Genomic DNA, 288,358 nt, shown 5'->3' on the forward strand with positions numbered 1-288,358 from the left:
CCTTCACAAACCTTCCAGGGCCTGCTGCAGTGAAGCATCCCCATGGCAGAGATGGTGTGTTTTTGATGATGTGCAGTATTTAGCTTATGTCAAACATAGCGTTTAGTCTGATGGCCAAAAAGCTCAAGTTTGGTTTCATTCAACCACAGAACCTCCTTCCAGCTGAATTCAGAGTTTTCTTCTCTGAATTCCGAACTCTGAACATGCCTTCTGGAAAACCCTAGCCAAGATTTCACATGATGTTCATACCATCAGGTTGGAGGCTACCCAAACGGAATATACGATGTTGTTCCTTCAACCCAAGTGTGGCTTTATCCCGACAGTGGAGGAGGCCATGGTTGGATATATCAGAATGGGAATGGGAAGTGGAATTAAAATGGGTGGACACTGTGAGATCCCCCTTGTTCTGGCAGAGGAAGCATAGATGCTCAGCGAAGCGGTCTCCCAAACTATGTCGGGTCTCACCGATACATAAAAGACCACACTGGGACCACCATACACAGTATATGACACCAACAGACTCACAAGTGAAGTGTCATCTTACCTGGAAGGACTGTTTGGGACCCTGAATGGTAGTCAGGGAGGAGGTGTAGGGGCAGGTGAAGCACTTGCTCCACTTGCAAGGATAAGTGCCAGGAGGGAGATCAGTGGGGAAGGATGAATGGACAAGAGGGTTACATAGGGAGCGATTCCTTTGGAAAGCAGAAAGTTTTGGGGGGGGGGGGAGAGATGTGTTTGATGGTGGTGGTGGAAGTTTCAGAGAATTATGTACTGGACACGTAGGCTGCTGGGGTGGTAGGTGAGGACAAGAGGAACCTTATCCCTGGTAGCATGGCAGAAGGATGGGGTAAGAGCAGACGTGCGTGAAATGGAAGAGATGTGGTTGAGGGCAGCGTTGATGGTGGAAGAAGGGAAGCCCCTTTCTTTGAAAAAGGAGGACATTCCTTCATTCTAGAATGAAAAACCTCATCTGCAGATGCGGCAGGAACGGTAGAATTGAGAGAAGGGGATTGCGTTTTTACAAGTAGCAGGGTGGGATGAGGTATAGTCCAGGTAGCTATGAGAGTCCGTTGGTTTATTATAGACATCGGTGGATAAGCTGTCTCCGGTGATAGAGGAAGGAAAGGGAAGTGTCAGAAATGGACCAGGTGAATTTGAGGGCTGGGCGGAAGTTGGAGGCAAAGTAGATGAAATCAACGAGTTCAGGAAGTAGCACCAATGCAGTCATTGACGTAGTGTAGGAAAAGTGTGAGACGGTCACCAGTGTAGGCTTACAACATAGACTGTTCCATATAGCCAACAAACAGGCAGGCATAGCTGGGACCCATACGAGTGCCCATGGCTACCCGAAGGAGATATTATTGAGAGTGTGGACAAGTTCCACCACACAGAGGAGAGTGGTGCTGGAGGTGAACTGGTTGGGTCTGGGGTCCAGAAAGAAACAGAGAGCTTTGAGGCCTTACTGGCGGGGGATGAAGGTGTATAGGGACTCAACATCCATAGTAAAAATAAGATGATGGGGGCCAGGGAACCTGAAATCCTTGAAAAGATCAAGAGTGTGTGAGGTGTTACAGATGTAGGTGGGAGGGGACTGAATCAGGGGGATAAAACAGAGTCAAGATATGCAGCAGATATGAGTTCAGTGGGGCCGGAACAAGCTGAACAATGGGTCTACCTGGACAAGCAGGTTTGTGGATTTTGGGTAGGAGGTAGAAATCAGAGTTGTGGGGGCAGGAACTGAGGTTGGTGGTGGTGGATGGGAGGTCCCCAGAATCAATAAGGTTGGTGATGATGTGGGAGAGAATAGCCTAGAGGGGTTCTGTTTCAGGGGCAAGTAAGAGGAGGTGTCTGAGAGTTGGCACTGGGCCTCAGCAAGGTAGAGGTCAGTTCGCTAGACTACTACAGCACCTCCCTTATCCCTAGGTTTTTATGGTGAGGTTAGGCTTAGTGCGGAGGGAGTGGAGAGCCGAGTGTTTGGAAGAAGTGAGGTTGGAATAGGAGAGAGGAGTGTTGAGGTCTAGACAGGTTAATGCCTTGTCGGCAGTTGGCAATGAAAAGGTCCAGAGCAGGCAGAAGACCAGGGCGGGGTGTCCAGGAAGAGGAAGAGGGTTGAAGACGGGAGATCGGTGTGGAGTGGGGAGTCCTTGCCAAGGAAATAGCCTGGAGTCGGTGGCGGAGGAAGAGCTCAGTGTCATGACAGGCGCAGAACTGAGGTGTGGGTGCAGGGCAGAACATTCTGTCTCAGAGAGGATAAAGGTCGGAGGGAATGGTGAAAACCCAGCATGGATGAGAGCTGAGATCGGAAGGGGGAGAGGTTGGTGGTGTCTGAGGAGAAAGGAGGTTTGGAGTGTTCAGGGATGGTGAGGTGAGAGGAAGATGGAATTTCCGAGGACCCAGGAGCTGACAATAGGACCTGAGAAAGACAGGATTGTGGAGTAGTGGTGGGGGAAGGAGAGACAGAGGTTCCAGCAGCAGCACATGAAGACCCAGTCTGGAGGTCGAGGTAGGATTGGAGTTTGAAGTTGCACAATTGGCACTTTGGCAATGTCAGAGGTTGTTGGCACCTGCATTGATGGCAGAGGATATTGGGTTTTGAGTCTGCTCTAAATTGTTAGAGCCATTGAGATCAGCAGCAGAGATCGCGGTCTGGAGAAGCAGGAGTTGGCCATTCAAAGTGAAACTTGATCCATTCATCAACAAAATCATGACTGGTCCAACTGGAACCTCAACTCAATATTCCTTTTTTTAATCACCTTGCTTATCACAAATCTAACTCTGTCATATAAAAAACTAAAAGTTCTACTTTCACCACCTTTTAAAGAGAGTTTTAAAGACATGATGGGGAGTCTCCATTTGGCAGTGCATGGAGTAAGACGTCTTTTTGTCTCAGCTCCATTTTTTTTATAACTTACTTTCCACTGCTAGAGCTGTTTTAAGTTTGAAGGTTTATTATACTTGCTGAAGGATTTTACGGTTTAAATATGATGGCTGGAACTGAGTTGCATAGCGGCAAAACCCTTCCTGAACTGCAGCAAATGGAGAAATCAGAGGAAGTTTTTACTCTAGATAAAATGTTCTCTTTATGGAAGCTATGAATGTGAAGATCGAGATGTTGGATACCAAAATGGATAAACTGACGAAAGCTAATGAATTGTTTGAAAAAACCATCATTGTTATTAAGGAGTCTTTGAAGAGTCTGGAAGATCGGTATCAGACACTTAAGCAGAGCAATCACAGAATTGAAAGAGATTTTGAATTAATGGATCAATTTATTAAGGAACAGGATTTGAAGATATCTTTTATGGAAAAGAAAATTAATGAAAATACTTCCGAACTATCAAGGATTAAGAAGAAAACAATTGATTTGGAAAGTAGAAGTCGCAGGACGAATATACCTATACTGGGTTTGCCTGAAAATACGGAAACCAGTGAGCCACTTAGGTTTTTTCCGAACATGTCATATTCATTTTTTGGTGACAGTCTTGAAGCTCATCTGATATTGGACAGAGCCCACCGAATTGGATGTCTTAAATCATCAGTTGAAATTAAATCACCAGCCGGAATTAAACCACATCCTGTTATTCTCTGTTTGCATTATTTTTCAACCAAAGAAGCTATTCTTCGGAATGCAAGGAAAAGGGATAAGTTAATCTATAATCAAGTCCAGATTCGTATAGTGGAAGACTATGCCCCAGAGATTTATGCCGAAAGAATCAAATATCGCGAAGTGATAGCGGAATTTTTTAAAATGAATCTCCGTCCGTCTCTGTGCTACCCCGCGTGTTTGATGATTACTCCACCAAATGCTCGTGTAAGACGGATTGATTGTCCAGAAGGTGGTTGGAAATTTATAAAAGAGTTTAAGTCTACTCTGCAAGCAATTTGAAAAGTTGATCCTTAGCTGGGAGTGGTTTGTAATCCCGTTGATTAAAGTTTGCTTTTTGTGTTATTAATGTTCAGATACAGACTTGGTTAACTTTAGATCTGTTGTTGTTTGCTTTAACAGTTAATGTAGTTCTGAGCTTAATACATATATATTTACCTGTTTTTTCCTTGATTTGTAAGTCTTTAATATTAGTTGTAGTATATATTAGTACATGTCCTTTTTTTGAATACATGGCTGTGTATTTTAAATAGATTTAAGATGGCCGTTGTTAACTGGGTCTTAATTACTGTTAGACACAATATGAAAATATTTGGAATTTGTTTACTTCTTTATGTACTCTTTGTTATGTCTTGTTGGTGGTGGGTTTTTTAAATTTGTAAATGGAGCTGCCATCTGGAGACGGGTAAAAGGTCAGTAGTTTAGCATGTCGTTTGCCTATTGGATGATGTTCGGGCTTTTGGGGGAAGTGGGTGGGGCTATTAGGTTACAAACAACAGGAATTCTGCAGATGCTGGAAATTCAAGCAACACACATCAAAGTTGCTGGTGAACGCAGCAGGCCAGGCAGAAGGGTCTCAGCCTGAAATGTCGACTGTACCTCTTCCTAGAGATGCTGCCTGGCCTGCTGCATTCACCAGCAACTTTGATGTGTGGGGCTATTAGGTTAGTTTTTTTTCGACTGGGCAGTCCTGAGGGGTTTTTCTTTGTCAATCATCTTGCTGTTCTTTCTGATCGAGTCAAGCTTCGACCTTTCTTCTGGCTTAGGCTGTGCCTGCGCGTTAGATTAGTTTATAAAACTTTCAAATTAAATTTTAAATATGGATCTCAATAAAATCAATATAATCTCTTGGAACTTAAATGGTATGAACCAACCTATAAAGCGTAGAAAGATTTTTAAGAAATTAAAAACACTTCATGCATATATTATTTTTCCACAGGAGATGCATATTTGTAAACAAGATGAAAGTTGTTTTTTTAAATTTTGGTAGGGACCCTTATTTCATTCTTTATCAGTAAATAAAATAAGAGGGGTATCTATTTTTATTAACTCTAAAATCCCTTTTGTCCATTTTAATACTGTTACTGATTTAATTGGAAGATATTTGATTGTTATTGGTTTGTTGTGTGGTCAAAAGGTGGCTTTAGTTTGTGTATACACGCCTAATACAGACAGCCCCAATTTTTTTAAGAAGCTATTTTCTGTATTATCGAACTTAAATGAATATAAGTTGATTATGGGCGGTGACTTTAACTGTTGTCTTAACCCGTTGATTGATAGATCGTCCACCAATCCGTCACTTCCTAATAAAGCTGCGACTTGTATTAATTCTTTTTTATTAGAATATGGTTTGGTCGATATTTGGAGATTTAAATTTCCTAAAGAAAAATATTTTTCTTTTTTTTTCCACATGTATTCAAGAATTGATTTTTTTTTTGGATATGCGATCGGTGCCCTCTGTTGTTGAGTGTGCTTATGATGTGATTGCGTTGTCAGATCACGCACCTATGAAACTAACTTTAGAACTTCCTGATAATATTTACAGACCTCAGTGGAGATTTAACATTTCATTGTTACAAGATTCAACTTTTGTAAATTTTATTAAAGAACAAATTCCTCTATTTTTTGAATTGAATACAACTGAGGGAATGTCAAATTTGGTTATTTGGGATACTATGAAATCTTTTCTTAGGGGACAGATAATTTCATATTCAGCAGGTTTAAGAAGGAAAACTAAGGCGGAACTTTTGCTGATTACTAACAGGATTAAAGAAATAGATAAACTTTATTCAGTAACACCTAGTAAAGATCTCTTTAAGGAAAGGGTGGAACTCCAAGCACAACATGATTTGCTGTTGACTTTTCAAAAGTACAGCAACTTTTTAAATCCAAAAGCCAATTTTATATACACGGAGACAAATTAGGCAAATTATTAGCTGGTCAGTTAAAAGCAAGTATAGCTAGAAGACAGATTCTAAAAATAAGAAGACCTGACACAGCTACAACGGTAGAGCCTCATGAAATTAATAAGACATTTATGGATTTCTACACTAATCTTTAGGAGTCTGAATTTTCAGATAATATTACTCTTATGAATAGTCTTTTGCAAAAAGTGAATATACCTAACATTTCTATTCAAGATATGAATATATTAAATGCACCTATTAAACAAGAGGAAATAGCAAGAGCTATATCTTCTTTTCAATCAGCTAAAGCTCCAGGACCGGATGGATATACAGTGGAATTTTATAAGACTCTTACTGATATACTTATACCTTATTTATGTCAAATTTTCACTGACTCTCTATATCCTCTGGGGCTCTCCCAAAGACTTCCTGTGAAGCTTCAATATTTTTAATTCCGAAAAAAGATAAAGATTTATCTGAATGCGCCTCTTATAGACCAATTTCTTTATTGAAAGTGGATTTTAAAATTCTCTCCAAGATTTTGGCTAATAGACTTGAGAATATTTTACCTACTGTTATTTCCAATGACGAAACTGGATTTATTAAAAATAGATGTTCACATTTTAATATTCAAATATTATTAAATATTATTCACTCTTCACCATCTAAAGAACCTGAATGTGTTGTTTCTCTTGATGCAGAGAAAGCTTTTGATAGGATGGAGTGGCCTTACTTATTTGAGGTTTTGGAAAGATTCAATCTTGGCCCGGGATTTATTTCCTGGGTCAAACTGATCTATCATGTTCCGATGGCTGCTGTTATAACTAATAATCAAAAATCTCCTTATTTTAGATCACATAGGGATACCCGACAGGGATGCCTTCTTAGCCCTTTATTATTCAATTTGGCCTTAGAACCCCTTGCTATTGCTCTTAGAGATTCTAACACAGTTCAAGGTATTAAGAGAGGGGACAAAATACATAAGGTTTCGTTATATGCAGATGACCTGTTAGTTTACATTTCAGATCCTAGGAAATCTATTCCTTCCATGTTATCTATGCTTTCTGAATTTAGTAGTTTTTTTGGTTATAAATTAAATTTACATAAAAGTGAGTTATTTCCTATTAATAATTACTCGGATCCAAATCATCAAATACCTTTCTCTATTGCTAAAAATTACTTTACCTATCTTGGTATTAAAATTACTAAAAATTTTAAGGATCTATATACATTTTTTTTCCCATTAATTTAATACACCAAACAAATGCTTTCTAAATGGTGTCCTATGACATTATCATTAATAGGTCGAAGTAATGCTATTAAAATGATAGTTTTACCAAAATTTTTATATGTATTTCAGGCAGTTCCCTCTTTTGTTCCTAAAAAGTTCTTTGATAGAATAGTTTCTATAATTTCATCTTACATCTGGAAAAATAAAAATCCTAGATTGAGTAAACTCTAATTGCAGAAATTAAAAAAGGATGGTGGTATGGCTTTGCCTAATTTTAGAATGTACTATTGGGCAAACAATAATCGATATGATACTTTTTGGATTCACTATTCAGATATACATGAATGCCCTTCATGGTTGGATCTAGAGGCAAACTCGGTGAAAGGTTTCTCTTTGGCCTCTTTACTGGGAGTTCCTCTTCTTTTTTTGCTTTCTAAGATTAGCAGACAAGAACTTAATCCTGTTATTAAATATACATTAAGGATTTGGTTCCAGTTTCGCAGATTTTTTGAGTTTAATAATTTTATTCTTTCTAGTAATATTTCTCTCAATTACTTTTTTTAAACCATCAACTTTGCATAAGGCCTTTTTAATTTGGAAAACCAAGGGAATAATAATTTTTTCAGATTTATTTTTAGGGGACTGTTTAATGTCTTTTTCTCAGTTAGCGGACAAATATGATTTATCTAATGTACATTTTTTTAGATATTTACAAATTAATAATTTTTTACGTAGTTTGTAACCAAATTACCCTTCTGTTTATCCACCTAATATGATAGATGTTCTCTTTCAATTTAAACCATTTCAAAAAGGGTTGGCAGCTATAATCTATAAGCGGTTACTGAGTTTACGAATGATATCTAATGATAAAACTAAACACGCTTGGGAATTGGAACTTCAAGAGTCATTTACAGATAATCAATGGAGTAAAATGTTTCATTTGGTTAACAACTCATCTATTTGTGCTGTCATTCCTTGATACAGTTCAAGGTAGTACACCGGGCCCATATGTCAAAGGATAAATTAGCACATATCTTCCCTAATATTAATCCGATTTGTGATAGATGTAATACTGAGTTGACCACTTTAACTCATATGTATTGGTCTTGTATAAAGTTTTTTTGGAGAGATGTTTTTAAAACACTAACAAGAGTTTTGGATCTGGATATACAACCTCACTTGTTTACAGCAATTTTTGGGATTATCCATCGGAAGCAGGAAATATTCCTGTTTCTGCTCAACGTATGATAGCCTTTTCGACATTACTGGCTAGGAGAGCCATTTTATTGAAGTGGAAGGATTCTAATCCGCCTATGGTCATTTACTGGCTCTCCTCCATTATGTCCTGTTTAAGTTTAGAGAAAATAAGAAGTCGGACATTTGACGCATCCTTTAAATTTGAGCAAATATGGCAACCTTTTATCCAATATTTTCATTTAATTTGATTTATTATGCTTTCAATCTTTTTTTTCCCCGAAGTCTCAGACTTGATCAGAAAGTATTTTTCTTTCTTTTTTTGTCATATCCTCAAATCCCCAGTCCCTTTTTTTTGTTTTATTATAGTGTAGTGGGGTTTTTTCTTTTCATTTAAAATCCAATGTTTTTTCCTTTCTTTTCATAAACTGGTAAGAGGAGAATTGTTAACACGAGGAATTCTGCAGATGCTGGAAATTCAAGCAACACACATCAAAGTTGCTGGTGAATGCAGCAGGCCAGGCAGCATCTCCTGGAAGAGGTACAGTCGACGTTTCGGGCGAAGACCCTTCGTCAGGACTAACTGAAAGAAGAGCTAGTAAGAGATTTGAAAGTGGGAGGGGGAGATCCAAAATGATAGGAGAAGACAGGAGGGGGAGGGATGGAACCAAGAGCTGCGAGTCTGAGTCAAAATATGGTCAAAAAGTTGAAGAGCCAAAGAAATTACAGATGGGGAGCAGTGAGAGATGGTTTCATTGAACTCCCGTTGAAGAGAAGATTTGAACTTCTTCAGTGTAGGCATCACCAGAAGAGGCTTTGCAAGTAGTGAATTTAAAAACACAAACATGAGGAATTCTGCAGATGCTGGAAATTCAAGCAACACACATCAAAGTTGCTGGTGAACGCAGCAGGCCAGGCAGCATCTCTAGGAAGAGGTACAGTCGACGTTTCGGAGGAGAATTGTTATTTTCTTTTATTATTATTATAATATATTTTACACTAGTTTAACATTATCTATAATTTTGACAACGTTTATCTTAATCTTGGTTTATAATGTAACTGATATATGTATTTGAACTAATTCACCTCGACTGTATCTTTACCTTTTTAAAAAAATCAATAAAAAGATTAATAAAAAGAAAGACATGACGCTCAGAGAAGAAAAAGGAGGATCTCATTAATACTAAATGGGCAACCCCCCAGATTAGAACACAGATACAACTAATATTCAATCACTGTATATCAATAATTAGAACAGCATAATTTGCATACACTTCAGTCCAACATTGTGGGCAGAAGAGCCTGTAATGTGCTGTAGATTTCTATGTTTCTATGTCTCAATTGAACAATGCCTCAGATGATCTATTCAATTCCTGTGGTTCACATTTTCACTTAACTATTTTTCTGGGACATGAAACATCAATGAAAACAAAAGCTTTTGGTTGCAATCTATAAGACAATTCAAGAGCAACATAAAACACTGGGAAGTAAAAACAAAACTGGATTTTGATCATCATTTTAAATTATTGTATAATCAGCCTTTGGACAGATTTCCACCCAGGACATGCCCTCTTTTCATTGCTACCACCAGAGAGCATGCACAGGGATTTAGGAACAGTATGTGTGCATGTATGTGTACATACACACACATATGTACACATATATAATTTTTCTTGTTGTAATTTATAGCTTATTTTATGTACTTTACTGTTGCAACAAAAGAAATTTTATGACATACTGTAAGTCATCGATAATAAATCTGATCACAAATAGGAGAATGGCCAGGCTCAAGGCGACAGTAACTCAAATAACCATGCATTACAACAGTGATGTGAAGAAGAGCTTCCATGAACGTACATCAAACCCTGAAGTGAATGGGCTACAGCAGCAGAAGACCACACCAGTTTTATGTGATTGAAAAGTTACAAGGTGTGTTTTCTGTTAGTTGAAACTGTTTTTCTCCCTTTATGCTGTATTTGATGCATACATTCCAAATTCATATGACATTTTAATTTTGTTTCCATCGTGCTGATGTGTACGTACACTCAGTAGCCACCTTGACACTTCTATACCTTGAGACCTATGATGTAGAACAAGCACACTAGTATTTGTGATAACTAATGATTTACAAAGTTCCCAGGTGAGTCAACTGAGCACAGAACAATGTTAAAGATTTTGAAAATATAACAGCAATACATACACCAATCCCCCCATAAAAAACTTTTGCTACATGTGTAAATTGTAACCATGTGAGAAGACAAAAGAACACAGCTGATTTCGGTCTCAAACGTCGACTGTGTTTTTTTTCCGTAGATGCATTTTATGTGTGTTACAGCTGATTAAGGGTCAACAATATAATCAACATGCATCAAATTGCTGAGGCAAAAAGATCAGGAGCAGATATGAAAAAGGCTGCCTGTGATACAAGTAAATACATCTTTGTGTATGCGTAGGGCTTATTGCAGACTGTTTGCAAGAAATAATTTTAACATTTTCAATGGAAGGCTGATGCATACAGCAAATCAAAAATGTTTATATGTTAAACATATTCATCTCTTTCATAACAGTATCGTAACGGAGGAGAAAGCCGCACACTTGCTAATCAGTAAGGTCATGGCTGAGACTGTGCCTCCTACAACTTGCTGTATGTATCTTCCTCAATTCACAAGTGCCCATAAAATATTTCTCAGCGCTTTATGCACTTCACAATTAAATCTCACCTTTTACCCTTAACCCATGACCTTAGGTTGCAGTCCCTCCCAACCTCAGTTAAAAAAAAACCCGCTTGCATTTACCCTATCTGTACCCCTCATAATTTCGTAACCCTCTTTTAAATCTCCTCTCAATCTTCTATGCTCTAAAGAATACAGTCCTAACCTATTCAATCCTTCCTAATAACTCAGGTCCTCAAGCAACATCCTTGTAGTAAACTTCCTCTGTACTCTTTCAACCTTATTTACATACTTCCTGTAGGTAGGTGACCAAAACTGCACAAAATACTCTAAATTAGGCTTCACCAACGTCTTTACAATTTCAATATAACATCCCACCTCCTGTACTCAACACTTTGATTTACGAAGTGCCAAAAGCTTTCTTTACAACCCTATCTGCCTGTGATGCCACTTTCAATGAATTATGGACCAAAACCCTTTGTTCCACTGCACTCCTCAGTGCCCTACCATACACTGTGCAAGACCTATTCTAGATGGTCAACACCTTGCACTTACTGGCATTAAATTCCATCTGCCAGATTTTTTTTCAGCCCATTTTTCCAGCTGGTCCAGATCTCGCTTCCAGACCTGCAAACTCTTATAGTCTTCCTCACTGTTCACTACACCCCCAATCTTGGTGTCGCCTGCAAATTTGCTGATCCAGTTAACCACTTTATCATCCAAATCATTAATATACATGACAATGGACCCTGGACCCAGCAGTGGCCACAGGCTTCCAATCAGAGAGGCAACCCTCTAATACCACTCTCTGGCTTCTCCCTCAAAACCAATGTCTAACCCAATTCTTGATCAACTTCCCTTGCAGGACCTTGTCAAATGCTTTGCCAAAGTACATGCGGTCAACATCCACAGCCTTGCGTTCATCAACTTTCCTGGTACCTCCTCAAAAATGTCTATAAAGTTGGTTAGACATGACCTACCACACACGAAGCCATTCTGGCTATCCTTAATTAGTCCAGGTATATCCAAATACTCATATCTGGACCCTTAGAATATTTTCCAATAAGTTTCCCACTACTGATGTCTGGCTCACCAGCCTATAATTTCATGGTTTATTTTTAGAGCCTTTCTTATACAGTGGAACACCATTAGATTTCCTCCAATCCTCCGGTATCTCACCTATTGCTAACAATGACTTAAATATAAGACCATAAGACACAGGAGCAGAATTAGGCCATCTGGCTCATCAAATCTGCTCCGCCATTCAATCATGCCTGCTCCTTTTTTTCTTCACCTCAACCCCAGTTCCAGCCTTCTCCCTGTAACCTTTGATGCCATGTCCTACCAAGAACCTATCAATCTCTGCCTTAAATACACCCAGGAACCTGGCCTCCATGGCTGAATGTGGCAACAAATTCCACAAATTCACCACCCTTTGGTGAAAGAAATTTCTCCGCATCTCTGTTTTGAAAAGGCACCCCTCTATCCTGAGGCTGTGCCCACTGGTCCTAGATTCTTCCACCTTGGGAAACACCCTTTCCACATCTGCAGGCCTTTCAACGTTCGAAAAGTTTCAATGAGATCCCCCCTCTTCCTTCTGAATTCCAGCAAGTACAGACCCAGAGCCATGAAACGTTCCTCGTATGATAACACTTTCATTCCTGGAATCATCCTTGTCAACCTCCTCTGGACACTCTCCAATGCCAGCACATCTTTTCTTAGATGAGGGGCCCAAAACTGTTCTCAATACTCAAGGTGAGGCCTCACCGGTGCCTTATAAAGACTCAGCATCACATCCTGGACGTGAAAGGCAGCTTGTACTAGAGCCTACCAGAGAGAACGCAATTCTAGATTTAGTGTTGTGCAATGAACCGGATTTGATCAGGGACCTTGAGGTAAAGGAGCAATAAGGAGGTAGTGACCATAATATGATAAGTCTTAATCTACAATTTGAGAGAGAGAAGGGAAACTCGGAAGTGTCAGTATTACAGTTGAACAAAGGGAACTATGGTGCTATGAGGGAGGAGCGGGCCAAAGTTCAATGGAACAATACCCTAGCAGGGATGACAATGGAACAGCGATGGCAAGTGCTTCTGGGAATAATGAGGAAGGTGCAGGTTCAGTTCATTCCAAAGAGGAAGAAAGATCCTAAGGGGAGTAAGGGGAGGCCGTGGCTGACAAGGGAAGTAATGGACAGTATAAAAATAAAAGAGAAGAAGTATAACATAGCAAAGACAAGTGGGAAGCCGGAGGATTGGGAAACTTTTAAAGAGCAACAGAAGGTAACTAAAAAGGCAATACGCGGAGAAAAAATGAGATACAAAGGTAAACTAGCCAAGAATATAAAGGAGGATAGTAAAAGCTTCTTTAGGTATGAAAAGGAAAAAAAAAATTAAGACCAAAATTGGGCCCTTGAGGACAGAAGTGGGTGACTTTATTATGGGGAACAGGGAAATGGCAGACGAGTTGAACAGGTACTTTGGATCTGTCTTCACTAGGGAAGACACAAACAATCTCCCAGATATAATAGTGGCCAAAGGAGCTAGGGTAATGGATGAACTGAAGGAAATTTATATTAGGCAGGAAATGGTGTTGGACAGGCTGTTGGGTCTGAAGGCTGATGGTCTGCATCCCAGGGTACTTAAGGAGGTGGCTTTAGAAATCGTGGACGCATTGGTAATCATTTTCCAATGTTCTATAGATTCAGGATCAGTTCCTGTGGATTGGAGGGTGGCTAATGTTGCCCCTCTCTTCAAGAAGGGAGGAAGAAAGAAAACAGGGAATTATAGACCGGTTAGCCTGACGTCGATGGTGGGAAAGATGCTGGAGTCAATTATAAAAGATGAAATTATGACACGTCTGGATAGCAGTAACAGGATAGGTCCGAGTCAGCATGGATTTACGAAGGGGAAATCGTACTTGACTAACCTTCTGGAATTTTTTGAGGATGTAACTATGAAAATGGACAAGGGAGAGCCAGTGGAAGTAGTGTACCTGGACTTTCAGAAAGCCTTTGATGAAGTCCCACATAGGAGATTAGTGGGCAAAATTAGGGCACATGGTATTGGGGGCAGAGTACTGACATGGATTGAAAATTGGCTGGCTGACAGAAAACAAAGAGTAGCGATTAACGGGTCCCTTTCGGAATGGCATGCGGTGACCAGTGGGGTACCGCCGGGTTCAGTGCTGCGACCGCAGCTGTTTACAATACATATTAATGATTTAGATGAAGGAATTAAAAGTAACATTAGCAAATTTGCCAATGACACAAAGATGGGTGGTAGTGTGAAATGTGAGGAGGATGTTATGAGAATGCAGGGTCACTTGGACAGGGTGGGTGAGTGGGCAGATGCATGGCAGATGCAGTTTAACGTGGATAAATGTGAGGTTATCCACATTGGTGGTAAGAACAGGAAAGCAGGTTATTATCTAAATGGAGTCAAGTTAGGAAAAGGGGAAGTAAAACGAGATCTAGGTGTTCTTGTACATCAGTCACTGAAAGCAAGCATGCAAGTACAGCAGGCAGTGAAGAAAGCTAATGGCATGCTGGCCTTCATAACAAGGGGAACTCAGTATAGGAGGAAAGAGGTCCTTCTGCAGCTGTACAGCGTCCTGGTGAGACCACACCTAGAGTAGTGTGTGCAGTTAGTCTCCAAATTTGAGGAAGGACATTCTTGTTATTGAGGGAGTGCAGCGTAGGTTCACAAGATTAATTCCTGGGATGGCGGGACTGTCATATGTCGAAAGATTGGAGCGACTGGGCTTGTATACTCTGGAATTTAGAAGGCTGAGAGGGGATCTTATTGAAACATATAAGATTATTAAGGGATTGGACACACTGGAGGCAGGAAGCATGTTCCTGCTGATGGGTGAGTCCAGAACCAGAGGCCACAGTTTAAGAATAAGGGGTAGGCCATTTAGAACGGAGTTGAGGAAAAACTTTTTCACCCAGAGTGGTGGATATATGGAATGCTCTGCCCCAGAAGGCTGTGGAGGCCAAGTCTCTGGATGTTTTCAAGAAAGAGATGGATAGAGCTCTTAAAGATAGCGGAATCAAAGGTTATGGGGATAAGGCAGGAACTGGATACTGATTGTGGATGATCAGCCATGATCACAGTGAATGGCGGTGCTGGCTCGAAGGGCCGAATGGCCTACTCCTGCACCTATTGTCTATTGTCAAATAGCTTTCACAACATTGCATCCAGATATAATCGTATGGTCTGACACCAGTAGAGAAGTGGTTATTGGTGAACTCACAGTCCCCCTGGGAAGACAACATCGATGAAGCCCATGAGTGCAAGTTAACCAAGTATGCAGAATTAAGATCAGAGTGCAGAGACAGAGGGTGGAAGGTCTCATGCTATCCATTCGAAGTAGGTTGCCGTGGGTTTATTGCGTTCACTCTCCAGAAGTGGCTGCATGACCGTGGCTTCACTAGAAGAGAGATCAAGTCAACCAGCAGGGCTGTAGCTGAGGCAGCAGAGAAAGGTTCAGCATGGGTGTGGACCAAGTATGTCCACAGGGGCAGATAGTCAGACAGTGTATACATATCTTGCAAATCCTTCAGTAGTTGCATAGACACCTGAAGAGCAGACTATCTGTTGGATGGAGAAGTGACCAACAACTCTGATAGAGGCAGATGCCAAGTTTTTAAGCTCACCAGTGGGAAGTGGTGCTTTAGCATTGCTGGCCCACCACCTCGAGGGAGTCTTGATCATAAGCGGGCCGAAACTCCTGAAGACAGGTGGCAGATCAACTGATTATCCCACTGGTGATAGCACAGGACAGTTAACATCTTAGTCCACGTGTATTTTGTAACTCTTGCCTAGAGGTATTCTAGACCTCTTGAAATGAATGCTAACATAGCAATTGACTTCCTCACCATCGACTCAACCTACAAGTTAACCTTTTTAGGTCTGCACAAGGACTGCCAAGTCCCTCTGCATATCAGATTCCCGGATTTTCTCCCCATCTATGAAAAAGTCCGCACATTTATTTCTACTACCAGAGTGTATGACCATGTATTTCCCAACAATATATTTCATTTGCCACTTTCTTGCCCATTCTCCTAATCTGTCTAAGTCCTTCTGCATCCTACCCATTTCCTCAACACTACTTGCCCCTTCACCAATCTTCGTATCATCTGCAAACTTGGCAACAAAGCCATCTATTCCATCATCTAAATCATTTATATACAGCATAAATGAAGTGGTTCCAACACCAACCCCTGCAGAACACTACTCGTTCTGCACCCAACCAGAAAAGGATCCTTTTATTCCCACTCACTGCCTCCTACCAATCAGCCAGTGCTCTAACCATGTTAGTAACTTCCCTGTGATACCATGGGCCCTTAACTTGGTAAGCAGCCTCATGAGTGGCACCTTGTCAAAGGCCTTTGGAAAGTCCAAATATACAACATCCACTGCATCCCCTTTATCTATCCTACTTGTAATCTCCTCAAAGAATTTCAACAGGCTTGTCAGGTAGGATTTTCCCTGAAGGAAACCATGCTGACTTTGTTCTATCTTGTCCTGTGTCACCAAGTACTCCATCACTTCATCCTTAACAATTGACTCCAACATCTTCCCAACCACTGAGGTCAGGCTAACTGATCTATAACTTCCTTTCTGCTGCCTTCCTCCTTTCTTGAAGAGTGGAGTAACATTTGTAATTTTCCAGTCTTCTGGCACCATGCCAGAGTCCAATGATTTTTGAAAGATCATTTCTAATGCCACAATAATCTCTAACCTTCTTTTAGATCATCATTGGTAGTGGCATTAGGTATTCTAGACCTCTTGAAATGAATGCTACCATGGCATTTGCCTTCCTCACCACCGACTCAAATATCTCTTCTAGCGCCTCGGCAATTTCTGCATTTGCCTCCTGCAGGATCCCAGGGAACACCTCATCAGGCCCTAGGGAGTTATCCACCCTAACTTGCCTCAAGACAGCAAACACCCTCCTCCTCTAATCTGTATAGCATCTATGAAGTCAATACTGCTTTCCCTCACTTCTTTAGACTCTCTGTCCATCTCCTGAATAAATACAGATGCAAAAAATTCATTTAGGATCTTCCCATCTCCTTTGGCTCCACGCACGGATTACCATTCTGCTCTTCCAGAGGACCAGTTTTGTCCCTTACAATCCCTTTGCTCTTAACATATTTGTAGAATCCCTCAGGATTCTCCTTCACCTTGTCTACCCGGGCAACCTCCTGCCTTCTTTTAGCCCTCCTGATTTCTTTCTTCAGTGTTTGCTTGCATTTCTTATATTCCATAACCACCTTATTTGTTCCTACCTGCATATATTCCTGCTATGCGCCTCCTTCTTTTCTTAACCAGGGCCTCAATAATGTTTGAAAACCAAGGTTCCCCAAATATGTTATCTTTACCTTTTATTGTGACAGGCACATACAAGCCTGTTCTCTCATAATTTCACTTTTGAAGGCCTCCCACTCATTAAGTATACCTTTGCCAGAAAGCTGCCTGCCCCAATCCACGCTTCTCAGATCCTTTCTGATACCATCAACATAGGCCATTCTTCAACTTAGAATCTCAACCCACAGACAAGACCTATCTTTTTCCATATTAAGATTTCCCTATTTCTATATTCAATACTGATTAAGGAAACTTTCCTGAACACATTTGAGACTTGATCACATCCACCCCTTTTACAGTTCGTGAGTTGCAGTCAATATGCATTATCTATGTCCCTATGTCTTTCTTTAAGTACAAACACTGCATAGAGTTCTTCATATAAAATTTCACTACAGCCATACATAGCCTCAGCATGACTTGCTTACATATACCACCCCCCCATTAAAAAAAAGCTTTCATAACTGATCTCCCTATCCACATTCTGTGTTAGGAATCAGCATACCAGGATTCTCCTTGGCACCATTTTAATGCTATCTTATTTTTCCCTGATGAAGTGCATTTTCCTAAAACTGTGACAAACCTCTATATACACAGTTTAGAGCAGCGGTCCCCAACCACCGGACCGTGGACCAGTACCGGGCCGCAGAGCATTTGCTATCGGGCCGCGAGGAAACGATATGATTTGGCGACATGAGTCAGCTGCACCTTTCCTCATTCCCTGTGTCGCCCACTGTTGAGCTTGAACACACGCGAGGTCATTAACAGCGCGGCATTGATGTCAGTGCGGGAAGAAGATCAACTCCTCGAGCTTGCAAATGACGGCGGGCTGAAAAGTATGTTTGACATAACATCTCTGCCGGCATTCCGGATCAAAGTCAAGGCTAAATATCCTGAGATAGCCACGAAAGAACTGAAAACGTGGCTTCCACTTCCAACATATCTCTGCAATGAATGCAACGAAAACTAAGTAGACTGGACATAAGGAACCTCCTTCGAGTATCGCTGTCTCCCATCACCCCTCAATAGGACCGTCTTGTTGCAGGGAAATAAGCCCAGGGCTCCCACTGATTCAGCGATACTGGTGTGTTGCAATGACTTTATATGTTCATACGGGGAAAATATGTGCTGTGTGTTTAATATTCAAACGTTACTTCAAATGTTATGATGCTATTGACTGATAAGTGACTTATATAACCATATAACAATTACAGCACGGAAATAAGCGATCTCGGCCCTTCTAGTCCGTGCCGAAAGCTACTCTCACCTAGTCCCACCGACCTGCACTCAGCCCATAACCCTCCATTCTTTTCCTGTCCGTATACCTATCCAATTTTACTTTAAATAATATCGAACCTGCCTCTACCACTTCTACTGGCAGTTCTTTCAACACTTCAAGCTCCCTGTCCTCCCCTGATGATTGACTCATCACTATATTCATGCGAGGAAAATATGCGCTATGTGTTTAATATTAAATTCGTTAGATAAACCCTTTTAGAAACGAAATTGAGTGTATTAGCCCCTTATTACCAATATTCCGGTCGTGATGAACACCCCCCGCGCCCGAACAGAATCGCCAAAAACGCTTTGCAGAGAATAATATCAGCAGGTACACGCATGCGCAGGTCACACATGCGCACTGGTGCCCGCACAAGGCCTCATGGTCATTGTAGTCTATCTTTGACTGCTACTCTTGTCTGTTAGCAACCCTCTACCCCCCCACCCCCCCGCCCACCCGGGTCGGCCGGTCCGCAAGAATACTGTCAATATTAAACCGGTCCGCAGCGCAAAAAAGGTTGGGGACCCCTGGTTTAGAGTATCCAAAATAGTTGAATCACGGCTTGGTATTGAAACACCAATGCACAGGAACAGAAAAGGCTACAAAAACTGGTGGACATAGTCACTTTCTATAACTCATGTTCTCAGTATTATTTATTTACTTTTTATTATTTGCACAATTTGTCATTTTTGCATAGTGATTATTTATCAGTCTTTGTTATGTATAGTCTTTTATAAATTGTATTGTATTTCTTCATTTTCTTGTAAATGCCTGCAAGAAAATGAATCTCAGGGTAAAAAATCTACTTTTAACATAGAACATAGAACAGTACAGCACATTACAGGCCCTTCAGCCCATAATGTTGTGCTGACCCTCAAACCCTGCCTCCCATATAACCCCCCACCTTAAATTCCTCCATATACCTGTCTAGTAGTCTCTTAAACTTCACTAGTGTATCTGCCTCCACCACTGACTCAGGCAGCGCATTCCACACATCAACCACTCTGAGTAAAAAACCTTCCTCTAATATCCCCCTTGAACTTCCCACCCCTTACCTTAAAGCCATGTCCTCTTGTATTGAGCAGTGGTGCCCCAGGGAAGAGGTGCTGGCTATCCACTCTATCTATTCCTCTTATAATCTTGTACACCTCTATCATGTCTCCTCTCATCCTCCTTCTCTCCAGAGTAAAGCCCTAGCTCCATTAATCTCTGATCATAATGCATACCCTCCAAACCAGGCAGCATCCTGGTAAATCTCCTCTGTACCCTTTCCAATGCTTCCACATCCTTCCTATAGTGAGGCGACCAGAACTGGACACAGTACTCCAAGTGAGGCCTAACCAGAGTTTTATAGAGCTGCATCATTACATCGCCACTCTTAAACTCTATCCCTCGACTTATGAAAGCTAACACCCCATAAGCTTTCTTAACTACCCTATCCACCTGTGAGGCAACTTTCAGGGATCTGTGGACATGTACCCCCAGATCCCTCTGCTCCTCCACACTACCAAGTATCCTGCCATTTACTTTGTACTCTGCCTTGGAGTTTGTCCTTCCAAAGTGTACCACCTCACACTTCTCCGGGTTGAACTCCATCTGCCACGTCTCAGCCCATTTCTGCATCCTATCAATGTCTCTCTGCAATCTTTGACAATCCTCTACACTATCTACAACACCACCAACCTTTGTGTCATCTGCAAATTGCCAACTCACCCTTCTACCCCCACATCTAGGTCGTTAATAAAAATCATGAAAAGTAGAGGTCCCAGAACAGATCCTTGTGGGACACCACTAGTCACAATCCTCCAATCTAAATGTACTCCCTCCACCATGACCCTCTGCCTTCTGCAGGCAAGCCAATTCTGAATCCACCTGGCTAAACTTCCCTGGATCCCATGCTTTCTGACTTTCTGAATAATAATCCATTCTATCTCACATTCATCTTCCTATCCACTTGTTAAACCTGTCTAAGCACCTCTGCATCAGCTCACAGTTCCCTCGTTTTGAAACATCAGCGTTACATACTGACTTTTTAGATCATCATTAAAGCAGACACCCCAGAACTAATCCTCAAGATACTACAGTTGTATTTATAATAAATCTGATTCCTTCATACTTACCTTCATGCTCTATAAGGGCTAGTGCGACATCAGTTGTGACCTCAATTCCAGAACTGATTGACACATGACAAGCTTTCAGCGAAGACAATGCAGAATCCACAGAGCTTAAGGATATTACAGGCATGATGGTCGGCCGCCCAGGCATCTTATCACAAAGTCAACCTGTACACAACAAAAATTAGACAATTAAGCAGTGAATATAGAACATAACACAGTACAGACCCTTCTGCCCATGACATTGGGCCAATCTTTTAACCTACTCTAAAATCAATTTAACCCTTCCCTCACACATAGCCCTCTCTTTTTCATCCATGTGCCTAAATTTCCCTAATGTATCTGTCTCCTTCACCACTGTCCACGGCAGGGTGTTCCACACACCCACTACTCTCAATGTAAAAATACTTACCTCTGACATCCCTCCTATATTTTCCTCCAAGCACCTTAAAATTATACCCCCTTGTATTAGCTATTTTTGACCTGGGTAAAGTTTGTCTGGCTGTCCACTCGATCTATGCCTCTTATCATCTTGTATACCTCTACTAAGTCACCCCTCACTCTCTACCTTTCCAAGAGAAAACCCCTAGCTCAATCAACCTATCCTCATGAGACAGGCTGTCTAATCCAGGAGGCATCCTAGTAAATCTCCTCTGTACCCTCTCTAAAGCTTCCACATTTTTTCTATAATCAGGTGATCATAACTGAACACAAAAGTGTGGTCTAACCAGGGTTTTAAAGAGTACAGTGGACAGCATTCTGACAGGCTGCATCACTGCAGACATCCCACCTCACCCGGAAGTTCTGGGAGTCTCTCGCATATCGATCGTGGCTCCCTGATGCCCGGAGATTATATTCAATATCCCGGAAATCGATTCTTTTGAGAAAGGGAGGGAGAGGGAGAGTGAGCAACCTGATTGGTCGCACTTCGTGCTAAGAGCGGTCCCCAACCACCAGGGAAACAATATGATTTAGCGATATGAAATTATATGAGTCAGCTGCACCTTTCCTCATTCCCTGTCATTGTTGAATTTGAACGCACGCAAGGTCATTACCCACGTGTCATCCATGTCAGCGCAGGAAGAAGATCAACTCCTCAAGCTGGCAAATGACGGCGGGCTGAAAAGTATGTTTGACATAACATCTCTGCCGGCATTCCGGATCAAAGTCAAAACTGAATATCCTGAAATAGCCACGAAAGCACTATCCCTAACCCTAACCTTACGTTGCTTCTATTTCCAACATAGCTCTGTGAAGCGGAGTTTTCTGCAATGAATGCAACGAAAACTAAATTGTGGAATAGACTGGACATAAGAAATCCCCTTCGAGTATCGCTGTCTCCCACCACCCCTCAATGGCACCGTCTTGTTGCAGGAAAACAAGCCCAGGGCTCCCACTGATTCAGCGATATTGGTGTGTTGCAATGAGTTTATATGTTCATACGAGGAAAATATGCGCTGTGTGTTTAATATCCAAACGCTACTTAAAATGTTATGATGCTATTGACTTATAATTGACTTATCACTATATTCATGCGAGGAAAATATGCGCCCTGTTTAATATTAAATTTGTTAGATAAACCCTTTTAGAAACGAAATTGAGTGTATTAGCCACTTATAACTGACTTATAGTTGACTTATCACCTATATTCCGATCGTGATTCCCCCCCCCCCCCCAAGTCGGCCGGTCTGCAAGAATATTGTCAATATTGAACCGGTCCACGGTGCTAAAAAGGTTGGGGACCCCTGTTAAGTAGACCTATCAGTTTTCTCTGTGGGCGGGCTTTACAGCTGACCTCAAAAATAATGACAGTGTTGCTCGCTTCACTGTTTGCAACAGTGACTTTTCTATTGCCCATGGTGGGTTAAAATGTAAAAGACATGTTGAGGTTAGTTTAACAGGTGTCATTTGCTCATTAGCATAGCTAACGTTATTTAAACTAGCTGGCTGGCTGCTAAAGAGCTACGCTATTGATGTCCTACGTGATGAGGCCAAACTCCCTGTAAACTTGCTTAAAGTTGTAATAGAATAAACATGATAATATAAGTACGTATTTTAATGTCACATTTTCTGCATATACCCAACTTTGTTTACAGGTTAGACAAAATTACTAAACAAGGTATTAAATACACCCTTGGAGGTCGACCGGTGGGGGGGGGGGAATATGGGGTTGCAGGGGGCGGGGGTGCTACCTCCCTGAAATGAGTTTTTGCAGGGTGGGATGTCTGTCACTGCCTGGTATGGGGTGGGTGGGGGGGGGGGGCGGCGGCACTGCACAGGACCGAAAAAAGCTGCAGAGGGTTGTAAATTAACCGGCTCCATCTTGGGTACTAGCCTACGGAGTACCCAGAACATCTTCAAAGAGCAGTGTCCCAGAAAGGCAGCGTCCATTATTAAGGACGTCCAGCACCCAGGACTTTCTCACTGTTACCGTCAGGTAGGAGGTACAGCAGCCTGAAGGCACACACTCAGCGATTCAGGAGCAGCTTCTTCCCCTCTACCTTCTGATTCCCAAATGGATATTGAACCCGTGAACACTACCTCACTTTTTAAATATATATTACTTCTGTTTTTGCACATTTTTAATTTATTCAATATACGTATACTGTAATTGATTTTATTTATTATATTATTTTTCTTCTTCTTCTATATTATGTATTGCATTAAATTGCTGCTGCTAAGTGAATAAATTTCAAGACACATGCTGGTGACAATAAACCTGATTCTGATCTAACCTGGGCCACTGTTGTTTTATTTCTCCCCCAGCGAATGCTGCTACTTTTACCTCAGTCAACAACCTGAGTTCATGTTTGTACACTGCGACCCGGCCCTTCACTGAAACCCTACCACACATCAAGCCGCATTTTTTGTTGAGATTAGCACACGGAATCACGCAAACCTCACTCACCCAGCACTTCAGAATCCCAAACAAGACCAAGACCACGGCCACAGCCTGGGCCTCACTGTTCAAATAGCCGCCTGCTTCTCCAACCGCCGAGCATCCTGGGAGTTGTAGTTTACACTTCACTTCCCTGTTCATTACTTCCGGTGTCCCCTTGCCGAAACTATAAATTCCACAAAAGCAATGATGGTTGCAGGACCTCGTCGTAGACAACACCTGTCGTGGCTTTATTAATTTCAAAATCTTTTTAAGTAAAAGTGTCTGCTTTTCAAGTGTGGGCTGGTGGGGGCTTCTGTACAGGACCGAAAGAAGCTGCGGAGGGTTTTAAATTTAGTCGGCTCCATTTTTGGTGATAGATTAAGAAAGATCAGACCAAATAAGCACATCGTACAAAACCTTGGAAGCAGACATTTTCTGTCCCTCTGTTTTCATAGATTTTAATGAACGCTAAAGAAGAATAGTTGATTTCCCATTCTACCTCATCAGAGCCCTTGTGCTTTTTTTGTCTATCTGCACTGGACTTTCTCTGTAGCTGTAACACTATTCTGCGTTCTGTTTTTAACTACCTCAATCGACTTATGTATGACACCAAAGTTATTCATGGTATCTCAATATCAGAAACCATTACCATACCTGGCAGCTCCTGACAAACAACTTGATTTTTGAAAACCAAAATTATTGCAGCTGGTGGGAATCCTGAAATAAAACAGAAAATACTGAAAACACTCATTAGGTCAGGCAGTGTTGTGGAAAGAAAGTTAAGAGCTGATGTTTCAGGTCCAAGACCCTGCATCAGAGCTGAATGTGATTTTAACAACATATACAAAACACTGGGGAAACCCAACACTTCCAGCAGCATCAACAGTGGACGTTTCGGACCCAGACCTTTCATTAAGATTGGAAAGGAAAGGGATAGAAGTCAAAGTAAGAAGGTTGGTGAGAGAGGAAGGAGTGCAATGGATGAAGCCAGGTGAGTGGGAAGGTTGGTGAGTGGGAGAGGAGGGATGAAATGATAGGAGAAAAAGATAAAGGGCAGAAGAAGGAATCTGATCAGAGAGGAGAATGGACCATGGGTGAAAGGGAAGGAGAAGTACCAGGTGATAGCAGACTCTCACCTGCCAGCATACTCCATCCCCTCCCCCTGGCTTTAGTACCTTTCCTTTCCAGTCCCAATGAAAGGTCTTGGCCCAAAACGTTGACTGTTTATTCCTCTCCGTAGATGCTGCCTGATCTGCCATGTTCCTCCAGTAATTTTTTGTGTGTTGCTCAAGTAACTCTGGGCTTTCGGTGGATAAGACTTTAGTTCACCAACCTATTCCCACTCTGACTTCTCTCTACTCTTGTAACTTTTTCCAACAAACTCAGCACAAGCTAGTGGGACTGCACCTCATCCTATAACTCGAGAAATTTACAGCTTTTTGGATTTAACATTGAATTCAGCAACTTTAGATATCCAGCAGTTCTCATTTTTGTGTATCACCTAGCATCTGAGAATTCCAACAGTTTGTTTAGCTGCTTATTACATCAGAATTGGGCTTACTCTCACCAGCATATATCATGAAATTTACCGTCATTATGCTACCATGCATAATAATAAAAACTCAATTACAGTAAGTATATATATATATATATATATATATGAAAGTTAAATTAAGTAAGCAGTGCAAAAGAGTAGTGAGTTGGTGTTCATGCATTCAATGTCCAATCAGAAATCGGACGGCAGAGTGGAAGAAGCTGTTCCTGAATCATTGGGTGTGTGCCTTCAGGCTCCTGTACTTCCTCCCTGTTGGTAACAATGAGAAGAGGGCATGTCCTGGGCGTTGGGGGTCCTGAATAATGGATGCCATCTTCCTAAGGCACTGCTCCTTGAAGATGTCTTGGATACTATGGAGGCTAGTACCCAAACTGGAGCTGACTAATTTTACAAGTTTTTGTAGCTTCTTTTGATCCTGTGCAGTAGCACCCCCCACCCCCCTCCATACTGGACAGTGATGCAGCCTGTCAGAATGCTCTCCACGGTACATCTGTAGAAGTTTTTGAGTGTTTTAGGTGACAAACCAAATCTCCTCAAACTCCTAATGAAATCTAGCCAATGTCTTGCCTTCTTTATAGCTGCATTGATATGTTGGGACCAGGTAGATCCTCAGAGATATTGACACCCAGGAATCCTCTCCCTCTAGCTCACCCTCTCCACTTCTGATCCCTTTATGAGGATTGGTTCGTGTTCCCTCATCTTACCCTTCCTGAAGTCCACACTCAGCTCTTTGGTCTTACTAACATTGAGTGCAAGGTTGCTGCTGCAACACCACTCAACTAGTTGGTATATCTCCATCCTGTACACCCTCTCATCTCCATCTGAGGTTCATTCATCATCAAATTTATAGATGGCATTTGAGCTATACTTAGCCACACAGTCATGGGTATAGAGAGAGTAAAGCAGAGGACTAAGCACACACCACTGAGGTACGCCAGTGTTGATCATCAGCGAGAAGGAGATATTATCACCAATCCGCACAGATTGCGGTCTTCCGGTTAAGAAGTCCAGGATCCAATTGCAGAAAGAGGTACAGAGATCTAGGTTCTATAGCTTATCGATCAGGACTGCAGGAATGATGGTGTTAAAAGCTGAGCTATAGTCAATGAACAGCAACCTGACATAGGTATTTGTATTGTCCAGGTGATTCAAGGCTGTTTGAAGAGCCACTGAAATTGCATCTGCCGTGGACTTATTGTGGCAACAGGCAAATTGCAGTGGGCCCAGGTCCTTTCTGAGCAGGAGTTCATTCAAGCCACGAACAACCTCTCAAAGCATTTAATCACCGTAGATGTGAGAGCTACTGCCAATAATCATTAGGGCAACTCACACTACTCTTCTTGGGCACTGGTATAATTGTTGCCCTTTTGAAACGTGGGAAATTCTGACTGGAGGTTGGAGATGCCCTTGAATACTCCCATCAACTGGTTGACACGTTTTCAGAGCCTTACCAGGTATTCCATCAAGACCTGCTGCCTTGAGAGGGTTCACCCTCCTGAAAGACAGGCTGACATCGGCCTCCAAGACAGATCACAGGGTCACCTGATGCAGCAGGAATCTTCACAGCTGTAGTTATATTTTCCCTTTTAAAGTTAGCATAAAAGGCGTTGAGCTCGTCTGGTAGTGAAGATTCACTGCTATTAGGTTTCACTTTGTAGGAATTAATGTCCTGCAAACCCTGTCAGAACTGACATGCATCTGGTGTCACCTCCAACCTCACTTGGAATTGTCTCTTTACTCTTGAAATAGCCTACAGTCCTGGGTCAGCAGAGTTAAGTGCCACAGATCGAGCCCTCAGCGGATGACAAACCTCCCTAGTCCATCTATAGCTTTTGGTTTGGGAATGTACAGTAAGTCTTTGTAGGCACACACTCATCCACACAGGTTTTAATGAAGCCGGTAACAGCTGCAGCATACTCACCCAGTCTCAAAGATGAGTGCTTCCCTTGTCCATACCTTCTTGGTCCTCACTACTGGTGTTGCAGTCTTCAGTCTCTGCCTGTACTCAGGGAGTAGAAGTACAGCTAGGTGGTCAGACTTCCCAAAGTGAGGGCGTGGAATAGCACGGTAAGCACTCTGATTGGATCCTTAAGGACAGGTGCCACCTTGTTGAGGCATCGCTCCAAGATGTCCTGGATGCTGGAGAGGCTGGTGCCCATGATAGAACTGACTGAGTTCACAACTTTCTGCAACTTATTTCAATCCTGTGCAGTGCCCCCATACCAGAAGGTAAGGCAGCCAGTTAGAATGCTCGGTACAGTACATCTACAGAAATTTGCGAGTGTCTTTGGTGACATACCAAGTCTCCTCAAACTCCTAATGAAATATAGCCCCATTATTTACATCTATTATTTTCTCCAATTCATACTCATTCTAGGTCTACTTATTGCCATAGCCTTTTCCAGCCATTTTTACACCTCTCCATTACTGTATTTTCCCATTTAAACTTCTCTGCCTTATTACAGAACCTTCCCTTTAATTCTCTCCTCTCTCTGAATTCTAAGACTCGTTTCATCTCTGATCATTCCTAATCACGATGAAATGGTCATCAACCTGAAAAGATTCTCAGTATTTCTAGCAATCTTAGGTGTTTGAACTTAAGAGTTCTGTGCAAGAACTAATCTTTTATGCCATTTTCATGCAGCCACCATTGGGCAGGAGGTACAGAAGCCTGAAGTTCCACACTGCCTGGTTCAAGAAAAGCTCCTTCGCTTTGACCATTCAAATCTTGAACCATTTGGCACAGCCCTAATCAATAGAGTTTAGCTATCATTTTGATTAAGTTGCACTAAACAGGCTTTGATTTTTTGTTATTTTTGTTCTAATTGTTTTCTTTGTTTAAAAAGAAGTATCTGGCAATTATATCCAAATTATGCTTAATGTAATGTTTTTCTTGTGAATGCTGAATACAGTATGTGATGCTATGTGCTGTGATACTGATAGTTAAGTTTTTCATTACATGTGCATACACGTGCCTGCACATACAACAATAAATTGAACTTTGATCCTATAACATCGAACAACTTTTAAATATATTAAGACCTCCACCTGAACTGTCACATAGTCACCAACTATGATTACTGGCCATGATTCCCACAGATGGGAAATGGGAATTAAACTTCATCAAATAATCGACCAATACTCATTCTCTGGAAGTACTCAGTGGGTTGAGCAGCACTTGGAGGAGGAAAAGAATTCCAGATGCTGAGTTCTTCCAACACATTGATTGCTGCTTCCAGATTCCAGCAGAGTTCAAAGTAAATTTATTATCAATGTATATGTCACCAATACTACCCCAAGATTAATTTTTTGCAGGCATTCACAGTGAACCAAAGGAATACAATAGAATCAATGAAAAAATACAACGACAACAGCCTGTGAACAAAGAATGAACTCTGCAAATAAAAAAAGTATTGATAATTAAGTACAGAAATAATACTGAGAACATGATGTGTAGGATATGATTCAACAAGTTGTGAAATAAGTTCAGAGTTGAAGTGAGTGGTTACCCATGCTGGTTCAGGAGGCTGATGGTGGTAGGGTAATATTTTTTCCTGAACCTGGTGGTGTGGCCTAAGATTCCTGTACCTCCTTCCCAATGGCAGCAATGAGAAGAGAGCATGGCTTGATTACAGCCTCTTGTGTCTCCACAATATTAATTCATTCATGGCCACTTCATCTCGATGTTGGAGGAAATGTAAATCATGTTCTATTGTACTTCAATACATTTAGCAGAAAGAAAGATGACCAATATAATACACACAGAATGCTGGAGGAACTCAGCTGGTCAGGCAGCATCTATAGAGGGGAATAAATGATTGACATTTCAGACCTAGACCCTTCATCAGGGCTGGAAAGGGGGAAGAAGTCAGAATAAGAAGGTGGGGGGATGGAGTGTAGAATCTGGCAGATGACAGGCGAGACCAGGTGAGGGGGAAGTTGGGTGGGTGGGGGAAGGGGAGATTATAGGTGGAACAGGTAAAGAGTCAGAGGAGGAATCTGATAGGAGGGGGCATGGCCAATGGAAGAAAGGGAAGGAGGAGGAGCACCAGAAGGACATGATGGGCTGGCTTGAAGAAGGGCTAAGAGGGGATCCAGAACAGGGAATGCAAAGAGAGGGTGAGGGGAGAAATTACCAGAAGTTAGCAAAATCAATGTTCATTTCATTAGGTTGGAGGCTACCCAGATGGAATATGAGGTGTTACTCCTAGATGACAATGGCCTCATTGTGACGACCAGTGCTGTTTTAGACAATGGATTAGATTTATTTAACGAGGACATGACTTTACCTTCAATTGCCCATCTCCAAATTCTTGCTCTTCTGTATTTCTTTACCCCAGTTTCTCTCTGTCTGTCATCATCCATATATTAATGAATGATTACCTGATCCAGCAGAAATGTAGAATTCTGCCATGGACCATCCAAGCATGGCTACCAAATGAGGAGGGGGCTAGTAACCCTGTTCGTAAAAACCCAGAGCTACTGAAACGCAACAGAAGCTCCAAAGACCTCATCACTGGGACAGAAAGGTTCTTCACCTAGAAGATTTATAGAGTCGTATGGCCGCAAGTCTGTGGAAGCCTCTGGGTTGATAGAGGCCAGCCAAAGAAAACCTGGCAATGCAACCAAGAAAATGAGCACACCTGGGGACAACTTGAAAGACTGGCCCAGGACAGAGGACTCTGATGAGCTGCTGTAGGCAGCCTATGCCCCAGCAGGGGTGATGGGAATATAGACAACATGTATCCCAGAACACCAATTAAAAAAAAAAATCACTGAACCTAGCAACTTATTACGCGTCATATTATTTATTCTATTGAAATACAGCACGGACTAAGCCCTTCCATCCAGGCCAACCAGCAAACCCCCAATTAGAAACAATTTACAATGACCATTTCACCTGTAGGCTAGTACACCTTCGGAGTGTGGAAGTAAACTCGCTTGGGCACCAGGAGAATGTCAAACTCCTCACAGAGAGCAGCGGGAATTGATCTCAGGTCACTGGTACTGTACAGTGATGTATGCTATACTACTTGATTTACTTTGCAATTGTTCCAGGTTAATTATTACAAATTTTTCTCACTTTCTGGATCGTGATGCAACATAAACCAACATTTTGACCCAGTTAAGAGCAGCAGGAACTTGAATTATTTAGCAACTGAAAGTGATCGTTTAATAAGATTAAATGGCAAATATTTTCAGAAAATATGTGAACAAAATTATATTAATGTCAGGAGCATATTCCACATATTTCTCATTCCTTTGGATTTACAAATGCCTTTTTTTAAAATTAAGTGCAATCATGAATAGCCAGATCAGAAATGCTGATCAAGTCAACTAGTTCCCAAAGAGAACTCTGATAGGCCAATCAGACGGTTCACTGCTGCTCAGCCATAGAACACAAAAAAAATCATATGTACAATTAAGAAACATTAAAAAATAGTAGAAATTCTGGAGTCATGATGAAGTCTGCTGGAGAGAGACATTTATACACATGCTGTCCTCCATAATTCAAAGAGATTGAAGGATAAGGTTGCAGGGTGATAAAACATGGCAGGAGCACTTGGAACTAAAAACTAACGCCTGTCTTGTTTTCAAGGCTTCAAGCCTGGTTTACCCTATTAAGTAAAAACATCTCCACTTCTGCCCTATCAAATTATTAATTCCATTAAATTAGACCTTAGCTATTAGAACCCAAATTCTACAAGCTTTTATATGTCCTCTCATTTCTGGATCAGAAATGCTGGTACTTGCTGGCTGCTCACAGCCCATACATAGGTTGTATTGGTTGTTAAAACAAATGATATACTTCACTGTATGTTTTGATTAACTTTGATTAATCAATGAATCTGAATAGTTCTGTATGCTTTTTAAAGTAAAAGCAGGGAACATTATATATAGTCAAACCAAGGTCCAAGTGCTCTTCTGTTTAATTCTACCCATTTAGAGATGATCTACATTGCACAATTTGAATTTTTAGTGGCCTCAATAATGTCATCTTTAGATTTAGTGTATAAAAAATAATACATTTGCTTTCATACCTATTTAAAGATTATTATAAGCAAAGTGTGGTTTACTTACTCTATCAAAATGTACTGCATTAAATTAAGTTTTATTGCAGATCAATTGGCCAGTTCTATGTCTATTCTGTAATGTTAATATCTTCATGTATCCTGTCATATTCTTCCATGACATTATTTCCATCCCCAATTTAGAATCAGCTGCCTCATTAATAAATCAGTAATACATATTGAGAACATGAGCTGTAGAGACCTTGAAAGTGAGTGTTGAGCCTTTACAAGTAATTGTTTTACTCTGTTTTTACTGCCAAATTCAAAAGGAGAAATTGTTTATCTCCTTCCATAGTTTCATTTCCAATGAGTTTTTACATTGCTTTCAGTTTTAATATGCACAGATCTAATCCATTCAATCAAAATATATTTCCCACTACCATTTCTTCTCCACCCTGGCTTTTTACTTTAAATACTGAAGCATCATTTCTAATCTCCTCAAATTTCATGCCCATTGTAGCAGTTACACTGGTAAGTACAGAGACACAAGAGCTCATCAAAAACTTTACTATCACACCCTGTCAGTTTATCCTTTCAATCTGCTTGGTTTTCTTCAATCAATGGTTTCCACAGAATACAAGTTTTATTAGTTTAGTTGCTCATTTGATTCTTTTTATAAACCCCTGTATTCCCCCTCTCCTTTAGTGGTTGTTTCCTTTAGTTGCAATGTTGACTTCACTCCACCTTTCCTGGCTATAAGAGTGCAGACTCAGGGTCAGAAGACAGGGGAGAATAAAGACAAACAGATGAAAGTCATCACAGATGAAAGTCTACAAAGACCAATGTCAACCTCAGTCCAGTTGGAAGCCCTTTATTCACAGTGAATGAACAAGTTTAAAGTCCCATCATTAATATCTTGACGTCATTAGGGTGATGAATTTTCTACCAGCAAGTCTCTACCCCAAATTTAATCTGATATTTTAAATACAATTTTGCCCCTTCAATCACTGAACAACCTTTGCCCACTCTTCAAATTCATAGGCAGTATCCTCTGCACATCATGTTGAACTGTTGTTGGCAATACCTCTTAGTAAACTAGGACAACATATGTTAATGCAAGAACAACCTTCTGAATAGTAAGAGGTTAGTCAAGGGTTAAATTTAAAGTTCATGTTCAGTGCCATTTGACTGTCATTGAAACATTTAAAACCTTTAATTTTTTAATATTATTGAGATACAGCACAGAGTAGGCCTTTCCAGCACTTCTAACCCAGCAATCCTCAGATTTAATCCTAACCTAATCATAGGACAATTTACAATGACCAATTAGCCTACCAACCTGGAATGAAAGAGGAAGTCTGAGGACCCAGAGGAAGCCCACATGGTCACAGAGAAAATGTACCAACTCCTTATGGGCAGCAGTGTGAATGGAATTCGGGTCCCTGGTACTTTTTGTTCGGGGAGGGAGGATTTGGGGTTTGATTATCGTGCTGCTTTGCTTTTCATTCTTTGTTTCCTGGCTACTCAGAGAATTTCAGAGCTGTATACTTTGATAGTAATCTTTGAACCTTTGTGAGGCATTGTGCTAAACACAACTCCACCGTACCCAAATTATAAGTGAACATGTCAAATTAAAAGGAAGGAAAATAAAACTTCCAAGCAAAGCTCCCTTTAAAAGAGAGCTTCGTTTGTGGGACAGTTCGCTAGTTTATGCCACAAAAATTCTTAGAATGAATGTCTCAAGACCAAAGAGAAATGACAGAATAAGAGGTAGCTAATGCCAGTGGAAGTCATAGAGGTTGGTACAAATACAATCTTTAAAAGACATTTGGACAGGAACATGCTGAGGAATGGTTTAGATCAGGGGCTCCCAAACTTTTTTTTATGTCATGGAGCCTACCATTAACCAAAGGGTCTGTGGACCCCAAGTTGAAACCTCTGGTTTAGAAGTATGGGTCAAACGCAGGCTAGCGGGTCTAGCTCAGGCAGACATCTTGGTCAGTACTGACCAAACAGGCTGAAGAGCCTGTTAACATGCTGCAATATTCTAGGTCTGGCATTTAGAAACTGTACTTTCAAAAATCACCTTCACTCCTAATACAAAACAGTTTAGTGTAAAATTGAGTTCATCTTCAAAAACACAAGAGATTCTACAGATGCTGGAAATCCAGAGTAACACGCACAAAATGCTGGAGGAACTCATAAGGTCAGGCAGCATCATTGGAGAGGAATGAACAGTCAATGCTTTTGGCCGAGGCCCTTCATCAGGACTTTATATAATAAACAGGGTAATATCATTCAAATTTGTTGAAGCTCCAGTCTTTAATTAAATACAAATAGTAATATTTCAAACAAATTTAGATAATGTACAATTCACTAGAATGCAATACATTGACAGCATTAAATTTTTGCTAATCCTTCAAATAAACCCTTTTTTTTAAACAAGTTATTAGAAACAAAACTTGGGTTATAAAGATTCTATAGCTGTACCTTTCTACTTGGAGGGTTTAGCAGATAATATTACCTAGTCAATGCAGGTACAAAAATTAATTTTATATTCAGACTTTTTAATTAAAATTCTCTACGAGAAGAACTTCACTCTCATAGTACTTTACTACTGACCAAGACAGGATTATTAACAAAAAGATTCCAGCATTTCAGATGTTAGTATTTACTCCACTTCACTTCCTTGCAGAGTTGTATCTTCTTTCCAGGCAGCGTTATAGAATTGTTCTGAACTCATCAAAGATGAAACTAGGGATATGTGCTTCCACAACCTGGCAAGAAAAGAGCAGCAATAGTATACTTTATTGTCACCAAACAATTAGTACTAGAACGTACAATCATCACAGCGATATCTGAATCTGCACTTCACACTAGTAATCAGGTCATTAGATGAGCACCAGAATAAAACAAAGACAATTGGCAGCACTTTTCAATATTTTGCAATATACAAAACCCAGGTTCAATCACCACTGCTGTGTGGTCCTGGTCTGGGAATCATACTTTAGGAAAGATGTGATTCACTTTGGACAATTGAATTTGAAGGCAGAATACCAGGTTAATGGCAAGATTCTTGCTATTGTGGAGCAACTGAGTGATCTTGAAGCCCAAGTCCATAGACCCCTCAAAAGTTGGTGGTTAAGAAGGACATGGTGTATTGGACTTTCATTAGTCAGGAGATTGAGTTCAAGAGCTGTGAGGTAATATTACAGCTCTGGTTAGACCACACCTGGAGTATTGTGTTCAGTTCTGGTTGCCTCAATACAAGGAGGATGTGGAAGCTTTCGAGAGGGTGCAGAATACCAGGATACAGCCCAGACTAGAAGGCATGTCTTATGAGGATAGGTTAAGCCAGTTAGGGCTTGTCTCTTTGGAGCAACAGAGAATGAGAGGTGACTTGGTAGAGGTGTGTAAGATTGTAAGAGGCATAGATCAAGAGGATAGCCAGAGACTTTTTCCCAGCTGGAAATGGCTAATAAAAGGGGTGTAATTTTAAGGCAATTAAAAGAAAAGTATAGAAGGGATATTAGAAGTAAGCTCCTTTCACAGAGAGTAGTGGTACATGGACACATTGCCAGGGGTGAAGGTAGATGCAGATACATTAGGGATATTTAAGAAACTCTTAGCTGGGTACAAGCAAGGTAGGGAAGATGGTGCTGGTGAGACACGGTGACATTTTATGGGCAGCAAACAAAACTACTAACTATTCTATTAATTCTGCCTTTTCTGGACTACTATCATTTCAATCTGCAGCCCATAATTTCCTTTCGGAACTATTTCTGAAGCATCTGCACGAATTGGCATTACTGTAGTATCCTGAAAGATTCGGGGAACTGGACTCTCGAGAATGCAGGTACGGCCGCAGAAGTCACTGCTGGTGTGGACTTAGGACCAGATTAAATCTCTGGGCTAGATCAAAGCAGTGGGGTGCAGGCTCAACAGAAAAAACTAACCAATGCTTAGCTGATTTAAGTGCCAAGGCAGATTAAAAAGATCAAGGTGTCGAGGCTGAGGGCGAAGGACAAACTGGTGTTCAGCTCACTACTGCAGGAGGCTTTATTCACCTCAGTACTGAACTGACGCTGCAGCGAAGGGGTTCCCATACCGACTAAACAGGCTCCATGACTGTGGTCTCCCTTTTGGGGACTCCGTGGTTCAGATTCTGTGGTATTCGTTTACTTATTTATGTTTACATGATTTGTTCCCTCCCCCTCCCCCCCGCCCCGTACTTTGGGTGTTTAATGGTTTTAGAACATAGAATAGTACAGCTCATTACAGGCCCTTCGGCCCACAATGTTGTGCTGACCCTCAAACCCTGCCTTCCATATAACCCCCCACCTTAAATTCCTCCATATATCTGTCTAGTAGTCTCTTAAACTTCACGAGTGTATCTGCCTCCACCACTGACTCAGGCAGTGCATTCCACACACCAACCACTCTCTGAGTAAAAAACCTTCCTCTAATATCCCCCTTGAACTTCCCACCCCTTACCTTAAAGCCATGTCCTCTTGTACTGAGCAGTGGTGCCCTGGGGAAGAGGCACTGGCTATCCACTCTATCTATTCCTCTTATTATCTTGTACACCTCTATCATGTCTCCTTTCATCCTCCTTCTTTCCAAAGAGTAAAGCCCTAGCTCCCTTAATCTCTGATCATAATGCATACTCTCTAAACCAGGCAGCATCCTGGTAAATCTCCTCTGTACCCTTTCCAATGCTTCCACATCCTTCCTATAGTGAGGCGACCAGAAATGGACACAGTACTCCAAGTGTGGCCTAACCAGAGTTTTATAGAGCTGCATCATTACATCGCAACTTTTAAACTCTATCCCTCGACTTATGAAAGCTAACACCCCATAAGCTTTCTTAACTACCCTACCTACCTGTGAGGCAACTTCCAGGGATCTGTGGACATGTACCCCCAGATCCCTCTGCTCCTCCACACTACCAAGTATCCTGCCATTTACTTTGTGCTCTGCCTTGGAGTTTGTCCTTCCAAAGTGTACCACCTCACACTTCTCTGGGTTGAACTCCATCTGCCTCTTCTCAGCCCACTTCTGCATCTTATCAATGTCTCTCTACAATCTTCAACAATCCTCTACACTATCCACAACACCACCAACCTTTGTGTCGTCTGCAAACTTGCCAACCCACCCTTCTACCCCCACATCCAGGTCATTAATAAAAATCACAAAAAATAGAGGTCCCAGAACATAATCTTGTGGGACACTACTAATCACAATTCTCAAATCTGAATGTACTCCCTCCACCAAGACCCTCTGCCTTCTGCAGGCAAGCCAATTCTGAATCCACCTGGCCAAACTTCCCTGGATCCCATGCCTTCTGACTTTCTGAATAAGCCTACCGTGTGGAACCTTGTCAAATGCCTTACTAAAATCCATATAGATCACATCCACTGCACTACCCTCATATATATGCCTGGTCACCTCCTCAAAGAACTCTATCAGGCTTGTTGGACACGATCTGCCCTTCACAAAGCCATGCTGACTGTCCCTGATCAGACCATGATTCTCTAAATGCCCATAGATCCTATCTCTAAGAATCTTTTCCAACAGCTTTCCCACCACGGACGTAAGGCTCACTGGTCTATAATTAACCGGACTATCCCTACTACCTTTTTTGAACAAGGGGACAACATTTGCTTCCCTCCAATCCTCCAGTACCATTCCCATGGAGAACAAGGACATAAAGATCCTAGCCAGAGGCTCAGCAATCTCTTCCCTCACCTCATGGAGCAGCCTGGGGAATATTCCGTCAGGCCCTGGGGACTTATCCATCCTAATGTATTTTAACAACTCCAACACCTCCTCTCCCTTAATATCAACATGCTCCAGAACATCAACTGTATGGGTTTTTTTTTTTAAATGGGTTCTATTGTGTTTCTTTATTTTGTAGCTACCTGCAAGAAGACAAATCACAAGGTATATATACTTCGATAATAAATATACTTTGAACTTTGGATGTTAGAAAAATGAAAGGCTATGTAGGAGGAAAGGGTTAGATCTTGGTGTTGGCATAACATTGTGGGTTGAAGGGCCTGTACTGTGCTGTAATGTTCTGTTCTATGTGATGGCCCGGGGAGAAGTTTTCAAAGGATGACAAACTTAGGTTCTGCAAGCAGAATGGGGTTGGGGTGCATTCCTTGGAACAGAGGTGGTGGGAGGGGATCTCAGACACATTTACACAGTACCTGGTGATACCATCTCTGAACTACCTGCCAGCGTGAACACAAGACAACACTGAATGAAGGTAAATGAAGCATAGTGAGAGAAGGAAAAACTTTGAGTGATTAAAATCCGAAATATATTCAGAAGTTTAACAGCAGGCTGATTCAATCATGGCATTGAAAAAGAACTGGATAAACACTTGAAATAAGATTTCAGTATCGTGATGACAAGATCAAGCTGAAATGCTTTAGCATGGGAGTGCTTGGGTGGTTAGTGCAATTCCTTTACATCAACACCAATCAGGGTTTGATTCCCATCACTGATTGCAAGGAGTTTGTACGTTCTTCCTGTGACCTGTGTCCAACCCACACGGACTTCCTCTGGGCGCTTCCGTTACCTCCCATATTCCAAAGACACATGGTTAGTGAAACGGATTAGATCAATTGGCCACATGTGCACTTACTACATTCTCACAATCAATCCAATATGGTTCATCCCTTCTTTTTGCACAGGGTTTCAAATACACGCTTTCATCTCAGCAGGCCCAATTCATCACTCCCACACTAAGCTGCACAGTGTGTACCATGGCTAACATGACTCAGCATAGATGTTTAACACTACACCTCCATTGTGGTTCTTGCTCCATGCATACATAACAGCTAGGTTTAGTGGACATGCTCTGTTGGAACTGGAACCATGGTGACACTTGCAGGCTGCCCCCAGCACAGCCTTGGCACTGACACAAAACGACATTTCACTATGTGCTTTGATGTACATCGGATAAATACATTTAATCCAAGTGGCCTCTTTCCGTGCTACAAATGTTATTCTATGAGCTCCCAAAATTGCTGTGCTGGTGCAGAAAATTATAACTTATTCTGCATTAATCATTGAAAACCAAACAGAAAAAGAAAGGCAATTTCAAAAAGTCCATAATTCAAGGCTTATTACCTTAATTGTGATCTAATAAAACATCTTCCTGCTGTATTGTACCATTAATGTAAATGACCATTTCCTCACCTTCCTAGGTAGTTTAGTATAATAAACATAATTTTCCAAGAACATCAGGGCAGCTACAGCATCAGCTGGCATCTCGGGAATCTTCTGACTGAACAAACAAAAGAGAAAGGTGGAAAGACAGTTTAGTTAAAGATGATATATCATTCATTTAGTACAAATGTGGCCAAGTTTGCAGATGATATGAAAGTAGGTGGAGGGGCAGGTAGTGGTGAGGAAGCAGGGATTCTGCAGAAGGACTTGGACAGATTAGGAGAATGGGCAAAGAAATGGCAGATGGAATATAGTGTAGGGAAGTGTATGGTCACGCACTTTGGTAGAAGGAATAAAAGCACAGACTATTTTCTAAACAGAGAAAATTCGGAAATCAGAGGTGCAAATAGACTTGGAGTCCTCATGTAGAATTCCATTGAAGGTTAACTTGCAGGTTGAGTCAGTGGTAAGGAAGGCAAATGCCTTCCTTTGCAGAGGACTAGAATATAAAAGCGAAGATATAATGCTGAGGCCTTCTAAGACACTGGTCAGACCACACTTGAGACCAGTTTTGGTCCCCTTGCCTAAAATAAGGTCTGCTGGCATCAGACAGGGTCAAGAGGGCATTCACAAGAATGATTCTGAGAATGCACAAGGAGCATTTGATCACTCTAGGCCTGTACTACCAGAAGAATGAGGGGAGATGACATTGAAACCTATCGAATATTGAAAGACCTAGTTAGAAGGGATGTTGAGAGGATGTCTCCTATAGTTGGGTAATCTTGGACCAGAGGGCAAAGCTTTAGAATACAAGGATGTTCCTTTATGACGGAGATGAGGAGGATAGTCAGAGGCTTTTTCCCAGGGCTGAAATGGTTGCCACAAGAGGACACAGGTTTAAGGTACTTGGGAGTAGGTACAGAGGAGATGTCAGGGATAAGTTTTTTTACTCAGAGAGTGGTCAGCACTTGGAATGGGCTGCCGGCAACGGTGGTGGAGGCGGATACAATAGGGTCTTTTAAGAGACTTTTGGATAGGTACATGGAGCTTAGAAAAATAGAGGGCTATGGGTAAGTCTAGTAATTTCTAAGGTAGGGACATGTTCGGCACAACTTTGTGGGCCGAAGGGCCTGTACTGTGCTGTAGGTTTTCTATGTTTCTATGAATTTCTTTGCCAGAGGATGGTGAATCTGTGGAATTCGTTGCTACAGATGGCTGTAGAGGACAAATCATTGGGTATATTTAATATAGAGGTTGATAGGTTGTTGATTAGGAAGGGTGTCAAAGGTTATGGGGAGAAGACAAGAGAATGGGATTGAGGGGGGATAATAAATCTGCCATGATGACTCAATAGGTTGAATAGCTTCATTCTGCTTCTATGTCTTTTGAATTCCACGTCCATTAAAGTGCACAAATGCCAGCCTCAATTCCACAATTTTCTTTTGTTATTAGAATTGCTGCATTCAAATTAGGGATAAAACTCCCACAAAGTCAGTGTTTTCAGAATGTCTCTTCCACAATGCCAGTAATTCCTACCTGGTAGTACACTGCTCCACTACAGATCGAACAAACTGGCCTATCAGGGCTAGAAAATGCTCAGTGTATCGCGAGTGGAACTGCTTCAGAAGGGTGACAAGTCCAACAACCAGTGGCGGCCAGTCTATCGGATCTGTGGATTTCCTACATACCATTCCTGCAAACACAAACCGAGAGATCAGAATAACAAAGCACCAAATACTTCAAAACTGGGGAAAAAAACATCATCTTCTCAAATACAAGAAACTATTTTCTACAAATTTCTAACAGTTGCAGACAAGATATTTTGTTCACCCATTTGGCTCAATACGTGCTGAATGAGTATTACTCATATCTTATCTACATCATGTTCATTAGGCTTTCATTTCAAACTCAAAGCCAAGGTAAATTCAGAGTAAGCATACAATAACATATACTATCTTGAGATTCAAACTGTAACAGTCTAGATTTCTGCTTTCAGAAGGGGCAAAGGCAGGGAAGGTTTTGGGAGTAAACCCCAAGGAAAAGTCCAGAGACAGTCCTACGTTGTTCAAAACTGACTGGCAATCCCTGCTGCACAGCTGGTGCCAAACTCTGTTGGTCTCAGCCGTTCCTTTGGGTTCATCAGATGCGTGAAGGGGGAAGCTTGCTATATGGGCAAAAGCTTGTTTCCCATATTGTACACCAACACACATCAAAGTTGCTGGTGAATGCAGCAGGCCAGGCAGCATCTCTAGGAAGAGGTACAGTCGACGTTTCAGGCCGAGACCCTTCATCAGGATCTCGGGCCTGAAATGTCGACTGTACCTCTTCCTAGAGATGCTGCCTGGCCTGCTGCATTCACCAGCAACTTTGATGTGTGTTGCTTGAATTTCCAGCATCTGCAGAATTCCTGTTGTTTGTTCCCATATTGTACTGCGTACTTAGATATCTAGGATGCAACATCCATGGTCCCTGATTCTACTTCCACAGGTTTCTACTTTCATGCTTGTTGCAACTCAAACTGTTTTTTTTTTAAAAAACATACACTTAATGTGCTGCATTTTGTTGCAACTATTCAACTAGATCACCTGGCAGTGAGCAAAATCTAGGGATAGAAAGGGTACACTCCATTTAACATTTCATCAGGTAACATATCCATATATTTTAATCTTAAATTCCTTCCTATAAGCACAGTGGAAACAGTGCAAAACTGTTCCAGTTTCAGAGCCAACAGTTAGTCAACAGCATCAAGAAACCCACCATCCAGGCCATGATCTATATAGTTATTTGCACAATGTGCTTGTCAGTCTGTGTTTATTCTATGGTATTTCTTTATTTTCCTGTAAATGCCTGCAAAAAAATGAATCTCAGGGTAATATATGGTGACTTTGGTTTTGAGTTGGGTAGGGTGATTCTTGCCTCCAGTTTTAGAATCTAATTTCACTTCACTATTTTTTTAAAGCACAACTGGAAGCCCATCTGATTTTGTTTTGGAGAAGCACTGAAGAAGGGCATCAAACAGATGAACTTACACTGGTGTGAGTTGAAACCCTTGGCACCAGCGTTCTGCACTAGACTATCACTTTTTGTGGCTGGCATTCTAATTCTTTGGGATGAAATCACCTGCACCCCCCACCCCCACCACCCTATCCTGTCTGCTCACTGTACTCCCAAATGGAAGTTGAGAAAGCTCAACAAGCTAGTGGTGGCTTACTACAGATTATCTTCAGATAGTTAAAACTGGAACACAAAAGTCTTATCCGGAAAATGCACAGCATTAACGTCAAGGAGTAAATTAGAAAAAAAGTAAATGACCAAAAAAGGAATTAACCACTAGTTAAAATTTTGTAATCACAAGCATTCATTTCTGGTTTCTGTTAAGATCTAACTTATTCTGCATTAATCATCAGAACCCAAACAGAATAAGAAAGGTAATTCAGGCCATAATTCAAGGCTTACTATATCATACTATGAATGCCAACAAACTTTTCCCTATCTACACTACAAAAGTACTTTGTGCATTGTATGCAACACACAGTGCATTACCTTGGCTCTTAACATACTGCACTTTTGGTAACTGAGAAATTAGAAACAGTAAATTCACCACTGGGAAATACGGCAGTCTCTTTGTGGTAATGTAAATCTGGAAGCAAAAGAAAACCAGTCAATATACAATTCAATTTAAACAAATCAGGTCTGTGTGACAGCTTAGTACACCAAAGGCAAGATAGTTTAGTCACCATGATATAGACTGGCAGAGGCGCAGTCTAATTCCAAGTGTAAAGTTCAGTATTCACGTGGGTGTGGATGCACAGCTGAAACTATTACCATCCCATCAGAAACAATCAGCCTCAATTTAACCACATTAAGGTGGTACAAGGACAAGTAATATTTTTTACTTTATATATATCAAAATAAACTTTATTCACAATAAGAAAATTATTTACAAGAATAAATTACTCAATGTCTATTGATTCCTCCATTCTTAGTCCATGTGTTAAGTAGTCTTTCATTACATCCCTTAAAGCCAATAGGACTGTAGACATCCATGTGGTACGAACTACAATAATCAGAGGGCTTCTTCACCCTATCCCACAACAGAAGAATCCTATATCGTGATCCTCTCCCCCTAAGCCCTTGCCATGGCTGCACAGAGTTTCAGTGCAATCTTCAGCAAGTATTCCTGCGGTCTGGAACGCACAAATTGGCTGCACTCCCTCTACAGACACCTTGATCAGCTGCCAGATCAACAAGTTTCTGACAGACAAAAGGACATCTTTCACTGAGTTGATAATCTGGCAGCAGCAATTGATGTCCGTCTCGGTGTGTGTTCCTGGGATCAGCCCGTAGATTAGGGCTGTCACACAGCAGCTCAGGATGAACTGTGACACAGGCCCTTGCACCTCCCTCTGCATCCTCTTCTCAAACCCAGAGTCTGCAAAGAAGGATGACTGATGGGGGTAAATATACAGAAGGCTTACAGGTGCACTCAGTACCTAAATATGGAACAAAGTGAGAGCTTTTCTACCTCTAACCTATCCTGAACAGATTATATCTTCCTTGCTGCAGAAATGAAATAGAAGGAAGGGATCAAAAGGGAACAATAGCAGAACTCCAAGAGCAGTAAAATTTACTATTGTCAACATGATGAGTGAGCAAAGTTTTGTGTAACAAAACCAGAAGCAATGAACCAGGTACAAATGAATGAACTTACCCCTGAAACAAAACATACTGTATAATACAGAGGGACCTGAAAGCCAGGATCAGGGAGGCTAAAGACAGGTACAGGAGGAAGCTTGAGTGGAAACTCCAGCAGAACAACACGAGAGAGGTCTGGAGTGGGATGAGGACCATCACTGGGTTCCGGCAAACTAGCAACAGAGGAGCTGAAGGCAGTGTGGACAGGGCCAACGAACTTAACCTGTTCTTTAACAGATTTGACATTGTGGCCCCTGCCCATCCCCCACATGAACCATCTGTTGTCGGCCCCCAATCAACACATATTCCACTCTCCCCTCCTACCCCTCCTCACAGTCCCCCACCCTGCTCTCATGACTATACCCTTTCCCCACACGAAACCACCACGGTGGGCTTCACAGCTGAACAGGTGAGAAGAGAGCTGAAACGTCTCAACCCAAGCAAGGCTGCAGGACCGGATGGTGTCAGTACCACGGTGCTCAAAACCTGTGCCCCTCAGCTATGTGGAGTACTTCGCCATGTATTCAACCCCTGCCTTGTCCCTGTGCTGAAGACGCCGCGCCCCAGCGGCCTCAATGACTACAGACCGGTGGCATTGACCTCCCACATCATGAAGGCCCTGGAGAGACTTGTTCTGGAGCTGCTCCGGCCTATGGTCAAGCCACACTTAGATCCCCTCCAGTTCGCCTACCAGCCCCAACTAGGAGTTGAGGATGCCATCGTCTACCTGCTAAACCATGTCTACGCTCATCTGGACAAGCCAGCGAGCACTGTGAGGGTCATGTTTTATGACTTCTCTAGTGCGTTCAACACGATCCGCCCTGCTCTGCTGGGGGAGAAGCTGACAGCGATGCTGGTGGATGCTTCCCTGGTGTCATGGATTCTTGAATTACCTGACTGGCAGACCACAGTACGTGTGCTTGCAACACTGTGTGTCCAACAGAGTGATCAGCAGCACTGGGGCTCCACAGGGGACTGTCTTGTCTCCCTCTCTCTTCACCATTTACACATCGGACTTCAACTACTGCAGAGTCTTGTCATCTTCAGAAGTTTTCGGATGACTCTGCCATAGTTGGATACATCAGCAAGGGAGATGAGGCTGAGTACAGGGCTACGGTAGGAAACTTTGTCATATGGTGTGAGCAGAATTATCTGCAGCTTAATGTGAAAAAGACTAAGGAGCTGGTGGTAGACCTGAGGAGAGCTAAGGTACCGGTAACCCCTATTTCCATCCAGGGGGTCAGTGTGGACATGGTGGAGGATTACAAATACCTGGGGATACGAATTGACAATAAACTGGACTGGTCAAAGAACACTGAGGCTGTCTACAAGAAGGGACAGAGCAGTCTCTATTTCCTGAGGAGACTGAGGTCCTTTAACATCTGCCGGACGATGCTGAGGATGTTCTACGAGTCTGTGGTGGCCAGTGCTATCATGTTTGCTGTTGTGTGCTGGGGCAGCAGGCTGAGGGTAGCAGACACCAACAGAATCAACAAACTCTCACGGTGGTGTCACAGGAGTACATTCAGCCAGAGACTCATTGCACCGAGATGCAACACAGAGCGTCATAGGAAGTCATTCCTGCCTATGGCCATCAAACTTTACAAATCCTCCGTTGGAGGGTCAGACAGCCTGAGCCAATAGGCTGGTCCTGGATTTACTTCATAATTTACTGGCATAATTTACATATTACCATTTAACTATTTATGGTTCTATTACTATTTATTATTTATGGTGCAACTGTAATGAAAACCAATTTCCCCCAGGATCAATAAAGTATGACTATGACTATGACTACTATGACTATAATGCAGAGTAGTGTATGGAGAGCATACTAACTGGCTGCATCACATTCTGGTATGGGGAGGATTGGAAACAGTTGCAGAGGGCTGTAAACTCAGCCGACTCCATCACGGGCACTGGCCTCCCCACTATCGAGGACACCTTCAAGAGGCAGTGCCTCAACAAGTTGGCACCCATCATTAAGGACCCCAATCAGGGCATGCCCTTTTCCTCTGCCACAGACACAGAACAACACAACAGTGTCAGTGACACTGAACAACACAGTATCAATGACAGAACATCACAACAGTGTCAGTGACAGAACAACACAACAGTGTGACAGAACAACACAACACAGTGTCAGTGACACAGAAAAACATACTGTACATCAGTGACACAGAACACAAGTGTCAGTCACATTGAACAACACAACACAGTGTCAGTGACACTGAACAACACAACATACCGTATGTCAGTGACACAGAACACAACATGCACAAGTGTCAGTGACACAGACTAACACAACATACAGTGTCAATGACACAGAACACAACAGTGTCAGTGACACAGAACACAACACACAGTGTCAATCACCCAGAACAACACATAGTGTCAGTGACACAGAACAACACAACACACAGTGTCACTCACACAGAACAACACAACATACAGCATGTCAGCGATTATAAACCAAATTCCGATTCTGGCACAGTTCAAAAAGCCACAAGTTGAGGCTATTCGCTGACTCAATGGATCATTTCCTCTACAAGCATACCTTACTGAGAGGGTTGTGGATGCCTGCAGCCTCCATGTAGGCTGTGATTTCGTACAACAGTGTGTTATCATCTTTAGGATATGGTAACGTTGGGTCCTGATAGTGTGCTTCAACGTCAGCCAACAGCGCTCTGTACAGAAAACATAGAATCATCCTAAAAAGGAACCATTTAAGATACCTCCAGTTTTAGCTTGTTTTTCTCCTGAGAAGTTTGAATCAAAGGTCACATGGATGTAAAGAATTCTTGCATTTCTGTTTACAGAACTCTGAGAACACACAAATTGTGACCACATTTCAAAATGGGAGCAAATACACTTCAAAAGCAGTACGCTGGATGCAAAATGCCCTAGTCCATGAGTCTACAACACTGTGAAGATATCTTAAACTAAAAATGCATTTACTGATTTTAATGCCTGTAAATAACTCAATGGTAAACATGACAATTAACATTAGCAATAATATTGTCATACTCACAAACTCAAGAGATTCTGCAGGTGCTGCAAATCCAGAGTAACACACACAAAATGCTGGGGGAACTCAGCAGGTCAGGCAGCATCTATGCATGGGGATAAACAGTCAACATTTCTGACCAAGGCACTGCTTCAGGACTGAAGGGTCTTGGCCTGAAATGTTGGCTGTTTGTTAATACAAAGATTGGTGGAGGGGCAGGTAGTGTTGAGGAAACACGTAGGTTGCAGTAGGACTTAGACAGATTAGGAGAATAGGCAAGACAGTGACAAATGAAATACAATGTTGGAAAATGCATGGGTCATGCACTTTGGTAGTAGAAATAAACGTAAACTATTTTCTTACCGCGGAGAAAATCCAAAAATTTGAGATGCAAAGGGACTTGGGCAGTCTTGTGCAGAACACCTAAAAAGGTTAACTTGCAGGTAGAGTTGGTGGTGAGGAAAGCAAATGCCATGTTAGCATTCATTTCAAGAGGTCTAGAATACAAGAGCAGGGATGTGATGCTGAGGCTTTACTGGTGAGGCCTCACCTTGAATATTGTGAACAGTTTCGGACTCATCTTAGAAAAGATGCATTGGAGAGGGTTCAGAGGAGTTTCACAAGGATGATTCCAGGAATTAAAGGGTTATCATACGAGGAACGTTTGATAGTTCTGGGTCTGTACTCACTGGAATTTAGAATTTAAGGGGGGATCTCACTGTAACGTTTTGAAAGTTGAAAGGCTTAGACAGAGTAAATGTGGACAGGATGGTGGTGGGGGGGGGGGGTCTAAGACAAGAAGGTACAGCTTCAGGATAGAGGGGCATCCACTTAAAATAGAGATGCGGAGAAACTTCTTTAACCAGAGGGTAATGAATTTGTGGAATTTATTACCACAGGCAGCTGTGGAGGCCAGGTCGTTGGGTATATTTAAGGCAGAGCTCGAATGGTTGTTGATTGGATGCAGCATCAAGGGTTACGGGGCGAAGGCCGGGGAGTGGGGCTGAAGAGTGGAAAAAAAAGATCAGCCAAGATTGAATAGTCGAATGGTGGAGCAGACTCGATAAGCCAAATGGGCTGAGAAACAGAGGGGAGAGGGAGGGGGGAGTGGTAGGAGAGAGGAGAGAGAGGGGAGGAGAGACAGGAGAGGGGAGAGAGGGGAGAGAGCGGGGGAGAGTGGGGAGGAGAGTGGGGGGAGAGTGGGGGGAGAGGAGAGAGGGAGAGTGTGAGAGTGTGAATGAGCATGTGTTACTGTTTTCAGACCGGAGCCACTATAACATATTGTGTGTTGAGGACTAAAGTTCAGTGATCCATAAGTTTTTTTTAGTATCCAAGATTTATCCAATATTTGTTTTATTATAATAGTGACAGTGACATCATACTGCCTTACATGAACATGCACCTCATATTTTCTGTCAACCTGTCAATCTTCTGGCCATGTCTCTCAGGGACTTGTGCTGAATTTATTCTGAATTTTGACTGTATGTGCTGGAATGCAACTGTATGTGCTGTGTGTGACCGTATGTACTGTGTTTTACACCTTGACCCCATGGAACAAAGTTTTGTTTAGTTGTGGACGTGTCTCCTCCAAGATGACCACAACCTTGTCTTAGGGTTTGGAGGCCTATGTGCCTTTACGACATGGAGAGCTATGCTGGCTGGAGTCAGGGCTTTGTGCTTTCGCTCTTAGTGGGATCGCCCATGCCAAATAGGTCAAAGGGTAGAAGCCAGACTAAGAGTGGTCCGCTGGTCCTCCAGGTTTGGGGGTTCAGCTCAGGGCCAACAACCCTGACTGGTAAAACAAGACTGTTCCAGAAACAGCAATGAAGAATCCTTCTACACCTGAGTGCGACAGTTTTCCTAAGTCTCCACCTAGGACTTGCATGACTGACAGTAGTGAAAACTGAGGGCAAGCTACTGACATGATGAAGTGACCACCATCAGAGACGGACGACCTTCATTGCTGCCTTGACACCAGCAGTGTAAAGGGCAGTAAGTAACTATACGTGTGTATGGTAGAATGACAATAAACTTGAACTTGAATAAGTGCTCTTACTGGTTGAGGTTGTCCAATGCTGCAGCAAGATGCTTAGAGTCAAACTTGCACGAGTAACTCAGTTCATTGGCAATCTGCTGTCTCAAGATCTGCATCTGCCCCACCTACACATCAAAATAAGTCAAAAGGATTTCAGTCAATCCCAAAAATTTACAACACAACAGATTAAAGTAGCACTTGTCTAATGGGTATACACTAGATTAATTTATTAGAATCTTAATAGATTAATCCTAACGAGTGATAGCCAAGAATTTATGGAATCAGAATTCCATATTTTAAAATTATTGTCAATTCCATTAATAATTTCAGCTGAAGGGTCTCAACCTGAAACAACGACTGCTTACGTTTTTCCATAGACGCTGCCTGGCCTGCTGAGTTCCTCCAGCATTTTGTGTGTGTTGCTTGGATTTCCAGCATCTGCAGATTTTCTCATTTGTTTTCCATTAATAATTTAGTCAACTTAGACATAAACCATAAGCATATTTTACACTTCTTGTATGTATAAACTGCATATACCAAGCTGAACACGTAAATACACCAAACATCAGGGTGAAGTTCTTGCCGCATTGATACAGTGTGGATTGCCAGTTACACCAGATAACAGGACACTAAAGATTCAGAAACAAGAGATTCTGCAGATGCAGGAAATCCAGAACAACTCACACAAAATGTTAAAGGAACTCCAGCAGCACCTATGAAGAGGAATGAACTGGTAACGTTTTGGGCCATAACCCTTATAAGCCTCCACTAAGGGTCTCGTCTCTTTGCCCCTGAACTCGGTATTCTGGATGACTCCCCTCAGTGAAATGTTACCCTCTCAGGGTCAGTTTTGAGTCTACACTCACACTGAGGAGCTCAAGGCACAGCTGGAGTAAGCTCAATTAAAATGCCTCGGACTTGCCCAAGGACTGCATGAGCTGTTTGGTAAACACAAGAGATTCTGCAGATGCTGGAAATCCAGAGCAATACATACACACACACACACACACACACACACACACACAATACTAGAAGAAATCAGCAGGTCAGGCAGCAGCTATGGAGAGGAGCAGACAGACTGAGATGCCTCATCAGGCCTGTATTTTGATTTGTATATGGGTACTTTTGGTGAGAAACAAGTACAATGACCAGCTGAGCAACATGGCAGCTATTTTCATCTGCTCCTTTGAGAAAATATTTAGTCTTTGTTTGCTTCCTTCAATAGACAATAAAGGTAGGCCACTTTGTACGGAACTGCTACATCATTAAGTCAATGAGTCTAATCACATTGTTGCTGAGAACTTCAACGTCTCTGACAAAACCAGGGCACTGTCACACAGTATTTAATGTAAAGCACAAAACTAAGTCAAAATCTCAATATAATAATATCATGCAGATACAAACCTTCAGTATGGAATCCAAATAAGATGACCAAATCTTCTGGGTTTTTGCCACAGCAGCAGTGTACACTTTGCTAGCATTCGCTGAAGATGATGGAATGAAAAATAGGTAATAGTAAGGCTTCTAAAAATAATAGGTTTCTCATCTTATTCCCCATTCCCCCACCCCACCTACTAACTCTATCCCTATTCCTACTTATTCAGTATATTTAATATCTTAATTATTTTTCAGCTAAACTAGATCACTTTTTTTCCCTCTGAAGTAGCAAGCAAATGGATTCACAAGATCAGACTATCCTGGCATGGGTCGCTGTCCACGTCAAAATTTTTATTGTTGCAGATTCAGAATGGCAAAACAAAATTAAACATGTAATGTTATTAGTGATTGCTGTATAAGCCAATCCCCTCTATATTGAATGCAATGGTTTGCAGAAGCGTTGGTCAACTTCAACCATACCATCGAAGTAGGAGGGTATCGATGGCCTAATCTCCATTAAGGGTGAGGGTGAGGAGGAAATCCCTCAATGCTCCAGAACAGGAGCGGGGCTCAACTGATGGGCCTGGAGGCACATGCACGCTAGAACAGGAATGTGGCAAATAAATGGCCTTCTATGAAGAATACAAATAAACTCATGGGTTTATAACAATTTTCCTGTCATTTTATGGCTACTGTTAATGAGACCAATGTAATCCCCACAGAGTGTAGGGCTTTGGCTTCAATAGGCTTCGGCAGTAAACGGGAAGAGGTGAGAGCGAAGCGCCAACTCTTTTTTTTTCTCCCCCCCCCCCCCCCCCGCCCTTCGCGAATTGGCCCGGACAGACAGGAACAGCAGGGCTCTCACAGCTAACGGTACGAGCTAACCGTTTAAAAAGTTCGTCTGTTTGGCGAGGTAAGTGGGTGAGTAGACTTATTTTTCCTGTTTCATTCCTGTAGAATTAGATAGCATGCATGCAGGGTTAGTGCTTTCTTCAGGGTGTCAGATGTGGGAATCCTGGGAGACCTCCAGCCTCCCTGATGGCCACATCTGCGTCAGGTGCACCGAGTTGCAGCTCCTCAGAGACCGTGTTAGGGATCTGGAGCTGCAGCTTGATGACCTACTGCTTATCAGGGAAAGTGAAGAGGTGATAGACAGGAGCTACAGGGAGGTAGTCATCCCTAGGCTACAGGGGTCAGAAAACTGGGTCACTGTCAAGAGAGGGAAGGGAAATGCCTGGATAGTGGAGAGCACACCTGTGGCTGTCCCCCTCAGCAACAAATATCTTGCTCTGGATGCTGTTGAGGGGGATGACCTGACAGGAGACGCCCACGGTGACCGGGTCTCTGGCACTGAGCCTGGCGCTGTTGTGCAGGAGGGAAGGAGGGAGAAGAGGAATGCGGTAGTCATAGGGGATTCCATAGTCAGGGGAACAGACAGGAGATTCTGTGAGCCTGACAGAGATACCCGCATGGTGTGTTGCCTCCCGGGTGCCAGGGTACGGGATGTCTCGGATCGGGTCCTGAATATTCTATAGGGGGAGGGTGAGCAGCCAGTTGTCTTGGTACATGTTGGTACCAATGACATAGATAGGACAAAGGAGGAGGTCCTGAAGAGAGATTTCCAGGAGTTAGGAATGAAGCTGAGAAGCAGGACCTCCAGGGTAGTAATCTCTGGATTGCTACCTGTGCCATGTGCTAGCGAGGGCAAGAATAGTCGGATCAAGCAGATGAATGCGTGGCTGAGAGACTGGTGCAGGGGGAAGGGCTTCAGATTCTTGGATAATTGGGATCTCTTCTGGGGGAAGTATGACCTGTTCAAAAAGGACAGGTTACACCTGAACCCGAAGGGGACCAATATCCTGGCGAGAAAGTTTAACAGAGCTGTTAGGGAGGGTTTAAACTAATTTGGCAGGGGGATGGGAACCGGAATGATAGAGCGGAGGAAGGGGAAGACAGAAATAAATCTAAGATAGTGAGCAGTAAAGATGTCAGGAAAGACAGGCAGGTGATGGGGCAAATTTGTAGCCATTGGGATGAGTTGCAGTGCAATAAAGTTGCAGTGAAATCAAAGCGAAAAGTATCAAATACTGGTCTTAAGGTGTTGTACTTAAATGCACGCATCATAAGGAATAAGGTGGATGATCTTGTTGTACAGCTACAGATTGGCAGGTATGATATTGTGGACATCACTGAGACGTGGCTAAAGGATGCATGTCTCTGGGAGCTGAACGTCCAAGGATACACGGTGTATTGGAAGGATAGGAAGGTAGGCAGAGGGGGAGGCGTGGCTTTATTGTTAAGAAATGATATTAAATCATTAGAAAGAGGTGATATAGGATTGGAAGGTGCAGAATCTTTATGGGTTGAGCTAAGAAATAGCAGGGGTAAAAGGACCCTGATAGTAGTTATTTATAGGCCTCCAAACAGCTGCAGGGATGTGGACTACAAATTACAACTGGAAATAGAAAAGGCTTGTCAGAAGGGCAGTGTTATGATAATTGTGGGGGATTTTAACATGTGAGTAGATTGGGAAAATCAGGTCAGCACTGGATCTCAAGAGAGAGAATTTGTAGAATGTCTGCGAGATGGTTTTTAGAACAGCTTGTTGTTGAGCCCACTAGGGGATCGGCTGTAGTGGATTGGGTATTGTGTAATGATCCAGAGGTGATTAGAGAGATTGAGGTGAAGGAACCCTTAGGAGGCAGTGATCATAACATGATTGAGTTCACTGTGAAATTAGAAATAGAGAAGCCGAAATCTGATGTCGGTATTTCAGCGGAGTAAAGGAAATTACAGTGGCATGAGAGAGGAACTGGCCAAAGTTGACTGGAAAGGGACACTGGTGGGAAAGAAAGCAGAGCAGCAGTGGCTGGAGTTTATGGGAGAAATGAGGAAGGTGCAAGACAGGTATATTCCAAAGAAGAAGAAATTTTCGCGTGGAAAAAGGATGCAACCGTGGTTGACAAAAGAAGTCAAAGTCAAAGTTAAAGCAAAAGAGAGGGCATACAAGGAAGCAAAAATTAGTGGGAAGACAGAGGATTGGGAAGTTTTTAAAACCTTACAAAAGGAAACCAAGAAGGTCCTTAAGAGGGAAAGATTAACTATGAAAGGAAGCTAGCAAATAATATCAAAGAGGATACTAAAAGCTTTTTCAAGTATATAAAGAGTAAAAGACAGGTGAGAGTAGATATAGGACCGATAGAAAATGATGCTGGAGAAATTGTAATGGGAGATAAGGAGATGGCGGAGGAACTGAACGAGTATTTTGCATCGGTCTTCACTGAGGAAGACATCAGCAGTATACCGGACACTCAAGGGTGGCAGGGAAGAGAAGTGTGCGCAGTCACAATTACGACAGAGAAAGTACTCAGTAAGCTGAATAGTCTAAAAGTAGATAAATCTCCTAGACCAGATGCAACGCACCCTCGTGTTCTGAAGGAAGTAGCTGTGGAGATTGCAGAGGCATTAGCGATGATCTTTCAAAAGTCGATAGATCCTGGCATGGTTCCGGAAGACTAGAAGATTGCAAATGTCACTCCGCTATTTAAGAAGGGGGCAAGGAAGCAAAAAGGAAATTATAGACCTGTTAGCTTCACGTCAGTGGTTGGGAAGTTGTTGGAGTCGATTGTCAAGGATGAGGTTACAGAGTACCTGGAGGCATATGACAAGATAGGCAGAACTCAGCATGGATTTCTTAAAGGAAAATCCTGCCTGACAAACCTATTACAATTTTTTTGAGGAAATTACCAGTAGGCTAGACAAGGGAGATGCAGTGGATGTCGTATATTTGGATTTTCAGAAGGCCTTTAACAAGGTGCCACACATGAGGCTACTTAACAAGATAAGAGCCCATGGAATTACGGAAAAGTTACATACGTGGATAGAGCGTTGGCTGATTGGCAGGAAACAGAGAGTGGGAATAAAGGGATCCTGTTCTGGTTGGCTGCCGGTTACCAGTGGTGTTCCACAGGGGTCAGTGTTGGGGCTGCTTCTTTTTACATTGTACATCAACGATTTGGATTATGGAATAGATGACTTTGTGGCTAAGTTTGCTGACGATACGAAGATAGGTGGAGGGGCCGGTAGTGCTGAGGAAATGGAGAGTCTGCAGAGAGACTTGGATAGATTGGAAGAATGGGCAGAGAAGTGGCAAATGAAGTACAATGTTGGAAAGTGTATGGTTATGCACTTTGGCAGAAAAAATAAACGGGCAGACTATTATTTAAATGGGGAAAGAATTCAAAATTCTGAGATGCAACGGGACTTGGGAGTCCTCATACAGGATACCCTTAAAGTTAACCTCCAGGTTGAGTCAGTAGTGAAGAAGACGAATGCAATGTTGGCATTCATTTCTAGAGGAATAGAGTATAGGAGCAGGGATGTGATGTTGAGGCTCTATAAGGCGCTGGTGAGAACTCACTTGGAGTACTGTGGGCAGTTTTGGTCTCCTTATTTAAGAAAGGATGTGCTGACGTTGTAGAGGGTACAGAGAAGATTCACTAGAATGATTCCGGGAACGAGAGGGTTAACATATGAGGAACATTTGTCCGCTCTTGGACTGTATTCCTTGGAGTTTAGAAGAATGAGGGGAGACCTCATAGAAACATTTCGAATGTTGAAAGGCATGGACAAAGTGAATGTGGCAAAGTCGTTTCCCATGATCGGGGAGTCTAGTACGAGAGGGCATGACTTAAGGATGGAAGGGCGCCCATTCAGAACAGAAATGCGAAGAAATTTTTTTAGTCAGAGGGTGGTGAATCTATGGAATTTGTTGCCACGGGCAGCAGTGGAGGCCAAGTCATTGGGTGTATTTAAGGCAGAGATTGATAGGTATCTGAGTAGCCAGGGCATCAAAGGTTATGCTGAGAAGGTGGGGGAGTGGGACTGAATGGGAGAATGGATCAGCTCATGATAAAATGGCGGAGCAGACTCGATGGGCCGAATGGCCTACTTCTGCTCCTTTGTCTTATGGTCTTATAATTTAATCCTCTGGCAGTGACAGTGGGATCTGAACTCCTTTCAGGATCAGTGGGCCAGAACTCTGGCTGTCAGGCCAGTAATTAGCAGACTACTGTAAAATATATAAAAGTCAGGACAGTGTGGTCTCTCTAAGCTCACAGTAAGAAGCAACTTCCACAAACATAATGAAGTTTGCTGATGACACCACTTTCGTTGGCCAAATCAAAGATGACAGATCAGCATATAGGAAAGAGAATGAAAACCTGGCCGAGTGATGCCACAATAATAACCTCTCACTCAATATCAGCAAGGGCAGGAAGCTAGTTATTGTTTTCCTCTTCCTGTAGTCAGAGGTCCATGAGCCAGTCTTCTTCCGGGGAATCAGAGGTGGAGAGAGTCAGCAACTTTAAATTACTAGGTCTTATCACTTCAGGGGACCTGTCCTAGGCCCAGCATGTGTGCAATTACGAAGAAAGCACTGCAGCACCTCTACTTCCTTAGGAGTTTGCAAAGATTGGGCATGATTTCTACAACTTGGATAAACATCTATAGATGCACAGGGAAGAGCATCCTAACTAGTTGCCTCACAGACTGGTATGGAAACACCAATGCCCAGGAAGAGAAAAGGAACAAAAAGTAGTGGACACAGTCCAGTTCTTTACAGGTGAAGCTCTCCCCACCATTGAGCACATCTACATGGAGCATTGTCCAGGAAAAGAGTATCTATCATCAGAGATCTCCACCACCCAGGTCACTGCTGCCATCAGGAGCCTCAGGACCCACACTACCAGGCTCAGGAACAGTTATTACACCTCAGCTATCGGGTTGTTGAGAGGATAACTTCATTCATATCCATTTGCCCCATCACTGGATTGTTCCTACAACCTATGGACTCACTCACTCTTCATCTCGTGTTCTCGATAATTATGGTTTGTTTATTATTATTATTATTTTGTATTTCATATTTGTACAGGTTGTTATCCTTAGCACATTGGCTGTTTGTCTGTCCTGTCAGGTGTGATCTTTCATTGATTCTATTGTATTTTCTTGAACTTACTGTGAATGCCTGCAAGAAAATAAATCAGGGTTGTATATGGTGACATATATGTACTTTGATAATATACGTACATTCAACTTTGAACAGTCCCATACTTAATGATCCAAAATTTATAGTAGACACAAGACGTAGGAACAGAATTAGGTAATTCAGCCCATCGAATTTGCTCCACCTCTCAACCCTATTTTCCTGCCTGATCACTGAAACCTTTGACACTCTTACTAATAAAGGACCTAATCAACTTCCACTTTAAATATACCCAATGAATAGGCTTCTACAGCCGTCTGTGGCAATGAATTCCACAGATTCACCACCCTGAGGGTAAAAAAATCTTGCCATCTCTGTTTTAAAGGGAGATCCTTCTATTCTGAGGCTGTGTCCGTCATCTTTGGCTACCCCACTATTGGAAACTTTTCCACATCCACTCTACCAATGCCTTTCAATACTCAATAGGTTTCAATGAAATCACCCATAATCCTTCTAACTCCAGCAAGTACAGTACAAAAAAACAAGCTACATATCAAATAATCTGCCTTCTGTTGTTGAATAGAACAAATGACAGAATGGTTGTAATATTGATTGCTCATCAGGAGATAACGCAAGATATATTACATTGTATAAAACTCTAGTTAACCCACTTGAAATGCTGCGTTCAGATCTGTTCGCCATATAAGAGGGAAGATGTGGAAGCTTTAGACAGGATACAGAGAAGATTTACCAGGATGCAGCCTGGATTGGAGAGCATATCTTATGAAGATAAGTTGAGCAAGCTTGGGCTTTTCTCCTTGGAGCAAAGGAGGATGAGAGGTGATTTGATAGAGGTGTAAAAGATATATATAGCAGGGGAGGGAATGGCTACTTCAAGTGCCAGGTTTTAAAGATGTTTCAGAAAGGACAGGGAAGGAGGCAAAAGAGGTGGGGGCATGGCACTGCTAATCAGAGATAGTGTCACGGCTGCAGGAAAGGAGGAAGTCATGGAGGGGTTGTCTACAGAGTCTCTGTGGGTGGAAGTTAGGAATAGGAAGTGGTCAATAACTCTACTAGGTGTTTTTTAAAGACCACCAAATAGTAACAGGGACATCAAGGAACAGATAGGGAGACAGATTCTGGAAAGGAGTGGAGGAGATTTTAATTTCCCAAATATTGATTGGCATTTCCCTAGAGTGAGGGGTTTAGATGGGGTGGAGTTTGTTAGGTGTGTTCAGGAAGGTTTCTTGATACAATATGTAGATAAGCCGACAAGAGGAGAGGCTGTACTTGATCTGGTATTGGGAAATGAACCTGCTCAGGTGTCAGGTCTCTGAGTGAGAGAGCATTTTGGAGATACTGAACACAATTCTATCTTCTTTACCATAGCATTGGAGAGGGATAGGAATAGACAAGTCAGAGAAACGTTTAATTGGAGTAAGGGGAAACATGAGGCTATCGGGCAGGAACTTGGAGGCATAAATTGGAAACAGATGTTCTCAGGGAAATGTATGGCAGAGATGTGGCAAACGTTCAGGGGATATTTGCATGGGGTTCTGTGCAGATATGTTCCAATGAGACAGGGAAAGGATAGTAGCGACAGGAACCGTGGTGTACAAAAGCTGTTGTAAATCTAGTCAAGAAGAAAAGAAGAGATTACGAAAGGTTCAGAATAAAACTAGGTAATGATAAAGATCTAGAAGATTATAAAGCTAGCAGGATGGAGCTTAAGAACAAAATTAGGAGAGCCAGAAGGGGCCATGAGAAGGCCTTGGCGACAGGATTAAGGAAAACCCCAAAGGTATTAGACAAGTATGTGAAGAGCAAGAGGATAAGATGTGAGAGAATAGGACCAATCAAGCGTGACAGTGGAAAAGTGTGTATGGAACTGGAGGAGATGGCAGAGAAGCAAATGAATACTTTGCTTCAGTATTCACTACGGAAAAGGATCTTGGCGACTTGCAGTGGATTGAAAAGCTTGAGCATATAGATACTAAGGAAGAGGATGGGCTGGAGCTTTTGGAAAGCATGAAGTTGGATAAGTCACTTGGACCGGATGGGATGTACCCCAGGCTACTGTGGGAAGCAAGGGAAGAGATTGCTGAGCCTCCGGCAATGATCTCAGCATCATCAATGAGGACGGGAGAGGTTCCGGAGGATTGGAGGGTTGCGGGTGTTGTTCCCTTATTCAAGAAAGGGAGTGGGGATAGCCCAGGAAATTACAGGCCAGTGAGTCTTACTTCAGTAGTTGGTAAGTGGATAGAGAACATCCTGAGAGGCAGGATTTATGAACATTTGGAGAGGCACAATATGATTAGGAATAGTCAGCATGACTTTGTCAAAGCAGGTCGTGCCTTACGAGCCTGATTGATTTTTTGAGGATGTGACTAAACACATTGATGAAGGTAAAGCCGCAGATGTAGTGTATATGGATTTTAGCAAGGCCGCAGATGTAGTGTATATGGATTTTGATAAGGTACCCCATGCAAGGCTTATTGAGAAAGCAAGGAGGCATGGGATCCAAGGGGACATTGCTTTGTGGATCCAGAATTGGCTTGCCCACAGAAGGCAAAGAGTGGTTGTTGACAGGTCATATTCTGCATGGAGGCCGGTGACCAGTGGTATACCTCAGGGATCTGCTCTTCATGATTTTTATAAATGACCTGGATGAGGAAGTGGAGGGATGGGTTAGTAAATTTGCGGATGACACAAAGGTTGGGGGTGTTGCGGATAGTTTAGAGGGCTGGACATTGATAGGATGCAAAACTGGGCTGAGAAGTGGCAAATGGAGTTCAACCCAGATAATAGACAATAGACAATAGACAATAGGTGCAGAGGTAGACCATTCTGCCCTTCAAGCCTACACCACCATTCTGAGATCATGGCTGATCATCTACTATCAATACCCGGTTCCTGCCTTGTCCCCATAACCCTTGATTCCCCTATCCATAAGATACCTATCTAGCTCCTTCTTGAAAGCATCCAGAGAACTGGCCTCCACTGCCTTCTGAGGCAGTGCGTTCCACACCTCCACAACTCTCTGGGAGAAGAAGTTCCTCCTCAACTCTGTCCTAAATGACCTACCCCTTATTCTTAAACCATGCCCTCTGGTACTGGACTCTCCCAGCATCTGGAACATATTTCTTGCCTCTATCTTGTCCAATCCCTTAATAATCTTATATGTCTCAATCAGATCCCCCCTCAATCTCCTTAATTCCAGCGTGTACAAGCCCAGTCTCTCTAACTTCTCTGTGTAAGACAGTCCGGACATCCCAGGAATTTACCTAGTGAACCTACGCTGCACCTCCTCCACAGCCAGGATGTCCTTCCTTAACCCTGGAGACCAAAATGGCACACAATACTCCAGGTGTGGTCTCACCAGGGCCCTGTACAAATGCAAAAGGATTTCCTTGCTCTTGTACTCAATTCCCTTTGTAATAAAGGCCAACATTCCATGAGCCTTCTTCGCTGCCTGCTGCACTTGCTTATTCACCTTCAGAGACTGATGAACAAGTACTCCTAGATCTCTTCGTATTTCTCCCTTATCTAACTCCACACCGTTCAGATAATAATCTGCCTTCCTGTTCTTGCTCCCAAAGTGAATAACCTCACACTTATTCACATCAAACGCCATCTGCCAAGTTTCTGCCCACTCACCCAGCCTATCCAAGTCACCTTGAATTATCCTAACATCCTCATCACATGTCACACTGCCACCCAGCTTAGTATCATCAGCAAAATTGCTGATGTTATTCACAATGCCTTCCTCTAAATCACTGACGTAAATCGTAAACAGCTGTGGTCCCAATACCGAGCCCTGTGGCATTCCACAAGGGCATGGATTTGCCCTTGGTAAATCCATGCTGGCTCGGCCCAATCCTATCACTGCTATCAAGATATGCCGCTATTTCATCTTTAATAATGGAGTCTAGCATCTTCCCCACTACTTTCTTAAAAAGTGGGATAACATTAGCCATTCGCCAATCCTCAGGAAGTGATCCTAAATCTAAGGAACATTGGAAAATGATCACCAATGTATCCGCAATTTCCAGAGCCACCTCCTTTAGTATCCGAGGATGCAGACCATCTGGACCTGGGGATTTGTTAGCCTTCGGTCCCATCAGTCTACTCATCACTGTTTCCTTCTTAATGTCAATCTGTTTCAGTTCCTCTGTTACCCTATGTCTTTGTCCCATCCATATATCTGGAAGATTGCTTGTGTCTTCCCTAGTGAAGACAGATCCAAAGTACTTAGTAAATTCGTCTGCCATTTCTCTGTTTCCCATAACAATTTCTCCCAATTCATTCTTCAAGGGCCCAACATTGTTCTTAACTATCTTCCTTCTCTTCACATACCTAAAAAAAACTTTTGCTATCCTCCCTTATATTCCTAGCTAGCTTGCGTTCATACCTCATTTTTTCTCCCCGTATTGCCTTTTTAGTTAAGTTCTGTTGCTCCTTAAAAATTTCCCAATCATCCGTCTTCCCACTCACCTTAGCTCTGTTATACTTGTTTTTTAATGCTATGCTATCTCTGACTTCCTTTGTCAACCACTGTGGCCACTTTCCCCCCCTTTGAATCCTTCCTTCTCCGGGGGACAAACTGATTTTGCACCTTGTGCTTTATTCCCAAGAATACGTGCCACTGCTGTTCCACTGTCTTTTCTGCTAGGATATCTGACCAGTCAACTTTGGCCAGCTCCTCCTTCATGGTTCCATAGTCTCCTTTGTTCAACTGCAGTACTGACACTTCTGATCTGCCCTTATCCCTCTCAACTTGCAGATAAAAACTTATCATATTATGGTCACTACCTCCTAATGGCTCCTTTACTTCAAGATCACTTATCAAATCCTGTTCATTGCACAACACTAAATCCAGAATAGCCTTATCCCTGGTCGGCTCTCGTACAAGCTGCTCCATAAATGCATCCCGTAGACACTCTACAAACTCCCTATCCTGGGGTCCAGTACCAACCTGATTTTCCCAGTTCACCTGCATGTTGAAATCCCCCATAACTACTGCGACATTTCCTTTGCCACATGCCATTGTTAACTCCCTATTCAACTTGCACCCAATATCCATGCTACTGTTTGGGGGCCTGTAGATAACACCTATTAGGGTCTTTTTGCCCTTACTGTTCCTCAGTTCTATCCACACTGACTCTACTTCTCCTGATTCTATGTTCCCCCTTGCAAGGGACTGAATCTCATTCCTCACCAACAGGGCTACTCCACCCCCTCTGCCCACCTTTCTGTCCCTTCGATAGCACGTATACCCTTGTACATTCAATTCCCAGGTCTGATCCCCCTGCAGCCATGTCTCCGTTATCCCAACAACATCATAGTTACCCATTTGCACCTGAGCTTCAAGCTCATCCGCCTTATTTCTGACACTCCGTGCATTCAGATATAGAATTTTTAACCCATTTCTCCTCTAGTGATAAGTGTGAAGTGATTCATTTTGGTAGGTCAAATATGATGGCAGAATATAGTATTAATGGTAAGACTCTTGGCAGTGTGGAGGATCAGAGGGATCTTGGGGCCCGAGTCCATAGGACACTCAAAGCTGCTACACAGGTTGACTCTGTGGTTAGGAAGGCATACAGTGCATTGGCAAACTATAGAAAGGATGCAGAGGAGATTTACAAGGATGTTGCCTGGATTGGGGAGCATGTCATATGAGAATAGGTTGAGTGAACTCAGCCTTTTCTCCTTGAAGCAACAGAGGATGAGAGGTGACCTGGTAGAGGTGTACGAGATACAGGTGTCCTGCTTTTCGAATGTTCGCTTTACGAAACCTCACTGTTACGAAAGACCTACATTAGTACCTTGTTTTCGCTAACAGAAGGTTTTTTCACTGTTATGAAAAAAGCAGCACACGAAAAATGACAGCGTGCGAAAAAAGCAGCGCCCGCCCCGAGCAGCCAAGCTCCTCCCCCGCCACTGCATTCTAGCCGCCATTGCTTAAACACGTGCTTTATCTCGATTTATTTTGTGCATCTGTTAATAAGATGAGTTTGAAGGTATCGGAAAAGCCTAAACGAGCTCGTAAGGGTGTTACACTTAGCGTAAAACTAGACATAATTAAGTGTTTCGATCGTGGTGAACAAAGTAAGGACATTGTCCGCGCGTTGAACTTGCCTGCATCCACCATTCGCACTATTTATACGCAGAGAGAAAAAATCTTGAAAGCTGCGGATGTTACTGTTGGTTCTGCTCATAGCAAAGTGGTTTCTCTTAGTCGGCATCCAATAATGGATAAAATGGAAAGTCTATTGTTTGAGTGGATTGATGGGTGTACAAAATGTGGCGTTCTCTTAAGTTATCTTATACTTAAGGAGAAATCAGTCAGTCTTTTTAATAAGCTGAAACAGAAAGGACTGGACGATGGTGATGGAAGTATTGCGAAAGTGGAATTTAAAGGTAGTCACGGGTGGCTTGATCGGTTTCTGAGGCGAGGGCAGCTTCATAGTTTAACGTTTACCGGAGAGAGTGCTTCGGCTGATACTGAAGCTGCCGAAAGGTTCCCAGCAGAACTGAAGAAAATAATTGCAGAAGGTGGTTATTCGTATAAACAAGTGCTTAACTGTGACGAAACTGCAATTTATTGGAAAAAATTGCTGAGTAAGACATTTATTTCGAAAGAAGAAAAGCAGGCTAAGGGACACAAGGCATCGAATGACAGGTTTCCCATAATGCCTATTATTAACGCCACTGGAGATGCTGTCCTTAAGCCTCTACTAGTGCACCATTCAGAAAATCCGAGGGCACTTAAAGACATTGATAAGAAAACACTTCCTGTGTGTTTCGTTCACATCCAAGCATTTGGAACACCCAAGTGCTTTTTTCTGAGTACATGAGCAGATACGTTAGTCCTTTTGTTAAAATACTGTAGAGAAAATAACCTCGATAATAGGAGTCTTGTGATTGTCGATAATTGTGCTGCTCATCCGCCTGCCATTACCGAGTATGGCGGTAACATTCATGTTGCGTTCTTACCGCCGAATACAACATTGTTGCTGCAGCCGTGTGATCAAGGCCTAATAGCCACAATTAAGGCTTACTATACGCAAAATGTGATCGGTTTTATCGTAAGTGCTATTGACAGAGAGGGCAATTCCGAAGCATCTTTACGAGAGATCTGGAAAGACTAGAATATAAAACTGGCAGTCGCCAACATTGGAGATGCTCTCGTTAGGCTAACAGTCTCGATGAGAAATGGCGTTTGGAGGAAACCATGTCCCGAAGCAGTGAACGATTTTAAAGGCTTCGAACCATCAACAATAAATATGACAATAGTGAGCTTGGCTAAGGAGGCTGGGTTTGTGGAAGTTGACGAAGATGATGTTGAAGAGGTTTGGGCATCCTATGACCAAGAATTGACAGATGAAGAGCTGAGGCAATTGCAAGAGGAAAGGATAACAATCGAAACCGAATGCAGTAGCCAAAATGAAGTCGTCCAGGGACTGAACGTGAAGCAGTTGCATGAGATTTTCGCTGCAATTGACAGTGCTGCAATGATTGCAGAAAAGTATGACTTTAATTTTGAAAGGGCACGTAGGTTTAGGGCAGGTTTGCAGGATGTTTTGAGTGCTTACAAAGAACTGGATGATAGAAAAATGCACGAGGCTCAGCAGTCAAGTATACTGTCGTTTTTCAAGCCTTGCACATCAGCCACAGCAGACGACAAACCTCGACCTTCGACATCGAGGCAGGCAGACATAGAAGAAGATGACCTGGCTGCCCTAATGGAAACAGACTACGATGAGATGACATCCCAGTCTCGTCTACCTCCCACCACCCCAATTTCCGATGACTCAGCCTAACACACCATCCCAATTCCCGTAAGTGAAACTACACTGTACATACATTATTTCTACTTCATATTGGTTGTGTATTTTTGTGTTATTTAGTATGATTTGTTATTTGGTATGATTTGGCAGCCTCGTTGCTTAAAGGTCACTGGAGAGAGTGCTTCTGCCGACAGTGCCTTCCACCACAGCGCCTGCGCCGACAGTGCCTTCCGCCGACAGCGCCTGCGCCGACAGTGCCTTCCGCCGACAGCGCCTGCGCCGACAGTGACTTCTGCCGACAGTGCCTTCCGCCGACAGTGACTTCTGCCGACAGTGCCTTCCGCCGACAGCACCTGCGCCGACAGTGACTTCTGCCAACAGTGCCTTCCACCGACAGCGCCTGTGCCGACAGTGCCTTCCGCCGACAGTGCCTTCCGCCGACAGTGCCTTCCACCGACAGCGCCTGTGCCAACACTGCTTCCGCCGAGAGCGCGTCAGATTTTCGCTGCGCTAGACTGTACTTCAATGATTGCAAAAAGTATTTCTAATTTATATGGGCTGCGTATTTTTGTGTTATTTAGTATGATTTGTTATTTGGTACGATTTGGCAGCCTCATAGCTTAAAGGTTACTGGAGAGAGTGCTTCTGCCGAGAGCACATGGGTGAGATTTTCGCTGCGCTAGACAGTGCTTCAATGATTGCAAAATGTATTTCTACTTTATATAGGCTGTGTATTTATCATATCATTCCTGCTTTTACTATATGTTACTGTTATTTTAGGTTTTATGCGTTATTTGGCATGATTTGGTAGGTTATTTTTTGGGTCTGGAAACGCTCAGAAATTTTTCCTATATTAATAAATGGTAACTGCTTCTTCACTTTACGACATTTCGGCTTAGGAACCGTTTCATTGGAACGCTCTACCTTCGGATGCCGGGGGAAACCTGTAATGAGAAGCAATGATCCTGTGAATACTCAGAGGCTTTTTCCCAGGGCAGAAATGGCTAGCATGAGAGGACATAGTTTTAGGGTGCTTGGAAGTAGGTACAGAGGAGATGTCAGTGGCAATTTTTTTTACACAGAGAGTGGTGAGTGCGTGGAATAGGTTGCTGGCGGTGGTAACGATAGGGTCTTTTAAGAGACTCCTGGATAGGTACATGGAGCTTAGAAAAATAGAGGGCTATGGGTAACCCTAGGTAGTTCTAAGGTAAGGACATGTTCGACACAGCTTTGTAGGCCAAAGGGCCTGTATTGTGCTGTAGGTTTTCTATGTTTCTAAAAGATGATAAGAGATTGAGTAGATAGCCAGAGACCACCCCCCCCCCACCCCACAGGGTGGAAATGGCTAATATGAGGGGGTGATTTTAAGGTGATTGGAAGAGTCAGACGCAAGTTGTTCCCCCCCCCCGGCCCCCCACAGAGAGTGGTGGGTGTGTGGAATGCCCTGTGACCAGTGGTAGGAGAAGCAGACACATTAGGGACATTGAAGAAACTTAGATAAGCATAAGGATGATAGAAAAAAATGAAGGGCTACGTAGGGGAACAGTCAGATTGATCTCAGAGCAGATTTAAAAAGTCGGCACAACATAATGGACCAAGGTACTGTGCTGTAATGCTCTACGCTCATCAGAAATGAGATGCCCTGTAAGAAACGTGAGCAGAATCCATCACAGCTTTCAAATAGAAAAATGTATAATGTCAAGCGCAGGCGTGTGACGTAGCGCGCCAAGGTTTAAAAAGAGAAATTTTCAACGGTTCTTGTTTCAGTCGAAGCAAGCAGCTGAGAAGAAGGGAGTGAAGAAATCGGATAGAAAAGTAGTTTTTTTTTAAACACTGCTCAGGGAGAAGAGTCTGCGCCGTGCAGGCGCGTGACGTAGCGCGCCAAGATTTAAAAGCAGACCACCATATACAGCAGCCATTGTCGGAGTGGACTGAGTCAGAGTGGGACGGCTTTGGCTCAACAGGCTTCGGCGAGAACAGGCAGAGGCCAGGGTAGGCTCCAGTAAGTTTTTTGTTCAGATTGTTTAGAGTAGAGAGAATGCCAGGCAGGATGTTGGAATGCTCCTCTTGCAGGATGTGGGAAGTCAGGGAGCCCTCCGGTGTCCCTGACAACGACACCTGCAAGAAGTGCATCCAGCTGCAGCTCCTAATAAACCGCGTTAGGGAACTGGAGCAGGAGCTGGATGACCTGCGGATCATTCGGGAGAATGAGGAGATTATAGATAGTAGCTACAGGGAGGTAGTTACGCCAAAGGAGCAGAGGACAGGAAATTGGGTCACTGTCAGGCTAGGGAAGAGGAAAGGGCAGGCAGAGTAGGGTTCCCCTGTGGCCATTCCCCTCAACAATAAGTATACCGCATTGGATACTGTTGGGGGGGTGGGTGGATGACTTACCTGGGACAAGCTGCAGTAGCCGGATCTCTGGCACTGAGTCTGGCTCTGCAGTGCAGAAGGGAGGGTGGAAAAAGAGGAGAGCAGTAGCGATAGGGGACTCGATAGTTAGAGGTGCAGATAGGAGGTTCTGTGGTCTGAGAATCCAGGATGGTTTGTTGCATCCCGGGTGCCAGGGTCAAGGATGTCTCTGATCGCTTGCATGACATTCTGAAGTGGGAGGGTGATCAGCCAGATGTCGTGGTGCACATCGGTATCAATGACATAGCAAGGAAGAGTGAGGAGGTCCTGGACAGTGAGTATAGAGAGCTTGGTAGGAAGTTGAAAAGCAGGAGCTCAAGAGTGGTAATCTCAGGATTGCTACCTGTGCTACGTGCCAGTGAGGGTAAGAATAGGATGCTCTGGAGGATGAACAAGTGGCTGAGGAACTGGTGTAGGGGGCAGGGTTTCAGATTTCAGGATCATTGGGACCTCTTCTGGGGCAGGTGGGACCTGTACAAGAGAGACGGGTTACACTTGAACTACAGGGGGACCAATATCTTTTCAGGGAGGTTTGTTAGTGCTATTGGGGAGGCTTTAAACTAGATTTGCAGGGGGATGGGAACCAGAGTGCCAGAGCTGACAGTGTGGCTGGGGTGAAAATAAATGATGTTAAAAGTTCAAGTAAATCCGCTAATAGAAAGGTTGTGAGTGGTGGTAAAAATCTTCTGAGGTGTATATATTTCAATGCTAGGAGTATTGCGGGGAAGGCGGATGAGTTGAGGGTGTGGATTGACACGTGGAATTATGACGTTATAGCAATTAGTGAAACTTGGCTACAGGAGGGGCAGGACTGGCAGCTTAATATTCCAGGGTCCTGAAGTTTCAGATGTGATCGAGGCAGAGGAATGAAAGGTGGGGGAGTAGCATTGCTTGTTAGGGAAAATATTTCAGCAGTGCTCAAGCAGGACAGATTAGAGGGCTTGTCTACTGAGTCCTTATGGGTGGAGCTGAGAAACAGGAAAAGTATGGCCACATTAGTGGGATTGTATTACAGACCACCCAATAGTCAATGAGAATTGGAAGAACAAATCTGCAGAGAGATAGCAGGCAACTGCAGGAAACATAAAGTTGTGGTGGTAAGGGATTTTAATTTTCCATATATTGATTGGGACTCCCATACTGTTAGGGGTCTAGATGGTTTAGAGTTTGTAAGATGTGCTCAGGAAAGTTTTCTAAATCAATATATAGAGGGACCAACTAGAGGGGATGCAATATTGAATCTCCTGTTAGGAAACGAGTTAGGACAAGTGATGGAAGTCTGTGTAGGGGAGCACTTTGGTTACAGTGATCATAACACCATTAGTTTCAACTTGATCATGGACAAGGATAGATCTGGTCCTAGGGTTGAGGTTCTGAACTGGAAGAAGGCCAAATTTGAAGAAATGAGAAAGGATCTAAAAAGCGTGGATTGGGACAGGTTGTTCTCTGGCAAAGATGTGATCGGTAGGTGGGAAGCCTTCAAAGGAGAAATTTTGAGAGTGCAGAGTTTGTATGTTCCTGTCAGGATTAAAGGCAAAGTGAATAGGAATAAGGAACCTTGGTTCTCTAGGGATATTGCAACTCTGATAAAGAAGAAGAGGGAGTTGTATGACATGTATAGGAAACAGGGAGTAAATAAGGTGCTTGAGGAGTATAAGAAGTGCAAGAAAATACTTAAGAAAGAAATCAGGAGGGCTAAAAGAAGACATGAGGTTGCCTTGGCAGTCAAAGTGAAGGATAATCCAAAGAGCTTTTACAGGTATATTAAGAGCAAAAGGATTGTAAGGGATAAAATTGGTCCTCTTGAAGATCAGACTGGTCGGCTCTGTGTGGAACCAAAGGAAATGGGGGAGATCTTAAATAGGTTTTTTGCGTCTGTATTTACTAAGGAAACTGGCATGAAGTCTATGGAATTAAGGGAAACAAGCAGTGAGATCATGGAAACTGTAGAGATTGGAAAGGAGGAGGTGTTTGCTGTCTTGAGGAAAATTAAAGTGGATAAATCCCCGGGACCTGACAGGGTGTTCCCTCGGACCTTGAAGGAGACTAGTGTTGAAATTGCAGGGGCCCTGGCAGAAATATTTAAAATGTCGCTGTCTACATGTGAGGTGCCAGAGGATTGGAGAGTGGCTCATGTTGTTCCATTGTTTAAAAAAGGATTGAAAAGTAATCCGGTAAATTATAGGCCGGTAAGTTTAATGTTGGTAGTAGGTAAGTTATTGGAGGGAGTACTAAGAGACAGAATATACAAGCATTTGGATAGACAGGGACTTATTAGGGAGAGTCAACATGACTTTGTGCGTGGTAGGTCATGTTTGACCAATCTATTGGAGTTTTTCAAGGAGGTTACCAGGAAAGTGGATGAAGGGAAGGCAGTGGATATTGTCTACATGGACTTCAGTAAGGCCTTTGACAAGGTCCCGCGTGGGAGGTTAGTTAGGAAAATTCAGTCGCTAGGTATACATGGAGTGGTTGTAAATTTGATTAGACATTGGCTCAATGAAAAGCCAAAGAGTGGTATTAGAGAATTGCTTCTCCGAGTGAAGGCCTGTGACTAGTGGTGTGCCACAGGGATCAGTACTGGGTCCATTGTTATTTGTCATCTATATCAATGATCTGGATGATAATGTGGTAAATTGGATCAGCAAATTTGCTGATGATACAAAGACTGGAGGTGTATTAGACAGCGAGGAAGATTTTCAGAGCCTGCAGAGGGACTTGGACCAGCTGGAAAAATGGGCTGAAAAATGGCAGATGGAGTTTAATACAGACAAGTTTGAGGTATTGCACGTTGGAAGGACAAACCAAGGTAGAACATACAGGGTTAATGATAAGGCACTGAGGAGTGCAGTAGAACAGAGGGCTCTGGGAATACAGGTACAAAATTCCCTAAAAGTGGCATCACAGGTAGATAGGGTCGTAAAGAGAGCTTTTGGTACATTGGCCTTTATTAATCAAAGTATTGAGTATAAGAGCTGGAATGTTATGATGAGGTTGTATGAGGCATTGGTGAGGCCAAATCTGGGGTATTGTGTTCAGTTTTGGTCACCAAATTACAGGAAGGATATAAATAAGGTTGAAAGAATGCAGAGAAGGTTTACAAGGATGTTGCCGGGACTTGAGAAACTCAGTTACAGAGAAAGGTTGAATAGGTTAGGATTTTATTCCCTGGAGCGTAGAAGAATGAGGGGAGATTTGATAGAGGTATATAAAATTATGATGGGTATAGATAGAGTGAATGCAAGCAGGCTTTTTCCACTGAGGCAAGGGGAGAAAAACACCAGAGGACATGGGTTAAGGGTGAGGGGGGAAAAGTTTAAAGGGAACATTAAGGGGGGCTTCTTCACACAGAGAATGGTGGGAGTATGGAATGAGCTGCCAGACGAGGTGGTAAATGCGGGTTCCTTTTTAACATTTAAGAATAAATTGGACAGATACATGGATGGGAGGTGTATAGAGGGATATGGTCTGTGTGCAGGTCAGTGGGACTAGGCAGAAAATGGTTCGGCACAGCCAAGAAGGGCCGAAAGGCCTGTTTCTGTGCTGTATTTTTTCTATGGTTTCTATGGTCCTCCTATGCATCTGGCTTTCTTCACTCACATGATTTACACCAGAGGCACAGTAAATCGCAGCAACTAGTAGTGCACCACCCATGCCTTCTTCAACCTTGCTCTGTCCCATCATTTCAAAAAAATTCTTCTGGAATCATAGAGTTACAAGGGAGGCATTCAAATCATTGCGTCCGTGCCACCTAAAAACAATTAGGATAATTCCATTCCTCACATCTGCAAGTGAATATATAATATGGCGGCAGCTTCGGAGTGTGTTCCACATGTGTAATCTTGGATCAGCACAAGTCAAATGTAACCACATTTGCAAGCAGAATATAAGTTGCTGCACGATACACAGTCAGTGGCATTCCTATCAGGAGAACCAGCCGTTCTCTTCTGACCTCTCTCATTAACAAGGTATTTTCACTGCTCACTGAACATTTTTGGTTTTCGCACCATTCTCTGTAGCAAATCCTAGAGACTATTGTGCATGAAAATCCCAGGACATCAGCAGTTTCTGAAATACTCAAACCATGCCGTCCAGGACCAACAATCATTCCATGGTCAAAGTCACTTAAATCACATTTCTTCCCTATTCTGATATTTAGGCTGAACAACAACTGAACCCCTTGACCATGTCAGCATGCTTTTATGCATTGTGTATAGCACCATGATTGGGTGATTGGATATTTACATTAATGGACAGGTGAACAGGTATACATAATTAAAGTGGCCACAATCTGTGAGCTCTGAACGCTCTTTCTAAATGACTCACCCACTATTCCTTTGATTGGGTTCAGCTGATTCTGAAAGGGCTTGATTGTGTCCATCACAGACTTGTCCCGCAGCACATTTCTATGAAGCATGTCCAAAAAAGTCTACAAAACAAGAGATTGATACTTAGGCAGCTGAAAACACTCTTTGGACTCAATCATTTGGGCTGAATTATTCAAAGGTTTAACTCCTCAAAATTTATAGAAAAATTTCATACTCATGAGCAATATAAAAAAAATACAATTTTGTAAGAAGTAGCAAACAGAAGAACAACTGTGTCAAAAAGCATTGGTATTGACAATACTTGTCCAATGTACAGAAACAAGGAAAGGGAAAGAATTGGAGCATTTAGATTATCCAGTGTACCACACAGTACAAATGTACCATCCCATCACTCAACCTTGGAGACGAGACAGTTTATCAGAGCAGCAACTCCAATCAATTTAGTTGGAGGAGAGCAAAACTCAATAAGACTGATCAAATCTGTGATTAGTTACTGCATGAGACATAAAATATAGAACAGTACAGGCCCTTTGGCTCATGATTTTGTGCCAACCCTTTAATCTACTCTAAGATCAATCAAAGCCTTCCCTCCTACATAACACTCCAGTTTCCATCAACTATCTGCCTATTTTAGAGTCTCTTAAATGTCCCTAATGTATATATTTCTACTACCACCCTGGCAGTGTGTTCCACACACCCATCTCAACCTCTGTAAAATACCTATCTCTGACCACTCTCCCACCCCAAAATTTTCTGCAATCACCTTAAAATTATGTTCCCTTGTATTAGCCATTTCTGCCCTGGGGAAAAGTCTCTAACTGTCTATTTGATCTATGCCTTATCTCCATCAAGTCACCTCTCATTGTCCTTTGTTCCAAAGAGAAAGGCCTGACCTGTCCGCTCATGTTCCATTTTCAGGAAAATGTCAAGCATTCTAATACACTGTGGTAAATCCTTATCATCTTCACATTCTGGCAAAAGTAGTAGCTTTACTTCGTCTAATTATGTCTGCACATTGTTTTTTTTCAACTCTACCAATTATTTCTACCTTTCACAATTACTAACAAAGTAAGGACATCAACAAATGGTGAAACAAAATCTGCTGGAGAAACTTAGGAGGTTGAGGAGAAAAAGCACAATATCCTGGTCAAAATCCTGCATCATGTCATCAGTACAGTCAGCCCTCCTTATCCGTGGGGGAGTGGTTCCGGGGCCACCCGCGGATGCTCAAGTCCCTTATTTAACCTGCCTCAGTGCAGGTGGACTTTAGGACCCGGGGGAGCTCTGGACCCACCGCCCACGGCTACTGCTGAATTCACCGTGTTTCTGTCCGATGACGGAAAACGATCACGATTGAAAATAAAGTGGAAATACAGTAATAAGGCGATCGGAAATAGGTGAAACGCCATCAGTCATTGTTAAAGCATTAGGCTACAGTCGGTCAACGATTGGAACAATTTTAAAGGATAAAGAGAGAATAATGGAGCATTGGAAAGGCCCTGCCCCGAGGAGAGCTACAATAAGCAACGCAGTGGTTTAATTATTGAAATACATACATTTCTTACGTGTTTATATATGCATAGAAAGGTAAAATATATACTTTATAATAAGACAAATATTTGACTAACTGACGCTAAATAATACTGGATGTACCTGTTTGGACTTACGTACAAATCGGACTTAAAGACTGCCTGTACTTTAAATCATCTCTAGATTACTTACAGCAGCAGTCCCCAACCACCGGGCTGAGGACCGGTACTGGGCCACAAAGCATGTGCTACCGGGCCGCGAGGAAACGATATGAGTCAGCTGCACCTTTCCTCATTCCGTCACGCACTGTTGAGCTTGAACGCACACGAGGTCATTACCCACGCATCATCCATGTCAGCGCAGGAAGGACATCAACTCCTCGAGCTTGCAAATGACGGCAGGCTGAAAAGTATATTTGACATAACATCTCTGCCGGCATTCTGGATCAAATTCAAGGCTAAATATCCTGAGATAGCCATGAACGCACTGAAAATGTTGCTTCCATTTCCAACGTATCTCTGCAATGAATGCAACGAAAACTAAATTGCGGAATATACTGGACATAAGGAATCTCCTTCGAGTATCGCTGTCTCCCATCACCCCTCGATAGGACCGTCTTATTGCAGGAAAGCAAGCCCAGGGCTCCCACTGATTCAGCGATATTGGTGTGTTGCAATGATTTTATATGTTCATAAGGGGAAAATATGTGCTGTGTGTTTACTATCCAAACGTTACTTAAAATGTTATGATGCTATTGACTTATATAACCATATAACAATTACAGCACGGAAACAGGCCATCTCTGCCCTTCTAGTCTGTGCCGAACGCTACTCTCACCTAGTGCCACCGACCTGCACTCAGTCCATAACCCTCCATTCCTTTCCTGTCCATATACCTATCCAATTTTTTCTTTAAATGATACTACCGAACCTGCCTCTACCACTTCTACTGGAAGTTCATTCAACACTTCAAACTCCCCTGTCCTCCCCTGATAATTGACTTATCACTATATTCATGCGAGGAAAATATGCGCTGTGTGTTTAATATTAAATTTGTTAGATAAACCCGTTTAGAAACGAAATTGAGTGTATTAGCCACTTATCACCTATATTCCGGTCATGATTAACATCCCCCCCGAACAGAATCGCCAAAAACGATTTGTAGAAAAAAATCAGCACTTACACGCATGCGCACTGGTGCCCACGCAAGGCTTCACGGTCATTGTAGTCTTTCTCTGGGTAAACAACGTATTTGACTGCTACTCTTGTCCGTTGGCAACCCTACCCCCCCCCCGCCCCCCCCCCCCCCCCCCCCCCCGGGTTGGCTGGTCCACAGTGCAAAGAAGGTTGGGAACCCCTGACTTACAGTACCTAATACAATGTAAATGTTATGTAAATAGTTGCTATACTGTATTGTTTAGGGAATAATGACAAGAAAAAAAAGTCTGTACATGCTCAAACAACGAGTGCTGGAGAGAGAGCCTCCAGGTTTTCCTGATCAGCGGTTGGTTGAATCTGCTCATGCGGAACCCACAAATAAGGAGGGCCGATTGTAACTCCTTCCCTCACATCCCACACCCTTACAATGTTGGTAGTCCCTCTGAGTTCTTCCAGCAGATCCTTGCTCCAGACTCCAGTGCATCTTCTATGCTGTGCTTAACCTTGAATTGGATTGTATAATTGTTTTCTTCCATGTCGTTTAACTTTCTTATGCTTGTTTGTATTTTATACAGTTATCTATGATTGACACATTTATAAAGATAGCCCCAGCGAACAATGCGACCAACAGCAACATCCTCAGACAGTTCACGAAGCTACTTGTTTTATACGTGTATATGAAGGTTCTCGGTCATCCAGGTCATTGTATATCAAGCAAAAGCAAATCAAGACAACTGGACTTACTGTGTTGTCCAGAAGACATTTCGTTACTCATCCGAGAGGCTTCTTCAGTTCTAATCCATGGTGGGTAGTTTTCCAGTTTATAAACTCAGTGAGTTGTTTAAAGGTATATATGTGATTGCTATACCTTTAAACAACTCACAGAGTTTATAAACGGGAAAACTACCCACCGTGGATCACAACTGAACAAGCCTCTTAGATGAGTGGTGAAACTTCTTCTGGACAACACAGCAAGTCCAGTTGCCTTGATTTATGACTGCTTGATAAGTTTCATATATGATTCTCCTACTAAACTGCGTAGGAGTCAAACCTGCGAGTTACATTTTGATGGCGTGTTTTCAGGCCAATTGAGCGATCTCGCGCTTTGCTGTCTCTGAGGGAGCTCGGCAAGATTTAGAGCAGAGTGTGCCAACTAGAGTGTACCCCATTTCTCCCTGATCTCACCAACTAAAGCATCAAGCCAGAGTGAAATCAATGAGGATGCTAATGGAAGGCAAGAGAGTGTTCAGCGCCATCTGCCTACATTTGACCGGTGTCTCCCTCCTGCTCACTGTTGTCGAAGAAAGGTGCCTGCAATTGACTGGTTTCTTTCTCCCCATTCTTGCTTAATGTTGCCGGAGGATAATGTCAGAGTCTTGGGTCTTGGGCAAGGTTTAATTGATGTGGTTTGTGGATTGGACTCCGCCGTTTAAGTTATGATGTGTTTCTGGTTTCAGATTTCTCCTTTTACCATTCTTATTTTGTGCGATTTTGAGCAAGGGGAATTGGCTCTGCAGCCTACAGTCAATGAACAACACAGTGCTGAACTGAACTGAATATTCCTAGACTATTTCAGTGACTTTATAGTTTGATGTTTTATTTTCTGTGTTTTTCGCCGTTTGCGCAATTTGTTCTTTCCTTTTGCACTTTGCGTGCTTGAAGATTTCTTTGAACAGGTTCTATAGTTTTCTTTGATTCATGGCTGTCTGTGGGGAAGACATCTCAGGGTTGTAGACTGCATGCATACTTTGATAATAAATATACTAATCTTGAATCTTTGAACGTATAGGCAATTATTCAGTTATGTTTGTTTCCTGGCAGTACAATTCCTCTGTATTTTCTGGAAGCTTCCTGGTTATCACATTATCTGAATAGCGGCAATCTTATGGTTAATTTATGCAATGTAATGTCTATCAGTTATGGAAATTCAATGGAATTCAATGGCATAAGAGGAGCAAACCGCATTGGCTTATTCTTCCTTCCCTTTGTTCTTTTCCTTGGCACTATGGTCTCTTTCCCTCTTGCTTCATCTTCTTGTTTCATTCTTGTAACACTTAATAAACTACCAAAAGCAACAAGTTTTATGCCTCATTCCTGACTTCTGAAGAACCTCGAATCAAGAGCATTAGGATCCAATAGGTTGTTCTACTTTGAGTAAAGGAAGATGAGAGGATATTTGGCAGAGATGAGCAGTTCAGAGAGGGGAGACAGATATTAGCAGAGAGGTGAAGGGCGAGAGTGCATAGTGTTACGTACCCCGTAACTGGGTTGCCAAACCAGCGGAAATGGACCACTAGTTGGAGTTTGGATTACTGGAAACTAATAAAGTTTTATTAAAGAAATAAGTAACACAGTACTCTAATTGTAAGGATATAAATGCAACAGGTTAGCAATGACAAAACACACATGTACACAGAACTAGGGTAATAGGAATCAACCAAGCTCTGTCGCAGTCTAGGGGGAGAATGATCAGTCTCAAGTGACGCAGAGTTCAGTTCAGTTTAGTACAGTTCGCAGTAATCGCTGTTGTACCGTTGCAGAGAGAGAGAGAGAGATGCAAATTTGATTCAGGCAGACCTTTGATGTTCTTCGCAGTTGGCTTTCGGGCGGACCATTTTATGTCTTCTATCCCACTGTGGTCACCGACTGTGACCTCTCCGTTCCGGATACGACTGTTCTTCCGCGGTGAACCTGGCACCCAGGCAAGAGCGGACACACACACCAGGATCCCGCCAATCGTACCTTTTCACCCTGTGAGTCTATGGCCGGTTCTCACGAACCGGACCTCCAAACTCCCACCAACTTGTGGAGGCACACCGCTCTACCAGGGTCTCATTATCTCCTGATCTCGTGGTGCGTGTCATGCCTTAGCGAACCTGTTTGTTTTATCCCCCTGCTGGGGTATCGCCTGTCCATCACACTTCAAACAGTTCAGGTTCAAAGCAATATTCTGAATTGTGTTTCTTTTTCTGTTATCTCTCTCTTCTCTCTCATTGACATTTTGAACGTTTCTCCATTGTCTCCCTTATCTCTCTCTCATTAGTATCAATTTTCTGATAACTTGATTTTTTCGTCACAAATATTAGCAGAGGGATGAAGGGCGAGAGTGTGTAGATTTAAAGTAACTGATGAAAGGTAGAAGGATGATTGGTAGAAGCAGCTGTAGAGGCCAGGTCGTTGGATATATTTAAGGCAGAGATTGATAGGTTCTTGACGAATGGACAAGGGAGTCGCAACCAAGGAGATGTCCTCCTTTTTTAAAGAAAGGGGCTTCCCTTCCTCCACCATCAACTCTGCTCTCAAACGCATCTCCCCCATTTCACGTACATCTGCTCTCACTCCATCCTCCCGCCACCCCACTAGGAATAGGGTTCCCCTTGTCCTCACCTAACACCCCACCAGCCTCCGGGTCCAATGTATAATTCTCTGTAACTTCCGCCACCTCCAACGGGATCCCACCACTAAGCACACCTTTCCCTCCCCCCCACCTCTGTTTTCCGCAAGGATCGCTCCCTTCGCGACTCCCTTGTCCATTCGTCCCCCCCATCCCTCCCCACCGATCTCCCTCCTGGCCCTTATCCTTGTAAACGGAACAAGTGCTATACATGCCCTTACACTTCCTCCCTCACTACCATTCTGGGCCCCAGACAGTCCTTCCAGGTGAGGTGAGACTTCACCTGTGAGTCGGCTGGGGTGATATACTGCATCCGGTGCTCCTGATGCAGCCTTCTATATATTGGTGAGACCCGACGCAGACTGGGAGACCGCTTTGCTGAACATCTACGCTCTGTCCGCCAGAGAAAGCAGGATCTCCCAGTGGCCACACATTTTAATTCCACGTCCCATTCCCATTCTGATATGTCTACCCACGGCCTCCTCTACTGTAAAGATGAAGCCACACTCAGGTTGGAGGAACAACACCTTATATTCCGTCTGGGTAGCCTCCAACCTGATGGCATGAACATTGACTTCTCTAACTTCCGCTAATGTCCCACCTCCCCCCTCGTACCCCATCTGTTATTTATTTATATACATACATTCATTTTCTCTCTCTCCTTTTTCTCCCTCTGTCCCTCTCACTATACCCCTTGCCCATCCTCTGGGTTTTTCCCCCCCTCCTCCTTTTCTTTCTCCCTAGGCCTCCTGTCCCATGATCCTCTCATATCTGCTACGTTCACCAGCAACTTTTATGTGTGTTGCCTGAAATTCCAGCATCTGCAGATTTCCTCGTGTTTGTGTTTTAAAATGTTGAGGATATAAGTTTAACCACAAGAGATTTAACAGATACTGGAAATCTTGAGCAACACATACAAAATGCTGGAGGAACTCAGCAGGTCAGTCATCATCCACAGAGGGAATAAACGCACACTTTTTAGGCCGAGACTCTTCATCAGAACTGGAAAGGGGGAAGAAACTAGGATAAGGTGATGTGAAGAGGGGATGGAGTTCAAGCTGGCAGATGACCAAGTGAGGGGGAAGGTAGGGAATGAAGCAAAATTCTGAGGGGTGATAGGTGGGTGAGGTAAACAGCTGAAGAGAAAGGTAACTGATAGGAGAGGGGAGTGGACGATGGGAGAAAGGGAAGGAGGAGAGGCACCGGGGGAGGTGATGGACAGGTGAGGAGACAAGAAGGGGGAGAGGGATGGTTTAAAGTGAGAACTGAAACATTTAGAAGGGACCAGAGGGACAACCTCTTCACAAAGAATGTGTTCTACACATGGAATGAGCTGCCAGTGGAAGTGGTTGAGTCAGGTACAGTAAGAACATTTACACAACATTTGGATAAATACATAGATCAGCAGGTTTTAGATGCATATCGGGCAAATAGGACTAGCTTGGCGGGCACCATGAGCAAGTTGGGTTGAAAGGCCTGTTTCCATATTGTTCTATAACTATTATAGAAGGCGGAGCGGAGTGATGATGGCGCTAAACAGCAACTCCTTTGATTGTATCTTCAGAAACTGCTCTATTTCCATCTTTAATATCTTTATTTTTCCCTTTCAGGGTTCTTTTGAAGACCCTGACTTGGATTTAGACACTCACTACAGCTCTTTGTGGGAATGGGACCCGCTCTCGAAATTTCACAATTGACCATTACGGTTCAGCACGCCAAAGGCTCGACCCAAGAGTCTGGCTCAGATTCAGAAGCCTGGGTTCTCAGGGCTCCGGAGATGGGCAGATCGAGGGTCGGTGTCACGACAGGAGACCCATGTGTCATCGGGGGATTCGGAATATCTGCAGTTGTGTGCCCAGTTTTTTGGGTACAAAGCTCGGAAAAAACGTGGTGGAATTTTAACATCGTAAACCAGCAAGTTGTACATTACGTCTCCCCTCTCACTGTGAAACGGAGACATCTCTTTCTCCCTTATCAGGGAGAGAGAGAGAACCTGTGGTCTGTTGAATACTGGGTGAAACACGAAGTCTTTGGAGTACTGCAAGTCCATGTCTTTGCTGTTGCTTTGCTCATGCTTGAGTGCTCGGTAGCAGGTGCCGATGCTTTTATTTTACTGGTGGGGGGAGGGGAGTTGCTTGCTGCTGCTTATGCATGGGAGGGAGGGGAGCTGGGAGGGGGGACTTTGGGGTTATAATGTTTGGCTGTCATTCATTCTTTAGGGTACTCCTCTGTTTTTGTGGATGGTTGTGAAGAAAAAGCATTTCAGGATGTATATGGTATACATTGACATTAAATTGTACTTTTGAAACCTTAACTCGCTGACTGTCATGCACAGCATCAAGGTAAGAGCTTTACAAGGACTTCAAATACCTTCCTCTATTCTCTAATATTTTTATCATGCAGCAACATACCTGGAGCTCCTTGACTATCATGAAACAGAGCAATCTGTCCAGCCCGTTTAGCCCAAATGTGCCCAAGGAATTCTGGATTTCTGAGAAGAGCTGTTTGTTGGTTACCTCCTGGTGAGACTTCAGGTCAAACCAAGTGTTTATCTGGTCGATGTAGCATGTCATTCTAAGCAGAAAGAAATGTAGTAGAAGGGTCAGTCCACAGAAAAGAAACTCCAAATGGAACTAAGGAGTCAGGCCCTGCTGGAGGGGATCAATTGAGGTTCTGCCAGAGGAGAAAATTCAAATGACTTGTGCTCATAAGGGCTTGTTCTATTGACTTTTCTCAGCCATTCCAAAGGTTAATTTGGACACAGTTATATTGAAAATAAGTAATAAGTGTTATCTGTTGCTTATTTATTATTATTATTTTGGTTTGTCTTTTGTGTTTAGACAATTTGTCTTCTCTTGCGCATTAGTTATTTGTCCGTTTTTGTTTGTGTGCTATTTTTCCATTGTTTCTATTTTGTTTCTTTGTATTTACTGTGAATACCTGCAAGAAAATAGACTTCAGGGTAATATATGGTGACATAAACAGGCTTTGATAATAAGTTTACTTTGAACTTTGATTCACAGGTACTGATGACCTAATGGTTGAATTAACCCATCAGGAATGACCCCACTTCCTATTCCACCTACCAGCGTTCAACCACATCACTACTCAGGTGCATTTCCCGTCTCAAAGTAACAATAATTTAATAACCAACTTAAAAAATTATAACAAGAAACACACATCAAAGTTGCTGCTGAACGCAGCAGGCCAGGCAGCATCTCTAGGAAGAGGTACAGTTGACGTTTCAGGCTGAGACCCTTCGGCAGGACTAACTGAAGGAAGAGTGAGTAAGGGATTTGAAAGTTGGAGGGGGAGGGGGAGATCCAAAACGATAGGAGAAGACAGGAGGGAGAGGGCTGGAGCCAAGAGCTGGACAGGTGATTGGCAAAGGGGATATGAGAGGATCATGGGACAGGAGGGCCAGGGAGAAGGAAAAGGTGGGGGGGGGGGATCCCAGAGGATGGGCAAGGGGTATAGTCAGAGGGAGAAAAAGGAGAGTGAGAGAAAGAATGTGTGTATAAAAATAAATGGATGGGGTACGAGGGGGAGGTGGGGCATTAGCGGAAGTTAGAGAAGTCAATGTTCATGCCATCAGGTTGGAGGCTACCCAGACAGAATATAAGGTGTTGTTCCTCCAACTTGAGTGTGGCTTCATCTTTACAGTAGAGGAGGCCGTGGATAGACACATCAGAATGGGAATGGGATGTGGAATTAAAATGTGTGGCCACTGGGAGATCCTGCTTTCTCTGGAGGTCAGAGCGTAGGTGTTCAGCAAAGCGGTCTCCCAGTCTGCATCGGGTCTCGCCAATATATAGAAGGCCACCTCGGGAGCACCGGATGCAGTATATCACCCCAGCCGACTCACAGGTGAAGTGTCGCCTCACCTGGAAGGACTGTCTGGGGCCCTGAATGGTGGTAAGGGAGGAAGTGTAAGGGCATGTGTAGCACTTGTTCCGCTTACAAGGATAAGTGCCAGGAGGGAGATCAGTGGGGGGGACGAATGGACAAGGGAGTCGCATAGGGAGCGATCCCTGCGGAAAGCTGGGGGGGGGGGGGGAGGAAAAGATGTGCTTAGTAGTGGGATCCCGTTGGAGGTGGCAGAAGTTACCCAGAATAATATGTTGGACCCGGAGGCTGGTGGGGTGGTAGGTGAGGACCAGGGGAACCCTATTCCTAGTGGGGTGGCGGGAGGATGGACTGAGAGCAGATGTGCGTGAAATGGGGGAGATGCGTTTGAGAGCAGAGTTGATGGTGGAAGAAGGGAAGCCCCTTTCTTTAAAAAAGGAGGACATCTCCCTTGTCCTGGAATGAAAAGCCTCATCCTGAGAGCAGATGCGGCGGAGACGGAGGAATTGCGAGAAGGGGATGGCATTTTTGCAAGAGAGAGGGTGAGAAGAGGAATAGTCCAGGTAGCTGTGAGAGTAAGTAGGCTTATAGTAGACATCAAAAATTATAATAAACATTTAACTACAGACACCTGATTTGCTCTTGAATCATTCGAGTTGCCACTGTCTCTACTGAACATCTGTATTACCTGAACCAGTCGTCATATTAACTTTGCAAGCACGAGGAAATCCGCAGATGCTGGAAATTCAAGCAACACACATCAAAGTTGCTGGTGAACACAGCAGCCAGGCAGCATCTCTAGGAAGAGGTACAGTCGACGTTTCGGGCCGAGACCCTTCGTCAGGACTAACTGAAAGAGGAGCTAGTAAGAGATTTGAAAGTGGGAGGGGGAGGGGGAGATCCAAAATGATAGGAGAAGACAGGAGGGGGAGGGATGGAGCCAAGAGCTGGACAGTTGATTGGCAAAAGGGATATGAGAGGATCATGGGACAGGAGGCCTTGGGAGAAAGAAAAGGTGGGGGGGGGGGGGAACCCAGAGGATGGGCAAGGGGTATAGTGAGGCGGACAGAGGGAGAAAAAAGAGAGTGAAAAAGAATGTGTGTATATAAATAAGTAACGGATGGGGTACGAGGGGGAGGTGGGGCATTAGCGGAAGTTAGAGAAGTCAATGTTCATGCCATCAGGTTGGAGGCTACGCAGATGGAATATAAGGTGTTGATCCTCCAAACTGTGGCTTCATCTTTACAGTAGAGGAGGCCATGGATAGACATATCAGAATGGGAATGGGGTGTGGAATTAAAATGTGTGGCCACTGGGAGATCCTGCTTTCTCTGGCAGACATTCCCATTCTGAGGGGGAAGGTGGGTGTTTGGGAAGTGAGGAGCTGGGAGGAAGATGTTAAGGGCTGAAGAAGGAATCTAATAGGAGAGGATAGTGGAAGGAGAAAGGAGCGGAGAAGAGGCACTGGGGGAGGTGATCGGACAGTAAGTCCTAGGGAAGGGATAAGAGGGGAGCTAGAATGGGAAATGGAAAAAGAGAGAAGGAGGGGAAGTAGACAGAAATATATCAGAGGGTGGGAAAACTGACTAGATGTTAAACAATGCAGTTCCTTGCCTTTCAACAGCATTCACTTTTCAGATCCAAAGATTAAAAACTGGCCCCAATGACAATTTAGGTAAAGTAACAGAACAACAGAAACTTACTTGGGATCAGTAATTCTCAGAATTTCTCCACACAGACGGCCAATGAAAGTCGATTCACCAGCCTGGTGATATTTGGGGATCGGGATGTGAGTGGATTGGTACATGCTCTGCCAGTCAAGAATCTACAAGGAAACAGTAATCATTAACTACATAGAAAACCTCAGAATCTAAACCCTTACTGGTCAGGGATACTATTACAGCTACAGAAAGGGTGGGTAATGTAGCAGGATCCTCTTTTGAGTCAGTATGGGTGGAAGTCAGGAACAGGAAGGGAGCAGTTACTCTATTGGGGGTATTCTATAGGCCTCCTGGTAGCAGCAGAGATACAGAGGAGCAGATTGGAAGGCAGATTTTGGAAAGGTGCAAAAATAACAGGGTTGTTATCATGGGTGACTTTAACATCCATGTTTGGCACCTGATTAGTTCCAAGGGTTTACACGGGGCAGTTTGTTAAGTGTGTCCAGAATGGATTCCTGTCACAGTATGTTGACAGGCCGACTGGAGGAATCCCATACTAGATCTAGTATTAGGTAATGAACCGGGTCAGGTCACAGATCTCTCAGTAGGTGAGCATCTGGGGGACAGTGACCACCACACCCTGGCCTTTAGCATTATCATGGAAAAGGATAGAATCAGAGAGGACAGGAAAATTTTTAATTGGGGAAGGGCAAATTATGAGGCTATAAGGCTAGAACTTGCGGGTGTGAATTGGGATGATGTTTTTGTACAGAAATGTACTATGGACATGTGATCGATGTTTAGGGATCTCTTGCAGGATGTTAGGGGTAAATTTGTCCCGGTGAGGAAGATAAAGAATGGTAGGGTGAAGGAACCGTGGGTGACAAGTGAGGTGGAAAATCTAGTCAGGAGGAAGAAGGCAGCATACATGAGGTTTAGGAAGCAAGGATCAGATGGGTCTATTGAGGAATACAGGGTAGCAAGAAAGGAGCTTAAGGGGCTGAGGAGAGCAAGAAGGGGGTATGAGAAGGCCTTGGCGAGTAGGGTAAAGGAAAACCACAAGGCATTCTTCAATTACGTGAAGAACAAAAGGATGACAGGAGTGAAGGTAGGACCGATTAGAGATAAAGGTGGGGAGATGTGCCTGGAGGCTGTGGAAGTGAGCGAGGTCCTCAATGAATACTTCGCTTCGGTATTCACCAATGAGGGAACTTGATGACGGTGAGGACAATGTGAGTGAGGTTGATGTTCTGGTGCATGTTGATATTAAGGGAGAGGTGGTGTTGGAGTTATTAAAATACATTAGGACGGATAAGTCCCCGGTGCCTGACGGAATATTCCCCAGGATGCTCCACGAGGCGAGGGAGGAGATTGCTGAGCCTCTGGCTCGGATCTTTATGTCCTCATTGTCCACGGGAGTGGTACCGGAGGATTGGAGGGAGGCAAATGTTGTCCTCTTGTTCAAAAAAGGTAGTAGGGATAATCCAGGTAATTATAGACCAGTGAGCCTTACGTCTATGGTGGGAAAGCTGTTGGAAAAGATTCTTAGAGATAGGATCGATGGGATTTAGAGAATCATGCTCTGATCAGGGACAGTCAGCATGGCTTTGTGAAGGGCAGATCATGTCTAACAAGCCTGATAAGAGTTCTTTGAGGAGGTGACCACGCATATAGATGAGGGTAGTGCAGTGGATGTGATCTACATGGATTTTAGTAAGGCATTTGACAAAGTTCCACACAGTAGGCTTATTCAGAAAGTCAGAAGGCATGGGATCCAGGGAAGTTTGGCCAGCTGAATTCAGAATTGGCTTGCCTGCAGAAAGCAGAGGGCCGTGGTGGAGGGAGTACATTCGGATTGGAGGGTTGTGACTAGTGGTGTCCCACAAGGGTCGGTTCTGGGACCTCTACTTTTCGTGATTTTTATTAACGACCTGGATGTTGGCGTAAAAGGGTGGGTTGGCAAGTTTGCAGACAACACAAAAGTTGATGGTGTTGTGGATAGTGTAGAGGATTGTTGAAGATTGCAGAGACATTGATAGGATGCAGAAGTGGGCTGAGAAGTGGCAGATGGAGTTCAACCCGGAGAAGTGTGAGGTCGTACACTTTGGAAGGACTAAATCCAAGGTAGAGTACAAAGTAAATGGCAGAATACTTGTTAGTGTGGAGGAGCAGTGGGATCTGGGGGTACATGTCCACAGATCCCTGAAAGTTGCCTCACAGGTAGATAGGGTAGTTAAGAAAGCTTATGGGGTGTTAGCTTTCATAAGTCGAGGGATAGAGTTTAAGAGTCACGAGGTAATGATGCAGCTCTATAAAACTCTGGTGAGGCCATACTTGGAGTACTGTGTCCAGTTCTGGTCGCCTCACTATAGGAAGGATGTGGAAGCATTGGAAAGATTACAGAGGAGATTTACCAGGATGTTGCCTGGTTTGGAGAGTATGCATTATGATCAGAGGTTAAGGGAGCTAGGGCTTTACTCTTTGGAGAGGAGGAGGATGAGAGGAGACATGATAGAGGTATACAAGATATTAAGACGAATAGATAGAGTAAACAGCCAGCGCCTCTTCCCCAGGGCACCACTGCTCAATACAAGAGGACATGGCTTTAAGGTAAGGGGTGGGAAGTTCAAGGGGGATATTAGTCATAGTCATACTTTATTAATCCCGGGGGAAATTGTTTTTCGTTACAGTTGCTCCATAAATAATAAATAGTAATAGAACCATAAACAGTTCAATAGTATTATGTAAATTATGCCAGTAAATTATGAAATATGTCCAGGACCAGCCTATTGGCTCAAGATGTCTGACCCTCCAAAGGAGGAGTTGTAAAGTTTGATGGCCACAGGCAGGAATGACTTCCTATGACGCTCAGTGCTACATCTCGGTGGAAAGAGTCTCTGGCTGAATGTACTCCTCTGCCCACCCAGTTATTATGCAGTGCCAAGATGGCATGCAACTTAGACAGCATCCGCTTTTCAGACACCACCGTGAGAGGGTCCAGTTCCATCCCCACAACATCACTGGCCTTACGAATGAGTTTGTTGATCCTGTTGATGTCTGCCACCCTCAGCCTACTGCCCCAGCACACAACCGCAAACATGATAGCACTGGCCACCACAGCCTCGTAGAACATCCTCAGCATCGTCCGGCAGATGTTAAAGGACCTCAGTCTCCTCAGGAAATAGAGACGGCTCTGACCCTTGTTGTAGACAGCCTCAGTGTTCTTTGACCAGCCCAGTTTATTGTCAATTCGTATCCCCAGGTATTTGTAATCCTCCACCATGTCCACACTGACCCCTTGGATGGAAACAGGGGTCACCTTAGCTCTCCTGAGGTCTACCATCAGCTCCTATGGGAAGGTCTTTTACTCAGAGAGTGATTGGTGCATGGAATGCACTGCCTGAGTCAGTGGTGAAATTGAAGAGACTACTATTACACTAGTGAAATTGAAGAGACTACTATTCAGGTATATGGAGGAATTTAAGGTGGGAAGTTATATGGGAGGCAGGGTTTAAGGGTCGTCACAACACTGTGGGCCAAAGGGCCTGTACTGTGCTGTACTATTCTTTGTTCTTTTGTTCCTTTCTCCTGTCTCTCAAACGGGATTCTAAAGGATCACGGATCAACGTTATTCAACGTATACAGTTACATGCATTAGGAATTGGCTGTGACAATTTGCTGCAACATGTAACAAAAAAACAACATTCAACATTTATAAGAATAAAGAATTATATACAAATAAAGTTAGTCATAGTCATAGTCATACTTTATTAATCCCGGGGGAAATTGGTTTTCGTTAAAGTATATATTTGGAATAAAATGTGCAGAAATACCAGCATGTATTTACAATGTAAACAGCAGAGGACACAGCCTCAGAATAGAAGAGTGTCCTTTTAGAACGGAGATGAGGAGGAATTTCTTTAGCCAGAGAGCGGTGAATCTGTGGAATTCGTTGCCATAGCAGTTGTGGAGGGCAAGTCATCGGGTATATTTAAGGCAGAAATCGATAGATTCTTGATTAGTCAGGTCACAAAGGGATACAGGGAAAAGGCAAGATATTGGAGCTGAGGGGGAAAATGGATCAGCCATGATGAAATGGTGGAGCAGACCCAATGGCCTAATTCTGCTCCTATGTCTTACAGTCTTAAAAAAAGTGGTTTAAAGTGTTTACAGTGCAATACAGTGACTGAGATAATAGATAGGAGGAGGTGGGGGTGGCTAACTAGAATGGTTGATCAGATTAACTACCTCGGAGAAGAAACTTGTAAGCATTAATTTCTTAAGTGCTGATTGAAACTTCTTTTAACACTCCAAGAGGCATTTCAAAAACAAACTTAGTGAACAGAGTCAGGGTCCAATCTATAACATAACATAAATAGCAGGGGTAAAAGGACCCTGATGGCAGTTATTTATAGGCCTCCAAACAGCTGCAGGGATGTGGACTACAAATTACAACTGGAAATAGAACAGGCTTGTCAGAAGGGCAGTGTTATGATAATTGTGGGGGATTTTAACATGCGAGTTGATTGGGAAAACCAGGTCAGCACTGGATCTCAAGAGAGAGAATGCGTAGAATGTCTGTGAGATGGCTTTTTAGAACAGCTTGTTGTTGAGCCCACTAGGGGATTGGCTGTACTGGATTGGGTATTGTGTAATGAACCGGAGGTGATTAGAAAAATTGAGGTGAAGGAACCCTTAGGAGGCAGTGATCATAACATGATTGAGTTCACTGTGAAATTTGAAAACGAGAAGCCGAAATCTGATGTGTCGGTATTTCAGTGGAGTAAGGGAAATTACAGTGGCGTGAGGGAGGAACTGGCCAAAGTTGACTGGAAAGGGACACTGGCGGGAAAGACAGCAGAGCAGCAGTGGCTGGAGTTTATGTGAGAAATGAGGAAGGTGCAAGACAGGTATATTCCAAAAAAGAAGAAATTTTCAAGGGGAAAAAGGATGCAACCGTGGTTGACAAGAGAAGTCAAAGCCAAAGTTAAAGCAGAGGGCATACAAGGAAGCAAAAATTAGTGGGAAGACAGAGGATTGGGAAGTTTTTAAAACCTTACAAAAGGAAACCAAGAAGGTCATTAAGAGGGAAAAGATTAACTATGAAAGGAAGCTCGCAAATAATATCAAAGAGGATACTAAAAGCTTTTTCAAGTATATATAGAGTAAAAGACAGGTGGGAGTAGATATAGGACCGATAGAAAATGATGCTGGAGAAATTGTAATGGGAGATAAGGAGATGGCAGAGGAACTGAACCAGTATTTTGCATCAGTCTTCACTGAGGAAGACATCAACAGTATACCGGACACTCAAAGGTGGCAGGGAAGAGAAGTGTGCGCAGTCACAATTACGACAGAGAAAGTACTCAGGAAGCTGTATAGTCTAAAGGTAAATAAATCTCCTGGACCAGCTGGAATGCACCCGCGTATTCTGAAGGAAGTAGCTGTGGAGATTGCAGAGGCATTAGCGATGATCTTTCAAAAGTCGATAGATTCTGGCATGGTTCCCAAGGACTGGAAGATTGCAAATGTCACTCTGCTATTTAAGAAGGGGGCAAGGAAGCAAAAAGGAAATTATAGACCTGTTAGCTTAACATCGGTGGTTGGGAAGTTGTTGGAGTCGATTGTCAAGGATGAGGTTACAGAGTACCTGGAGGCATATGACAAGATAGGCAGAACTCAGCATGGATTCCTTAAAGGAAGATTCTGCCTGACAAACCTATTACAATTTTTTGAGGAAATTACCAGTAGGCTAGACAAGGGAGATGCAGTGGATGTCGTATATTTGGATTTTCAGAAGGCCTTTGACAAGGTGCCATACATGAGGCTACTTAACAAGATAAGAGCCCATGGAATTACGGGAAAGTTACATACGTGGATAGGGTGTTGGCTGATTGGCAGGAAACAGAGAGTGGGAATAAAGGGATCCTGTTCTGGTTGGCTGCCGGTTACCAGTGGTTTTCCACAGGGGTCAGTGTTGGGGCCGCTTCTTTTTACATTGTACATCAACGATTTGGATTATGGAATAGATGGCTTTGTGGCTAAGTTTGCTGATGATACGAAGATAGGTATAGGGGCCGGTAGTGCTGAGGAAACGGAGAGTCTGCAGAGAGACTTGGATAGATTGGAAGAATGGGCAAAGAAGTGGCAAATGAAGTACAATGTTGTAAAGTGTATGGTTATGCACTTTGGCAGAAAAAATAAACGGGCAGACTATTATTTAAATGGGGAAAGAATTCAAAGTTCTGAGATGCAACGGGACTTGGGAGTCCTCGTACAGGATACCCTTAAAGTTAACCTCCAGGTTGAGTCAGTAGTGAAGAAGGCGAATGCAATGTTGGCATTCATTTCTACAGGAATAGAGTATAGGAGCAGGGATGTGATGTTGAGGCTCTATAAGGCGCTGGTGAGACCTCACTTGGAGTACTGTGGGCAGGTTTGGTCTCCTTATTTAAGAAAGGATGTGCTGACATTGGAGAGGGTACAGAGAAGATTCACTAGAATGATTCCGGGAATGAGAGGGTTAAAATATGAGGAACGTTTGTCCGCTCTTGGACTGTATTCCTTGGAGTTTAGAAGAATGAGGGGAGACCTCATAGAAACATTTCGAATGTTGAAAGGCATGGACAGAGTGGATATGGCAAAGTTGTTTCCCATGATGGGGGAGTCGAGTACGAGAGGGCATGACTTAAGGATTGAAGGGCACCCATTCAGAACAGAAATGCAAAGAAATTTTTTTAGTCAGAGGGTAGTGAATCTATGGAATTTGTTGCCACGGGCAGCAGTGGAGGCCAAGTCATTGGGTGTATTTAAGGCAGAGATTGATAAGTATGTGAGTAGCCAGGGCATCAAAGGTTATGGTGGGAAGGTGGGGGAGTGGGACTAAATGGGAGAATGGATCAGCTCATGATAAAATGGCGGAGCAGACTCGATGGGCCAAATGGCCGACTTCTGCTCCTTTGTCTTGTGGTCTAATAACCAAAATTCAAAAGCAAAATACTAAAGATAGGAAAAGTTCAAACCGAAAAACTCTAAACATTTTTAAAAATTGTCTTCTGATTCACAATTGTTCTCATTAATAGAGAAATGATCCTTGTAAATTGATACAGTGTTAATAGTGATCTATCATTCAATTTTAAACATAGTTACACCAGCTGTGATAAACACAAGAGATTCTGCAGATGCTGGAAACCCAGAGTAACACACACAAGATGCTGGAGGAACTCCATCCACGGAGAGGAATTAAAAGTCAATGATTCAGGCCGAGAATCTGTCCTGATGAAGGGTCCTGGCCCAAAACCTTCAACCAGCTGTGAGTCCAGTATGCTCCATCTCCGTACATTTAATCACCGCTAATTCCATCTGAAATTTTTTCTTTGTGAAATCCAATTTGAAATTGCTTTTGAAAATATTTTATATCATTGTTGAATAAATATCACAACAGGGTAAATAACAATACAAAGCAAAGAAGTAGATGTTTTGTAATACAGAGCAAATATTAAAAGCAAACTGAAACAGTATTGTTTCTGTATTTCCTTGCAACCTAGGAAGCCACTTCTTCATATTCGAGTGTACCCTTCCTTACAGAACAATCCCATCCCCACTCCTTTCTCCTGTAACATTCCCATCACCTCTGGCAGGTGAAACGAAGTTAAAATGGTGCTAAATAGTGACTCATTTGTTTGCATCTTTGGAAGCAGCTTTATTTCTATCTTTAATATCTTTATTTTTCCCTTTCAGGGTTCTTTTGAAGACCCTGACCTGGAGTTACATGCAGACTTCGGTTCTTTGAGGGAATGGGACCCATTCCCGGGGTTTCAGGACTGGCTGATGTTCAGCACACCAACTGTTCACCCTGGGAGTCCGGCTCGGATTTGGAGCCTTAAGATCTCGGGGCTCTGGAGATGGGCAGATCAAGGGTCAGTGTCATGGCATAAGACCCGTGTGTCGTCGGGGGAGTTGGAAAATCGACTGCTGTGTGCCCAAAGACCCAGGATCTTTGCGATCTGTGGGCACAGAGCTCAGAATGAACAACGTAACGGACTTTTAGCATCGTAAACCAGCGAGTTGTTTGTTATGTTTCCCCGCTCGCTGGGATAATGGAGACACTTCCTTGTCCCTTACTAGGGAGAGAGAGAACCTGTGGTATGTTGAATGCTGGGTGAAACGCGAAGTTTTTGGGGTAACTGCAAGTCTGTGTCTTCGCTGTTGCTTTGCTCACACTTGTGTGCTTGGTGGCGGTGCCAATGCAGGTTTTTTTTTGCTGGTGACTTGATTTTGATGCAAAACAATGCATTTCACATGTGACAAACAAAGTTAATATTTATAAGCAATCAAACTACTGTCAAAGCAGGAAATACATACATATGGTCATGCCAACTAAAATGTTCTCCAAGAATCACCTTTGTCCTCAGGAAATTATTGCACTCTTGTTCCACATTATAGTTGATAATGCGAGACACTTCTTCTTGCCAGATCTTCAGCCCATATATGCTGACATAATCTTGTATGTATTCAAATGAACGGTGGAATCCATCCATTGTGGCGGCCATCTCTTTCAGTTTGGGCATCAGCTCACTAGTCTGTGTGAAATGGAACAGTGTGCTTGCAGATATTCAAAAGTGCCATTTCACCTTAAGTACAGTAAATCACAAAGGGGCTCAACTAGATTCTATTGTTTCTAGCATAGTCTACATGAAGAGTGAAAAAGTATTTGAACATCAGTTTTTATTAAATATGGAAAGCATTCAGAAATAAATCTCTCACAAACATTTGGAAATGTTACAGTAGTATATGCTTAAAATTCCCATACCCAACTGCCTTGCACCTCTGACATGAGTAGGTCACCTGGACAACTGAGACTGTTCCACCATTCCACAGGATCATGGCAGGTCTTTTACCTCAATACTAGCTTCCTTCCCTTTCCCCATACCACACAATTCCTGAAATATCTACAAATCCGTCTGTACCACTTGTAAATAAACTCAACAACTGAAACCCAAAGTTGTTCAGAGTAATAAAATCCAAAGATCTGACACCATCCATGAGAATATATTAATCAACTTTTCATTCTTAAATGGTCTACCCCTTACCTTCAGATTGTGACCCAGAATTGTATACTCCTTACTTGTTGGGAAAATACACTCCCATCACAACATACAACATTCTTACATGGTTGATAATTCCCCCTCATTCTTCCAAAGTCCAGGAAAACACAGGTCAACCCTCATCATCCTCTTTAGGATTGGGAAAAAAGCTGCAGGGATTATAAACTCAGCTAGCTCTATCACGGGCACTAGCCTCTCCACCATCAAGGGCATCTTCAAAAGGTGATGCCCCAAAAAGGCAGCATCCCAGGACCCAGGATATGCACTCTTCTCATTACTACCATCAGAAAGGAGGTACAGCAGCCTGAAGACACACATTCAATGTTTTCCAAGCCTCTCAATTTGGACCTTCTGAGGATTTCCAAGCCTCTCAATTTGGACTTTCTGAGGGCCTGACGAAGGGTCTCGGCCTGAAACGTCGACTGCACCTCTTCCTACAGATGCTGCCTGGCCTACTGCGTTCACCAGCAACTTTGATGTGTGTTGTTTCAATGTTTTAGGAACAGATTCTTCCCCTCTACCACTAGATTTCTGAATGGACCATGAACACTCCCTCACTATTACAGCTCTTTTTTTCAGAACTCATTTAATTTTTTTTACATTTACTGTGTTTTGTACTGTAACTTACAGAATATTTTACGCCTTACACTGTGCTGCTGCCACATAACAACTAATTTCATGACATTTATCAGTGATAATAAACCTGATTCTGATTCATATGAGGTCTGCCACACCAGGAGTAAATCTGATGAATCTTCCTGTATAGTTTGATATTAGATAAAGAGGCCAAATTATGGACAATGTTTAACTATATTAAGTCTTAATATAAGGTGTAGACCATTTAGTTCAAAGATAATTTATTGTCAAAATACATAGGAATGAAAAGTTGATTACTGTATACACTTGGTGGGTGTTAAATCTTTGGAATTCGCTACTCCAGAGAACTTTGGATCTATGTAAAGCCAAAAGCTATAAAAAGGGAAAAGATGAAATATGAGGACAATGAGCCAATAATATAAAGCAGAATAGCATCGATTTTTTCAGTTATAAAAAGTAAAAGGGAAGTGAGAGTTGAAATTGGACCACTGGAAAATGACTCTGGTGAGGTAGTAATGGGGGACAAAGAAATGGCAGATGAACTTAATGGGTACTTTCCATCTGCCTTCGCTGTGGAAGACACTAGCAGTGTGCCAAAGATCTGTGAGTGTCAGGGAGCAGGAGTGAGTGCCATTGCTATTACAAAGGAAAAAGTGCTTGGCAAGCTCAAAGGTCTTAAGGTGGATAAGTCACCCTGGGCCAGATGGATTACATTCCGGAGTCCTGATAGAAGTTGCTGAACAGATTATGGATGCATTGGTCATGATCTTTCAAGAATCACTTATTCTGCCATGCTCCTGGATAGCTGGAAGATTGAAAATGTCACTCCACTCTTTAAGAAGGGAGGAAAGCAAAAGAAAGTAAATTATAGGCCGGTTAGCCGAATCTCAGTGGTTGGGAAAGTGTTAGAATCAATTATTAAGGATGAGGTTTCAAGGCACTTTGAGATTAATGATAAAGTAAGTCAAAGTCAGCATGGTTTCTATAAAGAGAAATTATGCCTGACAAATCTGTTAGAGTTCTTTGAGGAAATAACAAGCAGAGTGGACAAAGGAGAGGCAGTGGATGTCATTTACTTGATTTTCAGAAGGCATTTGATAAGGTGCCACACAAGGTTGCTTAACAAGATAAACTCCATTGGTGTTACAGGAAAGTTACTGGCATGGATAGCGGAATGGCTGACAGGCAGGAGACAATGAGTGGGAATAAAATGGGCCTTTTCTGGATGGCTGTCGGTGACTAGTGGTGGTCCTCAAAGGTCAGTATTGGTACCGCTGTTTTTCACATTGTTTGTCAATGATTTAGATAATGGAATTGATAGCTTTGTGACAAAGTTTGCAGATGATATGAAGATAGGTGAAGGGGTAGGTAGTGCTGAGGAAGCAATTCGATTGCAGCAGGACTTGGACAAATTGGAAGAATGGACAAAAAAATGGCAGATGGAATATAGTGTTGGGAAATGTATGATAATGCTTTTTGGTAAAAGGAAAAATAGTGCGGACTATTATCTAAATGGGGAGAAGATTCAAACGTCAGAGGTGTAGGGGGACGACGGAGTCCTCATGCAAGACTCCCAGAAGGTTAATTTACAGGTTGGGTCTGTGGTAAAGAAGGCAAATGCAATGTTCGCATTTATTTCAAAAGTAATAAAATATAATAGCAAGGAGATAATGCTGAGCCTTTATAAGACTCTAGTCAGGCCACACTTTGACTAGCTTTGAATCCCATAACTCAGAAAAGATGTGTCGTCATTGGAGAGAGTCCAGAGGAGGTTCATGAGGATGATTCTGGGAATGAAGAAGTTAACATATGAGGAGTGTTGGCAGCTTTGGGCCTGTACTCACTGGAATTTTGTACAATGTGGGGGGGGGGGGGGTGGTCTTATTGAAACCTACCAAAGTTGAAAGGACTAAATAGGGTGGATGTGGAGAAGACGTTTCCTATGGTGGGGCTATCCAGGACTGGAGGGCACAGGCTCAAAATTGAGGGGTGATCCTTTAGAACAGAGGTAAGGAGGAATTTCTTTTAGACAGAGAGTAGTGAATCTGTGGAATGCTCTGCTAAAGACTGTGGTGGAAGCCAAGTCCGTGGGTATATTTCAGGCGGAGGTTGATCATTTCCTGATCGGTCTGGGTATCAAAGGATAATGACGAGAAGGCAGGGGTATGGGGATGAGTGGGATCCAGGATCAGCCATGATGGGATGGCAGAGCAGACTTGATGGGCTGAATAGCCTAATTCTGCTTCTACGTCATATGGTCTTATAATGGCATTATGGTACCTTTCACATCTGTAGTTAAAATCGCTTACCACAAAATCTAACAGACTATCTGCATTTCTGATTACCCGGATTGGCTAGTTTATTGATCTCTGTGCAAGGACCTCCCCTCCACATACCTTTGAAAGTCAATATTTCACAACCTTTCTACATAAAAAAAAGTTGGCATGTGTTTTTCAACCTTCATAGATAATGTGACTTTTTCTCCACAATGCAATTGCTCCACTCACACACTTGGCATCCTCATCATTATTTATATTGCCACTAAGCTTCATGTCATGAACAAATCCGTAAATATTCCCTCAGCCAATGTTTCAAACGTAGACCAGTATGGCCAAGTACAAGCCCATAGGCCCACAATGTTGTGCCAACCCTCTCACCTACTCCATGAATATATAGCTCCAAGGACATATACACTACAGCTAGAGAAAGGCCAGCAACAACATTAAAGCCCTGGTTCGTTCAAACTCATAAAACATGCTCTCAAATCCAGGCAGCATCCTGGTAAATCTCTTCAAGCCTCCACATCCTTCCAAAACTGAAGCAACCAGAACTGAACATACTATTCCAAGTATGATCTATCCAGGGTTTTAGAGATCTGAAACATTACCTCTTAGTTCTCCCAGCACACTTTTGGTTCACTGGTTGATTTCACCATCTTCCTTCTATCTGAGTGGTCAGTAGAAGAATTCCAGAAACTTCATCTTTAGCTCACCAACTTCTGAGGCTAGGAAGAAACCTGCCCACTGTATGTACAGTAGGGTACTTGGAGTCATATCCAATTCCTCTCACCTTAGCTTTCGGGTTAAATGTCAGCCCTCTGTGAAGAGCAAGTGCAACCTTTCTGACCAATTCCTTCCGAATTCCATCCTCCAACAGTTGCTTCGGATCCACCTAATAAAAGCATAAAAGCAACTTTTAATTTCATTTAATGCCTCCATTGGGCCAAAATCAAGTGGGGAAAAAATAAGAACTTAATACCCTGTTTCCCATCTCCAATCATAACAATAATATTAAAGACCTGAAATACATTATGAAAATACAAAACAGTTGGAAAGAACTACAATGTATAAATCAGTGAGCAGTAATGAGGCAAAATTCTTTGGTCATGCCAGGTGACAGCAGGAATAGAGGCAGCCATTTTGTGAGACTGTCCTTACAGCTGCCATTTTGTGAACTGTTTGGTGAACTGATTCTTGCTCAGAGGTAGCTTAATCAGAGCAATTGAACCTGGACACAATGAGTTTCAGCTGATGATCTGCTAATCCTGAGCTCACTCTCAGATGGGACGCTGTTTATATGTAAAGTTTACAAAAGGAACAGCCTGTGATCTGGTTGTCTGGATCCAGTGTTAGGGTGAGCTGGTTTGAACCAATCTGACATGGGCAAAACTAAAGAAATTACTGAAGGCACAAAACTGAAAGGACAGCCATAAAGCAATAACTGCTCATAGCCCTGGGCAACATCCAATCAGAATCTAACACATGTCAGTTAGGTGACCTTGAGCCAACAAAACTGAAACACGACAGATGGATCTGATATGGGAAGAAATAAGAATGAAGCACTTTGGGAGGACAGGCAGCAATAGCTCTCCAGGGACCAACCATCATGGATGTGGAGGGCCCCGCTTCATACACGTGGAGATTACAATAAGACCATGAGGAATGTCTGGCCAGCGTAGGCACTGTTCCTGGGTATTACCTAGAAACATAGAAAATAGGTGCAGGAGTAGGCCATTCGGCCCTTCGAGCCTACACCGCCATTCAGAATGATCATGGCTGATCATCCAACTCAGAACCCTGTACCAGCCTTCTCTCCATACCCCCTTATCCCTTTAGCCACAAGGGCCATATCTAACTCCCTCTTAAATATAGCCAATGAACTGGCCTCTACTGTTTCCTGTGGCAGAGAATTCCACAGATTCACCACTCTCTGTGTGAAGAAGTTTTTCCTAATCTCGGTCCTAAAAGGCTTCCCCTTTATCCTGAAACTGTGACCCCTCGTTCTGGACTTCCCCAACATTGGGAACAATCTTCCTGCATCCAGCCTGTCCAATCCCTTTAGGATTTTATACGTTTCAATAAGATCCCCCCTCAATCTTCTAAATTCCAACGAGTATAAGACTAGTTCATCCAGTCTTTCATCATATGAAAGTCCTGCCATCCCAGGAATCAATCTGGTGAATCTTCTTTGTACTCCCTCTATGGCAAGGATGTCTTTCCTCAGATTAGGGGACCAAAACTGCACACAATACTCCAGGTGTGGTCTCACCAAGGCCTTGTACAACTGCAGTAGTACCTCCCTGCTCCTGTACTCGAATCCTCTTGCTATGAATGCCAGCATACCATTCGCCTTTATCACCGCCTGCTGTACCTGCATGCCCACTTTCAATGACTGGTGTATAATGACACCCAGGTCTCGTTGCACCTCCCCTTTTCCTAATCGGCCACCATTCAGATAATAATCTGTTTTCCTGTTTTTGCCACCAAAGTGGATAACTTCACATTTATCCACATTAAATTGCATCTGCCATGAATTTGCCCACTCACCCAACCTATCCAAGTCACCCTGCATCCTCTTAGCATCCTCCTCACAGCTAACACTGCGGCCCAGCTTCGTGTCATCTGCAAACTTGGAGATGCTGCATTTAATTCCCTCATCCAAGTCATTAATATATATTGTAAACAACTGGGGCCCCAGCACTGAGCCTTGCGGTACCCCACTAGTCACTGCCTGCCATTCTGAAAAGGTCCCGTTTATTCCCACTCTTTCCTTCCTGTCTGCCAACCAATTCTCTATCCACATCAATACCTTACCCCCAATACCGTGTGCTTTAAGTTTGCACACCAATCTCCTGTGTGGGACCTTGTCAAAAGCCTTTTGAAAATCCAAATATACCACATCCACTGGTTCTCCACTATCCATTCTACAAGTTACATCCTCAAAAAATTCTATGAGATTCGTTAGACATGATTTTCCTTTCACAAATCCATGCTGACTTTGTCCAATGATTTCACCGCTTTCCAAATGTGCTGTTATCACATCTTTGATAACTGACCCTAGCAGTTTCCCCACCACCGATGTTAGGCTAACCGGTCTATAATTCCCCGGTTTCTCTCTCCCTTCTTTGTTAAAAAGTGGGGTTACATTAGCCACCCTCCAATCCTCAGGAACTAGTCCAGAATCTAAAGAGTTTTGAAAAATTATCACTAATGCATCCACTATTTCTTGGGCTACTTCCTTAAGCACTCTGGGATGCAGACCATCTGGCCCTGGGGATTTATCGGCCTTTAATCCCTTCAATTTACCTAACACCACTTCCTTTTCCCTTACCTTTTCCCTTCTTTGACTGTTCATGGAGGGTCAGGGAAACTTCGTAGGTGTGCACACAGATATTCAGTTATGTAAGTTCACATGGCTGTGAACTGAGCCAATGAAGGTACTTGTCAGTAAATACAGATTCTCTTGTGCCTAACTGATCATTATTATCAATGAGCAATCCTTGTAATGTTCCACTATAAACCAAGTTTCTCAAGGTATTTTAGACCTCACTGGCAAGTTCTGTTTGGACCTAATTGAATATTGAAGTAAATGGCTTGCTAAGCACCAGAGAGTAGTTAAGAGTCAACATACAAGTACGTTTGAAATCAGATAGACTGGCCTGGTATATTTGCTAAAAGCAAAAATTAGTGGGAAGTTAGAGGGTTGGGAAGCTTTTAAAAATCAACAGAGGACAACTAAAAGCCAAAAGCACAGAAAAGTTACTAACTACTACAGGAAAGTTACTAATGTGGTTAGAGCATTGGCTGATTGGTAGGAGGCAGCTAGTGGAAGTAAAAGAATTCTTTTCTGGTTGGCTGCCAGTGCCAAGTGGTGTTCCGCAGGGGCTGGTGTTGGGACCGATTCTTTTTATGCTGTATATCAATGATATAGATGATGGAATAGATGGTTTTGTTGCCAAGTTTGCAGATGATATGCAGATTGGTGGAGGGGCAAGGGGTGTTGAGGAAACAAATAGGCTGCAGAAGGACTTAGACAGATTAGGAGAATGGGCAAGAGAGTGAAAAATGAAATAAAATGTTGGAAAATGCATGGTCATGCACGTTGGTGAAAGAAAGAAATATGCAGACTATTTTCTAAATAGGAAGAAAATCCAAAAATCTGAGATGCAAAGGAACTTGGGAGTCCTCGTGCAGAACATCCTAAACGTTAAACTTGAAGGTTGAGTCGGTGGTGAGGAAGGCAAATGCAATGTCGGCATTCATTTCAAGCCGTCTAGAATAAAAGAGCAGGGATAGAAACAGCGAAAACCTACAGCACAATACAGGCCCTTCAGCCCACGATGCTGTGCCAAACATGTACTTACTTTAGAAGTTACCTAGGGTTACCCACAGGCCTCTATTTTTCTAAGCTCCATGTACCTATCCAAGAGTCTCTTAAAAGACCCTATCATATCCGCCTTCACCACCATCACTGGCTGCCCATTCCACGCACTCACCACTCTGCGTAAAAATCTTACCCCTGACATCTCCTCCGTACCTACTTCCAAGCACCTTAAAACTGTGCCCTCTCGTGTTAGCCACTTCAGTCCTGGGAAAAAGCCTCTGACTATCCACATAATCAATGCCTCTCGTCATCTTATACACCTCTATCAGGTCACCTCTCATCCTCCTTCGCTCCAAGGAGAAAAGGCCAAGTTCACTCAACCTATTCTCATAAGGCATGCTCCCCAATCCAGGCAACATCCTTGTAAATTTCCTCTGCACCCTTTCTATAGTTTCCACATCCTTCCTGTAGTGAGGTGACCAGAACTGAGCACAGTACTCAAAGTGGGGCCTGACCAGGGTCCGATACAGCTGTAACAATACCTCTCAGCTCTTGAACTCAATCCCACAGTTGATGAAGGCCAATGCACCGTATGCTTTCTTAACCACAGAGTCAACCTGCGCAGCAGCTTTCAGTGTCCTATGGACTTGGACCCCAAGATCCCTCTGATCCTCTACACTGCCAGGATTCTAACCATTAAGACTATATTCAGCCATCATATTTGACCTACCAAAATGAACCACCTCACACTTATTTGGGTTGAACTTCATCTGCCACTTCTCAGCCCAGTTTTGCATCCTATTGATGTCCCGCTATAACCTCTGTCAGCCCACCACACCACTAACCTTTGTGTCATCAGCAAATTTACAACCCTTCCCTCCACTTCCTCATCCAGGTCATTTATAAAAATCACACAGAGAAGGGGTTCCAGAACAGATCCCCGAGGCACACCACTGGTCACCAACCTCCATGCAGAATATGACCCGCCTACAACCACTCATTGCCCTCTGTGGGCAAGCCAGTTCTGGATCCACAAAGCAAGATCCCCTTGGATCCCATACCTCCTTATTTTCTCAATAAGCTTTGCTTGGGATACCTTATCAAATGCCTTGCTGAAATCCATATACACTATATCTACTGCTGTACCTTCATCAATATGTTTAGTCACATCCTCAAAAAATTCATTCAGACTTGTAAGGCACGACCTGCCTTTGACAAAGCCATGCTGACTATTCCTAATCATATTATGCCTCTCCAAATATTCATAAATCCTGCCTCTCAGGATCTTCTCCATCAACTTACCAACCACTGAGGTAAGACTCACTGGTATATAATTTCCTGGGCTATCTCTACTCCCTTTCTTGAGGAAGGGAACAACATCTGCAACCCTCAAATTCTCTGGAATCTCTCCCATCCCCACTGATGATGCAAAAATCATTGCCAGAGGCTCAGCAATCTCCTCCCCTGCCTTCCAAAGTAGTCTGGGGTGGTCTCAGCGACTTATCCAACTTGATGCTTTCCAAAATCTCCAGCACATCCTTTTTTCTTAATATCTATATGCTCAAGCATTTCAGTCCACTGTAAGTCATTCCTATAATCACCAAGGTCCTATTCCGTAGTGAATTCATTAACTACCTCCGCTATCTCCTCCGGTTCCATACACCCTTTTCCACTGTCACAATTGATTGTTCCTATTCTCTCACATCTTATCTCTTGCTCTTCACATACTTGTAGGATGCCTTGGCCGCTTCTCGCTCTCCTAATTTCATTCTTAAGCTCCTTCCTGCCAGCCTTATAATTTTCCAGATCTCTATCCGTCCTAATTTTTTGAACCTTTTATGAGCTTTTCTTGTCTAGATTTTCAACAGCCTTTGTCCACCATGGTTCTTTTAACCTACTATCCTGTCCGATAGCTTCATATTTCTTCTTACTCCAATTAAACACTTTCCTAACTTGTCTGTTCCTATCCCTCTCCAATGCTATGGTAAAGGAGATAGAATTGAGATCACTATCTCCAAAATGCTCTCCCACTGAGAGAAATGACACCTGAGCAGGTTCATTTCCCAATACCAGATCAGTACAGCCTCTTCTCCCTTGTAGGCTTATCTACATATTGTGTCAGGAAACCTTCATGAACACACTTAAGAAACTCCACCCCATCTAAACCCATTGTTCTAGGAAGACACCAATCAATATTTGGGAAATTAAAATCTTCTACCACGACGACTGTTATTATTACACCATTCCAGAATCTGTCTCCTTATCTGCTCCTCAATGTCCCTGTTACTATTGGGAAGTCTATATAAAAAAAACACCCTGTAGAGTTATTGACCCCTTCCTGTTCCTAACTTCCACCCACAGAGACTCAGTAGACAATCGCTCGATGACTTCCTCCTTTTCTGCAGCCATGACACTGTCTCTGATCAACAGTGCCATGCCCTCACTTCTATTGCCTCCATCCCTGTCCTTTCTGAAACACCTAAGTAACCATTCCTGCCCTTGAGCCATCCAAGTCTCTGTAATGGCCACAACATCAGAGGTCCAAGTACTGATCCACGCTCTAAGCTCATCCACTTTGTTCATGATACTCCTTGCATTAAAATAGACACACCTCAAATCATCTGTCTGAGCGCGTCTTCTCGATCACCTGTCTATCCTCCTTCTCGTACTGTCTCCAAGCTTTCTCTATTCGTGAGCCAAACATCCCTTCCTTGGCCTCTTCAGTTCAGTTCCCACATCCCAGCAATCCAATTTAAACTCTCCCCAACAGCCATAGCAAATCTTCCTGCCAGGATATTGGTCCCCCTCAGATTCAAGTGCAACCCGTCCTTTTTGTACAGGTCACACGTGCCTAAAAAAGATGCCTGAATGATCCAGAAATCTGAATCCCTGCCCCCTGCTCCAATCCCTCAGCCATGCATCTATCCTCCACCTCAATCTATTCCTCCACTCACTGTCGCGTAGCACAGGCAATAATCCCAAGATTACTACCTTTGAGGTCCTGCTTCTCAACTTCCTTCCTAACTCTCTGTAGTGTTTTCAGGACCTCCTCCCTTTTCCTACCTATGTTGTTGGTACCAATATATACCACGACCTCTGGCTGTTGACCTTCCCACTTCAGGATATCGTGGGCACGATCAGAAACATCCTGGACCCTGGCACCTGGGAGGCAAACTACCATCTGTGTTTCTTTCCTGTGTCCACAGAATCGCCTGTCTGACCCTCTGACTATAGAGTCCCCTATCACTGCTGCCATCCTCTTCCTTTCCCTACCCTTCTGAGCCACAGGGCCAGACTCTGTGCCAGAGGCACGGCCACTGTTATTTCCCCTAGGTAGGTCGTTCCCCCCTCCCCTCCAACAGTACGCGAACAGGAGTACTTATTGTTAAGGGGGACAGCCACAGGTGTACTCTCTAGTATCCGATTCTTGTTACCCACTTATCTGTCTCCCGTGTCCCTGGTGTGACCACCTGCCTATAGCTCCTCTGTATCACCTCCTCACTTTCCCTGACCAGACGAAGGTCATCGAGCTGTATGTCGAGTTCCCTAACCCGGTCCCTAAGGAGCTGCATCTTGACACACCTGGTGCAGATGTGGCCGTCCGGGAGGTTGGGAGTCTCCTGGATGTCCCACATCTGACACCAAGCACAGAACACCGGCCTCACAGGCATACTACCTATTCTTCACAAGTAGATTACCTCGCCTCGAACTGTTATTGCCGAAGTCCTGTTGAACCAAAGCCCTCCTACTCTGTTTCCCTCTACTTTGTCCCTGCTCGAAAAAGCTGCCTTCTTTTAAATCCTTCCCACTGGTCTAACTGGCTGATGTCCAAGTGCTCGTGCAGTTGCGCTTCAATCAAAATGCTGAGGAAAAAACTGTCTTCTTTTAAATTCTTCCTGCCAGTTTAACTTGCTGACGTCCATGCACTTGCGCAGTCGTGCCTTGATGTGACGCTGAGGCCTTATAAGGCATTGATGAGGCCTCACCTTGATTATTATGAACAGTTTTTGCACTTCTCATCTAAGAAAAGATGTGTTGGCATTGGAAAGGGTCCAGATAAGTTTCACAAGGATGATTCCAGGAATGAAAGGGTTATCATACAAGGAATGTCTGATGGCTCTGGGTCTGTACCATGTCTGAATTTAGAAGGATGAGGGGGGATTTCATTGAAACCTTTCGAATGTTGAAAGGCCTAGACAAAGAAGATTTGGAAAGGATGGTGGGGCTAGGACAAGAGGGCACAGCCTCAGGACAGAGGGGTGTCTATTTAACAGAGATGCAGAGAAATTTCTTCAGACAGAGGATGGTGAATTTGTGGAATTTGTGAGGCCAGGTCGTTGGGTGTATTTAGGGCAGAGCTTGATAGGTTCTTGAGTGGACATGGCATCAAAGGTTACGAGGAAAAGGCTGGGGAATGGGTTTGAAGAGGGGAAAAAGGAGCAGACACGAAGGGCCAATTGGCTTTATTCTGCTTCTACGTCTTAAGGTCTTATGGTCTAAAGATGAAATATGAAGGAAAGCTAGCCAATAATATAAAAGAAGACACTAGAAGTTTTTTCAAATATATAAAGAATTGAAATGAGGCAAGAATGGATATTGGAATGCTGGAAAATTATGCTATAGAGGTAGTAATGGGATCAAAGAAATGGCAGACAAACATAATAGGTATTTTGCTTCAGTCTTCACTGTGGGAGACAATAGCAGTATGCCACAAATTTGAGTGTGTCAGAAACAGAAGTGAACATAGCTGCTATTATTAAGACGAAGGTGCTTACTAAGTCACCTGGACCAGATGGATTACACCCCAGAGATCTGAACGAGATAGCTCAAGAGATTGTTGAGACATTAGAAATGCTCTTTGACGACGGGAAAATTGCAAATGTCACTCCACTCTTTAAAAAAAAAAGAGGGTGGAAGAAGGAGGAAAGGAAATTATAAATGCAAACACAAGGAAATCTGCAGATGCTCGAAATACAAGCAACACACACAAAAAGCTGGTGAACGCAGCAGGCCAGGCAGCATCTATGGGAAGCGGTACAGTCGACATTTCAGTTAGTCCTGATGAAGGGTCTCAGCCCGAAACGTCAACTGTACCTCTTCCTGTAGATGCTGCCTGGCCTGCTGCGTTCACCAGCATTTTGTGTGTGTTGGTTAAAGAAAATTATAGGCCAGTTAGCCTGACTTCAGTGGTTTGAAAGATGCTGGAGTCTATTATTAAGGATGAGGCTTCGGTGTACTTGGAGGAAACATGATAAAATAGACCAAAGTCAACATGGCTTCCTCAAGGGAAATCTTGGCTGACAGGTCTGTTGGAATTCTTTGAGAAAATACAAAGGAGAATCAGTGCTTGTTGCTTACTTGGATTTACAGAAGGCGATTCTCCAGATGGCGCTCATGCAGTGAGGTCACTTCTCGGCTTCGCTCCGTTACTTTCTCATTTTATATCTATGATCACCTTTATTTAATTTACTTTTAAGTTTGGATTTTGAACTTTGAAGAGCTGAGTAAAGAAACAGTTACAAGACCTAAAGTCCGAGACATTAAACCTGCAAAAGATGCCGATGGCAACAGAAAAAAGAAACCCGATCCTAAACATCCTGAGATAACTTATGAATTGTGGATGAATTTGTTTTGTGAACAAGCTGATGAAATACGCTGAGGCTTTAAAGAAGAGATTACAGCAATTATGCAAACTTTTGGTGTGCTCGACCATCAAGTTCAACAGCAACAAAACACTATCACCGAACTGAAGGAGGATGCACAAAAGAAAGATGAAAAAATCGAGAGTTTGGAACTAGAAGTTTCTTCGACAGAACCTGTTCTGCCAGAGGTCTCTGCCTGCTGTAACTTTGTTTAATCGAATAAAGAAACTGCCTTGTAACCACCGGTAATGCAACGCTCTGCAATTTCATCCATGCCACAACAACAACAATCTGGCAATGCTGTTGTTTTCATGTCAGGGGAGCTGCATGCTGCATGGTACAGTATGTGTGTGCAGGCGTGTGTTGGCTCCCTGCTGTGTCGTGGTATAAATGCTCATGCAAACCAAGGAAGGGGACATAAATCATACCTATCTAAAACAATACGTGAGGAATTCATCAATCTGATTGGATCCAGCATACTGGATCACATTATCAGTGAAGTGAAGAAATACAAGTATTAGATATTCTAACTCCAGATATATCTAATGTGGACCAGCTGACTTTGACTGTGCGCTATGTTTTGCCATCTGGACCAGTTGAAAGATTTGTGAAGTTTTTGGATATGGATATGGATATAGTGAACAGCTTGCTCAAAGTTTACTTGACTTTTTAAAGGAAAATGCCATTGATATAATACACTGCCATGATATAAGAGACTGCCACGGTCAAGGTTATGACAATGCCAGCAACACGAGCGGCAAGTATAGTGGCTTCCAAGCACGAATTAAAGAGCTGAATGAGTTTGCGGATTACATTCCATGTTTTGCACATTTACTAAATTTGGTTGGAAAATGTGCTGCTGAATGTTGTCAGCAAGCATTTATTTTCTCTCAATTTGTAGAAAGCCTGTACACATTTTTTTCTGCTTCTACTTATCGGTGGGATCTCCTTTCTGCTGCATTATCTGATGGTGGTACTCATTAGCCATTGTGAAAAGAATATCAAATACCAGGTGGTCAGTTCATGCAGATGCAACAAAAGCACTTTTACACAGCTTTTCTGCAATAAAACAAGTCTTGGATGACATTTCAAATAACAATGATCAGAAGGCAGAGTGTCGACAACAGGCTCGTGGACTGCTTTCAACCATGATGAAGTTGGAAACAGGAATAATGATCATATTGTAGGATCAAGTATTACAGCGTTTTCAAATGACCAGTGCTTCTTTGCAATCTTCTGGCCAAGACTTGAACACAGCTTGTGCAGTCTATGAATCTTTGCATGGATATATTCAAGCCATGCGGTCTACTTTTTCTGACATTGATCTGAAAAAGCCAAGGATCTGACTAAGTGTGAAGATTATCAACAGCAAACTCAAAGAAAACGCAAGCAAAATCACGCGTATGATGATTTCAGTGGTTCTAGCACTCTTGATCCACTTGTTGAATCTCAAATGCCTTCTCAGAAGTTTAAAAGCTGAAAATTTCTTGCCATTATTGCCAGCTGGCTTTCTGCCCTGTCAAAAAGGCAGAAAGCTTATCTAAAGGTGAATGGTGTTTTTGGATTCCTTCATCAGTTACAGTCGTTTACACCTGAAGTGATCGTAAAGAGGTCATCAAATCTTATTAAATTATATCCGGAAGATCTGGAAGAAAGTCTTAATGAAGAATTTGTGCAGTTTACTGAACTGTTGAAAACTGATCTTGCTTCTCATATTGGTGCCAAACAAGACCTTGTCGAGTTACAGTTGTACCGTTTGATAACTGACAATTCTTTGGAGTCATGTTTTCCAAATGTAGAAAATGCCTTGCATATCTATCATGGTTACCAACTGCAGTGGAGAACGCTCATTTTCAAAACTGAAAAGGATTAAAAATGAACTAAGGAGCACCATGGGTCAAAACAGATTGAACAATCTCACTCTCATGAGCATTGAACATGAACTTCTGTGTGAAATAGACATTTCCAGTATCATCAACAAATTTGCTGATGCTAAATCTAGAAAATCTAAAAAAATTGTAGTTTTACTTTTGACATTGGAAATTGATACCTACATTACTAATACCTACACTAATACTACTACTGAAGTGTCAGACATTTGTCATATTATCGCGGTATAGCAAATGAAAACATTGAATTACTTTACTATGCAAGTAAATAATTTATGTTTTAATACTTACGTGCATTTTGAAAAATTTAGGGCCCCTTTATAACATATGCTACAGGTCCCGCACTAGCTTAATCTGACCCTGCCTGCGTAGCAGCTTTGAGTGTCCTATGGACTAGGACTACAAGATTCCTCTGATCCTCCACACTGCCAAGGGTCTTACCATTAATACTATATTCTGCCATCATATTTGACCTACCAAAATGAACCACCTCACACTTTACTGGGTTGAACTCCATCTGCCATTTCTCAGCCCAGTTTTGCATCCTATCAATGTCTCGCTGTAACCACTGACAGACCTCCACACTATCCACAACACCTCCAACCATTGTGTCATCAGCAAATTTACTAACCCATCCCTCCACTTCCTCATCCAGGTCATTTATAAAAAAACATTAAGAGTAAGAGTCCCTGAATAGATCCCTGAGGTACACCACTGGTCACTGGCCTCCATGCAGAATATGACCCGTCTACAACCACTCTTTGCCTTCTGTGGGCAAGCCATGCCCATGCCTCCTTACTTTCTCAATAAGCTTTGCATGGGGTACCTTATCAAAATCCATATACGCTACATCTACTGCTCTACCTTTATCAATGTGTTTAGTCACACCCTCAAAAAAATTCAGTCAGGCTCGAAAGGCATGACCTGCCTTTGACAAAGCCATGTTAACTATTCCTAATCATATTATGCCTCTCCAAATGTTCATAAATCCTGCCTCTCAGGATCTTCTCCATCAATTTACCAACCACTGAAGTAAGATTCACTGGCCTACAATTTTCTGGGCTATCTCTACTTCCTTTCTTGAATAAGGGAACAACGTCCACAACCCTCCAATCCTCCGGAACCTCTCCCGTCCTCATTGATGATGCAAGGATCATTTCCAAAGGCTCAGCAATCTCCTCCCTCCCACAGTAACCTGGGGTACATCCCGTTAATCCCGGTGACTTATCCAACCTGATGCTTTCCAAAAGATCCAGTACATCCTATTCCTTAATATCGACATGCTCAAGCTTTTCAGTCCGCTGCGAGTCATCCCTACAATCGCCAACATCCTTTACCGTGGTGAATACTGAAGCAAAGTATTCATTAAGTACCTCTGCTATCTCCTCCGGTTCCATACACACTTTTCCACTGTCACACTTGATTGGTCCTATTCTCTCACATCTTATCCTCTTGCTCTTCACATACTTGTGGAATGCCTTGGGGTTTTCCTTAATCCTGTCTGCCAAGGCCTCCTCATGGCCCCTTCTGGCTCTCCTAATTTCATTCTTATACTCCTTCCTGCTAGCCTTATAATCTTCTAGATTCCTACCATTACCTAGTTTTTTGAACCTTTCATAAGCTCTTCTTTTCTTCTTGACTAGATTTACAACAGCCTTTTTACACCAAGTACACTTCTTATTAGATGGCAGCAAGCAGGAATAGAACCAGCGTTGCTGGTTCTCGTATTGGCACTGGAGAGGTTTCAGAGGAGGTTCACAAGAAATATTCCAGGAAGGAGAATGTTACAGCTTTATAGGACCCTGGTCAGATCCCACTTGGAGTACTGTGCTGTACAGGAAGGATGTGGAAACTATAGAAAAGGTGCAGAGGAGATTTACAAGGATGTTGCCTGGGTTGGGGAGCATGCCTTATGAGAATAGGTTGAGTGAACTCGGCCTTTTCTCCTTAGAGCGATGGTGGATAAGAAGTGACGTGACAGAGGTGTAGAAGATGATGAGAAGCATTGATCGTGTGGCTGAAGTGACTAACATGAGAGGGCACAGTTTTAAGATGCTTGGAAGTAGGTACAGAGGGGATATCAAGGGTAAGTGTTTTTTTTATTATATAACGCAGAGAGTGGTGAGTGCGTGGAATGGGCTGCCGGCGACGGTGGTGGAGGCCAGTGGTGCAGTTCTGGCACATCTTTAAGAAAAAAGCCAAAATAAACAAGCTAATTAATTAGGTGCCATCCAAGGTGATTTGAGTATCTCAGAAACAGCTGATCTCCTGGGATTTTTACGCACAACAGACTCTGAAGTTTACAAAGAATGGTGCCAAAAACAAAAAAACATCCAGCAACCAGCTGTTCTGTGAGCAAAAACATCTTGTTAAATCCACCCGCTTGGATACTTTATTGTTTTTGACACCATTCTTTGTAAACTCCAGAGTGTGCTGTGCGTAAAAATCCCAGGAGATCAGCTGTTTCTGAGATACCCAAGTCACCCTGGGCGGCACCTAATTAATTAGCTTGTTTATTTCAGCTTTTTTCTTAAAGATGTGCCGGACGCACTCTGGTGCGCTCCGGCTAGCACTGCACCACTGGTGGAGGCAGATTCGATAGGGTCTTTTAAGAGATTCCTGGACAGGTACATGGAGCTCAGAAAAATAGAGGGCTATGGGTAACCCTAGGTAATTTCTAAAGTAAGTACATGTTTGGCGGAGCATCGTGGGCCGAAGAGCCTGTATTATGCTGTAGGTTTTCTATGTTCTATGTTAATTTAAGAGGAGCGTTTGACGGCTCTGGGTCTGCACTTACTGGAGTTTAGAAGAATGAGAGGATGGATCTCACTGAAACCTATCGGATATTGGAAGGCCAAGAGAGAGTGAATGTGGAGAGGTTGTTTTTTTCTCTAGTGGCTCAATCGGGAACCGGGAGGCATAGCCTCAGAACAGAGGGACTTCAATTTAGAATGGTGATGAAGAGAAGTTTCTTTAGCAGTGGGAGGGGGGTGGGGGGTGAACCTGTGGATTCATTGCCACAGATGGCTGTGGAGGCCAAGTCACTGGGTATACTTAAAGCGGCAGTTGATAGCTTCTTGATTAGTCAGGGCATCAAAAGTGATGGGGAATGAGATTGAGAGGGAATATAAATCAGCCATGATGGAATGGCAGAGCAGACTCAATGGGCCAAATAGCCTAATTCTGATCCTATGTCTTATGGTCATACAAAGACAAGTAACCTAGCTATGGAACTTTAAAGTTCAAAATAAATTTCTTTTCAGAGAATACACAGTATATGTCACCATATACTGCTCAGCATTCCTTTACTTGCGGGCATTCACAGTAGAACAAAAACATACAATAGAATCTATGAAAAACCACACAAAAACTGATAAACAACCAATCTGCAATTGATAGGTAGCACTAAGAACATGATTTGTAGAGTCCTTGAAAGTGAGTGTATGGGTTGTGGAGTCAGTCCAGTCCTCAGGTGACTGAAGGTATCCATGCTGGTTCAGGAACCTGATGTTTGAAAGGTGCTTGGGTGCATTATCTAATCACAACACATTCTTGCAAGAATGAGAGGGTGGGAATTTTATGGGGAGAGGAGAGGGGGAGGCAAATGCCAGACACTGAAATTATCACAAGCTCACATTTTATACTTTCCTGAAGCTGCTTTTAACCACATGCACATAAATGTCTGCATATTGACTTTTCCTGCCCACTTCCTTGATTCCTGGAAACAATCAGCTGAAACAATACAATTATCTCAGCTTCACTTACTCAAGACAAGTAACAGCACTAACAGAAGGCACATGGAAATAAGAGGGAGGGTATAACATCAACTATTTTTCAAATCAAGTTAGAATTGCATGTTATGAATATTTTCTGAAGAAATCATGCAATAGAACATTCCAAATAGTAAATTTCAATTTAAGAAAAGTGATAAGAATAGAAATTAATCAGCCACGAAACAGATTTAAACTGATTCTTGATGACTAAATGGAAAATAAAAGTTTGCAATTAGACAGTTCTGCAACTATATTAGAACTGCAAAATACACACAACCGCCTACTGAATATTATTTTTGAGAAAGCCAAATGTAACGGTGGTATAGTAGTGTAGTGGCTAGCAAAATGCTTTACAGTAGCAGTGACCCGGGTTCAATTACCATCAGCTCCTGTGAGGGGTTTCTGCATGCGCCCTGTGACCATGCTGGTTTCCTCCCACAGTCCAAAGATGTACTGGTTAGTAGGTTAAATGGTCAATGTAAATTGTCCTGTGATTAGGCTAGGGCTAAATTGCAGGATTGCTGGGCGGCAGGCTTTGAAGGGCTAGAAGGATATATTCCACACTGTTTCCAATAAATAAATAGTCTCATAGAGTCATGGAAAAGTACAGCCTATCTAGTCCGTGCCAAGCCGTTTAAACTGCCTACTCCCATTGACCTGGAAAAAACTTCATTCTCCACTGGGACAACAGCACCGCTTACCTTGATAATGCCAACAAGGGTCGTTTTCATCATGAGAATGCCTTCAGTGAAAATTGATATTGCATGAGTAAGCCTGGCAACCTACAGAGAAAAATGAATGCAAATTACTAGTGAAGCAAAAAAAAAAAAAATTATTAAGCAACAAACATCAAAGTTGCTGGTGAACGCAGCAGGCCAGGCAGCATCTCTAGGAAGAGGTACAGTCGACGTTTCAGGCCGAGACCCTTCTAGGACTAACTGAAAGAAGAGTTAGTAAGAGATTTGAAAGTGGGAGGGGGAGGGGGAGATCCAAAATGATAGGAGAAGACAGGAGGGGGAGGGATGGAGCCAAGAGCTGGACAGGTGATTGGCAAAAGGGATATGGGAGAATCATGGGACAGGAGGCCCAGGGAGAAGGAAAGGGGGGGGGTGCAGAAACCCAGAGGATGGGCAAGGGGTATAGGCAGGGGGACAGAGGGAGAAAAAGGAGACTGAGAGAAAGAATGTGTGTATATAAATAATGGAAGGGATACGAGGGGGAGGTGTGGCATTAGTGGAAGTTAGAGAAGTCAATGTTCATGCCATCAGGTTGGAGGCTACCCAGACAGAATATAAGGTGTTGTTCCTTCAACCTGAGTGGGGCTTCATCTTTACAGTAGAGGAGGCCGTGGATAGACGTATCAGAATGGGAATGGGATATGGAATTAAAATGTGTGGCCACTGGGAGATCCTGCTTCCTCTGGCTGACAGAGCGTAGGTGTTCAGCAAAACGATCTCCCAGTCTGCATCAGGTCTCGCCAATATATAGAAGGCCACATCGGGAGCACCGGACGCAGTATATCACTCCAGCCGACTCACAGATGAAGTGTCGCCTCACCTGGAAGGACTGTCTGGGGCCCTGAATGGTGGTAAGGGAGGAAGTGTAAGGGCATGTGTAGCACTTGTTCCGCTTACGCAGATAAGTGCCAGGAGGGAGATCAGTGGGGAGGGATGGGGGGGACGAATGGACAAGGGAGTCGCGTAGGGAGCGATCCCTGCGGAAAGCGGGGGGGTGGGTGGAGGGAAAGATGTGCTTAGTGGTGGGATCCCGTTGGAGGTGGCAGAAGTTACCAAGAATAATATGTTGGACCCGGAGGCTGGTGGGGTGGTAGGTGAGGACCAGGGGAACCCTATTCCTAGTGGGGTGGCGGGAGGATGCAGTGAGAGCAGATGTGCGTGAAATGGGGGAGATGCGTTTGGGAGCAGAGTTGATGGTGGAGGAAGGGAAGCCCCTTTCTTTAAAAAAAGGAGGACATCTCCCTCGTCCTGGAATGAAAAGCCTCATCCTGAGAGCAGATGCAGCGGAGACGGAGGAATTGCGAGAAGGGGATGGCATTTTAACTTTCTTTTGGTGTTTAACCACGATTACTGGTATCAAAAGCACAAGTGGTTTCAAATTTGGATCGGGACTACAGAGAGGTGTGGGAGCTGAATTCTGAAGGCAGGCAGTTTTTTAAAAAACTTCTTCGAATGCAAGAAGAACAAGACTGCGCAGGTGCGTGACGTAACAGGACAGTGCGGAGAGTTTAAAAAGGAGACCACCCTATACAGCGGGCAGCGGAGTGAGCCGTAGCAGAGTGTAGGGCTATGGCTTCAACGGGCTTCAGCGGTAAATGGGAAGAAGCGAGAGCGAAGCACCAACATTTTTTTTTCTCCCCCCCCACCTTTCGTGAATCGGCCCGGACAGACAGGAACAGCAGGTCTCTCACAGCTAATGGTACGAGCTAACAGTTTAAAAAGTTTGTCTGTTTGGCGAGGTAAGTAGGTGAGTAGACTTATTTTTCCTGTTTCATTCCTGTAGAATTACAAACCCCATTTTCAGAAAAGTTGGGATATTTTCCAAAATGCAATAAAAACAAAAATCTGTGATATGTTAATTCACGTGAAACTTTATTTAACTGACAGAAGTACAAAGAAAAGATTTTCCAAAGTTTTACTGACCAACTTAATTGTATTTTGTAAATATACACAAATTTAGAATTTGATGGCTGCAACACACTCAACAAAAGTTGGGACAGCGTTAAAATAAGATTGAAAGTGCACAGAATATTCAAGTAACACCAGTTTGGAAGACTCCACATTAAGCAGGCTAATTGGTAGCAGGTGAGGTATCATGACTGGGTATAAAAGTAGCGTCCATCAAAGGTTCAGTCTTTGCAAGCAAGGATGAGTCGTGGCTCACCCCTTTGTGCCAAAATTCGTGAGAGAATTGTTAGTCAGTTCAAAAGGAACATTTTTCAACACAAGATTGCAGAGAATTTAGGTATTTCAACATCTACAATACATAATATTGTGAAAAGATTCAGAGAATTCAGAGACATCTCAGTGCGTAAAGGGCAAGGTCGGAAACCACTGTTGAATGCGTGTGATCTTCGAGCCCTCAGGCGGCACTGCCTAACAAACCATCATGCTACTGTGACAATTATAGCCACCTGCGCTCGGGAGTCCTTCAGAAAACTATTGTCACTCAACACAGTCCGTCGCTGCATCCAGAAATGCAACTTGAAACTATATCATGCAAGGAGGAAGCCGTACATCAACTCTATGCAGAAACGCCGGCGAGTTCTCTGGGCCCGAGCTCATCTCAGATGGACTGAAGGACTGTGGAACTGTGTGCTGTGGTCAGATGAGTCCACATTTCAGCTAGTTTTCGGAAAAAACGGGCGTCGAGTTCTCTGTGCCAAAGATGAAAACGACCATCCAGATTGTTATCAGCGAAAGGTGCAAAAGCTAGCATGTGTGATGGTATGGGGGTGCATCAGTGCCCACGGCATGGGTGAGTTGCATGTATGTGAAGATACCATTGACTCTGAGGTGTACATTAGGATTTTAGAGAGACATATGTTGCCATCAAGGCGACGTCTCTTCCCGGGACGTCCATGCTTATTTCAGCAGGACAATGCCAGACCACATTCTGCACGGGCTACAACAGCGTGGCTTTGTAGACACAGAGTGCGTGTGCTTGACTGGCCTGCTGCCAGTCCAGATCTATCTCCTATTGAAAATGTATGGCGCATCATGAAGAGGAGAATCAGACAACGGAGACCACGGACTGTTGAGCAGCTGAAGTCTTATATCAAGCAAGAATGGACAAAATTTCCAGTTGCAAATCTACTACAATTAGTATCCTCAGTTCCAAAACGATTAAAAAGTGTTATTAAAAGGAAAGGCGATGTAACACAATGGTAAACATGCCTCTGTCCCAACTTCTGTTGAGTGTGTTGCAGCCATCAAATTCTAAACTTGTGTATGTTTACAAAATACAATTAAGTTGGTCAGTAAAACTATTGAAAATCTTTTCTTTGTACTTTTGTCAGTTAAATAAAGGAATTAACGTATCACGTGAATTAACGTATCACAGATTTTAGTTTTTATTGCATTTTGGAAAATATCCCAACTTTTCTGGAAATTGGGTTTGTAGATAGTATGCCTGCAGGGTTAGTGCTTTGTTCAGGGTGTCAGATGTGGGAATCCTGGGAGACCTCCAGCCTCCCTGATGGCCACATCTGCACCAGGTGCACCGAGATGCAGCTCCTCAGAGACCGTGTTAGGGATCTGGAGCTGCAGCTTGATGACCTACTGCTTATCAGGGAAAGTGAAGAGGTGATAGACAGGAGCTGCAGGGAGGTAGTCATCCCTAGGCTACAGGGGTCAGAAAACTGGGTGACTGTCAAGAGAGGGAAGGGAGATGCCTGAGTAGTGGAGAGCACCCCTGTGGCTGTCCCCCTCAGCAACAAATATCTTGTTCTGGATACTGTTGAGGGGGATGACCTGACAGGGGACGCCCACGGTGACCGGGTCTCTGGCACTGAGTCTGGCGCTGTTGTGCAGGAGAAAGGAGGGAGAAGAGGAATGCGGTAGTCATAGGGGATTCCATAGTCAGGAGAATGGACAGGAGATTCTGTGAGCCGAATAGAGATACCCGCATGGTGTGTTGCCTCCCAGGTGCCAGGGTATGGGATGTCTCGGATTGGGTCCAGAATATTCTTAAGGGGGAGGGTGAGAAGCCAGTTGTCTTGGTACATGTTGGTACCAATGACATTTATAGGACAAAGGAGGAGGTCCTGAAGAGAGATTTCTGGGAGTTAGGAAGGGAGCTGAGAAGCAGGACCTCCAGGGTAGTAATCTCAGGATTGCTACCTGTGCCATGTGCTAGCGAGGGCAAGAATAGTAGGATCAGGCAGATAAATGCGTGGCTGAGAGACTGGTGCAGGGGGCAGGGCTTCAGATTCTTGGATAATTGGGATCTCTCCTGGGGGAAGTATGACCTGTTCAAAAAGGACAGGTTACACCTGAACCCGAAGGGGACCAATATCCTGGCGGGAAAGTTTAATAGAGCTGTTAGGGAGGGTTTAAACTAATTTGGCAGGGAGATGGGAACCGGAATGATAGAGCGGAGGAAGGGGAAAACAGAAATAAACCTAAGATAGTGAGCAGTAAAGATGTCAGGAAAGTCAGGCAGGTGATGGGGCAAATTTGTAGCCATTGGGATGAGTTGCAGTGCAATAAAGTTGCAGTGAAATCACAGCGAAAAGTATCAAATACTGGTCTTAAGGTGTTACACTTAAATGCACGCAGCATAAGGAATAAGGTGGATGATCTTGTCGTACAGCTACAGATTGGCAGGTATGATATTGTGGCCATCACTGAGACCTGGCTAAAGGATGCATGTCTCTGGGAGCTGAACATCCAAGGATACATGGTGTATTAGAAGGATAGGAAGGTAGGCAGAGGGGAAGCCGTGGCTTTATTGGTAAGAAATGATATTAAATCATTAGAAAGAGGTAACATAGGATCGGAAAGTGCAGAATCTTTATGGGTTGAGCTAAGAAATCGCAGGGGTAAAAGGACCCTGATGGCAGTTATTTATAGGCCTCCAAACAGCTGCAGGGATGTAGACTACAAATTACAACTGGAAATAGAAAAGGCTTGTCAGAAGGGCAGTGTTATGATAAATTGTGGGGGATTTTAACATGGGAGTGGATTAGGAAAATCAGGTCGGTACTGGATCTCAAGAGAGAGAATTTGTAGAATGTCTGCGAGGTGGCTTTTTAGAACAGCTTGTTGTTCAGCCCACTAGGGGATCGGCTGGACTGGATTGGGTATTGTGTAATGAACTGGAGGTGATTAGAGAGATTGAGGTGAAGGAACACAACATAGAAAATAGGTGCAGGAGTAGGCCATCCGGCCCTTCGAGCCTGCACTGCCATTCAGTATGATCATGGCTGATCATCCAACTCAGAACCCTGTACCAGCCTTCTCTCCATACCCCCTTATCCCTTTAGCCACAAGGGCCATATCTAACTCCCTCTTAAATATAGCCAATGAACTGGCCTCAACTGTTTCCTGTGGCAGAGAGTTCCACAGATTCACCACTCTGTGTGAAGAAGTTTTTCCTAATCTTGGTCCTAAAAGGCTTCCCCTTTATCCTCAAACTGTGACCCCTCATTCTGGGCAACCCCAACATCGGGAACAAACTTCCTGCATCTAGCCTGTCCAATCCCTTTAGGATTTTATACGTTTCAATAAGATCCCCCCCTCAATCTTCTAAATTCCAATGAGTATAAGCCGAGTTGATCCAGTCTTTCATCATATGAAAGTCCTGCCATCCCAGGAATCAATCTGGTGAATCTTCTTTGTACTCTCTCTATGGCAAGGATGTCCTTCCTCAGATTAGGGGACCAAAACTGCACACAATACTCCAGGTGTGGTCTCACCAAGGCCTTGTACAACTGCAGTCGTACCTCCCCGCTCCTGTACTCGAATCCTCTTGCTATGAATGCCAGCATACCATTCGCCTTTTTCAGTGCCTGCTGTACCTGCATGCCCACTTTCAATGACTGGTGTATAATGACACCCAGGTCTCGTTGCACCTCCCCTTTTCCTAATAGGCCCCCATTCAAATAATAATCTGTTTTCCTGTTTTTGCCACCAAAGTGGATAACCTCACATTTATCCACATTAAATTGCATCTGCCATGAATTTGTCCACTCACCTAACCTATCCAAGTCACCCTGCATCCTCTTAGCATCCTCCTCACAGCTAATACTGCCGCCCAGCTTCGTGTCATCCGCAGACTTGGAGATGCTGCATTTAATTCCCTCATCCAAGTCATTAATACATATTGTAAACAACTGGTGTCCCAGTACTAAGCCTTGCGGTACCCCACTAGTCACCACCTGCCATTCGGAAAAGGTGCCGTTTATTCCCACTCTTTGCTTCCTGTCTGCCAACCAATTCTCTATCCACATCAACACCTTACCCCCAATACCGTGTGCTTTAAGTTTGCACACTAATCTCCTGTGTGGGATCTTGTCAAAAGCCTTTTGAAAATCTAAATATACCACATCCACTGGTTCTCCCCATCCACTCTACTAGTTACATCCTCAAAAAATTCCATGAGATTGGTCAGACATGATTTTCCTTTCACAAATCCATGCTGACTTTGTCCGATAATTTCACCGCTTTCCAAATGTGCTGTTGTCACATCTTTGATAACTGACTCTAGCATTTCCCCCCCACCGATGTTAGGCTAACCGATCTATAATTCCCCGGTTTTTCTCTCCCTCCTTTTTTAAAAAGTGGGGTTACATTAGCCACCCTCCAATCCTCAGGAACTAGCCCAGAATCTAAAGAGTTTTGAAAAATTATCACTAATGCATCCACTATTTCTTGGGCTACTTCCTTAAGCACTCTGGGATGCAGACCATCTGGCCCTGGGGATTTATCTGCCTTTAATCCCTTCAATTTACTTAACCCCACTTCCCTACTAACATGTATCTCAATCAGTTCCTCCATCTCACTGGACCCTCCGTCCCCTACTATTTCCGGAAGATTATTTATGTCCTCCTTACTGAAGACAGAACCAAAGTAGTTATTCAATTGGTCTGCCATGTCCTTGTTCCCCATAATCAATTCACCTGTTTCTGTCTGTAGGGGACCTACATTTGCCTTAACCAATCTTTTTCTTTTCACATATCTATAAAAGCTTTTACAGTCAGTTTTTATGTTCCCTGCCAGTTTTCTCTCATAATCTTTTTTCCCCTTTCCTAATTAAGCCCTTTGTCCTCCTCTGCTGAACTCTGAATTTCTCCCAGTCCTCAGGTGAGCCACTTTTTCTGGCTAATTTGTATGCTTCTTCTTTGGAATTGATACTACCCCTAATTTTCCTTGTCAGCCATGGGTGCACTACCTTCCCTGATTTATTCTTTTGCCAAACTGGGATGAACAATTGTTGTAGTTCATCCATGCGATCTTTAAATGCTTGCCATTGCATATCCACCGTCAATCCTTTAAGTGTCATTTGCCAGTCTATCTTAGCTAATTCACGTCTCATACCTTCAAAGTTACCCTTCTTTAAGTTCAGAACCTTTGTTTCTGAATTAACTATGTCACTCTCCATCTTAGTGAAGAATTCCACCATATTATGGTCACTCTTACCCAAGGGGCCTCTCATGACAAGATTGCTAATTAACTTTTCCTCATTACTCAATACCCAGTCTAGAATAGCCTGCTCTCTAGTTGGTTCCTCGACATGTTGGTTCAAAAAAACCATCCCGCATACATTCCAAGAAATCCTCTTACTCCGCACACTTACCAATTTGGTACACCCAATCTATATATAGATTGAAGTCACCCATTATAACTGCTGTTCCTTTATTGCACGCATTTCTAATTTCCTGTTTAATACCATCCCCAACCTCACTACTACTGTTAGGTGGCATGTACACAACTCCCACCAGCGTTTTCTGCCCCTTAGTGTTATGCAGCTCTACCCATATCGATTCCACATCCTACCAGCTAATGTCCTTCCTTTCTATTGCGTTAATCTCCTCTCTAACCAGCAATGCTACCCCACCTCCTTTTCTTTCATGTCTATCCCTCCTGAATATTGAATATCCCTGAATGTTGAGCTCCCACCCTTGGTCACCCTGGAGCATGTCTCTGTGATCCCAACTATATCATATTCATTAATAACAATCTGAACTCTTAGGAGGCAGTGATCATAACATGATTGAGTTCATGGTGAAATTTGAAAAAGAGAAGCTGAAATATGATGTGTTGATATTTCAGTGGAGTAAAGGAAATTACAGTGGCATGAGAGAGGAACTGGCCAAAGTTGACTGGAAAGGGACACTGGCGTTAAAGACGGCAGAGCAGCAGTGGCTGGAGTTTATGCAAGAAGTGAGGAAGGTGCAAGACAGGTATATTCCAAAACAGAAGAAATTTTCGAATGGAAAAATGATGCAACCGTGGTTAACAAGAGAAGTCAAAGCCAAAGTTAAAGCAAAAGAGAGGTCATACAAGGATGCAAATATTAGTGGGAAGACAGAGGATTGGGAAGTTTTTCAAAGCTTACAAAAGGAAACTAAGAAGGTCATTAAGAGGGAAAAGATTTACTATGAAAGGAAGCTAGCAAATAATATCAAAGAGGATACTAAAAGCTTTTCAAGTATATAAAGAGTAAAAGACAGGTGAGAGTAGATATAGAACCGATAGAAAATGATGCTGGAGAAATTGTAAAGGGAGATGGCGGAGGAACTGAACGAGTATTTTGCATCAGTCTTCACTGAGGAAGACATCAGCAGTATACTGGACACTCAAGGGTGGCAGGGAAGAGAAGTGTGCGCAGTCACAATTACGAGAGAGAAAGTACTCCAGAAGCTGAATAGTCTAAGGGTAGATAAATCGCCGGGATCAGATGGAATGCACCCTCGTGTTCTGAAGGAAGTAGCTGTGGAGATTGCGGAGGCATTATCGATAATCTTTCAGAAGTCGATAGATTCTGGCATGGTTCCAGAGGACTGGAAGATTGCAAATTTCACTCCGCTATTTAAGAAGGGGGCAAGGAAGTAAAAAGGAAATTATAGACCTGTTAGCTTGACATCGGTGGTTGGGAAGTTGTTGGAGTCGATTGTCAAGGATGAGGTTACAGAGTACCTGGAGGCATATGACAAGATAGGCAGAACTCAGCATGGATTCCTTAAAGGAAAATCCTGCCTGACAAATCTATTACAATTTTTTTGAGGAAATTACCAGTAGGCTAGACAAGGGAGATGCAGTGGATGTTGTATATTTGGATTTTCAGAAGGCCTTTGACAAGGTGCCACACATGAGGCTACTTAACAAGATAAGAGCCCATGGAATTACGGGGAAATTACATACGTGGATAGAGCATTGGCTGATTGGCAGGAAACAGACAGTGGGAATAAAGGGATCCTGTTCTGGTTGGCTGCCGGTTACCAGTGGTGCTCCACAGGGGTTCGTGTTGGGTCCGCTTCTTTTTACATTGTACATCAACGATTTGGATTATGGAATAGATGGCTTTGTGGCTAAGTTTGCTGACGATACGAAGATAGGTGGAGGGGCCGGTAGTGCTGAGGAAACGGAGAGTCTGCAGAGAGACTTGGATAGATTGGAAGAATGGGCAAAGAAGTGGCAAATGAAGTACAATATTGGAAAGTGTATGGTTATACACTTTGGCAGAGGAAATAAACGGGCAGACTATTATTTAAATGGGGAAAGAATTCAAAGTTCTGAGATGCAATGGGACATGGGAGTCCTCGTACAGGATACCCTTAAGGTTAACCTCCAGGTTGAGTCGGTGGTGAAGAAGGCGAATGCAATGTTGGCATTCATTTCTAGAGGAATAGAGTATAGGAACAGGGATGTGATGTTGAGGCTCTATAAGGTGCTGGTGAGACCTCACTTAGAGTACCGTGGGCAGTTTTGGTCTCCTTATTTAAGAAAGGATGTGCTGACGTTGGAGAGGGTACAGAGAAGATTCATTAGAATGATTCCAGGAATGAGAGGGTTAACATATGAGGAACATTTATCCGCTTTTGGACTGTATTCCTTGGAGTTTAGAAGAATGAGGGGAGACCTTATAGAAACATTTTGAATGTTGAAAGGCATGGACAGAGTGGATGTGGCAAAGTTGTTTCCCATGATGGGGGAGTCTAGTACGAGAGGGCATGACTTAAGAATTGAAGGGCGCCCATTCAGAACAGAAATGTGAAGAAATTTTTTTAGTCAGAGGGTGGTGAATCTATGGAATTTGTTGCCACAGGCAGCAGTGGAGGCCAAGTCATTGGGTGTATTTAAGGCAGAGATTGATAGGTATCTGAGTAGCCAGGGCATCAAAGGTTATGGCGAGAAGGCGGGGGAGTGGGACTAAATGGGAGAATGGATCAGCTCATGATAAAATGGCGCAGCAGACTCGATGGGCTGAATACCCGACTTCTGCTCGTTTGTCCTATTGTCTTCTGGTCAAATTCCTCTCCAGAGTTCTAACTGTAAACAAAGTCAACTGCATAGTGAAGGTAGGTGGAGCATGGTCAAACATGACATTAAATGGGAAGGTTCTGCATGCCACCCAATCAGGTCATGCCATACTTAATTACATTCAGGTAGTATAAGAACAGAATGCAAAATATAATATTCCATTCACACAGAAAGGTTCAAAGGTTCAAAATAAATTTATCAAGGTACATATAAGTCACCATGCACTACCTTGAGATCTATTTTCTTGCAGGCATGCACAGTAAAAGAATTATTTATTTAGTTAGAGATATGAGGACCGGACCCTGCCAGCCCAACAAACCGTACTAACTAGCAACCCAACCATTTATCCCCACCTTAATCACGGAACAATTGAGAATAACCAATTAACCTACTAAATGGTACGTCTTTGGACTGAGCAGGGAAACCAGAGCACCTAAAGGAAATCCACACATTCACAGTAAGGACGCAAAAACTTCTTATAGACAACAGCAAAATTGAACTCTGAACTCCGACACCCCAAGCTGTCGCACTAACCATGATGCTACTCTTATGTCATAAATAATCAGCGAAAAACTACACTCAAATAAAGACTTACAAACAACCAATGTGCAAAAGACAAACTGTGCAAATAATGATAATACTGATAATAACAGACAAGTTAGAAAAGCATTTAATTGGAGTGAGGGGAATTACGAGGCTATCAGGCAGGAAATTGGAAGCTTAAATTGGAAACAGATGTTCTCAGGGAAAAGTACGGAAGAAATGTTGCAAATGTTCAGGGGATATTTGTGTGGAGTTCTGCAGAGGTACATTCCAATGAGACAGGGAAGTTATGGTAGGGTACAGGAACCGTGGTGCACAAAGGCTGTAATAAATCTAGTCAAGAAGAAAAGCTTACAAAAGGTTCAGAGAGCTAGGTAATGTTAGAGATCTAGATGATTATAACACTAACAGGAAGGAGCTAAAAAAGGAAATTAGGAGAGGAAGAAGGGGCCATGAGAAGGCCTTGGTGGGCAGGATTGAGGAAAACTCCAAGGCATTCTACAAGTATGTGAAGAGCAAGAGGATAAGACGTGAAAGAATAGGACCTATCAAGTGTGACAGTGGGAAAGTGTGTATGGAACCGGAGGAAATATTCACCATGGAAAAGTATCTTGGTGATTGTAGTGATGACTTGCAGCAGACTGAAATGCTTGGCATTGTAGATATTAAGAAAGAGGATGTGCTGGAGCTTTTGGAAAGCATCAAGTTGGATAAGTCAGCGGGATCAGATGAGATGTACCCCAGGCTACTGTGGGAAGCGAGGGAGGAGATTGCTGAGCCTCTGGCGATGATCTTTGAATCATTAACGGGGATGGGAGAGGCTCCAGAGGATCGGAGGGTTGCGGATGTTGTTCCCTTATTCAAGAAAGGAAGTAGATATAGCCCAGGAAATTATAGGCCAGTGAGTCTTACTTCAGTGGTTGGTAAGTTGATGGAGAACATCCTGAGAAGCAGAGTTTATTAACATTTGGAGAGGCATAATATGATTAGGAATAGTCAGCATGGCTTTGCCAAGGGCAGGTTATGCCTTACAAGCCGAATTGAATTTTTTGAGGATGTGACTAAACACATTGATGAAGGAAGAGCAGTAGATGTAGTGTATATGGATTTCAGCAAGGCATTTGATAAGGTACCCCATCGAAGGCTTACTGAGAAAATAAGGAGGCATGGGATCCAAGGGGACATTGCTTTGTGGATCCAGAACTGGCTTGCCCACAGGAGGCAAAGAGTGGTTGTAGATGGGTCATATTCTGCATGGAGGTCAGTGGCCAGTGGTGTTCCTCAGGGATCTGTTCTGGGACCCTTACTCTTCATGATTTTTACAAAATGACCTGGATGAGGAAGTGGAGGGATGGATGGGTGAGTAAGTTTACTGACAACACAAAGGTTGGGGGTGTTGTGGATAGTATGGAAGGCTGTCAGAGGTTACAGCGGGACATTGACGATGCAAAACTGGGCTGAGAAGTGGCAGATGGAGTTCAACCCAGATAAGTGTGAAGAGGTTCATTTCGGTAGGTCAAATATGATGGAAGAATATAGTATTAATGGTAACACTTGGCAGTGTGGAGGATCAGAGGGACCTTGGGGTCCGAGTCCATAGGACACTCAAAGCTGCTGCGCAGGTTGACTCTGTGGTTAAGAAGGCATACGGTGTATTGGCCTTCATCAATCGTGGGATTGAGTTTAAGAGCCGAGAGGTAATGTTGCAGCTATACAGGACCCTGGTCAGACTCCTCTTGGAGTACTGTGCTTATTTCTGGTCGCCTCACTGCAGGAAGGACTTGGAAACCATAGAAAGAGTGCAGAGGAAATTTACAAGGATGATGCCTGAATTGGGGAGCATGCCTTATGAAAACAAGTTGAGTGAACTTAGCCTTTTCTCCTTGGAGTGACAGAGGATGAGAGGTGACCTGATAGAGGTGTATAAGATGATGAGAGGCATTGATCGTGTGGATAGTCAGAGGCTTTTTCCCAGGGCTGAAACGGTTGCCACAAGAGGACACAGGTTTAAGGTGCTGGGGAGTAGGTACAGAGGAGAAGTCAGAGGTAAATTTTTTTACGCAGAGAGTGGTGAGTGCATGGAATGGGCTGCCGGCAACGGTGGTGGAGGAGGATACGATAGGGTCTTTTAAGAGACTTTTGGATAGGTACATGGAGCTTAGAAAAATAGAGGGCTATGGGTAAGCCTAGTGCCTCGTGCCTAAGGTTGGGACATGTTCGGCACAACTTTGTGGGCTGAAGGGCCTGTATTGTGCTGTAGGTTTTCTATGTTTCTAAATCAATAAATAACTGATTAAACAATGCTGAGAACACGAGCTATGGTCTTTGAAAATGTGTCTGTAGGTTGTGTTCAGTAATCAGTTCAGATATGAGGTGAGTGAAATTCAAGAGCCTAATGGTGCAGACAGACAAATAAGGTGCAAAAGCTACAAGAGGTAGATTGGGAGATCAAATGTTCAATTTTTAGAACATGAGATGACTGATCATAATGCAAATAAAGCCGACCTTGAGCCTGGTGCCCTAAGGACTTTATATCATCTCCCCAACAGGAGAGGGGAGAAGAGAAAAATAATTGGGTTCGGAAGAGTTGTTGATTATGCTGGCTGCTTTTCTGATGCAGTGGGGTCTGCAGATAGAGTCAATGGAAGGACAGACAGACAGGAAGCTTTAAATACAACAGCTGAATTGTTAATGTTACATATTGCACCGAGCAAGAAGGACAGCAGAGCAGAATGATTAACCATTTTTACTAAGTCACGTTAACCAAAGTACACGCTGCACAACTTACAGTGTGGGAGCGATAACTGGGACCGCTGTGAAAAAAAAGCATGACTGCATGCTGAAAAATGTGTGCAAAATGAGAGCCTCGTACATGTATGAAGGCCCAATCAACTCATCGCACGATCAATCAGCTGCAATCACACTAGTCACATTCTTGTGAATAATCCAATACTGTTCAGTTAATACTAAGAACACAGCTTTTAAAAAAGCATTTACATTTTTGACTCTCCCTGTTCCTGGCCTTTTCCCACCAGTGGGCTACACCAACTGAGCAATTGCCTGTGTTTGGCATTAATGCCTTTTGCACTTCCTGCCCATGAGGCTCCCTTACCTCATATCTGGCATCCAGCTGGGCATAATCCTTCAGCTTGTCTTTATCCAGTCGGGTTGGTACTTCCATAATGTTGTGTGTCTGGAGTTTGATAATCTTTGCCAAGGATCGAAACATGCTCTCTGGAATGATCTGCAAGACCTACATTACAGAACAAAAATATTTTTAATTTTGAAAAATAGAGGTCATAGATTAAGGGTGAAAGGCAAAATGTTTTAAGTGGAACCTGATGGAGAACTTTTTCACTAGGAGGGTGGTGCAAGTGTGGGACGAGCTGCCAGTGGACGCAGGTTTAATCGCAACATTCAAGAGAAGTTTGGGTAACTACATGGATGAAAAGGGTATGGAGGGCAATGGTCCAGGTGTGGGTTGATGGGATGAGGCAAAATAACAGTTTGGCATTGACTGGATGGGCCAAAGGGTCTGTTTCTGTGCTGTAGTGTTCCATGGCTTTAACATCTCAGTCAGGGCAGCTCAATTAGTTAAATGTCAAAGGCCATTTGTACAAAGTAATGCTGATGGATTTCACATTGCACTGTGACAATCAACATACAACCAGACCCAAGGTCAGGGTCAGGAACACTAGGGTAGGGTGCGGGAGTACCAAACATGGAGAAGTTTGAAGTTGCCGCCAGGATCCAGAAAATGGGCTGGATGTGTGACAGGAACAGAGGTTTGGATTGGGGTATGCCGTGGGTTAGGAATGTGGGCGAGTTCACATTCAAAGTTTCACAGAACTAGGGAGGGGCTTTGATGGCAAGGAGCCCAAATTCCTGACTACATGGACTTCAGTGGCAGGGAGGAGGGAGGGTATGGCATAATGATCAGAGGACGTGAATGGGAGCAAGAAGGGTCACAGAGTTTGAGGGTGTCAAAAAAATAGATAAGGAGCGGCAAGACAACAACAATTTAGATAGAGAAAGCAACGTTCCTGCAACAGGAAACAGCAAGGAGGGGGGAATGGCCAGACAGACATATGTGGAGGAGTTTTAGAGGTGCTGAAATGTGTATGGAGTACAGAAAGAGACCAGAAGGCAGGGTTACAGGCAGGCAAACCCTTTCAACAGCCCATGGTCTGCACGTAGAGACAAAGACAAAAGATATTAACAGCACATTGACATTGACAGAAGACATTGGAATACAAGCTCTACTGCCATTGGTATGGTTTGGATGGGACTGTCAAAGGTGCAGAGTCTGTAGATGGGGAAGAAGTTGTTAAGTGTATCCAGCAAGGTTTCTTAATTCAATATGTGGATGGGTCCAATGATGGAGGGGCTGTACTATACCCGGTGTTAGGTAATGAGCCTGATCAGGTAACTGACCATTCAGTGAGTGACCACAACTCCTTCACTTTCAGGGTAAGCTATAGATAAGCATAGGTATGGTCCTTGTGGGAGAGTTTTAAACTGAAGTAGGACAAATTACGAGGACATTACTAAGAAGCATTAATTGGGAGTGCCTTTTCTCTGCCAAGTCCACATCAGACATGTTCCATTTTCCCATTAGAAGAAAGGACAGAGATGCAAAGAAAAGAGAACCTTGAATATCCAAAGAGGTGATGAATTTAGTCAAGAAGGAAAAGGAAAAGTACGTAAAGCTTCGGAAGTTAGGATCAAACGAAGCCAGAAACTAGAAAAGAACTAAAGAAAGTAATTAGGAAAGCCAGCAGAGCCCATGAAAAGTCCTTGGCAAGTAGGATTACGATGAATCCTAAGGCATTCTATACATACATCAAGAGCAAGAGGATAACTAGAGAGAGGGTGGAACCACTCGAGGATAAAGGGGGGAAACATTTATTGGATGCGGAGAATGTGAGTGAGGTACTGAATGAGCACTTTGCTTCATTATTTACTAAAGAAAAGGATATGGAGGACCAGGAGATCAGTGCTGAGTGTATAAATATGGTCAAGGAGGAGGAAGTGTTGGGCCTCCTAATGAGTATTAAGGTGGACAAGTCCCCACAGTCTGATGGGATTTACCACAGGTTATTGCAGGAGGCAAGAGATGAGATTGTTGGGCCCTTAACCAGCATCCTTGTGTCCTCTCTAGCCACAGGCAAGGTCCTGGAGGACTGGTGAGTGGCTAATGTTGTACCTCTATTTAAGAAGGGAATAAGGGAAAGTCTTGGAAACTATAGACCAATGAGTCCAATGTAACTTGTAGGGAAATTGCTGGAGAAAATTCTTAGGGATAGGATATATGAGCATTTGGAGACTCATGGCCTAATTAGGGAGAACCAGCATGGCTTTGCGTGGGGCAGGTCATGTTTCACCAACTTGATTGAGATTTTTGATAAGGTGACAGGAGAGATGGATGAAGGTAGGACAATGAATGTTGTCTATATAGATTTTAGTAAGGCATTTGACAAAGTTCCTCATGGGAGCTAATCCAGAAAATTAAGATGCATGGGGTCTGCTGTGAATTGGCTGTTTGGATTCAGAACTGGCTTGCACATAGAAGTCAGAAGGTAGCGTTTGAAGGGACTTATTCAAGCTAGAGGTCTGTAATTAGTGGTGTTCCACAGGGATCTGTGCTGGGACCTCTGCTGTTTGTGATATATATAAATGATCTGGATGAAAATGTAGATAGTTGGGTTAGAAAATTTACGGACAATACTAAGATTGATGGAGCCGTGGGTAGTGTAGAAGACTGGCAAAGAATACAGCATGATATAGATCAGTTGCACATATGAGCAAAGAAATAGCAGATGGAGTTTAACCATGATAAATATGAGGTGTTGCACCTTGGTAGGGCAAATGAAAGGAGACAGTACACTGATAAGGGCAAGGTCCTTAACAATGCTGCTTAGCAGAGAAATCTTGGGATCCAACTTCATAGCTACTTGAAAGTGACCACACAGGCCAATAAGGTGGTTGAGAAGGCTTGTAGAATGCTTACTTTTATTAGTCGAGGCATTGAGTTCAAAAGTCAAGAGTTATGTTGCAACTTTATAAAACTCTGGTTAGGCCACATCTGGAGTATTGAGGCTCTAGTTGCCCCGCTATAGGAAGGATTTTGAGGCTTTGGAAAGGGTGCAGAAGAGATTTACCAGGGTGCTGCTGGTTTCGAGGGCACCTGCTACCACTTGAGGCAGGATAACCTTGGGTTGTTTTCCCTGCAGTGGCAGGGGCTAAGGGGAGAGCTGACAGAGGCAGGGAGTATCTGTTTCCTGATCCTAGAGGGTATGCAATGACTGTGAGAGGGGGTAGGTTCAAGGGGGATGTGAGGGGTAAGTTTATTACTCAGAGAGTGGTGGATGCCTGGAATACACTGCCTGGTATGGTGATAGAGGCAAATGCATTAGAGGCTTTTAAGAGATGTTTTAGGCATATGGATGTGAAGAAGATGGCAGGATATGGACATGGTGTAGGTAAGAGGGATTAGTACTTGGGTGCTTTTGATTCACTTTTTAGCTGCTTAGGCACATCATTTTATTAAGATCTCCCTTCAATCTTCTAAAGGCGTACAGACCCAAGCTGTTTACTGTCCATTGATAGGTCAGGAGAGGGGAAAATGGGATAGGTGATAGAACCATTACCTGGGGAATAAGCTAGGAAGCTGAGATGCAAGGACTTCAAATGAATGCAGCAGCAGATATCTCAAGATGTTAGTGAGGTCAAGGAAAGTGACACAATGAGACACCAGAGCTCAAGGCTGTCTTGACCAAGAGCGGGGGAAACATTTGACTTTCAATGCAAGGGGAAACAGAGGATGTAGAGATAAAGCAATGAGGGTGTAACATTAGTCAAAGTATGTATATCTTGCAGGCATTTACAGGAAAATAAAGAAATACTATAGTATTTGTGAAAATCTATCTATAATATGGACAAACAACCAATAATGCAAAAGAAAACAAATTGTGTAAATAAAACTGAGAACATGATTTGTAGGATCCTTGAAACTCACAATGGAGATTGACAAATCAGTTCTGATCTGAGATGAGTGAATTTATCCACGGCAGTTCAGGAGCCTGATGTTTATCGGGTAATAACTGTTCCTGAACCTGGTAGTGTGGGACCCAAGGCTCCTGTACCTCCTTCCTGGTTCCAGCAGTGAGGATAGAGAATGACTTGGATGGTTGGTGGGGGAGAACGGGGTCCCGGATGATAAATGTTGCTTTCTTGAGGTATCACTCCTTGTAGATGTGCTCAATGGTAGGGAGGGCTTTGGCTGCGATGGACTGAGCTGTATCCCACACTTTCTATAGAGTTTTTCCATTCCTCAGCATTTGTGCTTACACACCAGACTGTGATGCAACCAGTTAGGATACTCTGCACTGTGTATCCACAGAAGCACACGTTGGAAAAAGGGAGTTGGAACAAGGGAGTTGGAACAACGTCTGAGCAGAGACCAAGTGCTATTTGCTGCTGGTGCTGCAGATAAAGCTGCAACAACTAAAGGAGGTTATGGAAGATTACAGCGGTGTTCTGGCAGGACAGATTAGAGGGCTTGTCTATGGAGGCTATTTGGGTGGAATTGAGGAATGGGAAAGGTGCAGTAACTCTTATGGGGGTGTATTATAGACCACCAAATTTGTAAGGAGATAGCAGATATTAGTTGTAGGCACAAGGTTATGATTGTGGGAGATTTTAATTTTCCACAGATAGACTGGGAAGCCCATACTGTAAAAGGGCTGGATGGTTTGGAGTTTGTAAAATCTGTGCAAGATTTTTGAGGCAATACATTGAGGTACCAACAAGAGAAGGGGCAGTGTTGGATCTCCTGTTAGGGAATGAGGTAGGTCAGGTGACGGCGGTTTGTGTTGGGGAGCACTTCGGGTCAAGTGATCACAATGCTATTACTTTCAATATAATTATGGAGAAGGATAGATCTGGACCCAGGGTTGAGATTTTTGATTGGGGAAAGGCTAACTTTCAAGAGATGCGAAAGGATTTAGAAGGAGCGGATTGGGACAACTTGTTTTATGGGAAGGATGTAATAGAGAAATGGAGTAATTTAAAGGTGAAATTTTGATAGTACAGAATCTTTATGTTCCTGTTAGGTTGAAAGGAAAGGTTAAAAGTTTGAGAGAGCCATGGTTTTCAAGGGATATTGGAAACTTGGTGTGGAAAAAAACAGAGATCTACAATAAATATAGACAGCATGGAGTAAATGAGGTGTTCGAGGAATATAAAGAATGTAAAAAGAATCTTAAGAAAGAAATTAGAAAAGCTAAAAGAAGATATGAGGTTGCTTTGGCAAGTAAGCTGAAAATAAATCCCAAGGGTTTCTACCGTTATATAAATAGGAAAAGGATAGTGAGGGATAAAATTGGTCCCTTAGAGAATCAGAGTGGACGGCTATGTGTGGAGCCAAAAGAGATGGGGGAGATTTTGATCAATTTCTTTTCTTTGGTATTCACTAAGAGAAGGATATTGAATTGTGTAAGGTAAGGGAAACGGGTAGGGAAGTTATGGAAACTATGATGATTAAAGGAGAAGTAGTACTGGAGCTTTTAAGGAAAATAAAAGTGGATAGGTCTCCGGATCCTGACAGGATATTCACTAGGACATTGAGGGAAGTTAGTGTGGAAATAGCAGGGGCTCTGACAGAAATATTTCAAATGTCATTAGAAACGGGGATGGTGCCGGAGGATTGGCGATTGCTCATGTGGTTCCATTGTTTAAAAGGGTTCTAAGAGTAAACCTAGCAATTATCGGCCTGTGAGTGTGACGTCAGTGGTGGGTAATTGATGGAAGGTATTCTTAGAGATGGTATATATAATTATCTGGATAGACAGGGTCTGATTAGGAACAGTCAACATGGATTTGTGCGTGGAAGGTCATGTTTGACAAATCTTAATGAATTTTTTGATAAGGTTACTAAGAAAGTTGACGAGGGTAAAGTGGTGGATGTTGTCTATATAGACTTCAATAAGGCCTCTGACAAGGTCCCACACGGAAGGTTGGTTAGGAAGGTTCAATCGTTAGGTATTAATATTGAAGTAGTAAAATGGATTCAGCAGTGGCTGGATGGGAGACGCCAGAGAGTAGTGGTGGATAACTGTGTGTCAGATTGGAGGACGGTGTGTAACGGTGTGCCTCAGGGATCTGTACTGGGTCCAATGTTATTTGTCATATACATTAATGATCTGGATGATGGGGTGGTAAATTGGATGAGTAAGTATGCAGATGATACTAAGATAGGTGGAGTTGTGGATAATGAGGTAGGTTTTCAAAGCTTGCAGAGAGATTTAGGCCAGTTAAGAGAGTGGGCTGAAAGATGGCAGATGGAGTTTAATCCTGATAAATGTGAGCTGCTACACTTTGGCACGACTAATCAAAATAGGACATACATGGTAAATGGTAGGGCATTGAAGAATGCAGTAGAACAGAGGGATCTAGGAATAATGGTGCATAGTTCCCTGAAGGTGGAATCTCATGTGGATAGGGTGGTGAAGAAAGCTTTTGGTATGCTGGCCTTTATTAATCAGAGCATTGAGTATAGTATGTAATGTTGAAATTGTACAAGGGATTGGTGAGGCCAAATTTGGAGTATTGTGTACAGTTCTGGTCACCGAATTATAGGAAAGATGTCAACAAAATTGAGGGAGTACAGAGAAGATTTACTAGAATGTTACCTGGGTTTCATCTCCTAAGTTATAGAGAAAGGTTGAACAAGTTGGGTCTGTATTCTTTGGAACACAGAAGGTTGAGGGGGGACTTGATAGAGGTATTTAAAACTATGAGAGGGATAGATAGAGTTGACGTGCATAGGCTTTTTCCATTGAGAGTGGGGGAGATTCAAACAAGAGGACATGAGTTGAGAGTTAAAGGGCAAAAGTTTTGGGGTAACATGAGGGGGAACTTCTTTACTCAGTGAGTGGTAGCTGTGTGGAACCAGTTTCCAGCATAAGTGGTTGAGGCAGGTTCGATGTTGTCGTTTAAAGTTAAACTGGATAGATATATGGACAGGAAAGGAATGGAGGGTTATGGGCTGAGTGCAGGTCGGTGGGACTAGGTGAGAGTAAGAGTTCGGCATGGACTAGAAGGGCCAAGATGGCCAGTTTCCATGCTGTAATTGTTAGATGGTTATATGGAAAGTCAAACAAAACCATAATAAGCCTGGACAACCATATACGGCAGCTGATGTGGCTGAGCCATACCCAAGGACAGATGGTCAATCCAGTTACAGTATGTTCTCTTTAATGGCCCTCGCACTCAAGTGCTAAAATGAAACCACACAGGCTACAGTGATACTGCAGGTAGAACTGACAGGAGTGCAACAGCAGAGGTAGCTGAGCAGATAAGCAGATGGGAAGATGAGCTGTTCAGAGACAGAAGTTAAAGAATAAACACTTAAGTTGTTTGAAGCTTTAGATTCGGTCATTGGAAATAGTGAGAATGATGACGAATATGGGTTAGAAAAGTTTTATAGTGGGGAAGTTTAAAGAGAAAAAGATGCATATTGTATACATTTCTCTGACATTAAATGTACTTTGAAACCTTGTATTCAAACAGCAAGGTGATCTGGCATGAGTCAATACAGTTAATTTCAAATTTGCACTACTTACCTTTCTAACATAGGCAACTAGCTCTCCTGAGTAATACTGGGACACACTTAGAAGGTCAGGGCTGTTGGCCTGATTTATACGCATCAAAGGAAGATCAAGACCTGATGCCAACTGAAACAGAACAAAGTCAGTACAGTGTGAAGCAGCATGTTGTTAAACCTCGGCCAATCAACAAAACTACATTCCACTTGCAAAACTGTTCCTTTCAGATCCATTCACAAGACATGAGCATCATTAGCAAGGCTAATGTTTATCCCCCATCTTTCAATGTAGGAAGGGCTCTCAGAGAATGGAATTGAACATGATACGTTAGAGTTTCCTGCCATGACCCAGAAAGCAGCTCACCAAAAACACAAGAGATTATCGCGATCCAGAGCCACACACACAAAATGCATGAGGAACATGAGTCAAGCAACATCTAGTTTGTTCTTCTCTTTTCTGCCCACTCTCTCCTTCACTTTTTCCATTCCCCATTTTGATGACCCTCTCACCCCTCTTCTCACCTCCCTCCAGTTCCCTTTCTTCCCCTTCTTCCATGGACCACTGTCCTCTCTTATTAGATTCCTCCTTCTTCAGCCCTTTACCTCATCCACCCATCTCCTCCCAACTTCTTGCTTCATCCCCCCTCCCCCATGCATCCACCTTCCCCCTCAGCTGATCTCATCTATCACCTTCTAGCTTGTTCTCATTCCACCACCCCCTCCCTTTTTATTCTGGCTTCTTCCCCCTTCCTTTCCAGTCTAAGCGAAGAACCTTGGCCTGAAATGTCCACTGTTTGTTCCCCTCCATACATGCTGCCTGACCTACTGAGTTCCTCCAGCATTGTGTGTGCAGCAACACACCAATAAGTGCAGATGGGAAATGGATGTTGTGAAAACAAATTGGTGGATTAAACAACTGGATAGAACTGTGGCAGGTGGAAGTTCAGTGTTGAGAAGCATTAGATCAGCTATGCTGTATCCAAGGAAGAAGTAGTATTTGCTAAACAGTGAAGAAATAAGAAGAAATAGAAACAGTGAAGGATTTGAAACAGTACGACGGACAAGACCTACGGCAACCGTTATCTTGTTTTACCATTGTGGAATCTGTGGGATACTTCGTACTTACCTTTTCTCTACGTTTCACCTTGGATTGCAAATATCTCTCTCCCATCATTTATCTCATGGATTACTGAACTTTCCTACTGTACCATCTCAAGACTCTAAACCTTGTTCCCCCAAGCACAATGGTTTGGGAGTTATAGTTACACGCATATATACACATAACACTGTTAACTTTTGTTTATCTTGGTTAAGTTATTATAAGTAGTTACTAATAAAGATATAGTGGTTTTAACATCAAAACCAGACTCAGTGTAAAATCTCTTGCTGCTGGTTCGTTTCTAAAACATTACATTTCATAACACACACAACACTCCATAACTCTACAGTGTAAACAAGAATAAACATGTGGCGCAAAGATAAACTTAAACAGCATACTTTCTTCAAAATATACCTATTAAATGTTTACTAATGTTACCAAAAACTTAAGTCTCACAGATATTGCTGTTTCAAGGAAAAAACAAAGGGAAGGTCCTTCCACCATGTGCTTCAAATCTGAATGAAAACTAACTGCACAGGTAGCAGCATAAAAAACAGCTTGCATATAGGAGGTGACATTCATATAAAATGAACTGTGCCTCTAGAGGCAAGAACACTCCCACCTGCCTTCCATAGGATGTCAAACTTAACTACTGAAATTATAGGCCAAATTCACAATTACGATCATTTCAAGATCGTCTTTGGCAAAAGACCAATATTCTCAGAGACTGGTCTTGAAAAGTCTTACTACACCATCTTTAATCGTTCTCACATCAAAAATGTCAGCATTGCTGACATACTTGTTCATGGTAATGTCTAATGAGCAGAGAGGTGACATGGTGCTTACCCAGAAGAATGATTCAACGAGCTACCTCTGAAGTGAGTTGTGCCTTCTTGATATAACCTCCAACTCAGAGTAGCCCCTCAGAGTAAAGAAAGGGACAGAGTTTACAAAGAGGACTTTTGTTTGGGAGAGGTTCCGGTTTTGTGATGCACTGCACTTCCTCTGCACGTACCTGCCTTTGAACAACATTCTGAATTCTAACCTTTGCCCAATTCAGTTGCTCTTCACTGAGAGGTTGATTGCGAATGTGCCAACCATTGCAAAGGCTGTTTTGACTACTCCTGTAAAGGAATAAGCAGTATGTGAGAGCCATGTAATTACACTGGTAAGGGACTTCCAGTCTGAAAAATGATCCAAGCAGGCACTGCCAAGTTGTCCAGTCAGTGATCGTGAAAGCACAAGTATCTGAGGTTCCTCTCTCACTAGGAAGTTGTGGTATATTTGTTTGACGTCTGCCATCACTGATACAGACTCAGTTCTGAAGTGCATGAGGACTCCAAGCAGATGGTTATTGAAGTCTGGACCCCTCAGGAGCACATTGTTCAGTGATATGCCTTAGAACTGTACAGAGGAATCAAAAACTATTTGTATTTGTGCAGGTTTCTGGGGCTGGTAAACATCAAAGATACACAATTCCCAATATCCTAGTATTCTGGAGGAGGAGCTAGATCAGCATGATTGTTCCCGGAGAGTGTCTCCATGAGCTCCACATAATAATCTTTCATTTCTGGTTTCCTTCTCAATACGCGACTAAGGGACACAAATTGACTAAGGGCCTGCTCTCAGTTGCTCGGTAGGAGTTGTCGTGGAGACTGGAAAGGAAGGGGAGCTACCCAACTCTTGGACTCATTTTTGCTAAACTCTTCGAAGGAAGACCTCATCTTCAATGGAAGGTGCCAGCTTATAATTATCTTCCAAGTGACGGAAAACTGGCCTAAATCTGGTTGAGCAGGTAACTATGTCAGGGCACTTGATATGCTTACCTATAGTAATCACTTTCTACTCTCACACAATCCAAAATAACTTGAGCACCCAGTCTCTAGGACATTAGTCTTAAATGTGCTGACAGTGGGCTGATGAGCACCATTGAGGCAGACTTCACCCACTGTGACCCAACCCAGTTTCAGTTGTTGGGTATAAGCTGCTTTTTGCTGGCTCCTTGCCATGCTCTGCTGCAGTTGTGCTGGAACCAGTAGTAGCCCAAGCTGCTGGCCCTGAGTTAAGTGCTGACATGTGTTGGTCACTGTTGTATTCAGTGCAGTGTATGACAGATTTAGTGTTTTCCCCGGTTTGCTGTTGAAGCACAACACTTGAAGCATATTGCATGTTCTCTAAGAAAGCATCTTTGGTCTGTGAGTGTTTTTTCTCTGAATCCTCAGTACTTCCTTAAGGGTTGAGGCTGTTTTAAAAAAAAAACAGGCCGAGTATTGTCTACCTGGGTTCATGATAAAGTTCTCTACTTTTGCCGACCATGATAAGTGTTTTGGTTTTCCATGCTTTTGCTGAAGCCCTCCTTCTCTTTGAATGAGGTGCTACCAGAATTTGAAAGCATGAAACTAGTGTCATTTTGCATTTCTGTATGGCAGCTGACAAATTCCACAAAGAATGAAAATGGTGATGCTTCATTTTATACCTGAAACCTTCAGTTATCCACTGTTCTTAGATATTGTTCGGTAGTTTCTCCACTATTCCCCTTGCTGTGTCGATGAAACTCAGCCCTAGTAAGTAAATCTCATTTTTTGTGGCTTGCAGTTCCGGCCACGGGTCTGCAAGCCCCTGTACATTCTGTGGATCTTTGTGTGACAGCTTTGAAAAATTATCCAGTCTACTGAAGAGAGATTCTTTAATTGCCTCCCGAGAGCCACAGTATTCGCCCAGCCTCTGAAACAGCATTCGTAAACCCATAGCTGGATTATTAATATGCACAGCTCTAACCCTTTAGAAACATTGCACTGACTTCTCAACAAGCCACCTAGAAAAGGTCCAGCTCTTCGTTAGGATTGATACTAAGTCCTTCCATGGCATTGTGAAGCTTAATATCTAGAACAGATAACTGCCAGATTGGCTGTTGAACACCTTTGGTCCTGCTGTGACTAGGTCTCAACGAGCCAGTACCAAGCCAAATCTAATGCACCTACAGCTCCTGAATAAGAGCATTGTGGAACCTTGTTCCCAAACACATTTCCTGGAATGGATGGAAACTCATGTCTGTACAGGTGGCATTGGTATCAGTAGCAACTCTTGACTGAGGTCTTTGCTGTGGTGGAACTGCAGAAGGAGATATTGTGGGTCATTGCTACTATAGGCATTAGACTACTACGACTACTACTACTACTACTACGTCAACTCAGGCCTAGGGGGCGGCGTCAGGCACGATGACGGACTCTCCACTCCTCCCTCTCTCTCATCGGTGTGTTCAGTTCTTCTACATTAGCTGCGCCACTGTCTTCTAGGAACGTGTTGACCATAGTCTTGGGAGGGCGCCCAGGGTTCATTCGCCCATGCTTGGGCTCCCATATGATGACTAGGCTGGCAGGTAGCTCGGGGTGGCACAGACAGTGCCCCACTAGTTGCAGTCTTCTCACCTCAATTTTAGTGGTGAGCATCAGTAAGTTGTTATAGAGCTCGACGTTCGTCATGTGCTGTTGCCAACGCACGTCAAGAGCTATCCGGAGCATTCGTGTATAGCAACCATCTAGAGACTTTCGCACCGTCTTGGTGAGTGTCCACGTCTCGCATCCATACGTGAGAATGGACTCTATGACTGCTATGAAAATCCTCTTTTTAAGCCCTCTGGTCAGGTTCGACTTCCAGATTTCCTTCATGCCGATCATAGCCCTCCACGCCAGCACCTTTCGTATCTTTATGTCCTTCTCTGAACTCATCATTTTTGCCCCGAGGTACTTGTAGTCAAAGACTTTCTTAATGGTATCATTCTCTACGGTCTTTAACTTCGTCACAGTTAAAAGCCATGTACTCTGTCTTTTTAGCGTTTAGGTGAAGTCCAAATTTAATGCACTCAATTTTCACTTTTGTCAGTAGCTGCTGTGCTTCCTCCATCTGGTCAGAGAGCAGGACTGTGTCATCTGCAAAATCACGATCTGTGAGCGTAACTGGTCTGACCCTTTTGGTTCGCCATGGTTTTATGGTAAAGCCAAGCTTGTCATGATCTTTGGTAGCTTGACGCAGAGTGTAATCAAGGACGATAATAAAGATGTAGGGTGCCAGAGTGTCTCCTTGCAGCACACCAGCTAGGAGCTCGAACACTGCTGTTTGTCCATCTGGTGATACAACTTTCGCCATGGTTTTGGTATAGCTGGACTCTATTGCTCTCAGTATACGGTCTAGCACTCCGTAAGCTTTCAGGATCTTCATCATTTTACCTCAGTGAATGGAGTCAAAAGCTTTGCAAAAATTGAAGTAAGCAAGCATGGCTGGTAGGTTGTTCTTCTTGACTTCCTCGATGATCCTACGGAGAGCAAGTATTTGCATTACTATTGTTCTCTTCTGCCGAAAACCAATCTGATTGAATCTTAGCTTAGGGTCAATGGCAGTGCGAATCCTGTTCAAGATCATCCAATTGTATAACTTTGCTAAGATGCAGGTCAAGCTGATACCGCGGTAGTTATCTGTCTTTGTGAGGGATCCAGACTTGGGGACTGTGATAATGTTTGAGAGTGACCACTGTTCTGGTTTGTTGCCTTTCATCAGTGCCGTATTACATATGTCCAGCAAGATGTCGTCCAGATCGCAGTTCTTCAGGACATCTGGTGGTATCCCATCTGGTCCAACGCTCCTGCCCTGTTTAAGTGCATATTTGGTCTTCTTCAGTTCCTCAACGGTGAATGGGCCGTCATCGGTGTTGACTTGCATTAGTATCGTGGGTATGTCCTCTTCTTCTTCCGTGATCGTTGGGCTTTCCAGCAGGTTCTTAAAGTGGGTAAGCCATGTCAGGACACGGTCCTCTGCTGTTTTACCACTTATTTGACCTGATGGGGACTTCTTCTGTCTACTGATCTCATTGACTAGGCGCCATGCTTCTCCATGCTGCATGTCTTCATTAGCAGCTTCTATCTCTCTAATCCTCTCAGCTAGTTCCTCTTCCTTCAGTCAGTCGTAGGTGGCAAAGAGATTCTACTTTGCTGTCTTGAACTTGTCTCTTAGATCTTCTATTTCGTTCCTTTTAAGTCCGGCATGACAAGCATTGACCACACTTCTTGCTGCAACGACGTCAGGATGTTTCAAGATCCGACTCTTCTTGATCCGCTTCACAGTAGGCAAATTCTTTGTTGCATCTGTTTGTGTGGCTATGAGCCACTGATAGCAGTCGGTGGCAGCCTCTTCTTCCCCCCTTTCCAGTGGGCCGAAGCGATTTCTCACCTCCACTGTGTACTGGGCTTGAAGAATAGGTTGTGAGGAGAATGCCTTCCAGTCTATCTTCTCCTTGGGACCTGTGGCTTTGGGTTGCCACAGGCTCAGTCTCACTTGCATTGACACTACTCTGTGGTCAGAACTGACCGAGTTGAAGGTGCTGTAGGCTTCTGTGTTGATCACACAATTACGCCATTTTGTTCTTACGAGGATGTAGTCGAGCTGTTTCCTGTAGATGGAGGCTCTGTTTTCATATGTCTACAGTTTACCAGCTCGCTTCTTGAATTGTGTGTTGGCAGCAATGAGACTGTGTTCCTGGATGAAATCAACTAGATATTGTCCATTTCTGTCGGTCAAGTCTTGGTATGAGTATGGAACATGTTCCAGTCCGACCTGGGCATTAAAATCGCCCAGCACAGCCAGGAAGTTATGTGCCGTTATTGAAGTGACAGCTTCGTGAAGTTTACTGTAGAAGGCCTCCACCTCCTTCTCCTCACTGCAGTTGTGCGGGGAGTAACAGATGATGACAGAGGTCGCCGGGTTTCCGTCGAATTCCGCAGTAAGGATTCTGTCACTGACTGAGACTACGCCCCTCAGTGCCTTCTTCACCTTGCTGTTCAGCATCAGCCCTACTCCACCTTGTGCTGACATCGTCGTCGGCTCTCTCCATGCGGATGAGGTGATGAGGTGCATCCCCTCTACCTCTGTGATCCTTATCTCTTCTTCAGTGTGTACATGACGGTGTTCTTGGATTCCCAGGATGGAGATCTCGTAGCTGCTTGCCTGTGATGCCAACTCTGTGCATTGAGGCAAGAGGCGGATGGTGTTTGCGTTGAAGGTTGAGATGATCGCTTTTACTTTACATCGCAAAAGAGGCGCAGTTGGCTCGGCCCCCTTGTCGGACTCAACCCTCTCCGTGGGGTTTGAGGTTGCATCTTCATACTGCCTGTCTCGGCCAGGGTCTGGGTATTCCGCAAAGTTGCTGAGCATTCCCGGCTCTGGATGTATAGGGTTTGTTGGGTTGTCTGTCATCATAATGCCTTACAAGGCGCAAAACGAAAGACTGGTGGCGCGCCACTCCTCACACACTTTGTGGCCGTTGACTCACAAAGAGTTCATCCGCCTTTTGACAGGTTTTGTTTTTTGTCCTGCTGGGTGCCTACACATCCTCCTCCTGGTTAACCGAAGTGCACCAGGCGGTGAGCCGGTTGAGTCACCAACAACCCGAGCCGAGACAGGTAGTACTGGGCTACGTGGTACAGGGTACCAGTAGCAAGGTAAGGCCCTGACCTGACTTGTGGCGTTAGACCACAAGACCATAAAAAAAGTAGATACTGCTTTCTTATCTTGTTAATTTTGCCTCACGCAAAATGAAGTGATTCAATCGGTGTGAGGCCACTCTCTTGCAGATTCTTGCACAGTGCAGCCAGTTCATCAAAGACGTCACTTAAAACCTGTAAAGCTACTTTCTATGTGATGTTTATCAATTTCTTGTGTCAGTATTTAGCCACAGGATCATTTGTCTGATCTTTTTCAATAAAAACTTAGTAAGCTATCTACAGGATTTGAATCAGATCTTTGTAAACTTTATGATATGAACACTGTCCGCCAAAGATGGCTGCCGCCATGATGCAGCTGTCCAAACCGGAACAGGTAAAGTGAGGTGACGTAAATTAGTGACGTGCATTGTGGTATTTGAAAAACCGATGAACTAGTTAACAGAAACATTTAGCAAAAAGATTTTTAATAAGTTAATTATTAATTACTACATTATTTTAGGTAACTAACCTTTTGTGCACACATTAATTTCCTTTGTGCGCTGGTTGAAAAACGTGTGCGCACGTGCATATGCACACAGCTTAGATGAAACATAGCCCTCCACCTATCTACAACCTTGGCCACAAAGTCATCAATTCCATCATTCAAATTGTTGACATATATTTGAAAAGAAGTGGTCCCAATACTGACCCCACCAAGACACTTGGTCACTTGTAGCCAACTGGAATAGGCCCCTTTTATTCACACTCTCTGCGTTCTGCCAGTCAGTCAATCGTAGACCATGAGATATAGAAGCAGAATTAGGCCATTTGGCCCATTGAGTCTGCTCCACCATTTCATCATGGCTGATCCAATTTTCCTCTCAGCCCCACTCTCCTGCCTTCTCCCTGTATCCTCTCATGCCCTGACCAATCAAGAACCTATCAATCTCTGTCTTAAATATACAGAAAGAATTGGCCTCCGCAGCTGAACGTGGCAAAGAATTCCACAAATTCACCATTCTCTGGCTAAAGAAATTTCTCCTCATCTCTGTTCTAAAAAAGGACACCCCTCTATTCTGAGGCTGTGTCCTCTGGTCTTAGACTCTCCCATCATAGGAAACATCCTCTCCACCTTCACTCTATCAAGGCCTTTCACTATTCAATAGGTTTCAGTGAGGTCACCCCTCATTCTTCTGAATTCTAGTGAATACAGGCCCACAGCCATCAGGCACTCTTCATGTGATAAGCCAATCAATCCTAGAATCATTTTCATTAACCTCTGACCTCTCTCCAGTTTCAGCACATCCTTTCCAAGATAAGGGGCCCAAACCTGCTCATAATACTCTACATGAGGCCTCATCAGTGTTTTGTCCATGCTAGTGTCTTTCTTATAATACCATGGGTTCTTACCTTGTGAAGCAGCCTCATCTGCATCACCTTGTTAAAGGCTTTATGAAAATCCAATTCTCCTTTGTCGATCCAGCTTGTTATTTCATCAAAGAATTCCAACAGATTTGTCAGACAAGATCTCCCTTTAGGGAAACCTTGCTGACTTTGGTTTATTTTACTAATGTGCCTCAGAGTACCACGAAACCTCATCCTTAATAATGGACTTCAACATCTTCCCAACAACTGAACTCAGGCTAACTGGCATATTATTTCCTTTCCTCCTTCTGCCTACCTCCCTTTTTAAAGAGTGGAGTGACATTTGCAATCCTCTGGAACCATTCCAGGATCTAGTGATTCTTGAAAGATCACTACTAATGCCTCCACAATCTCTTCAGTCACCTCTTTCAGAACCCTGGCGTATACACCATCCGGTCCAGGTGACTTATCTACCTTCAGATCGTTAAGCTTCCCAAGTACCTTTTCCTTAGTAAATAGTGACCACACTCTTGAATTTTTGGCATACTGCTAGTGAAGAGTGATACAAAATATTAAATTCGTCCACTATTTCTGTCTCCTATTACTACCTCTCTAGCATCACATTCCAGTCGTTTGATATCCGTTCTCATCTCTCTTACTCTTTATATATCTGAAAAAAAAACTCGGTATCCTCTTTTATATTACTGATTAGCTTACCTGCATATTTCATCTTTTCTCTCCTTTGGCTTTCTTAGTTGCATTCGGTTGCTTTTTAAAAGCTTCCCAATTCACTAACTTTCGCTGTATTATATGGCCTCACTTTCACCTTTATGCTTAATTTGACTTCCCTTGTCAGTCACAGTTGTCTCATCCTCCCTTCAGAATTCTGCTTCATCTTTGGGATGTTTCTATCCAGTACTTTCCAAATTGCTCCCAGAACTTGCCATTGCTCTTCTGCCATATCTGCTAGTTTCCCCTTCCAATCAACTTTGGCCAACTCCTCTCTCATGCAATTCCCCTTACTCCACTGTGATACTGATATGTCTGACTCGGGTCCAGTTCTCGGCATTCTCAGGAGGGAGGGTGAGCAGCCAGATGTTGCGGTCCATGGAGGGACTAATAACGTGGATAGGAAGGAGGAGGTGGTCCTACAAGGAGAGTATAGGGAGTTAGGTGCAAGGTTGAAGGACAGGCCTCCAGGGTTGCAATCTCAGGATTGTTACTTGTGCCACATGCCAGTGAGGCTAAAAATAGGAAGATAATGCAGCTAAATACGTGGCTAAGGAGATGGTGCAGGAGGAAGGGCTTCATGTTTCTGGACAATTGGGCTTTGTCCCAGGGAAGGTGGGACCTGTTCCGATGGGACGGTTTGCACCTGAACTGGAGAGGGACTAACATCTTTGCAGGTAGATTTCTTAGTTCTGCTCAAGGGGGTTTAAACTAGATTTGCAGGGGGACGAGAACCAGAGTATTAGAGCAGATAGTGAGGTGGAGGAGGATAAAGATCATGTGAGGACTGCATGTATAGACAGTAATCAAAGGTTTGTAAATGATAGAAATGCTCTCGGGTGCATCTATTTCAATGCAATGAGTATTGTAGGTAAGGCAGATGAGTTTAGGGCATGGATGACACGTGGGATTACGGCATTATTGCTATTAGTGAGTCTTGGTTACAGGAGGGGCAGGATTGGCAGCTTAATGTTCCGGGGTTCCGTTGTTTCAGATGTGTCAGAGGGGGAGGGATGAAAGGGGGAGGAGTGGCATTACTAGTCAGGGAAAATATCACAGCTGTGCGTAGACAGGACAGCCCAGAAGGCTTGTCTACAGAGGCCATATGGGTGGAGCTGAGGAACAGGAAAGGGGTGACCACACTAATAAGGTTGTATTTTAGACCACCCAATAGTCAGAGAGAATTGGAGGAGCAAATCTGTAGAGAGATAGCAGACCGATGTAAGAAATAGAAAGTCGTAATAGTAGGGGATTTTAACTTTCCACATATTGTCTGGGACTCCCACACTGTGAAAGGGTTAGATGGCATGGAGTTTGTCAAATGTGATCAGGAAAGTTTTCTAAATCAATATATAGAGGTACCAACAAGACAGAATGCAATACTTGATCTCCTATTAGGGAACCAGACAGGTCAGGTGACAGAGTATGTGTAGATGAACATTTTGGGTCCAGTGACCATAATGTCATTAGTTTCAAGTTAATTATGGATAAGGATAGGTCTGGTCCTCGAGTTAAGGTTCTAAAGTGGAGAAGGGCCAATTTTGAGGAAATGAGGAAGGATCTAGGAAGAGTGGATTGGAATAAGTTGTTTTCTGGCAAAGATGTGTTCAGTATGTGGAAGGCATTCAAAGGCGAAATTTTGAGAGTGCAGAGTTTACATGTTCCTGCCAGGATTAAAGGCAAAGTTAACAGGTATAGGGAACCTTGGTTTTCAAGGGATATTGGCGATCTGGTTAAGAAAAAGAGAGAGGTGTATAGCAGTTATAGGCAACAAGAAAAAAATAAGGTACTTGAGTATAGAAAATGTAAGAAAATAATAAAGAAGGAAATCAGGAAGGCAAAAAGAAGACATGAGGTTGCTTTGGCAGATAATGTGAAGGTAAACCCGAAGGGTTTCTACAAGTATATTAAGAGTAAAAGGATAGTAAGAGACAATATTGGTCCCCAGAAGATCAAATTGGTCGTCTATGTGTGGAGCCTCATGAGATGGGGGAGATCTTAAACAATTTTTTTGCATCAGTATTTACTCAGGAAACTAGCATAGCCTATTTGGAAGGAAGGGAAAAAAGCAGTAGTGATATGGAACATACAAAGGTTAAAGAAGAGGAGGTGCCTGCTGCCTTACAGCGAATAAAGGTAGATAAATCCCCCAGGCCTGACATGATATTTCCTCGGACCTTAAGAGACTAGTGTAGAAATTGCAGGGACCCTGCAGAAATATTTAAAATGTCTTTAGCCACGGGTGCCGGAGGATTAGAGGGTAGGTCATGTTGTTCCGTTGTTTAAAAAAGGCTCTATAAGTAAACCAGATAATTACAGGCCGGTGAGCCTGGCATCAATAGTAGGTAAGTTACTGGAAGGTGTTCTGAGAGATCGGATATACAAGTATTTGGACAGCCAAGGGCTGATTAAGGATAGTCAGCATGGTTTTGTGCATGGTAGATCGTGTTTAACAAATCTTGTAGTTTTTCGAGGAGGTTACCAAAAAAGTAGAAGAAGGGAAGGCTGTGGATGTTGTCTACTTGTCTACTTTGACAAGGTCCCCCATGGGAGGTTAGTTCAGAAGATTCAGACACTAGGTATCCACGGAGAGGTTGTAAACTGGATTCGAAATTGGCTGTGTGGGAGAAGACAGAGAGTGGTAGTGGATGATTGCTTATCAGACTGGAGGCCTCTGACTAGTGGTGTGCCTCAGGGATCTGAGCTGGGACCATTGTTACTTGTTGTCTATTTCAATGATCCAGAATAGATAATAATGTGGTAAATTGGATCAGCAAGTTTGCTGATGACACTATGATTGGAGGCATTGTAGACAGCGAGGAAGGCTTTCAAAGCCTACGGAGGGATCTGGACCAACTGGAAAAATGGGCCAGAAAATGGCAGATGGAATTTAATGCAGACAAGTGTGAGGTGTTGCATCTTGGAAGGACAAATCAAGGTAGGACATACACAGTAAATGGAAGGGCACTGAGGAGTGCGGAGGAACAAAGAGATCTGGGAGTTCAGATACATAATTCCCTGAAAGTGGTGTCACAGGTAGACAGGATTGCAAAGAAAGCTTTTGCCATCCTGGCATTCATAAATCAAAGTATTGAGTATAGGAGTTGGGATGTTATGGGGAGGTTGTATAAGACATTGGTGAGGCCAAATTTGGAGTATTGTGTACAGTTCTGGTCACATAACTATAGGAAGGATATCAGTAAGATTGAAAGAATGCAGAAAAGATTTACTGGGATGTTGCCCGGTCTTCAGGAGTTGAGATACAGGGAAAGATTGAACAGGTTAGGACTTTATTCCTTGGAGCGTAGAAGAATGAGGGGAGATTTGATAAGAGCTTTACAAAATTATGAGATGTATAAACAGAGTAAATGTGAATAGTCTCTTTCCACTTAGATTACGAGAGATAAATACGAGAGGACGTGGCTTTAGGGTGAAAGGGGAAAGGTTTAGGGGGAACATTAAGGGGAACTTCTTCACTCAGAGAGTGGTGGGAGTGTGGAACGAGCTGCCATCTGACATGGTAAATGCGGGCTCACTCTTAAGTATTAAGAATAAATTGGATAGATACATGGATGGGAGAGGTCTGGAGGGTTATGGACTGGATGCCGGTCAATGGGACCAGCGGAATAATGTTTCGGCACAGACTAGAAGGGCCGAATGGCTTGTTTTCTGTGCTGTAGTGTTCTATGGTTCTACAGAGTAAACGAGAATAACTATGTTGCACAAAGATAATCTTAAACACAATACTTTCTTCAGAATATGTCTCCTAAATGTTTACCAATATTCAAAGATTTTAAGTATATTTATAATCAAACTACGTATGCAGTATACAACCCTGAGATTATTCTTCTCACATAGTCAAGGAAACACCATGGCACTCATTAAAAGAAAACATCAAACAGCCAATACCTTTGAAAAAGAACAAATAGTACACACAGCAAAAGAACAAGCAAAAGATACACAGAATACAAAACATCAAAGCCAGAGTCATTGAAGCTGTCTGGGAATGTTCAGTTTAGTTCAGTTCAATTTAGCACAGTGCAGGAAGAAGAGCCAGTCCAGTCTGATCAACATCTTGCAATAAAAACAGAGTAAGCACAAACTAGAAAAACATAGAACATGAAACACAAACCACACCAATTAAAGCTTCCCCAAGACTCAGGCACCATCCTCCGGGAGAAGGAAGTGGCGGGGTTGGGGGGGGAAGCTGTCGTGGGGAGGAGGCAGGCATGGGGGGGGGGAGGAGAGGCGTACGTGGAGTCTGGACAGTGGGGTGGTCAAATGCAAGCAACTTCCTCTGGGAGCAGCGTGCGAAAGGGAGAGAGACCAGTCAAATCCAGGCAGACAGTGCTGAATGCCCACTTGCCATCCGCTCTCAGCCTCGTTGATTTCAACCTTGTTTGAGGCTTTAATCAGCGAGAAATGGAGTTGGTCGTGGGCTCCGGCCCTTTTCCAGGCCTCTCTGCTCCAAACCTGACCAAACTCCCTCAGAGACAGTAAAGCACCAGATCACTCAATCAGCCCGAAAACACACCATCAGAATGTAAATTCCAACGGTAGCAGAATCATATTTGAAAGAAGTAGTAGTAAAAGAGGTAGTTCTGTGGACGGTCTGAAGGTCCTTTGGTCGCGTTGTTCACCGACACCATCTTTGTCCTTCAATATGATCAAACACTTAAGTCTGTTGCTGTTTCAAGGGCAAAGAGTCAATGGAGATGAATGTCTTTCCACCGTGCGCTTCAAATAGAATAAAAATCACCCGTGCAGGAATTGACTGAAAAAAAGCTTTCATACAGGATATGATGTTCATACAAAATGAACTGCACCTCTAGAGAACAAAACACAAGGTTTGTTGCAGACACGGTGTGCTTAGTCAGTGTTTCCAAGCACATTTTACTGAATGAACAAACTACAGAGACATCAGGTCAAGGCCCAGATGTCTTGCTCATCTCCCCAGCTGTTATCAAGCTAGTCAATCAAAAATAAAACTGGAGAAATGGGTCATAGTGGGCTCAGTTTATTGTTAAACAAAATCAAATTATGGTCTCAAAGCAACACACACCAAATGCTGGGGGAACTCAGCAGGTCAGGCGTCTTCTATAGAAAAGAATAAATAGTCAACATTTCAGATCAAGACCCTTCAGGACACTGTAACATTGAGTCCTGGTGAAGGGTGTCAAGCTGAAACATTGACTCTTCATTCCTCTTCATAGATGCTGCCTGACCGGCTGAGTTTCCCCAGCATTCGCTGTGTGTTGCTCTGGATTTCCAGCATCTACATAATCTCCTATGTTTCCGTCACTGAAACATTGTTGGCAGCAGAACAAAACTCTGATACACTCTCCAATGGACACACTGGGTAAGTGAATATGTTTCTATCAAATCAATACTTTTATCCACTTGGAGACACCTATGCTTTCTCATTTCTCTTCACTCACCTTTAAGAATGTTGCTTTAAGCTTGGTTACCATGAAAGGACTAGCCCGAATACCTTCTTGCATGATAGACGTGTAACTGCGGACAAATAGAAATGTTATCCACCGCACACAGTTTAACTGCTTAGAGCAGAGAGGGAGATCAGTCTAAGAATTCCCCAAAAAAAGAAAGCAAGGCCTTCACTTTTTGTGCATCTCTGAAAGAGCCAAAAAGGATAGAGGGATACACATAGCGATCACCTTATGAAGTAGACCTGTATACCTGCTCGTCAATGCACAGAACTAACCAGCCAATCACATTACAGCAACTCAATGCATCAATGCATAAAAGCATGCAGACATAGTCAAGAGATTCAGTTGTTGTTCAAGCTAAACATTAGAATGCAGAAGAAATGTGATCTAAGCGACTTTGACTATGGAATGATTATTAAGTGTCAGATGGGGTGGTTTGAGTATCTCAGCAACTGCTAAATCTTATTAGACCATAAGACATAGGAGCAGAATTAGGCCATTTGAATCCATTGAATCTCCTCCACCATTCCATCCTGCCTGATTTACTGTCCCCCTCTACCCCATTCTCCTGCCTCCTCCCTGAAACCACTGATGCCCTGACTAATCAACAACCTATTAACCTCTGCTTTAAAGAGACTCAAACTTGGCCTCCGCAGCTGCCTTGTGGCAATAAATTCCACATATTCACTACTCTATGGCTAAAGAAATTGTTCTTATCCCTGTTCTAAATGGAAATCCCTCTGTGCCCCCTATCCTCGACTCACTCACATTAGGAAATGTCCTACCCAGTACACTCTGTCCAAGTCTTTCAATATTCGATAGTTTTTAATGAGATCTCCTGTTATTCTTCCAAACTTCAGCAAGTACTGGCCCAGAGCCATCAAACAATCCTCAATATAACCCTTTTATTCCCAGAATCATTTTCATGAACCTCTTCTGGATGGTCTCCATTGCCAGCACAAGATTTTTTTCTTAGATAATGGGCTCACAATACTCAAGTTGTCTGACCAATGCATTATATAGCCTCACCATTACATACTCGCACTTACATTCTGGTCCTCTCAAAATGAATGCCAACATTGCATTTGCATTTCTTACCACTGACACAACCTACAAGTTAACCTTTAGGGAATCCTGCACAATTCCGTTTGCACTTCTGATTTTTTAATTTTCTCCACATTTAGAAAATAGTCCACACCTTTATTTTTAATACCAAAGCACACTTCCCTACACTATATTCCATCTGCCACTTCTTTGCCCATTCCTCCAATCTGTCAAAGTACTTCTGCAAACTCCCTGCTTCCTCAATACTACCTGCCTCTCCACCTATTTTCGTATCGTCTGCAAACCTGGCCACAAAGCCATCCAAATAGATCACAGATTATGTGAAATGATCACCACTAGTCACTGACAGCCAATCAGAAAGGCCTCCTTATTCCCTCTCTTTGCCTCCTGCCAGCCAGCCATCCAATCTTCTATCCATACTAGTATCTTTCTTGTAATACCATGGGTTCTTATCTTGTTAAGTAGCCTCATGTGCAGCATCTTGTCAAACGCCTTTTGAAAATCCAAGTACACAACGTCACCCGAATCTCCATTGTCAATCCTACCTGTTATTTCCTCAAACAATTCCAACAGATTTGTCAGACAAGATTTCTTCCTTGAGGAAACTATACTGACTTTGGCTTAGTTTACCATGTGCCTCCAAGTACCCGAAACCTCATCCTTAATAATGGACTTCAACATCTTCCTAACCACTGCAGTCAGGTCTATAATTTGCTTTCTTCCTTCTGCTTCCCTCCCTTCTGAAATAGTGGAGTGACATTTACAGTTTTCCAGTCCTCCGGAACCATTCCAGAAACTATTGATCCTTGCAAGATCATTACTCCTGGGCTTTTAGCGCACAGCAGTCTCTCTAGTTTAGAGAATGGTGTGAAAACAAAAATCAAAATCCAGTGGGCAACAGTTCTGTAGGCAAAAATGCCTTCTTTATGAGAGAGGTCAGAAGAGAATGGCCAGACAGGTTCATGCTGACAGGAAGGCAATAGTAACACAAATAACCCCATGTTACAACAGTGGTGTGCAGAACAGCATCTCTGGATGCAAAACACGTCAAACTCTGAAGTGGATGGGCTACAGCAGCAGAAAACAATGAACATACACTCAAACACGAGGAAATCTGCAGATGCTGGACTTTCAAGCAACACACGTAAAAGTTGCTGGTGAACGCAGCAGGCCAGGCAGCATCTCTAGGAAGAGGTACAGTTGATGTTTCAGGCTGAGACCCTTCGTCAGGACTAACTGAAAGAAGAGCTAGTAAGAGATTTGAAAGTGGGAGGGGGAGGGGGAGATCCAAAATGATAGGAGAAGACAAGAGGGGGAGGGACAGAGCCAAGAGCTGGTCCGTTGATTGACAAAAGGGATATGAGAGGATCATGGGAGAGGAGGCCCAGGGAGAAAGAAAAGGGGGAGGGGGGGGAAAACCCAGACGATGGGCAAGGGGTATAGTGAGGGGGACAGAGGGAGAAAAAGAAGAGAGAGAAAAAGAATGTGTGTATATAAATAAATAACGGATGGGGTACGAGGGGGAGGTGGGGCATTAGCGGAAGTTTGAGAAGTCAATGTTCATGCCATCAGGTTGGAGGCTACCCAAATGGAATATAAGGTGTTGTTCCTCCAACCTAAGTGTGGCTTCATCTTTACAGTAGAGGAGGCCGTGGATAGACATATCAGAATGGGAATGGGACGTGGATCAAAATGTGTGGCCACTGGGAGATCCTGCTTTCTCTGGCGGACAGAGCATAGGTGTTCAGCGAAACGATCTCCCAGTCTGCGTCGGGTACACTCATACGCTCAGTAGCCACTATATTAGGTACAGGAGGTAAAACACACCTGGTACACTGTTAATGGAAATCAAGAGCACTCCCAAAGCTTAAATTGACACCTTTTTCTGTTTTAAACCATAAGACATAGGAGCAGAATTAGGCCATTTGATCCACCGAGTCTACGCCGCCATTCAATCGTGGCTGATCCTTTTTGTTTCCTCCTCCTCAACCCCAGTTCCCAGCCTTATCCACGTAACCTTTGATGCCATGTCCAATCAACAATCTATCAATCTCTGCCTTAAATACAAATGTTTGTACATCCAGTGACCTGGCCTCCACAGCTGCACGTGGCAACAAATTCCACAAATTCATCTCCTTTTGGCTAAACAAATTTCTCTGCATCTCTCTTTTGAAAGGGAGCCCCTCTATCCTGAGACTGCGCCCTCTTGTCCTAGAGACTCCCACCATAGGAAACATCCTTTCCACATCTACTCTGTCTAGGCCTTTCAACATTCAAAAGGTTTCAATGAGATCCCCCCGCCCCATCCCTCTGAACTCCAGCGGGTACAGACCCAGAGCCATCAAATGTTCCTCGTATGATAACCTTTTCATTCCTGGAATCATCCTTGTGAACCTCCTCTGGACCCTCTCCAATGCCAGCACATCTTTTCAAAGATGAGGGGCCCAAAATTGTTCACAATATTCAAGGCGAGGCCTCACAAGTGCCTTATAAAGCCTCACCACCACATCCTTGCTCTTGTATCCTAGACCTCTTGAAATGAATGCCAACATGGCATTTGCCTTCCTTACCACTGACTCGACATGCAAGTTAACCTTTGGGTGTTCTGCATTAGGACTCCCAAGTCCCTTTGCATCTCAGATTTTTGGATTTTCTCCCTGTTTAGAAAATAGTCCGCACATTTATTTCTACTATCAAAGTGCATGACCATTCATTTTCCAACATTGTATTTCATTTGCCACTTTCTTGCCCATTCTCCTAATCTGTCTAAGTCCTTCTGCATCCTACCTGTTTCTTCAACCTGCCCCTCCACCAATCTTTGTATCATCTGCAAACTTGGCAACAAATCCATCTATTCCATCATCTAAATCATTTATATACAACATAAAATGAAGTGGTCCCAACAGCAACCCCTACGGAACACCACTGGTCACTGGCAACCAACCAGAAGAGGATCCTTTTGTTCCCACTCGCTGCCTCCTACCAATCAGCCAATGCTCTAATAACTTTCCTGTAATACCATGGGCCCTTAACATGGTAAGCAGCCTCATGTGTGGCACCTTGTCAAAGGCCTTCTGAAAGTCCAAATATACAACATCCACTGCATTCCCTTTATCTATCTATCCTTGTAATCTCCTCAAAGAATTCCAACAGGTTCGCCAGGCAGGATTTTCCCTGAAGGAAACCATGCTGACTTTGTACTATCTTGTTCTGTGTCACCAAGTACTCCATTACCTCTTCCTTAACAATTGACTCTAACATCTTCCCAACCACTGAGGTCAGACTAACTGGTCTATAATCTCCTTTCTGCCTGCTTCCTCCTTCCTTAAAGAGTGGTGTGACATTTGCATTTTTCCAGTCCTCTGGCACCATACCAGAGTCCAATGATTTTTGAAAGCTCACTTCTAAAGCCACCACAATCTCTAATGCTACCTCTTTCAGAACCTGAGGATGCAATTCATCTGGTCCAGGTGACTAATGTACCTTTAGATCTTTTAGCTTTTTCAGCACCTTCTCTCTCGTAATAGTAACTGCACCCACTTCTCTTCCTCCACACACTACAACATCAGGCATACTGCTGGTTTCTTCCAGTGAAGACAGATGCAAACTATTCAATTAGTTCATCACCGCCCCCTGCCCCCCATTATTATTTCTCCTGCCTCATTTTCTAGTGGTCCTATGACCACTCTCATTTCTCTTTTATTTTTAACGTACTTGAAAAAACTTTTACGATCCACTTTGATATTATTTGCTAGCTTGCTTTCATATTTCATCTTTTCCTTTCTAATGATTTTTTTAGTTGCTTTCCATAGGTTTTTAAGAACTTCCCAATCCTCTATCTTCCCCTTAATTTTTGCTTTGTTGTATACCCTTTCTCTTGCTCTTACAATAGCTTTGACTTCCCTTATCAGCCACGGTTGTACTATTTTACCACTTGAGTATTTCTTCATTTCTGGAATACGTATGTCCTGTATCTTCTTCATTTTTCCCAGAAACACACACCATTGCTGCTCTGCTGACATTCCTGCCAGCAGCTCCTTCCAATTTACTTTGGTCAACTCTTCTCTCACATCACTGTAATTTCCATTACTCCACTGAAATATCTTACATCAGACTTTACTTTCTCCCTATCAAATTTCAAGTTGAACTCAATCATATTGTGATCACTAGTTCCTAAGGGTTCTTTTACTTTAAGCTCTTTAATCTCCTCTGGTTCATTACATAACACCTAATCCAGTATAGCCAATCCCCTAGTAGGCTCAATGACAAACTGCTCTAAAAAGCTATCTCTTAGGCGTTCAACAAACCCACTCTCTTGAGATCCATTACCAACCTGATTTTCCCAATTGAACTGCATGTTAAAATCTCCCATGACTATCATAACATTGCCCTTTTGGCTCACCTTTTCTATTTCCTGTTGTAATCTGTGGTCCACCTCCCAGCCAGTGCCATCAGGATCCTCTTACCTTTGTAGTTTCTTAACTCAACCCACAAGGATTCAGCATCTTCCAATCCTATGTCACATCTTTCTACTGATTTGATGCCATTCCTTAGCAGTAGAGCCACTCCAACCCCTCTGATATAACGTGTAAACTTGGACTTTCAGCTCCCAACTACAACCACCCAAAGCTCTCTTGTTGTATACTCAGTGGATTCTAAATAGCAGAAAAAATGTCTTCCTGAAATTCAGATAGCCTTTAAACCTTTGCAGATTGCAAACACTGCCTGACTAGCTATATTTTTAATTTGATTCTATTCTGCTACTGAGAATATCTTGTTTTCTAAATTTAATAAGAGATTCCATCTTCACTTTGTACAACTAAATTCCAATGTAATTAAATATCAGATTTCAAGATCTATATCCAGATCCCAGAACATTCCTACCTGTCAATAAGCTGCCAGGCGTATGACAAGTCCCCAATGATCTGCATGGTGATGAGGACCTCTTCCTTAATGTTGATGGTGCGAATCATCTGATGGAGAAATCTGCGAGTATCCGCCAGAAACTGACAGATCTGCAAATTACTTTCCAGCTGGTGGAACTCTTGAACCTATTTTAAGAAATTACAGGTTCTGAATATGACCAAAATAGAGGCGAGATATGTCTACTATCTTGATTAATCCTTCACACTGCCAATATCTCCAACAACTTCCCATACCTCAACATATCCAATATAAAACTCTAGGCTCTTATTGTTACTCCAGAAATGTTAACAAATAATAATGGACAACACATCAACATCAAATTTCAAAGCAAATTTATTATCATAGTATGTATATATACTACCTTCAGATTCATTTTCTTGCAAGCATTCACAGGAAAGTAAAGACATACAATAGAAACAATAAATAATGAAGACACACAAACAATGTGCAAAAGACGACAAAAGATACAAATAATAAAGAATGAATAATATTGAGAACATGAGCTGTCAAGTCCTCATTAGCACAATATGCTGTGCGTGGAGAGCATGCAGATCAATATGATCACAAACCGATATACAAGTTGAAAACGTTGGGTCTTTACTCTTTGGAACATAGAAGGTTGAGGGGGGACTGGATAGAGGTATTTAAAATTATGAGGGGGATAGATAGAGTTGACATGGATAGGCTTTTTCCATTGAGAGTGGGGGAGATTCAAACAAGAGGACATGAGTTGAGAGGTAAAGGGCAAAAGTTTAGGGGTAACATGAGGGGGAACTTCTTTACTCAGAGAGTGGTAGCTGTATGGAACAAGCTTCCAGCAGAAGTGGTTGAGGCAGGTTCGATGTTGTCGTTTGAAGTTAAATTGGATAGATATATGGACAGGAAAGGAATGGAGGGTTACGGGCTGAGTGCAGGTCGGTGGGACCAGGTGAGAGTAAGAGTTCGGCACGAACTAGAAGGGCCGAGATAGCCTGTTTCCGTGCTGTAATTGTTATATGGTTATATACAGTACATGTAAACACAATACATAGACCAGTGTATGCATGATGCTTTTATAGCCTTTCTAAAACCTGTCCTGTCTTGCAGCATCTACCCTGCCTAAACACACCGGGGCATGCCTGGACAAGATGGAAAAAACTTTTCAGCTTACATTGTGGGAAACATTTTAATTGACTTGAATTATGAGTTGAAATAACAAATATAGGAGATTTTCTTTGAAAAAATGGTGCGTGATAGGGAAATTTCATAGTGATTTTCATGATCAGAAGCACAAAATTATTCAGGAATACACCCAAATGTATTCAGGAAGCAAAATCTTTGTTGTCCAGTGTAACTGGAATAACATTCTTTACCACAAAAATGGTGGTTTGGATGTTGTTAACAATACACTTTTTTTTAATAGGTTTTTGTAGAAAAAAATCTAATGTTAGCATCAAGGAGATCTTCCAGGAATCAATCATTGATTGTGCCCAGAGACAGATGGCACATAAATGTACACACATAAGTCAAGGATCTTTAAATTTTACTCTCAAATAAGCTGTATCAGTTTAACACTGTTGAGACACAGGACACTGTAGGTGCCAGAACTGGGAGCAATTAAAATGAACTGCTGGGGGAATGAACAGTTAAACAAGGAACACAGGTGGGGCTGAGTGGAATAGTTGAACCCTTGGGTCAAGACCGGCATCATTTTCATACTGTAACGGCACCTGTCATCACCACTTTACTGACAAGTGATGTACTCCGCTCATATCTCCAACCTTAGAGAGATTGCAAGGAATGCAGGTACATGTGTTTCCAGGTCACACTGCAGTTTGGGGTAGCCAATACAAAGACAATGGGAAACCACAATCCATGCGGATTGGTGATAACATATCTTCCTCACTGACGATCAACACTGGCACACCTCAGGGGTGTGTGCTTAGCCCACTGCTCTACTCTCTATTTACACATGACTGTGTGGCTAGGCATAGCTCAAATACCATCTATAAATTTGCTGATGATACAACCATTGTTGGCAAAATCTCAGGTGGTGATGAGAGGGCGTACAGGAGTGAGATATGCCAACTAATGGAGTAATGCCACAGCAACAACCTGGCACTCAACATCAGTAAGACGAAACAGCTGATTGTGGACTTCAGGAAGGGTAAGACAAAGGAACACATACCAATCCTCATATGGGGATCAGAAGTGGAGAGAGTGAGTAGCTTCAAGTTCTTGGGTGTCAAGATCTCTGTGGATCTAACCTGATCCCAACATATCGATGCAGTTATAAAGAAGGCAAGACAGTGGCTATACTTCATTAGGAGTTGAAGAGATTTGGCATGTCAACAAATACACTCAAAAACTTCTATAGATGTACTGTGGAGAGCATTCTGACAGGCTGCATCACTGTCTGGTATGCGGCAGGGGGGGCCTACTGCACAGGACTGAAAGAAGCTGCAGAAGGTTGTAAATCTAGTCAGTTCCATCTTGGCTACTAGCCTACAAAGTACCCAGGACATTTTCAGGGAGCAGTGTCTCAGAAAAGCAGCATCCATTATTAAGGACCTCCAGCACCCAGGGCATGCCCTTTTGCCACTGTTACCATCAAGTAGGAGGTACAGAAGCCTGAAGGTGCACACTCAGCGATTCAGGAACAGCTTTTTCCCCTCTGCCATCTGATTCCTAAATGGACATTGAACCCTTGGACACTACCTCACTTTTTTAATATACAATATTTTTGTTTTTTTTACACTTTATTAATCTATTCAATATATGAATACTGTAATTGATTTACTTATTATTTATTATTCTGTTTTTCTCTTCTATATTATCTGTTGCATTGAACTGCTGCTGCTAAGTTAACAAATTTCACATCAGATGCCAGTGATAATAAACTTGATTCTGATTCTGAAAAATTATCCAGAGATTAAAGCGATGCAAACTGACACTAGTATCTGGGATTAAGAACATAAAACACAACAGTCCCTTCAACCCATGATATTGTACTGACCTTTCAACCTACTCTAAGCTCAATCAACCCTTTCCCTCCCACATAGCCAGTGAGTGAGTGGGCCAGTGAAGGAGTGGAGCTTTGAGGCTTTGACTTGAGAGGCTTCGACGAGAAGAGTCGGAGGACAAGCTTGCTCGCAGTTAGTTTTTACAATGCCTCCTGAGATGGTGATGTGCCTCTCATGTGAAATGTGGCAGTCTTGGGGGAACGCCCCTCTCCCGCAGAGTCACATCTGCCAGAAGTGCATATGGCTGGGCGATCTGGAAGACCGTGTAAGGGATCTGGAGCAGCAGCTGGATGACCTTCGAGTCATAAGGGAGAATGAGGCAGTCATAGATGAGAGCTACAGGGAGGTAGTCACACCTAGGCTGTCGGAAGCAGGTCGTTGGGTGACAGTCAGAGGGGGGACAGTCACCGACCACGTGTGAGCCACGGTGGCAGGGTCTACAGCACTGAGTCTCACCCGGTGGTGCAGAAGAGTGGGATGGAGAAGAGGAGAGCTGTCATCATTGGAGACTCTATAGTCAGGGGAGCAGACAGGAGATTTTGTGGACGTGAGAAGGACACCCGCATGGTTTGTTGCCTCCCGAGTGCCAGGGTCCGGGATATCTCTGACCGGGTGCATGACATCCTGGTACGAGAGGGAAAGGAGCCAGAAGTCATGATACATGTTGGTACCAACGACACAGGCAGGAAGAGGGATGAGATCCAGAAGTGTGAGTTTCGGGAACTAGGGAGAATGCTGAAGAACAGGACCTCAAGGGTGGCGTTCTCAGGACTGCTGCCAGTGTTACGTAACAGTGATGCTAAGAATTGGAGGAGATGGCAGTTGAATGTGTGGCTGAGGAGTTGGTGCAAGAAGCAGGGAATTAGATTTTTGGATCACTGGGATCTCTTCTGGGGAAGGTGGGACCTGTACAGATTGGGTGGTTTGCACGTGAACTCCAGGGGGAGAAATATCCTTGCAGGTAGGTTTGCTAGCATGGTTCAGGAGGGTTTAAACTAATTTGCAAGGGGAATGGGACCCAGAGTGATAGAGCAGTGAAAGAAGTGCATGGAGTAAAGCCAGATCGAATATATAGAGAGACTTTGAGGAAAGAGAAGCAGAATAAACGGTGTAAAGAGTAAGGTAGAAGGGCTCAATGCAAGAAGCATCAGGAGCAAAGGTGATGAACTGAGAGCTTGGATACATACCTGGAATTATGATGTAGTGGCCATTACAGAGACTTGGCTGGCACCAAGGCAGGAATGGATTCTCAATATTCCTGGATTTCAGTGCTTTAAAAGGGATAGAGAGGGGGGGAAAGGGGAGCAGGGGTGGCATTACTGGTCAGGGATACTATTATAGCTACAGAAAGGGTGGGTAATGTAGCAGGATCCTCTTTTGAGTCAGTATGGGTGGAAGTCAGGAACAGGAAGGGAGCAGTTACTCTATTGGGGGTATTCTATAGGCCCCCTGGTAGCAGCAGAGATACAGAGGAGCAGATTGGAAGGCAGATTTTGGGAAGGTGCAAAAATAACAGGATTATTATCATGGGTGACTTTAACTTCCCTAATACTGATTGGCACCTGATTAGTTCCAAGTGTTTAGATGGGGCAGAGTTTGTTAAGTATGTCCAGGACAGATTCCTGTCACAGTATGTTGACAGGCCGACTAGGGGGAATGCCATACTAGATCTAGTACTAGGTAATGAATCCGGTCAGGTCACAGATCTCTCAGGGGGTGAGCATCTGGGGGACAGTGATCACCGCTCCCTGGCCTTTAGCATTATCATGGAAAAGGATAGAATCAGAGAGGACAGAAAAATTTTTAATTGGGGAAGGGCTAAGGCTAGAACTTGCAGGTGTGAATTGGAGGGAAATGTTTTTGCAGGGAAATGTACTATGACACGTGGTCGATGTTTAAGAGATCTCTTGCATGATGTTAGGGATAAATTTGTCCCGGTGAGGAAGACAAAGAATGGTAGGGTGAAGGAACCATGGATGACAAGAGAGGTGGAAAATCTAGTCAGGTGGAAGAAGGCAGCATACATGAGGTTTAGGAAGCAAGGATCAGATGGGTCTATTGAGGAATATAGGGAAGCAAGAAAGGAGCTTAAGAAGGGGCTGAGAAGAGCAAGAAGGGGGCAAGAGAAGGCCTTGGCAAGTAGGGTGAAGGAAAACCACAAGGCATTCTTCAATTATGTAGAGAACAAAAGGATGACAGGAGTGAAGGTAGGACTGATTAGAGATAAAGGTGGGAAGATGTGCCTGGAGGCTGCGGAAGTGAGCGAGGTTTTCAATGAATACTTCTCTTCGGTATTCACCAATGAGAGAGAACTTAATGATGGTGAGGACAATATGAGTGAGGTTGATGTTCTGGAGCATATTGATATTAAGGGAGAGGAGGTGTTGGAGTTGTTAAAATACATTAGAACGGATAAGTCCCCAGGGCCTGACGGAATATTCCCCAGGCTGTTCCACGAGGCAAGGGAAGAGATTGCTGAGCCTTTGGCTAGGATCTTTATGTCCTCATTGTCCACAGGAATGGTACCGGAGGATTGGAGGGAGGCGAATGTTGTCCCTTTGTTCAAAAAAGGCAGTAGGGATAGTCCGGGTAATTATAGACCAGTGAGCCTTACCTCTGTGGTGGGAAAGCTGTTGGAAAAGATTCTTAGACATACGATCTATGGCATTGAAAGAATCATGGTCTGATCAGGGACAGTCAGCATGGCTTTGTGAAGGGCAGATCGTGTCTAACAAGCCTGATAGAGTTCTTTTAGGAGGTGACCAGGCATATAGATGAGGGTAGTGCAGTGGATGTGATCTACATGGATTTTAGTAAGGCATTTGACAAGGTTCCATATGGTAGGCTTATTGAGAAAATCAGAAGGCATGGGATCCAGGGAAGTTTGGCCAGGTGGATTCAGAATTGGCTTGCCTGCAGAAGGCAGAGGGTCATGGTGGATGGAGTACATTCAGATTGGAGGGTTGTGACTAGTGGTGTCCCACAAGCATCCGTTCTGGGACCTCTACTTTTCGTGATTTTTATTAACGACCTGGATGTGGGGGTAGAAGGGCGGGTTGGCAAGTTTGCAGCTGACACAAAGGTTGGTGGGGTTGTGGATAGTGTAGATGATTGTCAAAGATTGCAGAGAGACATTGATAGGATGCAGAAGTGGGCTGAGAAGTGGCAGATGGAGTTCAACCCAGAGAAGTGTGAGGTATACACTTTGGAAGAACAAACTCCAAGGCAGAGTACAAAGTAAATGGCAGGATACTTGGTAGTGTGGAGGAGCAGAGGGATCTCGGGGTACATGTCCACAGATAGGGTAGTTAAGAAAGCTTATGGGGTGTTAGCTTTCCTAAGTCGAGGGATAGAGTTTAAAAGTCGCGATGTAATGATGCAGCTCTGTAAAACTCTGGTGAGGCCACACTTGGAGTACTGTGTCCAGTTCTGGTCGCCCCACTCTAGGAAGGATGTGGAAGCATTGGAAAGGGTACAGAGCAGATTTACCAGGATGCTGCCTGGTTTAGAGAGTATGCATTATGATCAGAGATTAAGGGAGCTAGGGCTTTACTCTTTGGAGAGAAACAGGATGAGAGGAGACATGATCGAGGTGTACAAGATAATATACAAGAGGACATGGCTTTAAGGTAAGGGGTGGGAAGTTCAAGGGGGCTATTAGAGGAAGGTTGTTTACTCAGAGAGTGGTTGGTGCGTGGAATGCACTGCCTGAGTCAGTGGTGGAGGCAGATACACTCCTGAAGTTTAAGAGACTACTAGACAGGTATATGGAGGAGTTTAAGGTGGGGGGTTATATGGGAGGCAGGGTTTGAGGGTCGGCACAATATTGTGGGCTGAAGGGCCTGTAATGTGCTGTACTATTCTATGCTCTATGTTCTATGTTTTATATCATCCACGTGCCCACCTAAAGGTGTCTTAAATGCATCTGCCTCTACCACTACCTTGGCAATGCGTTCGACATACCCACCATTGTCTGTAAAAAAAACTTAACTCTGAAATCCACCCCTCCTCCACTCACCTTAAAATTATGCCCTCTTGTTATTACCCAGTTCTGCCTTGAGAAAAGTCTCTGGCTATCCACTCAATTTATGTCTCTTATCATCTTCATTATCTTGCACCCAGAGAGTGGTGGACATATGGAATGCTCTGCCCCAGAAGGCTGTGGAGGCCAAGTCTCTGGATGCTTTCAAAAAAGAGATGGATAGAGCTCTTAAAGATAGTGGAATCAAAGGTTATGGGGATAAGGCAGGATCTGGATACTGATAGTGGATGATCAGCCATGATCACAGTGAATGGTGGTGCTGGCTCGAAGGGCCGAATGGCCTACTCCTGCACCTATTGTCTATTGTCTATTATCTTGTGCCCCTCTATCAAGTCATCTCTCATTCTCCTTCATTTTAGAGAGAAAAGCCTAGCTTGGTCAACCTCTCCCCATAAGACATGCTCTCTAATCCAGTCAGCACCCTGGTAAACCTCCTCTGCATCTTCTTGAAAGCTTCCACATCCTTAAAAAATCTAAAATCACAATCACACCCAGAAATATATCTAAAGGAAAAATGATTGTCAAGTTGATGTAAATGGAGAGACATAACCTGCACTGAAAATGAAAATTCTGACTTTATTTGCAAATTTTAATGAGAACAAGTAGTTGCTAAAAAATAAATCAAATTTCAGATCTTTCCAGTCCATGAGGTGATTGATTTTTTTTGCCATGTCCATACACTCGGTGGCCACTTTATTAGGTACACCTGTACACCAGTTCATTAACGCAAATATCTAATCAGCCAATCATGTGGCAGCAACTCCATGCATAAAAACATGCAAACATGGTCAAGAGGTTCAGTTACTGTTCAGACCAATGGGGAAGAAATGTGATCTAAGTGACTTTGACTGGGGAACAGGGTGGTTTGTGTATCTCAGAAATTGCTGATTTTCTGGGATATTCATGCACAATAGTCAGAAGAGTTTACAGAGAATGGTGTGAAAAACAAAAAAATACCATTTGAGCGGCAGTTCTGTGGGCAAAAACACCTTGTTATTGAGAGAGGTCAGACTGGTTCAAGCTGACAGGACAGTGACAGTAAATCAAGTAACAACGCATTACAACAGTGGTGTGCAGAAGAGCATCGCTGAACATAAACCACTTTGGACCTTGAAGTGAATGGGCTACAGCAGCAGACAACCACAAACCTACACTCAGTGGCCACTTTATTAGATACAGCAGATACTTCATAAAGTGGCCATTAAATGGATATTTTCCCATCTGAAGATATGAGAAAATAGGGGAAACACGACAAAGGGAGTCATTGGTGGAGCCCTGTCACCCACCCAGCACAGTACAATAATGAGATCGCTTATAAGCTCAAATTACAACTCAGACCTCTACAAATGTTTTGTAACAAGACCTTTCACCAAATCTTTAAGAGAAATTTAGATAAGAACATGGATAGGAGGGCTATTTTTGTTCTCTTTTTGCACTAAATTAATTTACATAAATTAATATTGATATTGCAGTTTATAGTTTTTTTAATGTATTACACCACTGCCATAAAGAAACAAACATCTATGACGTAAGTCAGTAAAATTAAATCTGATTCCACCTCAGGAATGGTATGTCCAGATGAGGATTAATGGGACAAGGCAGTGTAACAGTTCGGCATGGACTAGATGGGCTGTGGGGCTTGATTCTGTGTTTATTTATTCTACTTTTAATTTTATTTAGAGATAGAGCATGGAATAGGCTCGTTAAGCTGCACTATTCTGTAACCCCTGACAATGCTGATTAACCCCAGGAACATTTACAACGACCAGTTAACCTATCCAGTACATCTTTGGATTGTGCAAGTAAACCAGAGCATCTGGAGACAGCCCATTCTGTAGTTCTCTATCACTATGTCACCAAAATTGCCTCACCTCCTCCAAAGCTTGGATTAGCTGCACAGTTTTCCTCCCTGCTGCAGTTGAATCTTCATAGTTCAAAGAAGCAATCTGCTTGGAGATCTCTTGAAACCAAGCCTGCAGATTTTCTGACATCAAAAGGAACAGTTATTAACCCACTTCAATCTCTGCAAAATGCAAGTTTAAAATGGACAAACCTCAGCCTTTTGCTAGTGTTTTTCTGCCTTTACAGAAGCTTCAACAGTAACTAGGCATTGGATAATGTGATACAGACGTCCCGTCCCCAGAGGGCTCCCAAAAAAAAAGCAAACCACTCCACAACCACTCTATCAAGGTCTTTCACTATTCAATAGGTTTCAATGTGGTCACCCCTCATTCTTCTGAATTCTAGTGAATACAAGCCGAGAGCCATCAAATGCTCTTCACATGACAAGCTGTTTAATCCTGGAATCATTTTTATAAACCTCCTTTGAACCCTCTCCAGTTTCAGCACATCCTTTTGTAGAAAAGGGGCCCAAAACTGTTCACAATACTCCAGGTGAGGCCTCACCAGTGCTTTATAAAGTCTCAACATTACATTCTTGCTTTTATATTTTTGTCCTCTTGAAATGAATGCTAACATCGCATTTGCCTTCCTCACCACAGACCCAACCTGCAAATTAACCTTTAGGGAATCCAACACAAGGACTCCCAAGTCCCTTTACATCTCAGTTTTTTGTATTTTTTTCTCTATTTAGAAAAAAGTCAACCCTTTCATTTCTTCTTCTAAAGTGCAAGACCATACACTTGCCGAGACTATATTCCATCTACCATTTCTTTGCCCATTCTCCTAATCTGTCTAAGCCCTTCTGTAGTCTCTCTACTTCCTCAAAACTACCTGCTGCTCCACCTATCTTCATAGCGTCTGCACACTTCAACAAAGCCATCAATTCCATCATCCAAATCATTGACCTATAATGTAAAAAGAATCAGTTCCAACACAGATCCCTGTGGAACACCACCTGTCACCGGAAGCCAGTAAGAAAAGGTTCCCTTTATTCCCAATCTTTGGCTCCTGTCAGTCAATCATTGCATTATACATGCTAGAATCTTTCCTGTAATACCATGGCCTCATAGCTTGTTAAGCAGCCTCATGTGTGGCATCCTGTTAAAGGACTTCTGAAAATCCAAGTACACAATATCAACCGACTCTCCTTTATCTATCCTGCTTGTTATTTCTTCAAAGAATTCCAACAGATTTGTCAGGCAAGATTTTCCCTTGAGGAAACCACGTTGACTATGGTCTGTTTTATCATGTGCCTTCAAGTACTCTGAGACTTCATCCTTAATAATCGACTCCAACATCCTCCCAACCACTGAGGTCAGACAAACTGGCTTAGAGTTTCCTTTCTTCTACCTCTCTTCTTACTTCAAGACTGGAGGGACATTTGCAATTTTCCAGTCTTATGAAACTATTCCAGAATCTATTGATTCTTGAAAGATCATTACTAATATCTCCACAATCTCTTCAGTCACCTCTTTCAGAAACTTAGGGTGTATACCATCTCGTCCAGCTGACATCTGCTTTCAGACCTTTCAGGTTCCCAAGAACCTTCTCTCCAGTTATGGTAACTTCACACACTTCATGACCCCTGACACCTGGAACTTCCACCATACTGCTATTGTCCTACACAGTGCAGACCAATGCAAAATACTGCCGAAGGGTTTCAGCCCAAAACTTTGACTATACTTTTTTCCATAGATGCTGCCTGGCCTGCTAAATTCCTCCAGCATTTTGTGTGTGTGTGTGTGTGTTTTGCAAAATACCTATTCAGTTTGTCCGCCATTTCCATGTCTTCCATTACTACCTCTACAGCATCATTTTCCAGCATACTAATATCCACTCTCACCTCTATTTTACCCTTTATGTTTATGAAGAAACTTTAGGTATCCTCTTTAATATTACTGGCTAGCTTACTCTCCCAATCCTCCAACTTCCCACTTTTTTTTGCTCTATTATATGCCCTCTCTTTGGCTTTTATGTTGGCTTTGACTTCTCTTGTTAGCCATGGTTGTGTCATCTTCCATTTTGAATATTTCTTCCTCTTTTGATGTATACATCCTGTGCCTTCTGAATTCCTTCCAGAAATTTGGGCCATTGCAGCTCTGCCGTCATCCCTGCCACTGTTCTTTTCTTCCTCTTTGGATGTATACATGCTATGCCTTCCAAATTACTTCCAGAAATTCAAGCCATTGCAGTTCTGCCATCATCCCTGCCAGTGTTCTTTTCTAATCAATTCTGGCCAACTCCTCTTTCATGCCTCTTATTCCCTTTACTCCACTATAATACTGACTTTAGCTTTTCCTTCTCAAAAGTCAGGATGAATTGGATCATATTATGATCGTTCTTCTAAGGGTTCCCTTACCTTAAGCTCTGTAATCAATTCTAGTTCATTGCACAACACCCAGAATAGCTGATCCCCAAGTGGGTTCAACCACAAGCTGCTCTAAAAAGCCATCCCGTAGGCACTCTAGAAACCCCCCCTCCTGGAATCCAGCGCCAACCTGATTTTCCCAATCTACCTGCATACTGAAGTCTCCCATGACTATTGTAACATTGCCCTTTTGGCATGCATTTTCTATCTCCTGTTGTAACCTGTAGACCACATCCTTACTACTGTTTGGGGATCTGTATACAACTCCCATCAGGGTCTTTTTACCCTTGAAGTTCCTTATGAACTTATCCACAATGATTCAACACCTTCCAACTCTGTGTCACCTCTTCCTAATGATTTGATTTCATTTTTTACCAACAGAGCAATGCCACCCCTATGCCTTCCTGTCTATCCTTTAGATACAATGTGTGTCCTTGGACATTAAGCTCCCAACAATAATCTTCTTTCAGCCATGATTCAGTGATGCCTAAACAACATACCTGCCAATCTGCAACTGTGCTACAAGTTCATCTACTTTATTACTATGCACATTCAGATATAACATTTCCAGTCCTGTATTCACCCCTTTCGATTTTGACTGCCTTTTATGTTGCAACTCATCCTGCTGACTGCAATTTCGCAGTATCAACAGCTTCTCCTCACTACACAATGCCTCTGTTTCTAAACTAGCTACCTTATCTTCAACACTATCATCCATGTTTGCTACGATACTTCTTGCATTAAAATATATGCAGCTTAGGGCACTAGTCACACATTCTAAACCTTTGATTCCTAACTTCGTGGAGGCAGATGTTGGTAAGACCTCAGACAACCTCTCTGCTAACTGTTCTGGCACTCTGGTTCCCATCCCCGTGCAATTCTAGTTTAAATCTAACTGTGCAGCATTAACAAACCTTCTTGCTAGGATATTAGTCATCCTCCAGTTCAGGTGCAAGCCATCCTCTCTGTACAAGTCCCACCTTCCCTGGAAGAGAGCCCACTGACCCGAAAATCTTATGCCCTCCCTCCTACACCAACTCCTTAGCCATGTATTAAACCTAGTTCTAGCCTCACTAGTACGTGGCACGGGGTGGGGGGGGCGGAGGAGGGGGAAAGGGTGGTGGGGGGGATTGAAGTGGTGAAAGATAGATGATTAGATAGATAGATGGATTTACCAGTCTTGGCAGATCCAGGAAATTGCGGTAGTTTTAGGGAGTTTTCCTAAATCAACAATTTCTTTCTCCGTCATGGACTAAAAGAAATATTCAGCCATATTCACTGCATTTTTTTCACCATCTATGGTAATCGCATTTGCCCGCATTAGGTGCACATCCTTCTAAGTCAGGGGTCCCCAACCTTTATTGCACCGCGGACCAGTTTAATATTGACAATATTCTTGCAGATCGGCAGACCGTGGGGGGGGGGGGGAGGTGGGGGGTGTTAATCATGACCGGAATATAGGTGATAAGTCAGCTACAAGTCACTTATAAGTGGCTAATACACTCAATTTCATTTCTAAAAGGGTTTATCCAACAAATTTAATATTAAACACACAGCGTATATTTTCCTCACATGAATATAGTAATAAGTCAATTATAAGTCATTTATAAGTCAATAGCATCATAACATTTTAAGTAATATTTGGATATTAAACACACAGCGCATATTTTCCTCGTATGAACATATAAAATCATTGCAACACACTAATATCGCTGAATCAGTGGGAGCCCTGGGCTTGTTTCCCTGCAACAAGACGGTCTCATCTCCGGCCTCCTCAGGTCGGCGCCACGACCGGATGGGAAAACGTCAAAAGTTACTTTTAAAATCACACTGACATCAGATCCAAAGTTGCCATACAAAGTGTTGAGTGTACCTGAAGCCACCTTTTCCACTGCAGTTTTGAAGTTTGTAGCAGAAGAACTTAAAGTACCTTCCGCAAGCAGTGCTATTGTAACGAATGATGGAATCGGAATCAACCCAGCTCAAACAGCAGGAAACATTTTCTTGAAGCATGGGTCAGAACTGCGACTTATTCCTGGGGATCGAGTCAGAAGCCATTAAGTTTTTCACCTAGAACTGTTTTTCTGCTGAAGGGAGCTATTTTTAGATTTGTTTTGAACATGAGACTTCCTGATTTTAATATGCATTCATTTTAAGTACTAGTTGGATGCCAAGAGTCTGATGAAATGGCAAGTCTGAGCAGAGAATACCTATGTTTAAAAGTCTACTTTCAAATGAAATGTAATCATTAAGTGGTGTATGCAAGGAATTTTCCAAAGCATCCTTCATAAAGTCTGTTTGTAAAATGCCTGGCATTAAATGATTGGTTACATTCCCAAGTATTTTGAACTGTATTGTTTGTTTCCTTCATTCAAGAAAGATGAATGCTGAAATTTATTTATCTAAAAGTAAACTGTAGAAACTTTAATTGTATCCCATCCTAAAACTATAAGCTTTGAAGTATATATAATGTTTCAAAATAAAAACTTAATTTGTTCATTGGTTTTAGTTGCTGCAGCTTGTCTGGGCAAAATATTCTGAACCTTATTGTTGTAGCCAGAGATGAAAATTAATTACCTATCTGAAATGCTTTAATTGACAAAACTGTCCTTAAATTTGACTTAATTGCAAGCAAGAGTTGCACCCTGTCAGTTTTATTCCCAAACTGGAAACTGCTTGTACCTATTAAAACAAGTATCAGATGAGCAACCATAAAAAAAACAAGACAGTCCCATCGAGGGGTGATGGGAGACAGCGATACTCGAAGGGGGTTCCTTATGTCCAGTCTATTCCGCAATTTAGTTTTTGTTGCATTCATTGCAGAAAACCCCGCTTCGCAGAGTTATGATATTGGAAATGGAAGCAATGTCTTCAGTGCTTTCATGACTATCTCAGGATATTCAGCCTTGACTTTAATCCAGAATGCCAGCAGAGATGTTATGTCAAACATACTTTTCAGCCCACCGTCATTTGCAAGTTTGAGGAGTTGATCTTCTTCCCGCACTGACATGGATGATTCACCGGGGACATTTACAAATGTGTCACAGACCCATTCCTTTGCACATCTTGAGTCATTTGTGGTTGGGAAGTAATGCTTGAATTCTGTCGACAGCGAAGATAGGTGATCACGTGCCAGCTGTGAGAAGGATGGTGCAGCCTCAGTCTCTCCCAAAATCCCAGCTAATGTTGGGAACATGTCAAATACGCCCCTGTCCACTCGCTGTCTCCACAGTTCCAGTTTGGCTTTGAAAGCAGACACTTTATCTGCCAACTTGAAGACAGTTGTCATTCTCCCCTGAAGTGACAAATTGAGCAGGTTGATGATGTCACAGAGATAAGCAAGTTCTGCTATCCACTCCTCGTCACTGAAGTGTGCTGCCAGTGGTGACTTTTTTCCTGAAAGGAATTTCTGTAGCTGCTCTCTTAACTCAAAAACCCTGGCCAGGGCTCTCCCCCTTGATAGCCACCTGACTTCAGTGTGTAAGAGAAGGCATTTGTGCTCTGCATCCATTTCCTCACAAAGCTGCTCAAACAGACGTGAGTTAAGGGCTTTTGCTTTGATGTGATTGATAACTTCAACAACGTCACTCAATACGCAGTTAAGATCAGGTGACATTTTTCAGCTAGCCAGCATTTCCCTGTGTATGACACAGTGCGTTGACTGGCATTCAGGAGCAACCTCTTTGACTCGGGTAGTGAAACCAGACAGCCGTCCAATCATAGCTGCAGCCCCATCCGTGCATATTCCAACACAAAATGACCAGTCCAGTTTGCCTGACATGTAGTCATTCAAAGACTTGAATAGTTCTGCCCCAGTTGTGTTAGTTGGCAGCAGCAGTGCACACAACATATCCTCGTGCACATCGTCTTGAAATATATATTGCACATAAACCAGCAGTATTGCCTTGTTGTCGACATCGGTAGACTCGTTGACCTGGGTAGCATACCATGGTGACTCGTTAAGCCGTTCCAACAGCTGTGCTTTGATGTCCTCCGCTATGTCATCGATTCTCCTTGAAACTGTGGTGGCTGAAAGAGAAACCTGTGCCATCTTGTTAGCTGCAGCTTCTTCCAATAGCTCACGGCACATGTCCTTAGCAGCAGGCAGAGTCAATTCTTCACCAACACTGAAAGGCTTCTTAGCCTTAGCAATACGGCTAGCCAGTAAGTACGACACTCTCAGAGCAGCAGCATTTGTGGAGGTGGTGGCTCTCAGCACTTGCTTCTGTCCCACTCGCTCACATTTTTCTGCTCAAAAAATTCAACAGGTTTGTCTTTAAGTGCAGGGAGCTTGGACTCAAGGTGCCGAAGCAGTTTTGAGGGCTTCATTACCTCATTAGACAGCTCGTCTCCACATATCACACACAGGGGGCTTGCAGCGTATTTTCTGTTGAAGGAAGCTTTCTTATTTTTTGCAGTCTCGGCTTCAGCTGTCTCTGCGTTATCATCATCATTAGGTCTATTATGTCCCCTACCACCTCTTCCAAAGAAAGTCTCAAGCGACGTTTTCTACTCAAGTAGTTGTAGGTTAATGACTGACTGATGGCCTTGCGTACGTAATGACCTCACGTGCGTTCAAATTCAACAGTGGGCATGACAAAGAATGAGGAAAGGTGCAGCTGACTCATATCGTTTCATATTGCCAAATCATATCATTTCCTTGTGGCCTGGTACCGGTCCGCGGCCCGGTGGTTGGGGACCGCTGTTCTAAGTTACCCTTGCCAATTCAAGTGCCTGCCTTAATGCCTCAAAAATAGAGATTGTATCCAATTGCATCTTCCCTTGCAGCACAGTTCAGTCATCAACCACTCTGCATGGAAAAAGAAAACAAGCCCAGCCTATCCAATCCAAAGCGGAGAAAATCTGCAGATGCTGGATATCCAACACACACAAAGTGCTGCGGGAACTCAGCAGGCCAGGCAGTTCTCCCTGTAACGAAAAATCCCGAGAAAGGATCTAGTGCTTTCCTGGAGTATATGATTAATAAACTCTTCTTGGACTTCCAGCCAGGTACAGGTATCAATTTTAATCAACGTTTCAATGACCAACACTGCCATCTTCATCAGGGATAATGCCTAGGCATTTTGAGTCCAGTGGTATTTATACCTGCAAACAACAGGAATTCTGCAGATGCTGGAAATTCAAGCAACACACATAAAAGTTGCTGGTATTTATACCCCCCTTGTTCGTCCCTTCTGATTGGTTAATTCTTAAATCCAATTAATTTTCTTCTGCCCCATCTTGGTTACAATCAAATTCCAGTTCTTAAGAGTGAAACCTTTGTCTTTGTTAAAAATTAACAAGTGCTAGTGCTGCTCCGGGGGGTTTAAACTAGATCTGCAGGGGGAGGGGAACCAGAGTGTTAGAGCAGATAGTGAGGTGGAGGATAAAGGTCATGCAAGGACTGCATGTATAGACAGAAATCAAAGGTTTGTATGAGATAGAAATGTTCTCAGGTGCATCTATTTCAATGCAAGGAGTATTGTAGGTAAGGCAGATGAGATTAGGGCGCGGATTAGCACGTGGGATTATGACTTTGTTGCTATTACTGAGACTTGGTTGCAGGAAGGGCAGGACTGGCAGTTTAATGTTCCAGGGTTCCGTTGCTTCAGACGTGACAGAGGGGGAGGAATGAAAGGGGGGAGTGGCATTACTAGTCAGGAGGAATATCACAGCTGTGCGTAGAAAGGACAACCCAGAGGGCTCGTCTACAGAGACCATATAGGTGGAGCTGAGGAACAGGAAAGGTGTGACCACACTAATAGGGTTGTATTATAGACCGCCCAATAGTCAGAGAGAATTGGAGGAGCAAATCTGTGGGGAGATTGCAGACCGATGTAAGAAACAGAAAGTTGTAATAGTAGGGGATAAGTCCAAGCTGGATGGCTTCGAGTTTGTCAAATGTGTTCAGGAAAGTTTTCTAAATCAATATATAGAGGTACCAATGAGAGAGGATGCAACACTTGATCTCCTATTAGGGAACCAGATAGGTCAGGTGTCAGAAGTATGTGTAGGCGAACATTTTTGGGTCCAGTGACCATAATGTCATTAGTTTCAAGTTAATTATGGATAAGGATAGGTCTGATCCTCGAGTTAAGGTTCTAAATTGGAGAAGGACCAATTTTGAGGAAATGAGAAAGGATCTAGGAAGAGTGGATTGGGATAAATTGTTTTCTGGCAAGCATGTGTTCAGTAAGTGGAAGGCCTTCAAAGGCGAAATTTTGAGAGTGCAGAGTTTGCATGTTCCTGCCAGGATTAAAGGCAAAATTAACAGGCATAGGGAATAACAGGAATTCTGCAGATGCTGGAAATTCAAGCAACACACATCAAAGTTGCTGGTGAACGCAGCAGGCCAGGCAGCATCTCTAGGAAGAGGTACAGTCGACGTTTCAGGCCGAGACCCTTCATCAGGACTAACTGGAGGAAGAGTTAGTAAGAGATTTGAAAGTGGGAGGGGGAGGGGGAGATCCAAAATGATAGGAGAAGACAGGAGGGGGAGGGATGGAGCCAAGAGCTGGACAGGTGATTGGCAAAAGGGATACGAGAGGATCATGGGACAGGAGGTCCGGGGAGAAAGACAAGGGGGGGGGATCCCAGAGGATGGGCAAGGGGTATAGTCAGAGGGACAGAGGGAGAAAAAGGAGAGTGAGAGAAAGAATGTGTGTATAAAAATAAGTAACAGATGGGGTACGAGGGGGAGGTGGGGCATTAGCGGAAGTTAGAGAAGTCGATGTTCATGCCATCAGGTTGGAGGCTACCCAGACGGAATATAAGGTGTTGTTCCTCCAACCTGAGTGTGGCTTCATCTTTACAGTAGAGGAGGCCGTGGATAGACATGTCAGAATGGGAATTGGATGTGGAATTAAAATGTGTGGCCACTGGAAGATCCTGCTTTCTCTGGCGGACAGAGCATAGGTGTTCAGCAAAGCGGTCTCCCAGTCTGCGTCGGGTCTCGCCAATATATAGAAGGCCACATCGGGAGCACCGGACACAGTATATCACCCCAGCCGACTCACAGGTGAAGTGTTGCCTCACCTGGAAGGACTGTCTGGGGCCCTGAATGGTGGTAAGGGAGGAAGTGTAAGGGTGCATTGACGACTGCACTGGCGCTGCTTCCTGCACGCATGCTGAGCTAACTGACTTTGCCTCCAACTTTCACCCTGCCCTCAAGTTTACCTGGTCCATTTCCGACACCTCCCTCCCCTTTCTAGATCATTCTGTCTCTGTCTCTGGAGACAGCTTATCCACTGATGTCTGCTATAAGCCTACTGACTCTCACAGCTATCTGGACTATTCCTCTTCTCACCGTCTCTTGCAAAAATGCCATCCCCTTCTCGCAATTCCTCCGTCTCCGCCGCATCTGCTCTCAGGGTGAGGCTTTTCATTCCAGGACGAGGGAGATGTCCTCCTTTTTTAAAGAAAGGGGCTTCCCTTCCTCCACTATCAACTCTGCTCTCAAACGCATCTCCCCCATTTCACGCACATCTGCTCTCACTCCTTCCTCCCACCACCCCACTAGGAATAGGGTTCCCCTGGTCCTCACCTACCACCCCAGCAGCCTCCGGGTCCAACATATTATTCTCCGTAACTTCCACCACCTCCAACGGGATCCCACCACTAAGCACATCTTTCCCTCCCCCCCCCCCCCGCTTTCCACAGGGATCACTCCCTATGCGACTCCCTTGTCCATTCGTTCCCCCCCCATCCCTCCCCACTGATCTCCCTCCGGGCACTTATCCGTGTAAGCGGAACAAGTGCTACACATGCCCTTACACTTCCTCCCTTACCACCATTCAGGGCCCCAGGGCACCTTCCAGGTGAGGCGACACTTCACCTGTGAGTCGGCTGGGGTGATATTCTGCGTCTAGTGCTCCCGATGTGGCTTTCTATATATTGGCGAGACCCGACGCAGACTGGGAGACCGCTTTGCTGAACACCTACACTCTGTCCGCCAGAGAAAGCAGGATCTCCCAGTGGCCACACATTTTAATTCCACATCCCATTCCCATTCTGACATGTCTATCCACGGCCTCCTCTACTGTAAAGATGAAGCCACACTCAGGTTGGAGGAATAACACCTTATATTCCATCTGGGTAGCCTCCAACCTGATGGCATGAACGTCGACTTCTCTAACTTCCGCTAATGCCCCACCTCCCCCTCGTACCCCATCTGTTACTTATTTTTATACACACATTCTTTCTCTCACTCTCCTTTTTCTCCCTCTGTCCCTCTGACTATACCCCTTGCCCATCCTCTGGGATCCCCCCCCCCCGACTTTCTCCCCGGACCTCCTGTCCCATGATTCTCTCATATCCCTTTTGTCAATCACCTGTCCAGCTCTTGGCTCCATCCCTCCCCCTCCTGTCTTCTCCTATCATTTTGGATCTCCCCCTCCCCCTCCCACTTTCAAATCTCTTACTAACTCTTCCTTCAGTTAGTCCTGACGAAGGGTCTCGGCCTGAAACATCGACTGTACCTCTTCCTAGAGATGCTGCCTGGCCTGCTGCGTTCACCAGCAACTTTAATGTGTGAGGCATAGGGAACGTTGATTTTCAAGGGATATTGGCGATCTGGTTAAGAAAAGAGAGGTGTATAGCAGGTACAGACAACTAGGAACAAATGAGGTACTTGAAGAGTATAGGAAATGAAAGAAAATACTAAAGAAGGAAATCAGGAAGGCAAAAAGACATGAGGTTGCTTTGGTAGATAATGTGAAGGTAAACCCGAAGGGTTTCTACAAGTATATTAAGAGTAAAAGGATAGTAAGGGACAAAATTGGTCCCCTAGAAGATCAGAGTGGTCGTCTATATGTGGAACCTCAGGAGATGGGGGAGATCTTAAACAGTATTTTTTCATCAGTATTTACTCAGGAAACTGGCAGAGTGTATATGGAAGGAAGGGAAACAAGCAGCAGTGTCATGGAACATATAGAGATTAAAGAGGAGGAGGCGCCTGCTGCCTTACAGTGAATAAAGGTAGATAAACCCCCGGGCCTGACAAGATATCTCCTCGGACGTTGAGAGAGACCAGTGTAGAAATTTCTGGGGCCTTGGCAGAAATATTTAAGATGTCCTTAGCCACCAGTGTGGTGCTGGAGGACTGGAGGGTGGCTCATGTTGTTCCGTTGTTTAACAAAGGCTCTAAAAGTAAACCAGGTAATTACAGGCCGGTGAGCCTGACATCAGTAGTAGGTAAATTACTGGAAGGTGTTCTGAGAGATCAGATATACAAGTATTTGGACAGCCAAGGGCTGATTAAGGATAGTCAGCATGGTAGTAGATCGTGTAGTAGTGTGTAGTAGATCGTGTTTAACGAATCTTGTTGAGTTTTTCGAGGAGGTTACAAAGAAGGTAGATGAGGGAAAGGCTGTGGATATTGCCTTCATGGACCTTGCCTTTGACAAGGTCCCACATGGGAGGTTAGTTCAGAAGGTTCAGACACTAGGTATCCATGGAGAGGTTGTAAACTGAATTCAAAATTGGCTGTGTGGGAGAAGACAGAGAGTGGTAGTGGATAATTGCTTCTCAGACTGGAGGCCTGTGATTAGTGGCGCGCCTCAGGGATCTGTGCTGGGACCATTGTTGTTTGTTGTCTGTATCAATGACCTAGAATAGATAATAATGTGGTAAATTGGATCAGCAAGTTTGCTGATGACACTAAGATTGGAGGCATTGTGGACTGCGAGGAAGGCTTTCAAAGCTTGCAGAGGGATCTGGACCAGATGGAAAAATGGGCTAGAAAATGGCAGATGGAATTTAATGCAGATAAGTGTGAGGTGTTGCATTTTGGAAAGACAAATCAATGTAGGACATACACAGTAAATGGTAGGGCACTGGGGAGTGCGGAGGAACAAAGGGATCTGGGAGTTCAGATACATAATTCCCTGAAAGTGGCGTCACAGGTGGACAGGGTGATAAAGAAGGCTTTTGGCATCCTGGCATTCATAAATCAAAGTATTGAGTATAGGAGTTGGGATGATATGGCGAGGTTGTATAAGATATTGGTGAGGCCAAATTTGGAATATTGTGTGCAGTTCTGGTCACCTAACTATAGGAAGGATATCAGTAAGATTGAAAGTGTTCAGATAATATTTACTAGGATGTTGCCAGGTCTTCAGGAGTTGAGTTACAGGGAAAGATTAGATTAGATTATGAGGACACGCAGTCCTCTTTTATTGTCATTCAGTAATGCCTTTGCATTAAGAAATGATACAATGTTCCTCCAGTGTGCTATCACAGAAACACAAGACAGACCAAGACCGAAAAACTGACAAAAACCACATAATTATAACATATAGTTACAACAGTGCAAGCAATACTGTAATTTGATAGAGAACAGACCATGGGCACAGTAAAAAAAAGTCTCAAGGTCTCTCGGAAGTCCCATTATCTCACATAGACGGTAGAAGGAAGAAAGCTCTCTTTGCCATAAGCTTCCAGTGCTGCAAACTTGCCAATGCAGCATCCTGGAAGCTTGAGTCCGTCCGAAAACTTCGAGCCTCTGACCAGCCCGCTGACACTCAGCACCCAGCACCATCTCTGCCGAGTGCTTCGACCCCAGCCCCGGCCGCCAATAACAGGCAAAGCCGAGGATTTGGGACCTTGCCCTCCAGAAATTCTTGATCGCACAGTAGCAGTGGCAGCGAACCGGACATTTCAGAAGTTACTCCAGATGTTCCTCCGTGCTTCTCACGTCTGTCTCCATCAAATCAGAATCGTGCACGGCATCCTACTTACAAATACCGATATCATTCACCGGTGAGGCCGCGCGCGCTGCGTCGCGCTGCCATCTTCTCTTCCCTCCTCTTGAACAGGTTAGGACTTTATTCCTTGGAGCATAGAAGAATGAGGGGAGACTTGATAGAGGTTTACAAAATAATGAGGGGTACAGACAAAGTAAGTGCCAGTAGGCTCTTCCCACTTAGATTAGGAGTGATAAACACGAGAGGACATGGCCTTAGGGTGAAAGGGGAAAGGTTTAGGGGGAACATTAGGGGGAACTTCTTCACTCAGAGAGTGGCGAGAGTGTGGAACAAGCTGCCATCTGACGTGGTAAATGTGGGCTCACTCTTAAGTTTTAAGAACAAATTGGATAGGTACATGGATGGGAGAGGTCTAGAGGGTTATGGACTGGGTGCGGGTCAATGGGACTTGCAGAATAAAGTTTTGGGACAGACTAGAAGGGCCGAATGGCCTGTTTTCTATACTGTAGTGTTCTATGGTTCTATGGTTCTAACTTCCTCTAATTTAAATGGCTTCCTTCACCAGGCAGTCCCAAAACGCACTGGCACGGCTTAGTAGCTTTGTGCTATCAAAGTCAATCTTATGGTCATTGCAAATGCAATGTTCTGCTACTGCCGATTTCTTCGGTAATCCAAACAGATATACTTCCTGTGCTCCTTGATGCAAGTTCACAACATGCGCCTGTCTGGCCAATATACACCGCTCCACATTCATAGAGAATCCTGTGAACGCCAGCCGACCTGAGCCCCAGATCATCTTTGACCTGCATAAGCTGTGACTTGAGCTTCCTTATGGAATTGGGGATAGTATTAATCCAGTATTTATTCAGGATCCTGGCAATCCTTCCAAATATATGGAAATATCTGGAAGACACGCAGTAGTGGTGGGTTCCTCCTCCTGGTTTTTTTGACAGTCCTTTTAAGGGCCCAAATGATTTCCTTCATCTCATAGCCATTCTGAAAGTTCGCAAATCCAGGGGATCCTGGTGAATCAGATCTGTACTCTCTCCAATGCAACTTCATAGTGTGGTGACCAGAAGTTCACACAATACTCCAAGTGCAGACGAACCAGTTTTGTACAGTTGCAACATAACCTTCCAACTTTAATATTCCACACCCTGACCAAAGAAGGCAAGCATGCCATGTGCCATCTTCACCATCTGATCCACCTGGAATAATGAACCTGAGTTTCCTCTGTTCATCAACATAATTTATCACCATACCATTTACTTTATACGTCCTACTCCCAACATTGATAACATGGATTTAAAGTAGAGAGGGAGAGAAATTAGGTGCTAATTGAGATCATGGACACAATCCCCCCATCTCTGCCTCAGTACAAAGAATGTTACAGGCCCTTCACCCCATAATGGAGTGCCGACCTTTCAACCTTCCCCAAGATCAATCTAACCTCTCCTTCCTACATAACCCTCCAAGTTTGTAACATCCACTTGCCTCTCTACGAGTCACTTAAACGTCCCTGATGTATCTGCCTCTACAACCATCACTGGCAGGGTGTTCCACACACCCACCGCCATCTGAGTAAAAAAGAACTTACATCTGACATCCCTCCTATACTTTCCTCCAAACACCTTAAAATTATGTCCTTTTATATCAGCCATTCCTGCCCTGGGGAAAAGTCTCAGGAACTATTCATTAATTAAACATATCATAAGTAAAAGAAGAATGAACAAGATACAAACCAAGCTATGTGGACCTCTGTGCTGAAGCAAAGCCACTCACAAAGTACTAGCTAGGTACTTAAAGCAAGTTCTGAGTTGCCTAAGCAACAGACAGAGCCAGAAAAAACAAGGTTACTTTCAAAATGCTTCTCATCATATTTACTTATGTGGAAGATTGAGGAGGTTCAGCTTCTTAAAGTCTCTCACAAACCTGCAGATGTACTCTTGAATACATCCCGAGTGATTGCATCGTGGTGTGGTACACCAATTTGAATACGCAGGCAAGCAAGAAGCTAGAGATAGTAGGGAACTCTGCCCAACACATCACTGGCAAATCTCTCCCCATGATCAGTTGTATCTACAGCTGGCACCATCTCTAAAAGACAACATCTGTTATGGAAAAATATCACCATCCAGGCTGTGCCATCTTTTCGCAGCTACCATTGGGCAGCAGGTACAGAAGCCTAAAGTTCCACATGACCTGGTTCAGGAACAACTGCTTCCTTTCAACCTCTTGGTGTTTAAACAAACCTGCACAACTCTAATCATCACCTCAGTAAAGCATCACTTTGATCACTTTGCACTAAGGTGGATTTTGTTTTTTGTTGTTCTAATTGTGTTTTTTTTTGTAAAATTTGTATAATTTATACAAGTGTATAATTTATGATTGATATTTTTATTATAGAAACATAGAAAACATACAGCACAATACAGGCCCTTCGGCCCACAAAGCTGTGCTGAACATGACCCTACATTAGAACTACCTAGGCTTTACCCGTAGCCCTCTATTTTTCTAAGCTCCATGTAGCCATCCAGGAGTCTCTTAAAAGATCCTATCATTATTATGATTGGTCTTTATATGGTCCTGGTGCAGATCAATTGGACTAGGCAGAGTAGATGGGCTGAAGGGCCTGTTTCTATGCTTTTGTCCTCTACATCCCTACACGATGCGATCAACACTTCCACCCATTATCCCACCCGAACACCACTACATCACATCAGGTCACTTTATGTGCATACAATCAGTCTATCTATATAATGGTGACTTGAACATTGTGTTTTATACAATAGCTTTTATATTTCTGTTTATTGTATTTTTATTTTCTTCTTTAAGCTTATTGTGTGTTTTATTATGCTGCACTGGATTTGGAATAACATTCATTTTGTTCTCCTTTACACTTGAATTGAAGAATGACAATAAACGATCTCGAATGCTGATGCAAGTGAAGTTTTTGATTGCACCTCTGCACACGTGAACTACTGGCTTTATATTTAGCAGTGGAGGATAAATCACGTACCATTTTTCTCCACTCTGGTGAGAGGCTTCACTCCAGAGAACACCTCGGCCAGCTCAATCATTCTCTCAGAGCCCTCCTTCTGATAGCTTTCCCACTTGGCTTGTTTCTCAGACAGCATTTGCTTGAACATCTACATGATACATGGAGTAAATGTCATTCAATGTCAAGCAGCCTAAAACAGATTAAAGTGGCCATAAGGAAAAGCATTCTATTTTTCAGCAGTGCAGTATCACTGTGCGCTATACGGCACGGCACAATAGCATAGCGTTCAGCCAATGCTTTACAACCCGTTCAATTCAGTCGCTGTCTGAGAGAAGTTTGTGCCTTCTCCCTGTGACCATGTGGGTTTTGTCCTGTTTCCTTCCATATTCCAAAGGACATTAGGTTGTAAGTTAATCGGTCACATGGGTGTAATTAGGCAACACAGGCTTGTTGGGCTGGAAGGACCTGTAACCGTGCTGCATTGCTGAATAAAAAAAATCAAACTAGAGCCTGTGATATTAAAATTGTCTTGCTAAAGTATTTATACAACAGAGCCTGACTTTATTCATCTCTGCTATACTGCACAGGAATTTTGGGAAATGGGAAGGAAAACCTCAGAAAAAGCAGTATCACAGGTCACACAAAAATTAAACTTACCAAGAAAACCCCCCACTCTCTTTCACACTGTTAATAATGTAAAAATGATGTAATAAAAGAGAGAACAACAGACTAGCTTAATGTGAATTCAGAGGAAAGAGTATTTCCTTCAACAACAGAGACATGAATGAGGTGATCACGAGCTGCCAAGATTTCAATGGCTACGTTGTGTTAAACACACACACGCACACATGCAGTAGTGGGTGCATGGAAAGTGTACCGGGGTAGTGGTGGTAGAGGCCAACATATTAGGGACATTTAAGAAACCCTTAGGTAGGCATATGGATGACAGAGAAATGGAGAGTTTTGTGGGAGAGAAGAGTTAGATTGATCTTTTTAGCTTTTAGGCGTCCGTTAGTCTCATGAGACCATGGATTTGCGCCTTGGAAGATTTCCAGGGCGTAGGCCTGGGCAAGGTTGTATGGAAGACCGGCAGCTGCCCATGCTGCAAGTCTCCCCTCTCCACCCCACCGATGTTGTCCAAGGGAAGGGCATTAGGACCCATACACCTTGGCACCAATGTCATCGCAGAGCAATGTGTGGTTAAGTGTCTTGCTCAAGGACACAACACGCTGCCTCAGCCAGGGCTCGAACTAGCCACCTTCAGATCACTAGATGAACGCCTTAACCACTTGGCTACACGCCAACACAGATTGATCTTAGGACAAGTTAAATGGTCAGCACATTGTTGGCCAAAGGCCCTGCACTGTGGCTGTAATGTTCTATGTTCCAGAGGTGAACTTTCTTCGTTAAAGCCACCAGTGCTCTGATAACAAAGTGTATTTAGACTACTAGAAGGCAATTTACAAATTTCTGCAGAGATTCAACACAGGTGAAAGTGTGAATAGTGGAAGAATGCTGGAGTTATAGGAGACAATATCATAAAGGCAAGGAAATACTGAGGATCCCAGTTAATTGGGACATTTTGGGATCAGTAAATTTTGGTTTACCTGCTCCAATTAGCTGAAGTTTGATAGACACAAGTAAAAAGATATATAAAAAAAGATAAACTACTCTTTAACTGAGTAACAAACTATGTAGTTAAATAAAATACAGAACAAATTAGTACTCTATCAATACCACTGTAGTACTATAAAACTCTGCATTAGTTCCTAATATTTATCAATGGAGGAACTCATCTAGCACACACTGATTTCTTTTGATTGACTGTAAATGAACAAAATCAGTGGAGACAAATGACTTGACTTGATACTTGATTTCCTCGTGCTTGTGCTCTAAGCAGTGTAGTGTCTAACAGCCACACATGCACGCAACTGACGCTAGTTTGAAACTGTTCGGCAACAGTTTCCTGTCCCAATTAAGTGGCTCACATCCCAAATAAGCAAATGGGATCCCAGCTATTTCTTCAACTTAGTTACTGTTCTTGAAGAGTTGTCCCAAATAAACAGCTGCCCTGATTAAGTGATAGCCCAATAAACCATTTTTTTAAATTTTAAATTTTTTTTTAAAGTTATGAATTGCATTGTACTGCTGCTGCAAAGACAACAAATTTCATGACATATGCTGGTGATACTAAGCCTGATCCTGATTCAGATTCTGAATAGTGAAAGTTCTGTCTTGGATGATTGGGGCATTTAATAGGGTGGACATAGCAGCTCTCTCCTCTGCTGGGGCAATTCGGGAGATTCTAGATTCAGATTTATCATCATGGACATGAAAACATACTGTCAACAATGTCATTTGCATTAACAACCAACACACCCAAGGGACAGGGGACAACCCATAAATGTTCCCGCACATTCCGATAATACGAGGGTGTATTATCTAAGAGTCTGGCTATTTAACACACACACACACACGGCAGGAGAAGAATAAATCTGTCCAGCAGCTTGTGTTGCTCTGGATACCAGCATCTGCAAAATCTCTTGTGTTTCTGGTTGGCTACCTTGGAGTTAGACAAGATACACTTTTCGTTTTTGCAGGCTAGTTACCAGAGATCTGAAACTGACTTCCCCTGCAGGATGTGTATATCACACCTCCTCACCCAAGTATTAACATACAGATCACATGTATTTGGATGATTGAAGGATAAAAGATTAGCAGAAGAAATTCAAATGGCCCACTCCTGTTTGCGTATAATGGTGGAAAGTGAGAAATGATGACAGAGAGCAAATACTTTCTAGGGAAAGTCAGGTTGCATCACACATGAAACGGCACTAACAAACTGACAGCATCACAGATAAAATACTTGAGGATCAGGCAGCATTTATGGAGCGGAGTAAATAGTCAACGTTTCAGGTCAAGAAATTTCATCAGGACTGGAAAGATAGAAGGGAAGAAGCCAGAACTAATTAATATTAAGTTATTGCAGAGAATGAATGTGTGAATTCAGAGGATTGATGGAAGAGACACAGTCACACTACATCAGATGCAAGAAAATATCTACATACAACATACTACTAATATCTTAGAGCAGGGATCCCCAACCTTTATTGTACCGCGGACCGGTTTAATATTGACAATATTCTTGGGGACCAGCTGACGGGGGGTGGGGGCTTACAAATATTTTTTTATTTATTAGAACAGGCCCTTCCCGCCCTTCGAGCCACACCTCCCAGCAACCCCCGATTTAATCCTAGCCTAATCATGGGACAATTTACAATGACTAACCTAATAACTGGTACATCTTTTGACTGGGGGTACCAGAACACCTGGAGGAAACCCACATTTGAATTTTAGATTGTAATCTGGATTCTCCAGGAGGCGCTCATGGAGTGAGGTTGTCTTTGGCTTCGCTCCATTACATTTATTTTTTTTTAACTTATGATCTCCCTTACTTAATTTATTTTTACCTACACTAGACAGTATTTATTCTATACTACTGATTTTTCCTTGAACTGTAACTGTGAAATCTGAAGGAATGAGCAAAGAAATAAGTACAAGATCTAAAGGGCGTGAACCTAAAAACGGGAAGGATTCCGACAGGAACGGGGAAAAAAAATAGGTGAACCTAAGCAAACAGAACTATCTTATGATATTCTGTTGAATCTTTTAAATGAAAAATTTGAAGAATGTCAAAGTTTAACTGAAAAATTTGAACAACAACATCAAAGTTTTGAAGAAGACTTAAAATCAATCACGGACTCTTTGAAATCACTTGATTGTGAAGTTAAGCAACATCAAAGTAAAATTACTGAATTAGACATTGAATCTCAGAACAGAGATTTGAAAATCGAGAATTTGGAGCAGAAATTATCTTCGATGACTCAACAACTGGAACATTTTAAATCCAAGATTATTGATCTTGAAAACCGATCTAGAAGACAGAACTTACATAGAGTTGGTCTCCCCGAGGATGTCGAGGAAGGAGACCCTTCAAAATTCTTCTCTCAACTAAGGATGCGTTTAGTTCTGTATTCCCTGATGATCCTCCATTGCTCGACCGCGCTCACTGTACATTGCGTCCCAAACCATCCTCCGAATTTAAACCGAGGCCAGTGATCCTCCGGTTCCATTATGTTAGCGTTAAAGAGCATCTTATTCGAATTGCCCGTCGGCAAGGTATGATTAAATTTCAACAATATCAGTTCCTTTTAGTGGAAGACTACAGTCCCGAAGTGATGAAGGCGCGGCTGGCTTTTAAACCTCTGTTGTCGGAATGCTACCAAAAAGGTCTCAAACCAGCCCTCATCAAAGTTGCTGGTGAACGCAGCAGGCCAGGCAGCAACTCTAGGAAGAGGTACAGTCGATGTTTCGGGCCAAGACCCTTCGTCAGGACTAACTGAAAGAAGAGCTAGTAAGAGATTTGAAAGTGGGAGAGGGAGGGGGAGATCCAAAATGACGGGAGAAGACAGGAGGGGGAGGGATGGAGCCAAGAGCTGGAAAGTTGATTGGCAAAAGGAATATGAGAGGATCATGGGACAGGAGGTCTAGGGAGAAAGAAAAGGGAGAGGGGGGAACCCAGAGGATGGGCAAGGGGTATAGTGAGAGGGACAGAGGGAGAAAAAGGAGAGAGAGAGAAAGAATGTGTGTATATAAATAAATAAATAACGGATGGGGTACGAGGGGGAGGTGGGGCATTAGCAGAAGTTTGAGAAGTCAATGTCCATGCCATCAGGTTGGAGGCTACCCAGACGGAATATAAGGTGTTGTTCCTCCAGCCTGAGTGTGGCTTCATCTCTAAAGTAGAAGTAGCCGTGGATATATGGTGACATACATGTATTTTGATAAGAAGTTCACTTTGACTTTAATATTTTTATATTTTACACTGTACTGCCGCCACATTGTATCCTGCCCTAATGTATCCTGCACGTTTAAGGATTTCTCCTTCAGGTGGATCACGCTGTATCTTCCATTCCACAAGAGCGGCTCGAAGTTTTTTGGATGAGCACTATTCAACTGCTACGGATACCTTGCTTTAATTAATGCTTAGCGCTCGCAGCATCAGCTCTGTTTTTAGGTGCTTTTTTTTTTAAAAAGCCTTTAGTCATCACATGAAGAAGGTCTTTTAGAAGTTCAAGACTTCCGTCTTCGGTTAGTAGTGTAGATATTTTTCACATCTCAATTAAAGTTCATTTTTCCTGCAGATGATTTTACTTTTCTTTAATTTGTTAATTTTTAATTATTTGATTTCTGACATTGTCATTAACAATTTGATGGCAAATTTCTACTGTATGGAGGAACATTTTCTTTAGTTTTGGCTTCGTATAATTAAGATGGTGGTATGTTTCTCTTTTCTCATAATATCTTTTGTTCTTTTTGATTACACCGTCTTCTCAGGTTTCTTCTTCCCATAATTCCTTTCTTTCTTTTGAAGTGCCATTTTCAATTATTTATGTTTGTAATTGATTAATAATATGCATCGGCGCTTACTTTTTTTCGTTCATTTTAGAAATCACAATATGTAGATTATTATCATGTAGTGTTTAGTTTTTTTTTGAATTTCGGGGGGGGGTTCTTTTTAACATATATCTTTGGAGTTGCCTTCTGGAGAAATGGGGTTAGATTTAGAATTAGTTCTTATTCTAGTCTTCTCTGGCTTAGTTTCGGGACCTCAGGGGTGGAGGGCAGTGGGGGGGGCTCTTTCCTTTCTTTATTAATTTTTTCTATTGGGCTGATTCAGTACTACAAAGATGTCTGCAGTGTCGTGATTTCCAGTTCCGCTCTGAATATTTATTCCTCTTCTGATTTCATGAGTTTACATTATGGTTAACTCTTTATATACCAAAGGGTTAACATTAAATTATGGCTCAGATTATAATTTTGTCTCTTGGAATACAAATGGTTTAAACCATCCAACAAAACGGAAAAAGATTTTTGAAGTATTCCAAAGACTGAATGCTCACATTATTTTTGCACAAGAAACTCGTGTGAGGAAAGAGGATAATCAACGTTTCTTTAGGTTTTGGAAGGATCAACAGTACCACTTGGACTCCCAAGCCAAAGTGAAGGGAGTTACAATTTTTATAGATTCCTCAATTACATTTACTCATCAAGACATTATTTCAGATCCTAGTGGTAGATTTTCATTAATTACTGGGTTACTTTTTAATAAAAAAAAAGTTGCTATGGTTAATGTTTATGTTCCAAATGTGGATTATCCCGAATTTTTTAACCACTTATTCACTTCTTTTCCTAATTTAAACAAGTATATGTTGATAATGGGGGGGGGGGGTGATTTTAATTGCTGTTTAAATCCCCTGATGGATAGATCCATATCTAGTCAGGCTTTACCGAATAAGTCGGCTACTCTTATTAACTCTTTTATGATTGACTCTGGAATTTCAGAAATTTGGAGATTTCTACACCCTAAGGATAAAGAGTTTTCATTCTTCTCACTTTTAACATTCTTATTCTCGAATTGACTACTTTTTTATTGACTCTCGATTAATTCCATCTGTAATTGACTACAATTATGACATTATTGCCATTTCTGATTATGCTCCAAATGAAACTTTCTATCAAGTTAATGGATACTTCTTCTACTATCAGACAATGGCGATTTAATTCTAATCTGCTTCAAGACAAGGACTTTGTTAAGTTTATGAAGGAACAGATTGATTTCTTCTTTTCAACTAATATTATGGAAGAAATCTCCAACGGGACAGTATGGGACACTTTTAAAGCTTATATCCGCGGACAGATTATTTCTTATTCTGTTGGCTTGAAAAAACGTATTATGAATGAAACTCTTTTGTTGGTTGACAAAATTAAAGAAATTGATAAAAAATATTCTATTGCTCCTAGTAAGGAGCTTTATAAACAGAGAGTCAAATTTCAAATGGAACACAGTTTATTATTAACATCCTTGATTGAAATCAATTAATGAAAACTAGAAGTGAGTTTTCTATTCATAGTGACAAATCGGGTAAATTATTAGCTAATCAATTGAAAACTACTTCAGTTAAACGTCAAATTATCAAGATCCGCAAACATGATGACACTTTGACAGTTGATCATGATGAGATAAACAAAACTTTTCAAGAATTTTATACCTCTTTATTCCACTCTGATTTTCCTCATGATCTTAACACCATGCATGACTTTTTATGGAAATTGAATTTTCCGAAATTATCACCCAAAGAATGTTTAACATTAGAAACTCCTGTTACGGATGAAGAAATAACAGCTGTTATTTCTTCAATGAATTCTGGCAAAGCACCTGGTCCAAGTGGTTTTACAGTGGAATTTTTGAAGTTTTTTTCCTCTATTCTTTCTCTTTGGTTGTCTAGAATATTTAAAGAAGCAATCACATTAGGTAAATTACCACAAACGTTTTACGGAGCTTCTATTTCTTTAATTCTTAAAAAGAAGAAAGATCCTACTGATTATGTATCATACAGACCGATATCTCTTTTGAATATAGATCCAAAATTTTTTTCTAAAATATTAGCAACTAGGTTAGAAAAGGTGCTACCTCAAATTATCCCTGTGGACTAAATTGGATTTATTAAAAATCGTTATTCATCTTTTAATATTAGGAGGTTACTGAATATTGTTTATACTCCTTCACTTAGCACTCAGTTTTATTTCATTAGGTGCTGAGAAAGCTTTTGACAGAGTTGAATGGCCATATTTATTTAGTGTGCCTAAGAAATTTAATTTTAGTCCGATATTTGTATCTTGGATTAAATTGATATATCATACCCCTGTAGCTTCGGTTTGTACTAACAATCATAGATCTCCCTTTTTTCGTTTATCTTGGGGTACTAGGCAGGGATGTCCTCTTAGTCCATTATTATTTGATATTGCCCTTGAACCTTTAGCAATTGCTATCCGAGACTCACCTAACATTTTTGGTATTACCCGGGGAAATGAAATACTTAAGTTATCATTATATGCAGATGATTCGTTATTATATATTTCTAATCCTGGGAAATCTATTCCCGTTATTTTATCTTTGCTGGCTCAGTTTAGCAATTTTTCTGGTTATAAATTGAACCTTAATAAGAGCAAACTATTTCCCCTAAATATGCCAGTTCCTATTTATGGATGTTACTGACTCTTTTACATATCTAGGGGTTAAAATTATGAAAAAGCATAAAGATTTATTCAAGGCTAATTTTTTACCTTTAATTGATCAGATTAAACTTTTGTTTACTAAATGGTCACCAATGTCTCTGTCATTGATCGGTCAGATCAATGCTATCAAGATGATTATTTTGCCTAAATTTTTATATTTATTTTGAGCGGTGCCAATTTTTATTCCAAAATCCTTTTTTGATAACATTGATTCCAAAATTTCCTCATATATATGGCAGAACAAAAATCCTAGGTTAGGTAAAAGACATTTACAGAAATCTAAAAAGGATCCGGGTTTAGCTTTGCCGAATTTTAGATTTTACTACTGGGCAATTAACATTCAATATTTAAAATTTTGGTCATGGGACTTGGACGTAACTTCAAGTCCACATAGGGTAAATCTTGAATGTAATTCCTTATAAGGGTTTTCATTGGGTTCTATTTTAGGGACTTTGTTTCCTTTTATTCTTTCTAAATTGTATAAACAAATGGATAACCCAATAGTTGAACATACTTTACATATGTGGTTTCAATTTTGAAAATTTTTTGGGTTGAATCAATTTATTTTAGCAAGTCCGATGAGATCCAATTTCATTTTTCAACCCTCAATTATGGATCAAGCATATCTGGCTTGGAAAATTAAAGGTACAGTACAATTTTGTGATCTATTTTTGGATAATTGTTTCATATTCTTTGAACAATTATCTAATAAATATAATTTGCCCAGATCTCATTTTTTTTAGATATTTACAGGTTACAAATGTTTTAAATACTGTTTCTCCTACCTTCCCAAATTTATATTCAATGGATATTTTGGAAAAAAAATTTAGATTTAAATCCTTTTCAGAAAGGTGTAATAGCAATTATTTATAATACAATTATGAAAATATGTCCAGCCGTATCTAATAAAGTTAAGGCTGATTGGGAAAGGGAACTTAAGATTACTGTACCGATTGAAAAATGGGAAAAAAAATTCTTCAATTAGTCAACTCATCTTCTGTATGTGCTAAACATGCGTTAATACAGTGTAAAGTAGTGCATAGGGTTCATATGTCTAAGGATAAACTAGCTCGTTATTATTCTCATATAAATCCTATATGCAATAGATGTCACTCTGAGATAGCTTCTTAAACTCATGTTTTGGTCATGTCCTTTTTTGAAAAAATATTGGAAAGATATTTTTGATACTATCTCAACCGTTTTGAATATTGATTTACAACCTCACCCTATTACTGCAATTTTTGGGTTACCGATGATAGAATCAAGTCATTTAACCTCTTCAGCTTGTCGGATGATTGCATTTCTTACATTAATGGCTAGAAGATCCATTTTGCTAAACTGGAAAGAGATTACTCCTCCCACCACATTTCAGTGGTTCTCTCAAACTATGTTGCATTTAAACTTGGAAAAAAATAGAAGTGTATTTATGATCCCTCTACTAAATTCAAAAAGACTTTTATTCAACATTTTCCTATGATCTAATTTGACCTTTTCCAAACTTATTCTACGTTTGTATTTCTTTTTAATATATGTTGAGAGGAACGGAGTCAACGACACTAATGGTTCCTTTTTTTTGATGTTACATAACAGCCTATGTCTTTTTTTTCTTAGTTTATTGATTTAGGTTAGATTTTTGGGGGGGTATATTTTTATTTTTTTTTCCTTTTTCATGATTTTTTAGATTTTTTTTGTTTTGTATATTACATCTGTATCCTGTATGATTGGGAGATTTACCACTCATGTGTCAACTGAGTTTATATTTAACTATGTTAACTATAACAATATATTCCCAATAACTTTGTATCAATATTATGGTATGTTTATTATTACGAAACTAATAAAAAAGATTGAAAAAGAAAAGGTTGCAATCTGTGCCATCTTCCAATTTAGAGGCAAAATTCCAATCTGTTTGGGGTCTCAGTGTCATTAGCAAGGTCAGCATTAATTGTCCATCTTGGAACCTCTCCCTCCCCCCCCAGAAAGAGGTGGTGCATCTCCTTTTCAAACCAGTGGACTTCTGGTGGAAGGTGCTCCATACTGTAGTTGGGCAGTGAGATCTGGAGTCAGATTTGATGAAGGACTAATGATATACTTCCAAGCCAAGGTGGTGAGCACTTTGGTGGGGGGAGGAACCTACAGGTGATAGCATTCCACATGCCTGAAGTCCTTTGCCTTTTTCAATGGTAGAGGTCACAAGTGCAAGAGGTGCTCTTAGAGTAGCCAAGGTGAGGCATAGCAGTGCATTTGTAGATGGTACACCAGAGCCATGGTATGTAAGTAATGAATTGAATGGTTTATGGTTGTGGGTGGGGTTCCATACAATCAAACTGCTTTATCCTGGATGGTATCAAGCTTCAGCTGTTGCTGCAGTTGCACATATCCAGACCAGTACTTGTGTTTATTGATTTATTAACTTATTGAGATATAACCCTAATGTATAGGCCCTTCTGGCCCTTAGAGACCAGCCGTGCCGCCCCCAATTTAATCACAGGACAATTTACAATGACCAATTCTTTCTTTCTTTTTAAATCTCTTTATTAATTTTTCCAAAATTATAAACAAAATAACAATGTCGATACAAAGAGATTGGAATAATCGTATTGTTAATACACATATACAAAAAAGATTTCAGATAACACAGGTATAATAGACTTCTAAACTCATGATGTAATTAATCATAAAGAAAAAAAAGAAATAAAAAAATACAAAGAAAAACCCCAAAAAGAAGAAAAAAACAACTAAATACTAAACCCAAAAAAGCAAATGGAACAAAACAGGGCTAAACCAATATCTTAAATCAAATACGTTCAGTAATGTTGTCAACTTCGCTCCTCTATTCATATATTTTAAGTTAATACGAAGAATTCGGAAAGGTCAGCTGTGTACATACGTCTATTGATGCTTCTGGACACATCTTCAGTGATGTTCCTGGAATCATCGGGTGTTTCGGGTCTTTCAACATCATACAACCTCCTCCAGGTGACCCAGCCGGGGTTGATCAGACCCCAGCTTGTGTCCAGATGGCTAGCTACTTATGACTCCATGGATCCCCTCTTTTGAGCCACAGCCATCTTGAGGCCCTGTCTGCCACATCGCTGGTACTGCAGATGGCTCTCCTCTTCCTCTCCCTCGATGCCCAAAATGCTGAAGGCTCTAACTAAAGAATCGGCTACGAATCCCCTACAACCAACCTCCACTGGGAGACACCTCGCTCTCCATCCAGCCTGCTGACAGTTGCTGACCAGTCCTGCATACTTGGAGAGCTTCCTTTCAAAGGCCTCCTCCAAGCTATCTTCCCTTGGGACTGTCAGCTCCAGCAGCACCACTTGCTTACTGGACTCAGACACTAGGACAATGTCTGGTCGCAGGGTGGTGGCTGCGATATGGTTGGGAAACTTCAGCCGCCCTTCGAGGTCCACCAACAGCTGTCAGTCCCTTGCAGAGGTCAGGATGCCTGCAGATGTTCTTTTGGCAGGTATTGGCTGCTCCCCAGCTCTGACAAAGGGAATGGTCTGCTTGGAGGGTCGGGACCGCTTCGCCCACTCAACTCCTGCGCTGACGGCTTCAGCGGTGGTCTTCAGTACCTGATCATGCCTCCACCTGTACCGTCCTTCACCAAGTGCCCTTGTGCAGCCGCTGGGGATGTGCTCCAGGGTTCCTCGCTTGGAGCACAGTGGGCATGCAGCTGACTCTGCCTTGCCCCATGTGTGCAGGTTTGATGGGCTTGGAAGCACATCGTACACTGCCTGGATGAGAAATTGGATGCGGTGTGGTTCGGCTTTCCAAAGATCAGCCCAGGTCACTTTCTTCTCAACTGCATTCTCCCATCTTGTCCAAGCTCCCTGTTGCTTCATTCCCACCGCCTTGCAGGCTCTCATCTCCTCCAGTACTGCTCTCACCTCCCCCTGAACTAGACGACACCTTTCCTTCCCTCTGGTGTCCATTTGGGGAGTTGGAAAGGATCCTAGCCCAGCTCGGCCTCGTATGACCACTCCCATCAGCCTCCTGTGACGCAGCCTCGCCTCTGCCTCCCAAACAGCTTCCTCTGCCCTCCACTTCCTGCCAGTACTTACTTGGATCCCTGCTCTAGCCACCTTTGGGTCACTTGAGACCCTATACTGTAGCACTTCTCTGGCTCTTGTTACCTTGAATTCTTCCTCCAAGGATTTGAAGGGCAGTTGCAGTATGTTGCGGTGTCCATAGACTGCGATGCTGCTCAGGCTCTTTGGAAGCCCCAGCCATCTCCTGAGGTGGTTGCTAACCCTCCTGTCTAAGGTTTCAACTGTCGAGATCGGAACTGCATAGACAAGGGCGGGCCACAGGATTCTGGGAAGAATGCCATGCTGATACACCCAGGCTTTAAACTTCCCAGGTAGGCCAGACTTGTCAAATTACATCATATGAAAATGTTGAATAAATGGTTTCCAAGTTTCTTCAAATTTAACTGAAGGATCAAAAATATCACTTTAATTCTTTCTAAATTTGAACACAATATAGTTTGGGAAAACCATTGGAATGTAGTAGGAAGATTGGTCTCCTTCCAGTTCAGTAAAATAGATCTTCTGGCCATTAAAGTAACAAATGCAATCATCCGACAGGCTGAAGAAGACAAAGATCTATGTTCTACCATTGGCAATCCAAAAATTGCCGTAATAGGATGGGGTTGTAAGCCAAAACATAGAACTGTTGAGATAATATCAAAAATACCTTTCCAATAGTTTTCCAAAAGAGGACAGGACCAAAACATACGAGTTAAAGAAGCCGCTTCAGAGTGACATCTGTCACAAATAGGGTTTATATGGGAATAAAAACGGGCTAATTTATCTTTAGACATATGGGCTCTATGCACTACTTTAAATTGTATTAATGTATGTTTAGCACATATAGAGGAAGCACTGACTAATTGAAAAATTATATCCCATTTCTCTATAGGTAGGCAAAGTTGAAGTTCCGTTTCCCATTCATTTTTAATTTTATCAGATATACCAGGCTGCAATTTCATAATTATATCAAAGATAGATGCTATTAATCCCTTCTGCCGAGGATTTAAACCTAAAATTTTATCAATGATATCAGTAGGGTATGAGGTTGGAAAGGTAGGCAACACTATTTTAAAAATTTCTTATTTTTATCTTAAAAAAATGGGATCTAGGCAAATCAAATTTCTTAGCTAACTGTTCAAAAGACATGAAACATTTATCCAGAAATAAGTCACGAAAACATGTTATACCTTTCGTTTTCCATATCAAAAAGGCTTGGTCCATAACCAAGGATTGAAAAAAAAATTAGATATAATAGGGCTTGATAATATAAATTTGTTCAAACCAAAAAATTTACGAAATTGAAACCATATTCGCAGTGTATGTTTAACTATTGGATTAACCATTTGTATATTCAATATAGATAGTACAAAAGGAAGTGAAGTTCCTAAAATGGAAGCTAAATAGAACCCTTGTACAGAGTAGCCTTCAAGGTTTACCCAATATGGGCTTGGAGTTATATTCCAATCTTGTGTCCAAAATATTAAATATCGAATATTAATTGCCCAATAATAAAATCTTAGGTTAGGCAGTGCTAAACCACCATCTTTCTTGGACTTCTGTAAATTATAGGCATCCATTAGTCTCCTGAGACCATGGATTTGCGCCTTGGAAGGTTTCCAGGGCACAGGCCTGGGCAAGGTTGTATGGAAGACCAGCAGTTGCCATGCTGCAAGTCTCCCCTCTCCATCCCACCGATATTGTCCAAGGGAAGGGCATTAGGATCCATACAGCTTGGCACCAGTGTCATCGCAGAGCAATGTGTAGTTAAGTGCCTTGCTCAAGGATACAACACACTGCCTCAGCCAAGGCTCGAACTAGCAACCTTCAGATCACTAGACGAAAGCCTTAACCACTAGGCCACAAGCCAACACTTCTGTAAATGGTTTTTACTTTACCTGGGATTTTTCTTCTGCCATATACAAGAGGAAATTTTGGAATCAATAGTAATAAAAAAGGATTTAGGAATAAAAATTGGCATCATTTGAAATAAATATAAATCAGACTGGATTTATTAAAAATCATTACTCTTTTTTTAATATTAGGAGATTAATGAACATTGTTTATTCTCCTTCACCCAGAATTCCAGAATGTGTTATTTTATTGGACGCTGAGAAAGCCTTTGATAGAGTTGAATGGACGTATTTATTTAACATCCTTGAGAAATTTAATTTTAGTCCAGTATTTATACCTTGGATTAAACTGATATATCTTCCTCCTTTGGCTTCGGTATTTACTAATAATCAAAGATCTCCCCTTTTTCATCTATTCCGTGTTACTAGGCAGGGCTGCCCTCTTAGTCCACTACTGTTCGATATTGCCTTGGAACCACTAGCTATTGCTATTCGTGACTCTCCTAATATACTTGGCATTACCCGTGGAAATGAGACTCATAAATTATCACTGTATGCAGATGATTTACTATTATATATTTCTAACCCAGGAAAATCTATTCGGGCAGTGTTAACTTTGCTTGCTCAGTTTAGTAGATTTTCTGGTTACAAACTGAATCTAGGTAAGAGCGAACTTTTTCTATTAAATATGCAGGTTTCCATTTATAGATGTTCTCCATTCAGAGTGACTACTGACTATTTTACTTAAATGGGAGTTATAATTACTAAGAGGCATAAGGACCTAATCAACTTCAACCTTTTACCATTAATTAATCAGGTTAAACAACTGATTACGAAGTGGTCCCCATTGTCTCTATCACTGATTGGCCGAATTAACGCTATTAAAATGATTATTTTACAATGACCAATTAACCAACGAACCAGTACACATTTGGACTGTGGAGCATCTGGAGGAAACCTACGCAGACTCAGGGAGAACAGACAAATTCCTTACAGGCAGCAGTGGGAATTCAACCCAGGTTGCTGGTACTGGAAAGCGTTGTGCTAACCACTACTCTACTGCACTGCCCCACATTCCATCACACTCAAAACGCTGGAGGAACTCAGCAGGCCAGGCAGCATCTATGGAAAAGACTAGTCAATGTTTGGGCTGAAACCCTTCGGCAGGACTGGGTTCTATGACACTATTCAGTTATGGCTTACAAATGATAGAAAGGTCTCGCAGTGTCAGAAGGCGAGTCGCTAACCTTCAGGGAGGTTAACATTGCTGAAGATCTATCATTGGCCCAATATATTGATGCAATTCTGAAGAAGGCACAAGTGACTCCCAGGACTTTGGTGTTAGGGATTTGGTAATGGTAATACTATTGAATAGCAAAGGTAGGTAGCTGAACTCTCTCTTGTTGCAGATGCTCATTGCCTGGAACTTGCTCACCACTTATCAACCCACATGCACACACGCACCAATGGATGGAATATCATCGGCAAACATCTCCACCTCTAGCTTTTTCATGAAAGGACATATACTGAAAATGACCATCTGAAAATGCTACACAGTTGTGACCGAGTGGGATGGTGGGCCAACAGCGAAGTGAGAATTACTAAAGAGACTATCCCTCAAAATACAAAATAGTTTTAAAAGTTCAGATTGCAAATTGCTGAAGATGATCCTTCAATTGCATGAATAAAGAGAGAATTCTTTCAACTAAAAAAGGGGCTGCCAAGATGAATTGAAGCTTTTCCTCTCTGTTTTAGTCACCATACTCAGCGTGACTGAGGAGTTGGTGCAAGGAGCAGGGTTTTACATTTTTGGATCATTGGGATCTCTTCTGGGGAAGGTGGGACCTGTACAGATTGGATGGATTGCACGTGAACTCGAAGAGGAGCAATATCCTTGCAGGTAGGTTTACTAGCATGGTTCGGGAGGGTTTAAACTAATCTGCAAGGGGGATGGGACCCGGAGCGATAGAGCAGTGGAAGAAGTGCATGGAGTAAAGCCAGGTCTAACATATAGAGAGGCTTTGAGGAAAGAGAAGCAGAATAAAGGGTGTAAAGGTAGTAAGGCAGAAGGGCTAAAGTGTGTATACCTCAATGCAAGAAGCATCAGGAATAAAGGTGATGAACTGAGAGCTTGGATATATACATAGAATTATGATGTAGTGGCCATTACAGAGACTTGGCTGGCACCAGGGCAGGAATGGATTCTCAATATTCCTGGGTTTCAGTGCTTTAAAAGGGATAGAGAGGGGGGAAAAGGGGAGGAGGGGTGGCATTACTGGTCAGGGATACTATTACAGCTACAGAAAGGGTGGCTAATGTAGCAGGATCCTCTTTTGAGTCAGTATGGGTGGAAGTCAGGAACAGGAAGGGAGCAGTTACGCTATTGGGGGTATTCTGTAGGCCCCCTGGTAGCAGCAGAGATACAGAGGAGCAGATTGGGAGGCAGATTTTGGAAAGGTGCAAAAATAACAGGGTTGTTATCATGGGTGACTTTAACCTCCCTAATATTGATTGGCACCTGATTACTTCCAAGGGTTTAGATGGGCCAAAGTTTGTTAAGTGTGTCCAGGACAGATTCCTGTCACAGTATGTGGACAGGCCAACTAGAGGGAATGCCATACTAGATCTAGTACTAGGTAATGAACCAGGTCAGGTCACAGATCTCTCAGTGGGTGAGCATCTGGGGGACAGTGACCACCGCTCCCTGGCCTTTAACATTATCATGGAAAAGAAAAGAATCAGAGAGGACAGGAAAATTTTTAATTGGGGAAGAGCAAATTATGAGGCTAGAACTTGCAGGTGTGAACTGGGATGATGTTTTTGCAGGGAAGTGCACTATGGACATGTGGTCGAAGTTTAGAGATCTCTTGCAGGATGTTAGGGATAAATTTGTCCCGGTGAGGAAGATAAAGAATGGCAAGGTGAAGGAACCATGGGTGACAAGTGAGGTAGAAAATCTAGTCAGGTGGAAGAAGGCAGCATATATGAGGTTTAGGAAGCAAGGATCAGATTGGGTCTATTGAGGAATATAGGGAAGCAAGAAAGGAGCTTAAGAAGGGGCTGAGAAGAGCAAGAAGGGGGCATTAAAAGGCCTTGGTGAGTAGGGTAAAGGAAAACCACAAGGCATTCTTCAATTATGTGAAGAACAAAAGGATGACAGGAGTGAAGGTAGGACTGATTAGAGATGAAGGTGGGAAGATGTGCCTGAAGGCTGTGGAAGTGAGCGAGGTCCTCAATGAATACTTCTCTTTGGTATTCACCAATGAGAGAGAACTTGATGACGGTGAGGACAATATGAGTGAGGTTGATGTTCTGGAGCATGTTGATATTAAGGGAGAGGAGGTGTTGGAGTTGTTAAAATACATTGGGACGGAATATTCCCCAGGCTGCTCCACGAGGTGAGGGAAGAGATTGCTGAGCCTCTGGCTAGGATCCTTATGTCCTCATTGTCGACGGGAATGGTACCGGAGGATTGGAGGGAGGCGAACGCTGTCCCCTTGTTCAAAAAAGGTAGTAGGGATAGTCCCGGTAATTATAGACCAGTGAGCCTTACCTCTGTGGTGGGAAAGCTGTTGGAAAAGATTCTTAGAGATAGGATCTATGGGCATTTAGAGAACCATGGTCTGATCAGGGACAGTCAGCATGGCTTTGTGAAGGGTAGATCGTGTCTAACAAGCCTGATAGAGCTCTTTGAGGAGGTGACCAGGCATACAGATGAAGGCAGTGCAGTGGATGTGATCTATATGGACTTTAGTAAGACATTTGACAAGGTTCCACACGGTAGGCTTATTCAGAAAGTCAGAAGGCATGGGATCCAGGGAAGTTTGGCCAGGTGGATTCAGAGTTGGCTTGCCTGCAGAAGGCAGAGGGTCGTGGTGGAGGGAGTACATTCAGATTGGAGGGTTGTGTCCCACAAGGATCTGTTCTGGGACCTCTACTTTTTGTGATTTTTATTAACGATCCAGATGTGGGGGTAGAAGGGTGGGTTGGCAAGTTTGCAGACGACACAAAGGTTGGTGGTGTTGTGGATGGTGTAGAGGATTGTCGAAGGTTGCAGAGAGACATTGATAGGATGCAGAAGTAGGCTGAGAAGTGGCAGATGGAGTTCAACCCGGAGAAGTGTGAGGTGGTACACTTTGGAAGGACAAACTCCAAGGCAGAGTACAAAGTAAATGGCAGGATACTTGGTAGTGTGGAGGAGCAGAGGGATCTGGGGGAACATGTCCACAGATCCCTGGAAGTTGCCTCACAGGTAGATAGGGTAGTTAAGAAAGCTTATGGAGTTCTAGCTTTCATAAGTCGAGGGATAGAGTTTAAGAGTCGCGATGTAATGATGCAGCTCTATAAAACTCTGGTTAGGCCACACTTGGAGTACTGTGTCCAGTTCTGGTCACCCCACTCTAGGAAGGATGTGGAAGCATTGGAAAGGGTACAGAGGAGATTTACCAGGATGCTGCCTGGTTTAGAGAGTATGGATTATGATCAGAGATTAAAGGAGCTAGGTCTTTACTCTTTGGAGAGAAGGAGGATGAGAGGAGACATGATAGAGGTGTACAAAATATTAAGAAGAACAGATAGAGTGCATAGCCAGCGTCTCTTCCCCAGGGCACCACTGCTCAATACAAGAGGACATGGTTTTAAGGTAAGGGGTGGGAAGTTCAAGGGGGATATTAGAGGAAGATTTTTTACTCAGAGAGAGGTTGGTGCGTGGAATGCACTGCCTGAATCAGTGGTGGAGGCAGGTACACTAGTGAAGTTTAAGAGACTACTAGACAGGTATATGGAGGAACTTAAGTTGGGGAGTTATATGGGAGACAGGGTTTGAGGGTCGGCACAACATTGTGGGCCGAAGGGCCTGTAATGTGTTGTACTGTTCTATGTTCTATAACAATAATGGCATTCCCACCAAATTCCCCAGAGTTCAGAAAAAACTGATACCCCTCTATGATATTCCGTGACATTATTGGGACAACATTTCCAATCCCACTACTCTGTCCAGTCATAACTGGTAATATCTGCATGTTTAACACCGAAAGAGTCAACAGATTCTGGAAATCCAGAGTAACACACACAAAATGCTGGAGAAACTCAGAAAGTCAGGCAGCATCTATGGATGGGAACAAACAGTCAATCTTTTGGGTTGAGACCCATCAGCAGTCCTGATGAAGGGTCTCGGCCTGAAATGTTGACAGTTCATTGCTCTGCATAGATGTTGCCTGACCTATCAAGTTCCTCCGCATAGTGAGCTTGTTCTGGTGGACCGTGTTTATTTATTGTTTACAGAAAGCACGTACCTCCTTCAAAACAAACTCAAACTGGGCGCTGTCTAACAATAGCTGGAAAAGCGTTTTTGGGTTGTATTTTGAGTCAGTTAAAACTTGATCCTTAATCTGCCGCAGACGTTTGTTGTTTGGGTCATACACTGTAAAAATAAGAAAAGTGGGATTGAATCGTTAAAAAGACTTGCATTTGTACAGCAACACTGACCTCCTCTTCAGGAAGCCACAAATTGTATTTTAGCTTCTTCGTAATTGATAGCTGGTTTATTACTGTTAAATATACAGTGAAAAGCTTTAGTTTGCATTCTGACAGACAAATCACTCAAATATATTGGTAAACACGAGGAATTCTGCAGATGCTGGAGATTCAAGCAACACACATCAAAGTTGCTGGTGAACGCAGCAGGCCAGGCAGCATATCTAGGAAGAGGTGCAATCCACGTTTCAGGCCGAGACCCTTCATCAGGGCTAACTGAAAGAAGAGCTAGTAAGAGATTTGAAAGTGGATCTCCCCTCCCCCTCCCACTTTCAAATCTCTAACTAAATACATTGGTATATTGCAATAACGCAAAAAATTAGAATGCAGTTACAGAAGTTTCAGAGTCACTGCTGCCATGGAGGAAACTGTGTTTACACTGTTAACTGCCATAATTAGAATCAAGGAACAACTTTATTCACCATATACTGTTCAAAAGGTAAAGGAGCAGAATTAGGTCATTTGGCCCATGGAGTCTGCTCTGCCATTTCATCATGGCTGATCCATTTCCCTCTTAGCTCTAATTTCCTGCTTTCTCCCCATATCTGTTCATGCTCTGAACAATCAAGAATCTATCAACCTCTGCCTTAATTATACCCAGTGACTTGGCCTTCACCACCACCTGTGGCAACGAATTCCACAGATTTACCACTCTGGCTAAAAAAATTCCTCCTCATCTCCATTCTAAATGGACATCCTTATATTCTAGACTGTGTCCTCTAGTCTTAGACTCTCCCACCAAAGGAAACATCCTCTCCACATCCACTCTACCAAGGCCTTTCAACATTTGATAAGTTTTAATGAGATCCCCCACATTCTTCTGATTTTCCATGAGTACAGGCCTGGAGTCATCAAATGCTTTTCATTTGAAAAGCACTTCAATCCCAGAATCATTTTCGTGAACCTCCTTTGAACCCTCTCCAACGTCAGTGCATTCTTTCCAAGAGAAGGGGCCCAAAGCTGCTCACAACACTGCAAGTGAGTTCTCACCAGTGCTTTATAAATCCTCAATATTACATCCTTGCTTTACATCTATACAGTATATTTACATATATTAGGGATTTGCTGTGGTGTATTGGTCAGGTACGTTAGACAACAACATTTATCAATCATAAACTGTTATAATCGGGCACCATTGTAGTGCAGCAGTTAGTGTGACCCTATTACAGATCGGGTCATCGGAGTTTGGAATTCAATTGTCTGTAAAGAATCCATACATCCTCGCTGTGACCATGTGGATTTCCTCCGGGTGCTCTAGCTTCCTCCCACAGTCCAAAGATGTTGGTTGGTTAATTGGTCATTGTAAACTGTCCTGTGATTAGGGTACGATTAAATCGGGGCTGCTGGGTGGTGTGGCTCAAAGGGCCGGTCCACACCGTATCTCTAAATAAATAAATGTCTGAAGAATAAAGAATTATTTCAAAAATAAATTTCAAAGTAAATATTATCAGAATACATACACATCACCATACACAACCCAGTTTCTTTTTCCTGTGGGCATACTTAGCAAATCTATAGAACAGTAAATGTAAGCAGGATCAATAAACAACGAACTCTGCAAATGCATTATAAATAAAGAGCAAAAAATAAGAAAAACATGAAACAACAAAATAAAGAGTCCTTAAAGTGAGATCATTGGTGTGGAGACATCTCAATAGTGCAGTTATCCCCTTTTGTTCAAGAGTCTGATAGACAATAGACAATAGGTGCAGGAGTAAGCCTTTCAGCCCTTCGAGCCAGCACCACCATTCACTGTGATCATGGCTGATCATCCACAATCAGTACCCTTTTCCTGCCTTCCCCCCATATCGCTTTACTCCACTATCTTTAAGACCTCTAACTCTTTCTTGAAAGAATCCAGAGAATTGGCCTCCATTGCCTTCTGAGGCAGAGCATTCCACAGAACCACAACCCTCTGTGTGAAAAAGTTTTCCCTCAACTCCGTTCTAAATGGCCTACCCCTTATTCTCAAATTGTGGCCTCTGGTTCTGGACTCCCCCAAAATCAGGAACATGTTTCCTGCCTCTAGCATATCCAATCCCTTAATAATCTTATATGTTTCAATCAAATCCTCTCTCATCTTTCTAAATTCTAGCGTATACAACCCCAGTCGCTCCATTCTTTCAACATATGACAGTTCCGCCATCCTGGGAACTAACCTCGTGAACCTACGCTGCACTCCCTCAATAGCTAAAATGTCCTTCCTCAAATCTGGAGACCAAAACTGTACAGAATACTCCAGGTGTGGTCTCACCAGGGCCCTGTACAACTGCGGAAGGACCTCTTTCCTCCTATACTCAACTCCCCTTGTTATGAAGGCCAAAGTGCCATTAGCTTTCTTCACTGCCTGCTGTACCTGCATGCTTACTTTCAGTAACTGATGAACAAGGCCACCTAGATCTCATTGTACTTCCCCTTTTCCTAACTTGACACCATTCAGATAGTGAATGGTGTTCTTGCCACCAAAGTGGATAACCTCACATTTATCCACATTAAACTGCATCTGCCATGCATCTGCCCACTCACCCAACCTGTCCAAGTCACCCTGCATTCTCATAACATCCTCCTCACATTTCACACTGCCACCCAGCTTTGTGTCATCTGCAAATTTGCTAATGTTACTTTTACTCCCTTCATCTAAATCATTAATGTATATTGTAAACAGCTGTGGTCCCAGCACCGAGCCTTGTGGTACCCCGCTAGTCACTGCCTGCCATTCTGAAAAGGACCCGTTAATCCCTACTCTTTGTCTCCTGCCTGCCAACCAATTTTCTATCCATGTTAGTACCCTAACCCCAATACCATTTGCTCTAATTTTGCACACTAACCTCCCATGTGGGACCTTATCAAAGGCTTTCTGAAAGTCCAGGTACACTGCATCCACTGGCTTTCCCATGTCTATTTTCATAGTTACATTCTCAAAAAATTCCAGAAAATTAGTCAAGCATGATTTCCCCTTCGTAAATCCATGCTGACTCAGACCTATCCTGCCACTGCTATCCAAATATGCCGCTATTTCATCTTTTATAATTGATTCCAGCATCTTCCCCATCACTGATGTCAGACTAACTGGTCTATAATTGCCTGTTTTCTCTCTCCCTCCTTTCTTAAAAAGTGGGATAACATTAGCGACCCTCCAATCCGCAGGAACTGATCCTGAATCTATAGAACATTGGAAAATGATTACCGATGCGTCCACGATTTCTAGAGCCACCTCCTTAAGTACCCTGGGATGCAGACCATCAGGCCCTAGGGATTTATCAACCTTCAGTCCCATCAGTTTACCCAACACCATTTTATGCCTGATGCGAATTTCCTTCAGTTCCTCTGTTATCCTAGGTCCTCTGGCCACTATTACATCTGGGAGATTGTTTGTGTCTTCCCTAGTGAACCTAATGTACCTGTTCAGCTCGTCTGCCACTTCCTTGTTCCCCATAATAATTTCACCTGTTTCTGTCTTCAAGGGCCCTACTTTGGTCTTAACTAATTTTTTCCTCTTCGCACACCTAAAGAAGCTTTTACTATCCTCCTTTATATTCTTGGCTAGCTTGCCTTCGTACCTCATCTGTTCCCCCCATATTGCCTTTTTAGTTACCTTCTGTTGCTCCTTAAAAGTCTCCCAATCCTCTGGCCTCTCACTCATCCTTGCTATGTTATACTTTCTCTCTTTTATTTTTATACTGTCCTTGACTTCCCTTGTCATCCACGGTCGCCCCTTACTTCCCTCAGAATCTTTCTTCCTCTTTGGAATGAACTAATCCTGCACCTTCTGTATTATTCCCAGAACTTCCTGCCATTGTTTCCACTGTCATCCCTGCTAGGGTATCTTTCCAGTCAACTTTGGCCAGCTCCTCCCTCATGGGTCCATAGTCCCCTTTGTTCAACTGTAATAATGACACTTCTGATCTTCCCTTCTCCCTCTCAAATTGTAGATTAAAACTTATCATATTATGGTCACTACCTCCTAATGGCTTCTTTACCTCGAGTTCCCTTATCAAATCTGGCATTACACAACACTAAATCCAGAATTGCCTTCTCCCTGGGAGGCTCTAATACAAACTGCTCTAAGAATCCATCTCTGAGGCACTCCACAAACTCCCTTTCTTGGGGTCCATTGCCAACCTGATTTTCCCAGTCTACCTGCATGTTGAAATCCCCCATAACAACCGTAGAATTACCTTTGCGACGTGCCAATTTTAACTCTTGATTTAACTTGCACCCTATATCCAGGCTACTGTTTGGGGGCCTGTAGATAATTCCCATCAGGGTCTTTTGTGCCCTTACAGTTTCTCAGTTCTATCCATACTGACTCTACATCTCCTGATTCTATGTCCCCCCTCGCAAGTGACTGATTTTCATTCTTCACCAACAGAGCCACCCCAACCCCTCTGCCAACCTGTCTGTCCTTTCGATAGGATGTATATCCCTGAATATTCATTTCCCAGCCCTGGTCCTCTTGCAGCCATGTCTCTGTTATTCCCACAACATAATACTTGGCAATTTCCAACTGAGCCTAGAGCTCATCCACTTTATTTCTTATACTCTGTGCATTCATATATAATACTTTTAATCCTTTTAAAGTAATACTTTTACTCCCCTCACCTTTCACATCGATTCCTATTGCACTTGGCCATACTCTCCGATCCCTTCCTGAGCTTTCTGCCCCTTTAATTCTGTTGTCTTTCTTAACTTTTCTTATTCTTTCTTTCCCTTTAACTCCATCCTTATATTTCCAGTTCGTCCCCTCCCCGCCACTACTTAGTTTAAACACACCCGTGTAGCAGTGGCAAACCTGCCTGCCAGAACACTGGTCCCACGTCTGTTAAGGTGCAACCCGTCCCTTCTGTACAATTCATCCTTACCCCAAAACAGATCCCAATGGTCCAAGAATCTAAATCCCTGTTTCCCACACCAGCTCCTCAGCCACACATTCAGATCCCCTATCTCCCTGTTCCTGTCATCTCCAGCACAAGGAACTGGAAGCAAACCCGAGATAACCACCCTGGAGATCCTGCTTTTCAGCCTTCTTCTGAGTTCTCTGTAGTCACGCTGCAAAATGTCTCTCATCTTCTTCCCAACGTCATTTGTGCCTACATGCACCACCACCTCCGGCTGATCACCTTCTCCCTTGAGGATGCCCTGCAATCGGTCCGTGATATCCCAGATCCTGGCACCAGGGAGGCAACACACCATCCTTAAATCCCGCCTGTTGCCGTAGAAACCCCCATTTGTACCTCTCACTATGGAGTCCCCTACTACCACGGCTCTGCCTGACGTCTGTCTCCTTGGCTTTGTTTCAGCGCCAATTTTTGACTCACAGACCCGTCCGCCCCTCAGACTGGCACGGTCTTCTGTCCCGACAGCTTCCAAGAGGGTGAACCTGTTTTCAAGAGGCACATCCCCCGGGGTCTCCTGTACTCCAAGCATCCATCCCTTCCTCATCGTCGCCCTCCTTCTCTCCCGGTATCTTCGGTGTAATGATCTTGCTGCAGGTCCAGTCCAGAAAAATATCTGTTTCCCGGATGAACCTGAGGTCATCCAGTTGCCTCTCCAGTGCCTCAACACAGTCCTTCATGAGCTGAACCTGGGTACACACTTTCCACATTTCTAGCAGCCAGAGGCACCGTCAACATCCCTGACCTCCCACATCATGCAAGCAGCACACTGAATCAGTTGACCTGTCATTTCTTCACCAAGTCCCCGGAGCCTGATGGAATATTCCCCAGGCTGCTCCACAAGGCGAAGGAAGAGATTGCTGAGCCACTGGCTAGGATCTTTATGTCCTCGTTGTCCACAGGAATGGTACCGGAGGATTGGAGGGAGGCAAATGTTGTCCCCTTGTTCAAAAAAGGTAGTAGGGATAGTCCGGGTAATTATAGACCAGTGAGCCTTACGTCTGTAGTGGGAAAGCTGTTGGAAAAGATTCTCAGAGATAGGATGGGCATTTGTTTTTTTTTTATGCAGAGAATGGTGAGTTCATGGAATGAGCTGCTGGCTATGGTGGTGGAGGCAGACACAACAGGATATTTTAAGAGTGTCTTAGATAGTTTCATGGGCTTAGGAAAATAAAGGGCTATGTGTAACCCTAGGTAATTTCTAAAGTAAGTCCATATTCTGCACAGCATTCTAGGCCGAAGGGCCTGTATTGTGCTGTAGGTTCTCTATATTTCTACGTGCTCATTGATTGGGAGGGCTTTACCTGTGATGTGCTAGACCCAATCCACTTTTGAGTTAGAGGTTGAAGTACAGATATGGAATAAAATGTGCATAAATAGATAAATATCAGCATGAATTAACAATAAGCTCCTGACCAAAGCATCAGTTTTAATCATGTTGAGTGAAGGACAATACTGCCTGTGACTTTGAATATAGCAGCCTTGCTCTGCCTTTATGTGACAGCTTGAACCTCAACCTGAAGCCTCATCTGTAGAAGGGCAGTTCCAATGTCTAGCACTTACTCTCTCAATGAACACTAGAATGATGGCCTCTACTCTTGTGGGAGAGAGACTTGAACTCAAAAACCTCTGAGTGCACACTCAGGCAGATTAGCACTTTTCACTATTCAACAAATTGCTACTTTTGGCTTATAAATGTATTTTTCATCAAAACAAGAAGCTTGGTTCAAGTTCCACATATCTCAATGGGTAAATATTCTTCTCTCCACTTATATAACATTTTTATGAATTGCAACCAAAACTTTATGTCTACAAGTCATCTATTCATACTATCCTTTGGCCTTAACAGTCACATACTTAAAGATATTGATTGCAACATTTCAATGGCAAACCCAACCATCTTCCTTAGGCACAAATTAGTCCAAAGACAAGTCCCCCTAGAGACACTTCCTTATGCACCCTCTCAAGTGAGCAAGGCATGGACAGGGCTTAATGCTCAATCCGATTGGCTGGGGTCTGAATTGTCTATTCCTGATTAGTTAGTGTGAACTGGCCTTGTTCTGATTGGTTAATTTTTTTACACTAAACCCTCTTTGGAAATGCGTGGTCCCAGACTGGAGCTAACTCAACACTCTTAGAACCTACATACATTTAGGTCCCCACATGCTCCATTTCTCGTGATTCCCTTATCTTTCTCTTGTAGGCATTCTCTTCCTTGCCAAGGACATTGGCCTCATCAAACCTTGGGCTACATGAGCATGATAGGCAGTGTTCAGCAATCCCACTTTGTTCTGCTCTCACATTTTTTAAGGCACTCTCGTGTTCTACTATCCTGGTCTTCAATGGCCTTCCAGTCTCACCAATAAATACTTTTTGTCACGGTGATAGAGGTATGGAGTACACAACTCTCTGGCACAGTTCTTTAGGTTTTCTAGGTGTCACTTTACTTAGCCTTTTTCTAATTGAGTCTGCACATCTTGGTATTAACTGGACACCATATTTTAGCAAACTTGTCTTAGCTTTTCAGTTAAGTTACCACTCTATGGCACAATAACCGTTCAGTCTGGAGGTAGTCTTTGTGGCGGTGTTGTGTTGCATTCCATTACTTTCTCAGTTTATGTGGAGAGGGTAGCCATTTTTCTTGAATGCTTCTCTGATTTTCTTGCACTCTTCCTCCTTTACAGCTCTAGTTGTAGGATTTGTCCTTAAAAGAAAATCAACCAGAGCAAGGCCAATTCAAACTAACCAATCAGGAATAGGCAATTCAGATCCGGCCAATCAGGATCGAACCAAACAGTCCTAACAATGCCCTGCTCACTCTAGGACAGACAACCCCAATAGGCGGACTGCGGGCCAGGTCCGGACCACAAGAACCAAATGTCTGGACCGCACCGACCCACTGGCACTTACATGAATGTACCTGTCATAACATGTAAATAAAGCGCACGCTGCTCTAATTTATTATAACCTCATCCCACACCATACACTTGACCTACGCCCCCATAGAGCGCACAACCTACTGCACACTCTCTACAGTCCTCGACTAGACAGTGGCACGCACCAGCTACCCACCTGTCAACTAAGAAGCGAATCTGTCATCTAAGCGAATTGTTACCAGCAGTAAGTCACAGACCCTAAACCAAGAACAACATGGCTTGCGCGAAAAACTGGAAAGTTGACAAGGAAAACAGTCAGTTCAAATCTGACTGGACTGATCGGTTTTGTTTTATTTTACCGGACCATGCCAATACTAAACCAACATGCTTAATATGCATTTTAATTCCACATCCCATTCCCATTCTGACATGTCTATCCACGGCCTCCTCTACTGTAAAGATGAAGCCACGCTCAGGTTGGAGGAACACCACCTTATATTCCGTCTGGGTAGCCTCCAACCTGATGGCATGAACACTGACTTCTCTAACTTCCGCTAATGCCCCACCCTCCCCCTTGTACCCTATCCGTTATTTATTTTTATACACACATTCTTTCTCTCACTCTCCTTTTTCTCCCTCTGTCCCTCTGACTATACCCCTTGCCCATCTTCTGTTCCCCCCACCCCATCTTTCTCCCTGGGCCTCTATGATCCTCCAATATCCCCTTTGTCAATCACCTGTCCAGCTCTTGACTCCATCCCTCCCCCTCCTGTCTTTTCCTATCATTTTGGATCTCCCCCTCCCCCTCCCACTTTCAAATCTCTTACTAACTCTTCCTTCAGTTAGTCCTGACGAAGGGTCTCGGCCCGAAACGTCAACTGTACCTCTTCCTAGAGATGCTGCCTGGCCTGCTGCGTTCACCAGCAACTTTAATGTGTGTTGCTTACTATGCACGCAGTCCGTAGCTGTCTGCAAACCAGAAAATCTAAAGCGGCACTTGAACACTATGCATGCTGCCAGTTTTAATGCCAACTACCCTGCAAAATCAGACCAACGCAAACAAAAAATTGCAAATACGGTAACATCATACAAGCACTGTGTTTCTACTATCTGTACGTCAACATCTGCACAAGAGAGCGCAACAGCTGCATCACTGCATGTGTCATGGAATCTTGCCAAAGCTAAGAAGCCATTCGCTGATGCCGAGTTGATTAAAACATGTGCACTTGATATGGCTGGCGAAGTTTTAAGTCATGATGAGAAAATCAAGAAAACAGTTGTGGAGCTATTAAAGACGGTGCCATTGTCAGCTATTGCCACAACAGAATACAGGCCCAACATCAGAAGGATTGCCTCATCCTGTTGCTGTCACTTCTCTCACTGATTGGTGAGTGAATCAATTTTTTTTGTCCATTTGTCAATCTTATTGTGGTATAATAATATTATAGCAACAATATTACTGATAATTTCATTTATAGCTACACTTCATACTTCAAATGCTACATAGCTTAATTAAAAAGAACAAATAGATTAAATGAGAGAACAGAAAGAGTGGAAAAGGCAGTACTACTAAAACTCTTCATGTGGAAGAGAAGTGGTGAAGACTCAAACAACAGGAATTCTGCAGATGCTGGAAATTCAAGCAACACACATCAAAGTTGCTGGTGAACGCAGCAGGCCAGGCAGCATCTCTAGGAAGAGGTACAGTCGACGTTTCAGGCCGAGACCCTTCCAGGACTAACTGAAAGAAGAGCTAGTAAGAGATTTGAAAGTGGGAGGGGGAGGGGGAGATCCAAAATGATAGGAGAAGACTGGAGGGGGAGGGATGGAGCCAAGAGCTGGACAGGTGATTGGCAAAGGGGAGAAAAAGAATGTGTGTATAAAAATAAATAACGGATGGGGTACGAGGGGGAGGTGGGGCATTAACGGATGTTTGAGAAGTCGATGTTCATGCCATCAGTTTGGAGGCTACCCAGATGGAATATAAGGTGTTGTTCTTCCAACCTGAGTGTGGCTTCATCTTTACAGTAGAGGAGGGTGTGGACAGACATGTCAGAATGGGAATGGGATGTGGAATTAAAATGTGTGGCCACTGGGAGATCCTGCTTTCTCTGGCGGACAGAGTGTAAGTATTCAGCAAAGCGGTCTCCCAGTCTGCGTCGGGTCTCGCCAATATATAGAAGACCACATCGGGAGCACCGGACGCAGTATATCACCCCAGCCAACTCACAGGTGAAGTGTCGCCTCACCTGGAAGGACTGTCTGGGGCCCTGAATGGTGGTAAGGGAGGAAGTGTAAGGGCATGTGTAGCACTTGTTCCGCTTACAAGGATAAGTGCCAGCAGGGAGATCAGTGGGGAGGGATGGGGGGAGACGAATGGACAAGGGAGTCGCATAGGGAGCGATCCCTGCGGAAAGCGGGGGGAGGGAAAGATGTGCTTAGTGGTGGGATCCCGTTGGAGGTGGCGGAAGTTACAGAGAATAATATGTTGGACCCGGAGGCTGGTGGGGTGGTAGGCGAGGACCAGGGGAACCCTATTCCTAGTGGGGTGGTGGGGGGATGGAGTGAGAGCAGATGTGCGTGAAATGGGGGAGATGCGTTTGAGAGCAGAGTTGATGGTGGAGGAAGGGAAGCCCCTTTCTTTAAAAAAGGAGGACATCCCCCTCGTCCTGGAATGAAAAGCCTCATCCTGAGAGCACATGCGGCGGAGACGGAGGAATTGCGAGAAGGGGATGGCGTTTTTGCAAGAGACAGGGTGAGAAGAGGAATAGTCCAGATAGCTGTGAGAGTCAGTAGGCTTATAGTAGACATCAGTGGATAAGCTGTCTCCAGAGACAGAGACAGAAAGATCTAGAAAGGGGAGGGAGGTGTCAGAAATGGACCAGGTGAACTTGAGGGCAGGGTGAAAGTTGGAGGCAAAGTTAATAAATTCAACGAGCTCAGCATGCGTGCAGGAAGCAGCGCCAATGCAGTCGTCGATGTAGCGAAGGAAAAGTGGGGGACAGATACCAGAATAGGCACGGAATATAGATTGTTCCACAAAGCCAACAAAAAGGCAGGCATAGCTAGGACCCATGCGGGTGCCCATAGCTACACCTTTAGTTTGGAGGAAGTGGCAGGAGGCAAAGGAGAAATTAAGAGTAAGGACTGAATTCCACTAGACGGCGCAGAGTGGTGGTAGAGGGGAACTGATTAGGTCTGGAATCCAAAAAGAATTGGAGAGCTTTGAGCCCTTCCTGATGGGGGATGGAAGTATACAGGGACTGGACATCCATGGTGAAAATAAAGCAGTGGGGGCCAGGGAACTTAAAATCATCGAAAATTTTAAGAGCGTGAGAAGTGTCACGAACGTAGGTAGGAAGGGATTGAACAAGGGGGGATAAAACCGTGTCGAGGTATGCGGAAACGAGTTCGGTGGGGCAGGAGCAAGCTGAGACAATAGGTCTACCAGGACAGGCAGGTTTGTGGATCTTGGGTAGGAGGTAGAAACGGGAAGTGCGGGGTGTGGGAACTATAAGGTTGGTAGCAGTGGATGGGAGATCCCCTGAGCGGATAAAGTCGGTGATGGTGTGGGAGAATGGCCTGGTGCTCCTTAGTAGGGTCACGATCGAGAGGTAAATAAGAGGAGGTATCCGCGAGTTGTCGCTGTGCCTCGGCAAGGTAGAGGTCAGTACGCCAAACTACAACAGCACCCCCCTTATCGGCGGGTTTAATAATAAGGTTGGGATTAGTGTGGAGGGAGTGGAGAGCAGAGCGTTCCGAAGGAGTGAGGTTGGAATGGGAACAAGGTGTGGTGAAGTCGAGACGGTTGATGTCCCGTTGGCAGTTAGTGATAAAGAGATCCAGAGCAGGCAGAAGTGGTGAAGACTACCATGTTTTGTGTGTGTGTGTGTGTGTGTGTGTGTGTGTGTGTGTGTGTGTGTGTGTATATATACGCGCGCATGTATTTTAAGTCCCAGATAAGTTCTCAATGTGACAGCTGACAGTTGTGATAGCTAGAATCAGAATTAAATGGTTGGTTTTGGACTTATTTTGTTTCAAGAGTGCATTCTTTTTCTTGTGTGACCCACAACACAGGCTTTGAGAATCCTAGGCCTAAATTATTACTGCTGCTGCTGCTACTACTACTACTACTAATAATAAATAATAATAATGGTAATAGCAACAACATCTGCCCATAAAACAACTTACTGGCGCAATGAAAAAAAACCCTGGACGTTTTGGCCCTTGGCTTGGCACGCTTGACATAATTTGGTCCTTATGGAAAACTAATTGGGGAACCCTGCTCTCGGAGGTATCTCTAAGGAGACATCATTTGACTAACTTATGCCTGAGGAAAACGGTCAGGTTTAACCATAAGAAATATTGCAATCAGTATCTGTGAGTATGTGACTGTTAAGGCCAAAGGATAGGTTTGATAACCAGTCACAAAGCTTCCATAGTCAGTTACAAGTCATCCACATACAGGTGGCTCTCACACTGTAGACATCAAACATCAGTTTGCCATATTTGTTACAGAAACACAGTCCACCCTATAATGGGTGCCACTGTACCACAGCAGTTAGCGTGACACTACTACAACTCAGGGCGTTCCAGACTTCGGATTCAATTCCAGCGCTGTTCTGTAAGGAGTCCCTGTACTTCCTCCCCATGGAACACATGGGTTTTCCCCAGGTGCTCCGGTTTCCTCCCACAGCCCAAAGATGTAACCAGGTAGGTTAACTGACCATTGCAAATTGTCCCGTGATTAGGTTAGGTTTGATCAGGGTTGTGGGGTTGCTGGGGCAGTGTGGCTCCAAGGGCCAGAAGGACCAACTCTGCACTGTATCACCAAATAAATAAGCAAACATACAAACAAACTGCCTATTCCAAAAGCTCCCATCTGGAAAGCAATATAGAGCTACTGAAACCAAAACTTCACATCATTCCCCCAGCCAGTTAATTTGATCAACCATTCTAGTTAGCCAACCCCACTCCCCTCTATTACCTCAGTAACTATCTGCACTGTATACACTTTAAACCACTTTTTAGTAATGCTGTTTATATTTTAAATACATGCCAGTATTTAGGTATTTTTATACATTTTATTCCATATTCATACTTTAAACCTCTTTAATCTTATCTAATTCTCTATTCTTTAGAATTGTTGAATGTTGTTTTTGTTGCATGTCACACCAACACCACAGCAAATTTCTAATACATGTAAATATATATGGTGGATGAAGTTGATGCTTGAAAGATTGCTTTAAGACCATAAGACAAAGGAGCAGAATTAGGCCATTCAGCCCATCTAGTCTGCTCTACCATTCAATCATGGATAATTGATTATCTTTCTCAACCCCAGTCTACTACTATCCTAGCAATAGGGTTGAACCAATAAAATGCAGAGATCCTTAATGACAGAATAACACACAAATACATGGGACCAAGTCAGCACATGTGCAAATCCACGCAGCGGTTTGGACTCCTTCCATGAAGACAGGGTCAGGAGCTCTCACCAAACCCAGGCTGTACCACTTAAGTGGTTGCTCAGACTTTCAAGAAACCATAATGGAGAGCCAATATTGGAAATCAGATTGCCCAATGAACCCAGCATCTGGTTACAACTCACCAGCAGCTGTGAATATCCCACAGAATGTACAATACTTTATAATCAGACTCAGATTAATTTATCACGTGTACGTGGAAACACACAGTGAAAACTGTTGTTTACGTTAACAACCAACACACCCAAGGATGTGCAGGGGGGGGGAGGGGGAGGTGGCAGTATCGCCACACATTCCAGTGGCAACATAGCTCGCCCACCATGTCCAGCGGAACACCACCAGCAAAACAAGCCCTATTTCTCCCTCCCTCCCATCCATGTGCAAATACAGTACTCCAACTCCAGAACAATCCATCTCTAGCCTCAGGTGGTCTCCAAATTCCACAGCCAACTCGCAGACTCAGGGCTCCAGCCATTGAGCCTCGATGCCCGGACTTCAGATTGACCTTCAGGATTCAATCTTTGGTCTTGACCCCAGGATTCGCCAATGACGATGAATGAGAACCCCAAACACCAGTCCCTGAACTATGGGCTCCTCTCCCGAATTTGCTTACCAGCCCTCATTCTTCCTGCCCACATGGAACTCTAATCCCAGAACCCGCCACAACCTGCTGACCTGGGATGATCTCCAGGTCCTTATCCTTGCTGATCTGACCACAGATGTCCTTTGTCACAAGTCCACATAGCTGGCCTTCAAACACAGAGCTAACTCCTACACTATGACCCAACCTCTAACTCCACTACATCCTTGTTCCTAAGCCCTACCCTGACCCCTAACTCCCTTGTCTGTCCTTAAAACCCTACAAACATAAAAAACTACTAAATCTGAACCACAACCTCAATGGAAACTGCACCTCAGCACCATCTTGACCAGAAGAGTTGTCTTCCAAGAGTCACAAATTTCTCTGAACATTTGAACAAACGATCATAGGCCATTTGTTTTATAAACAAAACTTCAAGGAGAAAGAAAGATTTCTGTATTTAACTAATGCAAGTCAGACCTTGCATAGCTGGCAGAAATTAATGACTGATCTGGTGCCAGAACATCAATTTAGTTCCCAACGTACTTTCTTTGACACCTACCCAAATCAGCAGTGTGGAGCATCAGCCAGCGAATGGTTACATTACAATCCCTCAGGCAGTTGAGTAGTTTAGGAATGTGATCCAGCACATAATCTTCTCTCAAGAAGCCCTCCTTTAGAAACTGCTGCACTTGCTGGCGCAGGCTGTCAACGCTCATACCATATCGACTAGCCTAGAAAAGAAACCCCACATCAAAACAAGCAGCAACCACCAACCATTCCAACTGAGGAAGCTAGTGGGAATGACATTAGCCATACAGCAGGAAAGCATGACTTCTGACCAAGTCAAGTTTTTGTTATTTAACTACATACATGGATACTGCCAAACAAGACAATGTTTCTCCAAATCAGGATGTAAAGCACAGTAGTACACTTAACACATATGCAACACACAATAACCTAGTAAGAATTAAATCTACAAATGAATCATGCATATATAGACAAGGAAAGGTGCATAAATTAAATACTATAGGGTACAGTACAAATTATCCAGTGACACTTCAAACATGATGCGACAGAGAGTTCAGAAGTCTAATGGCCTGAGGAGAGTCTATGGTTGTCTATGCCCACCACGATGAACCCACTTACACCAATTATAAACCAATCCCCACTTTCCCATCAACTCTTCCCCAGACTTAACCACTCACTTATAGACTACACAAACCGATCCTGGGATTGAAAGGGCTTATGTATGAGGAGCATTTGCTTTGCAACACACACACAAAATGCTGGAGGAACTCAGCCAGTCAGGCAGTATCTATGGAAATAAACAAACAGTTGGTGCTTCAGGCAGAGACCCTTCATTGTGACTGGAAAAGGAAGAGGAAAGAAGCCAGAATAAGAAAGTTGGGGGAGGGGAAGGAGTACAAGCTGACAAGTGATAGGTGAAGCCAGGTGTGTGAAAGAAGGGGGATGAAGTAAGAAGCTACAAGGTGATAGGTGGAAAAGTTAAAGGGCTGGAGTAAAAGGAATCTGATAGGAGAGAAGAGTGGACCATGGGAGAAAGGGGAGGAGGAAGGGCACCAGGGGGAGGTAATAGGCAGGTGAGGAGAAGACGACAGTTAAGAGGAGGGCCAGAGTGGGGAACTGTAAAAGAGGGAAGAGGGAGACAGGACGTTTGTTTAATGGCTCTAGGCCTGAACTCACTGGAGGTCAGAAGAATGAGTGAAGAACTATTGAATATTGAAAGGCCTAGATAGAGTGGACGTGGACAGGATATTTCCAATAGTGGGGGAGCCTAGAACCAGGGAGCACAGTCTCAGAATAGTACATCTCTTTAGAACACAGATGAGGTGGAATTTCTTTAGCCTGAGGGTGGTGAACATGTGGAAGTCATTGCCATGGACAGTTGTGGAGACCAAGTCACTGAGTATATCTAAAGCGGAGGTTGATAGGTTCTTGATTAGTCAGTGCATCAAAAGTTATGGGGAGAAGGCTGGAGAAAGGGGTTGAGAGAGATAATAAATCAGCCATCCAGGAAAGGCAGAGCAGACCCAATGGGCCAAATGGCCTAATTTTGCTCCTGTCTTATGGTCTAATCAAGTCATGACAGGAAACATTAGAATACAAAGCACATCAACTACAACATGGTAGAGCTTCATACCTGTTCCCTGATGTTTGCCTGCTCCAGTGTGTAATGCAAAGCTGTCTTCGCCGCTTTGTATGGTTCCCAAGCTTCAATCAGATTGACAGTGATCCCCATGTAAATACTTATTACCTGAAGGGAGAAACAGAAACCCAAACACTTATTTCTTGCCTTAGCACACTCATCTAGCTCAAAGTAAATTTATTATTAAAGTACATATATGTCACCATGTACAACCCTGAGGTTAATTTTCTTGCAGGCATTCACAGTAGAACAAAGAAATACAATAGAAACAATAAAAAATTACGAAGATTGACAAACAGCCAGTGTGTAAAAGAAGACAAACCAGACAGACAGACAGAACTAAGAATTTGAGATATAGAGTCCTTGAAAGTGAGTCCATAGGTTGTGGAGTCAGTTCAGAGTTGAGGTGAATGAAGTTATCCACCACACAGGTTCAGTAGCCTGATGATTGTAGGGTAGTAACTGTTCCTTAACCTGGTGGGCTCCTGTACCTTCTTCCCGATGGCAGCAGTGAGAAGAAAGCATGGACTGGATGGTGGGGATCCTTGATGGTTGACGCTGCTTTCTTCAGCAGCACTCACAAGTTGTACTCAAGGGCTTTTCCTTTGATGGGACAGTGCTATATCCATGACGTGTTGCAGGTTTTTCCGTTCTTGGGCACTGGTGTTTCCATATCAGGCCGTGATGTTCACCATCATGTTTGAAACATCAAAAACACTTGAGTAAATACAAAGCACCAAGGGACATCTTGAAGTCACATAAGGAGGACTTGCAAAACAAACTGCTGTATTAGTGTTACCCATGTTTTAGAAGAACTCTTTAACTGGTGCTCATGTTCTGCAGAGGGCTGTAGACTCAACCAGCTCCACCATGGCCAGTGGCCTCCCCAGCATCAGTGACATCTTCAAAAGGCGATACCTCAGGAAGGTGGCATCCATCATTAAGGATTCCATCATCCACCACATGCCCTCTTCACATTGCTACCATCAGGCAGGTGGTATACGAGGCTGAAGACCCACACTCAACTTTTTAGAACTAGCTTTATTCACCTCTGCCATCAAATTTCAGAATTATGTTAAACATCAGTGGCATATGTCATGAAATTTGTTGTTTAGCAGTGGCCCCTCCATACCAGACGGTGATGCAAACAATTAGAATGCTCTCCATGGTCCATCTGTAGAAATTGCTAGAGTGCTGGTGACATACCAAGTCTCCTTAAACTCCGAATGAAATATACCTCCTATATACAGTATGTTGGGCTAAAGAGGTTTGTGAATGGACAATTAACCTTGAACACTACCTCCATACCTTTTTTTTGCAATACTTACATGATTTTATAATATATTTATTATAATTTATGGCATAGTTTATGTATTGCACTGTACTGCTGCTGCAAAACAATAAATCTCACAACCTACGTCAGTGATACTAAACCTGATTCTGATGCTAGCCCAGTCTACAGGTAAATTGTTGCAAATCGTATAGCTCACATTGCCTTACCCAGTTATCTGGAAAGTATTTATCCACAATCTCTCTCATTTTAGCTTGCTGCGTGTGAAGAGTGGGCGGCTCGAAGTAGAGGATCACATAAAGCATAGCAGCTTGAGTAGCCAAAGCTGTGCTACGGTGTTCTGGCAGTGGGTATGCTGAAACCTGACAACCAAAAACACAAAAATCATTGAAGGAAAACCTTGGGAGTAAAGATTATCAACTTTAAATATCACAAGTTGATTTGTCTATCTGTGTAGGCCACCAATACCATTTTATCAGTTGTTATAGTTTCTTTCCTATTCCTTACTAATATTACCAATGATCTGACACACATCACAGGAGGAGTTCACTTCATCGAATATTTAATAAATCATGCAGTCTTAAGCAGAAGCATTTGGCAGAGGAAATGCCCCCTGCACAGCTCCAAGATTACAATTCAATATGTATGTGGGGAACAGCTGATTTACACTGATACAAAGATGGCAGGTCTGTAGAACATTACCAACTAGCTGAAGTGGATTCCAAATTGAGCTCAAACAATATTAAGGAAATATAAGCAGTGAGATTGATAGCCACTTAAAGAGTGCCTCTCTACGATTGATTAATGACTGGATAAGTGAGTACAACATGAGGTAAAGAACAGAAGCACAAAGTAATATTCTCTCAATTTCACTAAACAATATTGATGGGTCTTAACCCAAACCGCCATCTCTCCCAGTAGAAACGGTTCTGCCACCTTTCCCCAGTTAACCAACATTTATTGTTCTCTCGATTCCAGCCATTTCTAGCATTTCCAGTTTTTAACTTCAGATCTCCACTAACTGCAATAATTTTTTAATCTCACCTGTCAAAGAGATATTGCCTAAAGAAATACAACATTAACCTTCGATGGTTGAGGCTTGTGTTACCCAATTAGATAATGTTGAAAAGTGTATTGTCTAAGGCAGAGCTTCCCAACCATTTTTATGCTATGGACCAGTAACATTAAGCAAGGGGTCATGGGCTCCTGAATTTTAAAGGAACAATATATGGCCTTCTAAATCAGTGCCATGGCTCTGAAACTTTTTGAGTTATACATAATTGAACAAACATCACATGGGCGATGTTTAGTAACAGATTATGCAAGACTACAAGATATAAAATTGAATTGACGTTATTTCTTACATCCTTTGCATACATGAGTAAAAATCTTTACATTACATCTGTCTAAATATGCAATGTGCAATCATAGTAATTTATAATAATTTATACTAAATAGAACAGTCATTGCAATATAGAGTACACTGAAAATAGCATGAGTTAATTAGTCTAATGGCCTGGTGGAAAAAGCCTGTTGGTCCTGGCTTTTATGCTGTGGTACCGTTTCCCAGATGGTAGCAGCTGGAATAGATTGTGGTTGGGGTGATTCAGGTCCCCAATGATCCTTAGGGCCCTTTCTTACACACCTGTCTTTGTAAATGTGCACCATCCTCTGCAGAATCCTGTGATTATAGTCATAGTCATACTTTATTGATCCCGGGGGAAATTGGTTTTCGTTACAGTTGCACCATAAATAGTAAATAGTAATAGAACCATAAATAGTTAAATAGTACTATGTAAATTATGCCAGTAAATTATGAAATAAGTCCAGGACCAGCCTATTGGCTGACAGTGTCTGACCCTCCAAGGGAGGAGTTGTAAAGTTTGATGGCCACAGGCAAGAATGACTTCCTATGACGCTCTGTGCTGCATCTTGGAGGAATGAGATTAAGAGAGGTACAGTTCCCATACCAGGCAGTGATGCAGCCAGTCAGGATGCTCTCAGTTGTGCCCTTCTAGAAAGTTCTTGGAATTTGGGGGCCCATATCAAACTTCTTTAACCATCTGAGGTGAAAGAGGTGCTGTTGTGCCTTTTTCACCACACAGCTAGTGTATACTGACCACGTGAGATCTTCAGTGATGTGGATGCTGAGGAACTTGAAGCTGTTTACCCTCTCAACCCCAGATCCATTGATGTCAATAGGGGTTAGCCCGTCTCCATTCCTCCTGTAGTCCACAACCAGCTCCTTTGTTTTTGCGACATTGAGGAAGAGGTTGTTTTCTTAACACCACTGTGTCAGAGAGATGACTTCTTCCCACTGAGCCTGCTTCCATCATGGCTTACTTATTATCCTTTGCAACCCCATTCTCCTGCCTTCTCCTTGTAACCTCTGATGCCCCCACTAATCAAAAACTTATCAACCTCTGCTTTAAATATACCCAATGACTTAGCTTCCACAGCAACCTATGGCAATGAATTCCCAGATGCGCAACCCTCTAGCTAAAGAACTTCCTCCTCTTCTCTGTTCTAAAGGGACATCCTTCTATACTGAAGCTGTGCCTTCTACACTCTCCCACAAAAGAAAACATCTTCTCCAGATCCACTCTATCTAGGCCTTTCAATATTTGATAGGTTCCAATGAGATCTCCCCCCCACTTCATTCTTCTAAACTCATGTGACAATGTTTATCAGTGTAATAAATAATTCAAAAGCACTCCGTATCTTGGGGTTGTTTTGCAACCAATAAAGAGTGATCACTGCAATATGAATGATCTTGATGAATCATCTCAGCACAAAATATCGACTACTTATTTTGCCTCCATAGATGCTGCCTGACCTATGAGTTCCTTTTAGAATTTTGTTACTCTGGATTTCCAGCATCTGCAGAATCTCTTGTACTTACAAACGTTTGTATGATTCACTATCATTTCATATTTTTTGAAATGCGCATGTATTTAAGAGAAGCTTATCCACTCACAGATATAAGAGTCTACTTAAGATCACAAACATATTCCAATGTTTCAAAGTTTCAAAGCACATTTATTATCAAAGAATGTATAAATTATACAACATAGAAACATAGAAAGCCTACAGCAAAATACAGGCCCTTCGGCCCACGATGCTGGCTGTCCACATGACCAATGCCTCACATCATCCTGTACACCTCTATCAGGTCACCTCTCATCCTCCATCGCTCCAAGGAGAAAAGGCCAAGTTCACTCAACCTATTCTCATAGGGGATGCTTCCCAATCCAGGGAACATCCTTGTAAATCTCCTCTGCACCCGTTCAATACTTTTCACATCCTTCCTGTAATGAGGTGACCAGAACTGAGCACGCTACTCCAAATGGGGTATGACCAGGGCCCTATAAAGCTGTAACATTACCTCTAGGCTCTCAATCCCACAGTTGATGAAGGCCAATGCACTGTATGCTTTCTTAACCAGTAGCACAGCAGCTTTGACTGTCCTATGGACTCGGACCCCAAGATCCCTCTGATCCTCCACGCTGCCAAGAGTCTTACCATTAATACTATATTCTGCCATCATATTTGACCCACCAAAATGAACCACCTCACACTTACCTGGGTTGAACTCCATCTGCCACTTCTCAGCCCAGTTTTGCATCCTATCAATGTCCCACTGTAACGTCTGACAGCCCTCCACACTATCCACAACAGCCCCAACCTTTGTGTCATCAGCAAATTTACTAACCCATCCCTCCAATTCCACGTAATTTACAGAAAGCTTGAATAAAAGGCATTCCAAAACAGATCCCTGAGGCACACCACCGGTCACTGACCTCCATGCAGAATATGACCCATCTACAGCCACTTCTGTGGACAAGCCAATTCTGGATCCACAAAGCAAGGTCCCCTTGGATCCCATGTCTCCTTACTTTCTCAATAAGCCTTGCATGGGATACCTTATCAAATGTCTTGCTGAAATCCATATACACTACCTCTATGGCTCTACCTTCATCAATGTGTTTAGTCACATCCTCAAAAAATTCTATCAGGTCCACAAGGCACGACCTTCCTTTGACAAAGCCATGTTGACTATTCCTAATCATATTATGCATCTCCAAATGTTCATAAATCCTGCCGCTCAGGATCTTCTCTATCAACTTACCAACCACTGAAGTAAGCCTCACTGGCCTATAATTTCCTGAGCTATCTCTACTCCTTTTCTTGAATAAGGGAACAACATCTGCAATCCTCCTATCCTCTGGAACCTCTCCCATCCTCATTAATGATGCAAAGATCATTGGCAGAGGCTTAGCATTCTCCTCCTTCGCTTCCCACAGTAACCTAGGATATATCTCATCCGGTCCTGGTGACTTATCCAACTTGATGCTTTCCAAAAGCTCCAGCACATCCTCTTTCTTAATGTCTATATGCTCAATCTTTTCATTCCGCTGTAAGTCATCCCTACAATCACCAAGGTCCTTTTCCATAGTGAATACTGAAGCAAAGTATTCATTAAGTACCTCTGCTATCTCCTCCGGTTCCATACCCACTTCTCCACTGTCACACATGATTGGTCCTATTCTCTCACATCTTATCCTCTTGCTCTTGAGAATTGTTTGCTTACAGGCAGCCACAAAGCAAGAAACCCAAAAGAAGGCAATATATAAAAAATACATAAATAAAATAAAGTCCAACACCCAATGCACAGAGAAAGGAGAAAAGAAAACACAAATCATGCAAACAATAGAAGCAAGCAACAACATTCTGAAACAAAATGAGTCCTTAGATCCGAACACCAGAGTAGACCCAAAGTCTCGTTATCAATGTATATAAATATTTACCTGTACCTAAATAATTTGTCTAGTAATAAATAGAAAATGCTAGAAATACATAAATCAGAGAAAGGAAAACTAGGGCTAACAATTGAGGACTTTTTTTAAAAAATTGCCAAACAAAATAAATTTAAAGATTCAAATCAAAAAACAGAATGGGAGAAAAGAAAGTGGTGGGAGGCAAAGATTCAAATTCATTTATTGTCATTTTTCAGTGCATGAGTGTAAAGACCACCAAAATAGTTGTTCTTTTGGATCTGATGCAGTATAAAAGAAAATACAATAAATATAAAGAACATGAGAAATTTAAATACTAAAGCAATCATATAAAACAGACTGTACAAGTGGCAATGTGTAGAGGGGTTGAAGGGTGATAAAGTACAAACAGTAAAAAGATATTCTTTCCTTTTAATATCTTTACTTTCTCTATTCACATTTAGTACACTAGCCTGCCATTTTCTTACCCAACCACCCTCGTGCAATACCAATAACAGGGAAAGTGAACATCCCAACTAAATGTTTACAGAGCTCAAATGAACAGAACTCAGCATGGGATGAGTAACTGATATGGATGCATATAAATTGATGCTAGGTGATATGTACGTAGTGGTGCTGCGATGGGTTAATGGGTGAAGGTGTGGATGAAACAGATGGGTTGGGGAAAGCATCTTGTGCATTGCTTTTATACTTCGTTCCTTAATGCAGAGATGAACAAGTTCTCCATTCAGCCTGCTCCTCAGTCTTGGTCAACTCACACTCTCTGTTTTCTTAGTAAATACACCCTTCTGAATTCACCGTCACCCTTAACAATGAGCAACTGGAACCTGTGCATCACTAACCTGATTATAAATGTCATCTGAGCGTAACCGGCCAACTACCATTGAGATGAATGTCTTGCTAATCGGCACTCTTTGGAAATAACTCTCTGGGTAGTTTGGGGGTTTTTTTGAGCCCAGCAGGGAGGAGTATCCTGTACTTCGTAGCAGCTTGCAAATGTCATCCAAATTGGAATCAGAAGATGAACGTGCAGCGCTGTAACAGACACAATACTTTAATCATTTAGGATCCATGCTCAAAAACAGAGGCTGCAAGACAATGCAAACAAGAAACAGAACTATTTCACACAACTCAATTTCACCAGTAGGAACACTTTTATACATTAAAAGTTAAAAAATTATTAGCATCTTTTCCTTTTGGTTTAAATAGATTGAAATAAAATCTTTAGTTAAAATCAAGAATGTGGGTGCCTGCAATGCACTCTCAATGTACAATCACAGCAAACTTCTCAAATGGACCTCAAAACAGGCAGCATGGTAGCACAACGCCACACAACACCAACTGTAAGAATGGAGTTCAGTTCCTGCTGCTATTAGGAGTTTGTTCATTCTCCCCATTACCCCATGGATTTCCTCTGAGTACTTCAATTTCCTCTCACATTCCAAAGACATACGAGTTCGGGATAGTAAGTTGCTGTGTTAGCACCAGAAGCGTGGTCCCCAACACATTCTCAACGCATTTCACCCTACGTTTTGATGTGCACGTGATAATGAATTTCAGAACCAGTGTAAAATAAAAGTAACACAACGTAAGGGCTGGAAAAGTACCAGAGGCAGGATTGTTAATCGAACATGCTGACATGAAGTTTAACTTTGAAATCTCTGTAGCAAGATCGGTGGCAATATGCAGGGCCAGTATTTCTTTCAGGAGGCAACAATCCTAATGAAATTCAAAACGTTCAACTGTTTTCCATTTGGTACTTCATACAGTTATTGGGTGCCTTTCCCCCACCACGCAGCAGTATTCCAAACATAAAAGTAAGCATTTAATTCAGGCTTTTGCTGATAGTTTCAATTTCTCCATTTTTAATGATGCAGACCAGAAAACAGTACAGCAGAATTAGGCCATTTGGCCCATCGAATCTGCTCTGCCATTTAATCATAGAAACACAGAAACATTGAAAACCTACAGCACAATACTGGCCCTTCAGCCCACAAAGTTGTGCCGAACATGTCCCTACCTTAGAAATTACCCAGGTTTACCCACAGCCCTCTATTTTTCTAAGCTCCATGTACCTATCCATAAGTCCCTTAAAAGACCCTATCGTATCCGCCTCCACCACAATCGCCGGTAGCCCATTCCACGCACTCACCACTCTCTGCGTAAAAAACCTACCCCTGACATCTCCTCTGTACCTACTCCCAAGCACCTTAAACCTGTGCCCTCTTGTGGCAGCCATTTCAGCCCTGGCAAAAAGCCTCTGACTATCCACACGATCAATGCCTCTCATCATCTTATATACCTCCATCAGGTCACCTCTCATCCTCCGTCGCTCCAAGGAAAAAAAGCCGAGTTTACTCAACCTGTTTTCATAAGGCATGCTCCCCAATCCAGGCAACATCCTTGTAGATCTCCTCTGCACCCTTTCTATGGTTTCCAAATCCTTCCTGTAGTGAGGCGACCAGAACTGAGCACAGTACTCCAAGTGGAGTCTGACCAGGGTCCTATATAGCTGCAACGTTACCTCTCGGCTCCTAAATTCAATTCCACGATTGATGAAGGCCAATACACCGTATGCCTTCCTAACCACAGAGTCAACCTGCGCAGCTGCTTTGAGCGTCCAATGGATTCGGACCCCAAGATCCCTCTGATCCTCCACACGGCCAAAAGTGTTACCATTAATACTATATTCTGCCATCATATTTGACCTACCAAAATGAACCACTTCACACTTATCTGGGTTGAACTCCATCTGCCACTTCTCAGCCCAGTTTTGCATCCTATCAATGTCCCGCTGTAACCTCTGACAGCCCTCCACACTATCCACAACACCCCCAACCTTTGTGTCATCAGCAAACTTACTAACCCATCCCTCCACTTCCTCATCCAGGTCATTTATAAAAATCACAAAGAGTAAGGGTCCCTGAGGCACACCACTGGTCACCGAACTCCATGGAGAATATGACCCATCTACAAACACTCTTTGCCTTCTGTGGGCAAGCCAGTTTTGGATCCCCAAAGCAATGTCCCCTTGGATCCCATGCCTCCTTACTTTCTCAATAAGCCTTGCATGGGGTACCTTATCAAATGCTTTGCTGAAATCCATATACACTATATCTGCTGCTCTTCCTTCATCAATGTGTCTAGTAACATCCTCAAAAAATTCAATCAGGCTCGTAAGGCACAACTTGCCCTTGACAAAGCCATGCTGACTATTCCTAATCATATTATACCTCTCCAAATGTTCACAAATCCTGCCTCTCAGGATCTTCTCCATCAACTTACCAACCACTGAAGTAAGACTCACTGGTCTATAAATTCCTGGGCTATCTCTACTCCCTTTCTTGAATAAGGGAACAACATCCACAACCCTCCAATCCTCAGGAACCTCTCCCTTCCCCATTGATGGGTCACTGCCAGATCATCGCAATCTCCTCCCTCGCCTCCTACTGTAGCCTGGGGTACATCTCATCCAGTCTCGGCGACTTATCCAACTTGATGTTTTCCAAAAGCTCCAGCACATCCTCTTTCTTAATATCTACATGCTCAAGCTTTTCAGTCCACTGCAAGTCATCACTACAATCACCAAGATCCTTTTCAATAGTGACTAGACTGAACTCCTGCCTCAGCAAGGACCTGGACCCGTTGCAATTTGCCTACCGCCACAATAGGTCAACGGCAGACACAATCTCAATGGCTCTCCACCTTGCTTTAGAACATCTGGACAACACAAACACTACGTCAGGATGCTGTTCATCGACTATAACTCAGCATTTAATATCATCCTTCTCATTTCATTTCATTTTTCAATCTTTTTATTGATTATTATTGAAAATCAACAAAAAAAACATTAAAGTAGTCAAATCAACATACCTATAGTTAAACTATCAATTAACTAATTAACCAAGCTAAACACTATACCAATAATAATAAGAAAAAACAAAATGTTAAAACTATTTTTTTTGGAAAAAATAAAGAAGGAAAAGAGAAATCCTACTAACTAAAACAAAAAAAACCCTACTAACCCAAAAAAAAGAGGGAAAAAAAACCCATTGGGAGCAGAACCCCAGAGCTATACACCTTACAAGCTTCCATAAAAGAAAAACATCAATCCGCCAACCAAATCCAATTACACAAGAATCAGAAGGGGACCATCTTAATTAACTCAAATCAAATGATAGTAGCGGGCAAAAGAACCCCAACTTTTCTCAAAGTCAAATCGAGAATCAAAAGTTCAACTTCTAATTTTCTCCAAAGACATAACATCACCTGAGAGAACCATTGTATCAAAGTGGGAGCAGAGGCATCTTTCCATTTCAATAAAATAGCCCATCTGGCCAATAATGTGACAAATGCAATTCCATGTTGGTCTGATATAGAAATACCGTGAATATATTGAGGAATTATACCGGACAAAACTGTCAATTTATTAGGTTGTAAATTAATTTTTTGAAGTTTTAGAAATTATAGAGAAAATAGATTTCCAAAACTGTTTCAATACAGAACACGACCAAAACATATGTGTCAATGTAGCCGTCTCAGTTTTACATCTATCACACTATCAACATTAGGAAATATTTTAGACAGTATCTCCTTTGTCAGATGGTATATATAATTATCTGGATAGACAGGGTCTGATTAGGAACAGTCAACATGGATTTGTGCATGGAAAGTCATGTTTGAGAAATCTTATTGAATTTTTTGAGGAGGTTACTAGGAAAGTTGACAAGGGTAAAGCAGTGGATGCTGTCTGTATGGATTTCAGTAAGGCCTTTGACAAGGTTCCACACGGAAGGTTAGTTAGGAAGGTTCAATCGTTCGGGATTAATATTGAAGTAGTAAAATGGATTCAGCAGTGGCTGGATGGGAGACGCCAGAGAGTACTGGTGGATAACTGTGTGTCAGATTGGAGGCCGGTGACTAGTGGTGTGCCTCAGGGATCTGTACTGGGTCCAATGTTGTTTGTCATATAAATTAATGATCTGGATGATGGGGTGGTAAATTGGATGAGTAAGTATGCAGATGATACTAAGATAGGTGGAGTTCTGGATAATGAAGTAGGCTTTCAAAGCTTGCAGAGAGATTTAGGTCAATTAGAAGAGTGGGCTGAAAGATGGCAAATGGATTTTAATGCTGATAAACGTGAGGTGCTACATTTTGGTAGGACTAATCAAAATAGGCATCTGTTAGTCTTGCGAGACCATGGATCTGTCATAGTCATACTTTATTGATCCCAGGGGGAAATTGGTTTTCGTTACAGTTGCACCATAAATAATAAATAGTAATAGAACCATAAATAGTTTAATAGTAATATGTAAATTATGAAATAAGTCCAGGACCAGCCTATTGGCACAGAGTGTCTGACCCTCCAAGGGAGGAGTTGTAAAGTTTGATGGCCACAGGCAGGAATGACTTCCTATGACGCTCTGTGCTGCATCTCGGTGGAATGAGTCTCTGGCTGAATGTACTCCTGTGCCCACCCAGTACATTATGTAGCAGATGGGAGACATTAACCAAGACAGCATGTAACTTAGACAGCATCCTCTTTTCAGACACCACCGTGAGAGAGTCCAGTTCCATCCCCACAACATCACTGGCCTTACGAATAAGTTTGTTGATTCTGTTGGTGTCCGCTACCCTCAGCCCGTTGCCCCAGCACACAACAGCAAACATGATAGCACTGGCCACCACAGACTCGTAGAACATCCTCAGCATCGTCCGGCAGATGTTAAGGGACCTCAGTCTTCAGGGCGCATGCCTGAGCAAGGTTGTATGGAAGACCAGCAGTTGCCCATGCTGCAAGTCTCCCCCCTCCATGACACCAATGTTGTCCAAGGGAAGGGCATTAAGACTCATGCAGCTTGGCACCAGTGTCGTCGCAGAGCAATGTGTGATTAAGTGCCTTGCTCAAGGACACAACACGTTCCCTCGGCTGGGGCTCGAACTCACGACCTTCAGGTCGCTAGTTCAATGCCTTAACCACTTGGCCATGTGCCCAATCAATCAAAATAGGTCATCAAAATAGGACATACATGGTAAATGGTAGGGCATTGAAGAACAGAGGGATCTAGGAATAATGGTGCATAGTTCCCTGAAGGTGGACTGTCATGTGGATAGTGTGGTGAAGAAAGCTTTTGGTATGCTGGCCTTTATAAATCAGAGCATTGAGTATAGGAGCTGGGATGTAATGTTGAAATTGTACAAGGGATTGATAAGGCCAAATTTGGAGTATTGTGTACAGTTCTGGTCACCGAATTACAGGAAAGATGTCAACAAAATTGAGACAGTACAGAGAAGATTTACTAGAATGTTAACTGGGTTTCATCTCCTAAGTTACAGAGAAAGGTTGAACAAATTGGGTCTTTATTCTTTGGAGCGTAGAAGGTTGAGGGGGGACTTGATAGAGGTATTTAAAATTATGAGGGGGATAGATGGAGTTGATGTGGATAGGCTTTTTCCATTGAGAGTGGGGGAGATTCAAACAAAAGGACATGAGTTGAGAGTTGAAGGGCAAAAGTTTAGGGGTAACATGGGGGGGAACTTCTTTACTCAGAGAGTGGTAGCTGTGTGGAACGAGCTTCAGCAGAAGTGGTTGAGGCAGGTTCGATGTTGTCATTTGAAGTTAAATTGGATAGCTATATGGACAGGAAAGGAATGGAGAGTTATGGTCTGAGTGCAGGTCGGCAGGACTAGGTGAGAGTAAGAGTTTGGCATGGACTAGAAGGGCCAAGATGGCCTGTTTCCATGCGTTAATTGTTATATAAATAGTAACGATGTACAATTTTAATTTGAATTAGAGCGTGACTGGCACAAATCGAAGAAGAGTTAACCAACTTCAAAATTCGCACCAATCCTCTGTTATCAAGGTCATCTTAAGCTCTCTTTCCCAATCTTGCTTAATCTTAAGGATAATTATACTGTTGTAATAGTAAATTATAAATTTTCCCAATAAAACCTTTCACTAAAGGATTCATTTTTAAAATTATATCTAACAGGTCAGAATCTTGTATATATGGAAAATTACTTAAATATTCTTGTAAGAAATGTCTGACCTGAAGATATTGCAAGAAATGTAAGTGCGAGAGAGAATATTTAGTTACTAATTTCTCAAAAGACATCAATTGACCTTCTTGAGACTGATCCATGAAAGAATAAACTCCAAAGAAAAAAGCTAGGATCACTAAGTGAAGGTTTATATGAACAGTTTCAATAAATTAAACTAAGTAGGTTAAATTTTTTAAGATTAAAAAAATTGCGAAACTGGTACCAAATTCATAATGACTGCTTAAGCATAGGATATAAATTTAGAATAGAAATTTTGGCTAGTTGTACAGGTAAAGAGGCTCCTAATAAAGAAGTTACATAAAATTGTTTCACAGCTTTTAATTCCAAATCAACCCAAGGTGGTCGTTCATTTTTATCAGTCCAATATAACCAAGAACACACATAATGTATATTAACCGCCCAATAATACATTCTTAAATTAGGCAGAACAAGATCTCCACCCTTTTTTTGATTTTTGTAAATGATATTTCCCGATTCTTGGTCTTTTATTATTCCAAACAAAAGATGAATAGAATCAACCTGATCAAAAAACTTCTTAGTTAAAAAAATAGGAATATTTTGAAATACATATAAAAATTTTGGTAAAATCATCATTTTAACTGCATGAATTCGGCCAGCTAACGAAAGTGTAAATGGATTCCATCTGCAAAATATTTGCTTCATAAAATCCACTAAGGGAACCAAATTAGCTCTGTAAAGGTCTCCATAATTTTTAGTGATGATAATACCTAAATATTTGAAAGAGTCCATAACTTTAAAAGGAATGTCATCATATATAGAAGCAGAATCATTTAAAGGAAATAATTCACTTTTATTAAGTTTAAATTATATCCCGAAAACTTTCCAAATTCATTTAATAATTTCAATAAACTAGGAATGGATTCTTCAGGATTCGAAACATAAACTAGGAGATCATCAGCATAAAGGGATATCTTATGAATAGTCCCATTTATGGAAATTCCTTGAATATCCTTAGCTTCACGAAGTGCAATAGCCAAAGGTTCCAACATCAAACTAAATAACATGGGACTTAACGGACATCCTTGTCTCGTACCCCGGGCAAGTCGAAAAAAAGGAAATCTGCAATTATTAGTAATAACAGTGGCAATAGGGCTTTTATATATCATTCTAATTCACTTATTAAAATTAGTATATTAAAATTAAAATATATTATTCCCAAAATTCTGATTGAGAAGTTGCAGAACCTGGGCCTTTGTACCTCCCTCTGCAATTGGATCCTCAACTCCCTAACGAGATGACCACAACCTGTGCAGATTGGTGATAACGTATCCTCCTTGCTGACAATCAACACTGGCACACCTCAGGGGTGTGTGCTTTGCTCACTGATCTACTCTCTATATAGACATGATTGTGTGGCTAGGCATAACCCAAGTACCATCTATAAATTTGTTGATGTTTAAATTTGTTGGTGGAATTTCAGGTGGTGAGGGCATACAGGAGTGAGATATGCCAACTAGCGGAGTGGTGCCCCAGCAACATCAGTAGGATGAAAGAGCTGATTGTAGACTTCAGGAAGGGTAAGACAAAGGAACACATACTAATCCTCATAGAGTGATCAGAAGTGGACAGAATGAGCAGCTTCAAATTCCTGGGTGTCAAGATCTCCGAGAATCTAACCTGGTCCCAACATATTGATGTACTTATAAAGAAGGCAAGACAGCAGCTATACTTTATTAGGAGTTTGAAGAGATTTGGCATGTCAACAAATACACTCAAAAACTTCTATAGTTGTACCGTGGAGAGCATTCTGACAGGCTGCATCACTGTCTGGTATGGAGCGGCTACTGCACAGGACCGAAAGAAGCTGCAGAGGTTTGTAAGTCTAGTCAGCTCCATCTTTTGTACTAGCCTACAAAGTACCCAGGATATATTCAAGGAGCAGTGTCTCAGAAAGGCAGCGTCCATTATAAAGGACCTCCAGCACTCAGGGCATGCCCTGTTCTCACTGTTACCATCAGGTAGGTGGTACAGAAGCCTGAAGGCACACACTCAGCGATTCAGGAACAGCTTCTTCCCCTCTGCCATTCGATTCCTAAATGGACATTGAATCCTTGGACACTACCTCACTTTTTAAAAAAATGTACAGTATTTCTGTTTTTGCAGTTTTTAAAATCTATTCAATACACATAATATTTACTTGATTATTTATTATTTTTTTCTCTCTGCTAGATTATGTATTGCATTGAACTGCTACTGCCAAGTTAACAAATTTCACATCACCTGCCAGTGATAATAAACCTGATTCTGATTTCTTTTTCTCCCTCCTCAGCACCACTCGCCCGTTGTCTCCCAATAATCTTTGATGCCATGTCCAATCAAAAACCTCTATAGCTCTGCCTGAAACACACCCAACAACCTAGCCTCCACAGCCGCCTGTGGTAATAAAATTCCACAAATTTATCACCTTCTGGCTAAAGAAATTTCTCCACATCTCTGTTTTAAATGCACACCCCTCTATCCTGAAGCTGTGCCCTCTTGTACTTGACTACCCCCCCACCAACATGGGAAATATCCTTTCCACATTTACTGTCTAGGCCTTTCAACATTCAAAAAGTTTCAATAAAACCCCCCCTCATCCATCTAAATTTCAGCAAGTACAGATCCAGAGCCATCAAATGATAACCCTTTCATTCGCAGAATCATCCTTGTGAACCTCCTCTGAATCTTCTCCAATACCAACAAATCTTTTCTTCAGAGACCAAAACTGTTCACAATACTCAAGGTGAGGCCTCACCAGAGCCTTATAAATCCTCAGCATCACATCCCTGCTCTTGTATTCTAGACCTCTTGAAATAAATGCTAACATTGTATTTGCCTTCCTCACCACTGAACTAACCTGCATTAACCTGAATTGACTTTTAGGGTGTTCTGCACAAGGACTCCCAAGTCCCTTAGCATCTCATTTTTTAGGATTTTCTTTCCACTTAGAAAATATTCTGCACATTTACTTCTACTGCCAAAGTGCAGGACCACGCATTTTCCAACATTGTATTTCATTTGCCACTCTCTAGCCCATTCTCCTACTCTGTCTACGTCCTTCTGCATCCTGCCTGTTTCCTCAACACTATCTGTCCCTCCACCAATCTTCGCATCATCTGAAAACCTGGCAACAAAGCCATTTATTCCATCATTTAAGTCATTGATATATAGCATAAGAAGTGGTCCCAATACTGACTCCTGCGGAACAACACTAGTCACTGGCAGCCAACCAGAAAAGGACTCTTTTATTCCCACTCACTGCCTCCTACCAATCCAGCAAATGTTCTAACCATGCCAATAATTTTCCTGTTATGCCATGGGCTCTTAACGTGGTAAGCAGCCTCATGTGTGTCACCTTGTCAGAGGCCTTCTGAAAGTCCAACTATTTAGCATCCACTACATCTCCTTTATCTATCCTATGTGTGATGTCAAAGAATTCCAACAGGTTCATCAGGCAGGATTTTCCCTTAAGGAAGCCATGCTGACTTTGTCCTATCTTGTCCCGTGTCACCCAAGTATTCCATAACCTCATCCTGAACAATTGACTCCAACATCTTCCCAACCACTGAGGTCAGGCTAACCAGTCTATATTTTACTTTCTGCTGTCTTCCTCCTTTCTTAAAGAGTTGAGTGGCATTTGCAATTTTCCAGTCCTCTGACACCATATCAGAGTACAATGATTTCTGAAAGATCATTACTAGTGCCTCCACAATATCTACCGCTACCTCTTTCAGAACCCCAGGGTGCAGTTCATCTGGCCCAAATGGCTTATGTACCCTTAGGTCTTTCAGCTTTTTGAGCACCTTCTCCCTTGTAATAGTAACTGCACTCACTTCTCTTTCCTCACCATCTTCAACACCTAGCACACTGCTAGTGTCTTTCACAGTGAAGACTGATGCAAAATACTCATTCAGTTCATCTGCCATCACCTTGGTCCCTGCTATTATTTCTCTGGCCTCATTTTCTAGCAGTCGTATATCCACTCTCATCTCTCTATTTTTTCAGACATTTGAAAAAGCTTTTACTATCCACTATTTGGATGTGCACAAACATCTGGGTTCAATCCAATTCTTGGGTCCATTTCTGATGCCAACACAGTATGCCCATAACTTACTAACCCTGACCTTATGTCTTTGGGACGAAACCCACACAGTCACAGGGAGAACATACGAATACCTTATGGACCGCAGCAGAAATCGAACATCGATCACTGATCGCTGGCACTGTAAAGCTATTGTGGTAACAGCTACGCTACGGTGGCACTCCCGCATAAAGCATGAAAACGACAAGAGCCCTGAGCAGAATGCACAGTACCTGTATCGGTAGTAGGAAACCAGCATCCTTTCTCTCACCTCTCCTTCTATTTTCTGGTCGATCACAAGCAGCATGACTCCATACAAGTACAAGGCTTCACACTGAACAATAACAGTAAACAGTCAGCCAAGAATAATAAAACAAATCAAACAAATTGTAGTACATTAGGTTTATTGGTAGATTAAGAGAATAAGATGTTATTCTAAGCTTTTAATCAGGAAATTTAAACTTACCGAAGTTCAAAGTAAAATTTATTATCAGAGTACATACATGTCACCACATACAACCCTGAGATTCATTTTCTGATGGGCATACTCAGCAAATCTATAGAATAGTAACTGTAAACAGGATTAATGAAAGAGCAAGAGCAGAGAAGATAACAAACTGTGCAAATGCAAATATAAATAAATGGCAATAAATAACAAGGACATGAAAAAAACAAACTAAAGAGTCCTTAAGGTGAGTTCATTGCTTGTAGGAACATCTCAATAGATGAATGTAGTTATCACCTTTAGCCCAAGAGTCTGATTCTTGAACCTGGTGGTGCAAATCCTGAGGCACTTGTACCTTCTATCTGATGGCAGCAGTGAGAAAAGATCATGGCCTGGGTGGTGAGGATCTCTGATGATGGATGCTGCTTTTCTATGCCAATGTTTCATGTAGATGTGCTCAATGGTTGGGAGGGCTTTACCTGTGATGTACTGGGCCGAATCCACTACCTTTTGTAGGATTTGCCGCTCAAAGGCATTGGTGTTCCCATATCAGGCTGTAATGCAGTCAGTCAGCACACTTTCCACCACAAATCTATAGAAGTTTGCCAAGGTTTTCGAAGACATGCCGAACCTCCACAGACTCCTGAGGAAGTAGAGGTGCTGTTGTGCTTTCTTCACAATAATATTTATATGATGGGTCCAGGAAAAGGTCCTCTGACTTAGTGATATCCAGGAATTTAAAGTTACTGACCCTCTCCATCTCTGATCCTCCAATGAGGACTGGCACAGGGACCACTGGTTTCCCTCTCCTGAAGTCTTCCATGGTCTTATTGACTGAGTGAGAGGTTGTTGTTATGACACTACTCAACCATATTTTCAGTCTCCCTCCTATATCTGATTCATCACCCCCTTTAATACAGCCCATAGTAATGGTGTCATCAGCAAAACTGAATATGATGTTGGAGCTGAACTTAGCCACATAGTCCTACAGTAGGTGTAAAGTGAGTAGAGCAGGGGGCTAAGTACACATTCCTGCGGTGCTCCTGTGCTGATGGAGATTGCGTGAACTGGGGGAGATGCATTTGAGAGCAGCATTGATGGTGGAGGAAGGGAAGCCTTTCTTTGAAAAAGGAGGACATCTCCTTTGTTCTAGAATGAAAAGTCTCACCCTGAGAGCAGATGCAGCGGAGACAGAGGGATTGAGAGAAGGGGATGGTGTTTTTATAAGCGGAAAGAGTTATAGTTCAACTAGCTGTGAGAGTCCATGGGGTTACAATAGACATCAGTGGATAAGCTGTCTCCAGAGATAGACACACTGAAATCCAGAAAGGGGATGGAGGTGTTGAGATGGACCAGGTAAATTTGAGTGCAGGGTGGAAGTTGGAGGCAAAGTAGATGAAGTTGACGAATTCAGCACAGGTGCAGGAAGCAGCACCAATGCAGTCATCGATGTAGTGTAAGAAAAGTGTGGGTTTGGAACATAGATTGTTCCACATAGCTGACAAACAGGCAGGAATATCTGGGACCCATGCCAGTGCCCATGGCTACACCTTTTGTTTGAAGGAAGTGGGAGGAGCCAAAGGAGAAATTATATGGAGTGAGAACAAGTTCCGCTAAGCGGAAGAAAGTGGTGGTGGAGGGGAACTGGTGGGGTCTGGTATCCAGAAAGAAATGGAGAGCTTTGAGACCCAGTTCTTTCTACCTTTCATCTCACATCAGCATCCTTTTTATGCAATTTTTACTGCTCATTGCTGAATGGTCGCAGCTTGAACAGCTCACTTGGCCCAATGTGCCTGGGCTGAGTTTTATAATAGAAATGCAGCTCATTCCGTTCCCCTACCTATTTGGGTGAAAATTGTTTTACCTTGAAGTCCATATCCAATACCTCCTTGAAAGCCACGAGTGGCCCTCCTTTCAGCTGATTCAGTGCAAGTCTTTGTAAACATAAGGAGTGAAAGGTAAAAGGACATGGTGGCATTGCAGTTAGTGCAATCGTTTTACAATGCTAGCTGCAAGATTGGGGTTCGATTACCGCCATTGTACGCTCTCTCCATAACTGGATAGGTTCCTCCGGTTTCCCCCCATGTACCTAAGGCACGGTTAGGATTAGGTAGTCATGGGCATGCTATGTTGCCAACACTTGCGGGCTGCCTAGCACAATCCTCGCTGATTTGTTTGATGCAAAAACAACACATTTCACTGTATGTTTCAAAGAACGTGTGACAAATGAATTTAATTTCTAATCTTTATCTTTATTAGTATTTATTGACTTTCCAATCAAAAACATCAAATACTGACTGTTGAAGTATAAGTAGTTCTGCTATAACATGCGTTCCCACTATTTGGAATATGATTGTGGAATTAGGAATGTTATCTGCATTGCACAGGGCACAGTTGTCACAGTGCAATCATGATCGGGAAAACCTGATTAAATCTGTGCTTTTCGGGCAAATGCAGCCGGTTCTGCTACACCACAACTTCCTGTAACAGCTGCATCACCATTTTGTATGAGATTTCAATGCATCAGATCTCAGGACAATGCAACAGATAGTGAGGACTGATGAAAACATCATCTGGGTCTCTCCCCCCTCCTCCCGCCATTCAGGACATGTATCAGAAGCCCTGAATACACAGTGCCTCCAGCCTTGTCAAAGACCCTTTCCACCCTTCCTACCATCTCTTTGACCTCCTGCCTGATGGCAAAATGTCCACAGCAGAAGAACCAGAACGGTTAGGCTGAGCAACAGCTTTTGCCACCAGGCTGCTGGACTTCTTAACACCCTGCTGCCAACTAGCACACAATGTATGCTCTGAATGCCTGATACCTCCACCTCCACACCACCCCCGGCCACTCACAGATACACTCCTATTCTGCACTAGTCACTTTTCATCTTTGATTGCTGCTGTTTCACATATTTATACGACTGCCTGTTTTACTATAATAGCGTCAGTAACATCATACTGTTTTACATAAACAAGCACCTTGCATGTTATGTAATCCTGTCAATCCTCAGGCCATGCCACTCTGGGATGTGTGTTAATATGATTTTGTGACTGTATGTGTTGTGTGTGACTATTTGCACTGTATTTTTCACCATGACCTAGAGGAACGATGTTTTGTTTGGCTGTACACACGTGTAGGGTTGAATGACAATGAACTTGAACTTACAAGAAGTTGTCTTCCGTCTTCATTTAGCAGTACTGTTTCAAGGGTCTGTTGAATGTAGACACCTTCATTGAGATCCTCAAGAAATCTGAAATAACCCAGCAGAGAGGTGTGATTCAACATTGGTTACACATCACTGGCACTGGAACAAGTAGGATCAGAATCAGAATCAGGTTTATTATCACCGGCATGTGACATGAAATTTATTAACTTAGCAGGAGCAGTTAATCTAGCAGAGAGAAAATAAAATAAACAAGTAAATAATTTATGTATGTTGAATAGATTTAAAAAATATGCAAAAACAGAAATACTGTTTTGCAACTCATGCAATTGGTTTCGCTTTACAGAATCAAATCTCCAAGGCTATTTGTTTTACATTGGAGCTATATATTGTAAATCTTTCAGTGTACAACACAGAAGCGTAGTGGCTAACACAAAGCTTTACAGTGCAGGCGATCCAGGTACAATTCCCACCACTGCCTGTAAGGAGCTTGTACATTTTCCCCATGACCACATAGGTTTCCACCAGGTGCTCCGATTTCCTCCCACAGTCCAAAGCCATAACAGATGGTAGGTTAATCGGATATTGTAAATTGTCCCATGAAACACACACACACACATATCAATTAAATCAGTATAGATATGACAAACAATTAAATTTCTTAAACACACAGGTCATAAATTAATACCATATAGCCGATATTATTTCCAAATTAAATTCAGCATTGACAAAACACACTTTTACCTGTTCAAATCAAATACATATTTGTGAACGCTTTCAAAAGCAAGGTAGAATCTTGTCAATATTTCAATGTGATTGTCACGAAATTCCTCATCTAAGTCTTGTAGTTCTGGTTTTGATTCCAACTTGCTTTCAAAGTCCTCTGGGCCCTTAAAACAAGATTAACTATATAGTTAAAGCAGCCGTCATTCCTTAACGGAAAAATATATTATAGGTGTTCAACAGGCATACAGACTCTCACTGTTCAACTTGAATTCTAACTCTTACTTCAAATGGAAAATCTCGCAAAAGGTGGTGGATTTGGGCCAGTACATCACAGGTAAAGCCCTCCCAGCCCCTGAGCACATCAACATGAAATGCTGTCATAGAAAAGCAGCATCCATCATCAGATCCCCACCACCCAGGCCATGCTCTTCTTTCACTGCTGCCATCAGGTAAAAGGTACAAGAGCCTCAGGACTCGCACCAGGTTCAAGAATAGTTACTACCCCCTCAACCATCAGGCTCTTGAGCAAAAGAGGATAATTATACTCACCTACTGAGATGTTTCCACAACAAATGAACACATCTTAAGGGCTTTTTATCTTGTTATTTCATGGTCTCATTATTTAATATTATTTATTTACAATTGCATTTGCAGTTTGTTGCCTTCTATGCTCTACTTGATCTTTTATTTATCCTGTTATCGTTACTATTCTATAAATATGCTGAGTATGCCACAGGAAAAAGAATCCCAGGGTTATACATGGTAATATACACGTATTCTCATTATAAGACCATAAGATATAGGAGCAGAAGTAGGCCATTCAGCCCATTGAGTCTGCTCCGCCATTCAATCATGGGATGATCCATTTCTTCCAGTCATCCCCACTCCCATACCCTTTGATGCCCTGGCTAATCAAGAACCTATCTCTGTCCAATGACTTGGCCTCCACAGCCGCTTATGGCAACAAATTCCATAGATTTACTACCCTCTGACTAAGTAATTTCTCCGCATCTCAGTTCTAAAAGGACGTCCTTCAATCCTGAAGTCGTGCCCTCTTGTCCTAGAATCCCCTACCATGGGAAATAACTTGGCCACATCTAATCTGTTCAGGCCTTTTAATATTCAGAATGTTTCTTTGAGATTCCGCACCCCCCCCCCCCCGTTCTCCTGAACTCCAGGGAATACAGCCCAAGAGCTGCCAGACGTTCCTCAAACGGTAACCCTTTCATTCCTGTAATTATAAAATTTACTTTGAACTTAATCAGTTGACAGGAATGCAACTATGCTTTTCCCAATTCCACCTGTTGATCAATCTTGCTATTGTGTTCATGTTGAGGACTAGACAGCCAAATCCTATTGACAAAGTAAGTGTCAACAGTCGTGAATGCTAAACTTTAATTACAAATAAACACAAGGAACTCCTGAGCCAAATCACTCAGCAGAGTTCCTTTTGATAAACATAAGGGCAACTCAGTTCAGAGCAGTGGTCCCCAACCTTTTTATACCAGAGATCCCTACCATTAATTGATCAGTCCGTGGACCCTAGTTTGGGAGTCCCTAGCTTAGAGATAGAAAAAGTGAAAGAATGTGGAAGTTATACACTCATAAACAAAAAAAATTCAGATGCTGGAAATCTTCAGCAACACACACAAGGAACCCAGCAAAAGCAGGCAGCATTTATGGAGGGAAAAAAACATTGCTATTTCAGGCCAAGACCCTTTGTCACCACACTATTGTGATCTCTAGAAATCCTAAAACTGGGATCACATATTACTCATTTAAAAACATCTTGGGGGTTTATGTTGGGCTTTTAGCCAACATCCATCACTGTCTGTTTTCCCTGTGACCGCATGGGTTTCCTTCGGGTACTCCGGTTTCCTCTCTGTTCTGGTTGGTAGTTTAATTGGTCATTGTAAATGTCCTATCATTAGGCTAGGATTAAATCTGGGGATTGCTGAACAGCTTGACTCGAAGGCCCAGAAAGCCCTATTCTGTGCTGTATCAGTAACACAGATCCATTCCGATCAGACATTGAGACATCATGGAATTTAAAATGGAGTGAGTTGTCTGAGAAAGTAGTTGAAGCAGGTACAATAAAGACATTTTAAAAACTTTTGGACAAGTATATGGACAGCAGAGATACAAGGGAATAAAGCCTGGTTTTGAATCCAATTTGCGGTTGATGTGATTAACTCTGTCAAGTAAGGGACCTCTACTGTTTGTGATATAAATGACCTGGATGAAAATGCAGATGGGTGGGTTAGTAAATTTACGAACAATGATTGGTGGTGTTGTGGATAGTATAGATATACAAAGAATCAGTTACACACATGGGCAGAGAAATGGTAGATGGAGTTTAATCTGGCCAAATGCTCAGTGGGGTATTTTGGTAAATCAAACGTATAGGAGCAGTATGTTGTTAATGGCAAGACCCTCAATTGTATCGATTTAGAGAGGGATGTTAGGATCCCTGAAATTGACTGCACAGGTTAATAGGATGGTAAAGAAAGTGCTTGCCTTAGTTGAGATACTGAGTTCGAGAGATGGAAAGTTATGTTGCAACTTTATAAAACTCAAGTTAGACCACATCTAGACTATTGCATTCAGTTCTGGGCACCCATTTATAGAAAGGATGTTCAGGCTTTGGAGAGGGTGTGGAAGAGGTTTATCAGGATGCTGAAGCAACACTCACAAAATGCTGGCCAGATGAACTCAGCAGGCCAGACAGCATCTATGGAAAAGAGTAAACTGTTGACGTTTCAGACCAAAACCCTTCACCAAGCCTGAAAAGACGCTGCCTGGATTAGAGGGCATATGCTATAAAAAGAAGTTGGGCAAACGCGGGTCATTTTCTCTGGAACGTGGGAAGCTGAGGGGAGATCTGATAGAAATGTATAGGTTTATGAGAGGCATAGAGTAGACAGCTGATATCTTTTTCCAGGGTCAACATGCTTAATACTAAATGATATGCATCTAGGGGGAGACTGAGGTCGAAAGGAGAATGCAGAGAAGGTATTTTATTTTAAACGGAGTGGGTGCCTGGAATATACTGCAAAGCGTGGTAGTAGACACATATGCAACATAAACATTTATGAGGCTCTTCTGCACATGAATGTGCAGAGATTGGATGGATATGGATATTGTGTAGGCAGAAGGGATTTAAATGCCAGTTTAATTAGCTTGGCTAAGCATAGACCTGTTCTGTACTGTACTGTACTCTTCTATGCTGTCAGGGAAATGACACAAGCTTAGGTGGCCATCTTGGTCAACGTGCACGTTTTGCCAAAGGATCGGCTTCTGTACCGTCTTACTCCACAACACCGTAGCAGACCGTCTTTCTCTGACTCTATCAGCACTTTAACACAAATTATCCGCAGTATTCCCTATATTACCACAGACTGACTAACTCTATGACTCTCCAGTAGTGCTGTTTATAAACACTTTTACACTGTCTGTAGTTTTCCTGCATTACAAGAAAATTTACAAGATTCGCTTCCAAGTTCCAGAAAGTACTTTGATATGCCCCGCGGTTGTGAAAGGTGCTACACAAACGTAGATGTTGCCAGCATTCTGTTGAGCAGCCATAGCCATCGGAGGCTACTTACATAGAGAAAGCTGGCATACAAGGCTGAATGGGAAATATTGATGTTGCAATTTATACCGCTACATGTTTTATGCACACGACAACAGGAAGTAGTTCATCGACAGGAAGTGCAACCTGTAAGTTTATATATTCTTAATAACAATTTCGCTGCAAAACAAAGATAAAAACATGTCCAAATAGTAGAAATGTGGCTTATTCCCGCAAATATTTACTCTCAAAATGAGGCCGCCTCAGAATGTGTTATTTCACTTGGTGAGGCATACAATTCAATCGAGAGGCGATTGGGGAAATTCGGCAAGGATTTGCTAAGGCTAAAACAAAACAAGAGGCAATAATGCAAATATACAAAAACATATTAAAAATGTTGCTTGTAAACCAGCAGGGTAATACAACAGGGCGAATGTTATGGTGAACTTTAGTTGTTTTTGTTTTCAGCATACCACTGAACATTTCGGAGAATACTCAGATCCAGAAGCCCTCACCTTAAAGTAACTAAAGTCACAAATAATGTCTCCATATTTCTGCTGCTCGGCTTTGTCTCGGAGTCTGAAAACACTCGGAACGAACTCGGACAGTCTCAAAAGTTCTGCAATGATGGCGTTACCGCGGGACACGATCCGCAGAATTGCTTGCCCACAGAGGTTGTTCTCCGCCAGGAAGTCCACCATGGCCGACGAGGGGTCAATCCGATGCAGGAGAGGACGCCAACGAACGACCACTGAAACCCCCCCCCTAAGACGCCTGTACCTACTGGATTGATTGCGGCCAGCCCGTGTTCATGCCGCAATGCTCCTTCCTTCTCTGGTGAGTGTTTCAGAGGCAAGGTCACTCTGCGGTGGGATTACAGCAGAGAACTCCAGCGGACAGTCAGATCGCTCCCCCTCGTATCTTTGGCTGGAGCTGCAGACGGAGAAACAGCGCAAGGCTTTCTTGCGCCTATTTAACAGGATTCGGTGCACAAGACCTCACACTCCTGCCTCCATGTTGATCATATGACTCCTTCCTGTCATCCCAGCATGTGACCAGGAGGCGTTCTTGCCTGATGCCGAATGAAGCGAGACTGCTGCTGATTCACATATCCCACATACCCCGAAACGTCATGTCAGCGAACGACGGACAACTTTGCCAATAAGAGGAAGGAAATCTCTCTGCACAATGATCGGCTCACTCTATTGGGGCTTTCGTTTATTATTTTTAAAGTTTCTAAAAATATACCAAACTTGAGATGTGGTTGATTTTATTTGAAAGAATGGCGCTGAGAAAAAAAATTATTGGTCACATGAACAATGAAATATACTGTGGTGTCAACGAGCAACACAGTCCGAGGATTGCAGTTAGGGATGCCCACAAGTGTCTCTATGCTCTTGTCACCAACATAACATGCCCACAACTTACTAACCCTAACTGTATATCATGGACTGTGGGAGGAAACCGGAGCACAGTACCAGGAGGAAACCCATGTGGTCACTGGGAGAATGTTGAAACTCCTTACAGACAGTGGTGGAGACTGAACCGGCTGGCTGGCACAGTAAAGCATTACACAAACTGTTACATTACAGTGGCTGCCCACAATGCAAAAGCAGATTAGAAATTTGGTATTCAGTTTGTTTTATTTTATTGGACTTTCACCAATTTTCATTGATTTGATCTGGGCTGATAGGTAACTCACGTGAATTATAATGAGGCAACGGGTACTTTGAAATCCATTACAACATATCAGCAGTGCGATTATGCCAAGGCAAGAGGTCTGAGCACAAACAGAACAGTCTAATAGACTAAGTGCTAAAAATCTGTGAGTCAACTCCAGAGCTGTCAGAATCACTCCCTACATCTCAGAACCAACTCCAGAGCTTTCGGAATCACTCCCTAAATCTTGGAGTCAACTCCCAAGCTGTCAGAATAACTCCAGAGTCTCATAGTCAACTCCAGAGCAGTCACAATCACTCCTTAGTGGCAGAGTCAACTCCAGAGCAGTCAGAATCACTCCCTACACCCCCAGAGTCAGCTCCAGAGCTGTCAGAATCACTCCCTGCAGTCCCAGAGTCAACTACAGAGCAATCAGAATCAATCCCGAAAGTTCAGCGTCAACTCCAGACCTGTCAGAATCACTCCCTACATCTCATAGTCAACTCCAGAGCTGTCAGAATCACTCCCTACAGTCCCAGAGTCAACGCCAAAGCTGTCAGAATCTCTCCCTACATCTCAGAGTCAATTCCAGAGCGGTCACAATCACTCCTCAGTCTCAGAGTCCACTCCAGAGCTGTCAGAATCACTCTCTACTGTCTCAGAGTCAACTCCAGAGTTGTCAGAATCACGCCTTCGTCTTAGAGTCAACTCTAGAACCGTCAGAATCACTCCCTACAGTCCCAGTGTCAACTCCAGAGCTGTCAAAATCACTCCCTAGAGTCCCAGTGTCAACTCCAGAGCTGTCAAAATCACTCCTTATTCCCAGAGTCAACTCCAGAGCTGTCAGAATCTCTCCCTACATCTCAGAGTCAATTCCAGAGCGGTCACAATCACTCCTCAGTCTCAGAGTCCACTCCAGAGCTGTCAGAATCGCTCTCTACTGTCTCAGAGTCAACTCCAGAGTTGTCAGAATCACGCCTTCGTCTTAGAGTCAACTCCAGAACCGTCAGAATCACTCCCTACAGTCCCAGTGTCAACGCAAGAGCTGTCAGAATCACTCTCTATAATCCCAGACTCAACTCCAGAGCTATCAGAATCACTCCCTATAATACCAGAGTCAACAGCAGAGCTGTCAGAATCACTCCCTACATCTCAAAATCAACTCCAGAGCTGTCAGAATCACTCCCTACAGTCCCAGAGTCAAATCCAGAGCTGTCAGAATCACTTCCTAAATCTCGGAGTCAACGCCAGAGCTGTCAGAAAAACTCCAGAGTCTCATAGTCAACTCCAGAGCTGTCACAATCACTCCTTAGTGGCAGAGTCGACTGCAGGGCAATCAGAATCACTCCCTCCACCCCCAGAGTCAACTCCAGAGCTGTCAGAATCAATCCCTACAGTCCCAAGTCAACTCCAGAGGTGTCAGAATCCTCCCTTCAGTCCCAGAGTAAACTGCAGAGGGGTTACAATCACTCCCTTCAGTCCCAGAGTCAGGTCCAGAGCTGTCAGAATCACTCCCTGCAGTCCCAGAGTGAACTCCAGAGCTATTAGAACCACTCCCGACAGTCCAAGCGTCAACTCCAGAGCTGTCAGAATCACTCCCTACATCTCAGAGTCAACTCCAGAGCTGTCCGGATCACTACCTAAATCTCGGAGTCAGTTCCAGAGCTGTCAGAATCTCTCCCTACATCTCAGAGTCAACTCCAGAGCTGTCAGAATCACACATTAGTCTCAGAGTCAACTCCAGAGCTGTCAGGATCACTTCTTATTCCCAGAGTGAACTCCAGAGCTGTCTGAATCAATCCATAGACCCAGAGTCAACACCAGAGCTGTCAGAATCACACCTTTGTCCCAGATTCAAATCCAGTGCTATCAGAATCACTCCCTACTGTCCGAGAGTCAACAGCAGAGCGGTCAGAATCACTCTCTACAGTCCCAGAATCAACGCCAGAGCTGTCAGAATCCCTCCTTAGTCTCAGAGTCAACTCCAGAGCTGTCAGTATCACTCCCTACACTCCCAGAGTAAAGAACAGAGCTCTCAGAATCAATCCCTACAGTCCCAGAGTCAACACCAGAGCTGTCAGAATCACTCCCTACAGTCCTAGAGTCAACTCCAGAACTGTCAAAATCACTCCCGACAGCCCCAGAGTCAACGCCAGAGCTGTCAGAATCACTCATTAGTCCCAGACTCAACTCCACCGCTGGCGGAATCACTCCCCACATCTATGAGTCAACTCTAGAGCTGTCAGAATCACTCCCTACCATCTGAGAGTCAACAGCAGAGCTGTCAGAATCACTCCCTACAGTCTGAGAGGCAACTCCTGAGCTGTCAGAATCACTCCCGACAGTCCTAGAGTCAACTCCGGATCAGTCAGAATCACCCCCTACATTCTGAGAGTCAACTACAGAGCTGTCACAATCACTCCTTAGTGGCAGAGTCAACTCCAAAGCAGGCAGAATCACTCCCTACCACCCCAGAGTCAAGTTCAGAGCTGTCAGAATCACTCTCTACAGTCCCAGAATCAACGCCAGAGCTGTCAGAATCACTCCTTAGTCTCAGAGTCAACTCCAGAGCTGTCAGAATCACTCCCTACAGTCCTAGAGTCAACTCCAGAGCTGTCAAAATCACTCCCGACAGCCCCAGAGTCAACGCCAGAGCTGTCAGAATCACTCATTAGTCCTAGACTCAACTCCACAGCTGTCGGAATCACTCCCCACATATGTGAGTCAACTCTAGAGCTGTCAGAATCACTCCCTACATCTCAGATTCAACTCCAGAGCGATCAGAATCACTCCCTACCGTCTGAGAGTCAACAGCAGAGCTGTCAGAATCACTCCCTACATCTCAGAGTCAACTCGAGAGCAGTCAGAATCACTCCCTACAGTCTGAGAGGCAACTCCTGAGCTGTCAGAATCAGTCCCTACAGTCCTAGAGTCAACTCCAGAGCTGTCACAATCACTCCCTACACCCCCAGAGTCAAGTCCAGAGCTGTGGGAATCAATCACTACAGTCCCAGAGTCAACTCCAGAGCTGTCAGAATCAATCACTACAGTCCCAGAGGCAATTCCAGAGCTGTCAGAATTAATGCCTACAGTCCCAGAGTCAACACCAGAGCTGTCAGAATCACTCCCTGCAGTCCCAGAGTCAACTACAGAACTATCAGAATCACACCCGACAGTCCAAGCGTCAACTCCAGAGCTGTCAGAATCACTCCCTACATCTTACAGTCAACTCCAGAGCTGTCAGAAACACTCCCTACATCTCAGAGTCAACTCCAGAGCTGTCAGAATCTCTCCCTACATCTCAGAGTCAACTCCAGAGCTGTCAGAATCACTCCTTATTCCCAGAGTGAACTCCACAGCTGTCAGAATTACTCCCTAAATCTCGGAGTCAACTCCTGAGCTGTCAGAATCACACCTCAGTCTTAGAGTCAACTCCAGAGCTGTCAGAGAAACTCCCTACAGTCTCAGAGTCAACTCCAGAGCTATTAGAATCACTCCTTAGTCTCAGAGTCAACTCCAGAGCTGTCAGAATCACTTCGTACAGTCTCAGAGTCAACTCCAGAGCTGTCAGGATCACTCCTGATTCCCAGAGTGAACTCTTGAGCTGTCTGAATCATTCTTTAGTCCCAGAGTCAACTCCAGTGCTGTCAGAATCACTCCTTATTCCCAGAGTCAACTCCCGAGCTGTCCGAATCATTCCTTATTCGCAAAGTCAACTCCAGAGCTGTCAGAATCACTCTCCGCAGTCCCAGAGGCAACTCCATAGCTGTCATAATCACTCCTTCGTGCCAGATTCAACTCCAGTGTATCAGAATCACTCCCTACCATCCAAGAGTCAACTCCAGAGCTGTCAGAATCACTCCCTACACCCCCAGAGTCAGCTCCAGAGCTGTCAGAATCACTCCCTGCAGTCCCAGAGTCAAATCCAGGGCTGTCAGAATCACTCCCTACATCTCAGAATCAACTCCAGAGTTGTCAGAATCATACCTTAGTCTCAGAGTCAACTCCAGAGCTGTCTGAAAAACTCCCTACAGTCTCAGGGTCAACTCCAGAGCTGTCCGGAACACTCCGTAAATCTCGGAGTCAATTCCAGAGCTGTCAGAATCTCTCCCTACAGTCTCAGACTGAACTCCAGAGCTGTTAGAATCACACCTTAGTCTCAGAGTCAATTCCAGAGCTATCAGAATCACACCTTAGTCTCAGAGTCAACTCCAGAGCTGTCTGAAAAACTCCCAACAGACTCAGACTCAACTCCAGAGCTGTCAGAATCACTCCTTAGTCTCAGAATCAACTCCAGAGCTGTCAGAATCAGTCCCTACAGTCTCAGAGTCAACTCCAGAGCTGTCAGGATCACGCCTGATTCCCAGAGTGAACTCCAGAGCTGTCGGAATCACTCCTTATTCCCAGAGTCAACTCCAGAGCTGTCTGAATCACTCCTTATTCCCAGAGTCAACTCCGGAGCTGTCAGAATCACTACTTAGTCTCAGAGTCAATTCCAGAGCTGTCAGAATCACTCCCTACATCTCAGAGTCAAATCCAGAGCTGTCAGAATCACTCCCTAAATCTCGGAGTCAATTCCAGAGCTGACAGAATCTCTCCCTACATCTCAGAGTCAACTCCAGAGCTGTCAGAATCACACCTTAGTCTCAGTGTCAACTCCAGAGCTGTCAGAATCAGTCCATACACTCCAAGAGTAAACTCTAGAGCTCCAAAAATCATTCCAAACAGTCCCAGAGTCAACTCCAGTCCTGTCAGAATCACTCCCCACAGTCCCAGAGTCAACTCCACAGCTGTCAGAATCAATCCTTACAGTCTGAGAGTCAACTCCAGAGCTGCCAGAATCACTCCAGAGTCTCAGAGTCACTCCAGTGCTGTCAGAGTCACTCCCTACAGTTAAGCGTCAAATTCAGAGCGCTCAGAATCACTCCCTAAATCTCAGAGTCAACTCCAGAACTGTCGGGATCACTCCCTAAATCTCGGAGTCAACTCCAGAGCTGTGAGAATCAAACCTCAGTCTCAGAGTCAACTCCAGACCTGTCAGAATCACTCGCTACAGTCTGAGAGTGATCCCCAGAGGTGTCAACATCACTCCCTACAGTCTCAGAGGCAACTCCTGAGCTGTCAGAATCACTCCTTAGTCCCAGAGTCAACTCCAGAGCTATCAGAATCACTCCCTACGGTCCCAGAATCAACACCAGAGCTGTCAGAATCACTCCTTAGTCTCAGAGTCAACTCCAGAGCTGTCAGAATCACTCCTTAGTCTCAGAGTCAACTCCAGAGCTATCACAATCACTCGTTAGTGGCAGAGTCAACTTCAGAGCAGTCAGAATCACTCCCTACACCCCCAGAGTCAACTCCAGAGCTGTCAGAATCAATCCCTACACCCCCAGATTCAACTCCAGAGTTGTCAGAATCACTCCCTACATCTCAGAGTCAACTCCAGAGCTGTCAGAATCACTCCTTAGAAACAGAGTGAACTCCAGACCTATCAGATCACTCCCTATAATCTCAGAGTCAACTCCAGAGCTGTCAGAATCACTCCCTTAACTCCGAGAGTAAAATCCAGAGCTCTCAGAATCACTCGCTACAGTCCCAGAGTCAACTCCAGAGCTGTCGGAATCACTCCCTACATTTCATAGTCAACCCCAGAGCTGTCAGAATCACTCCTTAGACTCAGAGTCAACTCTAGATCTATCAGAATCACTCCTTAGTGGCAGAGTTATCTCCAGAGCTGTAAGAATCACTCCCTACAGTACCAGAGTCAACTCCAGAGCTGTCAGAATCACTCCCTATATCTCAAAATCAACTCCAGAGCTGTCAGAATCACTCCCTACAGTCCCAGAGTCAAATCCAGAGCTGTCCGAATCACTCCCTAAATCTCGGAGTCAACGCCAGAGCTGTCAGAATTACTCCCTACATCTCAGAGACAACACCCGAGCAGTCAGAATCACTTCTTAGTCTCAGAGTCAACTCCAGAGCTGTCAGAAAAACTCCAGAGTCTCATAGTCAACTCCAGAGCTGTCACAATCACTCGTTAGTGGCAGAGTCAACTTCAGAACAGTCAGAACCACTCCCTACACCCGCCAGATTCAACTCCAGAGGTGTCAGAATCACTCCCTACATCTCAGAGTTAACTCCAGAGCTGTCAGAATCACTCCCCAGAGTCCCAGAGTCAACTCCAGAGCTGCCTGAATCACTCCAGAGTCTCAGATTCACTCCAGTGCTGTCAGAATCTATCCCTACAGTCCAAGCGTCAAATCCAGAGCTGTCAGAATCACTCCCTACATCTCAGAGTCAACTCCACAGCTGTCAGAATCACTCCTTATTCCCAGAGTGAACTCCAGAGCTGTCTGAATCAATCCTTAGACCCATTGTAAACTCCACAGCTGTCAGAATCACTCCCTAAATCTCAGACTCAACTTCTGAGGTGCCAGAATCACTCCTTCGTCTCAGAGTCAACTCCAGAGCTGTCAGAATCACTCACTACATCTCAGACTCACTCCAGAGCTGTCGGGATCACTCCCTAAATCTCAGAGTCAATGCCAGAGCTGTCAAAATCACACCTCAGTCTCAGAGTCAATTCCAGAGCAATTAGAATCACTCCTTAGTCTCAGAGTCAACTCCAGAGCTGTCAGGATCACTCCTGATTCCCAGAGTGAACTCCAGAGCTGTCTGAATCACTTCTTAGTCCCAGAGTCAACTCCAGTACTGTCAGAATCACTCCTTATTCCCAGAGTCAACTCCAGAGCTGTCTGAATCACTCCTTATTCCCAGCGTCAACTCCAGAGCTGTCAGAATCACTCCTTCATCCCACACTCAACACCAGTGTATCAGAATCACTCCCTACCGTCCAAGAGTCAACTCCAGAGCTGTCAGAATCACTCCCTACATCTCAGAGTCAATTCCGGAGCTGTCAGAATCACTCCTTAGTCTCAGAGTCAACTCCAGAGTTGTCAGAATCACTCCCTGCATCTCAGAGGCAAATCCAGACCTGTCAGAATCATGCCCTACAGTCCTGGAGTCAACTCTAGAGCTGTCAGAATCACTCCTTAGTCTCAGAGTCAACTCCAGAGCTGTCAGAATCATTGCTTAGTCTCAGAGTCAACTCCAGAGCTGTCAGAATCACTCCACAGTCTCAGAGTCACTCCGGAGCAGTCAGAATCACTCCTTTGCCTCAGAGTCAACTCCAAAGCTGTTGGAATCACTCTCTACTGTTCAGAGTCAACTCCAGAGTTGTCAGAATCACTCCTTCATCTTAGAGTCAACTCCAGAGCCATCAGAATCACTCCCTACAGTCTCAGAGTCAACTCCAGAGCTGTCGGGATCACTCCCTAAATCTCGGAGTCAACTCCAGAGCTGTCAGAATCAAACCTCAGTCTCAGAGTCAACTCCAGAGCTGTCAGAATCACTCCCTACAGTCTGAGAGTGATCCCCAGAGGTGTCAGCATCACTCCCTACAGTCTCAGAGGCAACTTCAGAGCAGTCAGAATCACTCCCTACACCCCCAGAGTCAACTCCAGAGCTGTCAGAATCAATCCCTACACCCCCAGATTCAACTCCAGAGTTGTCAGAATCAATCCCTACACCCCCAGAGTCAACTGCAGAGCTGCCAGAATCACTCCAGAGTCAGAGTCACTCCAGAGCTCTCAGAATCAATCCCTACAGTCCCAGAGTCAACACCAGAGCTGTCAGAATCACTCCCTACAGTCCTAGAGTCAACTCCAGAGCTGTCAAAATCACTCCCGACAGCCCCAGAGTCAACGCCAGAGCTGTCAGAATCACTCATTAGTCCTAGACTCAACTCCACAGCTGTCGGAATCACTCCCCACATATGTGAGTCAACTCTAGAGCTGTCAGAATCACTCCCTACATCTCAGATTCAACTCCAGAGCGATCAGAATCACTCCCTACCGTCTGAGAGTCAACAGCAGAGCTGTCAGAATCACTCCCTACATCTCAGAGTCAACTCGAGAGCAGTCAGAATCACTCCCTACAGTCTGAGAGGCAACTCCTGAGCTGTCAGAATCAGTCCCTACAGTCCTAGAGTCAACTCCAGAGCTGTCACAATCACTCCCTACACCCCCAGAGTCAAGTCCAGAGCTGTGGGAATCAATCACTACAGTCCCAGAGTCAACTCCAGAGCTGTCAGAATCAATCACTACAGTCCCAGAGGCAATTCCAGAGCTGTCAGAATTAATGCCTACAGTCCCAGAGTCAACACCAGAGCTGTCAGAATCACTCCCTGCAGTCCCAGAGTCAACTACAGAACTATCAGAATCACACCCGACAGTCCAAGCGTCAACTCCAGAGCTGTCAGAATCACTCCCTACATCTTACAGTCAACTCCAGAGCTGTCAGAAACACTCCCTACATCTCAGAGTCAACTCCAGAGCTGTCAGAATCTCTCCCTACATCTCAGAGTCAACTCCAGAGCTGTCAGAATCACTCCTTATTCCCAGAGTGAACTCCACAGCTGTCAGAATTACTCCCTAAATCTCGGAGTCAACTCCTGAGCTGTCAGAATCACACCTCAGTCTTAGAGTCAACTCCAGAGCTGTCAGAGAAACTCCCTACAGTCTCAGAGTCAACTCCAGAGCTATTAGAATCACTCCTTAATCTCAGAGTCAACTCCAGAGCTGTCAGAATCACTTCGTACAGTCTCAGAGTCAACTCCAGAGCTGTCAGGATCACTCCTGATTCCCAGAGTGAACTCTTGAGCTGTCTGAATCATTCTTTAGTCCCAGAGTCAACTCCAGTGCTGTCAGAATCACTCCTTATTCCCAGAGTCAACTCCCGAGCTGTCCGAATCATTCCTTATTCGCAAAGTCAACTCCAGAGCTGTCAGAATCACTCTCCGCAGTCCCAGAGGCAACTCCATAGCTGTCATAATCACTCCTTCGTGCCAGATTCAACTCCAGTGTATCAGAATCACTCCCTACCATCCAAGAGTCAACTCCAGAGCTGTCAGAATCACTCCCTACACCCCCAGAGTCAGCTCCAGAGCTGTCAGAATCACTCCCTGCAGTCCCAGAGTCAAATCCAGGGCTGTCAGAATCACTCCCTACATCTCAGAATCAACTCCAGAGTTGTCAGAATCATACCTTAGTCTCAGAGTCAACTCCAGAGCTGTCTGAAAAACTCCCTACAGTCTCAGGGTCAACTCCAGAGCTGTCCGGAACACTCCGTAAATCTCGGAGTCAATTCCAGAGCTGTCAGAATCTCTCCCTACAGTCTCAGACTGAACTCCAGAGCTGTTAGAATCACACCTTAGTCTCAGAGTCAATTCCAGAGCTATCAGAATCACACCTTAGTCTCAGAGTCAACTCCAGAGCTGTCTGAAAAACTCCCAACAGACTCAGACTCAACTCCAGAGCTGTCAGAATCACTCCTTAGTCTCAGAATCAACTCCAGAGCTGTCAGAATCAGTCCCTACAGTCTCAGAGTCAACTCCAGAGCTGTCAGGATCACGCCTGATTCCCAGAGTGAACTCCAGAGCTGTCGGAATCACTCCTTATTCCCAGAGTCAACTCCAGAGCTGTCTGAATCACTCCTTATTCCCAGAGTCAACTCCGGAGCTGTCAGAATCACTACTTAGTCTCAGAGTCAATTCCAGAGCTGACAGAATCTCTCCCTACATCTCAAAGTCAACTCCAGAGCTGTCAGAATCAGTCCCTACAGTCTCAGAGTCAACTCCAGAGCTGTCAGGATCACGCCTGATTCCCAGAGTGAACTCCAGAGCTGTCGGAATCACTCCTTATTCCCAGAGTCAACTCCAGAGCTGTCTGAATCACTCCTTATTCCCAGAGTCAACTCCGGAGCTGTCAGAATCACTACTTAGTCTCAGAGTCAATTCCAGAGCTGTCAGAATCACTCCCTACATCTCAGAGTCAAATCCAGAGCTGTCAGAATCACTCCCTAAATCTCGGAGTCAATTCCAGAGCTGACAGAATCTCTCCCTACATCTCAGAGTCAACTCCAGAGCTGTCAGAATCACACCTTAGTCTCAGTGTCAACTCCAGAGCTGTCAGAATCAGTCCATACACTCCAAGAGTAAACTCTAGAGCTCCAAAAATCATTCCAAACAGTCCCAGAGTCAACTCCAGTCCTGTCAGAATCACTCCCCACAGTCCCAGAGTCAACTCCACAGCTGTCAGAATCAATCCTTACAGTCTGAGAGTCAACTCCAGAGCTGCCAGAATCACTCCAGAGTCTCAGAGTCACTCCAGTGCTGTCAGAGTCACTCCCTACAGTTAAGCGTCAAATTCAGAGCGCTCAGAATCACTCCCTAAATCTCAGAGTCAACTCCAGAACTGTCGGGATCACTCCCTAAATCTCGGAGTCAACTCCAGAGCTGTGAGAATCAAACCTCAGTCTCAGAGTCAACTCCAGACCTGTCAGAATCACTCGCTACAGTCTGAGAGTGATCCCCAGAGGTGTCAACATCACTCCCTACAGTCTCAGAGGCAACTCCTGAGCTGTCAGAATCACTCCTTAGTCCCAGAGTCAACTCCAGAGCTATCAGAATCACTCCCTACGGTCCCAGAATCAACACCAGAGCTGTCAGAATCACTCCTTAGTCTCAGAGTCAACTCCAGAGCTGTCAGAATCACTCCTTAGTCTCAGAGTCAACTCCAGAGCTATCACAATCACTCGTTAGTGGCAGAGTCAACTTCAGAGCAGTCAGAATCACTCCCTACACCCCCAGAGTCAACTCCAGAGCTGTCAGAATCAATCCCTACACCCCCAGATTCAACTCCAGAGTTGTCAGAATCACTCCCTACATCTCAGAGTCAACTCCAGAGCTGTCAGAATCACTCCTTAGAAACAGAGTGAACTCCAGACCTATCAGATCACTCCCTATAATCTCAGAGTCAACTCCAGAGCTGTCAGAATCACTCCCTTAACTCCGAGAGTAAAATCCAGAGCTCTCAGAATCACTCGCTACAGTCCCAGAGTCAACTCCAGAGCTGTCGGAATCACTCCCTACATTTCATAGTCAACCCCAGAGCTGTCAGAATCACTCCTTAGACTCAGAGTCAACTCTAGATCTATCAGAATCACTCCTTAGTGGCAGAGTTATCTCCAGAGCTGTAAGAATCACTCCCTACAGTACCAGAGTCAACTCCAGAGCTGTCAGAATCACTCCCTATATCTCAAAATCAACTCCAGAGCTGTCAGAATCACTCCCTACAGTCCCAGAGTCAAATCCAGAGCTGTCCGAATCACTCCCTAAATCTCGGAGTCAACGCCAGAGCTGTCAGAATTACTCCCTACATCTCAGAGACAACACCCGAGCAGTCAGAATCACTTCTTAGTCTCAGAGTCAACTCCAGAGCTGTCAGAAAAACTCCAGAGTCTCATAGTCAACTCCAGAGCTGTCACAATCACTCCTTAGTGGCAGAGTCAACTTCAGAACAGTCAGAACCACTCCCTACACCCGCCAGATTCAACTCCAGAGGTGTCAGAATCACTCCCTACATCTCAGAGTTAACTCCAGAGCTGTCAGAATCACTCCCCAGAGTCCCAGAGTCAACTCCAGAGCTGCCTGAATCACTCCAGAGTCTCAGATTCACTCCAGTGCTGTCAGAATCTATCCCTACAGTCCAAGCGTCAAATCCAGAGCTGTCAGAATCACTCCCTACATCTCAGAGTCAACTCCACAGCTGTCAGAATCACTCCTTATTCCCAGAGTGAACTCCAGAGCTGTCTGAATCAATCCTTAGACCCATTGTAAACTCCACAGCTGTCAGAATCACTCCCTAAATCTCAGACTCAACTTCTGAGGTGCCAGAATCACTCCTTCGTCTCAGAGTCAACTCCAGAGCTGTCAGAATCACTCACTACATCTCAGACTCACTCCAGAGCTGTCGGGATCACTCCCTAAATCTCAGAGTCAATGCCAGAGCTGTCAAAATCACACCTCAGTCTCAGAGTCAATTCCAGAGCAATTAGAATCACTCCTTAGTCTCAGAGTCAACTCCAGAGCTGTCAGGATCACTCCTGATTCCCAGAGTGAACTCCAGAGCTGTCTGAATCACTTCTTAGTCCCAGAGTCAACTCCAGTACTGTCAGAATCACTCCTTATTCCCAGAGTCAACTCCAGAGCTGTCTGAATCACTCCTTATTCCCAGCGTCAACTCCAGAGCTGTCAGAATCACTCCTTCATCCCACACTCAACACCAGTGTATCAGAATCACTCCCTACCGTCCAAGAGTCAACTCCAGAGCTGTCAGAATCACTCCCTACATCTCAGAGTCAATTCCGGAGCTGTCAGAATCACTCCTTAGTCTCAGAGTCAACTCCAGAGTTGTCAGAATCACTCCCTGCATCTCAGAGGCAAATCCAGACCTGTCAGAATCATGCCCTACAGTCCTGGAGTCAACTCTAGAGCTGTCAGAATCACTCCTTAGTCTCAGAGTCAACTCCAGAGCTGTCAGAATCATTGCTTAGTCTCAGAGTCAACTCCAGAGCTGTCAGAATCACTCCACAGTCTCAGAGTCACTCCGGAGCAGTCAGAATCACTCCTTTGCCTCAGAGTCAACTCCAAAGCTGTTGGAATCACTCCCTACAGTCTCAGAGTCAACTCCAGAGCTGTCGGGATCACTCCCTAAATCTCGGAGTCAACTCCAGAGCTGTCAGAATCAAACCTCAGTCTCAGAGTCAACTCCAGAGCTGTCAGAATCACTCCCTACAGTCTGAGAGTGATCCCCAGAGGTGTCAGCATCACTCCCTACAGTCTCAGAGGCAACTTCAGAGCAGTCAGAATCACTCCCTACACCCCCAGAGTCAACTCCAGAGCTGTCAGAATCAATCCCTACACCCCCAGATTCAACTCCAGAGTTGTCAGAATCAATCCCTACACCCCCAGAGTCAACTGCAGAGCTGCCAGAATCACTCCAGAGTCAGAGTCACTCCAGAGCTCTCAGAATCAATCCCTACAGTCCCAGAGTCAACACCAGAGCTGTCAGAATCACTCCCTACAGTCCTAGAGTCAACTCCAGAGCTGTCAAAATCACTCCCGACAGCCCCAGAGTCAACGCCAGAGCTGTCAGAATCACTCATTAGTCCTAGACTCAACTCCACAGCTGTCGGAATCACTCCCCACATATGTGAGTCAACTCTAGAGCTGTCAGAATCACTCCCTACATCTCAGATTCAACTCCAGAGCGATCAGAATCACTCCCTACCGTCTGAGAGTCAACAGCAGAGCTGTCAGAATCACTCCCTACATCTCAGAGTCAACTCGAGAGCAGTCAGAATCACTCCCTACAGTCTGAGAGGCAACTCCTGAGCTGTCAGAATCAGTCCCTACAGTCCTAGAGTCAACTCCAGAGCTGTCACAATCACTCCCTACACCCCCAGAGTCAAGTCCAGAGCTGTGGGAATCAATCACTACAGTCCCAGAGTCAACTCCAGAGCTGTCAGAATCAATCACTGCAGTCCCAGAGGCAAATCCAGAGCTGTCAGAATTAATGCCTACAGTCCCAGAGTCAACACCAGAGCTGTCAGAATCACTCCCTGCAGTCCCAGAGTCAACTACAGAACTATCAGAATCACACCCGACAGTCCAAGCGTCAACTCCAGAGCTGTCAGAATCACTCCCTACATCTTACAGTCAACTCCAGAGCTGTCAGAAACACTCCCTACATCTCAGAGTCAACTCCAGAGCTGTCAGAATCTCTCCCTACATCTCAGAGTCAACTCCAGAGCTGTCAGAATCACTCCTTATTCCCAGAGGGAACTCCACAGCTGTCAGAATTACTCCCTAAATCTCGGAGTCAACTCCTGAGCTGTCAGAATCACACCTCAGTCTTAGAGTCAACTCCAGAGCTGTCAGAGAAACTCCCTACAGTCTCAGAGTCAACTCCAGAGCTATTAGAATCACTCCTTAGTCTCAGAGTCAACTCCAGAGCTGTCAGAATCACTTCGTACAGTCTCAGAGTCAACTCCAGAGCTGTCAGGATCACTCCTGATTCCCAGAGTGAACTCTTGAGCTGTCTGAATCATTCTTTAGTCCCAGAGTCAACTCCAGTGCTGTCAGAATCACTCCTTATTCCCAGAGTCAACTCCCGAGCTGTCCGAATCATTCCTTATTCGCAAAGTCAACTCCAGAGCTGTCAGAATCACTCTCCGCAGTCCCAGAGGCAACTCCATAGCTGTCATAATCACTCCTTCGTGCCAGATTCAACTCCAGTGTATCAGAATCACTCCCTACCATCTAAGAGTCAACTCCAGAGCTGTCAGAATCACTCCCTACACCCCCAGAGTCAGCTCCAGAGCTGTCAGAATCACTCCCTGCAGTCCCAGAGTCAAATCCAGGGCTGTCAGAATCACTCCCTACATCTCAGAATCAACTCCAGAGTTGTCAGAATCATACCTTAGTCTCAGAGTCAACTCCAGAGCTGTCTGAAAAACTCCCTACAGTCTCAGGGTCAACTCCAGAGCTGTCCGGAACACTCCGTAAATCTCGGAGTCAATTCCAGAGCTGTCAGAATCTCTCCCTACAGTCTCAGACTCAACTCCAGAGCTGTTAGAATCACACCTTAGTCTCAGAGTCAATTCCAGAGCTATCAGAATCACACCTTAGTCTCAGAGTCAACTCCAGAGCTGTCTGAAAAACTCCCAACAGACTCAGACTCAACTCCAGAGCTGTCAGAATCACTCCTTAGTCTCAGAATCAACTCCAGAGCTGTCAGAATCAGTCCCTACAGTCTCAGAGTCAACTCCAGAGCTGTCAGGATCACGCCTGATTCCCAGAGTGAACTCCAGAGCTGTCGGAATCACTCCTTATTCCCAGAGTCAACTCCAGAGCTGTCTGAATCACTCCTTATTCCCAGAGTCAACTCCGGAGCTGTCAGAATCACTACTTAGTCTCAGAGTCAATTCCAGAGCTGACAGAATCTCTCCCTACATCTCAAAGTCAACTCCAGAGCTGTCAGAATCACACCTTAGTCTCAGTGTCAACTCCAGAGCTGTCAGAATCAGTCCATACACTCCAAGAGTAAACTCTAGAGCTCCAAAAATCATTCCAAACAGTCCCAGAGTCACCTCCAGACCTGTCAGAATCACTCCCCACAGTCCCAGAGTCAACTCCACAGCTGTCAGAATCAATCCTTACAGTCTGAGAGTCAACTCCAGAGCTGCCAGAATCACTCCAGAGTCTCAGAGTCACTCCAGTGCTGTCAGAGTCACTCCCTACAGTTAAGCGTCAAATTCAGAGCGCTCAGAATCACTCCCTACATCTCAGAGTCAACTCCACAGCTGTCAGAATCACTTCCTAAATCTCAAAGTCAACTCCAGAACTGTCGGGATCACTCCCTAAATCTCGGAGTCAACTCCAGAGCTGTGAGAATCAAACCTCAGTCTCAGAGTCAACTCCAGAGCTGTCAGAATCACTCCCTACAGTCTGAGAGTGATCCCCAGAGGTGTCAGCATCACTCCCTACAGTCTCAGAGGCAACTCCTGAGCTGTCCGAATCACTCCCTAAATCTCGGAGTCAACGCCAGAGCTGTCAGAATCACTCCCTACAGTCTGAGAGTGATCCCCAGAGGTGTCAGCATCACTCCCTACAGTCTCAGAGGCAACTTCAGAGCAGTCAGAATCACTCCCTACACCCCCAGAGTCAACTCCAGAGCTGTCAGAATCAATCCCTACACCCCCAGATTCAACTCCAGAGTTGTCAGAATCACTCCCTACATCTCAGAGTCAACTGCAGAGCTGCCAGAATCACTCCAGAGTCAGAGTCACTCCAGTGCTGTCAGAATCTATCCCTACAGTCCAAGCATCAGATCCAGAGCTGTCAGAATCACTCCCTACATCTCAGAGTCAACTCCACAGCTGTCAGAATCACTCCCTAAATCTCAGACTCAACTTCTGAGGTGCCAGAATCACTCCTTCGTCTCAGAGTCAACTCCAGAGCTGTCAGAATCACTCACTACATCTCAGGCTCACTCCAGAGCTGTCGGGATCACTCCCTAAATCTCGGAGTCAACGCCAGAGCTGTCAGAATCACATCTCAGTCTCAGAGTCAATTCCAGAGCAATTAGAATCACTCCTTAGTCTCAGAGTCAACTCCAGAGATGTCAGGATCAGTCCTGATTCCCAGAGTGAACTCCAGAGCTGTCTGAATCACTCCTTAGTCCCAGAGTCAACTCCAGTGCTGTCAGCATCATTCCTTATTCCCAGAGTCAACTCCAGAGCTGACTGAATCAATCCTTTGACCCACTGTAAACTCCACAGCTGTCAGAATCACTCCCTAAATCTCAGACTCAACTTCTAAGGTGCCAGAATCACTCCTTCGCCTCAGAGTCAACTCCAGAGCTGTCAGAATCACTCACTACATCTCAGACTCACTCCAGAGCTGTCGGGATCACTCCCTAAATCTCAGAGTCAACGCCAGAGCTGTCAAAATCACACCTCAGTCTCAGAGTCAAATCCAGAGCAATTAGAATCACTCCTTAGTCTCAGAGTCAACTCCAGAGCTGTCAGGATCACTCCTGATTCCCAGAGTGAACTCCAGAGCTGTCTGATTCACTCCTTAGTCCCAGAGTCAACTCCAGTGCTGTCAGAATCACTCCTTATTCCCAGAGTCAACTCCAGAGCTGTCTGAATCACTCCTTCATCCCATATTCAACACCAGTGTATCAGAATCACTCCCTACCGTCCAAGAGTCAACTCCAGTGCTGTCAGAATCACTCCTTATTCCCAGAGTCAACTCCAGAGCTGTCTGAATCACTCCTTCATCCCATATTCAACTCCAGAGCTGTCAGAATCACTCCCTACATCTCAGAGTCAATTCCAGAGCTGTCAGAATCACTCCTTAGTCTCAGAGTCAACTCCAGAGCTGTCAGAATCACTCCTTAGTCTCAGAGTCAACTCCAGAGCTGTCAGAATCATTGCTTCGTCTCAGAGTCAACTCCAGAGCTGTCAGAATCAATCCTTACAGTCTGAGAGTCAACTCCAGAGCTGCCAGAATCACTCCAGAGTCTCAGAGTCACTCCAGTGCTGTCAGAATCACTCCTTACAGTTAAGCGTCAAATTCAGAGCGCTCAGAATCACTCCCTACATCTCAGAGTCAACTCCACAGCTGTCAGAATCACTTCCTAAATCTCAGAGTCAACTCCAGAACTGTCGAGATCACTCCCTAAATCTCGGAGTCAACTCCAGAGCTGTGAGAATCAAACCTCAGTCTCAGAGTCAACTCCAGACCTGTCAGAATCACTCGCTACAGTCTGAGAGTGATCCCCAGAGGTGTCAACATCACTCCCTACAGTCTCAGAGGCAACTCCTGAGCTGTCAGAATCACTCCTTAGTCCCAGAGTCAACTCCAGAGCTATCAGGATCACTCCCTACGGTCTCAGAATCAACGCCAGAGCTGTCAGAATCACTCCTTAGTCTCTGAGTCAACGCCAGAGCTGTCAGAATCACTCCTTCGTCTCAGAGGCAACTCCTGAGCAGTCAGAATCACTCCTTAGTCCCAGAATCAACGCCAGAGCTGTGAGAATCACTCCTTAGTCTCAGAGTCAACTCCAGAGCTGTCAGAATCACTCCCTTAACTCCGAGAGTAAAATCCAGAGCTCTCAGAATCACTCGCTACAGTCCCAGAGTCAACTCCAGAGCTGTCGGAATCACTCCCTACATTTCATAGTCAACCCCAGAGCTGTCAGAATCACTCCTTAGTCTCAGAGTCAACTCTAGATCTATCAGAATCACTCCTTAGTGGCAGAGTTATCTCCAGAGCTGTAAGAATCACTCCCTACAGTACCAGAATCAACTCCAGAGCTGTCAGAATCACTCCCTATATCTCAAAATCAACTCCAGAGCTGTCAGAATCACTCCCTACAGTCCCAGAGTCAAATCCAGAGCTGTCCGAATCACTCCCTAAGTCTCGGAGTCAACGCCAGAGCTGTCAGAATTACTCCCTGCATCTCGGAGTCAACGCCAGAGCTGTCAGAATTACTCCCTGCATCTCAGAGTCAACACCCGAGCAGTCAGAATCACTCCTTAGTCTCAGAGTCAACTCCAGAGCTGTCAGAAAAACTCCAGAGTCTCATAGTCAACTCCAGAGCTGTCACAATCACTCCTTAGTGGCAGAGTCAACTTCAGAGCAGTCAGAATCACTCCCTACACCCCCAGATTCAACTCCAGAGGTGTCAGAATCACTCCCTACATCTCAGAGTTAACTCCAGAGCTGTCAGAATCACTCCCCAGAGTCCCAGAGTCAACTCCAGAGCTGCCTGAATCACTCCAGAGTCTCAGATTCACTCCAGTGCTGTCAGAATCTATCCCTACAGTCCAAGCGTCAAATCCAGAGCTGTCAGAATCACTCCCTACATCTCAGAGTCAACTCCACAGCTGTCAGAATCACTCCTTATTCCCAGAGTGAACTCCAGAGCTGTCTGAATCAATCCTTAGACCCATTGTAAACTCCACAGCTGTCAGAATCACTCCCTAAATCTCAGACTCAACTTCTGAGGTGCCAGAATCACTCCTTCGTCTCAGAGTCAACTCCAGAGCTGTCAGAATCACTCACTACATCTCAGACTCACTCCAGAGCTGTCGGGATCACTCCCTAAATCTCAGAGTCAACTCTAGATCTATCAGAATCACTCCTTAGTGGCAGAGTTATCTCCAGAGCTGTAAGAATCACTCGCTACAGTCCCAGAGTCAACTCCAGAGCTGTCGGAATCACTCCCTACATTTCATAGTCAACCCCAGAGCTGTCAGAATCACTCCTTAGTCTCAGAGTCAACTCTAGATCTATCAGAATCACTCCTTAGTCTCAGAGTCAACTCCAGAGATGTCAGGATCAGTCCTGATTCCCAGAGTGAACTCCAGAGCTGTCTGAATCATTCCTTATTCCCAGAGTCAACTCCAGAGCTGACTGAATCAATCCTTAGACCCATTGTAAACTCCACAGCTGTCAGAATCACTCGCTAAATCTCAGACTCAACTTCTAAGGTGCCAGAATCACTCCTTCGCCTCAGAGTCAACTCCAGAGCTGTCAGAATCACTCACTACATCTCAGACTCACTCCAGAGCTGTCGGGATCACTCCCTAAATCTCAGAGTCAACGCCAGAGCTGTCAAAATCACACCTCAGTCTCAGAGTCAAATCCAGAGCAATTAGAATCACTCCTTAGTCTCAGAGTCAACTCCAGAGCTGTCAGGATCACTCCTGATTCCCAGAGTGAACTCCAGAGCTGTCTGATTCACTCCTTAGTCCCAGAGTCAACTCCAGTGCTGTCAGAATCACTCCTTATTCCCAGAGTCAACTCCAGAGCTGTCTGAATCACTCCTTCATCCCATATTCAACACCAGTGTATCAGAATCACTCCCTACCATCCAAGAGTCAACTCCAGAGCTGTCAGAATCACTCCCTACATCTCAGAGTCAATTCCAGAGCTGTCAGAATCACTCCTTAGTCTCAGAGTCAACTCCAGAGCTGTCAGAATCACTCCTTAGTCTCAGAGTCAACTCCAGAGCTGTCAGAATCATTGCTTCGTCTCAGAGTCAACTCCAGAGCTGTCAGGATCAATCCTTACAGTCTGAGAGTCAACTCCAGAGCTGCCAGAATCACTCCAGAGTCTCAGAGTCACTCCAGTGCTGTCAGAATCAATCCTTACAGTTAAGCGTCAAATTCAGAGCGCTCAGAATCAATCACTACAGTCCCAGAGTCAACTCCAGAGCTGTCAGAATCAATCACTACAGTCCCAGAGGCAATTCCAGAGCTGTCAGAATTAATGCCTACAGTCCCAGAGTCAACACCAGAGCTGTCAGAATCACTCCCTGCAGTCCCAGAGTCAACTACAGAACTATCAGAATCACACCCAACAGTCCAAGCGTCAACTCCAGAGCTGTCAGAAACACTCCCTACATCTCAGAGTCAACTCCAGAGCTGTCAGAATCACTCCTTATTCCCAGAGTGAACTCCACAGCTGTCAGAATTACTCCCTAAATCTTGGAGTCAACTCCTGAGCTGTCAGAATCACACCTCAGTCTTAGAGTCAACTCCAGAGCTGTCAGAGAAACTCCCTACAGTCTCAGAGTCAACTCCAGAGCTATTAGAATACCTCCTTAGTCTCAGAGTCAACTCCAGAGCTGTCAGAATCACTTCGTACAGTCTCAGAGTCAACTCCAGAGCTGTCTGAATCACTCCTTCATCCCATATTCAACACCAGTGTATCAGAATCACTCCCTACCGTCCAAGAGTCAACTCCAGAGCTGTCAGAATCACTCCCTACATCTCAGAGTCAATTCCAGAGCAGTCAGAATCACTCCTTAGTCTCAGAGTCAACTCCAGAGCTGTCAGAATCACTCCTTAGTCTCAGAGTCAACTCCAGAGCTGTCAGAATCATTGCTTCGTCTCAGAGTCAACTCCAGAGCTGTCAGAATCACTCCCCACAGTCCCAGAGTCAACTCCAGAGCTGCCAGAATCACTCCAGAGTCAGAGTCACTCCAGTGCTGTCAGAATCTATCCCTACAGTCCAAGCATCAAACTCAGAGCTGTCAGAATCACTCACTACATCACAGACTCACTCCAGAGCTGTCGGGATCACTCCCTAAATCTCAGAGTCAACGCCAGAGCTGTCAAAATCACACCTCAGTCTCAGAGTCAAATCCAGAGCAATTAGAATCACTCCTTAGTCTCAGAGTCAACTCCAGAGCTGTCAGGATCACTCCTGATTCCCAGAGTGAACTCCAGAGCTGTCTGATTCACTCCTTAGTCCCAGAGTCAACTCCAGTGCTGTCAGAATCACTCCTTAATCCCAGAGTCAACTCCAGAGCTGTCTGAATCACTCCTTCATCCCATATTCAACACCAGTGTATCAGAATCACTCCCTACCGTCCAAGAGTCAACTCCAGTGCTGTCAGAATCACTCCTTATTCCCAGAGTCAACTCCAGAGCTGTCTGAATCACTCCTTCATCCCATATTCAACTCCAGAGCTGTCAGAATCACTCCCTACATCTCAGAGTCAATTCCAGAGCTGTCAGAACCACTCCTTAGTCTCAGAGTCAACTCCAGAGCTGTCAGAATCACTCCTTAGTCTCAGAGTCAACTCCAGAGCTGTCAGAATCATTGCTTCGTCTCAGAGTCAACTCCAGAGCTGTCAGAATCAATCCTTACAGTCTGAGAGTCAACTCCAGAGCTGCCAGAATCACTCCAGAGTCTCAGAGTCACTCCAGTGCTGTCAGAATCACTCCTTACAGTTAAGCGTCAAATTCAGAGCGCTCAGAATCACTCCCTACATCTCAGAGTCAACTCCACAGCTGTCAGAATCACTTCCTAAATCTCAGAGTCAACTCCAGAACTGTCGAGATCACTCCCTAAATCTCGGAGTCAACTCCAGAGCTGTGAGAATCAAACCTCAGTCTCAGAGTCAACTCCAGACCTGTCAGAATCACTCGCTACAGTCTGAGAGTGATCCCCAGAGGTGTCAACATCACTCCCTACAGTCTCAGAGGCAACTCCTGAGCTGTCAGAATCACTCCTTAGTCCCAGAGTCAACTCCAGAGCTATCAGGATCACTCCCTACGGTCTCAGAATCAACGCCAGAGCTGTCAGAATCACTCCTTAGTCTCTGAGTCAACGCCAGAGCTGTCAGAATCACTCCTTCGTCTCAGAGGCAACTCCTGAGCAGTCAGAATCACTCCTTAGTCCCAGAATCAACGCCAGAGCTGTGAGAATCACTCCTTAGTCTCAGAGTCAACTCCAGAGCTGTCAGAATCACTCCCTTAACTCCGAGAGTAAAATCCAGAGCTCTCAGAATCACTCCCTACAGTCCCAGAGTCAACTCCAGAGCTGTCGGAATCACTCCCTACATTTCATAGTCAACCCCAGAGCTGTCAGAATCACTCCTTAGTCTCAGAGTCAACTCTAGATCTATCAGAATCACTCCTTAGTGGCAGAGTTATCTCCAGAGCTGTAAGAATCACTCCCTACAGTACCAGAATCAACTCCAGAGCTGTCAGAATCACTCCCTACATCTCAAAATCAACTCCAGAGCTGTCAGAATCACTCCCTAAGTCTCGGAGTCAACGCCAGAGCTGTCAGAATTATTCCCTGCATCTCAGAGTCAACACCCGAGCAGTCAGAATCACTCCTTAGTCTCAGAGTCAACTCCAGAGCTGTCAGAAAAACTCCAGAGTCTCATAGTCAACTCCAGAGCTGTCACAATCACTCCTTAGTGGCAGAGTCAACTTCAGAGCAGTCAGAATCACTCCCTACACCCCCAGATTCAACTCCAGAGGTGTCAGAATCACTCCCTACATCTCAGAGTTAACTCCAGAGCTGTCATGATCACTCCCCAGAGTCCCAGAGTCAACTCCAGAGCTGCCTGAATCACTCCAGAGTCTCAGATTCACTCCAGTGCTGTCAGAATCTATCCCTACAGTCCAAGCGTCAAATCCAGAGCTGTCAGAATCACTCCCTACATCTCAGAGTCAACTCCACAGCTGTCAGAATCACTCCTTATTCCCAGAGTGAACTCCAGAGCTGTCTGAATCAATCCTTAGACCCATTGTAAACTCCACAGCTGTCAGAATCACTCCCTAAATCTCAGACTCAACTTCTGAGGTGCCAGAATCACTCCTTCGTCTCATAGTCAACTCCAGAGCTGTCAGAATCACTCACTACATCTCAGACTCACTCCAGAGCTGTCGGGATCACTCCCTAAATCTCAGAGTCAACTCTAGATCTATCAGAATCACTCCTTAGTGGCAGAGTTATCTCCAGAGCTTTAAGAATCACTCGCTACAGTCCCAGAGTCAACTCCAGAGCTGTCGGAATCACTCCCTACATTTCATAGTCAACCCCAGAGCTGTCAGAATCACTCCTTAGTCTCAGAGTCAACTCTAGATCTATCAGAATCACTCCTTAGTGGCAGAGTTATCTCCAGAGCTGTAAGAATCACTCCCTACAGTACCAGAATCAACTCCAGAGCTGTCAGAATCACTCCCTACAGTCCCAGAGTCAAATCCAGAGCTGTCCGAATCACTCCCTAAGTCTCGGAGTCAACGCCAGAGCTGTCAGAATTACTCCCTGCATCTCAGAGTCAACACCCGAGCAGTCAGAAAAACTCCAGAGTCTCATAGTCAACTCCAGAGCTGTCACAATCACTCCTTAGTGGCAGAGTCAACTTCAGAGTAGTCAGAATCACTCCCTACACCCCCAGATTCAACTCCAGAGGTGTCAGAATCACTCCCTACATCTCAGAGTTAACTCCAGAGCTGTCAGAATCACTCCCCAGAGTCCCAGAGTCAACTCCAGAGCTGCCTGAATCACTCCAGAGTCTCAGATTCACTCCAGTGCTGTCAGAATCACTCCCTACATCTCAGAGTCAACTCCACAGCTGTCAGAATCACTCCTTATTCCCAGAGTGAACTCCAGAGCTGTCTGAATCAATCCTTAGACCCATTGTAAACTCCACAGCTGTCAGAATCACTCCCTAAATCTCAGACTCAACTTCTGAGGTGCCAGAATCACTCCTTCGTCTCAGAGTCAACTCCAGAGCTGTCAGAATCACTCACTACATCTCAGACTCACTCCAGAGCTGTCGGGATCACTCCCTAAATCTCAGAGTCAACGCCAGAGCTGTCAAAATCACACCTCAGTCTCAGAGTCAATTCCAGAGCAATTAGAATCACTCCTTAGTCTCAGAGTCAACTTCAGAGCTGTCAGGATCACTCCTGACTCCCAGAGTGAACTCCAGAGCTGTCTGAATCACTCCTTAGACCCAGAGTCAACTCCAGTGCTGTCAGAATCATTCCTTATTCCCAGAGTCAACTCCAGAGCTATCTGAATCACTCCTTATTCCCAGCGTCAACTCCAGAGCTGTCAGAATCATTCCTTCATCCCAGATTCAACACCAGTGTATCAGAATCACTCCTTCATCTTAGAGTCAACTCCAGAGCCGTCAGAATCACTCCCTACAGTCCCAGTGTCAACTCCAGAGCTGTCAGAATCTCTCTATATAATCCCAGAGTCAACTCCAGAGCTATCAGAATCACTCCCTATGGCCCCAGAGTCAACTCCAGAGCTGTCAGAATCACTCCTTACAGTCCCACAGTCAAATCCAGAGCTGTCGGAATCACTCCCTAAATCTCGGAGTCAACGCCAGAGCTGTCAGAATTACTCCCCGCATCTGTGAGTCAGCCCCCGAGCTGTCAGAATCACTCCGTAGTCTCAGAGTCAACTCCAGAATTGTTGGGATCACTCCCTAAATCTCAGAGTCAACTCCAGAGCTGTCAGAATCACTCCTTACAGTCTGAGAGTGATCCCCAGAGGTGTCAGCATCACGAGGCAACTCCTGAGCTGTCAGAATCACTCCTTAGTCCCAGAGTCAACTCCAGAGCTATCAGAATCACTCCCTACGGTCCCAGAAACAACGCCAGAGCTGTCAGAATCACTCCTTAGTCTCAGAGTCAACTCCAGAGCTGTCAGAAAAACTTCAGAGCCTCATAGTCAACTCCAGAGCTGTCACAATCACTCCTTAGTGGCAGAGTCAACTTCAGAGCAGTCAGAATCACTCCCTACACCCCCAGAGTCAACTCCAGAGCTGTCAGAATCAATCCCTACACCCCCAGATTCAACTCCAGAGTTGTCAGAATCACTCCCTGCATCTCAGAGTCAACTCCAGAGCTGTCAGAATCACTCCACACAGTCCCAGAGTCAACTCCAGAGCTGTCAGAATCACTCCCTACAGTCTAAGAGTCAACTGCAGAGCTGCCAGAATCACTCCAGAGTCAGAGTCACTCCAGTGCTGTCAGAATCTATCCCTACAGTCCAAGCATCAAATCCAGAGCTGTCAGAATCACTCACTACATCACAGACCTACTCCAGAGCTGTCGGGATCACTCCCTAAATCTCAGAGTCAACGCCAGAGCTGTCAAAATCACACCTCAGTCTCAGAGTCAATTCCAGAGCAATTAGAATCACTCCTTAGTCTCAGAGTCAACTCTAGAGCTGTCAGGATCACTCCTGATTCCCAGAGTGAACTCCAGAGCTGTCTGAATCACTCCTTAGTCCCAGAGTCAACTCCAGTGCTGTCAGAATCACTCCTTATTCCCAGAGTCAACTCCAGAGCTGTTAGAATCACTCCTTATTCCCAGCGTCAACTCCGGAGCTGTCAGAATCACTCCTTCATCCCATATCCAACACCAGTGTATCAGAATCACTCCCTATCGTCCAAGAGTCAACTCCAGAGCTGTCAGAATCACTCCCTACATCTCAGAGTCAATTCTGGAGCTGTCAGAATCACTCCTTAGTTTCAGGGTCAAATCCAGAGTTGTCTGAAGCACTTCCTACAGTCTCAGAGTCACTCTAGAGCTGTCAGAATCACTCCTTAGTCTCAGAGTCAACTCCAGAGTTGTCAGAATCACTCCCTGCATCTCAGAGGCAACTCCAGACCTGTCAGAATCACGCCCTACAGTCCTAGAGTCAACTCTAGATATGTCAGAATCACTCTTTAGTCTCAGAGTCAACTCCAGAGCTGTCAGAATCAATCCCTACAGTCCCAGAGTCAACACCAGAGCTGTCAGAATCACTCCCTACAGTCCTAGAGTCAACTCCAGAGCTGTCAAAATCACTCCCGACAACCCCAGAGTCAACGCCAGAGCTGTCAGAATCACTCCCTACATCTCAGATTCAACTCCACAGCCGTCGGAATCACTCCCCACATATGTGAGTCAACTCTAGAGCTGTCAGAATCACTCCCTACATCTCAGATTCAACTCCAGAGCGATCAGAATCACTCCCTACAGTCTGAGAGTCAACAGCAGAGCTGTCAGAATCACTCCCTGCATCTCAGGGTCAACTCGAGAGCAGTCAGAATCACTCCCTACAGTCTGAGAGGCAACTCCTGAGCAGTCAGAATCAGTCCCTACAGTCCTAGAGTCAACTCCAGAGCTGTCACAATCACTCCCTACACCCCCAGAGTCAAGTCCAGAGCTGTGGGAATCAATCACTACAGTCCCAGTGTCAACTCCAGAGCTGTCAAAATCAATCACTACAGTCCCAGAGGCAATTCCAGAGCTGTCAGAATTAATACCTACAGTCCCAGAGTCAACACCAGAGCTGTCAGAATCACTCCCTGCAGTCCCAGAGTCAACTACAGAACTATCAGAATCACACCCGACAGTCAAAGCGTCAACTCCAGAGCTGTCAGAATTACTCCCTACATCTTACAGTCAACTCCAGAGCTGTCAGAATCTCTCCCTACATCTCAGAGTCAACTCCAGAGCTGTCAGAATCACTCCTTATTCCCAGAGTGAACTCCACAGCTGTCAGAATTACTCCCTAAATCTCGGAGTCAACTCCTGAGCTGTCAGAATCACACCTCAGTCTTAGAGTCAACTCCAGAGCTGTCAGAGAAACTCCCCACAGTCTCAGAGTCAACTCCAGAGCTATTAGAATCACTCCTTAGTCTCAGAGTCAACTCCAGAGCTGTCTGAATCACTCCTTCATCCCATATTCAACACCAGTGTATCAGAATCACTCCCTACCGTCCAAGAGTCAACTCCAGAGCTGTCAGAATCACTCCCTACATCTCAGAGTCAATTCCGGAGCTGTCAGAATCACTCCTTAGTTTCAGGGTCAAATCCAGAGTTGTCTGAAGCACTTCCTACAGTCTCAGAGTCACTCTAGAGCTGTCAGAATCACTCCCTAAATCTCAGACTCAACTTCTGAGGTGCCAGAATCACTCCTTCGTCTCAGAGTCAACTCCAGAGCTGTCAGAATCACTCACTGCATCTCAGACTCACTCCAGAGCTGTCGGGATCACTCCCTAAATCTCAGAGTCAACTCTAGATCTATCAGAATCACTCCTTAGTGGCAGAGTTATCTCCAGAGCTGTAAGAATCACTCGCTACAGTCCCAGAGTCAACTCCAGAGCTGTCGGAATCACTCCCTACATTTCATAGTCAACCCCAGAGCTGTCAGAATCACTCCTTAGTCTCAGAGTCAACTCTAGATCTATCAGAATCACTCCTTAGTGGCAGAGTTATCTCCAGAGCTGTAAGAATCACTCCCTACAGTACCAGAATCAACTCCAGAGCTGTCAGAATCACTCCCTATATCTCAAAATCAACTCCAGAGCTGTCAGAATCACTCCCTACAGTCCCAGAGTCAAATCCAGAGCTGTCCGAATCACTCCCTAAGTCTCGGAGTCAACGCCAGAGCTGTCAGAATTACTCCCTGCATCTCAGAGTCAACACCCGAGCAGTCAGAAAAACTCCAGAGTCTCATAGTCAACTCCAGAGCTGTCACAATCACTCCTTAGTGGCAGAGTCAACTTCAGAGTAGTCAGAATCACTCCCTACACCCCCAGATTCAACTCCAGAGGTGTCAGAATCACTCCCTACATCTCAGAGTTAACTCCAGAGCTGTCAGAATCACTCCCCAGAGTCCCAGAGTCAACTCCAGAGCTGCCTGAATCACTCCAGAGTCTCAGATTCACTCCAGTGCTGTCAGAATCTATCCCTACAGTCCAAGCGTCAAATCCAGAGCTGTCAGAATCACTCCCTACATCTCAGAGTCAACTCCACAGCTGTCAGAATCACTCCTTATTCCCAGAGTGAACTCCAGAGCTGTCTGAATCAATCCTTAGACCCATTGTAAACTCCACAGCTGTCAGAATCACTCCCTAAATCTCAGACTCAACTTCTGAGGTGCCAGAATCACTCCTTCGTCTCAGAGTCAACTCCAGAGCTGTCAGAATCACTCACTACATCTCAGACTCACTCCAGAGCTGTCGGGATCACTCCCTAAATCTCAGAGTCAACGCCAGAGCTGTCAAAATCACACCTCAGTCTCAGAGTCAATTCCAGAGCAATTAGAATCACTCCTTAGTCTCAGAGTCAACTTCAGAGCTGTCAGGATCACTCCTGATTCCCAGAGTGAACTCCAGAGCTGTCTGAATCACTCCTTAGACCCAGAGTCAACTCCAGTGCTGTCAGAATCATTCCTTATTCCCAGAGTCAACTCCAGAGCTATCTGAATCACTCCTTATTCCCAGCGTCAACTCCAGAGCTGTCAGAATCATTCCTTCATCCCAGATTCAACACCAGTGTATCAGAATCACTCCTTCATCTTAGAGTCAACTCCAGAGCCGTCAGAATCACTCCCTACAGTCCCAGTGTCAACTCCAGAGCTGTCAGAATCTCTCTATATAATCCCAGAGTCAACTCCAGAGCTATCAGAATCACTCCCTATGGCCCCAGAGTCAACTCCAGAGCTGTCAGAATCACTCCTTACAGTCCCACAGTCAAATCCAGAGCTGTCGGAATCACTCCCTAAATCTCGGAGTCAACGCCAGAGCTGTCAGAATTACTCCCCGCATCTGTGAGTCAGCCCCCGAGCTGTCAGAATCACTCCGTAGTCTCAGAGTCAACTCCAGAATTGTTGGGATCACTCCCTAAATCTCAGAGTCAACTCCAGAGCTGTCAGAATCACTCCTTACAGTCTGAGAGTGATCCCCAGAGGTGTCAGCATCACGAGGCAACTCCTGAGCTGTCAGAATCACTCCTTAGTCCCAGAGTCAACTCCAGAGCTATCAGAATCACTCCCTACGGTCCCAGAAACAACGCCAGAGCTGTCAGAATCACTCCTTAGTCTCAGAGTCAACTCCAGAGCTGTCAGAAAAACTTCAGAGCCTCATAGTCAACTCCAGAGCTGTCACAATCACTCCTTAGTGGCAGAGTCAACTTCAGAGCAGTCAGAAACACTCCCTACACCCCCAGAGTCAACTCCAGAGCTGTCAGAATCAATCCCTACACCCCCAGATTCAACTCCAGAGTTGTCAGAATCACTCCCTGCATCTCAGAGTCAACTCCAGAGCTGTCAGAATCACTCCACACAGTCCCAGAGTCAACTCCAGAGCTGTCAGAATCACTCCCTACAGTCTAAGAGTCAACTGCAGAGCTGCCAGAATCACTCCAGAGTCAGAGTCACTCCAGTGCTGTCAGAATCTATCCCTACAGTCCAAGCATCAAATCCAGAGCTGTCAGAATCACTCACTACATCACAGACCTACTCCAGAGCTGTCGGGATCACTCCCTAAATCTCAGAGTCAACGCCAGAGCTGTCAAAATCACACCTCAGTCTCAGAGTGAATTCCAGAGCAATTAGAATCACTCCTTAGTCTCAGAGTCAACTCTAGAGCTGTCAGGATCACTCCTGATTCCCAGAGTGAACTCCAGAGCTGTCTGAATCACTCCTTAGTCCCAGAGTCAACTCCAGAGCTGTTAGAATCACTCCTTATTCCCAGCGTCAACTCCGGAGCTGTCAGAATCACTCCTTCATCCCATATCCAACACCAGTGTATCAGAATCACTCCCTATCGTCCAAGAGTCAACTCCAGAGCTGTCAGAATCACTCCCTACATCTCAGAGTCAATTCTGGAGCTGTCAGAATCACTCCTTAGTTTCAGGGTCAAATCCAGAGTTGTCTGAAGCACTTCCTACAGTCTCAGAGTCACTCTAGAGCTGTCAGAATCACTCCTTAGTCTCAGAGTCAACTCCAGAGTTGTCAGAATCACTCCCTGCATCTCAGAGGCAACTCCAGACCTGTCAGAATCACGCCCTACAGTCCTAGAGTCAACTCTAGATATGTCAGAATCACTCTTTAGTCTCAGAGTCAACTCCAGAGCTGTCAGAATCAATCCCTACAGTCCCAGAGTCAACACCAGAGCTGTCAGAATCACTCCCTACAGTCCTAGAGTCAACTCCAGAGCTGTCAAAATCACTCCCGACAACCCCAGAGTCAACGCCAGAGCTGTCAGAATCACTCATTAGTCCTAGACTCAACTCCACAGCCGTCGGAATCACTCCCCACATATGTGAGTCAACTCTAGAGCTGTCAGAATCACTCCCTACATCTCAGATTCAACTCCAGAGCGATCAGAATCACTCCCTACAGTCTGAGAGTCAACAGCAGAGCTGTCAGAATCACTCCCTGCATCTCAGGGTCAACTCGAGAGCAGTCAGAATCAGTCCCTACAGTCCTAGAGTCAACTCCAGAGCTGTCACAATCACTCCCTACACCCCCAGAGTCAAGTCCAGAGCTGTGGGAATCAATCACTACAGTCCCAGTGTCAACTCCAGAGCTGTCAAAATCAATCACTACAGTCCTAGAGGCAATTCCAGAGCTGTCAGAATTAATGCCTACAGTCCCAGAGTCAACACCAGAGCTGTCAGAATCACTCCCTGCAGTCCCAGAGTCAACTACAGAACTATCAGAATCACACCCGACAGTCAAAGCGTCAACTCCAGAGCTGTCAGAATTACTCCCTACATCTTACAGTCAACTCCAGAGCTGTCAGAAACACTCCCTACATCTCAGAGTCAACTCCAGAGCTGTCAGAATCTCTCCCTACATCTCAGAGTCAACTCCAGAGCTGTCAGAATCACTCCTTATTCCCAGAGTGAACTCCACAGCTGTCAGAATTACTCCCTAAATCTCGGAGTCAACTCCTGAGCTGTCAGAATCACACCTCAGTCTTAGAGTCAACTCCAGAGCTGTCAGAGAAACTCCCTACAGTCTCAGAGTCAACTCCAGAGCTATTAGAATCACTCCTTAGTCTCAGAGTCAACTCCAGAGCTGTCTGAATCACTCCTTCATCCCATATTCAACACCAGTGTATCAGAATCACTCCCTACCGTCCAAGAGTCAACTCCAGAGCTGTCAGAATCACTCCCTACATCTCAGAGTCAATTCCGGAGCTGTCAGAATCACTCCTTAGTTTCAGGGTCAAATCCAGAGTTGTCTGAAGCACTTCCTACAGTCTCAGAGTCACTCTAGAGCTGTCAGAATCACTCCTTAGTCTCAGAGTCAACTCCAGAGTTGTCAGAATCACTCCCTGCATCTCAGAGGCAACTCCAGACCTGTCAGAATCACGCCCTACAGTCCTAGAGTCAACTCTAGATCTGTCAGAATCACTCTTTAGTCTCAGAGTCAACTCCAGAGCTGTCAGAATCAATCCCTACAGTCCCAGAGTCAACACCAGAGCTGTCAGAATCACTCCCTACAGTCCCAGAGTCAACTCCAGAGCTGTCAAAATCACTCCCGACAACCCCAGAGTCAACGCCAGAGCTGTCAGAATCACTCATTAGTCCTAGACTCAACTCCACAGCTGTCGGAATCACTCCCCACATATGTGAGTCAACTCTAGAGCTGTCAGAATCACTCCCTACATCTCAGATTCAACTCCAGAGCGATCAGAATCACTCCCTACCGTCTGAGAGTCAACAGCAGAGCTGTCAGAATCACTCCCTGCATCTCAGGGTCAACTCGAGAGCAGTCAGAATCACTCCCTACAGTCTGAGAGGCAACTCCTGAGCTGTCAGAATCAGTCCCTACAGTCCTAGAGTCAACTCCAGAGCTGTCACAATCACTCCCTACACCCCCAGAGTCAAGTCCAGAGCTGTGGGAATCAATCACTACAGTCCCAGTGTCAACTCCAGAGCTGTCAAAATCAATCACTACAGTCCCAGAGGCAATTCCAGAGCTGTCAGAATTAATGCCTACAGTCCCAGAGTCAACACCAGAGCTGTCAGAATCACTCCCTGCAGTCCCAGAGTCAACTCCAGAGCTGTCAGAATTACTCCCTACATCTTACAGTCAACTCCAGAGCTGTCAGAAACACTCCCTACATCTCAGAGTCAACTCCAGAGCTGTCAGAATCTCTCCCTACATCTCAGAGTCAACTCCAGAGCTGTCAGAATCACTCCTTATTCCCAGAGTGAACTCCACAGCTGTCAGAATTACTCCCTAAATCTCGGAGTCAACTCCTGAGCTGTCAGAATCACACCTCAGTCTCAGAGTCAACTCCAGAGCTGTCAGAGAAACTCCCTACAGTCTCAGAGTCAACTCCAGAGCTATTAGAATCACTCCTTAGTCTCAGAGTCAACTCCAGAGCTGTCTGAGTCACTCCTTCATCCCATATTCAACACCAGTGTATCAGAATCACTCCCTACCGTCCAAGAGTCAACTCCAGAGCTGTCAGAATCACTCCCTACATCTCAGAGTCAATTCCGGAGCTGTCAGAATCACTCCTTAGTTTCAGGGTCAAATCCAGAGTTGTCTGAAGCACTTCCTACAGTCTCAGAGTCACTCTAGAGCTGTCAGAATCACTCCTTAGTCTCAGAGTCAACTCCAGAGTTGTCAGAATCCCTCCCTGCATCTCGGAGGCAACTCCAGACCTGTCAGAATCACGCCCTACAGTCCTAGAGTCAACTCTAGATCTGTCAGAATCACTCTTTAGTCTCAGAGTCAACTCCAGAGCTGTCAGAATCAATCCCTACAGTCCCAGAGTCAACACCAGAGCTGTCAGAATCACTCCCTACAGTCCTAGAGTCAACTCCAGAGCTGTCAGAATCACTCCCTACAGTCCCAGAGTCAACTCCAGAGCTGTCAGAATCACTCACTACATCTCAGAGTCAACTCCAGAGCTGTCAGAATCTCTCCCTACATCTCAGAGTCAACTCCAGAGCTGTCAGAATCACTCCTTATTCCCAGAGTGAACTCCACAGCTGTCAGAATTACTCCCTAAATCTCGGAGTCAACTCCTGAGCTGTCAGAATCACACCTCAGTCTTAGAGTCAACTCCAGAGCTGTCAGAGAAACTCCCTACAGTCTCAGAGTCAACTCCAGATCTATTAGAATCACTCCTTAGTCTCAGAGTCAACTCCAGAGCTGTCAGAATCACTTCGTACAGTCTCAGAGTCAAATCCAGAGCTGTCAGGATCACTCCTGATTCCCAGAGTGAACTCTTGAGCTGTCTGAATCATTCTTTAGTCCCAGAGTCAACTCCAGTGCTGTCAGAATCACTCCTTATTCCCAGAGTCAACTCCCGAGCTGTCCGAATCACTCCTTATTCGCAAAGTCAACTCCAGAGCTGTCAGAATCACTCTCCGCAGTCCCAGAGGCAACTCCATAGCTGTCATAATCACTCCTTCGTGCCAGATTCAACTCCAGTGTATCAGAATCACTCCCTGCCATCCAAGAGTCAACTCCAGAGCTGTCAGAATCACTCCCTACACCCCCAGAGTCAGCTCCAGAGCTGTCAGAATCACTCCCTGCAGTCCCAGAGTCAAATCCAGGGCTGTCAGAATCACTCCCGACATCTCAGAATCAACTCCAGAGTTGTCAGAATCATACCTTAGTCTCTGAGTCAACTCCAGAGCTGTCTGAAAAACTCCCTACAGTCTCAGGGTCAACTCCAGAGCTGTCCGGAACACTCCGTAAATCTCGGAGTCAATTCCAGAGCTGTCAGAATCTCTCCCTACAGTCTCAGACTCAACTCCAGAGCTGTTAGAATCACACCTTAGTCTCAGAGTCAATTCCAGAGCTATCAGAATCACACCTTAGTCTCAGAGTCAATTCCAGAGCTATCAGAATCACACCTTAGTCTCAGACTCAACTCCAGAGCTGTCAGAATCACTCCTTAGTCTCAGAATCAACTCCAGAGCTGTCAGAATCAGTCCCTACAGTCTCAGAGTCAACTCCAGAGCTGTCAGGATCACGCCTGATTCCCAGAGTGAACTCCAGAGCTGTCGGAATCACTCCTTATTCCCAGAGTCAACTCCAGAGCTGTCTGAATCACTCCTTATTCCCAGAGTCAACTCCGGAGCTGTCAGAATCACTACTTAGTCTCAGAGTCAATTCCAGAGCTGTCAGAATCACTCCCTACATCTCAGAGTCAAATCCAGAGCTGTCAGAATCACTCCCTAAATCTCGGAGTCAATTCCACAGCTGACAGAATCTCTCCCTACATCTCAGAGTCAACTCCAGAGCTGTCAGAATCACACCTTAGTCTCAGTGTCAACTCCAGAGCTGCCAGAATCACTCCAGAGTCTCAGAGTCACTCCAGTGCTGTCAGAGTCACTCCCTACAGTTAAGCGTCAAATTCAGAGCGCTCAGAATCACTCCCTACATCTCAGAGTCAACTCCACAGCTGTCAGAATCACTTCCTAAATCTCAGAGTCAACTCCAGAACTGTCGGGATCACTCCCTAAATCTCGGAGTCAACTCCAGAGCTGTGAGAATCAAACCTCAGTCTCAGAGTCAACTCCAGAGCTGTCAGAATTACTCCCTACAGTCTGAGAGTGATCCCCAGAGGTGTCAGCATCACTCCCTATAGTCTCAGAGGCAACTCCTGAGCTGTCAGAATCACTCCTTAGTCCCAGAGTCAACTCCAGAGCTATCACAATCACTCCTTAGTGGCAGAGTCAACTTCAGAGCAGTCAGAATCACTCCCTACACCCCCAGATTCAACTCCAGAGTTGTCAGAATCACTCCCTATATCTCAGAGTCAACTCCAGAGCTGTCAGAATCACTCCTTAGAAACAGAGTGAACTCCAGACCTATCAGGTCACTCCCTATAATCCCAGAGTCAACTCCAGAGCTGTCAGAATCACTCCCTTAACTCCGAGAGTAAAATCCAGAGCTCTCAGAATCACTCGCTACGGTCCCAGAGTCAACTCCAGAGCTGTCGGAATCACTCCCTACATTTCATAGTCAACCCCAGAGCTGTCAGAATCACTCCTTAGACTCAGAGTCAACTCTAGATCTATCAGAATCACTCCTTAGTGGCAGAGTTATCTCCAGAGCTGTAAGAATCACTCCCTACAGTACCAGAGTCAACTCCAGAGCTGTCAGAATCACTCCCTATATCTCAAAATGAACTCCAGTGCTGTCAGAATCATTCCTTATTCCCAGAGTCAACTCCAGAGCTGTCTGAATCACTCCTTATTCCCAGCGTCAACTCCGGAGCTGTCAGAATCACTCCTTCATCCCATATTCAACACCAGTGTATCAGAATCAATCCCTACCGTCCAAGAGTCAACACCAGAGCTGTCAGAATCACTCCCTACATCTCAGAGTCAATTCCGGAGCTGTCAGAATCACTCCTTAGTCTCAGAGTCAACTCCAGAGTTGTCAGAATCACTCCCTGCATCTCAGAGGCAAATCCAGACCTGTCAGAATCATGCCCTACAGTCCTAGAGTCAACTCTAGAGCTGTCAGAATCACTCCTTAGTCTGAGAGTCAACTCCAGAGTTCTCAGAATCATTGCTTAGTCTCAGAGTCAACTCCAGAGCTGTCAGAATCACTCCACAGTCTCAGAGTCACTCCGGAGCAGTCAGAATCACTCCTTTGCCTCAGAGTCAACTCCAAAGCTGTTGGAATCACTCTCTACTGTTCAGAGTCAACTCCAGAGTTGTCAGAATCACTCCTTCATCTTAGAGTCAACTCCAGAGCCGTCAGAATCACTCCCTACAGTCTCAGAGTCAACTCCAGAGCTGTCGGGATCACTCCCTAAATCTCGGAGTCAACTCCAGACCTGTCAGAATCACTCCCTACAGTCTGAGAGTGATCCCCAGAGGTGTCAGCATCACTCCCTACAGTCTCAGAGGCAACTTCAGAGAAGTCAGAATCAATCCCTACACCCCCAGAGTCAACTCCAGAGCTGTCAGAATCAATCCCTACACCCCCAGATTCAACTCCAGAGTTGTCAGAATCACTCCCTACATCTCAGAGTCAACTGCAGAGCTGCCAGCATCACTCCTTAGTCTCAGAGTCAACTCCAGAGCTGTCAGGATCACTCCTGATTCCCAGAGTGAACTCCAGAGCTGTCTGAATCACTTCTTAGTCCCAGAGTCAACTCCAGTGCTGTCAGAATCATTCCTTATTCCCAGAGTCAACTCCAGAGCTATCTGAATCACTCCTTATTCCCAGCGTCAACTCCAGAGCTGACTGAATCAATCCTTCATCCCAGATTCAACACCAGTGTATCAGAATCACTCCTTCATCTTAGAGTCAACTCCAGAGCCATCAGAATCACTCCCTACAGTCCCAGTGTCAACTCCAGAGCTGTCAGAATCTCTCTATATAATCCCAGAGTCAACTCCAGAGCTATCAGAATCACTCCCTATGGCCCCAGAGTCAACTCCAGAGCTGTCAGAATCACTCCCTACAGTCCCACAGTCAAATCCAGAGCTGTCGGAATCACTCCCTAAATCTCGGAGTCAACGCCAGAGCTGTCAGAATTACTCCCCGCATCTGTGAGTCAGCCCCCGAGCTGTCAGAATCACTCCGTAGACTCAGAGTCAACTCCAGAATTGTTGGGATCACTCCCTAAATCTCGGAGTCAACTTCAGAGCTGTCAGAATCACTCCTTACAGTCTGAGAGTGATCCCCAGAGGTGTCAGCATCATGAGGCAACTCCTGAGCTGTCAGAATCACTCCTTAGTCCCAGAGTCAACTCCAGAGCTATCAGAATCACTCCCTATGGTCCCAGAATCAACGCCAGAGCTGTCAGAATCACTCCTTAGTCTCAGAGTCAACTCCAGAGCTGTCAGAAAAACTCCAGAGCCTCATAGTCAACTCCAGAGCTGTCACAATCACTCCTTAGTGGCAGAGTCAACTTCAGAGCAGTCAGAATCACTCCCTACACCCCCAGAGTCAACTCCAGAGCTGTCAGAATCAATCCCTACACCCCCAGATTCAACTCCAGAGTTGTCAGAATCACTCCCTAAATCTCAGAGTCAACGCCAGAGCTGTCAAAATCACACCTCAGTCTCAGAGTCAGTTCCAGAGCAATTAGAATCACTCCTTAGTCTCAGAGTCAACTCCAGAGCTGTCAGGATCACTCCTGATTCCCAGAGTGAACTCCAGAGCTGTCTGAATCACTCCTTAGTCCCAGAGTCAACTCCAGTGCTGTCTGAATCACTCCTTATTCCCAGAGTCAACTCCAGAGCTGTCAGAATCACTCCCTACATCTCAGAGTCAATTCCGGAGCTGTCAGAATCACTCCTTAGTTTCAGGGTCAAATCTAGAGTTGTCTGAAGCACTTCCTACAGTCTCAGAGTCACTCTAGAGCTGTCAGAATCACTCCTTAGTCTCAGAGTCAACTCCAGAGTTGTCAGAATCACTCCCTGCATCTCAGAGGCAACTCCAGACCTGTCAGAATCACGCCCTACAGTCCTAGAGTCAACTCTAGATATGTCAGAATCACTCTTTAGTCTCAGAGTCAACTCCAGAGCTGTCAGAATCATTGCTTAGTCTCAGAGTCAACTCCAGAGCTGTCAGAATCACTCCACAGTCTCAGAGTCACTGCGGAGCAGTCAGAATCACTCCTTTGCCTCAGAGTCAACTCCAAAGCTGTCGGAATCACTCTCTATTGTTCAGAGTCAACACCAGAGTTGTCAGAATCACTCCTTCATCTTAGAGTCAACTCCAGAGCCGTCAGAATCACTCCCTACAGTCCCAGTGTCAACTCCAGAGCTGTCAGAATCTCTCTATATAATCTCAGAGTCAACTCCAGAGCTATCAGAATCACTCCCTATGGCCCCAGAGTCAACTCCAGAGCTGTCAGAATCACTCCCTACAGTCCCACAGTCAAATCCAGAGCTGTCGGAATCACTCCCTAAATCTCGGAGTCAACGCCAGAGCTGTCAGAATTACTCCCTGCATCTGTGAGTCAGCCCCCGAGCTGTCAGAATTACTCCGTAGTCTGAGAGTCAACTCCAGAGCTGTCCGGATCACTCCCGAAATCTCGGAGTCAACTCCAGAGCTGTGAGAATCAAACCTCAGTCTCAGAGTCAACTCCAGAGCTGTCAGAATCACTCCCTACACCCCCAGAGTCAACTCCAGAGCTGTCAGAATCAATCCCTACACCCCCAGATTCAACTCCAGAGTTGTCAGAATCACTCCCTACATCTCAGAGTCAACTCCAGAGCTGTCAGAGTCACTCCCCACAGTCCCAGAGACAACTCCAGAGCTGTCAGAATCACTCCCTAAATCTCGGAGTCAACTCCAGAGCTGTGAGAATCAAACCTCAGTCTCAGAGTCAACTCCAGAGCTGTCAGAATCATTCCTTCATCCCAGATTCAACACCAGTGTATCAGAATCACTCCGTCATCTTAGAGTCAACTCCAGAGCCGTCAGAATCACTCCCTACAGTCCCAGAGTCAACTCCAGAGCTATCAGAATCACTCCCTATGGCCCCAGAGTCAACTCCAGAGCTGTCAGAATCACTCCCTACAGTCCCACAGTCAAATCCAGAGCTGTTGGAATCACTCCCTAAATCTCGGAGTCAACGCCAGAGCTGTCAGAATTACTCCCCGCATCTGTGAGTCAGCCCCCGAGCTGTCAGAATTACTCCGTAGTCTCAGAGTCAACTCCAGAGCTGTTGGGATCACTCCCTAAATCTCGGAGTCAACTCCTGAGCTGTCAGAATCATTCCTTAGTCTCAGAGTCAACTCCAGAGCTGTCAGAAAAACTCCAGAGCCTCATAGTCAACTCCAGAGCTGTCACAATCACTCCTTAGTGGCAGAGTCAACTTCAGAGCAGTCAGAATCACTCCCTACACCCCCAGAGTCAACTCCAGAGCTGTCAGAATCAATCCCTACACCCCCAGATTCAACTCCAGAGTTGTCAGAATCATTCCCTGCATCTCAGAGTCAACTCCAGAGCTGTCAGAATCACTCCCCACAGTCCCAGAGTCAACTCCAGAGCTGTCAGAATCACTCCCTACAGTCTAAGAGTCAACTGCAGAGCTGCCAGAATCACTCCAGAGTCAGAGTCACTTCAGTGCTGTCAGAATCTATCCCTACAGTCCAAGCATCAAATCCAGAGCTGTCAGAATCACTCACTACATCACAGACTCACTCCAGAGCTGTCGGGATCACTCTCTAAATCTCAGAGTCAACGCAGGAGCTGTCAAAATCACACCTCAGTCTCAGAGTCAATTCCAGAGCAATTAGAATCACTCCTTAGACTCAGAGTCAACTCCAGAGCTGTCAGGATCACTCCTGATTCCCAGAGTGAACTCCAGAGCTGTCTGAATCACTCCTTATTCCCTGAGTCAACTCCAGTGCTGTCAGAATCACTCCTTATTCCCAGAGTCAACTCCAGAGCTGTCTGAATTACTCCTTATTCCCAGCGTCAACTCCGGAGCTGTCAGAATCACTCCTTCATCCCATATCCAACACCAGTGTATCAGAATCACTCCCTACCGTCCAAGAGTCAACTCCAGAGCTGTCAGAATCACTCCCAACATCTCAGAGTCAATTCCGGAGCTGTCAGAATCACTCCTTAGTTTCAGGGTCAAATCCAGAGTTGTCTGAAGCACTTCCTACAGTCTCAGAGTCACTCTAGAGCTGTCAGAATCACTCCTTAGTCCCAGAGTCAACTCCAGAGCTATCAGATTCACTCCCTACGGTCCCAGAATCAACGCCAGAGCTGTCAGAATCACTCCTTAGTCTCAGAGTCAACTCCAGAGCTGTCAGAAAAACTCCAGAGCCTCATAGTCAACTCCAGAGCTGTCACAATCACGCCATAGTGGCAGAGTCAACTTCAGAGCAGTCAGAATCACTCCCTACACCCCCAGAGTCAACTCCAGAGCTGTCAGAATCAATCCCTACACCCCCAGATTCAACTCCAGAGTTGTCAGAATTACTCCCTACATCTCAGAGTCAACTCCAGAGCTGTCAGAATCACTCCCCACAGTCCCAGAGTCAACTCCAGAGCTGTCAGAATCAATCCCTACAGTCTAAGAGTCAACTGCAGAGCTGCCAGAATCACTCCAGAGTCAGAGTCACTCCAGTGCTGTCAGAATCTATCCCTACAGTCCAAGCATCAAATCCAGAGCTGTCAGAATCACTCCCTGCATCTCAGAGGCAACTCCAGACCTGTCAGAATCACGCCCTACAGTCCTAGAGTCAACTCTAGATCTGTCAGAATCACTCTTTAGTCTCAGAGTCAACTCCAGAGCTGTCAGAATCATTGCTTAGTCTCAGAGTCAACTCCAGAGCTGTCAGAATCACTCCACAGTCTCAGAGTCACTCCGGAGCAGTCAGAATCACTCCTTTGCCTCAGAGTCAACTCCAAAGCTGTCGGAATCACTCTCTATTGTTCATCACTCCTTCATCTTAGAGTCAACTCCAGAGCCGTCAGAATCACTCCCTACAGTACCAGTGTCAACTCCAGAGCTGACAGAATCTCTCTCTATAATCCCAGAGTCAACTCCAGAGCTATCAGAATCACTCCCTATGGCCCCAGGGTCAAATCCAGAGATGTCAGAATCACTCCCTACATCTCAGGGTCAATTCCGGAGCTGTCAGCAACACTCCTTAGTTTCAGAGTCAACTCCAGAGTTGTCAGAAGCACTTCCAACAGTCTCAGAATCACTCTAGAGCTGTCAGAATCGCTCCACAGTCTCAGAGTCACTCCGGAGCGGTTAAAATCACTCCTTTGCCTCCCATGCAACTCCAGAGCTGTCGGAATCATTCTCTACAGTTCAGAGTCAACTCCAGAGTTGTCAGAATCACTCTTTCATCTTAGAGTCAACTCCAGAGCCGTCAGAATCACTCCCTACAGTCCCAGTGTCAACTCCAGAGCTATCAGAATCACTCCCTATGGCCCCAGAGTCAACTCCAGAGCTGTCAGAATCACTCCCTACAGTCCCACAGTCAAATCCAGAGCTGTCGGAATCACTCCCTAAATCTCGGAGTCAACGCCAGAGCTGTCAGAATTACTCCCTGCATCTGTGAGTCAGCCCCTGAGCTGTCAGAATTACTCCGTAGTCTCAGAGTCAACTCCAGAGCTGTCCGGATCACTCCCTAAATCTCGGAGTCAACTCCAGAGCTGTGAGAATCAAACCTCAGTCTCAGAGTCAACTCCAGATCTGTCAGAATCACTCTCTACAGTCTGAGAGTGATCCCTAGAGGTGTCAGCATCACTCCCTACAGTCTCAGAGGCAACTCCTGAGCTGTCAGAATCACTCCTTAGTCCCAGAGTCAACTTCAGAGCAGTGAGAATCACTCCCTACACCCCCAGAGTCAACTCCAGAGCTGTCAGAATCAATCCCTACACCCCCAGATTCAACTCCAGAGTTGTCAGAATCACTCCCTACATCTCAGAGTCAACTCCAGAGCTGTCAGAGTCACTCCCCACAGTCCCAGAGACAACTCCAGAGCTGTCAGAATCGCTCCAGAGTCAGAGTCACTCCAGTGCTGTCAGAATCTATCCCTACAGTCCAAGCATCAAATCCAGAGCTGTCAGAATCACTCCCTACATCTCAGAGTCAAATCCACAGCTGTCAGAATCACTCCCTAAATCTCAGACTCAACTTCTGAGGTGCCAGAATCACTCCTTCGTCTCAGAGTCAACTCCAGAGCTGTCAGAATCACTCACTACTTCTCGGACTCACCCCAGAGCTGTCGGGATCACTCCCTAAATCTCGGAGTCAACGCCAGAGCTGTCAGGATCAGTCCTGATTCCCAGAGTGAACTCCAGAGCTGTCTGAATCACTCCTTAGTCCCAGAGTCAACTCCAGTGCTGTCAGAATCATTCCTTATTCCCAGAGTCAACTCCAGAGCTGTCTGAATCACTCCTTATTCCCAGCATCAACTCCAGAGCTGTCAGAATCATTCCTTCATCTCAGATTCAACACCAGTGTATCAGAATCACTCCTTCATCTTAGAGTCAACTCCAGAGCCGTCCGAATCACTCCCTACAGTCCCAGTGTCAACTCCAGAGCTATCAGAATCACTCCCTATGGCCCCAGAGTCAACTCCAGAACTGTCAGAATCACTCCCTACAGTCCCACAGTCAAATCCAGAGCTGTCAGAATCATTCCCTTAACTCCGAGAGTAAAATCCAGAGCTGTCAGAATCAATCCCTACACCCCCAGATTCAACTCCAGAGTTGTCAGAATCACTCCCTACATCTCAGAGTCAACTCCAGAGCTGTAAGAATCACTCCCCACAGTCCCAGAGTCAACTCCAGAGCTGTCAGAATCACTCCCTACAGTCTAAGAGTCAACTGCAGAGCTGCCAGAAACACTCCAGAGTCAGAGTCACTCCAGTGCTGTCAGAATCTATCCCTACAGTCCAAGCATCAAATCCAGAGCTGTCAGAATCACTCACTACATCACAGACTCACTCCAGAGCTGTCGGGATCACTCCCTAAATCTCAGAGTCAACGCCAGAGCTGTCAAAATCACACCTCAGTCTCAGAGTCAATTCCAGAGCAATTAGAATCACTCCTTTGTCTCAGAGTCAACTCCAGAGCTGTCAGGATCAGTCCTGATTCCCAGAGTGAACTCCAGAGCTGTCTGAATCACTCCTTAGTCCCAGAGTCAACTCCAGTGCTGTCAGAATCATTCCTTATTCCCAGAGTCAACTCCAGAGCTGTCTGAATCACTCCTTATTCCCAGCATCAACTCCAGAGCTGTCAGAATCATTCCTTCATCTCAGATTCAACACCAGTGTATCAGAATCACTCCTTCATCTTAGAGTCAACTCCAGAGCCGTCCGAATCACTACCTACAGTCCCAGTGTCAACTCCAGAGCTATCAGAATCACTCCCTATGGCCCCAGAGTCAACTCCAGAACTGTCAGAATCACTCCCTACAGTCCCACAGTCAACTCCAGAGCTGTCAGAATCATTCCCTTAACTCCGAGAGTAAAATCCAGAGCTGTCAGAATCAATCCCTACACCCCCAGATTCAACTCCAGAGTTGTCAGAATCACTCCCTACATCTCAGAGTCAACTCCAGAGCTGTAAGAATCACTCCCCACAGTCCCAGAGTCAACTCCAGAGCTGTCAGAATCACTCCCTACAGTCTAAGAGTCAACTGCAGAGCTGCCAGAAACACTCCAGAGTCAGAGTCACTCCAGTGCTGTCAGAATCTATCCCTACAGTCCAAGCATCAAATCCAGAGCTGTCAGAATCACTCACTACATCACAGACTCACTCCAGAGCTGTCGGGATCACTCCCTAAATCTCAGAGTCAACGCCAGAGCTGTCAAAATCACACCTCAGTCTCAGAGTCAATTCCAGAGCAATTAGAATCACTCCTTTGTCTCAGAGTCAACTCCAGAGCTGTCAGGATCACTCCTGATTCCCAGAGTGAACTCCAGAGCTGTCTGAATCACTCCTTAGTCCCAGAGTCAACTCCAGTGCTGTCAGAATCACTCCTTATTCCCAGAGTCAACTCCAGAGCTGTCTGAATCACTCCTTATTCCCAGCATCAACTCCAGAGCTGTCAGAATCATTCCTTCATCTCAGATTCAACACCAGTGTATCAGAATCACTCCTTCATCTTAGAGTCAACTCCAGAGCCATCAGAATCACTCCCTACAGTCCCAGTGTCAACTCCAGAGCTGTCAGAATCTCTCTATATAATCCCAGAGTCAACTCCAGAGCTATCAGAATCACTCCCTATGGCCCCAGAGTCAACTCCAGAGCTGTCAGAATCACTCCCTACAGTCCCACAGTCAAATCCAGAGCTGTCGGAATCACTCCCTAAATCTCGGAGTCAACGCCAGAGCTGTCAGAATTACTCCCTGCATCTGTGAGTCAGCCCCCGAGCTGTCAGAATTACTCCGTAGTCTCAGAGTCAACTCCAGAGCTGTGAGAATCAAACCTCAGTCTCAGAGTCAACTCCAGAGCTGTCAGAATCACTCCCTACGGTCTGAGAGTGATCCCCAGAGGTGTCAGCATCACGAGGCAACTCCTGAGCTGTCAGAATCACTCCTTAGTCCCAGAGTCAACTCCAGAGCTATCAGAATCACTCCCTATGGCCCCAGAGTCAACTCCAGAGCTGTCGGAATCACTCCTTAGTGGCAGAGTCAACTTCAGAGCAGTCAGAATCACTCCCTACACCCCGAGAGTCAACTCCAGAGCTGTCAGAATCAATCCCTACACCCCCAGATTCAACTCCAGTGTTGTCAGAATCACTCCCTACATCTCAGAGTCAACTCCAGAGCTGTAAGAATCACTCCCCACAGTCCCAGAGTCAACTGCAGAGCTGCCAGAATCACTCTAGAGTCAGAGTCACTCCAGTGCTGTCAGAATCTATCCCTTCGGTCCAAGCATCAAATCCAGAGCTGTCAGAATTACTCACTACATCACAGACTCACTCCAGAGCTGTCGGGATCACTCCCTAAATCTCAGAGTCAACGCCAGAGCTGTCAAAATCACACCTCAGTCTCAGAGTCAATTCCAGAGCAATTAGAATCACTCCTTAGTCTCAGAGTCAACTCCAGAGCTGTCAGGATCACTCCTGATTCCCAGAGTGAACTCCAGAGCTGTCTGAATCACTCCTTAGTCCCAGAGTCAACTCCAGTGCTGTCAGAATCACTCCTTATTCCCAGAGTCAACTCCAGAGCTGTCTGAATCACTCCTTATTCCCAGCGTCAACTCCGGAGCTGTCAGAATCACTCCTTCATCCCATATCCAACACCAGTGTATCAGAATCACTCCCTACCATCCAAGAGTCAACTCCAGAGCTGTCAGAATCACTCCTTACATCTCAGAGTCAATTCCGGAGCTGTCAGAATCACTCCTTAGTTTCAGAGTCAAATCCAGAGTTGTCTGAAGCACTTCCTACAGTCTCAGAGTCACTCTAGAGCTGTCAGAATCACTCCTTAGTCTCCGAGTCAACTCCAGAGTTGTCAGAATCACTCCACAGTCTCAGAGTCACTCCGGAGCAGTCAGAATCACCCCTTTGCCTCAGAGTCAACTCCAAAGCTGTCGGAATCACTCTCTATTGTTCAGAGTCAACTCCAGAGTTGTCAGAATCACTCCCTACAGTACCAGTGTCAACTCCAGAGCTGACAGAATCTCTCTTTATAATCCCAGAGTCAACTCCAGAGCTATCAGAATCACTCCCTATGGCCCCAGGGTCAAATCCAGAGATGTCAGAATCACTCCCTACAGTCCCACAGTCAAATCCAGAGCTGTCAGAATCATTCCCTTAACTCCGAGAGTAAAATCCAGAGCTGTCAGAATCAATCCCTACACCCCCATATTCAACTCCAGAGTTGTCAGAATCACTCCCTACATCTCAGAGTCAACTCCAGAGCTGTAAGAATCACTCCCCACAGTCCCAGAGTCAACTCCAGAGCTGTCGGAATCACTCCCTACAGTCTAAGAGATAACTGCAGAGCTGCCAGAAACACTCCAGAGTCAGAGTCACTCCAGTGCTGTCAGAATCTATCCCTACAGTCCAAGCATCAAATCCAGAGCTGTCAGAATCACTCACTACATCACAGACTCACTCCAGAGCTGTCGGGATCACTCCCTAAATCTCAGAGTCAACGCCAGAGCTGTCAAAATCACACCTCAGTCTCAGAGTCAATTCCAGAGCAATTAGAATCACTCCTTTGTCTCAGAGTCAACTCCAGAGCTGTCAGGATCACTCCTGATTCCCAGAGTGAACTCCAGAGCTGTCTGAATCACTCCTTAGTCCCAGAGTCAACTCCAGTGCTGTCAGAATCACTCCTTATTCCCAGAGTCAACTCCAGAGCTGTCTGAATCACTCCTTATTCCCAGCATCAACTCCAGAGCTGTCAGAATCATTCCTTCATCTCAGATTCAACACCAGTGTATCAGAATCACTCCTTCATCTTAGAGTCAACTCCAGAGCCGTCAGAATCACTCCCTACAGTCCCAGTGTCAACTCCAGAGCTGTCAGAATCTCTCTATATAATCCCAGAGTCAACTCCAGAGCTATCAGAATCACTCCCTATGGCCCCAGAGTCAACTCCAGAGCTGTCAGAATCACTCCCTACAGTCCCACAGTCAAATCCAGAGCTGTCGGAATCACTCCCTAAATCTCAGAGTCAACGCCAGAGCTGTCAGAATTACTCCCTGCATCTGTGAGTCAGCCCCCGAGCTGTCAGAATTACTCCGTAGTCTCAGAGTCAACTCCAGAGCTGTCCGGATCACTCCCTAAATCTCGGAGTCAACTCCAGAGCTGTGAGAATCAAACCTCAGTCTCAGAGTCAACTCCAGATCTGTCAGAATCACTCTCTACAGTCTGAGAGTGATCCCCAGAGGTGTCAGCATCACTCCCTACAGTCTCAGAGGCAACTCCTGAGCTGTCAGAATCACTCCTTAGTCCCAGAGTCAACTTCAGAGCAGTGAGAATCACTCCCTACACCCCCAGAGTCAACTCCAGAGCTGTCAGAATCAATCCCTACACCCCCAGATTCAACTCCAGAGTTGTCAGAATCACTCCCTACATCTCAGAGTCAACTCCAGAGCTGTCAGAGTCACTCCCCACAGTCCCAGAGACAACTCCAGAGCTGTCAGAATCACTCCCTACAGTCTAAGAGTAAACTGCAGAGGTGCCAGAATCACTCCAGAGTCAGAGTCACTCCAGTGCTGTCAGAATCTATCCCTACAGTCCAAGCATCAAATCCAGAGCTGTCAGAATCACTCCCTACATCTCAGAGTCAAATCCACAGCTGTCAGAATCACTCCCTAAATCTCAGACTCAACTTCTGAGGTGCCAGAATCACTCCTTCGTCTCAGAGTCAACTCCAGAGCTGTCAGAATCACTCACTACTTCTCGGACTCACCCCAGAGCTGTCGGGATCACTCCCTAAATCTCGGAGTCAACGCCAGAGCTGTCAGGATCAGTCCTGATTCCCAGAGTGAACTCCAGAGCTGTCTGAATCACTCCTTAGTCCCAGAGTCAACTCCAGTGCTGTCAGAATCATTCCTTATTCCCAGAGTCAACTCCAGAGCTGTCTGAATCACTCCTTATTCCCAGCATCAACTCCAGAGCTGTCAGAATCATTCCTTCATCTCAGATTCAACACCAGTGTATCAGAATCACTCCTTCATCTTAGAGTCAACTCCAGAGCCATCCGAATCACTCCCTATAGTCCCAGTGTCAACTCCAGAGCTATCAGAATCACTCCCTATGGCCCCAGAGTCAACTCCAGAACTGTCAGAATCACTCCCTACAGTCCCACAGTCAAATCCAGAGCTGTCGGAATCACTCCCTAAATCTCGGAGTCAACGCCAGAGCTGTCAGAATTACTCCCTGCATCTGTGAGTCAGCCCCCGAGCTGTCAGAATTACTCCGTAGTCTCAGAGTCAACTCCAGAGCTGTGAGAATCAAACCTCAGTCTCAGAGTCAACTCCAGAGCTGTCAGAATCACTCCCTACGGTCTGAGAGTGATCCCCAGAGGTGTCAGCATCACGAGGCAACTCCTGAGCTGTCAGAATCACTCCTTAGTCCCAGAGTCAACTCCAGAGCTATCAGAATCACTCCCTATGGCCCCAGAATCAACTCCAGAGCTGTCGGAATCACTCCTTAGTGGCAGAGTCAACTTCAGAGCAGTCAGAATCACTCCCTACACCCCAAGAGTCAACTCCAGAGCTGTCAGAATCAATCCCTACACCCCCAGATTCAACTCCAGTGTTGTCAGAATCACTCCCTACATCTCAGAGTCAACTCCAGAGCTGTAAGAATCACTCCCCACAGTCCCAGAGTCAACTGCAGAGCTGCCAGAAACACTCCAGAGTCAGAGTCACTCCAGTGCTGTCAGAATCTATCCCTGCAGTCCAAGCATCAAATCCAGAGCTGTCAGAATCACTCACTACATCACAGACTCACTCCAGAGCTGTCAGGATCACTCCCTAAATCTCAGAGTCAACGCCAGAGCTGTCAAAATCACACCTCAGTCTCAGAGTCAATTCCAGAGCAATTAGAATCACTCCTTAGTCTCAGAGTCAACTCCAGAGCTGTCAGGATCACTCCTGATTCCCACAGTGAACTCCAGAGCTGTCTGAATCACTCCTTAGTCCCAGAGTCAACTCCAGTGCTGTCAGAATCACTCCTTATTCCCAGAGTCAACTCCAGAGCTGTCTGAATCACTCCTTATTCCCAGCGTCAACTCCGGAGCTGTCAGAATCACTCCTTCATCCCATATCCAACACCAGTGTATCAGAATCACTCCCTACCGTCCAAGAGTCAACTCCAGAGCTGTCAGAATCACTCCTTACATCTCAGAGTCAATTCCGGAGCTGTCAGAATCACTCCTTAGTTTCAGAGTCAAATCCAGAGTTGTCTGAAGCACTTCCTACAGTCTCAGAGTCACTCTAGAGCTGTCAGAATCACTCCTTAGTCTCAGAGTCAACTCCAGAGTTGTCAGAATCACTCCACAGTCTCAGAGTCACTCCGGAGCAGTCAGAATCACCCCTTTGCCTCAGAGTCAACTCCAAAGCTGTCGGAATCACTCTCTATTGTTCAGAGTCAACTCCAGAGTTGTCAGAATCACTCCCTACAGTACCAGTGTCAACTCCAGAGCTGACAGAATCTCTCTTTATAATCCCAGAGTCAACTCCAGAGCTATCAGAATCACTCCCTATGGCCCCAGGGTCAAATCCAGAGATGTCAGAATCACTCCCTACAGTCCCACAGTCAAATCCAGAGCTGTCAGAATCATTCCCTTAACTCCGAGAGTAAAATCCAGAGCTGTCAGAATCAATCCCTACACCCCCATATTCAACTCCAGAGTTGTCAGAATCACTCCCTACATCTCAGAGTCAACTCCAGAGCTGTAAGAATCACTCCCCACAGTCCCAGAGTCAACTCCAGAGCTGTCGGAATCACTCCCTACAGTCTAAGAGATAACTGCAGAGCTGCCAGAAACACTCCAGAGTCAGAGTCACTCCAGTGCTGTCAGAATCTATCCCTACAGTCCAAGCATCAAATCCAGAGCTGTCAGAATCACTCACTACATCACAGACTCACTCCAGAGCTGTCGGGATCACTCCCTAAATCTCAGAGTCAACGCCAG

General features: G+C 43.8%; 2 protein-coding genes and 1 pseudogene across 5 annotated transcripts in view; 1 reads left to right on the top strand and 2 right to left on the bottom strand.

Moving 5' to 3' along the window:
* nsmce2 (NSE2 (MMS21) homolog, SMC5-SMC6 complex SUMO ligase) overlaps nt 1-23,652 on the bottom strand; it is a 231,856-nt gene extending 208,204 nt beyond the window's left edge. Inside the window, exons 1-2 of the mRNA XM_072268301.1 lie at nt 23,563-23,652; nt 20,661-20,822 (exon numbers count right to left, since the gene is read on the bottom strand). Coding sequence (XP_072124402.1) covers nt 20,661-20,805 — 145 coding nt within the window. The 5' untranslated portion in view covers nt 20,806-20,822; nt 23,563-23,652. The remainder of the gene's footprint in view (nt 1-20,660; nt 20,823-23,562) is intronic.
* A 9,752-nt stretch (nt 23,653-33,404) lies between these two features.
* Nucleotides 33,405-239,167, bottom strand: washc5 (WASH complex subunit 5). 4 transcript variants are annotated; one of them, XM_072268302.1, is made up of 28 exons: nt 238,615-239,166; nt 234,547-234,692; nt 233,805-233,889; nt 230,424-230,524; nt 219,887-220,079; nt 214,458-214,610; nt 212,952-213,065; nt 211,350-211,521; nt 196,710-196,837; nt 177,402-177,531; nt 161,281-161,393; nt 152,324-152,490; nt 146,366-146,441; nt 131,281-131,391; nt 123,768-123,908; nt 109,811-109,891; nt 94,272-94,373; nt 89,901-90,080; nt 81,541-81,662; nt 78,403-78,565; nt 69,909-70,011; nt 49,422-49,501; nt 48,039-48,142; nt 45,533-45,662; nt 41,824-41,920; nt 39,817-39,973; nt 38,311-38,398; nt 33,405-33,878 (listed from the first exon to the last, which is right to left on the bottom strand). In XM_072268302.1, the coding sequence occupies exons 1-28, from the start codon at nt 238,798-238,800 to the stop codon at nt 33,822-33,824; spliced, it is 3,480 nt and encodes a 1,159-aa protein (XP_072124403.1). In that variant the 5' UTR covers nt 238,801-239,166; the 3' UTR covers nt 33,405-33,821. The 4 variants fall into 4 exon arrangements, with proteins under 4 accessions (XP_072124403.1, XP_072124404.1, XP_072124405.1 ...); XM_072268303.1 differs by lacking the exons at nt 230,424-230,524; nt 238,615-239,166 and having other exon boundaries at nt 234,547-234,636; XM_072268304.1 differs by lacking the exons at nt 33,405-33,878; nt 38,311-38,398; nt 39,817-39,973; nt 41,824-41,920; nt 48,039-48,142 and having other exon boundaries at nt 45,553-45,662; nt 238,615-239,167.
* LOC140203259 (ubiquitin-fold modifier 1 pseudogene) lies at nt 161,453-165,740 on the top strand (annotated as a pseudogene).
* Nucleotides 239,168-288,358: the final 49,191 nt, after the last annotated feature.

The sequence above is a fragment of the Mobula birostris genome, chromosome 9 (genome assembly GCF_030028105.1).
Source record: "Mobula birostris isolate sMobBir1 chromosome 9, sMobBir1.hap1, whole genome shotgun sequence".
NCBI classification, from domain to species: Eukaryota; Metazoa; Chordata; class Chondrichthyes; order Myliobatiformes; family Myliobatidae; genus Mobula; species Mobula birostris.

Bases quoted from the DNA above. Each gene is read 5' to 3' on its own strand.
- washc5 (XM_072268302.1), bottom strand. From the start codon at position 238,800: ATGGTGGACTTCCTGGCGGAGAACAACCTCTGTGGGCAAGCAATTCTG. The intron at 94,374-109,810 runs GTAAGCGGTGCT...TGCTTTTATTAG, and splicing joins CCCTTGTTGGCATTATCAAG to GTGGATCCGAAGCAACTGTT. The intron at 41,921-45,532 runs GTATGCTTGTAG...TTTTGCTTCCAG, and splicing joins TCCACAACCCTCTCAGTAAG to ATTTACATTACCACAAAGAG.